The following is a 288358-nucleotide window of genomic DNA, read 5'->3' as shown; positions in this document are numbered from 1 at the left end:
AATCCCACGTCACAAGCCAGAGTGGAAGCGCAATCAGAGTTGAGCAGTATTCAAAGCTCTGAGGTGGACACAGATCTTGATGAAGGATCAAGTCGCCAATCAATACAAACTGCACCTTCCGTTATCGAAGAGTTCAGTTTTTTAGAGCAAGAAAGAAAATTCAATCTACGACCCAGACCCAATCTTCCACACGACAACAGACCAAGAGGAAGAGGCAGCAGAGGCGCAAAGCGGCCAAACAACGCCAATTTGCCCAAGAACAAAGGGAACAAGTAGTCAGCAGTACTACATCCATCAATAAAAGTACCATCATTAATTTAACAGATGTCAACTTAACACCTAAAGAAGAAGACATTCTGCGATTGGGACTGTCATACTGCCCTCCAGAAGATTTTAATTATGTGGCAACTAGGGTTGATACTTTCAAGTTTGTGAGATCTTTGAAATTAAAAAAATTCTTTGCACAGAGCCAAAACAAAAAACAGATGAGGATACAATCAAACCCGTCTGAACAATCGAGTAATCTCCTAGTAGCAGACATGGAACTCATGTATGAACTGGAAACTATGGATAATGAATCCGGGACAATTACAGCAACACCGGAGGATACAACAAATATGGACTTTGAGCATGTTGGTTCGCTATCAAACAGTCAAGCAATACAACTGGCAAAAGACCAAGATCTTAACATTGAGGGAACTGTATCCACTTGTTTTCGGCCAAATTCTAAATTTATCCCCACCTCTGCAAAAGATGCAATCGACGTATTTAACGAGTTAGTCATTAATGACTTAAAAAATCTTGAAAAATGTACTAGTGTGAAGTATAAAAAATTCACCCAGCATGAAAAAGAATACTCTGCATTAATTTCTAAGTTAAAACGTAAAGATAATTGCATTGTGAGAAATGCAGATAAAGGTGGGAATGTTGTCCTTTGGGACAAAACTAAATACATGAATGAAGCATATACTCAACTTAACAACTGCACTAATTATGTGAAAATAACTCAGGCAGAAATGCAAAGTAGTTTTGACATGTTTAATGTACAACTTGATGAATGGTACACCAAATGTCTAATCTCTAGAGAAGAGAAACAATTCTTGAAGGTTTCTAACCCAACTACACCGGTATTTTATCTGATACCAAAAGTCCACAAGAATGCAGAAAATCCGCCAGGGCGACCAATTATATCTGCAATTGGGGGAGCACTAGAGAACACCTCTAAATACGTAGATTCTTTTCTCTGTCCGTTAACAAAGTCCTTGCCTTCTTACATCCAAGATACAGGCGACTTCTTAAAAAGAATTTATGATATACCCTGGGAAGACGACATGTTATTGGTCACTATTGATGTGACCACTCTGTACACCAGCATCAGACATGAAGATGGACTGAGGGCCATCAAACATTTTTTAAGTGTGCGCCCAATAAATCTTTGGGCCCACACTCAAATGCTAATCAAAATGACTTGGTTCTGTTTGAAAAACAATTTTTTTCTTTTCAAGAATGATTTATATCACCAGATTTGCGGTACGGCGATGGACACCTGCTTCGCCCCCAGCTATGCGAATTTGCATATGGGCTGGTGGGAGGAGCAGGTGGTCAGAGTCAAGTTCAGTCAAGAATGGGAAAATAATATTCTACACTGGAGTCGATTCATCGACGATTTATTTATCATTTGGAAAGGGACGGAGAAATCTATAAAGAGTTTCATTGAAAAAATCCAGGACAACTCTTTAAACCTAAAATTCACTAGCAGTATTAGTAACAGTTCAGTCAATTTCCTCGACTTAACTGTCTATATACAAAACTCCAAAGTCCACACAAAATTGTACCGTAAGCCTACAGCGGGGAACACGCTGCTGCACGCAACGAGTTTTCACCCGCAGAATTTAATCAGAAGCATCCCCTATGGGGAATGCCTCAGAACCATCCGAAACTGTAGCGAACAGCAGGTTTTGGATTCTGAATTAGCACAAATGGAACAACGATTCAAATCCCGGGGCTATAAACAAGAACATATTCAGGCATCGATCAAACAAGCCAAAAAAAGAACACGAGAAGACATTTTATTTCTTGAAAGCAAGAGCAAAACTAAATGATTAAACACACAGAATAATCAAGTAAGGATGATTACATCCTTCAATCGGCAGCATGGTCAGGTGAGGAGTATTCTGAACAAGCACTGGCACCTTATCAAAAATGATGCAATCCTGGGCAAGCTAGTACAAAAAAGGCCTGCAATTACGTTCAGGAAAGCCAGATCATTTAAGCAGATGCTAGTCAGCAATATGATCCCAAACCAGCAAGCTATAAAATCATCCACATGGCTAAAAGGAAAAGAAGGGTTTTTAAAGTGCACTAAATGTAAAGCCTGCAATCATGGGAAAAATACTTCATCCTATAAATCAGGACTCTCTAAAAGAGAGAAAAAGATTAAAGGTTTTTTATCGTGCAAAACAGAATTTGCTGTCTACGTTTTGCAGTGCCCTTGTGGCCTGCGATACGTGGGCAGCACTATTCATCCAGTACATGTAAGAATCCTTCAACACCTGAGAGCCATAAAGAATGGGGACAAAGCGTACCCCGTTGCACGACACTTCGACACATATCACGATAAGAATGCGCAGGAACTAAGCTATTTCGTCATCGACTGCGTGCCTCCCAGCATTAGAGGCGGCAACCGAGAGAAAAAGCTTAGAAGACTAGAATCGCGCTACATTATCGAGTTAAATACTAAAACACCTATGGGTCTAAATATGGAAGAGGATCTGCTAACTCATTTGTAAAGTTAGGCATTAATCTGAGATGAAACCAAGGATGCAAGTTATGCCTGCTACACCTCTCTCAATTTCAAGTTTTAACCATTTTCTTTTGTTTCTTTTTTTATTTCTTTGTCTTTATCTTTAGTGAGTATTTTCTTAGCACATGAATAGCTATAGAGTGGTAGACAGTTTTGAAAGAGTCACACACCAGGTGTGCTTATGCAATTATGGAGTTTAAGGTGATTGTCTATCAAACGTAACAATTCTGTCACTTATATTAGGAACATTTTCCCAAGGATTGTCAGAAATGAGTGTTTGCCCACTTGGGCATAACCTAAGCTTAGCACTATACTTGACCTAATGAGGAACTTTTTACCCACTTGGGTTGCACTATAATCAAGCGCAATTCGCATATATATATATATGTAATTGTAAATATTAACGGGAACACATCCCGTAAGGCTAGAATTAGCTGTATAAAGTTAATTGTTAATAGACTTCATACACAAAAAAATATCTAACTCGTAAAGTCAAGTATTCCCGTGTCTGGGGTGAACTTACTTCAAGAATGCCCATTGTGACTTGGCGAGCAAGATGCCAAATAACATTTTGGATAAAGTTTTATTGAAAAGTTTTATTGAAAATGGATAATGAAATTGTATATTTGCTCAATGTTTAAATCAACTCATTTGAGAAATCAGCGTTATCTCAAAACGTATAATAGTGTGACAGATGCTTACGTGCCGACATATGAATTTAGCGGCAAGAATAGTAGTTGTTTATTTTTACGAACTACAAGTCTGTCTTCCAATACACTCAATTTGTAGTTTAATCATGTGACTAGTGACTCATGCACTGTGATTTAAATTGTCTGATTCCAAAATGGTTGAACTATTGGTGAACAAGCCTGCATGGCAGGCGAAACGCGTCCTCCTAAGCTGTTCAAATAAATTTTCGGTCAGAACACCGCGTCGTCAATCTTTGTCGGTTCGAGAAGGAAACAAGACAATATATATATATATATATATATATATATATATATATATATATATATATATATATATATATATATATATATATATATTACACACACATATATATCACAGGACCGGTAACTTCTTCAAAAGGAACCAAAAGGACACAGCGGGGATTAGGAGGAAGGCTGCTTTAATGGTAACAATTATGGCATGATGCATTTCGACATCATAGTCTTGTTCAGATGCCTTTGACGTCGGAGTTAGAATCCCACCCTTATTTGTACCTCCTAGGCTCCTCCCATTGATAGGAGTGCAGCTGGCCCTGAGTCTTTTTGTTGTAGTCCAATGTAAGAGCCTACAACTCCCAGAAGTCTATAGGTTGGTGAAATGAAATGACTTTAATGTAGCCCATGTAAACCCACATTGGTGCTGCTCGTTCCTTGTTAGAGGTGGGTGCTGTATAGCTAACTTGATCTGATGCGGTTGTACACCGGTCTTCCTCGGGTCCCCAACGCTTTGCCCCCGTTACCTCTGCCAGCCAGGTCACGGAACAGCAGTACAGTGTCTGCGTTCCCCCGTGAGATCCGGGTTGCTCCTGGCAAAAACCACTTGCTGGGCCGGTTCTTGAGGCGGTTCAAGGGAGACCAATACCTTGGATAACGAAACACTCTTGCCCAAAATCCCTAGGGCTCTTGTAAAGCGGATCCTTTTCGCACGCTAATGGCATGTGCGGCTTTGCGTGCAAACACATCACAGGATCGATAACTTCTTCAAAAGGAACCAAAAGGACACATCTGTGGTTTGGAGGAAGACCACTTTAATGGTAACAATTACGGCATGATGCATTTCGACATAATAGGCTTCTGCAGATGCCTTTGACGTCGGAGTTAGAATCCCACCCTTATTTGTACCTCCTTGGCTCCTCCCATTGATAGGAGTGCAGCTGGCCCTGATTAAAAATATGAGTCTTTTCGTTGTAGTCCGATGTAAGAGACTACAACTCCCAGAAGTCTATAGGTTGGTGAAATGAAATGACTTCAATGGAGCCCAAGTAAACCCACATTGGTGCTGCTCTTGCCTTGTTAAATGTGGGTGCTGGTAAGTATTATGTTGCTTTTAATCTCCTTGCTTAGCATTTGGGAATACTTGTATTGGCCACTTGTATTGAATATTATCAGTTATTAAAATTCATTTTTCCAAGGATTCGGTACATGCTTAAATGATAAACCCTACATATAGAGCAAGTTAATGATGGACCGGCAAGTTGAATAATTTTTAACTGACCTATACCGAGCCAAAGAAAAGGAATAGCACATGCCGATGATGGTAGTGGAGCAAGACGGAATTACAACCAATCTCAAGGTATGTTTGTTCCTAACAATGGGAAACCAGTGATTTTGACGATGAATATTGTTTAGTGGGGACACGTTATTTTGATGCTTTGTCCTGTTATTGTTCTCCTATTCCAATAGGAACTTGGGAAGAGAATATAGGTAATGTATGAAAATACATTAGAATCTATAACTTTAGGTTTCATTTTAAACAAAGAGTGGGCATTATGACCCACACATCTCCTAAACCCCCCTTACTGCCAATTACCTGTACCGACTCATATAAAGGCAACGCAAGCAGAGATTCCTTCTTCTAAGAATGTCATCACTCGGTGTCTGCTGGATAGATTACACACTATAATTAATTTCTTAAAGATACAGTGATTTCTGCATGTTTTTTTAATTACTAGTTATGAATCACAGAACTAAACATTGGCACTCTGATTGAATGTAGGACACATTTTTAATGCATGGGTTTCCACTACCTGGGCGCCAATATGGCTGTCAAACTAGAATGTTGATTAAAGAAAAGTGAATACAAATCAGATTGAAGGGCCTGGTGGGTATTCAAAACTGATGGACCTATTCACAAAGTTAACTTACACTGTTGAATAATTTAGTCATGTAATTTACTCTTTCATTTTTTCATAACTTTGCACTCAGATTTTGTGATGAGCCAGAAATGGTAAACTTCCTAAAAGGTGAGAGTATATATATATATATATATATATATATATATATATTATATTGTCCAAAGCACCCTCGAGTGAAAGCGCACTCAATACCAGCAAAATTTCGAGGCAAAACTGCATTTATTTATGTGCAAGGTAAGTGCGATAGCCTTACGCGTTTCGGGGCTCCAGTCCCCTTGGTCACAGGCAGGTGGACATGTAATGGGGCAGATTATTTAAGCAAGCATCTCCAGCACGTGACTTTTTAAAGTTCTTCAATTGGCCACATTAAATTACAACAAAATGCTGCATGCTGGTAACGGAGGTCCATGACGTTTAGTAACGTTTAAAATGTATTGCTCTCAGTAATACCTGTAGTAGGCTCGGTCCCATTGCATTATTTCGTCCATTTCACAACCCTCAGTGGGCCCTCGACAGAAATTGCAGTCTCTTTTCAGGCAGCTGGTATTCCATAGGCCGGAGACTTCGAACATTTCCTGTGTCTCCAGATGGCCCTCAGACATCAGAGGCGGTGCGCTTCCGCGGCTGGGATGCAGCCGCATAAATCATTTTATTGTCCAAAGCACCCTCGAGTGAAAGCGCACTCAATACCAGCAAAATTTCGAGGCAAAACTGCATTTATTTATGTGCAAGGTAAGTGCGATAGCCTTACGCGTTTCGGGGCTCCAGTCCCCTTGGTCACAGGCAGGTGGACATGTAATGGGGCAGATTATTTAAGCAAGCATCTCCAGCACGTGACTTTTTAAAGTTCTTCAATTGGCCACATTAAATTACAACAAAATGCTGCATGCTGGTAACGGAGGTCCATGACGTTTAGTAACGTTTAAAATGTATTGCTCTCAGTAATACCTGTAGTAGGCTCGGTCCCATTGCATTATTTCGTCCATTTCACAACCCTCAGTGGGCCCTCGACAGAAATTGCAGTCTCTTTTCAGGCAGCTGGTATTCCATAGGCCGGAGACTTCGAACATTTCCTGTGTCTCCAGATGGCCCTCAGACATCAGAGGCGGTGCGCTTCCGCGGCTGGGATGCAGCCGCATAAATCATTTTATTGTCCAAAGCACCCTCGAGTGAAAGCGCACTCAATACCAGCAAAATTTCGAGGCAAAACTGCATTTATTTATGTGCAAGGTAAGTGCGATAGCCTTACGCGTTTCGGGGCTCCAGTCCCCTTGGTCACAGGCAGGTGGACATGTAATGGGGCAGATTATTTAAGCAAGCATCTCCAGCACGTGACTTTTTAAAGTTCTTCAATTGGCCACATTAAATTACAACAAAATGCTGCATGCTGGTAACGGAGGTCCATGACGTTTAGTAACGTTTAAAATGTATTGCTCTCAGTAATACCTGTAGTAGGCTCGGTCCCATTGCATTATTTCGTCCATTTCACAACCCTCAGTGGGCCCTCGACAGAAATTGCAGTCTCTTTTCAGGCAGCTGGTATTCCATAGGCCGGAGACTTCGAACATTTCCTGTGTCTCCAGATGGCCCTCAGACATCAGAGGCGGTGCGCTTCCGCGGCTGGGATGCAGCCGCATAAATCATTTTATTGTCCAAAGCACCCTCGAGTGAAAGCGCACTCAATACCAGCAAAATTTCGAGGCAAAACTGCATTTATTTATGTGCAAGGTAAGTGCGATAGCCTTACGCGTTTCGGGGCTCCAGTCCCCTTGGTCACAGGCAGGTGGACATGTAATGGGGCAGATTATTTAAGCAAGCATCTCCAGCACGTGACTTTTTAAAGTTCTTCAATTGGCCACATTAAATTACAACAAAATGCTGCATGCTGGTAACGGAGGTCCATGACGTTTAGTAACGTTTAAAATGTATTGCTCTCAGTAATACCTGTAGTAGGCTCGGTCCCATTGCATTATTTCGTCCATTTCACAACCCTCAGTGGGCCCTCGACAGAAATTGCAGTCTCTTTTCAGGCAGCTGGTATTCCATAGGCCGGAGACTTCGAACATTTCCTGTGTCTCCAGATGGCCCTCAGACATCAGAGGCGGTGCGCTTCCGCGGCTGGGATGCAGCCGCATAAATCATTTTATTGTCCAAAGCACCCTCGAGTGAAAGCGCCTCTGATGGGCGCCTCTGATGTCAGTGGGCCCTCTGTCGAGGGCCCACTGAGGGTTGTAAAATGGACGAAATAATGCAATGGGACCGAGCCTACTACAGGTATTACTGAGAGCAAGACATTTTAAACGTTACTAAACGTCATGGACCTCCGTTACCAGCATGCAGCATTTTGTTGTAATTTAATGTGGCCAATTGAAGAACTTTAAAAAGTCACGTGCTGGAGATGCTTGCTTAAATAATCTGCCCCATTACATGTCCACCTGCCTGTGACCAAGGGGACTGGAGCCCCGAAACGCGTAAGGCTATCGCACTTACCTTGCACATAAATAAATGCAGTTTTGCCTCGAAATTTTGCTGGTATTGAGTGCGCTTTCACTCGAGGGTGCTTTGGACAATAAAATGATTTATGCGGCTGCATCCCAGCCGCGGAAGCGCACCGCCTCTGATGTCTGAGGGCCATCTGGAGACACAGGAAATGTTCGAAGTCTCCGGCCTATGGAATACCAGCTGCCTGAAAAGAGACTGCAATTTCTGTCGAGGGCCCACTGAGGGTTGTAAAATGGACGAAATAATGCAATGGGACCGAGCCTACTACAGGTATTACTGAGAGCAAGACATTTTAAACGTTACTAAACGTCATGGACCTCCGTTACCAGCATGCAGCATTTTGTTGTAATTTAATGTGGCCAATTGAAGAACTTTAAAAAGTCACGTGCTGGAGATGCTTGCTTAAATAATCTGCCCCATTACATGTCCACCTGCCTGTGACCAAGGGGACTGGAGCCCCGAAACGCGTAAGGCTATCGCACTTACCTTGCACATAAATAAATGCAGTTTTGCCTCGAAATTTTGCTGGTATTGAGTGCGCTTTCACTCGAGGGTGCTTTGGACAATAAAATATATATATATATATATATATATATATATATATATTATCTACTGGCGGTCGCCAGTAGATAGTTATAGTTAGGACCATAGGAAATCCGCAACATTCTATTTGGAATAACTTTGGCGCCGGTTGACGAATCCTCGCGAATTTTTCAAAATAGGTGGGGCACTCCGCTCCGCTCCTACCCTGAAAGTCTCGGGGGGATTCGTCAAGCAGGGGCTGAGAAAAAAGGGGGGTCCCAAAACACGTTTTCCCCATGCAATTTTACATAGGGACCTTTAGTCCAATGTACAGCCCGAACGGCTGAACAGAATTACTTGAAATTTGGCAGAGAGGTAGTCCTCAGCTCAGGGATGTGCATTTGGAATATATGGAGTCAATCTGTTCAGTAGTTCCTGAGAAAATCATAAGTAAAATCATATATATATGTGGGCGGAGCCTAACCACACATCTCATCGTGAGATCTGATTGGCTGTCAGCACTTCATCCAAGAAGTGTTGGCAGCCATCTTGGGACCAATATACATGATAGCACCTCATTAAAAAGCATTGCAGTTAATAGAAGGTTTTAAGACTTTAGTTACATTAGAAATCATTTGTTGATGGTACAATATTCATTTTAGGAATTGTGGTATGTTCTAAGGTGATTTCACCATGTGAAAAAGCCTTCTGCTGGGATATCATGATTGAGAGAAAAATATTTTCTCATGCTTTTCCCACAGAGGTTAGGAAGGTGATCTATAAGCTAAACTGAGAGCTTATTTTCTGTAAATTCACATTATCTTTCTCAGTCATGTGAGAATGAAGTCTGACATTCTCAGTAAAACATGTACATCCAACAAGGGCAGAGACTGTCAGTTGATTCCTTTGTGTTCTACTGCAGCTTCCCAGAGTGTTCCAAAGAACAACTAGAGCGCTAACAGTCCTACTTATGATAAACGTATGGCACACCTGAAGCCATCTTGCTTGGATTAAAGTGGTAACTCTTAAAACATTTAATTTAAAAAGGAACAAAATGAGGAGGTTCATTTTTCCATAAAAAGTATGATTAGTGCTGCAGAAAGAAAAATTAGGGCACATTTTGAGTGAGATCTCAAATCCTCTTCTATTTCATTAAAAAATTCTGACATGCAGACTGAAACATGCACTTTCAATACCAGCAGCAGTTTTCCCTGGTGAGCAGTAGCTTTACTACAGTGATCTAATGAGCAAAAAGAGTGCTAACATTCTGAATTTATGGCAAATGTGTGACACATCTGAATGCCTTCTTGATGGAATCAAAGTAAAATACTGAAAGTATTTCCTACTGAGGAGACTGCAGTAAATGAGGAAATTAGGAAACTTCATAACAAATAAGTCTCCCAAGATGGCCACCAGAGACAAAAGAGCCCAAATGTAGCACACATATCACCCAGATGTAGCCCAAGTATAGCCCAATGACAGAATGTCCCAGAGTGTTCTTAAAAACAACTAGAGCGCTTACTGTCTTCATTATGACAAAAGTATGGCACACCTGAAGCCATCATGATTGGAATAAACTGGTAACACTTAAAACATTTAATTTAAAAAGGAACACAATGAGGGGGTTCATTTTGCCATAGAAATTATGATTAATGCTGAAGAAAGAAAATGAGGGCACATTTTGAGTGACTTCTCAAATCCTCTTCTATTTCATAAAAAAATTCTGACATGCAGACTGAAACATGCACTTTTAATACCAGGAGCAGACTTCCATGGTGAACAGTGGTTTTACTACAGTGATCTAATGAGCAACTAGAGTGCTAACATTCAGAATTTATGGCAAATGTGTGACATATCTGAATACCTTCATGATGGAATCAAAGTAAAAAACTGAAAGCATTTCCTCCTGAGGAGACTGCAGTACATGAGGAAATTAGGAAACTTCATAATAAATAAATCTCCCAAGATGGCCACCGGAGACAAAAGAGCCCAAATGTAGCCCAAAATCACCCAGATGTAGCCCAAATATAGCCCAATGAAAGAAGTGTGCAAAACACTTATTATTTTGTGTTTTTGCAGTGTTATATAGTGCAGACTTGTCAGGTATTGGAGTGCTTTACATGAGCATTGGTTACATCACACAAGAACAAATTCATTTTGGTTGTAGACATGGGGAGACTAAGTGATTTGACCAGAATCACAGAATGTCGAGCTGAAGCAGAAACTCCAACCTGGTTCCCCAGTTGCAAAGTGTGCAGTTCTGGAAGTAACACCACATCCTCTCCCCTAAGTACAACATTTAATCAAGTGGTCAACTGGATAAAAAAACATAAAGATAACAAATAATTTAAAAGTGCTTTGTCGCTATTTGAAAACTCAGAAAATATGTCCTTATTTTAGTCTTTTAGAGCACTAACCATAATTTTGATGGCAATAAGACCCTCTCATATATGTAATTTCTAAAGGAAATGCTCTAGGTATTACAGTTTTGATTACATCAAGATGACGTCAGGCGTTCCACACTTTTGTAATAAATATAGAATGTTAGCAATCTAGTTGTTCATTAGGATACTGTTGAGAGGCAGAGGCCAGGGGCACGGGCTCTGAGAATTGAAGGCAGGTAGGAGGGTGCAAAGGCAACAATTTAACGACACTGAGCAGGCAGGAAGGGCCGTGGCAGCACAACAGCCTATGGAGGGCAGTGGAAAGGGGGCCAGGGGCAACACACCAACAATACAGGACTTGCAAGAGAGGCTTTGGCAATGTAATAGACCATTGTGGGCAGAAGGAAGAGGCAATGGTAGTACAACCATATATGCCAACAGACAGGAAACGTCCAATGTTTTTAAGCTCAAATGGGCTTTATTTGATCTGTCTCCTGTCTACAATCTCCTCTTTTTCAATGTAACTCAAAGGGGAAAATCAATACCCCAGTTTTTTTTCAAAATCTCCCTCTTACCAAGTTCAAAATGTTCGCAAGTATGGTACATTGGATCATGGAAGGAATGGGGTAGGGACATAGACTTGGATAACAGAGGACAGGAGGGACATGGAGAGGTGCACCAAACTGACCCTGCAGGGCAGGCATCAGGGTTTGCAGCAGCACAATACACCACACAGGGCATGCGGGACGGGAGTGCAGCACAACAATCCATAGAAAGCAAGAGGGAGGGGACAGGACCATGCACATGGACAACAGAGAACAGAGGGGCAAGAGGCAATGATAGCTAGCTGACCATAAAGGACAGACAGGAGAGAAAGCTGCAGCATAACAGACCATAAAGGGCAGGAGGGACGGATCAGGGGCATTACAATGGAACAGACAAGCCAGGAGGGAGGGAGTAGGGGTCTGCATATGTAAACAGAGGGCTGGGGGCAAGGGGGAAGGGCAGGAGCAGCAAGATAGCAATGGAGGTCAGGCAGGATGGGCACTAGAAGCAAGACACACCATGAAGAGCAACAGTGAGACTGTGATGGCATACACACAGACCATGGAGGGAAGGTGGGAGGGGGTCGGGGGCAGCTAACTGACCACACAGGGAAGGTGAGAGGGGCCATGGCAGCACAGAAGACCATGCATGGCAAGTGGGAGGGTTAGTGGCAGCACAATGGCTATGATGGGCAAGAAGGAGGGTGCAGGGGCATGCACAAAGGACGATGGAGGATAGAAGGGAGGGTCAGGACCTGTGCACAGACAAGAAAGTTCAGGGGAAGGGGCCTCACAAAAGACCGCACGGGGCAGGCAGGAGGAGCAGTTGCAGCACAACAGACCAGGGAGGGCAGAAGGGTGTGGCAGTACAATGAACCATGTAGGACAGGAGGAAGAGGATAGGGGCATGGCATGTGGACAGGCAGGGTGGAGGTGGCAGGGACAGGTTACAGTCATCTGACAATGCTAGGCAGGTGGGAGGGGAGTGGCAGCTCAACAGAACACTCAGAGTAGATAGGAGTGGCAGGTCCATGGAACATGGTGGGCAAAAAGGATGGAGCAGGTGCATGCACAAAGACATCGGAGGGCAGGGGGAAGGAGAATAGGGGCAGCAAGCTAAGCACAGAGTTTAAGCAGGAGGTCAATGATGGGGCATATAATTGGGCAATGGAGGGCAGGAGGAGTGGACTGGTACATCATACTAAATGGAGGGCAGTGGCAGCACATCAGACCATGCATGGCAGGAGGGAGGAGGCTAGTCCATGGATTCACACAACAGAGGATAGGGAGGAGGGGGATGGGGTAGCAAGCTAACTGTTCAGAGAAGGCGGGTATTAGGAACTTTATCGTTTTTAAAACGTGTGCCTGTGTGAACTACTTAAAATATGAACAAGTATGCAGCATAATCTCACTTTTATTCAGGAAGAAGAGGACGTTTGTGACTATGACTCCGGGCTCACTTGGCAGAATCACCCCCTGACCCTCCACCCCCTATCACAAAATGTAATGCCCGTGAAAAGGGTAGGTGAACACAGTGTTATATAGAACATAGTCCTGAGAGCACGATTGAAAATGAAAACTAGATATAGTGTATGGTATAAACTATGCACCAAAAAGTGTGATATAAGATGAACCGGGCGTGAAGTATAATATGCAATACATTGTGCGCAATGACAGATTCATTGGAGAGCGCGAGATAGCACAGGCACTAGCGCGTGCTATGCGATATGCGCCTTGGAGTGTAATATGCACAGGGCAGTGTTGTGTAACCTAACTAGTCTCTAAAGTTGTAATATAAAATATGTGCTGGGGAGTGTAACGTTGCATATGCACTGTGACAAAGATATGGATCCCAGATTGTAATATGTATGGCATAGCACTGTGCGTTATAACATAGGCATTGAGGAAGGCACGTTAGATGGGGCAATATAACCCGTGCGAAGACAAGTGTGGCATGACATATTCACGGGGTGGTGTTACAGTGCACATGGGCTAGAGAGTGTCATAGCATATGCACTAGCTAGTGGAATACAACACAGAGGTGTGTGGCACTCAGCAGGCAATGGTGGGTGTAACACAGCATTGGGCTCTGCCAGGAGCGCGCTGTGACTCTCAAGTGATGTTCGTCCCCTTTCCAGAGAGTAAAATAAAAAGTATTACACATCCGGCAGTGGATGTGTATTTTATTAACCGTGAGGGGGGTTTCTTGCATAGTTTTGGTCGAATTTTTGTCGAATCCCCTTTGAATGGCTTGGTGTGCATGTGTATTAAATGTGTCCGTCAATAGCTACCCATGTTTGTATAAATAAACGACAAAGGTGTCTACCGGGATTAGGCACGGTAGGGCATCAGACATGTCAGAGCTTCACTAGTGGTGTAAATACATTCCACGTGGATTCATTGTATGCATAGTCGCCTTTTAATGAATATCACGCAAATCGTCATGGTGATAGGTATGTACGGTTTGTCCAGCATGTCCTAGGTGTGTCTATAAATATATATTTTTTTAAAATAATAAAAAACAGTGGCCGGCCCTGGGGATTGGGGTCAAAAAAATATAATTAGGAGACAGGCCCTGGGGGATGGGGTCATCAGGGCCAATAAATTAGAATAAGAAGGGGAACTACACAGCCCCCCTTCTTAAAAAATTAAAATAAATAAAAGACTGGCATCGCGCCAGAGGCCACGCCCCCTCCTTGCAAACGCGCCCCCTGGCGAGTTGTAAGTTGGGGAATTAATTCCTCTTCAATACTGAGGGTCCCTGAGGGCCAACTAGCCCAACAGGCATCTCCAGTATGCGCCAGGGAGCTGCGCTGCAGACAGGTGTTCTGAGGCCAAGCCCCTTTTTACACCTCTCTGCAACGCAGCTCTGTGGCACTTACTGGAGGTACCTAGTGGTCTAGTTTGACCCTAGGGACCCTTAGGATTTAAGGGGACTTAATCTCTCAACTTAGAACAGCCACAGGGCGCGTTTACACAGTGGTGAAGGGAGGGGACGGGGCCTGAGGTGACGTGTGCAAACACACACTATGGCACGTTTTAAATTGGGGATATAATTTCCCTTCAATACTAAGGGCCCCTGGGGGCTAACTAGACCACCAAGTGCTTCCAGTAAGCGCCACTGAGCTGCATTGCAGAGAGGTGGTCCAGGCCGTGCCACTTTTTACACCTCTCTGCAACGCAGCTCTGTGGCACTTACTGGAGGTACCTAGTGGGCTAGTTTGACCCTAGGGACCCTCAGGATTCAAATGAACTTAATCTCCCAACTAAAAACAGACACAGGGCATGTTTACACAGTGGTGAAGGGAGGGGACGGGGCCTGAGTTAAGGTGTGCAAAAACGCCCTGAGGCCTGTTTTAAGAGGTAGTTTTAATCCCCCTGCCCTATTATATACTAGGGGCTTACAGAGGAGGTCATGCTAATCACAGGGGGACCCCAACGCATAATGTTCCCTAGTGTATGTAGGTGTTTTCACTGTATTCTAAGTGTCTTTTAGCATAGCACTGGCTCTAGGACTGGTTAGTCAGACTGTTACCACCAGTATCCGTCTGAAAAAGTTGAGGGTACAGGATGATTTTGCAACAAGGCTTCTTTCTGCTCTTCTTTTTGTTCTTTCTGCACGTTATCCTTCTTCCTGCACTTTTCTTCGTCTTTGAGGGCTTCTGTTGCTTCTTTCTGCACTTCTTTTTTTTCTTTCTGTGCTTTTTTTCTTCTTTCTTCACATGTCCTATCTCTGTAGGCATAGTTAGAAATTAGCATTTAAAAAACCTTTGAAATTCACAGAAAAAACCATAGGTTTCAGGCACGTTATAGTTAGGAATTAGCATTTAAAAAACCTCAGAAATTCACTGAAAAATCCATAGGTTTCAGGGGTGTTATAGTTAGCTGGACTTTTCACGTGTACAAAACCATTGAAATTCCCCCGTTATAGTTAGTTCAGCTAACTATAACTCGCGCGCCCGCAATGCACTGCTGATGACGTCACATATTACATCACTCATGACATGGTCAGTGACATCACTCATGACATCACTGATCACATCTCAAATGACATCACTGATGACATCACTGATGACATCATCATTGTGATAGAGTGGCAGTCCTCCTCTCACCCTAATATAACCTTTGATACACACATTCAAAAATAGAGACTAAAATTTTCAAAACAATGGACATACCAATACCAGTTACAACAACCTCTTAAGTAATTCTAAGATCCACATACACATCCACTCATTCACCAACAGTCCTATACAGTCACTCATACATGTACTCACTCATCATATGTACTCATACACCTATACATCCTGTTACACAATGCCACTCATCCATAGAGTTACTCACACAGATAGTCACTCATGCTAATAAAGAATCAAACATACATTTACTTGCATATACAGTTATACACACACCACCACACTTACTTCTACGGAAACTTACACATACTTAGTCTTTTAAACAATCCCTTATAGAAACGCATATTTATTCATACAGGAACTCTTTCAATCTCTCACTCTCACATATACTCACTTATATACACCAATAGTCACATATACTAGTTTAAAACATGTAGTTACTCATAAAGACACTATTGAGACAGTCATTCACTCACTAACACACCCTTACACACGCTCATCCACCCATACAGTCCTGCACACATGCTGTCTTCAACACATACAAACAATGAGTCACTCATTCATGCTCCTATGCACTACGTAATACCCCCCACCGAACCATGCAGACACTCAGACTGATACTCAAAAAACCAACTAATAACCTATATAGACACCCATGTAGCTACTCACCAACCCATGCAGCCACTTATACACAAAGTGAGAGACTGATACAGATATTTACATATTTAAACATTACTCACTAAGCCATGTATTCACTATGATACACTTAATCAGTCAGTTACACAATCAATTTTTCAAAAACAAATCATCCATTTAGACACCTATATACCCATTAATTCTTCCATCGACCTTGAGATATACATATATAAAACATATTTAATTTTCAGAAAAACACACATTCACTGGATGATGTCATCATTGATGTCATTTGAGATGTCATCAGTGATGTCATGAGTGATGTCACTGACCATGTCATGAGTGATGTAATATGTGACGTCATCAGCAGTGCATTGCGGGCGCGCGAGTTATAGTTAGCTGAACTAACTATAACGGGGGAATTTCAATGGTTTTGTACAAGTGAAAAGTCCAGCTAACTATAACACCCCTGAAACCTATGGTTTTTTCAGTGAATATATATATATATATATATATATATATATATATATATATATATATATATATACAACTCAAAAGTTATCTTTGTGAATAGCACCTGCAATTTGTGAATAGCCCTTAGGCCCTTCAATTGGATGGGGACATGTTACATATGACATAGATTTCCCTATTGGAGTATATTTGCATTAAGAAGTGTATGTGTATGTTGTTATCATGTCACAAGTCTCAACAATAACTATAAGACTGACAAACAAGCAAAAATAGAAATAATTTCATATCACATTAATAAATAAAAACATGTATCATAAACCACAAAAAAGAAATTTAAATATTTAGAAAACAGAAAGTACTTTCTAAGAAATGCAAACAATAAGCAGCATTCATTTTGAAAACACATTAAAATGAATACATTAACAATAGCAAATATTTCACATGCACAAACAAATTAACTTAGACAACTCACGGATTTCGAAGTTGATGTCCGTGATCTTCCTTCACAAAAATAACAATCCACAAAAGTTGAGAATTAAATTAAAATGTTGGCCCTTTTTAGGGCTTTTCAGCCAGGTATAGCGCGGTTCCAGAAAGTTGCCATTTTCCTGTACTTAGCCCTTTAGTGCCTGCAGCCTGCTTTGTGCCAAATGACTTTGTGAATTCCTCACAGACAGTCAGACAATAGAGGGATTCGTTGTGCCTGAATAGGCCATCTGCTGGCAGGATAGAGGGATCAGAGATGAGCAAAGCCACACTTGCAACTGAATAGCCTTTGGTCTGCCTTCACACAAAAGGCCTAATACCTACCTAGTGCCACTGCAGCCAAATAAGATCAGAATAAGGAAAAATTGGCTACCTGTACGAAAAATTTCACTTTAGCACATCAAACCTTTATTTGACGCCATTTTTAGGGGAAAAAACAAACACTTTTTTGAGCAGGACTTTTTCCTTTTAATCCCCAATAACCAATGTGGCCATATTTTGGCTATTTTCTCAATGTCCTGAAAAGGAATACACAAACCCTTGGTAACTGTGGAATCCCCAGGACGTTGAGAAACAAAGATGCAACGTTTGCATGGATACCTATGTGGAAGAAAAGTTATGGAGGCCTAAGTGCAAAGTACCCCAGATAGCCAAAAAAGGGCTTATCATTCTAAGGGGAAAAGGCTTAGCAACAGGGGTTAACATATCAACTAAAACACATTAAAATGTTTGTAACCACTAAATTATTCAAAATGATATAATAAAATTAATATTTAAAATGATATTACTTACCTCTAAAACGGTATTCTTGTCAACAATATTTGTGCATTACGATATTTATGTGTCACAATATTTAATTTCCGATATTCATTTGTCCCGATATTTTTAAGTCTATATTTTGTCTAAACAATGAATTTATTGATTGGCTACATGTAGGTTAGCTCATGTTTGCTTGTTTGCTTACTTGCCTTTGACAGGTCATTTAAAGTATATCAGTAGTAAGTCATTTGGCTAATCCAAAGACGGTCACTTTGACACCATTGCTTAATTTATGAGGACTTCCACACCCTGCTCTGTTTATGAAGGCTAACCACTGCTCTATAGCTTCTCCCCTTAATCAGGGGCCATACCATGAACAGTTATGCTGGTTTAGAGCTAAGCACCTGTTTATATGCATTTTCACTGTCTAAAGCACACACACATACATATAACTCTTAGGTAATGCACAAACTGTAGATATCACAGCTCGGAAGTAGAAGGAGGCATTCAAAATTCACTGTTTCTGTCTTGTGCTGTCTGCAGATTAGTCATTAACTTGAAGAAGTTCCCAGGTGTTCAACTTTTAACTGACCCAGTTTGACTGCTCATGACACGGCCCTAGTTGGTCCTCTGAGATGGTGCCACTTAAAGGTGGTTGCTGGCCCCATGTGGACCTTGTATTGAAAACAGCACAGATTGTCCCTTTGCCAGTATGCAAATGCATCAAGAAACGCCAGTATGTTGATCTTCTTCTGTACCTTTTACCCTGCCTCCATCTAGTCCATATTACACTTTCACGTTTGCCGAAAATATCCATTGTCTTGCCTCAGTCGCCAGCTCTTAGGCAGGTGTTTATTGATGGTAGTGCTGAATTCAGGCAGTAGCATGGCAGTAAGTAGGAAACTACCATGCATTTCCCACTAGTTTTCAGTGATGGTCCCTTGAGTCTATGTGATGTCTACTAGGCCTGGGCAAAATTTCCGTTCCGTTCGCGGAATTTGCGATAATTTGGCATTTCCGCATTCCGCAGCTTTGCGATAATTTGGTTCTTGCTCGCGCTGTAAAATAATACATTCTCGCGCGCGCGCGATCGCCTTACCTGAATCCCCGCGTTCGCCGACAAGTTTTTCCCGATCCGGTCGCGTTCTCCATGAGATGTTGTATTGTTTTAGCCATTTGCGCTGCCTCGCGACAGTTCGCGTCCGCAGTGACGTCATGCGTTGCGCGATCACGTCTTTTTTCTCGCGATCATGCACCGCGAAACAACTAAAAACAAGATGGCCGCGCCCGCAAGCAACCACATGGGTAAGTTGGCGACCCGCAACCATGCAGAAAATCTCGCGAACATGCCGGAAAAAAACTTCCGCATCTTCGCCATATTTCCGCTTGTTTGCGGAGATTTTTAACATTTTCGCGATAATTTGCGAAAGTCGCTTTCGCAAATTCCGCCCACCCCTAATGTCTACACATTCCTTCTTTTTAATTTGGATCATTGTTATTCGTACAGCAACCGATGAAAAAAGGGTAATGAGAAACTGGAAAACAGAGCTTCATGCAATTGAAGATTTCTATCGAGGCAGCCATTATCCAAGTATTCTTTCACGCCCCAACTTCATTTAAAATTAAAGGGATAGGGACAGGACATATTTGAAGCCGTTTCACTGGGATGCTAAACTGAATGAAAATTAATTATTGGCCTAAACGTTTAGGGGCAGATTTATGAGCCCCTTGCGCCACTTTTGCGTCACTTTTCCCATGTTAAAAGTGACGCAAAAGTGACGCAAGGGGCTCATAAATCTGCCCTTTAATATTTAAATAGAAATGATAAAACATATAATAATTATTAACATGAAACCATTTTTATTTATGCGTGTAAAGCCACTTTTGCAAAACCTCAAATTAGGGGGCAAAGGCAGAACAAGTGGCTACCCATGTAATCATTAGTCCAAGATCCGAGCCACTGAACGGGCTAGTGGAGTTTTGTGCAATGTGTGAGTCATAAAGCACAATTCTTTTGCTTTGTTTTCATAAAGTGTTGCTAATATTCTTTACTGGCAAATTTCACAATAAAGGAAAACAGCGCATAATAAAAGCCTCCGGCCCTACAATAAACGTGTCATATATCCCAGCATATTTTAGAATCAAAATCAGGTCACACTTCTGTGTGGAATACTAATCCTGTTCTAGGCTTCGAGCCTTCAAGGCAGCATGGTAACATTTTAAGCATAAAAATCACACAGTCGGAATGTGACAAATGCACAAACATTTAGAAAAGAGCCATCCTCCTATTATCTAAATATGGCAAAATAATTTAATTGCGGTTTTTAGACACTGCTGGTCTAATGTTTTTTACATCTAAGCCTCATCTACTTTTCACACAATGGAAAATATTATTTCATTTCTATTCAATAGTCTTGATTCACAAAGCAATTTACTGCTTTATTTTTTTTTTTTAAACTAGATAATAACAGAATGAATATTTGACATCTGCATAACATCACTCACCTTTAGTTGGGGTACATATATGTTTATGTACCTTACATTTACACTTCTAACACAAAAATACTTGCCACTGGGAATGAGGCATTTTAGTGAGGTATGGCGCAACTGGGGTTCCATCCAACATTCCACATTGGGGGAGATTAAACCAAGAAATACCACTTTTAAGAAAAAACAAATATAATAAAATACAAATAAATGTAAAAATATAGCAAACATATTAAAAGAAAGATAATTTTAAGGATGCACATCGAAAACTACATTCAAATAAAAAAATTTATATGAAAATTTAAACACTGTTATTTTACTTATAGGTTAGAAAGTAAAGTTAATCAGCAACCAACTATGGGCCTAATTACAATGTCAGGCAGACTTACATCCGCCCAGCACCGTAGCGATCTCATGGTGGTCAGATGCGGTCACATGGTGCGGTCGCATACTCCCATTTGTCTATGGGAGCTTGTGCTGCAGCTGTAAACCTGCTGCAACACAAGCTCTAGTAGACAAATAGAAGCATCTGTTCATCCCTTCACTGCATGGCAGGCATCTCAGGGTGCCTTCCACACAGTGCAGGAATCAACCACGGGCACACCATAGGTGCCTCCTTGGCCGCAGTGTGAAGAGGTCCCTTCTTGGGGCCTTAATCTTGCTTTCTAACAGGCTTTCTATGTCGGAAAGCCCACCATGGAAAGCCTGTTGGAAACCAGTATCGTAATCCCTACAGCAGAAACACCATCCATAGGGATTATGCGCCGGTCTCCGACTGGCCAACAGGCTCTTTGAGTCAGTCGGAATCCAGCCGGAATGACTAGCAGGTTTCACTTTCGACCGCCTGCATCGTAATGCAGCGGTCTAAACTGAAACCGCAATGAGGTTTGGAAATGTGGGCCCTAATGCCAACAGTGGATAGAGTACTCTTCCCAACATCAAATCCTAGTTAGGCAATAATAATTAAACAAATGTCAACGTAAACCAAATTTCACTACAATTACTAAAAATGCATGTTTATCAACAATACCTTTTTAACAAAAACCCATACAACTCTCTCTCTCGCTATTATGTCTATATTTATCAATCTAGATATCTATATATCAAATTCTATCTCTCTCCCTCTCTCTATTTATATACACATACACACACACACACACATCACACACATATAAATGTGTGTGTGTGTGTATATATATATGTATATTTAAATATATATATATATATATATATGCTACCTAGAAAAGCCTCCATCCCATTCAGTAGGGCACCCTCAATGAGAGATTCCCAAGTCCATAATGATGTAGGCAACCAACCAACAGGCACATGGTTATCCCAGAGAAAGGGTTTCCACAAATGCAGAACATGCAAAGCGTGCCAGTTCGGTACAAATAAAACTTCCTATAGAACACCATTTATTGAAGTGGAAAAACCCATCACCAAGTTATTGTCTTGTAAAAGTGAGTTTGTTGTCCATGTGCTGGAGTGCCCTTGTGGCCTACAATATGTAGGTAGCCCAATTCTACAGGGACACAAAAGGGTGCTCCAGCACATTAGAGGCATTAAGAGTCATGATCAAGCTTACCCGGTGGCAAGGCACTTTGAGGAAAAACACAACGGAGATCCAAAGGGACTCACATATTTCTTAATTGATGCCATCCCACCCAAAAAGAGAGGAGGTAACAGGGAAAAGGCCCTAAGATACCTAGAGACCCTACACAAGCTAAATCTTGATACAAAGACCCCAAGAGGCTTGAATGCCACTGAGGAGCTCTACACTTGTCTACAGCTGTTTAATATATTATGCTTCGTTGCCTGCCTGTAACATCAGCAAAAATATGATCAAATGAGATTATTAAATCTTAAATGTAAACCGCTGTCACCTTTAAAAATCCTACTTTTTAACACTGTATTCACGGTTTTTAGATAGGGTGTTTTTATGAGAAAAACATAATTTGCACATTGCACTTTCACAAATTTGACACTTTTAGTATTACCACTTTTATGTAATTGAGAGTTTTTAAGATGAAATAATGAATTATGACATATACCTGTACTGTAACAAAAACAACTACCTTTCACAATGTCAACTAAATGATAGAGTGATGATGACAATTCAGGTATTTAAACCTGAACGTCATAAATGCCAGAGTAGTGAAGGGTAACAGTCTCAATTTTACCCAAAAGAGGCACCAGGAACCACCCTTTTTTTAGTTATTGGCTTACACTAGTAATTACAATACTCAAGACATCGGAAAGTATTGTCATTGGATACTAATTTAGAAGACAAGTATTGACAAATCTAAGCTGTAACAACAGACCCACCACAAGACAGATGAAACAATATCCAAACTATCTTAGCGTATTTACCTTTGTCAGGACCAACAGTAATTCATCTCAGATTTAACTAATGACTGTCAGATTTAGGGTCCCACCGAAAGCGAAACCAAAAGGGCAATGATAAAACATTATCAAGTGGTCTCAAATTGCTTTTACACCTTGGTTTTAAAATAGAAGCTTTTAGACATTGACAATTGGTTTTAATTATGAAATGTTTAATTTGTTTTTATATAGATTAATATATTTAAATTTATTTAGTTATATACACTATGACAACATTTCCGATGTTGAACATTCAAAAGACAACTCTGTAAAATGCCAAGTCTTTTCATTATGTCAATTGTTAAAACACCCAATGCATTGTCACTTTAAGAGAAAACGAGAAAAAAATGTATTTAAACCTACCTGTAACCTGAGAGCGCGTCATGTGATCAAGGCCTCTAGGGGTCGAAACGCGTCATGATGGCTGGTGTTGGAGGAGCTGAAAAAACGTCAACTTTTTGCACTACAACATGGTCCGTGCTCCGTTACTTAAACTGGTGGCAACAGGGATGCAAGCGGAGTGCTCCTGATATATATATATATTCACTGAAAAAAACATAGGTTTCAGAGACGTTATAGTTAGAAATTAGCATTTAAAAAACCTTAGAAATTCACACAAAAAATCATAGGTTTCAGGGGTGTTATGGTTATCTGCCCATTTCACTCGTACAAAACAATAGAAATTCCTCCGTTATAGTTAGTTCTGCTAACTATAACTCACGCGCCCGCAATGCACTGCTGATGATGTCACATATTGCATCATTCATGACATGGTCAGTGACATCACTGATGACATCTCAAATGACTTCACTGATGACATCACTGATGACATCATCCACTGAATGCGGTTTAGTTTGAAATTTAAATATGTATTATATATATACCAATCTGTATTGAAGATTGAGTGGATATATAACTGTCTGGATGGAGGATTTAGTAGCTGTCTGACTGTCTTTTTAAGTGAGTAATTAAAAGTGTCTCACTTAATAAATGGATTAGTAACTAAACTATGAGAATGTGTGCAGCACTGTCTCTGTTGTATAACATGCTGCCTCAGTTGGTCACTAACTACATGAGTGTGTATATTAGTTATTGATTAGTTGGGTGAGTATTTGTATGGGACACTGAGTTTGTGTGTGGTTGGATGGGGTGTGTGTAACTCTAGGCATAGATGTGTGAATGGTTGATTGACTAGGTGTATGGGTTTAAGAGTGCATGTGGAAACAGTTGTTTGGGTGACTGAGTGTATTTATTTGTGTGTTGGTGAGCGAATATATGTTTTAGTTGTACATCTTCAACAAAGTAAAAAAATAAAAGGCATTGTATGTGAGAGTTGGTGTATATAAATAAGTTTGTGTAAGAGTCAGTGATTGTGAGAGTAAATATATGAATAAGTGTATAATTGGAATGGTGTTTTTTTTAACATATTAACGATGAGTTACTATGTGTTTGAATAAATGAGGTGTCGTTGGATAATTGTGTGAGTAAATTTAAGTGCGATACATTTTTTTCATGAGTGAGTAGGATGACTGCATAACCGACTAAGATGACTGCTGATATGTCAATGTCTATATCTGTGTATAAGTGCATTTGATAGTGTTCTATTAATTAATGACTGCATGTATAGATGATTCTGTTGTGGAATGGGTAGTTGTGTGTGTAGACTTAGGAATCAGTGAGTGGGTATGTAGTAACTGGTATTGGTGTGTCAATGGTTTCAAATATGGTACTCTGTATTTTACAGTGAGTGATGAAAGGTTATACTAGTGTATGTTGTGGTGTATCGGATTGTCAAGTGGATGATGTCATCAGTGATGTCATTTGAGATGTCATCAATGATGTCATCAGTGTTGTCACTGACCATGTCATGAATGATGCAATATGTGACATCATCAGCAGTGCATTGCGGGTGCGTGAGTTATAGTTAGCAGAACTAACTATAACGGAGGAATTTCTATGGTTTTGTACTAGTGAAATGGGCAGCTAACTATAACACCCCTGAAACCTATGTTTTTTTCAGTGAATTTCTAAGGTTTTTTAAATGCTAATTTCTAACTATAACGTCTCTGAAACCTATGTTTTTTTTCAGTGAATTTCAAAGGTTTTTTAAATGCTAACTTTTAAGTGTGATAGTAGTTATATCTATTTTTTTGTACTGATTATCTACAGTTTTTTAACTGTTTATTTATAAATATTTTATTCATTAAAGAACATATATTTTTCTGGAAATTGCAAAAAAACATTTTTTAATTAAAACTGAAATATTGATTAATTTTCTTGTTTTAATTTTTTATTTTAATATATTTATATCATTTTCTTAAAAAAAAAAATTACTATTTTTTTTGCAGTTGCGCACTCATAGTGTACACATCATAGTGGGTGCGTGCATTCTAGCCACCATTTTAGAAAAGTCATGAAGGATCCGCGTATGGTGTGCGACGGCTGCGTATTTTTCAGTTACATCATATACATTTAATATCACGTGATATGCGCGATTGGTATGCGACCAGTCTGCGACTCCTGCCACCCTGCATTCGCGACACATGCGCATTACGGTATGAGATGTTTGCGCGTTTGCGGGTACCGCGTGACATCATATACGTGCTGGGGCGCGCTGGATGCGCGACTCCCGCAAAAAAAAATGTATGTTCCAAAATGATATGTATGTGACTTTAATATACATATTAAGGCAAGGGATTATGTAAGATATTCATCAAAATAATATATTTTTACTTATAAGAAACTTATATTATTTTTAAATATATTTTCGCGAAGTCGGGTGCGTGCGTCCTGAGTGCAGAAAACCAGGTCAGCAGAGCTGCTGTAGAGCCAGAGCACCAGGTCAGCAGAGCTGTTCTAGAGCCTAAGAACTAGGTCAGCAGAGCTGCTCTAGAGTCAGAGAACCAGGTCAGCAGAGCTGCTGTAGAGCCAGAGAAACCAGGTCAGCAGAGCTGCTTTAGAGGGAGAGAACCAGGTCAGCAGAGCTGCTTTAGAGCCAGAGAACCAGGCCAGCAGAGCTGCTTTAGAGCCAGAGAACCAGGTCAGCAGAGCTACTCTAGAGCCAGAGAACCAAATCAGCAGAGCTGCTTTAGAGCCATAGAACCAGGTCAGCAGAGCTGCTTTAGAGCCAGAGAACCAGGTCAGTAGAGCTGCTCTAGAACCTAAGAACCAGGTCAACAGAGCTGCTCTAGAGCCAGAGAACCAGGTCAGCAGAGCTGCTGCAGAGCCAGAGAAACCAGGTCAGTAGAGCTGCTTTAGAGGGAGAGAACCAGGTCAGCAGAGCTTCTATAGAGCCAGAGAACCATGTCAGCAGAACTGCTTCAGAGCCATAGAACTGGGTCAACGGAGCTGCTTTAGAGCTAGAGAACCAGGTCTGCAGAGCTGTTGTAGAGCCAGAGAACTAGGTCAGCAGAGCTTCTCTAGAGCCAGAGAACCAGGTCAGTAGACCTGCTGTAGAGCCAGTGAAACCAGGTCAGCAGAGCTGCTTTAGAGAGAGAACCAGGTCAGCAGAGCTGCTTTAGAGCCAGAGAACCATTTCAGCAGAGCTGCTCTAGCTGACACTGACTGACTTGACACTGACTGACTGACACTGACTGACACTGATTGACACTGACCGACACTGATTGATTGACACTGACTGACTGACACTGTTTGACTGACACTGATTGACTGACACTGACAGACTGACTGACACTGACTGACTGACATTGACTGACACTGACTGACTGACTACTCTCTACTACTCTACTACTGACTCTCTACTACTCTCTACTACTCTCTCTCTACTACTCACTCTCTACTACTCTCTACTACTCACACTCTACTACTCTACTACTCTCTACTACTCACTCTCTACTACTCACTCTCAACTACTCACTCTCTACTACTCTACTACTCACTCTCTACTACTCACTCGCTACTACTCTCTACTACTCACTCTCTACTACTTGCTCTCTACTACTCTCTACTACTCACTCTCTACTACTCTCTACTATTCACTCTCTACTACTTACTCTCTACTACTCTCTACTACTCACTCGCTACTACTCTCTACAACTCACTCTCTACTATACTCTCTACTACTCTCTCTCTCTACTACTCTCTACTACTACTCTCTACTATTCACTCTCTACTACTCACTCTCTACTACTCTCTACTACTCACTCTACTACTCTCTGCTGCTCTCTAGCACTCACTCTCTACTACTCTACTACTCTCTCTCTACTACTCTCTCTCTACTACTCACTGTACTACTCTCTACTACTCACTCTCTACTAGTATCTCTCTACTACTCTCTCTCTACTACTCACTCTCTACTATTCACTCTCTACTACTCACTCTCTACTACTCGCTCTCTACTACTCACTCTCTAATACTCACTCTCCACTACTCACTCTCTACTTCTCTCTCTCTACTACTCTCTACTACTCACTCTCTACTACTCACTCTCTACTACTCACTCTCTACTACTCTCTCTGCTACTCACTCTCTACTACTCACTCTCTACTACTCTACTACTCTCTCTGCTACTCAATCTCTACTATTCTCTACTACTCACTCTACTACTCTCTCCTACTCTCTACCACTCACTCTCTACTACTCTACTACTCACTCTCTACTACTTTCTCTCTACTACTCACTCTCTACTACTCACTCTACTACTCTCTACTACTCACTCTGTACTACTCACTCTGTACTACTCACTCTCTACTACTCTCTACTGCTCACTCTCCACTACTGATTATCTACTACTCGCTCTCAACTACTCTCTACTACTCACTCTACTACTCACTCTCTACTACTCTACTACTCTCTACTTCTCACTCTCTACTACTCTCTCTGCAACTCACTCTCTACTACTCACTCTCTACTACACACTCTCTACTACTTGCTCTCTGCTACTCGCTCTCTACTACTCTCTAGTACTCACTCTCTATTACTCCACTACTCTCTACTACTCACTCTCTACTACTCTACTGCTCTCTACTACTCTCTCTCTACTACTCACTCTCTACTACTCACTCTCTACTACTCTCTACTACTCACTCTCTACTACTCTCTACTACTCACTCTCTACTACTCACTCTCTACTTCTCGCTCTCTACTCTCTCTGCTACTCACTCTCTACTACTCATTCTCTACTACTGATTGATTGACACTGACTGACTGACACTGATTGACTGACACTGTCTGACTGACACTGATTGACTGACACTGATTGACTGACACTGACAGACTGACTGACACTGACTGACTGACATTGACTGACACTGACTGACTGACTACTCTCTACTACTCTACTACTGACTCTCTACTACTCTCTACTACTCTCTCTCTACTACTCACTCTCTACTACTCTCTACTACTCACACTCTACTACTCTACTACTCTCTACTACTCACTCTCAACTACTCACTCTCTACTACTCTACTACTCACTCTCTACTACTCACTCGCTACTACTCTCTACTACTCACTCTCTACTACTTGCTCTCTACTACTCTCTACTACTCACTCTCTACTACTCTCTACTATTCACTCTCTACTACTTACTCTCTACTACTCACTCGCTACTACTCTCTAAAACTCACTCTCTACTATACTCTCTACTACTCTCTCTCTACTACTCTCTACTACTACTCTCTACTATTCACTCTCTACTACTCACTCTCTACTACTCTCTACTACTCACTCTACTACTCTCTGCTGCTCTCTAGCACTCACTCTCTACTACTCTACTACTCTCTCTCTACTACTCTCTCTCTACTACTCACTGTACTACTCTCTACTACTCACTCTCTACTAGTCTCTCTCTACTACTCTCTCTCTACTACTCACTCTCTACTATTCACTCTCTACTACTCACTCTCTACTACTCGCTCTCTACTACTCACTCTCTAATACTCACTCTCCACTACTCACTCTCTACTTCTCTCTCTCTACTACTCTCTACTACTCACTCTCTACTACTCACTCTCTACTACTCTCTACTACTCTCTCTGCTACTCACTCTCTACTACTCACTCTCTACTACTCTACTACTCTCTCTGCTACTCAATCTCTACTATTCTCTACTACTCACTCTACTACTCTCTCCTACTCTCTACCACTCACTCTCTACTACTCTACTACTCACTCTCTACTACTCTCTCTCTACTACTCACTCTCTACTACTCACTCTACTACTCTCTACTACTCACTCTGTACTACTCTCTACTACTCACTCTGTACTACTCACTCTGTACTACTCACTCTCTACTACTCTCTACTGCTCACTCTCCACTACTGATTCTCTACTACTCGCTCTCAACTACTCTCTACTACTCACTCTACTACTCACTCTCTACTACTCTACTACTCTCTCTACTTCTCACTCTCTACTACTCTCTCTGCAACTCACTCACTACTACTCACTCTCTACTACACACTCTCTACTACTTGCTCTCTGCTACTCGCTCTCTACTACTCTCTAGTACTCACTCTCTACTACTCCACTACTCTCTACTACTCACTCTCTACTACTCTACTGCTCTCTACTACTCTCTCTCTACTACTCACTCTCTACTACTCACTCTCTACTACTCTCTACTACTCACTCTCTACTACTCTCTACTACTCACTCTCTACTACTCACTCTCTACTTCTCGCTCTCTACTCTCTCTGCTACTCACTCTCTACTACTCACTCTCTACTACTCTACTACTCTCTACTACTCGCTCTGCTACTCACTCTCTACTATTCTCTACTACTCACTCTACTACTCTCTCCTACTCTCTACCACTCACTCTCTACTACTCTACTACTCACTCTCTACTACTCTCTCTCTATTACTCACTCTCTACTACTCACTCTACTACTCTCTACTACTCACTCTGTACTACTCTCTACTACTCACTCTGTACTACTCACTCTGTACTACTCACTCTCTACTACTCTCTACTGCTCACTCTCCACTACTGATTCTCTACTACTCGCGTGACATCATATCCGTGCCGGGGCGCGCTGGATGCGCGACTCCCGCAAAAAAAATGTATGTTCCAAAATGATATGTATGTGACTTTAATATACATATTAAGGCAAGAGATTAAGTAAGATATTCATCAAAATAATATATTTGTACTTATAAGAAACGTATATTATTTGTCAATATATTTTCGCGAAGTCGGGTGCGTGCATCGTGATTGCAGAAAACCAGGTCAGCAGAGCTGCTGTAGAGCCAGAGAACCAGGTCAGCAGAGCTGCTCTAGAGCCTAAGAACTAGGTCAGCAGAGCTGCTCTAGAGTCAGAGAACCAGGTCAGCAGAGCTGCTGTAGAGCCAGAGAAACCAGGTCAGCAGAGCTGCTTTAGAAGGAGAGAACCAGGTCAGCAGAGCTGCTTTAGAGCCAGAGAACCAGGCCAGCAGAGCTGCTTTAGAGCCAGAGAACCAGGTCAGCAGAGCTACTCTAGAGCCAGAGAACCAAATCAGCAGAGCTGCTTTAGAGCCATAGAACCAGGTCAGCAGAGCTGCTTTAGAGCCATAGAACCAGGTCAGTAGAGATGCTCTAGAGCCTAAGAACCAGGTCAACAGAGCTGCTGCAGAGCCAGAGAAACCAGGTCAGCAGAGCTGCTGCAGAGCCAGAGAAACCAGGTCAGTAGAGCTGCTTTAGAGGGAGAGAACCAGGTCAGCAGAGCTTCTATAGAGCCAGAGAACCATGTCAGCAGAACTGCTTCAGAGCCATAGAACTGGGTCAACGGAGCTGCTTTAGAGCTAGAGAACCAGGTCTGCAGAGCTGTTGTAGAGCTAGAGAACTAGGTCAGCAGAGCTTCTCTAGAGCCAGAGAACCAGGTCAGTAGACCTGCTGTAGAGCCAGTGAAACCAGGTCAGCAGAGCTGCTTTAGAGAGAGAACCAGGTCAGCAGAGCTGCTTTAGAGCCAGAGAACCATTTCAGCAGAGCTGCTCTAGCTGACACTGACTGACTTGACACTGACTGACTGACACTGACTGACACTGATTGACACTGACCGACACTGATTGATTGACACTGACTGACTGACACTGTTTGACTGACACTGATTGACTGACACTGACAGACTGACTGACACTGACTGACTGACATTGACTGACACTGACTGACTGACTACTCTCTACTACTCTACTACTGACTCTCTACTACTCTCTACTACTCTCTCTCTACTACTCACTCTCTACTACTCTCTACTACTCACACTCTACTACTCTACTACTCTCTACTACTCACTCTCTACTACTCACTCTCAACTACTCACTCTCTACTACTCTACTACTCACTCTCTACTACTCACTCGCTACTACTCTCTACTACTCACTCTCTACTACTTGCTCTCTACTACTCTCTACTACTCACTCTCTACTACTCTCTACTATTCACTCTCTACTACTTACTCTCTACTACTCTCTACTACTCACTCGCTACTACTCTCTACAACTCACTCTCTACTATACTCTCTACTACTCTCTCTCTCTACTACTCTCTACTACTACTCTCTACTATTCACTCTCTACTACTCACTCTCTACTACTCTCTACTACTCACTCTACTACTCTCTGCTGCTCTCTAGCACTCACTCTCTACTACTCTACTACTCTCTCTCTACTACTCTCTCTCTACTACTCACTGTACTACTCTCTACTACTCACTCTCTACTAGTATCTCTCTACTACTCTCTCTCTACTACTCACTCTCTACTATTCACTCTCTACTACTCACTCTCTACTACTCGCTCTCTACTACTCACTCTCTAATACTCACTCTCCACTACTCACTCTCTACTTCTCTCTCTCTACTACTCTCTACTACTCACTCTCTACTACTCACTCTCTACTACTCACTCTCTACTACTCTCTCTGCTACTCACTCTCTACTACTCACTCTCTACTACTCTACTACTCTCTCTGCTACTCAATCTCTACTATTCTCTACTACTCACTCTACTACTCTCTCCTACTCTCTACCACTCACTCTCTACTACTCTACTACTCACTCTCTACTACTTTCTCTTCACTACTCACTCTCTACTACTCACTCTACTACTCTCTACTACTCACTCTGTACTACTCACTCTGTACTACTCACTCTCTACTACTCTCTACTGCTCACTCTCCACTACTGATTATCTACTACTCGCTCTCAACTACTCTCTACTACTCACTCTACTACTCACTCTCTACTACTCTACTACTCTCTACTTCTCACTCTCTACTACTCTCTCTGCAACTCACTCTCTACTACTCACTCTCTACTACACACTCTCTACTACTTGCTCTCTGCTACTCGCTCTCTACTACTCTCTAGTACTCACTCTCTATTACTCCACTACTCTCTACTACTCACTCTCTACTACTCTACTGCTCTCTACTACTCTCTCTCTACTACTCACTCTCTACTACTCACTCTCTACTACTCTCTACTACTCACTCTCTACTACTCTCTACTACTCACTCTCTACTACTCACTCTCTACTTCTCGCTCTCTACTCTCTCTGCTACTCACTCTCTACTACTCATTCTCTACTACTGATTGATTGACACTGACTGACTGACACTGATTGACTGACACTGTCTGACTGACACTGATTGACTGACACTGATTGACTGACACTGACAGACTGACTGACACTGACTGACTGACATTGACTGACACTGACTGACTGACTACTCTCTACTACTCTACTACTGACTCTCTACTACTCTCTACTACTCTCTCTCTACTACTCACTCTCTACTACTCTCTACTACTCACACTCTACTACTCTACTACTCTCTACTACTCACTCTCAACTACTCACTCTCTACTACTCTACTACTCACTCTCTACTACTCACTCGCTACTACTCTCTACTACTCACTCTCTACTACTTGCTCTCTACTACTCTCTACTACTCACTCTCTACTACTCTCTACTATTCACTCTCTACTACTTACTCTCTACTACTCACTCGCTACTACTCTCTAAAACTCACTCTCTACTATACTCTCTACTACTCTCTCTCTACTACTCTCTACTACTACTCTCTACTATTCACTCTCTACTACTCACTCTCTACTACTCTCTACTACTCACTCTACTACTCTCTGCTGCTCTCTAGCACTCACTCTCTACTACTCTACTACTCTCTCTCTACTACTCTCTCTCTACTACTCACTGTACTACTCTCTACTACTCACTCTCTACTAGTCTCTCTCTACTACTCTCTCTCTACTACTCACTCTCTACTATTCACTCTCTACTACTCACTCTCTACTACTCGCTCTCTACTACTCACTCTCTAATACTCACTCTCCACTACTCACTCTCTACTTCTCTCTCTCTACTACTCTCTACTACTCACTCTCTACTACTCACTCTCTACTACTCTCTACTACTCTCTCTGCTACTCACTCTCTACTACTCACTCTCTACTACTCTACTACTCTCTCTGCTACTCAATCTCTACTATTCTCTACTACTCACTCTACTACTCTCTCCTACTCTCTACCACTCACTCTCTACTACTCTACTACTCACTCTCTACTACTCTCTCTCTACTACTCACTCTCTACTACTCACTCTACTACTCTCTACTACTCACTCTGTACTACTCTCTACTACTCACTCTGTACTACTCACTCTGTACTACTCACTCTCTACTACTCTCTACTGCTCACTCTCCACTACTGATTCTCTACTACTCGCTCTCAACTACTCTCTACTACTCACTCTACTACTCACTCTCTACTACTCTACTACTCTCTCTACTTCTCACTCTCTACTACTCTCTCTGCAACTCACTCACTACTACTCACTCTCTACTACACACTCTCTACTACTTGCTCTCTGCTACTCGCTCTCTACTACTCTCTAGTACTCACTCTCTACTACTCCACTACTCTCTACTACTCACTCTCTACTACTCTACTGCTCTCTACTACTCTCTCTCTACTACTCACTCTCTACTACTCACTCTCTACTACTCTCTACTACTCACTCTCTACTACTCTCTACTACTCACTCTCTACTACTCACTCTCTACTTCTCGCTCTCTACTCTCTCTGCTACTCACTCTCTACTACTCACTCTCTACTACTCTACTACTCTCTACTACTCGCTCTGCTACTCACTCTCTACTATTCTCTACTACTCACTCTACTACTCTCTCCTACTCTCTACCACTCACTCTCTACTACTCTACTACTCACTCTCTACTACTCTCTCTCTATTACTCACTCTCTACTACTCACTCTACTACTCTCTACTACTCACTCTGTACTACTCTCTACTACTCACTCTGTACTACTCACTCTGTACTACTCACTCTCTACTACTCTCTACTGCTCACTCTCCACTACTGATTCTCTACTACTCGCGTGACATCATATCCGTGCCGGGGCGCGCTGGATGCGCGACTCCCGCAAAAAAAATGTATGTTCCAAAATGATATGTATGTGACTTTAATATACATATTAAGGCAAGAGATTAAGTAAGATATTCATCAAAATAATATATTTGTACTTATAAGAAACGTATATTATTTGTCAATATATTTTCGCGAAGTCGGGTGCGTGCATCGTGATTGCAGAAAACCAGGTCAGCAGAGCTGCTGTAGAGCCAGAGAACCAGGTCAGCAGAGCTGCTCTAGAGCCTAAGAACTAGGTCAGCAGAGCTGCTCTAGAGTCAGAGAACCAGGTCAGCAGAGCTGCTGTAGAGCCAGAGAAACCAGGTCAGCAGAGCTGCTTTAGAAGGAGAGAACCAGGTCAGCAGAGCTGCTTTAGAGCCAGAGAACCAGGCCAGCAGAGCTGCTTTAGAGCCAGAGAACCAGGTCAGCAGAGCTACTCTAGAGCCAGAGAACCAAATCAGCAGAGCTGCTTTAGAGCCATAGAACCAGGTCAGCAGAGCTGCTTTAGAGCCATAGAACCAGGTCAGTAGAGATGCTCTAGAGCCTAAGAACCAGGTCAACAGAGCTGCTGCAGAGCCAGAGAAACCAGGTCAGCAGAGCTGCTGCAGAGCCAGAGAAACCAGGTCAGTAGAGCTGCTTTAGAGGGAGAGAACCAGGTCAGCAGAGCTTCTATAGAGCCAGAGAACCATGTCAGCAGAACTGCTTCAGAGCCATAGAACTGGGTCAACGGAGCTGCTTTAGAGCTAGAGAACCAGGTCTGCAGAGCTGTTGTAGAGCTAGAGAACTAGGTCAGCAGAGCTTCTCTAGAGCCAGAGAACCAGGTCAGTAGACCTGCTGTAGAGCCAGTGAAACCAGGTCAGCAGAGCTGCTTTAGAGAGAGAACCAGGTCAGCAGAGCTGCTTTAGAGCCAGAGAACCATTTCAGCAGAGCTGCTCTAGCTGACACTGACTGACTTGACACTGACTGACTGACACTGACTGACACTGATTGACACTGACCGACACTGATTGATTGACACTGACTGACTGACACTGTTTGACTGACACTGATTGACTGACACTGACAGACTGACTGACACTGACTGACTGACATTGACTGACACTGACTGACTGACTACTCTCTACTACTCTACTACTGACTCTCTACTACTCTCTACTACTCTCTCTCTACTACTCACTCTCTACTACTCTCTACTACTCACACTCTACTACTCTACTACTCTCTACTACTCACTCTCTACTACTCACTCTCAACTACTCACTCTCTACTACTCTACTACTCACTCTCTACTACTCACTCGCTACTACTCTCTACTACTCACTCTCTACTACTTGCTCTCTACTACTCTCTACTACTCACTCTCTACTACTCTCTACTATTCACTCTCTACTACTTACTCTCTACTACTCTCTACTACTCACTCGCTACTACTCTCTACAACTCACTCTCTACTATACTCTCTACTACTCTCTCTCTCTACTACTCTCTACTACTACTCTCTACTATTCACTCTCTACTACTCACTCTCTACTACTCTCTACTACTCACTCTACTACTCTCTGCTGCTCTCTAGCACTCACTCTCTACTACTCTACTACTCTCTCTCTACTACTCTCTCTCTACTACTCACTGTACTACTCTCTACTACTCACTCTCTACTAGTATCTCTCTACTACTCTCTCTCTACTACTCACTCTCTACTATTCACTCTCTACTACTCACTCTCTACTACTCGCTCTCTACTACTCACTCTCTAATACTCACTCTCCACTACTCACTCTCTACTTCTCTCTCTCTACTACTCTCTACTACTCACTCTCTACTACTCACTCTCTACTACTCACTCTCTACTACTCTCTCTGCTACTCACTCTCTACTACTCACTCTCTACTACTCTACTACTCTCTCTGCTACTCAATCTCTACTATTCTCTACTACTCACTCTACTACTCTCTCCTACTCTCTACCACTCACTCTCTACTACTCTACTACTCACTCTCTACTACTTTCTCTTCACTACTCACTCTCTACTACTCACTCTACTACTCTCTACTACTCACTCTGTACTACTCACTCTGTACTACTCACTCTCTACTACTCTCTACTGCTCACTCTCCACTACTGATTATCTACTACTCGCTCTCAACTACTCTCTACTACTCACTCTACTACTCACTCTCTACTACTCTACTACTCTCTACTTCTCACTCTCTACTACTCTCTCTGCAACTCACTCTCTACTACTCACTCTCTACTACACACTCTCTACTACTTGCTCTCTGCTACTCGCTCTCTACTACTCTCTAGTACTCACTCTCTATTACTCCACTACTCTCTACTACTCACTCTCTACTACTCTACTGCTCTCTACTACTCTCTCTCTACTACTCACTCTCTACTACTCACTCTCTACTACTCTCTACTACTCACTCTCTACTACTCTCTACTACTCACTCTCTACTACTCACTCTCTACTTCTCGCTCTCTACTCTCTCTGCTACTCACTCTCTACTACTCATTCTCTACTACTGATTGATTGACACTGACTGACTGACACTGATTGACTGACACTGTCTGACTGACACTGATTGACTGACACTGATTGACTGACACTGACAGACTGACTGACACTGACTGACTGACATTGACTGACACTGACTGACTGACTACTCTCTACTACTCTACTACTGACTCTCTACTACTCTCTCTCTACTACTCACTCTCTACTACTCTCTACTACTCACACTCTACTACTCTACTACTCTCTACTACTCACTCTCAACTACTCACTCTCTACTACTCTACTACTCACTCTCTACTACTCACTCGCTACTACTCTCTACTACTCACTCTCTACTACTTGCTCTCTACTACTCTCTACTACTCACTCTCTACTACTCTCTACTATTCACTCTCTACTACTTACTCTCTACTACTCACTCGCTACTACTCTCTAAAACTCACTCTCTACTATACTCTCTACTACTCTCTCTCTACTACTCTCTACTACTACTCTCTACTATTCACTCTCTACTACTCACTCTCTACTACTCTCTACTACTCACTCTACTACTCTCTGCTGCTCTCTAGCACTCACTCTCTACTACTCTACTACTCTCTCTCTACTACTCTCTCTCTACTACTCACTGTACTACTCTCTACTACTCACTCTCTACTAGTCTCTCTCTACTACTCTCTCTCTACTACTCACTCTCTACTATTCACTCTCTACTACTCACTCTCTACTACTCGCTCTCTACTACTCACTCTCTAATACTCACTCTCCACTACTCACTCTCTACTTCTCTCTCTCTACTACTCTCTACTACTCACTCTCTACTACTCACTCTCTACTACTCTCTACTACTCTCTCTGCTACTCACTCTCTACTACTCACTCTCTACTACTCTACTACTCTCTCTGCTACTCAATCTCTACTATTCTCTACTACTCACTCTACTACTCTCTCCTACTCTCTACCACTCACTCTCTACTACTCTACTACTCACTCTCTACTACTCTCTCTCTACTACTCACTCTCTACTACTCACTCTACTACTCTCTACTACTCACTCTGTACTACTCTCTACTACTCACTCTGTACTACTCACTCTGTACTACTCACTCTCTACTACTCTCTACTGCTCACTCTCCACTACTGATTCTCTACTACTCGCTCTCAACTACTCTCTACTACTCACTCTACTACTCACTCTCTACTACTCTACTACTCTCTCTACTTCTCACTCTCTACTACTCTCTCTGCAACTCACTCACTACTACTCACTCTCTACTACACACTCTCTACTACTTGCTCTCTGCTACTCGCTCTCTACTACTCTCTAGTACTCACTCTCTACTACTCCACTACTCTCTACTACTCACTCTCTACTACTCTACTGCTCTCTACTACTCTCTCTCTACTACTCACTCTCTACTACTCACTCTCTACTACTCTCTACTACTCACTCTCTACTACTCTCTACTACTCACTCTCTACTACTCACTCTCTACTTCTCGCTCTCTACTCTCTCTGCTACTCACTCTCTACTACTCACTCTCTACTACTCTACTACTCTCTACTACTCGCTCTGCTACTCACTCTCTACTATTCTCTACTACTCACTCTACTACTCTCTCCTACTCTCTACCACTCACTCTCTACTACTCTACTACTCACTCTCTACTATTCTCTCTCTATTACTCACTCTCTACTACTCACTCTACTACTCTCTACTACTCACTCTGTACTACTCTCTACTACTCACTCTGTACTACTCACTCTGTACTACTCACTCTCTACTACTCTCTACTGCTCACTCTCCACTACTGATTCTCTACTACTCGCGTGACATCATATCCGTGCCGGGGCGCGCTGGATGCGCCACTCCCGCAAAAAAAATGTATGTTCCAAAATGATATGTATGTGACTTTAATATACATATTAAGGCAAGAGATTAAGTAAGATATTCATCAAAATAATATATTTGTACTTATAAGAAACGTATATTATTTGTCAATATATTTTCGCGAAGTCGGGTGTGTGCATCGTGATTGCAGAAAACCAGGTCAGCAGAGCTGCTGTAGAGCCAGAGAACCAGGTCAGCAGAGCTGCTCTAGAGCCTAAGAACTAGGTCAGCAGAGCTGCTCTAGAGTCAGAGAACCAGGTCAGCAGAGCTGCTGTAGAGCCAGAGAAACCAGGTCAGCAGAGCTGCTTTAGAAGGAGAGAACCAGGTCAGCAGAGCTGCTTTAGAGCCAGAGAACCAGGCCAGCAGAGCTGCTTTAGAGCCAGAGAACCAGGTCAGCAGAGCTACTCTAGAGCCAGAGAACCAAATCAGCAGAGCTGCTTTAGAGCCATAGAACCAGGCCAGCAGAGCTGCTTTAGAGCCATAGAACCAGGTCAGTAGAGATGCTCTAGAGCCTAAGAACCAGGTCAACAGAGCTGCTGCAGAGCCAGAGAAACCAGGTCAGTAGAGCTGCTTTAGAGGGAGAGAACCAGGTCAGCAGAGCTTCTATAGAGCCAGAGAACCATGTCAGCAGAACTGCTTCTGAGCCATAGAACTGGGTCTACGGAGCTGCTTTAGAGCCAGAGAACCAGGTCTGCAGAGCAGTTGTAGAGCCAGAGAACTAGGTCAGCAGAGCTGCTCTAGAGCCAGAGAACCCGGTCAGCAGACCTGCTGTAGAACCAGAGAAACCAGGTCAGCAGAGCTGCTTTAGAGAGGGAGAACCAGGTCAGCAGAGCTGCTTTAGAGCCAGAGAACCAGGTCAGCAGAGCTGCTCTAGCTGACACTGACTGACTTGACACTGACTGACTGACACTGACTGACTGACACTGACTGAAACTGATTGACACTGACTGACACTGATTGACTGACACTGACTGACTGACACTGATTGACTGACACTGACTGACTGACACTGATTGACTGACACTGATGGACTGACACTGACAGACTGACTGACACTGACTGACTGACATTGACTGACACTGACTGACTGACTACTCTCTACTACTCTACTACTGACTCTCTACTACTCTCTACTACTCTCTCTCTACTACTCACTCTCTACTACTCACTCTCTACTACTCTCTACTACTCACTCTCTACTACTCACTCTCAACTACTCACTCTCTACTGCTCTACTACTCACTCTCTGCTACTCACTCGCTACTACTCTCTACTACTCACTCTCTACTACTCACTCTCTACTACTCTCTACTACTCACTCTATACTACTCTATACTATTCACTCTCTACTACTCACTCTCTACTACTCTCTACTGCTCACTCGCTACTACTCTCTACTACTCACTCTCTACTATACTCTCTACTACTCTCTCTCTACTACTCTCTACTACTACTTTCTACTATTCACTCTCTACTACTCACTCTCTACTACTCTCTACTACTCACTCTACTACTCTCTGCTGCTCTCTAGCACTCACTCTCTGCTACTCTACTACTCTCTCTCTACTACTCTCTCTCTACTACTCTCTACTACTCACTGTACTACTCTCTACTACCCACTCTCTACTACTCTCTCTCTACTACTCACTCTTTACTATTCACTCTCTACTACTCACTCTCTACTACTCGCTCTCTACTACTCACTCTCTAATACTCACTCTCTACTTCTCGCTCTCTACTACTCTCTACTACTCACTCTCTACTACTCACTCTCTACTACTCTCTACTACTCTCTCTGCTACTCACTCTCTACTACTCACTCTCTACTACTCTACTACTCTCTACTACTCGCTCTGCTACTCAATCTCTACTATTCTCTACTACTCACTCTACTACTCTCTCATACTCTCTACCACTCACTCTCTACTACTCTACTACTCACTCTCTACTACTCTCTCTCTACTACTCACTCTCTACTACTCACTCTACTATGCTCTACTACTCACTCTGTACTACTCTCTACTACTCACTCTGTACTACTCACTCTGTACTACTCACTCTCTACTACTCTCTACTGCTCACTCTCCACTACTGATTCTCTACTACTCGCTCTCAACTACTCTCTACTACTCACTCTACTACTCACTCTCTACTACTCTACTACTCTCTCCACTTCTCACTCTCTACTACTCTCTCTACAACTCACTCTCTATTACTCACTCTCTACTACACACTCTCTACTACTTGCTCTCTGCTACTCGCTCTCTACTACTCTCTAGTACTCACTCTCTACTACTCTCTACTACTCACTCTCTACTACTCCACTACTCTCTACTACTCACTCTCTACTACTCTACTACTCTCTACTACTCTCTCTCTCTACTATTCACTCTCTACTACTCACTCTCTACTACTCTCTACTACTCACTCTCTACTACTCTCTACTACTCACTCTCTACTACTCACTCTCTACTTCTCGCTCTCTACTCTCTCTGCTACTCACTCTCTACTACTCACTCTCTACTACTCTACTACTCTCTACTACTCGCTCTGCTACTCACTCTCTACTATTCTCTACTACTCACTCTACTACTCTCTCCTACTCTCTACCACTCACTCTCTACTACTCTACTACTCACTCTCTACTACTCTCTCTCTATTACTCACTCTCTACTACTCACTCTACTACTCTCTACTACTCACTCTGTACTACTCTCTACTACTCACTCTGTACTACTCACTCTGTGCTACTCACTCTCTACTACTCTCTACTGCTCACTCTTCACTACTGATTCTCTACTACTCGCGTGACATCATATACGTGCTGGGGCGCGCTGGATGCGCGACTCCCGCAAAAAAAATGTATGTTCCAAAATGATATGTATGTGACTTTAATATACATATTAAGGCAAGAGATTATGTAAGATATTCATCAAAATAATATATTTGTACTTATAAGAAACTTATATTATTTTTAAATATATTTTCGCGAAGTCGGGTGCGTGCATCGTGAGTGCAGAAAACCAGGTCAGCAGAGCTGCTGTAGAGCCAGAGAACCAGGTCAGCAGAGCTGCTCTAGAGCCTAAGAACTAGGTCAGCAGAGCTGCTCTAGAGTCAGAGAACCAGGTCAGCAGAGCTGCTGTAGAGCCAGAGAAACCAGGTCAGCAGAGCTGCTTTAGAGGGAGAGAACCAGGTCAGCAGAGCTGCTTTAGAGCCAGAGAACCAGGCCAGCAGAGCTGCTTTAGAGCCAGAGAACCAGGTCAGCAGAGCTACTCTAGAGCCAGAGAACCAAATCAGCAGAGCTGCTTTTGAGCCATAGAACCAGGTCAGCAGAGCTGCTTTAGAGCCAGAGAACCAGGTCAGCAGAGCTGCTGCAGAGCCAGAGAAACCAGGTCAGTAGAGCTGCTTTAGAGGGAGAGAACCAGGTCAGCAGAGCTTCTATAGAGCCAGAGAACCATGTCAGCAGAACTGCTTCAGAGCCATGGAACTGGGTCAACGGAGCTGCTTTAGAGCCAGAGAACCAGGTCTGCAGAGCTGTTGTAGAGCCAGAGAACTAGGTTAGCAGAGCTGCTCTAGAGCCAGAGAACCAGGTCAGCAGACCTGCTGTAGAGCCAAAGAAACCAGGTCAGCAGAGCCGCTTTAGAGAGAGAGAACCAGGTCAGAAGAGCTGCTTTAGAACCAGAGAACCAGGTCAGCAGAGCTGCTCTAGCTGACACTGACTGACTTGACACTGACTGACTGACACTGACTGACTGACGCTGACTGACACTGATTGACACTGACTGACACTGATTGACTGACACTGACTGACTGACACTGACTGACTGACACTGATTGACTGACACTGACTGACTGACACTGATTGACTGACACTGATTCACTGACACTGACAGACTGACTGACACTGACTGACTGACATTGACTGACACTGACTGACTGACTACTCTCTACTACTCTACTACTGACTCTCTACCACTCTCTACTACTCTCTCTCTACTACTCACTCTCTACTACTCACTCTCTACTACTCTCTACTACTCACTCTCTACTACTCTACTACTCTCTACTACTCACTCTCTACTACTCACTCTCAACTGCTCACTCTCTACTACTCTACTACTCACTCTCTACTACTCACTCGCTACTACTCTCTACTACTCACTCTCTACTACTCACTCTCTACTACTCTCTACTACTCACTCTCTACTATTCACTCGATACTACTCACTCTCTACTACTCTCTACTACTCACTCGCTACTACTCTCTACTACTCACTCTCTACTATACTCTCTACTACTCTCTCTCTACTACTCTATACTACTACTCTCTTCTATTCACTCTCTACTACTCACTCTCTACTACTCTCTACTACTCACTCTACCACTCTCTGCTGCTCTCTAGAACTCACTCTCTACTACTCTACTACTCTCTCTCTACTACTCTCTCTCTACTACTCTCTACTACTCACTGTACTACTCTCTACTACTCACTCTCTACTACTCTCTCTCTACTACTCACTCTCTACTATTCACTCTCTACTACTCACTCTCTACTACTCGCTCTCTACTACTCACTCTCTAATACTCACTCACCACTAATCACTCTCTACTTCTCACTCTCTACTACTCTCTACTACTAACTCTCTACTACTCACTCTCTACTACTCTCTACTACTCTCTACTACTCTCTCTGCTACTCACTCTCTACTACTCACTCTCTACTACTCTACTACTCTCTACTACTCGCTCTGCTACTCACTGTCTACTATTCTCTACTACTCACTCTACTACTCTCTCCTACTCTCTACCACTCACTCTCTACTAATCTACTACTCACTCTCTACTACTCTCTCTCTACTACTCACTCTCTACTACTCACTCTACTACTCTCTACTACTCACTCTGTACTACTCACTCTGTACCACTCACTCTCTACTACTCTCTACTGCTCACTCTCCACTACTGATTCTCTACTACTCGCTCTCAACTACTCTCTACTACTCACTCTACTACTCACTCTCTACTACTCTACTACTCTCTCTACTTCTCACTCTCTACTACTCTCTCTACAACTCACTCTCTACTACTCACTCTCTACTACACACGCTCTACTACTTGCTCTCTGCTACTCGCTCCCTACTAATCTCTAGTACTCACTCTAATACTCACTCTCTACTACTCTCTACTACTCACTCTCTACTACTCTACTACTCTCTACTACTCTCTCTCTACTACTCACTCTCTACTACTCACTCTCTACTACTCTCTACTACTCACTCTCTACTACTCTCTACTACTCACTCTCTACTAATCACTCTCTACTTCTCGCTCTCTACTCTCTCTGCTACTCACTCTCTACTACTCACTCTCTACTACTCTACTACTCTCTACTACTCGCTCTGCTACTCACTCTCTACTATTCTCTACTACTCACTCTACTACTCTCTCCTACTCTCTACCACTCACTCTCTACTACTCTACTACTCACTCTCTACTACTCTCTCTCTATTACTCACTCTCTACTACTCACTCTACTACTCTCTACTACTCACTTTGTACTACTCTCTACTACTCACTCTGTACTACTCGCTCTCTACTACTCTCTACTGCTCACTCTCCACTACTGATTCTCTACTACTCGCTCTCAACTACTCTTTACTACTCACTCTACTACTCTACTACTCTCTCTACTTCTCACTCTCTACTACTCTCTCTACTACTCACTCTCTACTACACACTCTCTACTACACACTCTCTACTACTTGCTCTCTGCTACTTGTTCTTTACTACTCTCTAGTACTCACTCTAATACTCATTTCTCTACTACTCTCTACTACTCACTCTCTACTACTCCACTACTCTCTACTACTCACTCTCTACTACTCTACTACTCTCTACTACTCTACTACTCTCTACTACTCTCTCTCTACTACTCAGTCTCTACTACTCACTCTCTACTACTCTCTACTACTCACTCTCTACTACTCTCTACTACTCACTCTCTACTACTCTCTCTACCACTCTCTACTTCTCACTCTCTACTACTCTCTACTACTCACTCTCTACTAATCTCTCTCTGCTACTCTCTACTACTCATTCTGCTACTCACTCTCTATTACTCTCTACTACTCACTCTCTACTACTCACTCTCTACTACTCTCTACTACTCACTCTCTACTACTCTCTACTACTTTCTACTACTCACTCTACTACTCACTCTCTACTACTCTCTACTACTCACTCTCTAATACTCACTCTCTACTACTCACTCTCTACTACTCAGTCTCTACTACTCTCTACTACTCACTCTGATACTTTCTCTACTACTCTCTACTACTCTCTACTACTCACTCACTACTCTCTATTAATCACTCTCTACTCTCTACCTCTCTACCTCTCTCTCTACTACTCTCTACCTCTCTACCTCTACCTCTCTACCTTTACACCTCTACCTATACACCTCTACCTCTCTACCTCTCTGTACATGCACACATATGCACATATATATATGCATATATATGCATATGCATTTATATATATGTATGTGTATATATATATATATATATACATATATAAACATATAAATATAATCTGCATATCTATATAAATATAAATTCATGCAAACATATACATATACATATATGCATACATATGCATGGTATGTACATGAAAGTTTGAAAAACTCTAATACAAGCAAAGATAAAAAGCCACCTAATTACAAACAGAATTGCTTTAACTTAAACGAGGGCGAGACCTATTGCATTTTCAATGCTTGTTTACTTTGATTCCATCAAGAAGGCATTCAGATGTGTCACACATTTTCCATAAATTCTGAATGATAGCACTCCAGTTTCTCATTACATCACTGTAGTAAAGCTACTGCTCACCAGGGAAGTCTGCTGCTGGTATTGAAAGTGCATGTTTCAGTCTGCATGTCAGAATTATTTAATGAAATAGAAGAGGATTTGAGAAGTCACTCAAAATGTGCCCTAATTTTTCTTTTTTCCTCACTAATCATAATTTCTATGGCAAAATGAACCTCCTCATTTTATTCCTTTTAAACTAAACTACTCACTGTCTACTACTCACTCGCTACTACTTTCTACTACTCACTCTCTACTACTCACTTTCTACTACTCTCTACTACTCTACTACTCTCTACTACTACTCTCTACTACTCACTCTCTACTACTCACGCTCTGCTACTCTCTACTACTCACTCTACTACTCTACTACTCACTCTCTACTACTCTCTACTACTCTCTCCACTACTCTCTCTCTACTACTCCCTCTCTACTACTCACTCTACTACTCTCTACTACTCACTCTCTACTACTCACTCTCTACTACTCTCTACTACTCACTCTCTACTACTCACTCTCAACTACTCACTCTACTACTCTCTCTACTACTCACTATCTACTACTCTCTACTACTCACTCTACTACTCTCTACCACTCACTCCCTACTACTCTCTCTCTCTACTACTCACTCTCTACTACTCACTCTACTACTCTCTCTGCTACTCACTCTCTACTACTCTCTACTCCTCACTCTCTACTACTCACTCTCTACTACTCTACTACTCTCTACTATTCTCTCTACTACTCTCTCTCTACTACACACTCTCTACTACTTGCTCTCTACTACTCACTCTCTACTCACTCTACTACTCACTCTCTACTACTCCCTACTACTCACTCTACTACTCACTCTCTACTAATCGCTCTCTACTACTCCACTACTCTCTACTAATCACTCTCTACTACTCACTCTGTACTACTCTCTACTACTCATTCTCCACTACTCACTCTCTACTACTCTCTCTCTGCTACTCACTCTCTACTACTCACTCTCTACTACTCACTCTCTACAACTCTCTACTACTCTATACTACTCACTCTCTACTACTCTCTACTACTCACTCTCTACTACTCTCTCTACTACTCTCTACTACTCACTCTACTACTCATTCTCTACTACTCATTCTCTACTACTCTCTCTCTGCTACTCAGTCTCCACTACTCACTCTCCAATACTCTCTACTACTCATTCTCTACTACTCTCTACTACTCACTCTCTACTACTCTCTACTACTCCCTCTAATACTCACTCTCTACTACTCTCTACTTCTCACTCTCTACTACTCACTCTCTACTACTCTCTCCTACTCACTCTCTGCTACTCTCTCTACTACTCTCTACTACTCTCTCTCTACTCTCTACTCTCTATTACTCATCCTCTACTCTCTACCTCTCTACCTTTCTCTACCTCTCTCTCTACTGCTCTCTACCTCTCTACCTCTACCTCTCTACCTCTACCTCTCTACTTCTACGTCTCTACCGCTACACCTCTACCTCTCTCTACACGCACACATATGCACATATATGCATATGCATTTATATATATGTATGTGTATATATATATATATATACATACATATATAAACATATATATAATCTGCATATCTATATAAATACAAATATAAATGCATGCATACATATACACATGTGCATGTTATGTACATGAAATTTTGAAAAACACTAATAAAAGCAAAGCTAAAAAGCCACCAAATTACAAACAGAATTGCTTTAACTTAAACGAGGGCGAGACCTATTGCATTTTCAATGCTTGTTTACTTTGGTTCCATCAAGAAGGCATTCAGATGTGACGCATTTGCCAGAAATTCTGAATGGTAGCACTCTAGTTCCTCATTAGATCACTGTAGTAAAGCTACTGCTCACCAGGGAAGTCTGCTGCTGGTATTCAAAGTGCATGTTTCAGTCTGCATATCAGAACTTTTTTATGAAATAGAAGAGGATTTGAGAAGTCACTGAAAATGTGCCCTAATTTTTCTTTCTGCAGCACTAATCATACATTATATGGCAAAATGAACCCTCTCATGTTGTTCCTTTCTTAAATTAAATGTTTTAAGAGTTACCACTTTATTCCAATTAAGATGGCTTCAGGTGTGCCATACGTTTATCATAAGTAGGAGTGGTAGCGCTCTAGTTGTTCTTTGGAACACTCTGGGAAGCTGCAGTAGAACACAAAGGAATCAACTGACAGTCTCTGTCCTTGTTGGATGTACATGTTTTACTGAGAATGTCAGACTTCATTCTCACATGACTGAGAAAGATAATGAGAATTTACAGAAAGTATGCTCTCAGTTTAGCTTATAGATCACTTTCCGAACCTCTGTGGGAAAAGCATGTGAAAATAGTTTTCTCTCAAACATGATTCATGATATCCCAGCAGAAGGCTTTTTCACATGGTAAAATCACCTTAGAACATACCACAATTCCTAAAATGAGTATGGTACCATCAACAAATGATTTATAATGTAACTAAAATCTTAAAACCTTCTATTACCTGCAATGCTTTTTAATGAGGTGCTATCATGCATATTGGTCCCAAGATGGCTGCCAACACTTCTTGGATGAAGTGCTGACAGCCAATCAGATCTCACAATGATATATATGTGATTTTACTTTTGATTTTCTCAGGAACTACTGAACGGATTTACACCATATATGCAAAAGGCACATGCCTGACCTGAGGACTACCTCTTTGCCAAATTTCAAGTAATTCGACTAAAGGTCCTATGGGAAAATGCATGGGGAAAACGTGTTTTGGGACCCCCTTTTTTCTCAGCCCCCGCTTGACGAATCACCCCGAGACTTTCAGGGTAGGAGCTGAGCGGAGCGCCCCATTAGTTTTGAAAATGTCACAAAGATAATTAAACCGGCGCCAAAGTTATTCAAAATAGAATTTTCAGATTTCCTATGTGGGAACTCGGTCCTAACTATAACTATCTACTGGCGACCGCCAGTAGATAATAAAACACAACTGTGGTTCCGTTGCGACCACAAACAGATAAGGAGCACACCAGGAAACAAATAAAGAGAAGTTCTTTTGTATTCATCATTGAAATCAACAAAGGAGTAAAAATTATCATGTTTTACATAGCGGCCATATTGTAACAGTTATTCTCCATCAGACAAAAAAGAATCTTTCTATTTCATTAAGCATATTTTAATTTTATAAATCCATTGTTGAATGTATAGCGGTTTTCAATAATATTAACTCCAATATTATCATGAAAAAAACAGTGAGCAGGTTTCGGGGCAGACAACACATTTCATACACATATACATTTAAATGTCTTGTATTTCTCGAGGGGCCATTTTGAAATGTCCATAAAATAAAGAGGACAATTCATTCCTCAGAGACAAACTAAAATAATGTATGCACAATTTTCAATACCACACATAATCTTTTTCAGCAGTTGATCGCTGTGATAGAATATTTTATATATACTATGCCTCTCACACATATGAAGGTATTCAGCCCTGGTCATAATTACATGGACGATCCTCAACACAACCAAGATTTTATTAATCAATGAATCCCTATAATAACAGAATTCATGCATATGTTAAGCCTCTCATTTATTTAATCATCAAGCCCTGATTGGGCAGACAGCCCCTTGCATCCAGTCTTCACATGGAAATATATTCGCTATGTTCAAAGTTTCTCGAAAATCACACAAAGCTCTTACTGCTAAAGTTGGAGAGGCGTTCTACTAATAGATACCCATATATCAGAGTCCTGCTCTCTAGATGTCTAACTTCTTAATACTCATTTGATCTCAATCTATGTGTATCCATAACCCCTCTGCATTATTTAGGCCTTCCCTGCTTTTGGTTTAGAGCTCCATTGTGTATCTTGATACCAATACTCTCAGTTTTTTCATCTTGTTCCCTCCTCGCTCTATAAATATACCCTTCCTTCTCATGGATTATGAATTTCTTTTCAATTATCTTTTGTACATTAAACACGTTTCTACTATTACTAATATATACATAAAGAGAGGGAGAGAGAGAGAGAGGGAATATGTCACTACTCATGTGTCAGAGACACTAAAGACTTTCTCCTTATCACCCTTGACGTCAACTTTTTGTATACCATAATTGAACACGATCAAGAGATTAAGGCCTGCTCTCATTTCCTGAAAAACAAACATATTAGCTATCTAGAGCACATCAACATGCTATTGGACATGATGAATCTATGCCTTCATAACAACATCTTCATGTTTGACTTTGATCAGTACGGGCAGATACTGGGAACAGCCATGGGCACATGTTTTGCGCCCAGCTTTGCCAACCTGTTTCTTCGGGGCCAGCTACCCCTCTTGTTACCTCCAGTAAGTCCCACACAGTGGGATTGCTAAGATGTCTTCAGAGGCCACACCCCCTTTCTCCACCACTCTGCAAACACACCTCCTGGCAGACTACGGGATAGGGGATGAAGTCCACTTTACTCCTGAGGGACTTTGGGGGCTAATAAGGCCTCTTGGTAAGTCCTATGCAGCAGAATTCCTAAGCGGTTGTCAGAGGCCCAGCACCCTTTCTCTACCACTCTACAAATGCAACTAGTAGTTAAAGAAATATGTGCAATGTAATAGGTTTCACATTTGCGATAGTTAGAGCTATTGGCGTAGTAAATGTAAAAGTATTTTACTAATGTTTTTTGGTGTAGAGTGGATGTATATTGTGTGTAATGGAATTATGTGGTATGTTGTGCAGTGAAATTATGTGAATAGAAAGTATATGGTATTTAGTGTATAGGAATTAGGTGGAGTGGGATTATATGTTTTGGAGAGTAATTATGAGGTATTGTAGTCTGTGTTGTGGAGTGGTAACCTTAGGTTTAGTCATCCTCATTTCCATGGAAGCTAAACTATACATTTAATGAGACTCAAAAAAAGAAGGAACCACTGAGGAGCACTTCTGGACCTAGTCGGAGGTATGAGCAGGGCCACTGGAATTATGTGACTGTTCGGCTGCACCAATTTTCACATAATTAAACATTTTCTGCATTTGCCAAAAATTCCATCATCTTCTGCTTAATCTGCAGATTTGAACAAAAAAAGCCTTGTTTCTAGCTCAAATGGCTCAAATGTTCCCAAAAAAGCAGCGTCACCTGTTACAGCGTTGTGGAAGGCCCTTTGCAAAGCTGGAATGGTCATGTGTTACTTATTGCATAATGTGGGTATTAAACTGGTACTAATGGTACACAAACCTCTCTTATTTCTGTGCCTCTCTTGCCTCTTTCTCCATTTCTCTTTCTTCTTTCTGCACCTTTCTTCCTCTTTCTGCACCTCACTGTCTTCTTTCTGCATTTCACTTGCCTCTTTCTGTACCTCACTTGCCTCCTTCAGCACCTCTGTTGCTTTGTTCTGCACCTCTCTTGCCTTTTTCTGTATTTCACTTGCCTCTTTCTAAACTTCACTTGCCTCTTTCTGCACTTCTCTTGCTTCTTTCTGTACTAGTCTTGCCTATTTCTGCTCTTTAGCCTCTTTGTGCATTTCTCTTGCCTGTTTCTGCAGTTCCCTTGCCTGTTTCTGCAGTTCCCTTGCCTCTTTCTGCACCTCTCTTGCCTCTTTCTGCACCTCACTCAATTCCTTCTGTACCTCTCTTGCCTCTTTCTGTACTCCTCTTGCCATTCTGCACTTCTCGAGCCTCTTTCTGTACCTCTTTTGCCTCTTTCTGCACCTCAAGCGACTCTTTCTGTACTTCTCTTGCCTCTTTCTACACTTATCTTGCCTTTTCCAATACCTCTCTTGCCTCTTTCTGCACCTCACTTGCCACTTTCTGCTCTTCTCTTGCCTCTTTCTGAACCTCACTCTCTTCTTTCTGCACCTCTCTTGCCTCTTTCTGCACCTCACTTGCTTCTTTCTGCATCTCTCTTGCCTCTTTCTGCACCTCTTTTACTTATTTCTGCATTTCTGATCCCTCTTTCTTCACCCTATTGCCACTTTCTGCTCTTCTCTTGCCTGTTTGTGAACCTCACTCTCTTCTTTCTGCATCCTTCTTGTCTCTTTCAGCACCTGTTTTACTTTCTGCATTTCTGTTCCCTCTTTCTTCACCCCTATTGCCTCTTTCTGTACCCCTCTTGCCTCTTTCTGCACCTCTGTTGGTTCTGTCTGCCCTGCTCTTGCTTCTTTCTGCTCCTCTTTTGCAAATTTCTGCATCCCTCTTGCCTCTTTCTGTACCCCTTTTGTCTGTTTCTGCAACCCTTTTGCCTCTTTCTGCAGATCTCTTGCCTCCTTCTGCACCTCACTTGCCTCTTTCTGCATTTCTATTACCTCTTTCTGCACCTCCTTAGCTTCTTTCTACACCCCTGTTGTCTCTTTCTGCACCCCTGTTGTCTCTTTCAGCACTTGTCTTCCCTCTTTCTGCAACTCTCTTGCTTCTTTCTGCACTTATCTTGCGTCTTTTCGCACCTCTGTTGCCTCTTTCTGCAGCTCATTTGCTTCTTTCTGCACCCCTCTTGCCACTTTTTATATCCCTGCCCTCTTTCTGCACCTCTCTTGCCTCTTTTTGTACCCTTGTTCCCTTTCTACACCTCTCCTACCTGTTTCTGCACCTCTCTTGCCTCTTTCTGTACCTTTGTTGCTTCTTTCTGTACTTCTCGTCTCCTGCTGCACCCTCATCGCCTCTTTCAGCACCTCTGTTTCTTCTTTATGCACTGCTCTTGCTTCTTTATGCACCTCTTTTGCAAATTTCTGCATCCCTTTTGCCACTTTCTGTACCCTTCTTCCCTCTTTCTGTACCTCTCTTGCTTCTGTCTGCATACCTGTTCCCTCTTTCTGCATTCCTTTTGCTTGTTTCTTCAACTTTCTTGCCTCTTTCTGCAGTTCTCTTGCCTCCTTCTGCACCTCACTTCCCTCTTTATGCACTTCTATTGCCTATTTCTACATCTCTCTTGCTTCTTTTTGCACCTCTGTTGTCTCTTTCTGCACCCCTGTTGTCTCTTTCTGCACTAATCTTCCCTCTTTCTGCACCTCTCTTGCTTCTTTCTGTACTTCTCTTGCTTCTTTCTGCACCTCTCATGCTTCTTTCTGTACCTGTCTTTCCCTTTCTGCATCACTCTTGCCTCTTTCTGCTGTTTTCTTGCCATTTTCTGCACCTATCTTGCCTCTTCCTGCACCTCACTTGCCTCTTTCTGCACTTCTCTGGCTTGTTTCCACACCTCTGTTGCTTCTTTCAGCAATTCTCTTGCCTCTTTCTGCACTTCTCTGGCTTGTTTCTGCACCTCTCTTGCATCTTTCTGCACCTCTGTTGCCTTTCGGCACCTCACTTGCTTCTTTCTGCATCCCTGTTCCCTCTTTCTGCACCTTTCCTGTCTGTTTCTGCACCTTTCTTGCCTCTTTCTGTACCTCTCTTGCTTCTTTATGCACTTCTCTGGCTCTTTATGAACCCTTCTTGCCTCTTTCAGCACCTCTGTTGCCAATTTATGTATTTCGCGTACCTCTTTCTGCCCCCTCTTACCCCTTTGTGCCCCTCTGTTAGTTCTTTCTGCACTCGTCTTGCTTCTTTCTGTACCTTTTTTGCACATTTCTACAACCATCATGCCTCTTTCTATACCCTCGTCCCTATTTCTCTACCTCTCTTGCTTCTTTCTGCACTTCTGCTTCTTTCTGCACTGCTCTTGCTTCTTTCTGCACCTCTCTTGTAAATTTCTGTATCCCTCTTACCTCTTTCTGTAGCCCTGTTCCCTCTTTCTGTACCTTGCTTGCCTGTTTCTGCACCTCTCTTGCCTCTTTTGGCACCTCTGCTGCTTCTTTCTGCACTTCTCTTGCCTCTTTCTGCATCCCTCTTGTCTCTTTAAGCACCTCTGTTGCTTCTTTCTACACTTTTCTTTCTTCTTTCTGCACTCTTGCTTCTTTCTGCACCCCTCTTGCCTCTTTCTGTACCTCGTTTGCCTCTTTCTGTACCTCGTTTGCCTCTTTCTGTACCTCTCCTGCCTCTTCCTGCAACTCTCTTGCCTTTTTCTGCAGTTCTCTTGCCTCTTTCTGCACCTCTTTTGCTTCTTTCTTTGCTTTTCTTGCCTATTTCTGTACCCCTCTTGCCTCTTTCTCCACCTCTGTTGGTTCTTTCTGCACTGCTCTTGCTTCTTTCTGCACCTCAGACTTAGAGGTAATTTTAATCCCACTGCACTAATATGTACTAGGGCCTTACAGGGGAGGTCATGCCAATTACAGTGGTACCCCAACTTACAGTGTACCCTAGTGTATGATTATGTTTTCACTGTATTCTAAGTGTCTTTTAGCATAGCACTGGCTCTGGGCCTAATTAGTCAGAGTCAGTTACCACCAGTACCAGTGAGCAAAAAGTTAGGGGCACAGGATGAGTTTGCAACAAGGCCTCTTTGTGCACCTCTGTTGGTTCTTTCTGCATATCTCTTACTTCTTTCTGCACCTTTTTTCGTCTTTCTGGATTTCTGTTGCCTCTGTCTGCATTCCTCTTACTTCTTTCTGTGCCTTTCTTAATCTTTCTGCATATGTCTTACCTATGTAGGCATAGTTAGAAATTTGCATTTAAAAACCTTAGAAATTCACTGGAAAAAAACATTGGCTTCAGGGACATTATAGTAATTAATTATCATTTTAAAAAATGTAGAAATTCACTGAAAAAAACATAGGTTTCAGGGACGTTATTGTTAGAATTTGGCATTTCAGAAAACTTTTGAAATTCACAAAAAAGCATAGGTTTTAGGGACATTATAGCTAGAAATTAGCACTTAAAAAACCTTTGGAATTCACTGAAAAAAATATAGGTTTAAGGGACGTTATAGTTAGAAATTAGCATTTAAAAAACCTTAGTAATTCACTGAAAAAAACACAAGTTTAACAGAGGTTATAGTTAGTTGGACATTTCAGTCATACAAAACCAGAGAAATTCAGCCGTTATAGTTATTTGAGGTAACTATAACTCACACCCCCACAATGCACTGCTGAGGATGTCACATATTACGTCACTCATGACATGGTCAGTGACAACACTGATGACATCTCAAATGACATATTTGATGACATCACTGATGACATCATCCAGAGAGTCGATGTTTCTAAAAAGTTTAAATATGTTTTATATATATATATGCCAAGGTGGATTGAAGAATGAGTGGGTGTATGAGTGTCTCTATGGGCTGCCGCACTTTTGTGGATGGGACCACAGGTCTTGCCTGCGGCCCCGGAAACCACCACCTCCCTGGGGCTAATTCCAATATTATGGTGGCCTCACAGACCTCCCATTGCCCGAGGGACCACCACCTCTCATTGGCTTTTTTATTTTTCATTTGTGGGGCCTCATGGACTCCCCCTGGGATCTCCACATCCCCGGGCCTAAGTGTTTTGTAAAGAAGAGGGAGGGGCACCGAGTGGCCCCCACTCCCGGCCAGTTCTCATCCCCAGGGACTGCTATAGAGCAAATATCTTGATGTAGAAAACACAAGCCATTCTGTGGTATCGGATTTTAGCACTTCCATAACTTCTACAGGTCGTGTGATAGACAGCAGCCGACATTCTAGGACTATGCACCTTTTTCTGGTCTTTATGTATGCGGATCAGAAAAACATAAAATTATCTATAGATTCAGGACAGAGGCTACACACAGGGCAAGATAAAGTTACAATGGACTGTTTCCATTTGCTTTTACTAAGGTTCACATGCAGAGTCCTATACCTAAAATGTAAATAAAGTGCACGTGCAAATGGTGGTTCTATCTGATCCATAAATGACTCCATCAAAAATGAACATTTAATATTCAAGAACCTTTCACTTAAAGGGCCAAGTGCCAAGAGTTAAGACAAGAATCCTTGATGTATTATCAGAACCTTGCTTTTAAAAGGGGTATCACATCTTTGGTCATGGATTACGGATCCTTCCATAGGTAGTCCAACCCTAATCAATAGAGCCATTGTTTGACCTCTTTGAACTACTTGATTCACCCAACCTGCTTTATTTAATATTTGTAACTGGGCTACAGATTCTTTAACAGAAACTTGGATTTTTCTAGATCAAAGCCTTACCCAGAACACTAAAGCCTTCAATACAGCAATGTGGGTTATACTCTTTAGCCCGAGATCAAGGCGTACCGTCACCAATTGCGTATTTACTAGGAGGATTAATAAAGATAATATGAATTCACTCTCAACCAGCTCCAAACTCTTCTACAGTTCTAAGCCCCACAATTTGGCCCCATAGAGAACAGCACCCAACTCTCTAGTTTGATAGATTTCAAGTGCAGGAGTAATAGGTTGAAAAACAGATTGATTTAATTTTTTGACAATTGCTGTCTCTAGGTGCTGTAATGAAAAACAACTCTTTTGGATCTGAGCAGACCATGACAGATTGCTGGACGGTTTAACTCCTAAATAATTGAAAACCTTGACCTGCTCAAGGATATTAGATCCCAGTCTCAGCTTTCCTTTAAATGATCGAGGTGGATGAAAAGTCATACATTTGGTCTTCAGCAATTGAGATCTCAAGGCCAAAGTTATCACAAACATTAGCAAACCTGTTTTCAATACTTTCTGCATACCCATTGATGTTTCCAAAATCTACAACATATTGTCAGCAAAAAGGAGTGATGGAATTATTCTACCCTCTAATTTACGGGGGTCTCCTCCGCAGTCAGAAAGTGTGGTAATTAACCCATTCATATATAAAGTAAATAATGTGTGGGCAAAAACACAACCCTGGCGTACTTCTTTTTTCGAGACATTAATGTTCCCAGTGAGATCGCCACCCTTGCTCCACCTAACTTGTGCAAAATGATCTTGGTGAAGAGGCATTATAGGTTGTAGCAAGCCATTGGGCATCCCTATATTCCTCAGAGCAACCCACAATTTGTCTTAAGGGATAGAATCAAAGGCAGATTTGAGATCCACAAACACAACATGAAGGTGCCCCTTCCCAATAATGACAATCTTCCAAATAATCAATAAGATGATGAACACCTGATCTAGATGTTCATGCCCTGAAACCAGTATCTATCAGGCTGATTGGTCTGTAATTTGAGAGGTCCCCTTTATGCTTTTTTAAATCTTGTTTGCACGGTGGACCAACCCATCCCACTCTTCTAACAGACAAAATGTACTGGAACCTAAAATTCATAATTTGGTATTACGTGATAGCCAGTGACACACCTTATTCTTCAGCTGTCCCATTGGCTCAACTCTATTATCAGGCAATGGGGGAACATTAGATAACATTGCCACATAGGGGCAACAATTGGAAGGAGGTTCAGGCATCACCCACTTAAGATGAGCTTGTGATTGTTTAGCCACTTTGGTGAATTCTCCTAATTCAGATCTTGGACCCCTCTCACTACCTCTCAATTGGTGCCAATCTTCCATACCCCTGTTTCGCTTTTTGTTATTTTCACCTGGTATATTAGTACTGCCTTTCGGTACACCCTCATCCCAGGTCTCTCCTATTCAAGTAGCTTGACCCCTTTTATTAGTAAAGGAAGAAGAGGAAGAGGAGGTGAAAGGAGTTACATTGGAGGACTGGGTATGTGGGCGGCCTGCCCCAGGGTCTCCTTCATTGGTATTAATGCTCCTTACCAGGACCCGCTCTACACCTCCTTGCACTTTCAAGCTCTCCAATATAGTCTGAAACATTTAAACAGAATCCTCCAATTTACTAAGTCTAGCCAATGAAGGGGAATAACTTGCTGTCAATACAGACTCAAATTTACTAATTATGCAATCCAAGTCAGATTTCAATCAAGAGCCAAGGGTAGGGGCTGGAGTCTTATCAGTGTTACGGAACAACAATAGTATGATCATATTCACCCTAGTACATTGTACATTTGAGGCCTCATTTGATCTTGGTGCTTGATTTGAGTCCATATGTTTAGTTTTCTTTTTCCTCTGCATTGGTGGCCCACCCGTGTTAGATGTAAATGAGTGAGGCAAAAATTGAGCGTCTTGAAAATTCCTAGAAGTAGACTAAACCTCACCCCTTTGGCTAGTATCACTGTGCAGGATCTCAAGGTTACTAAAAGGATTTGTTTCTGTGGGGAATATAACAGAGTCATCCAATTCCAATGCTAGACGGCAATCTGCCAACATAATTACATTAACAAGGACCCTTGCGGCACGCACCAGAAAATAATCTATAGTAGTACCTTGCAGCCTCTTGGGGGAAACTGCTTTGTCTCCCATATTGTTCAGTTTCACCATTTTCAATGTATCTATGTAGTTTAAAACCTATATAGTAAGAACTCATCGGACACTTCTGCCAGACACCGAAACCATGGGGGGTGGCTTGACTCAACCATGACCGGCCGCAGATAGGGTCTGCTTTTAACCCGGTTTTCAACTGGACCATGCCCAGGTGTGGACTGTGCTGTAGGACTCCTCAGCCTTATTTATGGCAGTCTGAGGGTTGGGGGCTCGTGCAACTGCAGCAAAGGAGGCTGGGGAATGTGGTGTCCTTCCCACTAGAAAAGTCCAAACAGTTTCCGGAAGATCTGCAACAGTGTAAGAGGCACCCACGCGGTGGGATACCTTTGCCTTTTTTATGGTGCTCTAGTACCTGAGGGCTGATGCAACTGCAGTACTGATTACCTAAGCTAACTAACTATAAACTAAGAAGATGACACAGGTAAGCAGGTGTGTGAGTAGCTGTATGGGTGAATGAGTGACTGTGTGAGTGGGGGGATGGGTGGGTGAGTGGCTGTGTCAGTGGCTATATGGGTAGATGAGTGGGTGTGAGTGGCTGTATGGGTAACCGAGTGGATGTGTGAGTGGCTCTATGGGTGAGTGCCTGGGTATGTAAGTGGTATATCAGTGAATAAGTGGCTCTTTGAGTGGGTGAATGGGTAAGTGAGTGGGTGTGTAAGTGGCTGTATTGTATAGTCAGTGTCTGTTTGAGTGCCTGTATAGGTGAGTGGCCTTAACCCGCGATTTTAATTGTAGTTTTATTTTTATATAGCGCTTACTACCCCAGATAAGACCTGGAAGCTCTGTATGGCAAGTAGCACATTACTCCAAACCCAATGTAAATGGTTAATGAACTTTTACAGGGATTGAGCCAATTTGAGAATTACAGTGATAAGGATTAAGGCAGGCATGAAACTAAGAGGAGACAATACCCGGAAATAGAAGGCATGCAGAGGATGGAAGGTAAAAAGAGGGGCAATGAGAAAGAAAAGAGAGGAATCAAGCTGAAGTACATCAAGGTACATTTTCCATGCAGGGCTTAGGAGTATTGTGGGGGGAGAAGTTTTACTGTGATAACAAGCAATCAAATGTTGGAAGCTGTAGAAGGCTTCATAAAAAAAAATCAACATGTATTTGTGTCTTTTTTAACATTAGTCAGGCAACCCTAGAACCCACCACATCGAGTCCCTGCAGACCTGTTGGGAAAAATACAGAACCAGCTCAAAAAACAAATATGGATTATAAGACCCAGGTGACTTACTGTGCTTTTTAATGTCATGGGGAACTGCAGCACTTCTTGCATCATACCACAACATGAAAAAAATTGTAGTTGGTGCCCCTGCCCCTTCTAGGGGCACCACCAGGACCCCGTGTTTTTCTGTTTATTGGCATCAGAGATCCACTAATAAAAATATTTTACTTTCTGGCCCGGGGGGAGTCCTCCACTCCTGGAGGGCACATGGTATCCCGACCCTTTCCGCTAAATGTATTTTTTAATACTTTGCCTAGGACTGAGGACTACTTCTCCAAGCCCTAAAATGCCTACAACCACATCTTTGCTGATATAGTGGTAGCCAATTAGATCTTCTCTTTAAAGTAGGTGCCTAGGCCCAGCCCCATACTTACCTGGACCAATCCTCTGACCAGCCAAGGTCCCTCTGGTCCCAACTACATCACCTCGAGGCTCCAGCCTCACTCCTTCAACTATCTCTGTTCCTTTGGTCTCTCTTTTCCCCCCTGTTTAATCTCTCTTCTTCTGGTCTCCAGTTTCACCCAGTGACCAGTCAATAGCCCATTTTTCCAATTTCTTTGTGCTTTCAACCTCCTTCCAGTTAGTTGTAGAAATAGGTTTAAAATCCATGGTGGGTCCTGGAAAGCTATTAATTCAGCAGGGGGTCATTTGTGTAGATCCTTCAAGGTTTTCCAATAACGAGTAAATGTTTAAATGAAAAAATATCAGAATTCAGTTGAAAAAAACAGCCATCTATGTCTACATTTTTATCTGTAACTTCTTTTTACAATGGCAGATTTTCGGAAGCAATATACTGTTATGTCTGCTGGACCATTCTGGTTGCGGGGATATATAGGGCTAGTAGGTTCTCCATAGAACCCAAGGTACGCAGAGCTAACATTCGAGCTGTACCTTACATTGGTTTTCCATTGTGTACCGACTTGCAGCTTTTAAGATGGCAAATTATAAAGAATGGAAAAAGGGTCTGAGGGAAAACAATATTTCTGAAATGTACACCAGATACTGAGTTTAGGAGCAGTGGTTGTTTGTACATCTCTGAATTTATGGGTACCTTTTTATAGGCATGTGTTTCAGATAGCATTTTGTAATACATTTCTGCCTTTCAAATACAAGCGAGTTATGTATCAATGGGGTAACCCGGTAGACCACTGGACTCGGGTATAGATAGGTACACAAAAAATTGTCACAGTGGAAACAAATTTAAAGGAGTAAAAGAACATACATTTGTTAATGATTCGAACAAATTTAACGACACCACCTATTTCCTGCATGTATGACCATCATTTAATTGATTATCCAAGTTTTCAGTCAAAAGGAAGATCAGCAATTTAAATCAAGGCCAAAAACATCACAATGTCAACATTTTTAAATATATATAGGTGTAAGGTACGTGATAAGTGCAAGATTTTGGGATTAGTGCAGGGCGTTGTGAGGGAGGGAGGTTGCGAAAATTTAGGAACATCCACAATTTGTTGAAGAGCCTAACCTGCCAATTCAATGGCCACAAAACTTAAATCAGACAACACAAAATAAGACAGCAGTTGTACATTCACTGACAATCTCCTGTGTTGATTGAAGACAGAAGTAAGTCGACGTTTCGACCCCTGTTAGAACCAGCAAATTGGTTTGTTTGGAGTTGGGGTCTTCATCAGGACCAAGGGAAAGGGCTTACACCTAGGGGCAAGGGTCAAAGATGTAAAAACGTGAGGTGTGTCTATCATAAACCATTATAATTAAGAGAGAAACAATGATAAAAATTACCAGCATCAGCAGCATGCATCAAGCTGGAAAATTGGGGAGGGGCCAATCAGTGCTCCTGGAAAAAGGAAAAGAGACGAGGAATACCACCGAAACCATACTTTAAAATCACAATGAGTGTCCGTAAAACCTGAGTGGCGAAAGATACTCACCCAAGGTGTAGTATTCCAACTCTCGATAAGTGAGTCAAGGAAATGCTGAATAAATCAGCACAAACAAGGATCCATTAGTGTCCAAAGCTGGAAAAAAGGGGGGGTGAGGAAAGGAGAATTATTCTCCCACACTCGGGTCATGTCCGAGAACGCAGCGCATATAGGATTAATTGAACCATTAATTATATTACGCGGGAAAAGGTGAGTACACGAATCAGAATTAAATCGCAGCGCATGTCTAGCTCGTCATTGGCCATTAACAGATCATACGGGAGTTTTTAAACGAAATCTGGGAAGACAAACTCCACACAAGGTGTAGCAATCCTCACTAATGCGATAACAGAACGGAGGGAGCCACTGAGTCAGCAGACTGCAACATACCTCAAGGGCCGCGCCGAGTGTACTGACAGCTAACCCTGGGCTTGGTCACATGACTATTAAATTACGGACTAGACGCGCGCACAACCGGAACAGTTGCGCCATGATTGGTGGAGACTCAGGGGTGTGTGTGGCCACGTGTTCGGATGTGATTACACATCCAAACAGAGCCGGGAGTTCTTTCAGCCGCATTAATGCGTAACCGGGAGAGAGAGGGAAGCGAAAACACAGAGGCTGCAGGCAGCAACATACCTCAAAGGCCGCGTAAGTCAGTCTGACAGCTAACCCTGAGCTGGGTCACATGACCATTTAAATACCCAACAGACGCGCGCACACCCGGAGGGATTGCGCCCTGATTGGTGGGAATTCAGGGGTGTGTACTGCTACCTGTTCTGATGTCAGCTCATGTAAAGCAGGGACCATTTGCTGGTTCTAGGTTCATAACCACAGTACAAAAGGTAATATGATAATATGGTTACTACAGTGAGTGATACGAAAGCAACCATATCATTGAGCATAATTGATACATTCCTTGTTGGCGCTCAAAAACATTTTTGCCGATTACCCAACATACAGAATATCATAAGACAAATGACACCACTGAAAGACACAGCAATTATAGTGCACAATGGGTTTAACTGTAATTTGAAATGGACACATCGCATCACCTAAAACCACAGCAAATACTTTATGTAGTGGGGTTGACCATGAATTAGACTAGACAGTTTAAAATGTATAGCCTTCAGTATCGTGATGCTTAACCATTATTTAATAAAGATAGTTGGGTGTAGGTTGCATCAAGTTCATTAAGGCCACAAAGGACAGAGTCAAAGCGGTCCATCCACTTACATTCCCTGATATTGAGAATTGAGCCGAGGTCACCACCCCTAACGCCCAGTGTTATGGCTTCAATTACCAGCCATTTTATCGATTCAGGGGAATGGTTGCATGTTTTAAAGTGGTCGACCATGGGTGCTCCAGGAGTGTTACATCTTATCCTGCTGCAGTGTTGTAGTATCCTACATTTCACTTTCTGGGTAGTCTGGCCTATGTAAATCTTATTGCAGGGGCAGACTATCGCATAGATGACGTTCTTAGTATTGCAATTGGTGAGCGTCTTTAAATCCACTGTACAGTTGTTATGTTGGAACGTCTTTGTTTCAATGGTCAGATTGCAGGCTTTACACTGTCCACATTTGACATGGCCCGTAGGAATTTGGGTAATACCACCATCTTGACTAACGATATCCGGTCCGCAATTGACAGAGGCATGGCTATCTATCGAGTGATCGTGTCAGAGAGCGAGTCCATGGCACGCCCATAGTTGGCACGAAGCACTTCCTCTCGGTCCAGGGCAACGTTCACCCCAAGGTATCAGACAGTGTCAGTGCACCACTCCAGCGGAAAGTCCAGCTCAAAGGGGACCACCGCCGGAGTGAGCGGGAGTATTTGAGACTTCGCCCAGTTGATCCGTACGCCAGACAGCCCACCAAAGCGGACGAACTCCCGCAACAGCGGGTTCAGATGATGTTTCGGGTCTTTGACATAGAGGGTGACATCATCGGCGTAAAGCGAGATTAAGATGGGGCGCAGCAGGCACCGCAGCGCCTTTTCCTGATGGTATTGGCGCACCTTCGCAGCTAGCGGCTCCATCGCCAGAGCGAACAGCAGCGGCGATAGCGGGCAGCCCTATCTAGTGCCACGTGACAGCAGGAAGGGTCTAGAGACAAGAGCGTTGATTTGCACCCTAGCCGCCGGAGCAGCGTAGAGAAGTTGTATCCAAGCCGAGAAGCCCACCGGGAATCCCATGTTGCGCAGGACGGCGTGCAAATATGCCCATTCTATAGAGTCAAACGCCTTGGTGGCGTACAGAAACAGAGCCGCCAGGGGCAGCTGCGGGTCCACCTGCTGTATGATCGAGAAGAGGGTACGCAGGCTGTGGGACGTAGACCTCCCAGGAATAAATCCCGTTTGGTCTGGCAGGATCAGCCCATCCATCAGGAGGTTCAACCGATTGGCTAGCAGCTTGGTAAGTATTTTGCTGTCCACGTTAATAAGGGACAGGGGCCGATACGAGTCACATCTGTCGGGCAGCTTGCCCGGTTTCAGGATTGATATAATTAGGGCGTCTCTCATTGTGGGCGGTAGCTCCTGCGTCTCCAGAGCCTCCGCATAAACCGCCTGCAGGATGGGGCCAAGCAAATCAAAATACTGCTTATAAAAGTCGCTCGGGAGGCCATCGGGCCCGGGCGCCGTCCCTGATCTCAACTGGAAAACAGCTTCACTCAGTTCGTCATTGGTGAATGGCGCACAAAGGAATTCCCTCTGGTGATCAGCGAGATACCCTAGAGTAATGTCACTAAAAAAAGGGGGGAGGTCCGCTTCATTGACGCCTTTGGAGCAATATAGGTCAGCATAGAAATCAGTGAAGGTCTGTAGAATCAAGTCCCCATCTTTATGGGTGTTGCCCTCCCCATCCCCCACCTCCAGGACGTGGTTGGCATGTCTCGGCAGTCGGATGTCCTGTGCCAAGGCCCTGCCAGGCTTGCCGCCCTCCCCGTATCACCTCGCCTGAGCATACTTCCCCCTGAACCTAATCTCCCTGTCAGCTTCAGCAGTGTATTCCGTCATCAGATCCCTCAGTTTGGCTCCCCCCTCCCCGCCATCCTGCCGCCAGATGTCTGCTTCCAACCTCTTAAGGTCATCCTCCAGTCGACGGAGCCGGCGACGGATATCCCTCAGCACCCCAAAGCTCTTGGCTATGCAGACACCCCGTATGGTGACCTTGAATGCTTCCCAAAGCGTACCTACTTGCTGCACTGTCCCCTTGTTCCTGTCAAAGAAGTCGGTTATGGCTTCTCCCAGTTCTGTCTTGAAGAGCTCGTCTAGGAGTGCTTCCGGCGCTAGTCGCCAACTTCTGGAGCCCGCCAAGGAGCCCAGGATAGTCAGGGTGAGGCAGACCGGAGAGTGGTCAGATAGTGTGCGGGCCAGGTGATCGATCGCCCGCACCCAGGTGCAGATCCCCCTAGACCCCAGCCAGTAATCCAGCCTGGACCATGAGGCATGTATAGTTGAGTGGAAGGTCCCCTCCCTTGTCGCTGCATGCCTGTGTCTCCACAGATCCACCAGTCCCTCGCCTTCAAGTAGACCTTGCAGCGCCCCTGGCTACACGTATAATGGTGAGGCAAGTGTATTTGCAGGATCACTGACCGTGTTGAAATCCCCCGCCCAAAGCACATGAGTGGCGCCCACCTCCAAGATCTTCCCCCACACAGCGTTCAGGACGTCAGGGCTGTCCGTGTTGGGGCCGTAATAGCTAACAATGATCACAGAGTGCGATCCCAGAGTGCCCCACATCATGCAGTATCTGCCTGCACCATCGCTCCTCATCCTTCCACATCTGAAGGGCGTCCCTCGCTTGACCAGCATGGCCGTACCTCTTGCGTATGTGGAATATGCCGAAAACACCCGGTGGGCAGCCCACTTGTTACCAAAGGCCGGGGGGCAGCGGGGATCAGTGTGCGTTTCCTGGAGGGCAGCAATACTAATATCATGTCTATCAAGGTAAGAAAGGATCTGTCTTTTATTCCTGGGATCGCGCAGCCCCCGTACATTCCATGACAGGAGCTTTATCACAGCTCTATGAGACTCTCCCATAAGGTATGAGGCACTTCAGAGATTAATGTCGTCCCAGGCCGCGACAGAACAACCACCCGGGCCCAGTAGTGAAAGACGGGCGTAATGTCAGCAGAGTAGCGTAGCATATACCCCCATACATGTCAGGGCACTGTGCACAACAGACAACTCTCAATTCCCCGTGAGGTCTACCCAGAGGTAACCCCTCCACCCACCCCTCCCACAACAGCGCCCCAATCGCGCCGGAATCCCAGAACCCTCCCTCCTCCCTGATAATCTGAAACATATGCGACCTTTAAACAGGTCAAATACCGAACTCTTGTAACCTTATAATACGTGGGAACAGGGGATCGCCCTTAGGGGGGCGCTGGCGTGCCTCTCAAACCCTCGCGTCCCGCCGAACCGCGGAACTTCCTAGGCCTCTCCTGTGGATCGAAAGTGGAGGAGACCCAGGGTGGAGGGTGCCCAACCTAAAGAGGAAATACCCCTGCAAGCTCGCTCCAAGGGTGCCCGTAGGTCTGGGCAGCAAAACCATGAACAGTTAAAGGCTGCACACTAGCGCAGCAGCAACCAGACCCACACAAATCACACAGTTCGACACCAGGCATAGTCACTTATCTGACAGTGGCCGCACAGGGACAGGATCGTCTCCCCTCCGCTGCAGGCGCTACGTGCAGCAGGAGCAGCGCCCTCTTCGGACACGAGCAGGCCATCAAAGCATGTCCAAGGGGCCATCCATCCCAGCAGTGCAACAGCGTGCCAACAGCTCTCCTCAAGACGGTTCGCCGCCACCCGCAGCAGCGAGCCGCATTGGTCAATCGTCCCCCGGGGGAGACCGTGGGCCGGCACGGGATCCCTTGTTGGCATGATCGGGGGAGGTGCGGCGGAGAGAACCCAGGAACTCCTCCGCCTGCTGTGGGTTAGTGCAGAGTATCGTGCGGTCGTGGTGTTTGATCCGTAGCTTAGCTGGGTGGAGCAGGGCGTATTCAATGTTTTCTTTGCGCAACTTTTGCTTCACCTGAATGTATTTCCGCCTTGCTTCTTGCACCGCCATGGTGAAGTCGGGATAGATGGAGAATGAGTTGCCCTCGTATTGCAAATCCGGGATGTCTCGGGCCCTCCGCAAGCCCGCGTCGCGGTCACAATAATTCAGCAGTCTGGCCACGATGGGTCGAGGCGGAGCACCCACTGGTGGTCGAGGACCCAGCGATCTGTGCGCGCGTTCCACTTTTAGGTGCGCCGAGAAGGAGGATGCCCCTAGAGTGGAGGTCAGCAGCCGCTCAACGTAGTCCTCCATGCGCCCCGTGGCCTCCGGGATACCAATCAGGCGAATGTTATTCCTGCGGCTGTGCACTTCTAAGTCTTCGTTTTTGGCGGCAATCACTTTTAGCAGCTTGTCCATTTGTGACATCTGAGTGGCCATCACGGCAGGGGTGTCCTCAGTGGCCGAAATCCGTTTCTCCGCCTCCTTGAGCTGCTCCTCGAGTTTGTCCACCTTCAGCACCAAGAAGTCGAGCCGGGAGTTCATAGTGTCCATTTTCCCGGAGAGGGCATAAAGGCTCTGTTGCATCGCCATGAGCATAGTTTTTAGTTTGTCGCTGGGGTTGGGCTCAGTCGGGGTCCTCTGCGACGGACCAGGCTCGCCCGCCTCGTCTGTGGAGGAGCGAGTGGCCGCCTTCTTTTGCTCGAAGAGCAGTTTAGACTGCCGCGTGTCCGTCTTCCCCATAGCGCCACTCAGCCGTGGATCCACAAAGCACTGGTACCTCACAGTCGCCGTCCAGCAGCCAGCCGCCACCAAAGCACCAGCAGACCGCCAGCAGCAACACTCGTGTACTCCAGGGGCGTCAGCGTCCGCCATGTCACACGACAATGGCAGACCCACAGGCAATGGGGCCGGCGGTCCGGCGCGGCGAAGCAGCCACCGGGGCCGGACCAGACAGTCAGTGCGTTCTATGAAAGTGCTGCAGACAGGCCTCTGGACGCACCTCCCAGCCTGCCCGCTGCGCGCACAGGGGAACCGAATGGCAGTCCGGCCTCAACCGGTGCGCGACCCCACAGCCGCGGTCAAGCGCTCACCGCACCACCAGGTCGCCACGTCGTTCTCCGCCTCACAGTGCTTCTGAGCCACATCCATTGGCCGGCACACCGGGACCCTCCATCCAACATCGTAGCCGCGGGCTCTCGCTCTGCGGGTGCAGCAGCGCCGATCCAGGAAAGGCACCCCAGGAACCTCCCTGGAGGGAGACGGGAATCACCAGGCTCGCGGGCAGACGTGTGCAAGGCTCCGCACCCGACAGGCGTCCAGGAGCGCCAACCAGCTCTCTCCGCTCCCGCTCCAGCGAGAGCAGTCCGTCGCGCGCCCAGCAGGATCTCGGGCCCAGTACCTCCTGGACGACACCGGGGCTCGCGTAGTCACCGCAACCATCACGGGCTTCCAGCATGAAGGGCCGCTCCACCCCCCGGTCACCGCCAACGCTATATCTTCAGAGGGGGTGTAGCAATCGGCGCGAAACTCGCATCGAGTGTTCAGCCTGGCATCCGCAAGGCATACATGGGCTCACAAGCAGAGAGCGAGGGGTCCGTAGGCAAATAATTACTGTATAAGCAGGTCGGGCAGCCGGAGCCTCACAGCAGCGCGGCCATCTTGGTCCGGCGCCACCTAGCGCCCCCCGATCATTTAAATGTCTCCACAATATGTTTTGGGCCATTCCCTGTCAAGGGTACTTGGCCCACCCACAAAAGGGAGATAATATTTTTATTGGGAGACCTGGGGCAATACTAGGTGTTAGGAAATTTGTGGTTTCTAATTCTGGAAGAATATGGCACAGAAATGCAAGGAAAAGGTGTGATTTTAGTCTCATTTTGAGGTTTGCAGGGTATTGTGAGGAAGAAAACTTGACTGGATCCATGAGAGCCATACCACCCTCTCGTCCCCTGGATGTATAGTTTCTGAAAATATCTAGAGTTGGTAGTTTCCTCTACTGAAAATATACACCTTTGCAAAGAAAGACAGAAAAAACAAATATTACTGCACTACCATCTGTTCCTCAAGTACACACACATACTGGTTGGATATGGCATGATGGTGGGTGAAAGGTTCAAAATGTATATTTTATTACCAAGAGATTTCACACAAAAATGAAATACATTGTTAATAATTGAAAGTTACAAAAACTGACCCAATGACTCACAGCTTGTGGGCTGTGAAGCTGTGACAAGGCCCCAACCACTTCACAGACCATTCACACACCTTTCATGCATGACATACGCAAAACCATTCACACTGTCAGTAACTGGCCCAGTACACTACAACACTTACATCAACAGATAACGCCATTCAAGGACTCATCACTTTCGTATGCCCACTTGACTGACACTGTAATCACACCGGCTGGAGGCTGAGGGGGTGTGTGGACTGGTGTTTGGCTGTCAATGTGTGTGCAGTGACCACTAGCAAGTTAATGCCCACACACCACCAGCCAAATGTCAGCTCACACACATCAGCGCCAGCCAAGCACTAGTTTATACACTATGCGAGCAAAGCACCAGTCCACACACACTGCCAGCCAAGGGCCAGTCCACCCACATGGCAAGCCAGCTACCAGTCCAAACACTTCATGAACACATTTTTTTTAACAAAAAAACACAAACCAATTTGCTGAAGTTAAAAAAACATCTTCGACTTGCAAACTAAACAGGTCTTACTAAATACATCAAACCACTTCCAAGCATGAAATTGAACAAACAATAATAAACGATACAGGCAAGTCAGTTTACTTTATGCACACACTTGCTCCCAATAATTCAGTTGCATGTGGTACAATTTAAAAAAATGAAGGCACACATAGCCCAGTCTTAGAAGGACACTCGGGGCAGTACATAAGACTCTCATTCTGCATGCCTCTTTAGACAAAGGGTCTACATCTCCTACAGGGAAAGATTTTTTGGGGCATGGGGGAATGTAATCAGGAAAGTGTTGATCTTTCAATCTAGCCACATGCTCCACCACTCCAACTCCAGGAACACATGCCACCCTCCTCTACAACACAGCTGCCTATCACAGCCTGCTGAAACAAAAAAAAAAAGAAATCTTTGAATCTGGAGAACACTCTTTCAATACAACAAAAGCATTGAAGGTTGTAAAAAAAAACAGATGGACAGACAACTTCTTATACCAAATGTATGGCTCCCGAACAGCACTGTAAAGCTCCAACCTCTGAACTACTCTATCTACCCCACGCATGTGGTTATTGTAATCTAAAATGCACATAGGTTTTCACTCTTCAGCAACCTGATACCAAACAGTAGCAGGTGAGGACGTTTCATTATGAATGGTAGTCAGCATGTAGACATCTCTTCTGTCTGACAATTTCACAGCAAGAAATTAGAAGTTCATGACTATGCAAGGCACAGAACTGTCCCCTCTCAAGTTTTTATCTCAAATCAGCCCTTTAGGGTAAACTTTACGGTTAGAGCAGATTGTGCCACATGCAACAGTGTCCACTTAAAATAATTCCTTGAACAACTGCAACTCAGTGTAGAAGCTGTGTATGAATGGTGCCCTTTGTTTAAAGTCCTCTACCAAGTTCCCACACATTTTTCTCACTGAATTCAAAAGTGGACCGACAGCCAGGGTGGTCAATAGTGAAATACCTGCCAGAGTTCCCACTGAAATTTTAGACATGTCAAGTACTACTCTCAGATAGCATATACATCTTCATTCCATGTGCCCTCTTGCTGGAAATGTACTGCCGAAAAAAAAACAGCCCTTGGACAGGACCAAAGACTCATCCACTGCTATTTCTTTCCCTGAAACATAAATCTCTGAAAATCAATCTACAAAATAATCAAGGAAAGTCCAAATCTTGAAAAGATGGTCCCAATCACATTGATCACATGGCAATGATGAGGCATTATCAACAAAATGCAGCATCCGAAGTAGAAGCAAATATCGATCATGACTCATGGTTGCAGAAAATATAGTGGTCTAGTAGACCAAAATTATTCAAGCAACAGCTTTCTTATCAATCCCATCAAAAAGCTAAACTCCAGAAGTTCTTCAGCTCAACCAGAGTTGTGGGAGTCCATCGGTTAGCTCTAGAGTGGACCCTAAGTATGATACTATTGTCCCTCAAATACTGTTCAGCATACAAATTAGTATGTTCAACAATCGCATCTGAAAATACATAGTCCATAAACATCTGAAGGAAATTTATTGGCAAAACGTTTTTGGTATTGTCTCTATACCCAGCGACAACACTAAAGGCAGGAAACAACGGCAGCACCATGTTAGGGGCAACTCAGAGCTCAGCACTTCCGTTGTCAAGCCTTTCAGCTTCGGGCTGCAATCCAAATGCCTCTTGTTGCACTCTCGGCATATCACTGTCCTCCTAAAATGAGGCATTTCCTCTGCACTGAGAGTGGCTTCATCAACAGATGATTCCTCTCAGACAGAAAATACACTGCCAGAAACTTGGTCATCCTCCTCGGCCTCTGATGCAGAGTCAGTCTCAGATCCATGGTCAGAGAAAGATTCAAAAAGAAAGCTAACAGCCTGGTGAGCGGTAATCCTGTGGCTAGCCATAATCTTTACTAATAAAATTATCATCACAAATAAGTCGGTAATAACCAACACTGTGTAAAATATGTAAAATACAAACTGTGACTTCATCAAACAAAAAGTAAAGCTACTGGCATACACCAATCTGGAAGATGAAAGCCAATCAATACAAAGCACACAAAGACCTATATACACAAAAAACTACTCCATTCAATTGACAGAGACAGCTAGATGGAGGATCATCTGCCCCTACTCCACACAGACACAGCAAGCACCAATGATATCCCACTTAAAAGGAAAAACAAAAGAGAATCACACACAAGACAACACAATATACATCTTGCACAAATACAAGGACCACTTACATGAAATAAAACAGAAGGTAAGTATGCCCCAGATAGTAGAACGGCTTAAAAACCGACAATCAGCCCTTTAGGGGAAGGTTGAATTCTCCAAAAATACTCCCCCAAGGAAAAGGACCCTTGTCCAAGGGGTTGCTCCACCAAATATATTGCCAAACTTATATCCCCGGCTTATGGTGGGTTTTGACTCCCTTGGGGGACTAAAGGGCCAAAAAACAGCTAATCTAGCCCCCGGGGGTGGCAAAACATAGATCAATATGGCCCCAACAGTGGAGCACCCATTCCTTAAAGGGCCGCTCCCCATCAAATAAATATCCCTAGTGGTCTAGGGTTCTGAATTCCTGCTCCATGATCATGGCCCTACCCAAAAACTCTTTCTTTTCCCCCTGCATCTGTAAGCTTAGACATAAAACCTTCAAGGAGGATTTATCTTCTCTGCAGACACGTTAGAAGCAAATGGCTTCCAGCGCATAGCCAGCACCTTTTGATTATGTCGGAGCACCGTGCGTGTGCCAACGTCATCATATTGCTGCTGGGGGAGTTAGGGGTGGTAGTGTAAGCGTTACCACTGCCATCCCTAGTGGGGGACTTTAGAGGGGTATCCTATGGGAGTATCGCCAGCACTTTCCCGTGGGTGGGTGTGAGGATGACATGGAGCTGTTCTCAGCACACGCCCACTGTGTGCCAGGACAGCTTCAAGTCATCCTCGGCACACCAGCGGTTAAAACTCCTCAGGCATGCATACAAAGCACTGTACAAAATTGGACCAGCATACTAGCACAAAAGCATTCTTTTTCACCAGCCGACTAGACACCTTTGCTCTGCTACACTCTCACTTACACACACTCTCTGCATCCACAAAAGTAAGACTGGAGGATGCTAATTTTCCTATATTGCAACTAAAATCTAGAAGGACTTTCCATAACACATCAGTGAATCCTCCTTGATTATTGATTTCTGCATGAAGCAGAAGACCTGACTCTTCGACTAATGCTGAAGGGCCTAGTGGCTACACATGCTAAATGCTCTCTAGATACTCTCATGGGTGATTAGCATGCTGCACAAACCACATAACAACAGATCTGTCTGCCCGGCGGATCCTCCGCATGTGATATACACATATTTTTTTAACCTTACTTGCTCAAAAAACTTCTGAATGACTTACACAAAATCAAAAAAAAGAACACTTTCTGACCAGAATCTAAATCCTTTGGGGGACTGTTGAAGGTTTTCTAGATGTATGACATTCTGCAAACATGAGTAAACTAGATTTATGTTTTCTAAAAATGTAATGTTTGCCTAGTATATGTGTTTGTACTCAGGTTTTGCTTAATTCCTATTTCTGTGGCATTTGTAAATCAACACAGCATAGGCCAAGAAATCAGCCCTCATGCCTTAAGCAGAGTTACACCTCAAATGCAAACAAAAACATACTAGAAATCACGTTACCATCAAAGGTTGTAGTGTATATGTCTTGTCAGCTCGTGCACTTAATTCACAAGGGGTGAAGTTATATAATCCTACATTGACATGAATTTTTAGGCTTTTTCTTTGTTGAGTGGAGTCGACGTGCCCAAGTCCTAATGCTCTTCATTCCTAAACAGTAGCAGAGAAATATTAGCTTTTCAACCTGCCATACTGCATTTAAACCTGACATTCTTAAAGACACACAGATGAGTTTCCTTTCAATTACCACTGCCTACGCATACGCAGAGACAGTATGCTTTATCAATATGGATTGATTTTCACTTTGAATCATATTTATTGTTGGATGAATTTAAGTGACCCTGACAGGTGACATTTCACAAAAGGGCAGCTCACCTGCATGATCCAATGACTAGCTTTCAGTCTATTTTCCATGAGAAATATTTCCTTCCATTTGACCTATTAGGATCAATATTCAAACTTCCTTGCATTGCTCCTTTTCAGAGCAAAACAATATTGTACTGTAGTCTGGAAACCGAATTTGATATACTTCCGACACTGGTCAACGTGGACACAGTTATTTTTGTGTTCATGCTTATTTACTGCATTTTAGGATTTTAAAATCATAGTTTAAATCAGTATAATATCCTAAAAAGTTAAAAGAGGCTAAGGTGTTCAAGAGACCTCTTCTTACATCACACCTCATGCATGTTTGACATGAACATATATATGTGTAGTATGTGAAATGAGTCAAATGAATGATCATTTATAAATGTATATGCTTTTTTGGACTTGGAACAATTTACATATGAATCATATACCTGCTAGGGAAACCGGCTGCACTACCCACAGTATCACAGCTTGTCAGTGAATAATAACACAAGATTTATGAAGAAAATGTGTGGTAAATGTGGGGCATATTCACAAAGACTTATCTCTAATTTATCTCCACCGTAACGCATCAAAAGTGGAGATAGACCTAACACTGCATTCAGAAGTTGGTGCAAACTGGAGACATCGCCAGTATTCCCGCGATAACTGCCCCAAAATGCAAAAACACACGAAAAAACCACAACACCACTTTCATGAACTGCCAGATCTGCAAAGAGAACCAAAAACAGGCGATAAGCCACGGTAGCTGCAGGTATTTAACACCTGCCTCAAGCAGGTGTAAAGACGAACAACTACCTGCAGTAGGCAACGGAGCCCCACACACAGCCACACCCAAAGAACAAACGACGCCATGGAGCTGCTCATCATGCAGCTCGGAGCCCCAACAGGGCCCCATCACCCACTGCCACCACCCCCAGGACTGCCACCACCCCCAGGACCCGGACCCGCCACCCCCAGACAACCACAGAGGCAGTGCAGAGTAAGACAGCGGACCTACTGAAAACACACCCCTCTCACAGACCTAACATCCAAGGAAGTCATTGCCCACTACAGGCTCAAAAGGGCAACCATCCTCTGCATCATGACCCACATCGCCCACAGGCTGACGGTCCCAATACCTCGGAGAACCAACATCCCTCTGCAGACAAAGCTGCTGGCTGTGCTGCACCTGTTGGGCTCTGGTGCCTTCCAACCAACAACTGCCAGAGTTGGAGGGGCCTCACAGCCAGCCCTATCAAAGTTCATCACACCTGTCCTGGATGCTATCCTCAGCTTCATACCCCAGTACCTTCACTTCCCCAACACTACGCCGGAACAGCTGGAGACAAAGCAAGGCTTCTACGCCATAGCCAGATTTCCGACTGTGTTGGGGCCAATCAACTGCACACATGTCCCACTTGTGCCTCCTGCGGATACTGCAGTCCACTACCACAACAGAAAGCATCAGCATTCCATCAATGTGCAGGCAATAGTGGACCACCGGGGACTCTACACCAATGTTGTGGCCAACTACCCAGGCAGTGTGCATGATTCCTTCATCTTCTGACAGTCCATCATCAACTATCGCTTCCAGGATGGCACATATGGAATGGGACTTTTTGTTGGTAAGTGCAAAATCAACACATCACACACCCCAAACCCACCAACACACAACTGTGGGAATGCGCACATGACCAAACCACATACAACATGTCAAACTACATGACCACCTACCAGACATGACAACACCACTCCATGGTCATCCCTGCACCCAATACAGACATTTCATGGCACCCGAGCCAAACAACAGCTGAACGTGTGGAGATGCGGAATGCAGCCATGTCCGAGGATGCAAGTGACCCATCAATGGGAATGTATACAACGAGAAGTGAGGCGTGGATGTGCAGGACAGACATGGCTATGCAAACCACAGACATGTCCATGCAGACCACAACTGCTGGTGACTGGAGAGTAGTGAGCAGTGGATGCAACCATGTCACCCCAGGCTGTGGGTCAGATAGCAGAAGTGTCACACGCTGCGTCACCCCCTGTGTGTGTGAGCATATTGGGTTGGCCCTGAGTATGCCAGGGCTGCGCAGGGGTGTGGTAAAACAAACCATTGCGCAGAGTGTGGTACACTCCCAGGAAGGCCAACATCACTGACAGTGCAGCGCCGCAATGCCTGCCATGAAGCTGACACCATGAGCAGCGGGGCCTGCGACCCTGTGCACCTGCTGTACCTGCTGCACCCCAGGACACTGATGCACAGACCAGGGCTGCGTGCCCCAGCGCACCAGTGCCGCACTGCTCACCTGCCGACACCGTTGTGTGTCAAAGAGGGCCCAACACGTGCCGGTGCAAGCTCCAAGCCCCAGTCCTGTGACCTCTGCAGCCTCCGCAGACCATCGCTGGCCCCCCCCGACGCAGGTCCACATCACTCCTTACTTATTATCATTCTCCACCAGTGTCCTCTTTGGTCCAGTACATTCAACATGTGGAACAGTGTCCTGAGTCCTGAATGGCATTGACCCCAAGTGAGTGGCAGCGGCCACAGCACCAGACTCCCTTCGAACAGTAAGACATAATTCCATATCGCAGGCCTGCGACACATGGTGCCTCTAACCCTGAGCACCATGAGTGACCATCATCCTCCGGTAGAACATCGTTGGTGTCTGAGCCTGTGACCGGGGGGTTGTCATCAGCAACGGGCAGGTACAGACTTGGTGTCTGGTATGGGTCTGTGGCATTCATATCCGCCATGTTGCTGGACACAGCTGGCATGTGCCCTCTGCATCATGACCTGGGGGTTGGCCTCCCATTCTCCCCGTGACACTCCCCAGAAGGCACCTATGACACATGCGAGGCCCTGCTCTGCCCTCATGACCCTACCCCAGTGTCCCGCAGTTCAAGGTCCCTTGGCAGTGGGCCCATGTCGGCCGCTGTGCATCTGGGGCCACTAGCCCTGTGCAACTCGAGACATTCCCCCTTGTTGTACTGACATTGCATAACTGAGTGCCTGATGACTGTTGGATGTGTTGCCAGCACTAGCTACTTCCTGAGGGCTGGCTTACATTCACCCCACACACAGCCAGCACAGGCATCACTGGATTAGTGGGCCTGTCATCACATCGTTCCGAACCAAGTATTGACTCTTTTCTCCCTGCACTGTCACAGGTGATCAAGGATATGCACTCTGCCCTTGGATGATCCACCCCTCTGACACCCGGACACACCTGCCCAGAGACAGTACAATGCGGCCTACATATGCACCAGGGGCACATACGCACAGTTGGTGTGTTGAAGTCACGTTTCAGGTCTCTGGACGGCACAGGTGGAAATCTCCTGTACAGCCTGGACATCGTGTGCAAGAGGATCGTTGCATGTTGTGTGTTGCACCGGACGATGATGGTGACGATGGGGAAGGTGGCCCACATCCCACTGCAGCTGCGGCAGGAATAGCCAGTAGGACCTCCATCATTGACACTTACTTCTCATGAGCACGTCACATTGTGGCCATCCATGGCAATCATGGGACAATCGAAGATGTCCAATTGCACTGCATGTGTGATTAAAACATATTTGCAGGTTACAGGTTGTACATGTACATTGTCATGTTACATTTTCCAGCGGTTTCAGATGTGATTTGCCATGTTGTGCACATTTGCGGAACCAGATGTGTCCTGTGTTCTGTTGTGGAGGGATGCTGTCAATGTCGAGATGCACTTATACTTATGAGCGTATCCTGCAGGGTGGGCGAGTCGCTCCAGCGACTCTGATTTGTCTGCCACTGGTCTCTTTCATGTGGTGTGCCTCTCGGTTCTGTTCTTCCACGGTCCTTGGATGTTGTGGTGTATATGTTGTCCTCTGCAGTCGGTCAGGGTGCATCCGTGGTACTCCGCTGTTGATGTATTTTTTCTGCGGCATTTTCCGTATGCTGTTCTTGTGCATTTTCCCGCATTACGCATGAGTATTGCTGCCCTCAGGCTGGTTGTCACTGTTTTCTTATAGCACTTTGGCCCATCGCAGGTTTTTTTTTGTGTTGTGGTTTGTGTTTTTATCTCCATCGAGGTGGTTGTATCGCGGACATTGATCGCTGTTTCGGCAGACTATCGCATGATACCGCCTTGTTGTGAATTCCACGTTGACGCAGGGTTATTTTCCGGCGATAGGCTGCGATGTGTAAAGCTGCTTTAACATTTTTTGGTGATGTTTAGCACATGTTCTTGTGAATATACCTCTTAGTGAATGCTGTGCCTTATACCGATTTATGGCCCTTTACATAGTAACAATACTGTCATTTGAGATGTCATGAGTGATGTCATCAGTTATGTCACTGAGCATGTCATGAGTGATGTAATATGTGACGTCATCAGCGGTGCATTGCAGGGGCGCAAGTTATACTTAGGTCTACTAACTATAACGGCCGAATATCTATGGTTTTGTACGAGTAAAATCTCCAACTAACTATAACGACCCTGAAACCTATGTTTTTTTCAGTGAATTTCTAAGGTTTTTTAAATGCTGATTCCTAACTAGAACGTCCCTGAAACCTATGTTTTTTTCAGTGAATACATATATTATATATATATATATATATATATATATATATATATATATATATATACATACACATATATGGGTTTTGTTTCCTCTGTGTAGGATATATGGACAATCTATAAACCAGAGGCGATTGCTTTACTCGGTTGGTCAATGTAACATGATTGTCATATGTTAAATATGTGTCAAAACACTAATATATTACTATCTTTTTTATCGTTGTCTCTGCAGCTTGGGGACTCATGGATAGACAAGTTCACTTCGAATAATCACGGATATGACGTACTGATAAGGTTCCTGATATGCGCACATCTATCACTGGATTGATATACACTTTGCTAGTATGAGGGTACTATACCCTTATGATGCACGTTTATATTTAATTTTAATCTTATATTTATTTTTATTCTTTATAGATAGACACATAGCGCTAATCTTAAAACAAATTCTTATGGTACTATACCTGAATTTAATTTGCTAAATACTGAAATGGTTTAGCAACTTTTTTGATTTAGTGGAACGTCAAAAAATTACGTCAGAACTTTCCCCAAATGCGAAACATACTCTGATTGTTGTGCACTGACCATCACTGTTTGAATACCTCATGGACACTAATTCATTTTGCTTTATATTTATGCAATGCAGTAAGCTCTGAGTTAAGCGTTCACTTTTTTTATATGTTTGTTGTATTATTGTCCCCACAATTAATTTGCAATTAATGATATCATGGGTCGATAATACAATTGTACAATAATAATTTGTGTCCACGAACCACTGTAATTGTGAAACTCCTACAACACTGCACAATTGTTGTCATTCTCCCAGGTTCGACGAGGTCTGTTTTCACTTTCATTCATTGCACGCTGTGACGTGCTGAAATCACCAATGTGTTATATACTTCCAGGGTCATTCGAAAGGTCATGTGACCAAGGCTGCGTGTCAGCCGAAACGCGTCTTCTGCCCCTTGTGTAAAATAAACTTACACTTTCCTAGCAAGACTGGTGTGGCTCGTCTTCTTTTCTGTGGACGTATGGAGAGGAACTTCTGTGCAAGATATAACGGCGGCGCCCGTTGACGAGCCCCGACCCGACTGGCTGGGCTTTCACTTCTAGCACCAAAAGCTTCGTTTGGATTTCTCCGTAAGTGACGCCCACCGATGCTGATCCGCAAATCTTGGAATCTTTTCCGAAACGACGACGAGGAGAACGTTTACTCTGATTAACATCAGGGAAACGTGGATATCCCATAGGTTACGAGCGGATCTTTGCCGTAAGGAACATCGTGCAAAAAACAGCATCAGGGTACGTTAACGCTACGTTCATAGCGGGACGCGTCTTGCAGGAGTGAGCTTGCTCCCTGGAACAGGCTCCTGAAAAAACTACACAAGGATGGCATCTGAATACTTAAAGGGCCGGGAAGCCTCGGCAAACAGCATCTTTAAAAAGATTTCTAATCACGATTCTGGCCCAGTAACCGAGGGAACCGGACGTCCTACTACAACAAGATCAAGCATCAGACAAAAAGGTATCATGCTAGAGAGACTGAGGAAACGTGAAATTAGCAGATGGTGGGAGGCGACCTCCCTACAAAATTATGTAGAGGTGAACAGGATTCCCAGAGGACTGCGCATATTTACAGTGCCTACTCTAAACAGCCCAAAACCACAACTGCTGAAGGATTGGATGGCAAACTCGCATGAGTGTTCCAAAAAATATGCTGTGTTTGCTTATCAAGAATGCATGGGAAGACCATGAAGAACTAATGACTCAAATACAGACTGTACTTGATGATCTGAACAAAGAAAATGACCAGGAAGAAGTCAATAAAACTCTGGCGGCCATAGAGGAGAAGATAAAGAAATTTGAGTCTGACATTATAAAACGTAAACAGAATAAATTTGAACGTGATGAACACGACTACGCGATGGGAAGAATCCTTACCTTTGCGAGGAAATTTGATAAAGCAAGATCTGAATTGTCCAGGGAAAAAACCATGGGGAGAGCAGAAAAAAGCACGTATGCCTCAACCACAGACCTAAGCTCGGATCTGGTATCTGTGGACAGTAACGCGTCAAATGTGCAGGAGGTGACGTCTTTTTCCGAAGAAATGCGCCTCATACAAATAAATATGGAACATTCCGACAGTGGGCGACCCAGAGGAAGAGGTCGAGGAGGCGCAACCAAAGCACAAAAAGGAGACAACGCAGAAGTAAAGAACAAACTGGCCAGTATGGGAACACGCGGACAACTGGCGAAGAAGCAAATATGAACAATACAGCATCACTAACGGTAATGAACCTTTCTAAAAGGGTTTTAACTGAAATTGATGAGAATGTACTTAGTCTAGGTTTATCCTTCTGCCCAGACTGTTCCCTTGATTATGCTCAGGTACGCATTGACCTGTATAAATTTGTCAGAAAGCTCAAATTGTGTAAGATTCACACCACACGCAGGAAAACTCAGCAACCGACTCCTATCCCTATGACATTAGACACAGACATTAGTGAACAAACGTCTCTTGACACCAATGACCTGGAAATTTTGAATATCATGCATGATCTAGCGCATGAAGATAGCAGCACATCACATTCTACAATTTCCACCAGTAGTCTGCCTATCTCAATCAACACAGGGACCGGTAAGCAGTCAGACTTAGATCTAACGCATGATTCCGACCACTCCACTAAAACAAGTTATAGACTCAGTTCCAAATACATCCCACAATTACCGAGGGACAATATTGATGTCTTTCAGGATGCAGTAATTTGTGATCTGAACAAAATCACATACACGCACACACACAGGAGGAACATCACGAAAGAACAATGGGACGCTGTAATCTCTTTACAAAAAGATGAAAACATTGTGATTAAGCCATCAGACAAAGGGGGAAATGTGATCATTATGGACAGAGAATTTTATGTCAAAGAAGCAAACAGACAACTCTCAAATAGTACCTGTTATGAGAGGATAGACAAGAGTTACCTTGACAAACTACAGAATAGATATTATGGTATGATTGATAAATGGGCTCAGGAAGAACTCATTAGTTGGGATGAGAAAAAGTTCCTCACGAACACTACACCTACTACACCCACTTTCTATCTCTTGCCCAAGGTACACAAGGACCCCATAAATCCTCCAGGGCATCCCATTGTCTCCTCCAAGAATAGTCTATTTGAGAATACTCCTATCTACATTGATCATTTCCTTTTTCCTTTTGTCAAAGACCTTAGCTCCTACGTCAAGGACACCAAGGACTTCCTTCAAAAAATTGAGAACTTACACTGGGGTCCTAATTGTTGGATGGTGTGCCTTGACGTAGAAAGTCTGTACACCAGTATTCGTCATCCTGACGGCATAAGAGCTTGTCAGGATTTCCTCAAAACCAGGAGTGTACACCTGCTCAGTCACACACAGATGATCCTCCAGATGATCGAGATGTGCCTAACTGAGAACGTGTTTATGTTCAATGGTAGCTGGTACAAACAAATGCAAGGTACTTCAATGGGCACTTGCTTCGCTCTCAGCTACGCGAATCTCACTGTGGGCTGGTGGGAGAAGCAAGTGCTCTGGAGCGAGGACCTGGACAAATGGACTAAAAACGTTAATCTCTGGCTTAGGTACATAGATGATATTTTCTTCATCTGGGAAGGGACTGAAAGCGATCTCTGCTTGTTTTACAATGCTCTGAATGAGAATTGCATGAATCTGAGATTCACCATGGTACATAGCCAACAGACTGTCAATTTTCTTGACATCAAATTGAATATTACTAACAACACCCTAACCACAACCCTGTTCAGGAAAGAAACTTCTGGGAATAGCATCTTACATGCCACCAGCTGCCACATGCCCAGTTTTAGGTGGAGCCTCCCTTACGGAGAACTACTTAGAGCTAAACGCAATTGCAGCACAGAGGAGGCATATCAGAGTATCAAAAAAGATATGCTGATTAGATTTAAAGAGAGGGGATACACTAACAAGATGCTTGAGAAGGGGGTACGCAAAGTAGATAACATCAATAGAACTGAGGCCCTCTTCAAGACAACTAGAGCACAGAAAACTACCCCTACCGATCTAACACCACTCAGATTTATAACCACCTTTTCCACTCAGGCAAATCAATTGAGAAACATCTTGAAGAGAAGGTGGGATATCCTTACACAGGATAACATTCTGTCAACCAGGATTGGACCTAACCCATCCTTCTCATATAGGAAAAATCCATCCCTTAAAGATCTACTGGTGAATAGCCATTTCAAACCTAAGAGGGGGACCTGGTTAGAACAAGGTAAGGGTTTCAAACGTTGCAAGAAATGCAAAGCATGTAGTCACTCAGAGGATGTCAGAGAGGTCATCCTACAGAAGACAGGAAAATTGTGGAGGATCCCAAAACTGATCCACTGCAATACCGACTATGTTGTATATGTCATCACTTGTCCCTGCCCTAAGTGGTATGTAGGATCAACCACGTTTCCTGTTAAGAAACGTATCTTGGAACATTGGCGAGCAATCACCAACCAAGATCTCAGTTACAGTACTGGCAGACACTTCAGGGAACATCATTCCAGTGACTGGACAAAAGCAAAGTTCTTTGCGCTTGACAGTGTGCCGAAGCATCCTAGGGGTGGCAACAGAATGCAGTCCCTTAGGAGACTAGAATCTCGCTTCATATTGCAGACGGGCAGCCTTTTTCCAATTCTCAATAATGATGAAGAAATGTATTCACATCTGTAAGAAATCTTTGTATGTTTTTTAGCCAGGACTGCCCCCCCCCCCTTTTTTGTGAAACCTGTTAAACACATGTATATTTTATGTATCCAAGTTCAAATTTTACTGATATACCCCCTGTGATTTGGTCCTCCTGGGTTTTGTTTCCTCTGTGTAGGATATATGGACAATCTATAAACCAGAGGCGATTGCTTTACTCGGTTGGTCAATGTAACATGATTGTCATATGTCAAAACACTAATATATTACTATCTTTTTTATCGTTGTCTCTGCAGCTTGGGGGCTCACGGATAGACAAGTTCACTACAAATAATCACGGATATGACCTACTGATAAGGTTCCTGATATGCGCACATCTATCACTGGATTGATATACACTTTGCTAGTATGAGGGTGCTATACCCTTATGATGCACGTTTATATTTAATTTTAATCTTATATTTATTTTTATTCTTTATAGATAGACACGTAGCGCTAAAACTAATTTAGTGGAACGTCAAAAAATTACGTCAGAACTTTCCCCAAATGCGAAACATACTCTGATTGTTGTGCACTGACCATCACTGTTTGAATACCTCATGGACACTAATTCATTTTGCTTTATATTTATGCAATGCAGTAAGCTCTGAGTTAAGCGTTCACTTTTTTGATATGTTTGTTGTATTATTGTCCACACAATTAATTTGCAATGAATGATATCATGGGTCGATAATACAATTGTACAATAATAATTTGTGTCCACGAACCACTGTAATTGGGAAACTCCTACCACACTGCACAATTGTTGTCATTCTCCCAGGTTCGACCAAGTCTGTTTTCACTTTCATTCATTGCACGCTGTGACGTGCTGAAATCACCAATGTGTTATATACTTCCTGGTTCATTCGAAAGGTCATGTGACCAAGGCTGCGTATCAGCCGAAACGCGTCTTCTGCCCCTTGTGTAAAATAAACTTACACTTTCCTAGCAAGACTGGTGTGGCTCGTCTTCTTTTCCGTGGACGTATGGAGAGGAACGTCTGTGCAACATATATATATATATATAAACCAATCCCACTCAACAGGAACGGGTCTGACACATGCTCGGTGGCCAAAGGTAACTTTATTGCAATGGGGGCTCCCATAATGCTGGAATAGCGAAATGCATGGGCAGACGCATTTCAGCCTTGCGGCTTTCTTCAGTGCCCACTTCACTTTACTGATGTTACACTTGGAGGTTCTTTAAATGCAGTCTTAATAGCTCCGCACTGATTGGAGCATCGCAGTGATCGGCGTCTTCAAACACTCAGTGGTGTTCCAAACCATTGTTTGGCTGTGGAAAGCACTTTTGCTCCGGCGGTCCGTTCAGGAGGCAAAGATGTCAATTTAAACTCTGGGCACTTCCAAGCAGCAGACCACTACTGTCAGCTGCCTGCTCTCTCCCCCAATAGTCACAAGCTCAGGTGAGTCCATCAAACCATCAGGGGGGGTGTGACGCGCTGTCTTCCAAATACCACGCCACACTTCGCAAACCTTGCGCGTCACTCCAAACTGAAAGGCGTGTCAGAAATACGGCGTTTGCATACCGTCAAACATTGAAACCAATATCACTCCACAGGAACGGGTCCGACACATGCTCGGTGGCCAAAGGTAACTTTATTGCAATGGGGGCTCCCATAATGCTGGATTAGCGAAACGCATGGGCAGACATGTTTCAGACTTGCAGCTTTCTTCAGTGCCCGCTTCACTTTGCTGATGTTACACCTGGAGGTTCTTTAAATGCGTTCTTAATAGCTCCTCACTGATTGGAGTATCGCACTGGCCCAACCTCCTCGGTCGAGCATGTCATAAGTGATGTAATATGTGATGTCATCAGCAGTGCATTGCGGGGGCAAGAGTTATAGTGAGGTCTACTAACTATAACGGCCGAATTTCTATGGTTTTGTACGAGTGAAATCTCCAACTAACTATTACGTCCCTGAAACCTATGTTTTTTTCAGTGAACTTCTAATTTTTTTAAAAGCTGATTTCTAACTAGAACGTCCCTGAAACCTATGTTTTTTTGAGTGAATATATATATATATATATAGAGAGAGAGATCTATCTATCTATCTATCTATCTATCTATCTATCTATCTATCTATCTATCTATCTATCTATCTATCTATCTATCTATCTATCTATCTATCTATCTATCTATCTATCTATCTATCTATCTATCTATCTATCTATCTATCTATCTATCTATCTATCTATCTATCTATCTATCTATCTATCTATCTATCTATCTATCTATCTATCTACATATGTATTATATATATATATATATATATTACCTACTGGCGGTCGCCAGTAGGTAGTTATAGTTAGGACCCTGTTTCCATAGGAAAACCGCAACATTCTATTTTGAATAACTTTGGCGCCGGTCGACGAAAAAAAATTATCCACACTCTCCCCACCCCGTGTGCAAATGGTGCCCGAAGGGCACCATTTGTGCATTGCATATTATATATAATTTAAACTGAATATAAATGTTTATCTTTCACAACGAAGCGCATAATATGTCCACCACGTGCGCACGGTGCGCGAAGCGCATCGAGCGTACATGGCCCATCCACGGCACTAACTGCGTAAAGTGGGCGCGCGGTGCGCGAAGCGCACCGCGTGCTCATTGTGCACGCACGGTGCGCGAAGCGCACCGTGCGCGCACGGAACGAACTGCGTTAAGTGGGCGCGCACGCCACGAATGGCGTAAAGTAACTTAGCATTTAAAAAACCGTACAAATTCACTGAAAAAACCATAGGTTTCACACACGTTATAGTTAGGAATTAGCATTTAAAAAACCTTGCAAATTCACTGAAAAAACCATAGGTTTCACACATGTTATAGTTAGCTGGACATTTTACTGATAAAAAACCAATGAAATTCCCGCGTTATAGTTAGTGCAGGCAACTATAACTCACGCGACCGCAATCCTCTGCTGATGACATATGTGTCTTTATGAAAAAAAAATATTTGTAATATATGTATAGCTAAAATTTAATGGAAGAAGACATAGGCAAATAAGTGTCTAAATACAGTATTAGCATCAGCAGAGGATTGCGGTCGCGTGAGTTATAGTTGCCTGCACTAACTATAACGCGGGAATTTCATTGGTTTTTTATCAGTAAAATGTCCAGCTAACTATAACATGTGTGAAACCTATGGTTTTTTCAGTGAATATATATATATATATATATATTCACTTAAAAAACCATAGGTTTCCCACATGTTATAGTTAGGTGGATATTTCACTCGTAAAAAACCAATGAAATTGCCCCGTTATAGTTAGTTGAGATAACTATAACTCGCGTGCCCGCAATCCTGCTCATGACGTCACATATTACATCACTCATGACATGGTCAGTGGCATCACTCATGACATCACTGATGACATCATCCTTGTGATAGAGTGGCGGTCGCGCGAGTTATAGTTATCTGAACTAACTATAACGGGGGAATTTCATTGGTTTTTTACAAGTGAAATATCCATTTATTTATTGTAAAATAAATATATAAAAAATATAATAATACATACATAAATTAGCATTTAAAAATCCTTACAAATTCACAAAAAAAAGCATAGGTTTCAAACACGTTATAGTTAGAAATTAGCATTTAAAAAACCTTGCAAATTCACTTAAAAAACCATAGGTTTCACACCCGTTATAGTTAGGAATTAGCATTTAAAAAACCTTGCAAATTCACTGAAAAAAACATAGGTTTCACACATCTTACAGTTAGCTGGACATTTCACTCGTAAAAAAACATTGAAATTCACCCGTTATAGTTAGTTCAGCTAAATATAACTCACGCGACCTCAATCCACTGCTGATGACGTCACATATTACATCACTGTATTCACTAAGATACTGTTAATAAGTCAGTTATACAATTCATTTTACAAAAAAAACATCCATTTAGACACTTATTTACCCATTTATTCTTCTATTAACCTTTAGATATACATATATAAAAAATATTTATTTTTCAGAAAGACACATATTCACTGTATGATGTCATCAGTGATGTCATCAGTGATGTCATTTGAGATGTCATCAGTGATGTCATGAGTGATGTCACTGACCATGTCATGAGTGATGTCATATGTGACGTTATCAGCAGTGGATTGCGGTCGAGTTATATTTAGCTGAACTAACTATAACGGGGGAATTTCAATGGTTTTTTACGAGTTAAATGTCCAGCTAACTATAACATGTGTGAAACCTATGGTTTTTTCAGTGAATATAAATATATATATATATATATATATATATATTGCACTAATGGTGTACTAAAATAAACACTTCTTTGAGTTAAACTACCAGTGGACTCTTTCCCCCATGGTGCCGTGGAACTCTCGACGTGCAGAGGTGTGGAGCTGTGTTCGGGAATATATATATATATATATATTCACTGAAAAAACCATAGGTTTCAGGCACGTTATAGTTAGGAATTAGCATTTAAAAAACCTTAGAAATTTACTGAAAAAACCATAGGTTTGCAAGGCACCTACGTCTACAGGCAACAGGTCTGAGGATTTGGAGATGGGAGGAGCGCATTTACAGACAGCGCATCACACTCTTTCAACAGACTGAGGCTGAGATACATGAAAGGTACAGGCTACACCCCCAAACCATCATGGACCTGATAAGGGACTTGCACCCACTCCTGGATCATCCAACAACAAGGGCGCATGCCATACCTCCACATGTGCAGGTGCTCTGTAGCCTACATCTACTGGCATCTGGCAGTTACCAGGGGGTGATAGTTGCGGTAGGCGGGGTATCCCAGAGTTGCCTGTCCCGTTTCTTCAGGAAGTTCCTGGATGCCATGATGCAGAGAATGCAACATTACATTAGCTTCCCAAACACACAGGCTGAACTGCTGAAAACAAAGACCGACTTTTACCAGATGGCACAGTTTCCGCATGTCATAGGCTGTATTGATGGCACACACATTCCAATCTGCCCACCAGCAGCCACTGAGCATATCTACAGGAACAGAAAGTCCACCCACTCAATAAATGTGCAGGTAATCTGCGATGCTGGCAACATAATCACTGACATCGTAGCAAAGTTTCCTGGGAGCACCCACGACTCCTACATCTTCCAGAACAGTGGGATCTACACACGCCTGGTTGCCGGAGAATTTGGAGAAGGATACCTGCTAGGTAAATCACTGTGACACTCCCTAATACTTATCGCATATGAATGTGTATTGGTGTATGTGACTAATGGCATTCTCTTACTCACCTAGGCGATAGTGCATATGCCGTGCGGTCATTCATCCTCACTGCCTACCTACACCCATCAACCCTGAGTGAGAGACGACATAATGGAGCACACAAATCAACACACAACGTGGTGGAGCGCACGTTTGGACTATTGAAAAGCAGGTTCCGCTGCCTCCTTAAAAGCGGAGGCGCACGCCAGTACACACCCATCATGTGCTGCAAGATCATTGCCACTTGTTCAATGCTGCACAACCTTGCCACAAAGACTGGTACAGAGGTGGAAATAACAGATTTTGAGGACAATGATGATGATCTTGCACAGCCGGAGCCCAACACAGCAGGAGTGCCAGCAGCAACAGATGGGAGAGAGACGGGCAGAGATCACATGCAACTATTTCTAAGTAAGTAAGGGGACACAGCCAGTAGTTGGATGCAATGACGTAGTTTTAATTTGCGGTCACTATGCCACAACACAACAGAAAAAATGGCCTATCAAATTGGTGACATCCATAGTTGGAAGTCATGGGTTACTTCACCCACCTGTGTCCTGTAAGTGTGTGCTGCATCAGTGTCTGCGCCCACGCACTACAGTGCGGGATTCCAGTGATTGACTGTCCTCACTGGCTGTGGGACCAGTGGCAGCCCCATGCCGTCTGCTGCTCCTCCGTGTGTCTGTGACAGGGGGGTAATGCTGCTCCTACTGGTCGTGTCCTCACTGTCCACGACATCCACAGCACCAGTATTGGCAGACTGGCTCATCAGCAGCACCTCAATAGCACTGGTCACCTTAACCAGCCCCCTAGAGACATCAGTGCTGCAGTGCGCAAGTCCCTCCTGCATGGCCACCGAGCGCCTGCAGAGCAGAGAAGTGGCAGTAGCTAGTCGGTTCACTGCCCTGGTATGGTGCGCAATGTTCTGCCTCTCCCTTCGACGTGTTGTTCTGTCCTCCTCCATTTTACTGCACAGCAGCATCACAGACTGCGACATGTCCCGCATGCCCGCAGCCATCTCCCTCATGCCCTCAGCCATTGATGAAATGCTCCTGTCCATATTACCCATTTTGTCATTTAGGCACTTCATTTGTCGTTTTACCGACTGTATTGCTTTGCCTTGTAGGCGCTGCACCTTCACCATGGTTGCCTCCAGCCCTCCAAAGACACCATGGCTCTCACCCAGAGGAGGTGGACTGCTGCACGAGACCTGCGGCGGCGTCTGGCACCTGTGTTCGCTCCCTCAACGGTGGACAGCACACCAGCATTTATATCATCCACTGGCACATTGGTTGTTTCCTCCCCCCTCGAGTCTTCTGAGGAGGACTCGGACACATGCAGTCTGCCAAAAGCACGCCTCCTAGGTCTCACCACTGCTGGTGGTGTGGATGCTGGTGAGGCTAGCAGTAGCGGCGATGCTGGGTGTGGTTGCGTAGTCGGCTGTGTTGGCGAGACTGGCTGTGGTGGTGAGTCTGGCTGTGGTGGTGAGGCTGGCTGTGGTGGTGAGGCTGGCTGTGGTGGTGTTGTGTGCCCTGCACTCGTGGTGGCCTTCTCGTGGATGTGCTTCCTGGGTGCCCTCTCTCCCTTCTCCTGAGCAGTCCTGCGCGATGTCTCGCCTGTGGACAGAAACGTGACATTAGCTCAGTGTATCTGCAGGCCTACATTGCTCACATCATAATACATTTGTGCAACACTATCTCTTTCTCCTCTGCCTCATTCTTGCTGATGTGTGTCACATGCCCTGTTGTTCCATGCGAATCCTGTCATGATAGGGGTTTCACTGACTACATCACCCATAATGCATTGCTGGTCTGACCTAACACCTGTACTGGAGTGGGACTCACAAAGCACAATTGGGGATTTGGGATAGGGGAAGGGGGGGCACTATGCTGCACATGCTTCTTACCTTTTTTGGTAGCAGCTCTGGCAGAGCTGTCTGCATCCCCAATCCCAACAACACTTTCAGGCTCGATGGTGGACTCCACGAGCTGCTCCAGGTCAGTCAGGTCAGGTGCCCTGTTCCTTCCTCCTCCGGTCTGGCTGGCCTGTTTTTTCAGCTCAGCCATCTTCCTCTTGGTGATGATCCGGATGTCGTACCACCGCTTCTTTAGCACATCAATGTCCCGGGGGTGACTCCAATTGCATTTACCTGCAACTGTATTCCTTGCCAGATCCTTCTTTTTTCAGACTCTGCAACTTACAGGGACTGCTTTCCAAAAAGCTTGTTGTGGTGCTTCACCACCTCCTCCACAAGTACCTGCAGTTCCTTTGCACTGAATTTCATTTCCCTCTTCCTTTCACCTCCATCTGTGTCCTGGCTGGCCATTGTGCAGGATCAGTTGCAAATGTTCAGGCACTGGCTCTGTAGCACTCCTCAGCACTCACAGCCTCTTCAGAGGGTTCTGATTGTGTGCACCTGCCTGGGTGTGGCCACTTCCTGGTTGGGAGGAGTGGTGGTTGCACATGATTGGCTGATTTCTCAATGGCTGTGGTTTATATATACTGAATCGGTAATTACCGAATCGGTAAATGCAGATTCGGTAAATACCGATTCTGGAATACCGGTCGGTATTGTGGAATTGGTATACTTTTTCCGAATGTTACCGATTCGGTAAAATTTACCGAACAATTACCTACATACGAAATACCGATTTCTGAATACCGAATCGGTAAAATTCGGTATTTAGGAATCGGTATTTTTCACTTACCTACATATGGCCCTTTGTCTTTTAAACAATTACTTATAGAAACACATACTTATTCATACAGGAACTCTTTCAATCTCTCACTCTCATGTATACTCACTTATATACACCAATAGTCACATATACTAGTTTAAAACATATGTAGTTACTCATAAAGACACTATTGAGACAGCCATTCACTCACTAACACACCCATGCACACACTCATCCAACCATACAGTCCTGCACACATGCTGTCTTCAACACATACAAACAGTGAGTCACTCATTCATGCACCTATGCACTATGTAATACCCCCCACCGAACCACACAGACACTCAGACACTCCTACTGATACTCAAAAAACCAACTAATAACCTATATAGACACTTATGTAGCTACTCACCAACCCATGCAGCCACTTATACACAAAGCGAGAGACTGATACAGATGTTTACATATTTAAACATTACTCACTAAGCCATGTATTCACTAAGATACACTTAATCAGTCAGTTATACAATCAATTTTTCAAAAGCAAATCATCCATTTAGACATTTATATACCCATTTATTCTTCCATCGACCTTGAGATATACATATATAAAACATATGTATTTTCAGAAAAACACACATTCACTGGATGATGTCATCAGTGATGTTATCAGTGATGTCATTTGAGATGTCATCAGTGATGTCATGAGTTATGTCACTGACCATGTCATGAGTGATGTAATATGTGACGTCATCAGCAGTGCATTGCGGGCGCACGAGTTATAGTTAGCTGAACTAACTATAACGGGGGAATTTCAATGGTTTTGTACGAGTGAAAAGTCCAGCTAACTATAACGCCCCTGAAACCTATGGTTTTTTCAGTAAATTTCTAAGGTTTTTTAAATGCTAATTCCTAACTATAACGTGCCTGAAACCTATGGTTTTTTCAGTGAATATATATATATATATATATATATATATATATTTCAAAAACAAGAAGTCACCGTCACCGCTCTACGTGTCCCGGGTGCTAGACTCCAGTGGTGGTGAGCCGCTATACACAGATCCACAACGGCAGCACAATCCAAGTCAGCCATAAACAAGAGCATTCACAAAAATTGTAAGCAAAGTGCATTTAATGTGCAAGCCTCCTGCAATGACAGACGCGTTTCGGCACAATGCCTTTATCAATGTCAGTTTTAATTTCCTCATGGAGCAATTTTAATGAAAAAACAGTGTATTACGTGTAAATCATAGAAAGAAAAGATGGTACGCAAATCACCATTAGTTACCAAATTCGTGGCAGCCATCTTATAAAGTGTTTTAGACATGAGCATGTAATAATAAGATTACAAACAAAGTATAGGTGAAGTGAATAAAATCTGATATTTTCGAGACAATTAATCAGATTTGATTCCACATAGGGGTAACATGAGTCAATTATGAAAATTCATGGTAAATAACAATCGGTTTTCCCTACAAAATACAGCAATGTCAAATTAGATAATAATTCAAAAAAGAGTCTCTCATGTCCTTTACATAATTGTGCCCTGAATGGGCAATCATAGGTCATTCATAAAGTGTGTGAGTGATAGCATGGATGTCTAGGCTTTCATACTGAGCCAGGTCAATGATTACTTAAAAGAGCTACACCGTTGCAACATTGTCTCAGCTTTACACAGAATATAACTGTAATCCAAATAAAGGACTTGAGAATTTAACCTATAATCATTGTAGTGGTGTACAACAGTCAATAGCAACCCAGAGCCCTGGGTATGTCACCATTTTGAGCGACTGATCGTCACTTACTATTCTAAGTGTACCCACAGTTCTTAGTCATCATTAAGACTTAAGGGAACTTTATCTTGAAGGTCTATAATATACCTCAACTCAAGTATATGCACTTTCCTGACTCTTTCTCCCCCTCTTTTGGCCTTTGGGACCTGATCTATGCAAAAGAATCTGAGGAGATCTCGATTGCTTTGATGTGGGGTTTCAAAGTGGCGGGCCACCGGCTAGTTAGCATCCTTCTTAGTGATAGCTTGCATGTGTTGCAAAATGCGTTTTTAGGTGGGGTGGATTGTGCTTCCTATATTCTAGGCAATAAATAGTAAATTTGGAGTTACATTTAGTAGTAAATTAATACTCAGAGTTGTTCTTGGGTCCTGCTCTATGAAATTGTAGTTGGTGAATTTGCGGCTATATTCACAGGTGTTGCACTTCATGCATGGATAAAAACCTGTAACACTGTACGTTTTCAGTGTGTATATATATATTACCTACTGGCGGTCGCCAGTAGGTAGTTATAGTTAGGACCCTGTTTCCATAGGAAATCCGCAACATTCTATTTTGAATAACTTTGGCGCCGGTCGACGAATCCTCGCGAATTTCTCAAAATAGGTGAGGCGCTACGCTCCGCTCCTACCCTGAAAGTCTCGGGGGGATTCGTCAAGCGGGGGCTGAGATAAAAGGGGGTCCCAAAACGCATTTTTCCCATGCATTTTTCCATAGGACCTTTAGACAGGGCTACAGCCCGAACGGCTGAACAGAATTACTAGAAATTTGGCAGAGAGGTAGTCCTCAGGTCAAGGAAGTGCCTTTTGTAGGTTTGGTGTAAATCTGTTCAGTAGATTCTGAGAAAATAGCCTTTAAATCAATATATATATCTGAGCCAGCTTACGGTACGCTTACCGTAAGCTTACCGTACGCGTACGGTGGCGTGCGCGAGCGCGATTCTGATTGGCTGTTAGATCTTAGTAAACATTCGAATCGGCCGAAACCAGGAAGCGGCGGCCGCCATTTTCTCTCTCGCACTCTGAGGGGGGGGCTGTAAACAAAGGCAAAAAACATATAAAGGGGCTGTTTAGACAGCGCCCATGCACATAGCCATGTTAGTTGAGTCCTCAAAGATCCCCCAAGGCCAAAAACGGTAAATTTTTATTTTTTGAAAATTTCGCCGATTACGCTTACCGTACGCGTACGTTGCGCTTACGCTAAAAATTTTAATAAAAAAAAAAAACACTCTCTGTGCATGGCATATTATTGTCATCACTTACAAATTAAATTTAACAGATTACCTATCACAAGGAAGCGCATAATATGTCCTCCATGTGCGCACGGTGCGTAACGTGGGCACGCGGTGCGCGTAGCGCACTGCGTGCCCACCTTGCGTGTACGGCACTAACTGCGGAAAGTGGGCGCGCGGTGCGCGAAGCGCACCGCGTGCTCACTGTGCGCGCACGGTGCACGAAGCGCACCGCGCGCGCACGGAACGAACTGCGTTAAGTGGGCGTGCATGCCACGAATGGCGTAAAGTAACTTAGCATTTAAAAAACCGTACAAATTCACTGAAAAAACCATAGGTTTCCCACACGTTATAGTTAGGAATTAGCATTTAAAAAACCTTGCTAATTCAATGAAAAAACCATAGGTTTCACACATGTTATAGTTAGCTGGAAATTTTACTGATAAAAAACCAATGAAATTCCCCCGTTATAGTTACTGTAGTCAACTATAACTCATGCGACCGTAATCCTCTGGTGATGACATATGTGTCTTTATGAAAAAAAAAAATTTGTAAAATATGTATAGCTAAAATTTAATGGAAGAAGACATGGGCAAATAAGTGTCTAAATACAGTATTAGCATCAGCAGAGGATTACGGTCGCGTGAGTTATAGTTGCCTACAGTAAATATAACGGGGGAATTTCATTGGTTTTTTATCAGTAAAATTTCCAGCTAACTATAACATGTGTGAAACCTATGGTTTTTTCATTGAATATATATATATATATCTATATATCTATATATCTATATATATATATATATATATATTCACTTAAAAAACCATAGGTTTCACACATGTTATAGTTAGCTGGACATTCGTAAAAAAACAATTAAATTCCCCCGTTATAGTTACTGCAGGCAACTATAACTCACGCGACCGCAATCCTCTGCTGATGACGTCAGATATTACATCACTGTATTTAGACACTTATTTACCCATGTCTTCTTCCATTAATCTTTAGCTATACATATATTACAAATATTTATTTTTCAGAAAGACACATATGTCATCAGTGATGTAATATCTGACGTTATCAGCAGAGGATTGCGGTCGCGTGAGTTATAGTTGCCTGCAGTAACTATAACGGGGAAATTTCATTGGATTTTTACGAGTGAAATGTCCAGCTAACTATAACATGTGTGAAACCTATGGTTTTTTAAGTGAATTTGCAAGGTCTTTTAAATGCTAATTCGTAACTATAACGTGTGTGAAACCTATGGTTTTTTCAGTGAATTTGTACGGTTTTTTAAATGCTAAGTTATGTTTTTATTTAAATTTTTTTTTTCAGGTTTTACACCGTGCGTGCTCTGTGGGCACTCGGTGCACCGCGCGATTTAAAAAAAAAAATGTTTTTGTTTTTTTTCCCTTGGGGGTCCTTCTGTGACCCCCTGACCAAGGCTAGGGGGTCAGGAACTGTCCACTCTGCCCCCTTTTCACGTTCTCCACCTTTGTTTTTCACCCCCTCAAACTGCGAGAGACATAATGGCAGCCGACACTTCCTGGTTTCGACCGATTCGAATGTTTACCGACATCTAACAACCAATCAGAATTGCGCTCGCGCATGGCAGGGTGCGCACACGGTGCGCGCTTATAGGTATTGATATGCTTTTAAATGCTATTTTCTCAGGAAATACTGAACAGATTTACACCAGACCTGCAAAAGGCACTTCCTTGACCTTATGGCTACCTCTCTGCCAAATTCCACGTAATTCTGTTCAGCCGTTCGGGCTGTAGCTCCGTCTAAAGGTCCTATGGAAAAATGCATGGGGAAAACGCGTTTTGGGACCCTCCCTTTTTCTCGGTGCCCGCTTGACGAATCACCCTGAGACTTTCAGGGTAAGAGCTGAACGGAGCGCCCCATTAGTTTTGAGAATTTCGTGAGGATTCGTCAACCGGCGCTAAAGTTATTCAAAATAGAATTTTGAGATTTCCTATGGAAACTAGGTTGTAACTATAACTATCTACTGGCGACCGCCAGTAGGTAATATATATATATATGTGAACAAGGCTCCACGGAGCCGAAACGTTATGGCCGTCGCTCTGGGCATTAAATGAAAATTTGCACTATTCTTAGGCTCGTGTACTTACTTCTTTGGCAGTTGAAGGACCTTCAAGGCTGGTGGGAGTAGTCTTTGGATATATATATATATATATATATATATATATATATATATATATATATATATATATTACCTACTGGCGGAGGCCAGTAGGTAGTTATAGTTAGGACCCTGTTTTCATAGGAAATCAGCAACATTCTATTTGGAATAACTTTGGCGCCGGTCGAAGAATCCTCGCGAAATTTTCAAAATAGGTGGGGCGCTACGCTCCGCTCCTACCCTGAAAGTCTCGGGGGATTCGTCAAGCGGGGGCTGAGATAAAAGGGGGGTCCCAAAACGCGTTTTTCAAATGCATTTTTCCATAGGACCTTTAGACACAGCTACAGCCCGAACGGCTGAACAGAATTACTTGAAATTTGGCAGAGAGGTAGTCCTCAGGTCAAGGAAGTGCCTTTTGTAGGTTTGGTGTAAATCTGTTCAGTAGATTCTGAGAAAATAGCCTTTAAATCAATATATATATCTGAGCCAGCTTACGGTGCGCTTACGGTGCGCTTACGGTACGCGTACGGTGACGTGCGCGAGCGCGATTCTGATTGGCTCTTAGATCTTAGTAAACATTCGAATCGGTCGAAACCAGGAAGCGGCGGCCGCCATTTTGTGTATTTCACTCAGAAAAAAAAGGGTGATAACTTGAAAAGGGGGCAAGGAAGAGAGTTACAGACCCCCTAACATTTGAAAGGGGGTCAAAGAAGGACAGAAAAGTACAAAAAAAACATTTATTAATTTTAAAAAAAAATTGCGGGGTACGCGTACGGTAAGCTTACGGTGAGCTTACCGTATGCGTACGGTAAAAAAAAAAAAAAGAGAAATAAAATTCAGATTTAAGTGTTTAGATATTAGGGGGCTCTAAAAAGAGCCGTTGTGTTTATGAAGTGATTTGATTTTTTAGTGGTACCTACAAGTAAGTACCGATGCAGAGTCTAAGGTTCAAGAGGAAGACTCTGTTCCCTTCATCAGTGAAGTGTACACCATCTCCTCTATAAATGTCTTGCATGTCGTAACGCAAGTTGTTGTGGTAAATGGAACCCATACCATAGTCACGGAGGAAAGCAGAAACAGATTTGTTGACGTGCTTTCTTGCTTTGTCAATCTGTGGACAAAAATGATTGGACCAGTTCCATTTTTGCCTTTGGCATATGTTAAAAAACACAAAGGCAGTTTTAGGGAAAAGTGAAAAGAGTTGTGCAAAGGTCTCCTTCATAAGCATTTCCAGACCTACCCCAGTCAAAGTGCCTAGGTCATTGCCACCACAGTGCACTATTATGAGGTCAGGGTGTTGGATTTGCATGAAGGATTTCACCAATGGCATCAATTGGTGCCGCTTTAACCCTCTCTGACCAATCCATTTAATGTCTACATTTGGCAAAGCAAGGTCTCTCACCATATCTGTTTTCTCTGCATACTTTTCACTCCAGAAGACATAGCTGTGCCCTACAATCCACACTGTGAACATCTACACAGGAGAACTGGATGCACTCAGGAGGTGTAATTCAGTAGAATGGTAAAACGAAATGAAAGACAGTTTGGAAATGGAGGCATACATATTTTTTTTATAAAAAAAAGAACTGATTGGCTGTTTCATACCATTCTAGAATAAAAACTAGGCTGTATGTGTAAATTTATAGAAGCATGTTTTGTATTGGTACAGAAAAATGTGTTACCAAAGAACAGTACTATGGATTTGCTGTTAGGTTTGAAAAGTCAAGCACTCCTGCTCTTTGGAAATGAAACATTGTTTGGTGAACTTCTGACCTAACTCTGCACAGCAGTGTTTCAAGAGCTGTTGCTATGGTAGCAGGCAGAAGTCAAGTTGGGGGAAGGGTACTAGGCAGAAGTCAAGTTGGGGGAAGGGTACTTTTGGAAAAGGGTTGGTTTTCAACCAATAGAAATGTGTGATTACATTTGAAAAAAAGGGGGAAGCACTGAGATTTGAAATTAACATGTATATGTGTGGAAAAAGAGAGGGAAAGTTTGCCATTATCTGGTTCTGCTGAGAGGAGAGAGGTGAACAGAACAGAGATCCTGGCTCTGATAATCTGCTGTTTGAGTGCCACATTTCTTTTACAATTAACTAATTTTAAAGGTGAGTTTAGAGTTTGAGAGGGGATGTATATGGTAAATTAAGAAATGAATAATAGAATTGGAATTTCTTTTGTTGAAGTTGTGTTTATTGTTTTCTGTTTTGGGAGAAATGTAAATGTGAGGAACATGTAAAATAATATGGACTATGTTTTCACGAAAATTTAAGGTGTACTGGTAAAAATAAGGAATACTTTAAGGGTTTGAGGTTGCACTCAGTAATGCAAATACATTCAGCATCAGTGAGGCTGGTTGCCCTTGCTGGAGTGTAGTGAGTCACCCAGGTTACACATGTTGCTGGTCTCAGAAAGCTGTTTGGTATTGCTCTGGTGATTTTACATTTGCATTAGATGGAAAGGGGGAGGTTTTTTTTATGCAGAAGCAGACTCTTAGTACACAGGCAGCTGGTTATCCTGTGGAATCATGGATAGTATTCACAACCGAGTGGGGTTTGAGGTTTCAGTTAGTAATGCAAATACATTCAGCATCACTAAGGCTGGTTGCCCTTGCTGGAGTGTAGTCAGTCACCCAGGTTACACATGGTGCTGGTTTCAAAAAGCAATTTGGACATGTGCTGTTTTCAGAATCTGAAAAGTGGATTCAAAATGTGTCAGTCTGTAAAAGTCTTTATCACTTGCCAAAAAAAAGAGTAGTAAGTGTGCTTTCAAATTGGCAAAGAAATTTCGTTTTGTGACTAATGTGAAAACATGACTCTGTGTGCAAATAGGAATTACAGGCAGAGATTTATTGCGTATTGTTCTGGTGATTTTACATTTGCATTAGATGGAAAGGGGGAGCCATTTTTTTGTGCAGAAGCAGACTCTTAGCACACACCCAGCTGCTTATCCTGTGGAATCATGCACAGTATTCACAACCGAGTGGGGTTTGAGGTTTCAGTCAGTAATGCAAATACATTCAGCATCACTAAGGCTGGTTGCCCTTGCTGGAGTGTAGTCAGTCACCCAGGTTACACATGGTGCTGGTCTGAAAAAGCAGTTTGGACAAGTGCTTTTTTAAGAATCTGAAAAGTGGATTCAAAATATGTCAGTCTGTAAAAGTGTTTATCACTTGCCAAAAAAAAGAGTAGTAAGTGTGCTTTCAAATTGGCAAAGAAATTTCGTTTTGTGACTAATATGAAAACATGACTCTGTGTGCAAATAGGAATTACAGGCAGAGATTTATTGCGTATTGCTCTGGTGATTTTACATTTGCATTAGATGTAAAGGGGGAGCCATTTTTTTGTATGCAGAAGCAGACTCTTAGCACACACCCAGCTGCTTATCCTGTGGAATCATGCACAGGTTTCACAACCGAGTGGGGTTTGAGGTTTCAGTCAGTAATGCAAATACATTCAGCATCACTAAGGCTGGTTGCCCTTGCTGGAGTGTAGTCAGTCACCCAGGTTACACATGGTGCTGGTCTGAAAAAGCAGTTTGGACATGTGCTTTTATCAGAATCTGAAAAGTGGATTCATAATGTGTCAGTCTGTAAAAGCACTTATCACTTGCCAAAAAAAAGAGTAGTAAGTGTGCTTTCAAATTGGCAAAGAAATTTCTTTTTGTGACTATTGTGAAAACATGACTCTGTGTGCAAATAGGAATTACAGGCAGAGATTTATTGCGTATTGCTCTGGTGATTTTACATTTGTATTAGATGGAAAGGGGGAGGTATTTTTTTGTGCAGAAGCAGACTCTTAGTACACAGGCAGCTGCTTATCCTGTGGAATCATGCATAGTATTTACAACCGAGTGGGGTTTGAGGTTTCAGTCAGTAATGCAAATACATTCAGCATCACTAAGGCTGGTTGCCCTTGCTGGAGTGTAGTCAGTCACCCAGGTTACACATGGTGCTGGTCTGAAAAAGCAGTTTGGACATGTGCTTTTATCAGAATCTGAAAAGTGGATTCATAATGTGTCAGTCTGTAAAAGTGTTTATCACTTGCCAAAAAAAAGAGTAGTAAGTGTGCTTTCAAATTGGCAAAGAAATTTCGTTTTGTGACTAATGTGAAAACATGACTCTGTGTGTAAATAGGAATTACAGGCAGAGATTTATTGCGTATTGCTTTGGTGATTTTACATTTGTATTAGATGGAAAGGGGGAGCCATTTTTTTGTGCAGAAGCAGACTCTTAGCACACAGCCAGCTGGTTATCCTGTGGAATCATGGATAGTATTCACAACCGAGTGGGGTTTGAGGTTTCAGTCAGTAATGCAAATACATTCAGCATCACTAAGGCTGGTTGCCCTTGCTGGAGTGTAGTCAATCACCCAGGTTACACATGGTGCTGGTCTTAAAAAGCAGTTTGGACATGTGCTTTTATCAGAATCTGAAAAGTGGATTCATAATGTGTCAGTCTGTAAAATTGTTTATCACTTGCCAAAAAAAAGAGTAGTAAGTGTGCTTTCAAATTGGCAAAGAAATTTCGTTTTGTGACTAATGTGAAAACATGACTCTGTGTGTAAATAGGAATTACAGGCAGAGATTTATTGCGTATTGCTCTGGTGATTTTACATTTGCATTAGATGGAAAGGGGGAGCCATTTTTTTGTGCAGAAGCAGACTCTTAGCACACACCCAGCTGCTTATCCTGTGGAATCATGCACAGTATTCACAACCGAGTGGGGTTTGAGGTTTCAGTCAGTAATGCAAATACATTCAGCATCACTAAGGCTGGTTGCCCTGGCTGGAGTGTAGTCAGTCACCCAGGTTACACATGGTGCTGGTCTGTAAAAGCAGTTTGGACATGTGCTTTTATCAGAATCTGAAAAGTGGATTCATAATGTTTCAGTCTGTAAAAGTGTTTATCACTTGCCAAAAAAAAGAGTAGTAAGTGTACTTTCAAATTGGCAAAGAAATTTCGTTTTGTGACTAATGTGAAAACATGACTCTGTGTGCAAATAGGAATTACAGGCAGAGATTTATTGCGTATTGCTCTGGTGATTTTACATTTGCATTAGATGGAAAGGGGGAGCCATTTTTTTGTGCAGAAGCAGACTCTTAGCACACACCCAGCTGCTTATCCTGTGGAATCATGCCCAGTATTCACAACCGAGTGGGGTTTGAGGTTTCAGTCAGTAATGCAAATACATTCAGCATCACTAAGGCTGGTTGCCCTTGCTGGAGTGTAGTCAGTCACCCAGGTTACACATGGTGCTGGTCTGAAAAAGCAGTTTGGACATGTGCTTTTTTAAGAATCTGAAAAGTGGATTCAAAATGTGTCAGTCTGTAAAAGTGTTTATCACTTGCCAAAAAAAAGAGTAGTAAGTGTGCTTTCAAATTGGCAAAGAAATTTTGTTTTGTGACTAATATGAAAACATGACTCTGTGTGCAAATAGGAATTACAGGCAGAGATGTATTGTGTATTGCTTTGGTGAATTTACATTTGCATTAGATGTAAAGGGGGAGCCATTTTTTTGTGCAGGAGCAGACTCTTAGCACACAGCCAGCTGCTTATCCTGTGGAATCATGCATAGTAATGACAACCAAGTGGGGTTTGAGGTTGCAGTCAGTAATGCAAATACATTCAGCAACACTAAGGCTGGTTGCCCTTGCTGGAGTGTAGTCAGTCACCCAGGTTACATATGTTGCTGGTCTCAGAAAGGTGTTTGGTATTGCTCTGGTGATTTTACATTTGCAATAGATGGAAAGGGGGAGCTATTTTTTTTATGCAGAAGCAGACTCTTTGCACACACCCAGCTGCTTATCCTGTGGAATCATGCACAGTATTCACATCCGAGTGGGGTTTGAGGTTGCACTTAGTAATGCAAATATATTCAGCATCACTAACGCTGGTTGCCCTTGCTGGAGTGTAGTCAGTCACCCAGGTTACACATGTTGCTGGTCAGAGAAAGCTGTTTGGTATTGCTCTGGTGATTTTACATTTGCATTAGATGGAAAGGGGGTGTTATTTTTTTATGCAGAAGCAGACTCTTAGCACACAACCAGCTGCTTATCCTGTGGAATCAAGCACAGTATTCACAACCGAGTGGGGTTTGAGGTTTTAATCAGTAATGCAAATACATTCAGCATCACTAAGGCTGGTTTCGCTTGCTGGAGTGTAGTCAGTCACCCAGGTTACACATGTTGCTGGTCTGAAAAAGCTGTTTGGACATGTGCTGTTTTCAGAATCTGAAAAGTGGATTCAAAATGTGTCAGATTGTAAAAGTACTTATCACTTGCCAAAAAAGTAGTAGAAAGTATGCTTTACAATTGGCAAAGAAATTTCGTTTTCTGCCTAATTTCAAACCATGACTCTGTGTGCACACAGGAATTGTTTTTAGATATTTAATTTGTGATGGTGTTATTGTGATTTTCACTTGTAGGAAAGGGGTACATAGTATTTTAAGATTTGAAAAGATCATAAAAAATGTAGTAATATATTTAAATAAAATAAAGGAATTTTTTTTTAGTTTTTTTCAGGTATTGCTGAAGAGCAGTGAACAAAATTTATGATGCCTACAAAATCCAGACTAAAGAAAGACCGCAAAAAAAACCTATATTTGAAGACAACTGGAGGACCTAAGTTAGTTGGAGATGCTCATGTTGGGAAAAAGAACAAATCTTCTGGTAAGCAGACACAAGATTTTTTAAAGAACATCTTCAAAAAAAGGAAAAATGTACAAAATGTCTGTACTGGAAAGAATGTTTTCAATAGAAAAAAACAGGAAAAAATTGAGAATTTAGTTAATGCAAATATACCTTCTGCAACAATAAAGATTAACTTAAACAGAAAAACAGTGTTTAAAGAGATACGTAGAAAAATGTTTCAGAGAAGAGTTATGTCCAATTTGATAAAGGATGTGAAGAAATATAAGCAAAAGGCAAAATATTACAAGAGAAAAAAAGAAATTGAAGCCATTGCAGCAAAGGCATTAGAATTAAAAAGGAAACTATTCATTTTAATTTTGAATAGGATGCGTACATTAGATAAAATGGTTAATGTACTGAAATCACAAAGCAAAAGGAAAAGAGTAGTGAACAGAACAAACTTTTGTAAAGTGTTTTTAGGAAAATGGATGCATAGTTCAAGTAGTGAACCTTTTTTTAATGAAGAGAGTTATTTTCAAAGTAATAGTTTGCTGCATGCAGTTGACACCAGAGGTCGTGCTTATGAAGTGAAAAATGGTTGCATAATGGAGAAGGAGATAATGGTTCCAAGAGATGAGGTACAAGTGATGGCGGATGAGGCTACGGGGAGACATCCTAAAGCCCCAGTGTACACTTGGAATTGTAGTAGTATTTGCACTGTGCTTCAGGAATCTATTGATAAATTTCGTGAGTTTCTAAGAGAATATAGTAAAAAAAGTGTAAAACAGAAGATTAAGGTGCTTCAAAGTCTAGATCCATGCAGATTGAGAGAGAATACTGGTTTGCAGGGTCATTCTCTGGCTTGTCTATCTAGAAAAGTGTGTAATAGTGTTTTCCATCATTTTAGGATGCTGGCTGTTCATCATACTGAAATGAGAAAGTTTGTGAGACGGTTGTATTTTGCAAAAAGTCCAGCAATAAAGTTAGATGAATTGAATAGGGCTCTGTTCCGTGGATCGGTATCAGATGTAGAGAAGGTTGTTGATGAAATTCAGTTTTGTTACTTTGGTCCTGAACAAAACAGTGCAGAAAAGGACACAGTAAATGAGGAAGAAGTGGAAGAGAATGTAGAACCCTCTGTAAGTAAGACATTTAATGATCACATAACAAAATTTGAAAAAATCTCTAATGAACGACCAACTATTACTTGTATTTGTTGCCGCAGAACTCATTATAGAAAACAAACCAGGAATGTTGATCTCTACAGAAAGAGTGAAAATGAAGATAATTATAAGTGGAAAGATTTTGCCACATATATATTTCTAGAAAATTGTTTTGAATTGGGTGAAGATCAGCGTATTTGTAAATACTGTTACAACAAGTTAGAGGAAAATAGAATGCCGACCAGAGCTGTACATAATAATTTAGAATTGGATGCTATTCCTGCTGAACTTTCTGAATTAAATACATATAAGTCTATACTTATTCAATGTGTTCATCCGTTCCAGACCATAGTACGTATGGAGCCCAAAACTGGTAAATTACCTCCTTCAGATTTACTGAGAGGTTTAAAAGGTAGAGTGGTGTATTTGCCCTTGGATTTGAAAAAAAATATGGAAACTATTGATGCGGATACTTTGGAAACTGAACAATTAGTTATTCTGGCTAATGGTGTACCTACAAAGAATAAGAAGATTTGGCAGGAGCTGGTAGATGTACGGAAAGTACAAAGAGCAAATTTGTATTTGAAAAGGAATAACAAATGGTATGAATCAATTTATATAGAAGAAGAAGAAGAAGATTTACAAGAAGACACAGAAACATCATCTGGACAAATTGAAAAAGTGGACAAGTCAAAGGAAGAAGAAATTTATGAACATTTTAGCATACATCCTCTTCATTCAAAAGAAGTTATGGGAGACAATATTGATCTGTTTCAGATGAAGAAAGCAAAAGGAACTCCCGTGAGTGAATGGGAGGAGAGCTTGGAAGCTCGATGTTTTCCCCAGCTGTTTCCTAAAGGAAAAGGAGGACGATACGATGAACGTCCAGAACAGATTCCAGCTTCTGAGTATCGGACTACAAGACTATATGCTGAAGATCCCAGATTTCGACAAAGTATTCCTTATTTGTTCCATCTTTTATTTGAAAGCGACTTGTCTGCACTATCTTATGCAGTAAATCACATTTTAAAAAGTGGAGTACATTTACAAAATGTGTCTGCTAAGGATTTTATGGAGAAAGTGCAGCACCGAGATGATCATTTGGATCATTACCCTAAGCTGTGCTGAGTACGCTTGGGATGATTTACTGGATTTTCTACGAGAGGCAAATTCAAACATTAAAAACATCGAATACAAGACAGCAGGAGAACTGTGCTCATTGGATCCGGTTAATGTTTGCAGATATTTCAATCATAGATTTGAGGCTATGATGTCCTTCATCTGCAATAAAAAAAATCCACCTCTAGGAGAAGTAGTGGATTTCTTTTGGGGAAAAGAGTACCAGGCAAGAGGTGCTCCTCATATTCATATGCTGTTGTGGATCAAGGATGCCCCAAAGTTTGGAACAGATACTGATGAAGCAGTGTTATCTTACATTGAAGAATATGCAACATGTGCTATACCAAAAAGCACAGAAGAGAAAAAGTTAAAGGAGCAAGTTTTACGTTTCCAAAGTCATCGGTGTGGAAAATACTGTCGACGGAAATACAACAGCAAAGAAAAATACTACACTAAATGTCGATTTGGATTTCCTAGACCTGTTCTTTCAAATGGAAGAGTAAACAGTTTTATGTCATCTGTGAGACATACTATCACAAGAAAATCACCTAAGAATACCTACAACCTAAAAAGAAAAGAAGAATCAAAAAATATAAATGACTACAACCCAGTCATTTTATCCATGTGGAACGCTAACATGGATATACAGTATGTAGCTGACAATTCCATTGCTGTTGCTCGATATGTAACGTCTTACATTACTAAATCTGAAAAAACTGAATTGAAAGAAATGTGGGAAGAGATTTCTCACGAGAAGACTGTCAGTAAGAAGCTGTACAGTTTCAGTTTAAAGATGTTATCGCATCGAGAAATTGGATCCTACGAATGTTCAGATAGGTTATCTTCTGCAAGTCTCTACTCGAAATCAAGAAAAATAATTTGGGCAAGTTTAGGCCTTGCAGCAATGAGAAATCGGGTACTGAAATCTGTTGGAGAAATTGAATATTTGTCCGAGAATGACCCAGAAAGTACAGATATTTTGAAATCAAACATGTTGGACACACATTATCCAAAAAGAAGTCATCATCTGGAGAACATGTGTCTCTATGAAGTGCTGCAGAACTACATTTATTCACGGAAAGCCGCAGAAGACATCAACAATGGAAAATATAAAGTCATTAGTGAGGAAGGATGTTTGGTGAAGCAAACAAAAGGAAGTTTGATAAATCACAGGAAGCTGAGTTGCGACACTACTGACAAAAAGGAATTTTACTACTTGGCTCTTTTACAGCTGTTTAAACCATGGCGTACAGAGGATGAACTACTGGGAGAATTTCAAAGCTATGAAGATTCTTTTAATGCTTGCAAAGACAGCATACAATGCAGTACATTTTCAACTTATCTGCAAATGTTAAATGAAGAAATTGAACAGGAAACTACAATTGCAGCTGAAGTAGCTAGAGACAGTTCTCAAGACAGCCAAAGTTCAGGAACACTCAGTCAAGATCCCCTAGGACAACCAATCGTTGAAAATGAAGCATCAATAGCCATGAATGAAGTGGAAACGGCTATGAATCAAGCTCAAGAAGAATTTATAGACTTACAAAATTTGAAAAGACAACTGAATGAAGAGCAGCAACAAATTTATGAAGAGATCAGAAGCAAAATTGATCACGGATTTCTACATGAAAAAAAAGAGTGCTCATGCACATCATTTCATCCAATCAGGAGGTATATAAGTGGACAAGCTGGAACTGGAAAAAGTTTCCTAATAAAATCATCAGAAGCTACCTACAGCAAAAAACGGATTCTACTTTGTCTTGTGTGGTTACTGCTCCAACTGGGTTAGCAGCCTATAACATAAAAGGAATCACCTTACATCGTTTGCTAATGTTACCAGTGGAGCATGAGAACAAAATACAATACAACAAGCTAACTGGAGAAGCATGCTTGGAAGTTTCAAGAGTATTGAAGAAGATGCAAGTTCTCATTATTGATGAGGTGAGCATGGTATCAAACTTAATGCTTGCCTTTGTGCATTTAAGAATGCAGCAAATTCTAAGGACAGACTATGACGTGTTATTTGGTGGAAAACATGTCATAGTTTTTGGGGATCTTCTACAACTTACTCCAGTTAAAGGACAACCAATGTTTAATACTGTGACACATGAAGACACAAAGAAGTCATTGGGAAGCATCGGTAATGCAAATATTTGGTCCTTCTTTGAGTACAAGGAACTTACTACTAATATGAGGCAAGCAAACGATGAAGAATATGGAAGTATTCTGAAAGATATCAGAATTGGACTACTCACAGAAGTTGGCAAAAAAGCATTACAGAGTCGGCTGCTACATAATTTATTTCCAAAGGAAGAAATAGTTGCAGAGAAGATATACAAGAACATTGCAGAAAAGAAAAGTGTCATCTGCTTAATGCCAACTCTACGTGAACGCTCAATATTCAATGAGGAGCTTTTACAATTGGAAAAGGAAGATATCAGGAAATTGGAAGCAGTGGACAAAATTGAGGATGGAAGAATTACTATCACATTAACAGGCACACTGAAAAATAAATTGGATTCACTAGAGAAGAACATTTCCAAAACAGCTGGATTAGAAAAAAATCTATATGTTTGCATGAACTGTAGAGTATTTATAAGGAGAAATTTGGATGTTGAAAAAGGTTTAGTTAATGGAGCTATGGGAAGAGTTGTGGGTTTTATTAAATATCAGAAAAAAGATGGAATTGAATGTTTAAAAATAAAATTTGATCAGATAGAAGAAGTTAAAGACATTTGTCGTTGTTCAGTTCGTTTCATGCTTGTGAAAGACTTATATGTACGTAGGAAGCAGTTTCCGTTTTCGCTAGCATATGCTGTAACTATTCACAAGTCTCAAGGATTGACTGTAGATTGTGCTTTTGTGAACATTGGTTCAACTGTGTTCAAAGAAGGTATGGCTTATGTAGCTTTGTCACGAGTGAAAACATTATCTGGTTTATTCATGATAGACTTTGATGACTCAAAAGTTAGTGCTGATACAAATTGTGTAAAGGAGTATAATAGATTAAGAAGAACCTATGCTCCTCATTTAGGTCAGTATCCTGTGTTGGAGAAACATGTAGTTTCTCGTAAAAGGAGAAATGAGAATATCTGTAATGAAGATGTAGAGAGGAGGAAAAAAAAGAGGAGTGATGTAATTGCAAGCAAAAAGAAAAAGGAAAATGAAGAAGAGGTTGTAGGATGTCATTTTGAAAATAGCTCTGGTGTCAACTGCTACGCTAATGTAGTGCTGAATGTTGCATTTTATCTGGAAAGTGTGCAAGAGCAGATAATAGTAAATCAGAGAAAAAGATTCTGTTATGACTTGAGTCTCCTTTTTCAAAAGCTGAGTAATGATAAAACTCAAATAGAAAGTGCTACTGAAATTAGAAAACTTTTAGATGTATGTTCTGGACGAACACAGTTTTCTCAAAATGTACAGCAAGACGCACAGGAATTCTTGATGTTTTTTCTTCAGGTACTGGAAGAAGAAGGGGTTCCCATTGAAAATTTGTTTGGTCTCTCTTATAAATGGGAACATAGTTGTGAAAACTGTTACAATACATGTGGCTCTAATGTTGATTCTGAAAGGTTTATTTATTTAACATTGCCAGAAAGTAAAACAGTCACTTTTGCTAAATTAGTTAAAGATGCTAATCATAACATGGAATGCAGTGAGTGTCAATCTGAAATGTTTTCAACATTAATTTTAAAGGAATATGGACAATATGTAATTTTAATGATGCAACGATGTAAAGCTGATGGTTCAAAATTGGATACTTTAATAAAGAAGTTTACAGGACAGCAATTATCAATTTCAGGAAAAACTTTTGTAACAGTTGCAATAATTTTCCATGAAGGACCTACTGTTACTTCTGGACATTACACAGTTTATCTTAAATGTGAAAAAGGCTGGACACTGTGTAATGATTCCCAATTGATTTTCAAGCAACGTCTGCCTTTTGATTTAGCAAATTCCTATCTAATCTTCCTGAAACCTAAATTTTAGAGAGACTTGGCAAGATGTGTACAAAACAATTTTACCATTTTATTGGATTACCATTGGAATTTTCTAAAAAAATGATTTTTCAAATTATCATTTGGCCTAATGGAAAGGTAACCAATTGTAATGTGGACTTTTTAAATTTTTAATGAAACTTAGGAAAACCAAAAATTTAGACAAAATCGGTAACATCTGCACAATTTAAATTTTGGAATGTTATTGGATTGCCATTGGAAATTTATTCAAAAAAGATTTTTAAAATTACTATTTGGCCATGAGTGAAGGTAAACAATTGTATTGTGGACTTATTTAATTATTAATTAATCTTTCGGAAACCAAAATGTTACAGAGAATCGGTGAGATCTGTACAATTTAAACTTTAGAATTTTATTGGATTACCATTGGAAATTTAATCAAAAAAGAATTTTAAAATTACTATTTGGCCTAAAGGAAATGGAACCAGATGCATTGTGGAGTTATTTGAGATATATTTTTGTGATTATACTTCTGAAACAAAAATGTCAGACGGTATTTTAAAGAAATAAGTATTGATATTAGTTGATATTTTTTTAGAATATTATGCATTTCTATAATGTTATGTTTAAGTTAAAAGAGATTCTGGGCTTTTTTTATACAATCTTTGAGATTGTTATTTTTTTTTTGCCCGCTGTTAAATGATGAATGCAATTGCTTTCACAATTTATAGTGAAATGCAATATATTCTGAAAACAGCAAAAAAAAGGCAAAATATTTTTTGGGAAAAATATGTAAATACGTGTACTGTGTAATATATTGATTTATTAAATATTAATACTTTTTTCTTTTTTTTCAGATTGTGAAAGAAAATTTTCAAAAAAAAACAACCATTTTTTCAAGTAATTTCAATTACATTTTAATTAAAAATTAAATTGTTGGGTGGGACAGTTAACTGAGAAATTAGAAGGTCTCTTTCTTCCACTTTATCTCAAAAAGATTTTTAGTATTTAGTTATTAATTCCTCAAGGATCTTGAGATGTGGTAATTGATTTTTAGTGTTTTTTTTTAAAAAAAATAAAAAAAACAAGTTTTAAAGAAAAAATAAAAAAAAGTTGAGAGGTAAGGTTGGCTCTTAAAAGAGCCGTTGTGTTCATGCAGGGACAGAGGAAAGGAAGTATGGGAACATTAGCTGGTTGGACATTTGTGCTGATCTATTTTGTTGTTAATGAGGGAAACACTGGTCTCCCTATGAACAATTAGATCATGGCAAAATGAAAACCGCATAGTAACCCTACCAAACCGAGGGTTCGTTTCCAGAGGTTCTGAAAAAGGTGATTGTGCCCCCACAGATGAAGGGCTCAGCTGAGCTTCCGAAGAAGGACTCGGCTGAGCTGCTGTGGATGTGCTTGCTCGACTTACTGAAGGGTTGCCCCTAGTATGTCGTGCATGTGTCCTAGGATGCACATCCTCAAGGTGTCTCAACATAGTGTGATTCCCAAAGGAATACTTCTTGTTGGGATTACCTCGCGAAAGTACACGCTGGCACAGCTTGCAAGTCACCAAGGCAGCATTGACTTTTTTCTCACCCTCTGGAAAACTGAAATACTCCCATAGGAAAGAGCTGTTCTGTTTCCTCTTTCTCTGCCTGATGGTGGTGCTGCTAGCCTCACTCTCAGCAGAAGAGTGCTGGTCTGCCATCGTATCACAAAGACAAGTCAGCTCCTTCTCCTAAGGGATCACAAGCAGAAATGAGGGGAATGGGTGTGGTGTAGGAGAGTTCTAGAACTGAAAGTAGTTTCAACCAATCAAAAGTTGTGCTTCATGATCACATGACCCACCGTGCGCGTACGTTACGCTTACGTTACGCTTACGGTGCGCTTACGGTGTGCTTACGGTAAAAGTGCGCATGCACGTAAAAAAGACACGCGCTCGCGCGCATGCGCAAAACAGTCACTCCACAACACTTCCGCGTAACGTGCGCATGTAGCATACACGCCTACGCGTCCCACGCACAGTACGCGCGGCTACGCAAATTGCGTAACTATACGCAAACAGAATAGATAAATTACGGACATTGCGTAATTGCGTAAACCGTACGCTTACCGTACGCTTACCGTACGCGCACTAAAAAAAAACAAAAAAAAAAATATTTTCTATGTTATACTAATATATCTTACCTGTTTGGTAAAAAAAAAAGAGAAAACTTGATATATTGCATATTTTTTTTTAAAAAAACAGTGTTTTAAGAGAATAAAAAGTTTAAAAAAAACTTGTTTTTTTAAAAAAAAAACACATTTAAGATAAGAATTTATAATAAAAAAATCATACAAAATCAATAAAAAAAAATATGGGAATCACATATGTTATAGGTAAGAATTAGCATTTAAAAAACCATACAAATTAACTGAAAAAACCATGGGTTTCACACACGTTATAGATAGAAATTAGCATTTAAAAAACCTTGCAAATTCACTGAAAAAACCATAGGTTTCACACATGTTATAGTTAGGGATTAGCATTTAAAAAACCTTGCAAATTCAGTGAAAAAACCATAGGTTTCACACATGTTATAGTTAGGAATTAGCATTTAAAAAACCTTGCAAATTCAGTGAAAAAACCATAGGTTTCACACACGTTATAGTTAGCTGGACATTTCACTCATAAAAAAACAATGAAATTTCCCCGTTATAGTTAGTTAAGCTAACTATAACTCGCGCGCCCGCAATGCACTGCTGATGACGTCACATATTACATCACTCATGACATGGTCAGTGACATCACTCATGACATCACTGATGACATCTCAAATGACATCACTGATGACATCTCTGATGACATCATCCATGTGATGGAGTGGCAGACCTCCTCTCACCCTAATATAACCTTTGATACACACATTCAAAAATAGAGACTGAAATTTTCAAAAAAATGGACATACCAATACCAATTACAACAACCTCTTCAATAATTCTAAGATCCACATAAACATCCACTCATTCACCAACAGTCCTGTACAGTCACTCATTCGTGTACTCACACATCATATGTACTCATACACCTATACATCCTGTAACACAATGCCTCTCATCCATAGAGTTACTCACACACATAGTTACTCATGCTAATAAAGAATCAAACATACATTTATTTGCATATACAGTTATACACACACCACCACACTTACTTCTATGGAAACTTACACATACTTAGTTATTAAACAATCACTTATAGAAACACATACTTATTCATACAGGAACTCTTTCAATCTCTCACTCTCACATACACTCACTTATATACACCAATAGTCACATATACTAGTTTAAAACATATGTAGTTACTCATAAAGACACTATTGAGACAGCCATTCACTCACTAACACACCCATACACACACTCTTCCACCCATACAGTCCTGCACATATGCTGTCTTCAACACATACAAACAGTGAGTCACTCATTCATGCACTTATGCACTACGTAATACCCCCCACTGAACCATACAGACACTCAGACACTCATACTGATACTCAAAAAAACAACTAATAACCTATATAGACACTCATGTAGCTGCTCACCAACCCATGCAGCCACTTATACACAAAGTGAGAGACTGATACAGGTATTTACACATATAAACATTACTCACTTAGCCATGTATTCAATAAGATACACTTAATCAGTCAGTAATACAATCAATTTTTCAAAAACAAATCATCCATTTAGACACTTATATACTCATTTATTCTTCCATCGACCTTGAGATATACATATATAAAACATATGTAATTTTCAGAAAAACACACATTCACTGGATGATGTCATCAGTGATGTCATCAGTGATGTCATTTGAGATGTCATCAGTGATGTCATGAGTGATGTCACTGACCATGTCATGAGTGATGTAATATGTGATGTCATCAGCAGTGCATTGCAGGCGCGCGAGTTATAGTTAGCTTAACTAACTATAACGGGGAAATTTCATTGGTTTTTTACGAGTGAAATGTCCAGCTAACTATAACGTGTGTGAAACCTATGGTTTTTTGACTGAATTTGCAAGGTTTTTTAAATGCTAATTCCTAACTATAACATGTGTGAAACCTATGGTTTTTTCAGTGATATATATATATATATTCCCCCGTTATAGTTAGTGCAGGCAACTATAACTCACGCGACCGCAATCCTCTGCTGATGCTAATACTGTATTTAGACACTCATTTGCCCATGTCTTCTTCCATACATTTTTAGCTATACATATATAACAAATATTTTTTTTTCATAAAGACACATATGTCATCAGCAGAAGATTGCGGTCGCGTGAGTTATAGTTGCCTGCACTAACTATAACGGGGGAATTTCATTGGTTTTTTATCAGTAAAATTTCCGCTAACTATAACATGTGTAAAACCTATGGTTTTTTCAGTGAATTTGCAAGGTTTTTTAAATGCTAATTCCTAACTATAACATGTGTGAAACCTATGGTTTTTTCAGTGAATTTGTACGTTTTTTTAAATGCTAAGTTACTTTACGCCATTCGTGGCGTGCGCGCCCACTTTACGCAGTTAGTGCCGTGCACGCACGGTGGGCACGCGGTGCGATGACAAAGCAAGAAAGCACGTCAACAAATCTGTTTCTGCTTTCCTCCGTGACTATGGTATGGGTGCCATTTACCACAACAACTTGCGTTATGACATGCAAGACATTTATAGAGGAGATGGTGTGCACTTCAATGATGAAGGGAACAGAGTCTTCCTCTTGAACCTTAGACTCTGCATCGGTACTTACTTGTAGGTACCACTAAAAAAAATGACTTCATAAACACAACGGCTCTTTTTAGAGCTCCCTAATATCTAAACTCTTAATTCTGCATTTCATTTATTTTTTTTAATTTTTTTTTTACCGTACGCTTACCGTAAGCTTACCGTACGCGTACCCCGTGATTTTTTTAAAAATCAATAAATGTTTTTTTTGTACTTTTCTGTCCTTCTTTTACCCCCTTACAAATGTTAGGGGGTCTGTAACTCTCCTCATTGCCCCCTTTTCTTGTTTTCACTCTTTTTTTTCAGAGTGAAATACACAAAATGGCGGCCGCCGCTTCCTGGTTTCGGCCGATTCGAATGTTTACTAAGATCTAAGAGCCAATCAGAATCGCGCTCGCGCACGCCACCGTACGCTTACGGTAAGCGTACGGTAAGCGTACCGTAAGCGGGCTCAGATATATATATTGATTTAAAGGCTATTTTCTCAGAATCTACTGAACAGATTTACACCAAACCTACAAAAGGCACTTCCTTGACCTAGGGACTACCTCTCTGCCAAATTTCAAGTAATTCTGTTCAGACGTTCGGGCTGTAGCTCGTTCTAAAGGTCCTATGGAAAAATGCATGGTAAAAACGCGTTTTGGGACCCCCCTTTTATCTCAGCCCCCGCTTGACGGATCCCCCCGAGACTTTCAGGGTAGGAGCGGAGCGTAGCGCCCCACCAATTTTGAGAAATTCGCGAGGATTCATCGACCGGCGCCAAAGTTATTCAAAATAGAATGTTGCGGATTTCCTATGGAAAAGGGGTCCTAACTATAACTACCTACTGGCGACCGCCAGTAGGTAATATATTATCTACTGGCGGTAGCCAGTAGGTAGTTATAGTTAGGACCTATTATCCATAGGAAATCCGCAACATTCTTTTTGGAATAACTTTGGCGCCGGTTGATGACTTTTTGCGAAATTCTCAAAACTGGTGGGCCGCTCCGGTCTGCTCCTATCCTGAAAGTCTTGGGGTGATTCGTCAATCGGGTGCCGAGAAAAAAGGGGGGAACCAAAACATCTTTTTCCCATTCAATTTTCCATAGGAACCGTTAATTGCAGCTGCAGCCCGAACTGCTGAACGGAATTACACGAAATTTAGCAAAGAGGTAGCCCTTGTTTCACACACGTACCTTTTAGTTAAATGGTGTAAATGCGTTCAGTAGTTGCTGAGAAAATTAAAAGTAAAATCATAGATATATCTGGGCGGAGCCTAACCACACTTCACATCGTGAGATCTGATTGGCTGTCAGCACTTCATCCAAGAAGTGTTGGCAGCCATATTGGGACCAATATACATGATAGCACTTCATTAAAAAGCATTGCAGTTAATAGAAGGTTTTAAGAATGTAGTTATATTATAAATCATATGTTTATGGTACCATACTCATTTTAGGAACTGTGGTGTGTTCTAAGGTGATTTTACCATGTGAAAAAGCCTTCTGTTCGGATATCATGTTTGAGAGAAAACTATTTTCTCATGCTTTTCCCACAGAGGTTTGGAAGGTGATCTATAAGCTAAACTGAGAGCATATTTTCTGTAAATTCACATTATCTTTCTCAGTCATGTGAGAATGAAGTCTGACATTCTCAGCAAAACAGGTACATCCAACAAGGGCAGAGACTGTCAGTTAATTCCTTCCTTCCCAGAGTGTTCTAAAGTACAACTAGAGCGCTAACAGTCCTACTTATGATAAACATATGGCACACCTGAAGCCATCTTGATTGGAATAAAGTGGTAACTCTTAAAACATTTAATTTAAAAAGGAACAAAATGAGGGGGTTGATTTTGCCATAGAAAGTATGAATAGTGCTGCAGAAAGAAAAATTAGGGCACATTTTGAGTGACTTCTCAAATCCTCTTCTATTTCATTAAAACATTCTGACATGCAGCCTGAAATATGCACTTTCAATACCAGCAGCAGACTTCCCTGGTGAGCAGTAGCTTTACTACAGTGATCTAATGAGCAACTAGAGTGCTAACATTCTGAATTTATAGCAAATGTGTGACACATCTGAATGCCTTCTTGATGGAATCAAAGTAAAAAACTTAAAGTATTTCCTACTGAGGAGACTGTAGTAAATGAGGAAATTAGGAAACTTCATATAACAAATAAGTCTCCCAAGATGGCCACCAGAGACAAAAGAGCCCAAATGTAGCACAAATATCACCCAGATGTAGCTCAAGCATAGTCCAATGACAGAATGCCCCAGAGTGTTTTAAAGAACAACTAGAGCGCAAACAGTCTTACTTATGACAAAAGTATGGCACACCTGAAGCCATCTTGATTGGAATAAAGTGGTAACACTTAAAACATTTAATTTGCAAAGGAACAAAATGAGGGCGTTCATTTTGCCATCGAAATTGTGATTAGTGCTGCAGAAAGACAAATTAGGGCACATGTTGACTTCTCAAATCCTCTTCTGTTTCATTAAAAAATTCTGACATGCAGACTGAAACATGCACTTTGAATAGCAGCAGCAGACTTCCCTGGTGAGCAGTAGCTTTACTACAGTGATTCAATGAGCAACTAGAGTGCTAACATTCAGACTTTATGACACATTTCAATGCCTTCTTGATATAAACAAGCAATGAAAATGCAATAGGTCTCGCCCTCGTTTAAGTTAAACCAATTCTGTTTGTAATTAGGTGGCTTTTTACCTTTGCTTTTATTAGTGTTTTTCAAACTTTCATGTACATAACATGCATATGTATGCATATATGTATATGTATGCATGCATTTATATTTATATTTATATAGATATGCAGATTAAATAGATGTTTATATATGTATGTATAGATATATATAGACATACATATATATGCATATATATGTGCATATGTGTGCATGCAGAGACAGGTACAGAGAGGTAGAGGTGTAGAGGTAGAGGTGTAGAGGTAGAGAGGTACAGGTTGAGAGCTTGAGGTATGGAGGTAGAGACTAGTAGAGAGAGAGGCAGAGAGAGGTAGAGAGGTAGAGAGTAGAGGATGAGTAATAAAGAGTAGAGAGTAGAAAGTGAGTAGTAGAGAGAGTAGCAGAGAGTGAGTAGTAGAGAGTAGTAGAGTGAGTAGTAGAGAATGAGTAGTAGAGAGTAGTAGAGAGTGAGTAGTAGAGAGTGGGTAGTAGAGAGTGAGTAGTAGAGAGTAGTAGAGAGTAGTAGAGATTGAGTAGTATAGTGAGTAGTACAGAGTGAGTAGTAGAGAGTAGTAGAGAGTGAGTAGTAGAGAGTGAGTAGTAGAGAGTGAGTAGAAGAGAGAGAGAAGAAGAGAGTAGTAGAGAGTGAGTAGTAGAGAGTGAGTAGCAGAGAGTAGTAGAGAGAGAGTAGTAGAGAGTGAGTAGTAGAGAGTAGTAGAGAGTAGTAGAGTGATTAGTAGAGAGTAGTAGAGAGACAGTAGTAGAGAGTGAGTAGTAGAGAGTAGTAGAGAGTGAGTAGTACACAGCAGTAGAGAGTGAGTAGTAGAGAGTAGTAGAGAGTGAGTTGTAGAGAGTGAGTAGTAGAGAGAGTAGTAAGGAGTAGTAGAGTAGTAGAGAGTGAGTAGTAGAGAGTAGTGGAGTAGTAGAGAGTGAGTAGTAGAGAGTAGTAGAGAGTGAGTAGTAGAGTGAGTAGTAGGGAGTAGTAGAGAGTGAGTAGTAGAGAGTAATAGCGAGTGAGTAGTAGAGTGCACGTAGTAGAGAGTGAGTAGTAGAGAGAGTTGTAGAGAGTGAGTAGTAGAGAGAGTAGTAGAGTATAGTAGAGTAGTAGAGAGTGAGTAGTAGAGTGAGTAGTAGAGAGTAGTAGAGAGGGAGTAGTAGAGTGAGTAGTGGAGATTGCGTAGTAGAGAGTAGTAGAGAGCAAGAAGTAGAGAATGAGTAGTAGAGAGTGAGTAGTAGAGAGTGAGAAGTAGAGAGTGAGAAGTAGAGAGTAGTAGAGTGAGTAGTAGAGGGAGAGTAGTAGAATGAGTAGTAACGAGTAGTAGAGAGTGAGTAGTAGATAGAGTAGTAGAGAGTAGTAGAGTAATAGAGAGTGAGTAGTAGAGAGTGAGTAGTAGAGAGTGAGTAGTAGAGAGAGTAGTAGAGAGTAGTAGAGAGTGAGTAGTAGAGAGCGAGTAGTAGAGAGTGAGTAGTGGAGAGTGAGTAGTAGAGAGCAGTAGAGAGTGAGTAAGAGAGAGTGAGTAGTAAAGTAAATAGTAGAGAGTGAGTAGTAGAGAGTAGTGGAGTGAGTAGTAGAACGGGAGTAGTAGAGAGAGAGTAGTAGAAAGAGAGTAGGAGAGAGTGAGTAGTAGAGTAGTAGAAAGTGAGTGGTTGAGCGTTGTAGAGTGAGTAGTAGAGAGTAGTAGAGAGTGAGTAGTAGAGAGTGAGTAGTAGAGAGTAGTAGAGAGTAAGTAGTTGAGAGTAGTAGCGAGTGAGTAGTAGAGAGTGAGTAGTTTAATTTAAAAGGAACACAATGAGGGGGTTCATTTTGCTATATAAATTTTGATTAGTGCTGAAAAAAGAAATATTTGGGCACATTTTGTGTGACTTCTCAAATCCTCTTCTATTTCAATTAAACATTCTGACATGCAGACTGAAACATGCACTTTCAATATCAGCAGCAGTCTTCCCTGGTGAGCAGTAGCTTTACTACAGTGATCTAATAAGCAACTAGAGTGCTAACATTCTGAATTCATGGCAAATGTGTGACATATCTGAATGCCTTCTTGATGGAATCAAAGTAAAAAATTGATAGTTTTTCCTACTTAGGATACTGTAGTAAATGAGGAAATTAGGAAGCTTCATAACAAATAAGTCTCCCAAGATGGCCACCAGAGAAAAAAGAGCCCAAATGTAGCACACATATCACTCAGATGTAGCCCAAGTATAACCCAATGACAGAATGTCCCAGAGTGTTCTTAAGAACAACTTGAGTGCTAACAGTCTTACTGATGACAAAAGTATGGCACACCTGAAGCCATCTTGATTGGAATAAAGTGGTAACACTTAAAACTTTTAATTTGCAAAGGAACAAAATGAGGGGGTTCATTTTGCCATAGAAATTATGATTATTGCTGCAGAAAGAAAAATTAGGGCACATTTTGACTTCTCAAATCCTCTTCTATTTCATTAAAAAATTCTGACATGCAGACTGAAACATGCACTTTGAATACCAGCAGTAGACTTCCCTGGTGAGCAGTAGTTTTACTGCAGTGATCTAATGAGCAACTAGAGTGCTAACATTCAGAGTTTATGGCATATGTGTGACAAATCTGAATGTTTTCTTGATGGAACCAAAGTAAACAAGCATTGAAAATGCAATAGGTCTCGCCCTCGTTTAAGTTAAAGCAATTCTGTTTGTAATTATGTGGCTTTTTAGATTTGCTTTTATTAGTGTTGTTCAAACTTTCATGTACATAACATGCATATGTATGCATATATGTATATGTATATGTATGCATGCATTTATATTTCTATGTATATAGATATGCAGATTATATATATTTATATATGTATGTATAGATATATATAGACATACATATTTATAAATGTGTATGCATATATATGCATATATATGTGCATATGGGTGCGTGTAGAGAGAGGTAGAGAGAGGTAGAGGTGTAGAGGTGTAGAGGTAGAGGTGTAGAAGTAGAGAGGTAGAGGTAGAGGTAGAGAGGTAGAGAGGTAGAGACTAGTAGAGACAGAGGTAGAGAGAGGTAGACAGGTAGAGAGTAGAGGATGAGTAATGGAGAGTAGAGAGTGGGTAGTAGAGAGTAGTAGAGAGTGGGTAGTAGAGAGTGAGTAGTAGAGAGTAGTAGAGAGTAGTAGAGAGTGAGTAGTGTAGTGAGTAGCAGAGAGTAGTAGAGAGAGAGTAGTAGAGAGTGAGTAGTAGAGAGTAGTAGAGAGTGAGTAGTAGAGAGTAGTAGAGTGATTAGTAGAGAGTAGTAGAGAGACAGTAGTAGAGAGTGAGTAGTAGAGAGTAGTAGAGAGTGAGTAGTAAACAGCAGTAGAGAGTGAGTAGTAGAGAGTAGTAGAGAGTGAGTTGTCGAGAGTGAGTAGTAGAGAGAGTAGTAAGGAGTAGTAGAGTAGTAGAGAGTGAGTAGTAGAGAGTAGTGGAGTAGTAGAGAGTGAGTAGTAGAGAGTAGTAGAGAGTGAGTAGTAGAGTGAGTAGTAGGGAGTAGTAGAGAGTGAGTAGTAGAGAGTAATAGCGAGTGAGTAGTAGAGTGCAAGTAGTAGAGAGTGAGTAGTAGAGAGAGTTGTAGAGAGTGAGTAGTAGAGAGAGTAGTAGAGTATAGTAGAGTAGTAGAGAGTGAGTAGTAGAGTGAGTAGTAGAGAGTAGTAGAGAGGGAGTAGTAGAGTGAGTAGTGGAGATTGCGTAGTAGAGAGTAGTAGAGAGCAAGAAGTAGAGAATGAGTAGTAGAGAGTGAGTAGTAGAGAGTGAGAAGTAGAGAGTGAGAAGTAGAGAGTAGTAGAGTGAGTAGTAGAGGGAGAGTAGTAGAATGAGTAGTAACGAGTAGTAGAGAGTGAGTAGTAGATAGAGTAGTAGAGAGTAGTAGAGTAATAGAGAGTGAGTAGTAGAGAGTGAGTAGTAGAGAGTGAGTAGTAGAGAGAGTAGTAGAGAGTAGTAGAGAGTGAGTAGTAGAGAGCGAGTAGTAGGGAGTGAGTAGTGGAGAGTGAGTAGTAGAGAGCAGTAGAGAGTGAGTAAGAGAGAGTGAGTAGTAAAGTAAATAGTAGAGAGTGAATAGTAGAGAGTAGTGGAGTGAGTAGTAGAATGGGAGTAGTAGAGAGAGAGTAGTAGAAAGAGAGTAGGAGAGAGTGAGTAGTAGAGTAGTAGAAAGTGAGTGGTTGAGCGTTGTAGAGTGAGTAGTAGAGTGTGGAAATATGGATTTTTCTGATCAGTTATATCCCCTATCTTGGACCCCAACGGTTTCATGTATGAATCACAAGTACATGTATGTTCCCTCCAGTTCCAGTTATGAAGACGCAAACACATGTGCGTCCACCGTCAACATGTCCTCTGTCAGATCCGCCATGAATAGGTTGGATATTCCATTCCTAAGTATGAAAGGCCACCGGCTTCATATGGTTCACTTATGCCATTTTTACAGTTCAGGCAAGTAGGCCCTGATTCTGTCATCAAACTCTTCTTGCCTTCTGCCTCTGAAAAACTCCAGTCTGAGCCTGCATCTGTGACCATGAACTTTGTCTCATTCTCTGCGCGGCTCACGAAGCCTGACATCAGCCTATTCTCTGCCAAGAACTGTATTTCACCTTCGAGTTATCTGCTTCGCTCCCCAGCCGATGCATTCCTGTCTAGTAGTTCAAGTAAACATGCTTCCAGCTACCGAGCAAAGGGCCCGGCTTCTCTGTCTTTATGCAAGTAATTCATAGCCCTGTTACTATGGAAGATTCCTGCCCTCGCATCTAGTGTAGACACTTAGACGCTTGTACACACACTCACAGTCAGTATAGAATAGATTCTGTCCGAGAGTCCTTCTTTTTGGATAACATAGTTCTTTAAACATAGGATGTTAGATATGATTTGGGATTAGGTTGACTTGACCCTCCAGACTTCTTGTCTCCACATGTAGAGCTAAATGTCAAGTCCCCTTCACCCCCTAGTTGCACGTCAATCATACGTCATGCTGCTGCGCACGCATCTATGCCAAGTATAATCGTATAGATCCACCTATATATGACATCATAACCAATTATGTTCTTTTTTTTCTCCTCATTACGCCCATTTTCGGTTACGCATATGAATCGTCATTTTCCTTATCAATTGTTACGCCTACCACATTCGCTTCATTGTAATGTATGTTCTATAAAAGTCTTTCTTTGTCAATAAAGTATGTACTTCACTTCCTGAACCTTCGTGGTGACGGAACTTGGAGCAACCGATTATAATCGATCATTGGAATAAAGCCCTTTCCGAACCTCTAATACCACGGATTCTGCCTCTTATTTACTGAGCTATTTTATTATGTTTCTGTACCAAATTAAGTCCCGGTAATTAAATTATTTACCACATGAATGGCGCCCGAATAGGGACACTTTCTCATCTCACGCACCGGCGGTGAGTTGCAGGCCCGGTCTCCTGCCACAGCTGGACGGACAATAACGCGTACCAGCAGGATTTCCTGTATCTCCCTCCGGTCAAGCGGGGGCGACTGAGGCTGCGATCAACACCCAGACGAGGCGGTGAGAAGTGCGAAGTATCCCGACCAGAGCCTAGCTGAGAGAGCAAGATCCGAGGTATACAGAGGCTCACCAGTTCCCGAAGTCCCAAGTCGAGTCCAGTCTCCGCAGTGTTCGAGTCGAGTCCAGTCCGGTTCAAGTTCAGTTCAGTTTCCGAGGCCTTCCGTTTCCGAAGCTACCCGGTGAGTACCATTACCGGGGAGGCATTTCTGACGTGCACATAGGTTGTGCCGGTCAAGACGGGTTTGGGTACACAAATCCGGTCTGCACTGTTTCAGCAGTGTATCTGTACTGTTTAGCAGTATATCTAGTATATCAAGTATATAAATCAGTTAAAGTCGAGTATTATGTTTTTGTGTTTAAGTTTTCCTTAGACCGTCATCATTATTGATTGCTCAGGTAAATGTTAAATGTTAAATGTTTTAAGTACGTCCTGCATATTGTGGTGTGAATGACTGTTCATTATCGTGTTTACTGTATTAAGTTTGTTTTAAATCAAGTATCAGATCAGTTCTCAATATGCCGCTCTTTTCAAAATTAAGACAGATCACAACAAGAAAAGGGGTACTCGAAGAAGCCGTTCCTATTCCTCCTAGGGACACTCCAGGGTACTTCATGTATCATAAACATGGCTTAGACGCTATATTATTTCTTGATTTATGGGTAGACTACACCAAGGAATTACCAGAAAGTCAGAGGTGGCCCGCAGCGGGGACCTGGGATGCAGAGTGCATCATGAAAGTCGAGGAAGAGTTATGGAAAAGGAAAGTCAGACAGTCACAGAAAGATGCCGTTGAGTTATGGTGTAAAGAATCTCATAGACGTACAGAAAAAGCACTCTGACAGGAAGAGAAGAATAAAGAGAGTTCAAGTAAAGTTCGAGAAAATCTATTAATTGAGGAAGGTATCCGAGTGAAATCAGAACAAGTAGACAGACAAAGAAATGCCCTTATGAATGGTATGTATCCCCTTCTGGCCGAAGGATTACCTAAGGCTACTCCAGAAATACCGAAAGACTTGCCAACTCCATTATTTCCAATAAAGGTACATCCTAAGGGGCATCCTAGAACCGCAGAAGATGTTTTTCTTTCCTCATATTTAGATGACGCAGCTCCCGAATATGCTAATTCTGCCCCACATAGACCGCATACCAGGGATGTTCAACGCCAAGATCCAGTACCCGTATCCCTACAGCAACAGATCGTGTCACAAGTCCCGGCAAGCGCATCTGTTTCTGCATCTGTTCCTACAGCTACTTCTATAGCTGTGTCCACACCTATAGTTGCTGTATCGCGTTCAACGAATCCTTTCACACCCGACACCCCAGATGGGGCTACGGGAGGTGCTACCAATATTTTTTCTACGCCACCCAGAATAAATAAACTTATTTTTCAAGAGTCAGCACATTCACGTACACCCAAACTCATAAATGCCCGTACGCTTAAGGAACTTCTTGTAGATTGTAGATATGACCCTGTGCCCGGCAAAGAGGACGAAATGACCCTGGCATCATTGCGTATCAGACGAGCCGCAGTGTATTTAGGGAAGTTACCAGGAATGACTGCGCATCTAGATAAAATATATCATTTTGTCCAAACAGGGCAAGACTCTGAATGTATTAACAGAGCTATGGAATACCAGAAAGTGGAGATACAGGGGGAACTGTTACGTTTCCTCATAAATTGTGTGATCAGAAATCAAGACCGACCGGGGGTAGACCCGGAAGCAATGCAAATTCTTACCAGATGGAGCCAGAATATATCAGAAGGTAGACATGATAAGCAAAATTGTATAATAGCCATGTGCCGAAAGATCCGTAAAGAAATAGAACGCCTACACGAAGAAAGATTAGCGGTAGACCAGTTCGAACAAAGCGAGGACGAAGGGTCAGGACTGCCCGCAGGACAGTCAGACACCATAGCCTATGTAGGTAGAGGAAGATCTTGTAATAGTACTAGATGTCTTATTGACCCGATACGTCCGATATGTCCAGATAATAACAGGAATTTCCAAATACCTATAATTAATATAAGGTCTAACGAGCATTCGTTCCAAGCCGCCGACAAATTACTCCGAGAACGAAGGGGTTATCATTTTCTCGATTCTATGGATGAACAAGATTTAGCTAGGTCAGCTGTCCATTGGGTGGACAGTCCCGGAAAATATAGTGATGATACAGTAGCACGCACATTTTTGAATCTCACCCCAGAAGAACAGCGGTTAGCTGGGATTTATATGATTCAACAACTCCTCATACTATATCAGAGTCAGCATTCGGACCCTGGTCCCTTGCCTGATATATTGACTGAATTACTCATGAATAGATGGAGAGGTTCAGGTACTAAATTAATTAAAGAAATTCTAGAATCAAGAAAGCAGTATATTCTTTTTGTATGTTCAGAACGTGTCTCATTGCCCATCAAGGAAAGAACCACGTATTACATGGATAGACAGAATCCCTTACGAGAAGTGCACCCAATAAAAGGCGAGGACAATGAGTTTAAACGCGTATTTGTATATACGCCTATATCGAAAATAGAATTGTTAGAAATGAAGAAAGTGGTACCCAGTCATGACAAAGATCCAGCGGGTTTTCACCGAGAAATTAAAGACATGTTACTCATGGGAGAGTATACCTATCCCGACATTATGACAATATTAAAGGTATTGATGCCTGCTGGCATTTATGAAAAACTCAGGGAAAAAGAGTGGGAGGTAGGAGACCAAAAGATAGAATGGTCAGTATTAGAAGCGGAAGAAAAGGCCCGAACTGCAGGAGCAGGACTTGGGGATAAAACTAAAGCGCTACCAGGTTAATTAGTACAGGTACTGCCACGTTTATTTACTACGAAAAAGGAAGATTGGGGTACAATTTCAGCCTGTAAGCAGAAGCAAGATGAAGACACTAGTGATTACTATGCCCGATTTGAAAAATGTTTTGGTATAAATAGTGGCATAAAAGCAAGTAGCGAATCATACCCGCATCTGTTTGTAACAAAATTAGTAGAAAATGCCCTGCCCCAAGTAAAGAATAGAGTATTAAAATCCGAGAGTACCTGGCAAGGTAACACTCCATCACAAATGTTACAAATGTTACAGTACCATCACAATAGAATTAGAGAGGAACAAGAACATGAACACAGACGCATGAAAGACACGAAAATGAAAATGCTAGTTTCTCAGACAGTTCCAGCTGAAGGACATAAAAAGGGTATGACACATTCCGGTGATTCAGCAGGACCTGTAAAAGGGACATGCAATTATTGTAAAAAGCCAGGTCATTACGTACACGATTGTCCAGTTTTGAAACATAATATCGCCATAGGTAATACAAAAGAAAGACCACGGCCACCTAGACAGGATCAGAATGAACAAGGAGCCCCGCAGCATGCACAGTCCATGCCAGCTCCACCACAGTCTATACAGTTTGTGCCAGCTGCACCAGCGCTGCCTGTCGCTGCCACACAAACCACGACACGACAGCTGTACCAGACCGCACAGTACGACTATCCTGAGTACCAACGATACGCATGAACCAGCCTAGAGAGGGAAGTTGACTTACCCCTTATCGAGATCCCTGTAGATCAAGAAGGACCTTATGTACATAGTGAATTATTAGGCCAAAATAGAAAATTTTTACTCGATACAGGGGCAAGTCGAACAACAATAAAACGTAGTGAAGTTCCAGGGGCACCCCTCTCAGGCTCTCAGAATATTTCCCTTGGTTTTTCAGGAAAACCTATTGTTAATGAAGTGTCACAACCTCTTCCACTTACGATAGGACCTTTGACCCGAACGACCGATTTATTGCTTACTAAATCATGTCCAGAAAATCTGTTAGGAATAAAAACACTGAAAGCTCTAGGAGCTATAATATGTTGTTCTCCGGAAGGAGTAAGATTGTTTTTACGTGATTTTAAAGGTCACTATGTATCTAGGGACATGGATCCCCGACTGCAGACTTTACCTACACATCTATGGGCACAAGGCCCTACTGATGTTGGTTGCATGAATATTACACCATATCGAGTCACATTAAAGGCAGGAGTGGTACTACCCCGAATGCGACAATACAAGTTACCATCAGATGCTGTAGTGGCTTTGCTGCAAATCATTGACGAGCTTATTGCCCAAGGAGTAGTTGTGGAAACAGACTCCAATGTATGTAATTCACCAATAATTCCGATTCTTAAACGAACAGATCCAAAGGCCCCGCCAGTATATCGATTGGTTATTGATCTGCGCGAATTAAACAAGTGTATTGTGCCACAATTCCCTGTGGTCCCTGATATCTCGTCATTATTGACAGCCATTGATTCCGAAGCAACATTCTTTACTGTAATTGATCTCAAGAATGCCTTTTTCAGCGTCCCAATAGATCCGGAAAGTCAATATTTGTTCGGATTTAGTTTAAATGGACGTAGCTTTAAATTCTCACGCGCACCTCAAGGATTTACAGAAAGCCCCAGCATCTATAGCCAAGCACTGAAACGAGAACTTGACAGTATCCACATGCCAGTTAACACTGCTCTGCTTCAATATGTCGATGATCTGCTGATCACCGCGAGAAGCGAACCGGAATGTGAAAAAGCATCACTGACAGTTTTACAATTTCTAGCTGAAAAGGGTCACAAGGTGTCCCCTTCTAAGCTGCAATTCTGTGTCCAGCGAGTTGTTTATCTTGGACACTCGCTGTCCAAGGAGGGAAGGCAGCTTACACCAGACCGCATTCAGTTAATTGCTAACATGCCAATACCCAAGACACAAAAGGAAGTACGAGCTTTCATAGGCCTCACTTCATATTGCAGGCAGTGGATCCCTCAGTATGCATTTCTAGCAAAACCACTCATTCAGTTGACAACACAGGAGGCAGCCACAACGACTGTTCTCCCTTGGACTCAGGAACATACGCAAGCTTTTGAAAGCCTAAAGAAAGCCTTATGCCAAGCACCTGTTTTAGCAACGCCATGTTACAGAAAACAGTTTACACTCTTTGTTACAGAACGCGAAGGTACTGCCTTGTCAGTACTCACACAGGAACAAGCAGGAGCACACAAACCATGTGCTTATTTTTCTAGTACATTAGATCCCGTGGCTCAGGCTTTGCCTGCGTGCCTGAAATCAGTGGCAGCGACAGCTTTAGCAATCAGACAAAGCGATGCCACAGTGTTAGGACATCCATTGACAGTTCAAGTACCACATGCAGTAGAGGTTCTTGTAAATAGAACGCAAACACAACACTTGACTATAGCGCGACTTACAGGGTACGAACTTACATTGTTTCAGCCACATATAGAAATCAGACGCTGTAACACATTGAATCCTGCCACACTTTTGCCAGTAACCGGAACAGACCCACTATCCCATGACTGTATTGAAGTTATTACTATAACGACGAAACCCAGACAAGACTTAACCGATGTCCCATTGTCAGATCCAGACCTGACATTGTACGTAGATGGTTCATGTATGAGAACAAATACAGGGGAGTTAGTGGCTGCTTACGCAGTCACAACAGATACTGAAGTCATTGAAACAAATCGTATAAATACTTTGTCAGCTCAAGCCGCAGAGCTCATCGCTCTGACACAAGCCTGTATTCAAGCCACGAATAAAAAAGTCAACATATACACTGATTCACGTTATGCATTCGGAGTTGTACATGACTTCGGCGTGCTGTGGCGAGAGAGAGGTTATTTAACTTCCCACGGTGCCCACATTCAGCACGGACCCCTCATTCATGCCTTATTAGATGCAATACATCTACCCACTGCAATATCAATTATGAAATGTAAGGCTCATACGAAGATTACTGATATCATTTCTCAAGGCAATGATCTAGCCGACAGAACAGCTAAACAGACTGCTCAAACTCAAACCTCCGACATGACAAAGATAATAGTTCCGACGCTGACACATTGTATGACAGTTAAAGATCCTACTTTTGACGTAATTGACATCCAGACACACGCTACACCAGATGAAATAAAGAAATGGACCGAATTAGGAGGGATCCAAACGGACCAAGGATGGATGATGAAGGAAAAGTCTGTGTGGTTCCTTCCTGATTCAATGGTCCAAGTTATAATTAACACTATACATAGTCCAGCACATCTAGGAGAAAAAGCTATGCTAGATAGCATTCAACACATTTGGTTCAATAAACATTTACGAGCAGCAGCCAAACAAAAAGTTCGTACCTGTATGATCTGTTGCCAGTTCAACCCAGGAAAAAGCGTTCCCGTAGAACAGGGTGGATTTCATCCTCCTGATCACCCTTTTGAAGTCCTCCAGATGGATTATATCCAGATGGAACGATGTCGAGGATTCAAATACGTTCTCGTAGTTGTTTGTGCTCTTTCCCGTTGGACGGAGGCATACCCGGTTTCAGATTACACTGCCCCGACTACTGCCAAACAGTTGGTTCGAGAATTCTTCCCACGATACGGTTTACCACGTGTTGTTCACTCAGATAACGGCCAGCCGTTCTCATCCGAACTAATGAAACATGTTTCACTTTTGTTAGGATATCAGTGGAAATTCCACTGTGTCCGACACCCTGAGGCAGCAGGTCTCGTAGAAAGACATAATCAGACCCTGAAAATTAGATTGTCCAAAATATGCAGGGAGAAAGGTGTCGACTGGGTAGTAGCACTACCAGTTGCACTCTTTTACACAAGAATGGTAGCACACTCTCGAACAGGGCTATCCCCGTATGAAGTGATCTTCGGCAGACCACCAAATATGTGGGGGACGCCTATGCCACGAAAAATAACTGATATTGACTGTAATATGCTGACAGATTACTTGGCTTCCTTTATGTCTGCACTACAATCTTGTCGTTCACAGGTAGCTGCAGCCTTTCCCGACAACACTGAGGTGAAACCCCTTGACGTAGTTCCGGGGGACCTCGTTCTTGTGAGGAATTTCGACCGAAAGACTCAGCTGGAGCCCAGGTGGAAGTCACCCAAGTTGGTCCTGCTGACCACAAGAACAGCCGTGAAGATTGAAGGCAGAAAAGGATGGATTCATTCAAGTCATATCAAGAAATTTCATGGACTTCCTTCGGATGTGAATAGCCCACCTCGTGTGCCTTCACCCATTGACTCCAAACTACCTTTGGCTGAGGCTAACAGTCAGGAACTTTATAAAATAAAACTCAGGCCCAGACCGTCGGACGATTTGATTGTTTAAGTCCTCTCCAAGGTGAAGCGGTTGAATCTGTCTCCGACATGTATCCCTTAGACCTGAATCATGAAAAATTGCGAAAAATGTTGAAACAACAGGCGTACTGTAAATCACTGCGTAGCCATTGCATAATGACGTTATTAATTTTGTTTTTCTTAAGTTTTTTAATAATTATTGCAAGTATATTGTTGCACATATATTATCCTATTTCTAGACATATTTACAATGTTACTGCTGAACATTCTTTTAGTGACCTACCCCCGCATGAATTGTCCTATAGACTTGCGCTGCGCAATAACACTTTCATTAGTATGTTACATCATTCCCATCAGACTAGTAATGCTACTAATTGTTGGGTGTGTGGCCGGCTCCCTCCCTATCAGAATTATGAAGGAGTCCTGCCTTTCTTTCCACATCCGTTTACACATAATGGCTCCTGTGGAGCATGGTTCAGCTTAATCAATTCCATAGACTCAGACACAGCAGTTTATCAAGACCATTGGGTATGGGGAAATCTGAACCTAGTTTTGTTCAAAGTCTGTTACCCTGACAAGGAGGGTCGCCCCAAAGGAACAGGAACTGATCTAGAAAATGAAGTATATGGATTAGGTAATTTTACACCTAATCTCATGATTTTAAATGTCGAATCCGAAGTTGAACTAGTTTTACCCACCATGTCAGTATTCCCAGCAAAGGGTGAATTGTGTGTAAGAAAAGTTGGTTCCATACATATGGGCCATAGTAAATGCACTACTATAGTAGAATTCAGTGATCAAGGCAAATCCTCATTTAGAGCTTATCGCCACTCCTACTTTATATGTGGTCAGACTGCATATATGCGTCTACCCCTAGATTGGGATGGTACCTGCTACATTGCATTTCTTTTGCCACCTGTTTTCCTAGCTCCTCCTGATTATTATAGAAATATTCATTTAGTACACAACAGAAAGCGGAGAGATCTCCCAATTGTCGATTATACTGAGACGGCATGGGACAAGTATGTAGATTTTAATAAAGGCATCTTTCCCTATATAGGTACTGTTACTAATAGTAAGCTGATACGTAGACTAACTAGAACCCTTGAAGCAGTAGTGAATGAAACTATTTCCGCTTTAGGCAATTTAACAGAAGAACAGTCTGCTATGCGGATTGTTGTGCTTCAAAATCGTCTTGTCCTTGACGTCATCCTGGCTGATAGGGGCGGAGCTTGTAGGGTCATCGGATCAAGCTGCTGCGTATTAATACCAGAAAATTCGCCATCTGTATATAAAGCCATAACTCGCCTTCATAAGATTGTAAGCCAGATACACCAGAACCCAGGCACCTGGACTTGGTCCGGTTGGTTTTGGAGTGTATTATCTACCTTTGGATGGAAGGTCCTATCTTTCCTAGGTATTGGCCTTCTCATACTATTCAGTTGCTGTCTATGTCTACAATGTGGACCAGCGATCTGTGGTCTGTGTGCCACATCGTGTATTCCACCACCAAGATTTCATTCATCACGGAAGAAGAAAGAAGAACAAATGATGTTATATGAACAGATCAATGGATTGATGAAGATTGATATCTCTTAACGGGCAAGTAGGGGACAAGGAGGGAATGTGGAAATATGGATTTTTCTGATCAGTTATGTCCCCTATCTTGGACCCCAACGGTTTCATGTATGAATCACAAGTACATGTATGTTCCCTCCAGTTCCAGTTATGAAGACGCAAACACATGTGCGTCCACCGTCAACATGTCCTCTGTCAGATCCGCCATGAATAGGTCGGATATTCCATTCCTAAGTATGAAAGGCCACCGGCTTCATATGGTTCACTTATGCCATTTTTACAGTTCAGGCAAGTAGGCCCTGATTCTGTCATCAAACTCTTCTTGCCTTCTGCCTCTGAAAAACTCCAGTCTGAGCCTGCATCTGTGACCATGAACTTTGTCTCATTCTCTGCGCGGCTCACGAAGCCTGACATCAGCCTATTCTCTGCCAAGAACTGTATTTCACCTTCGAGTTATCTGCTTCGCTCCCCAGCCGATGCATTCCTGTCTAGTAGTTCAAGTAAACATGCTTCCAGCTACCGAGCAAAGGGCCCGGCTTCTCTGTCTTTATGCAAGTAATTCATAGCCCTGTTACTATGGAAGATTCCTGCCCTCGCATCTAGTGTAGACACTTAGACGCTTGTACACACACTCACAGTCAGTATAGAATAGATTCTGTCCGAGAGTCCTTCTTTTTGGATAACATAGTTCTTTAAACATAGGATGTTAGATATGATTTGGGATTAGGTTGACTTGACCCTCCAGACTTCTTGTCTCCACATGTAGAGCTAAATGTCAAGTCCCCTTCACCCCCTAGTTGCACGTCAATCATACGTCATGCTGCTGCGCACGCATCTATGCCAAGTATAATCGTATAGATCCACCTATATATGACATCATAACCAATTATGTTCTTTTTTTTCTCCTCATTACGCCCATTTTCGGTTACGCATATGAATCGTCATTTTCCTTATCAATTGTTACGCCTACCACATTCGCTTCATTGTAATGTATGTTCTATAAAAGTCTTTCTTTGTCAATAAAGTATGTACTTCACTTCCTGAACCTTCGTGGTGACGGAACTTGGAGCAACCGATTATAATCGATCATTGGAATAAAGCCCATTCCGAACCTCTAATACCACGGATTCTGCCTCTTATTTACTGAGCTATTTTATTATGTTTCTGTACCAAATTAAGTCCCGGTAATTAAATTATTTACCACAAGAGAGTGAGTAGTAGAGAGTGAGTAGTAGAGAGTAGTAGAGAGTAAGTAGTTGAGAGTAGTAGCGAGTGAGTAGTAGAGAGTGAGTAGTTTAATTTAAAAGGAACACAATGAGGGGGTTCATTTTGCTATATAAATTTTGATTAGTGCTGAAAAAAGAAATATTTGGGCACATTTTGTGTGACTTCTCAAATCCTCTTCTATTTCAATTAAACATTCTGACATGCAGACTGAAACATGCACTTTCAATATCAGCAGCAGTCTTCCCTGGTGAGCAGTAGCTTTACTACAGTGATCTAATAAGCAACTAGAGTGCTAACATTCTGAATTCATGGCAAATGTGTGACATATCTGAATGCCTTCTTGATGGAATCAAAGTAAAAAATTGATAGTTTTTCCTACTTAGGATACTGTAGTAAATGAGGAAATTAGGAAGCTTCATAACAAATAAGTCTCCCAAGATGGCCACCAGAGAAAAAAGAGCCCAAATGTAGCACACATATCACTCAGATGTAGCCCAAGTATAACCCAATGACAAAATGTCCCAGAGTGTTCTTAAGAACAACTTGAGTGCTAACAGTCTTACTGATGACAAAAGTATGGCACACCTGAAGCCATCTTGATTGGAATAAAGTGGTACCACTTAAAACTTTTAATTTGCAAAGGAACAAAATGAGGGGGTTCATTTTGCCATAGAAATTATGATTATTGCTGCAGAAAGAAAAATTAGGGCACATTTTGACTTCTCAAATCCTCTTCTATTTCATTAAAAAATTCTGACATGCAGACTGAAACATGCTCTTTGAATACCAGCAGTAGACTTCCCTGGTGAGCAGTAGTTTTACTGCAGTGATCTAATGAGCAACTAGAGTGCTAACATTCAGAGTTTATGGCATATGTGTGACAAATCTGAATGTTTTCTTGATGGAACCAAAGTAGGGGTGGGCGGAATTTGCGGAATTAACCTTCGCAAATTATCGCGAGAATGTTTAAAATTATCGCAAACAAGCAGAAATATCGCGAAGATGCGGAAGTTTTTTTCCGGCATGTTCGCGAGATTTTCTGCATGGTTGCGGGTCGCCAACTTACCCATGTGGTTGCTTGCGGGCGCGGCCATCTTGTTTTGAGTTGTTCTCGCGGTGCATGATCGCAAGAAGAAAGACGTGATCGCGCGACGCATGACGTCACTGCGGGCGCGAACTGTCGCGAGACAGCGCAAATGGCTAAAAACAATACAACATCTCATGGAGAACGCGACCGGATCAAGAAAACTTGTCGGCGAACGCAGGGATTCAGGTAAGGCGATCGCGCGCGCGCGAGAATGTATCATTTTACAGCGCGAGCAAGAAACAAATTATCGCCAAGCTGCGGAAACCGGAATTTTTGACATTTTCGCGCTCTCCGCGGAACGCAAAAATGTCAAATTATCGCAATTTCCGCGAACGGAACGAAATTTTTGCCCAGGCCTAAACCTAAGTAAACAAGCATTGAAAATGCAATAGGTCTCGCCCTCGTTTAAGTTAAAGCAATTCTGTTTGTAATTAGGTGGCTTTTTAGATTTGCTTTTATTAGTGTTGTTCAAACTTTCATGTACATAACATGCATATGTATGCATATATGTATATGTATATGTATGCATGCATTTATATTTCTATGTATATAGATATGCAGATTATATATATTTATATATGTATGTATAGATATATATAGACATACATATATATAAATGTGTATGCATATATATGCATATATATGTGCATATGGGTGCGTGTAGAGAGAGGTAGAGAGAGGTAGAGGTGTAGAGGTATAGAGATAGAGGTGTAGAAGTAGAGAGGTAGAGGTAGAGGTAGAGAGGTAGAGAGGTAGAGACTAGTAGAGACAGAGGTAGAGAGAGGTAGACAGGTAGAGAGTGGAGGATGAGTAATGGAGAGTAGAGAGTAGAGAGTGGGTAGTAGAGAGTAGTAGAGAGTGGGTAGTAGAGAGTGAGTAGTAGAGAGTAGTAGAGAGTACTAGAGAGTGAGTAGTAGAGAGTGAGTAGCAGAGAGAGAGTAGTAGAGAGTAGTAGACAGTGAGTAGTAGAATGAGTAGTAGAGAGTGAGTAGTAGAGAGTGAGTAGCAGAGAGTGAGTAGCAGAGTGAGTAGTAGAGTGAGTAGTAGAGAGTAGTAGAGAGAGAGTAGTAGAGAGTGAGTAGTAGAGATTGAGTAGTAGAGAGCAGTAGAGAGTGAGTAGTAGAGAGTGAGTAGAGAGAGAGTTGTAGAGAGTGAGTAGTAGAGAGAGTAGTAGAGTATAGTAGAGTAGTAGAGAGTGAGTAGTAGAGTGAGTAGTAGAGAGTAGTAGAGAAGGAGTAGTAGAGTGAGTAGTGGAGATTGCGTAGTAGAGAGTAGTAGAGAGCAAGAAGTAGAGAGTGAGTAGTAGAGAGTGAGTAGTAGAGAGTGAGAAGTAGAGAGTGAGAAGTAGAGAGTAGTAGAGTGAGTAGTAGAGGGAGAGTAGTAGAATGAGTAGTAATGAGTAGTAGAGAGTGAGTAGTAGATAGAGTAGTAGAGAGTAGTAGAGTAGTAGAGAGTGAGTAGTAGAGAGTGAGTAGTAGAGAGTGAGTAGCAGAGAGTGAGTAGCAGAGTGAGTAGTAGAGTGAGTAGTAGAGAGTAGTAGAGAGAGAGTAGTAGAGAGTGAGTAGTAGAGATTGAGTAATAGAGAGCAGTAGAGAGTGAGTAGTAGAGAGTGAGTAGAGAGAGAGTTGTAGAGAGTGAGTAGTAGAGAGAATAGTAGAGTATAGTAGAGTAGTAGAGAGTGAGTAGTAGAGTGAGTAGTAGAGAGTAGAAGAGAGGGAGTAGTAGAATGAGTAGTGGAGATTGCGTAGCAGAGATTAGTAGAGAGCAAGAAGTAGAGAGTGAGTAGTAGAGAGTGAGTAGTAGAGAGTGAGAAGTAGAGATTGAGAAGTAGAGAGTAGTAGAGTGAGTAGTAGATGGAGAGTAGTAGAATGAGTAGTAACGAGTAGTAGAGAGTGAGTAGTAGATAGAGTAGTAGAGAGTAGTAGAGTAATAGAGAATGAGTAGTAGAGAGTGAGTAGTAGAGAGTGAGTAGTAGAGAGAGTAGTAGAGAGTAATAGAGTGTGAGTAGTAGAGAGCGAGTAGTAGAGAGTGAGTAGTGGAGAGTGAGTAGTAGAGAGCAGTAGAGAGTGAGTAAGAGAGAGTGAGTAGTAGAGTAAATAGTAGAGAATGAGTAGTAGAGAGTAGTAGAGTGAGTAGTAGAAAGGGAGTAGTAGAGAGAGAGTAGTAGAGAGAGAGTAGGAGAGAGTGAGTAGTAGAGTAGTAGAAAGTGAGTGGTTGAGAGTAGTAGAGAGTTGTAGAGTGAGTAGTAGAGAGTGAGTAGTAGAGAGTAGTAGAGCGTAGTAGAGAGTAAGTAGTTGAGAGTAGTAGCGAGTGAGTAGTAGAGAGTGAGTACTTTAATTTAAAAGGAACACAATGAGGGGGTTCATTTTGCTATATAAATTTTGATTAGTGCTGAAAAAAGAAATATTTGGGCACATTTTGTGTGACTTCTCAAATCCTCTTCTATTTCAATTAAACATTCTGACATGCAGACTGAAACATGCACTTTCAATATCAGCAGCAGTCTTCCCTGGTGAGCAGTATCTTTACTACAGTGATCTAATAAGCAACTAGAGTGCTAACATTCTAAATTCATGGCAAATGTGTGACATATCTGAATGCCTTCTTGATGGAATCAAAGTAAAAAATTGACAGTTTTTCCTACTTAGGATACTGTAGTAAATGAGGAAATTAGGAAGCTTCATAACAAATAAGTCTCCCAAGATGGCCACCAGACACAAAAGAGCCCAAATGTAGCACACATATCACCCAGATGTAGCCCAAGTATAGCCCAATGACAGAATGTCCCAGAGTGTTCTTAAGAACAACTAGAGTGCTAACAGTCTTACTTATGACAAAAGTATGACTCACCTGAAGCCATCTTGATTGGAATAAAGTGGTAACACTTAAAACTTTTAATTTGCAAAGGAACAAAATGAGGGGGTTCATTTTGCCATAGAAATTATGATTATTGCTGCAGAAAGAAAAATGAGGGCACATTTTGACTTCTCAAATCCTCTTCTATTTCATTAAAAAATTCTGACATGCAGACTGAAACATGCACTTTAAATACCAGCAGCAGACTTCCCTGGTGAGCAGTAGTTTTACTACAGTGATCTAATGAGCAACTAGAGTGCTAGCATTCAGAATTTATGGCAAATGTGTGACACATCTGAATGCCTTCTTGATGGAACCAAAGTAAACAAGCATTGAAAATGCAATAGGTCTTGCCCTCGTTTAAGTTAATGAAATTCTGTTGGTAATTAGGTGGCTTTTTAGTTGTGCTTGTATTAGTGTTTTTAAAACTTTCATGTACATAACATGCATATGTATGCATATATGTATATGTATATGTATATGTATATGTATGCATGATTTCATATTTGTATTTATATAGCTATGCAGATTATATGTATGTTTATATCTATATATATGCACATACATATATATATTCACTGAAAAAACCATAGGTTTCACACATGTTATAGTTAGCTGGACATTTCACTCGTACAAAACCATTGAAATTCCCCCGTTATAGTTAGTTCAGCTAACTATAACTCGCGTGCCCGCAATCCACTGCTGATGACGTCACATATTACATCACTCATGACATGGTCAGTGACATCACTGATGACATCACTGATGACATCTCGAATGACATCACTGATGACATCACTGATGACATCACTGATGACATCATCCATTGAGTATGTGTTTCTGAACAATTTTAATATGTTTAGTATATATAGGGAAAGGCCTGTTAAAGAATAAGTGGGTGTACAAGTGTGTAAATGGATGATTTTCTGTGGTGTGTAACTGATTCTATAAGTGAGTCATTAAATGTATCTTACTGCAGACTAGTGACTAAACTGTGTAAATGTCTGTATGTGTCTGTATGTTGGTGTATAAGTGGCTGCATGGTTTTGTGAATAGCTATATGAGTGTCTATATGAGTTATTGATTGCTTGTCTCAGTATCTGTATGGGTTCCTGAGTGTTTGTGTGGGTAGGGTGTGTGTGACTCTATGCATAGATGTGTGAGTGGGTGATTCTATGGGTGCATGGTTTTAAAAGTGCATCTGTGATGGACTGTATGGTTGAGTGAGTGTATGTATGGGTATGTTAGGGATTGAATGTATATCTCAGTGGTAAATTTGTGACTAACTACATATGTGAAAGGCAGTATATATGCGTGTAAGAGTATATAAGTGGGTAGATGTGAGAGTGTGTGATTGTGAGAGTGACTGTATGGATGAGTGTGTGCTTGTATCAATGATTCTATAAGAGAGTAAGAATGTGGTACTATTTTTATGAGTAAGTGAACTTGAGTGTGTATAACCGCATAGGTGAGTAAATGGGAGTGTGATTATTTGCATGACTGACTAGGTGTGGGAGTATCTCTATGGATGATTGGTAGTGTGTGAGTGTCTATATAGGTGTATAAATGCATATGATAGTCTTGTATGGAGTGACTGTAAGTATGAGTGACTGTACAGGTGAATGAGTGGAGGTGTATGTAGACCTAAGAGTTAATAAGTGGGTATGTAGATATTGGTATTTGAGTATGTATGGTTTTGAGAATGGAACTCTGAAATTTTGAGTCGGTGTTTCAAAGGTTATATTTGGGTGTGAGAAGATGTGGTAATTTATCACATGGATGACGTCATCAGTGATGTCATCAGTGATGTCATTTGAGATGTCATCAGTGATGTCATGAGTGATGTCACTGACCATGTCATGAGTGATGTAATATGTGACGTCATCAGCAGTGGATTGCGGGCGCGCGAGTTATAGTTAACCAAACTAACTATAACGGGGGAATTTCAATGGTTTTGTATGAGTGAAATGTCCAGCTAACTATAACATGTGTGAAACCTATGTTTTTTTCAGTGAATTTGCAAGGTTTTTTAAATGCTAATTCCTAACTATAACGTGTGTGAAACCTATGGTTTTTTCAGTGAATTTGCAAGGTTTTTTAAATGCTAATTCCTAACGATAACGTGTGTGAAACCTATGGTTTTTTCATTGAATTTGCAAGGTTTTTTAAATGCTAATTTAAGAATGTATTATTATAGTTTTTTAAATATTTATTTTACAATAAGCTACCTATGTATATAGTTATAGATTGACTTTATCCTGTAATATGGAATGGCTCAGCTCTTTTTTTTAAAAATTTGGATAAAGCTGAACAGCATAGTTAATATCTTCTATAAACTTATAAACACTTACAAATATATATATTTTTTTAAGGGTTTTTGACTGTACGCGCACGGTACACGCACGGTGCGCGCACGGTGCACGCATGCATACGTGCTCCGTGTGAGCATGCGTACGTCGTGCGTGCACCGTACCCGCATCCACGCATGCTCCGTACGCGTGTGCTCCGTACGCGCATGCGCGCGTGCTCCATGCGCGCACGGTGCTGTCACGGTGAGTGCACGGTGCGCGCACGGTGCGTGCACGGTGCACGCACGGCGAGTCATGTGATTTAGAAACAACACTTTTCATTGGTTTATAGTAGTTTCAGGTCATGTGATTAAGAAACAACACTTTTCATTGGTTTATAGTAGTTTCAGTTCCAGAAACTTCCAACACCACACCCACTCCCCTCATTATTTCTTCTGATTCCCTGGGAGAAGGAGCTGAGCAGCTTTTCCAGTACTCCAGTACTTGAGAATGGCAGAGCAGCAGTCATCTTCTGGGAGTGAGCAGGAGACCCTTGTGAGACAGAGGAAACAGAAAGACTCTTTTATATGGCAATTTTTTTACATTTCCAGAGGGGCTGAAGAAGGTGAATGCTCCAAAAGTCACCTGCACTATTTATGGTGTTGTCTTATCAAGAGGAGATCCTAAAAAGAAATACTCTTTTAGTATTTTCACTATGATCAGGCACATTAAAGGAGTACATCCTGTGGCTTTTGCTCGAGCTGCTAGAGACAAACCTCCAGCAGCTCAGCCGAGCACATCCGCAGCAGCTCAGCCGAGCACATCATCGGCAGCTCAGCCGAGCACTTCATCTGCGGCGGCAGCTTCACCTGCGTCTGTTCCTCTGGATATACACCCTCTGTTCAAGAGGGTGCATATACGGTGCAACGTGTGCAATGCTCTTCTCTCTTATGGTGACACCAGCATTCCCCTAATAGAGAGCAAGATACAGCAGCACACATGCGGCACCCCATAATTTTTTTCATTTTTTTGTTCCTCTGTTCCTCAATTAACACAACGGCTCTTTTTAGAGCAACCTAACATCTAAACACTTAAATTTGATTTTTAATTCTATTTTTTTAATGATTTTTTTCCACCGTGCGCGCACCGTCGCGAGGCGCGCGCACGGTACGCGCACCTTGCGATTTTTTGAAAACAAATAAAATGTTTTTTTCACCCTTCGGGGTCCTTCAGGGACCCCCTGACAAAAGCTAGGGGGTCAGGAACTCTCTACCCTGCCCCCTTTTCACGTTCTCCACCTTTCTTTTTCACTGTCACACACAAAATGGCGGGCAACACTTCCTGATTTCAACCGATTTGAATGTTGACTGACATGTAACCACCAATCACAATTACGCTTGCGCACGTTAAGGTGCGCGCACGGTGCGCGCATATACATATTTATGTACTTTTAACTGCAATTTTCTCAGGAACTACTGAACAGATTGACACCATATATGCAAAAGGCACATCCCTGACCTGAGGACTACCTCTTTGCCAAATTTCAAGTAATTCTGTTCAGCCGTTCGGGCTGTACCTTCGACTAAAGGTCCTATGGGAAAATGCATGGGGAAAACGCATTTTGGGACCCCCCTTTTTTCTGAGCCCCCGCTTGACGAATCACCCCGAGACTTCCAGGGTAGGAGCTCCATTAGTTTTGAAAATTTGGCGAGGATCTGTCAACCGGCGCCAAAGTTATTCAAAATAGAATTTTCTGATTTCCTATGGAAACACGGTCCTAACTATAACTGTCTACTGGCGACCGCCAGTGGATAATAAATGCATATGCATATATATATGTTCATATGTGTGCGTGTAGAGAGAGGTAGAGAGAGGTAGAGAGGTAGAGGTGTAGAGATAGAGGTGTAGAGGTAGAGAGGTAGAGGTAGAGAGGTAAAGGTAGAGAGGTAGAGGTGTAGAGAGGTAAATAGTAGTAGAGAGAGAGGTAGAGAGAGGTGGAGAGCAGAGAGTGAGTAGTAGAGAGTAGTAGAGAGTAGTAGAGAGAGTAGCAGAGAGTGAGTAGTAGAGTGAATAGTAGAGAGTGAGTGGTAGAGCGTGAGTAGTAGAGAGTAGTAGAGAGTGAGTGGTAAAGATTGAGTAGTAGAGAGTGAGTAGTAGAGAGTAGTAGAGAGAAGTAGAGAGTGGGTGTACAAGTGTGTAAATGGATGATTTTCTGTGGTTCATAACATGATTCTATAAGTGAGTCATTAAATGTATCTTACTGCAGACTAGTGACTAAACTGTGTAAATGTGTGTATGTGTCTGTATGTTGGTGTATAAGTGGCTGCATGGTTTTGAGAACAGCTATATGAGTGTCTATATAGGTAATTGATTGGTTTGTGTGGGTAAGGTGTGTGTCACTCTATGCATAGATGTGTGAGTGGGTGATTCTATAGGTGCATGGTTTTAAGAGTGCATCTGTGATGGACTGTATGGTTGAGTGAGTGTATGTATGGGTGTGTTAGGGATTGAATGTATATCTCAGTAGTACATTTGCGACTAACTACATATGTGCAAGGCAGTATATGTGCGTGTAAGAGTATATAAGTGAGTAGATATGAGAGTGTGTGATTGTGAAAGTGACTGTATGGATGAGTGTGTGCTTGTATCAATGATTCTATAAGAGTGTAAGAATGTGATACTATTTATGAGTAAGTGAACTTGAGTGTGTTTTACTGCATAGGTGAGAAAATGGGAGTGTGATTATTTGCATGACTGAGTAGGTGTAAGAGTAGCTCTATGGATACTTGTTAGTGTGTGAGTGTCTATATAAGTGTTTAAATGTATATGATAGTTTTGTACGGAGCGACTGTAAGTATGAGTGACTGTACAGGTGAGCGAGTGGAGGTATATGAAGACCTAAGAGTTAATAAGTGGGTATGTAATGATTGGTATTGCAGTATATATGGTTTTGAGAATGGAACTCTTAAATTTTTAGTTGGTGTATCAAAGGTTATATTAGGGTGTGAGAAGATGTGGTAATTTTTTACATGGATGATGTCATCAGTGATGTCATTTGAGATGTCATCAGGGATGTCATGAGTGATGTCACTGACCATGTCATGAGTGATGTAATATGTGACGTCATCAGCAGTGTATTGCGGGCGCGTGAGTTATAGTTAGCTGAACTAACTATAACGGGGAATTTCATTGGTTTTTTACGAGTAAAATGACCAGCTAACTATAACATGTGTGAAACCTATGGGTTTTTCAGTGAATTTGTAAGATTTTTTAAATGCTATTTCCTAACTATAATGTGTGTGAAACCTATGGTTTTTTCAGTGAATTTGCAAGGTTTTTTAAATGCTAATTCCTAACTATAACGTGTGTGAAACCTATGGTTTTTTCAGTGAATTTCAAAGGTTTTTTAAATGCTAATTTTAGAATTATTTAACATATTTTTGTGGTACTTTAAAACATGGAACCACATTGGAGGCAGGCCCCTACCCTGCCGACTTTGGTATTTAACAAACCGCAAATGACAAATGCGGTATGTACAAGTGTTTTTGTCATGTTAACCAAAGAATTCACCGTATATATATATATATAATACTACATATTGAACCCTCGGGTTCCATGTTAGAACAGTAGCCATTTTTGTGATTGCCCTCACATAGGCCATGCTTAGGCCTAAAGGACATGTACACCTTCTGTGACTTCTCTGTGACCTGGGCAGCTTGGCTCCTCCACCCCAGGTCAAACTGGTCTCACGAGTTCCCCGTCCTCTGGCCACCTGTGATTAGCATCAGGGCTTGACACACCATAAAGTCTTTTCATCCTACACAAGCCTCCGGCTAATCTCTTTCACACCTGACTGTTCCTGCTTTATGGCTTGTTTCCCAAAACAGGAGATGCTCATGTTTATTGGGGCCTATCGATATCTGATGTGGGATCTGAGCCTTGCTGGGTAAATAATTACGGGCTGGCTTAACTGGAATGTGGGATGGTCATCATGACTCTGCCTTTTCGTTTGCAATGTATACATGTGAATGACCAACTGCAAGAGAAGGGCGGTGTTGCCCAGAGCGTAACATTCTCCATAAAAGAGGAGACTGGTTTCTGTTCTGGGGACTGCCTCATTCAGTTGCTAAGGCTTCTGTGCGACGTAGTCTCACTCATTTAATGTTTAATAAAGATGTCTTTTTCATATTTCAGCTTCTTCTGCCAGTTTCTTTGTTACATTACCATGAGAGCGTCTTTTATAATACTACAGCAACAGGATAACCCGAGGGTGCTATCCCTGGCACCGCTGGGGTCCTAAAATCCCCGGTACTTCAGTTGGCGCCCAACAGCATGGCATCAATACAAGTGACTATCTGGAGGAGCGATCTTGTCAGAGGACAGAAATCTACTGGGGAGAACAGGACAGAAATCCACTAAGCAGGTACCGAGGTTCTGGGGGATTCTTTGTCTCTGCAGCCCAGTATATCTCTGATCTTTCTGACTTTGACTCTCCAAAAGATGTCACTCCCGATTAGAACCCTTTTTGGCGTGAGTATTATAAAAGACGTTTTGTTATGAAGAACTTGACAGTTAGAATTTGGATAACCTTTTGATTAATAAAAGTAAGAGTTAAGTATAAATGGGTCGCTCCCACTCCTTTGGTTCTTTGGGTCTTTGATTTGGTTATCGCAATTACCAAAGCCGAGGGGTTGGTTTCTTGGTTTTTAATTTGGTCATTGCAATTACCATAGCCAAGGGTCTCGTATATTTGCGAGTGTATTGATAGAGATAACCCCTTGAAGTTTGAAGTTAGATTAGTGAGCTATAAGATGCCTGATCTTAGCAAGTTTGAAATGTAGAAATTTGTGTTGGCTAGCTTTTGGTTTGTATAGGTTTGGATATGCGAATTGCAATTTGCGTAGGCAGGTAATGAGGAGATATTTCTCCATTTGGTTTTGATTATAATACTTGCGTTTTCCGCAGTATTTTTGGCATGCCTGTTTGTAAGCTCACATGGAAAAATGTGTTGCTTTTTGTTTTGAAAGGTACCATAGTGTAGGAAATATCTAAATAGGTTAAATTTAAAAACATATTTCTTCCTTGGTGATTTTGTATCCCCAGGGAATTAAAATATGACATAATACAAAACAAGGATCCTTCGTTCTGCGCAGTTTCATGAATGAAGATATGCAGAACGATTTTGTGTGGTGTTCTGCTAGGCAAAGCTAGTGAATTGAGCGCACTCACTACTTCTTGGACATACATCTGTCTGTTGGGCTGTTTATGCAGCCTTTTGAACACTATTGAGAAGCGTTTCTTGTAAATATGACTTACAACTAGTATTTGCAAATGGTTTGGTTCAAGTATAGTCTGTGAGTTGTTCTTTCTTTCTGTCATCCGTATTGATTTGTAAGTCAACTGTGTGTTTAAATGTCTATGTGGTTTTCTCATTAGTTCAACTTACGTAAGTAATTTGCGACGGCGCTATTTATGAAAATGGCTAAAGCGCGCTGTATTGTATGTTTGACCCCCTTTCCGTTTATGTCTGAAATGAGCTCAATGTGTGTTTGTGGGTCTTCTGATGTTTTCAGTCTGTTAAGTAAATTGCTGGTTAGTTAATATCAAGTAGAAACTTAGAAAAAAATCCAGAAATGAACAATGTGATGTGCTAAAATAGCTATGTGTTGCTATTTAATTTATAGAATGAGCAGTTGTGCACATATACAAAACTGCCGTTAAATGCTTCAAGGATAAAATTAGAACCACATTCAATAGATATATTTAAGGCCCCAAAAACGAAATTATCTATTTTTGCAAAAGTAAATAAATGTACAGCATTTTCCTTAGATGCATTGTATTAGATGTTCACAGGCAAACTTTTCAGCTGCAGTATATTTGATAGGAATGTTCATTCAGCCAGCACTTTCCCAGTAAAACACGGGTGGAATTTTGCATAACCGTCCTTTTAAATGAAAGTGGCGCAAAAATGTGACGCGTTTCAAATTGGGCTTATGCGCTTAGGCTTGTGAGTTAAATGTGTCCAAAATGATAGGCAAGGGATGCAGCTTGTTTTTTATACATGGAATTATCACAAAAACGAATAATTGGGATTTTCTTTAAAGAAAATTATTAATCATGGGAAAAATTATTTTAAAAAAAATAAGTGCTTTTCAAAATCGTTTTTTGATATTTATAAAGCTTAATACTCATACTATGACCTCCTAGCATTAAAATTTGATTTAAGTTGTGTTGCATCACTAAAAGGACAAGCATTCGCATGTACAATTTTCCCTTGGCGCAGGCGCAAACAAGCTCATTTCTATAAAGTATAAGTTATTATTTCCAATGCCTGACTCATGGGTTATGTAATAAACATTCTGGTAATGCATATTATGCAAGAAAATTGTTGGATACTCATTTTTTAATGCCTAAAGTATCAAAGTCGAATTTGGGTAAAAACTGTATTTTCTTTCATACAGAGTACTTTTTAAAGTGTCTCAGGCTTCAGTAAATACATACAATTAGGTTTGATATATATTTACAGGTTGTACCTTCTTATGATTCAATGAGTTAATATGCCAGTACAACGGCTTGTTTACCGACTGAGAAGTTCATTAATTTAAAGTTGATGAAATGTGTACCATTGCATAGGATTGCAACAAGCATTTATTCTAAAAACTGGTATGTGTGTTATTAAGTTGTGTGAATTATTCACAGTACATGTAGTTTAACAATCTGGGAATAGGGATAATTTTTTAGCGCCTAAAAAGGAGAAATTATTTTTCAAAATAGAGTGAATTATTGCAAGTTAGGAGGAATTAGGAAGGCCTTCTGGCTTTGACGAATTCAGAGTGTCAGAAGCTGGGGGTTGGGAGAGCTGCAGAGGCTGGCTCGGTCACGCTGCTGAGATGCTATCTTTCCCGTAAACAATGGAGTTGACATTTATGACCTTTTAAATTAGGGCCTTGCCTCTGTGGAATGCAGAATGCCCTTGCTACACGGGCCTCTAAAGGTGGGGTTTCTGGTTTCTCCAGAGCATCACTAAAACTAAAGAACTCAATTCCAAAGGGAAAATATAGCAAAGGGGTTTTCTTTGAAAGTCCAAACATCATGTTAAATGCTTTGCAGATACATTGGTGCTCTAAAAAAAAAATAGAATGATGCCTGACAGTTAATAATGGCAATTTATTTTTGTGTATTTGGTTCTCTCATGAATTGTTCTTGCTGGTCCTGTATGTTAGAAGAGAAACAGTAAAGTTATGTTTGACAGCAGATTTCCATTGCCTGGTGATCTACTGTCAAAAAGGAGGGTAAGTATTTTAAACCTGACAAATTAAACAGGCCCAAATATTGGGTTTTGGGCTGCAGTTTTACAGTGCATAAAGTACATGACATGGTGTTTGTGTGTCACCGCTTATTACATATGCTATTGTTTTGTCTATGCTTTTTGTGCTTGATATACAGCAAGTATATCTGATGGCTTGACGTTTTGTGCGTTTTTATTATTTTTTGCATGTTTTCGTTTTTTTTGTTGCTGCTTTTTGATACTATTACAAGTTTACCTGTGTTGTGAGGGGATGGTCATGACAATGCCCATCGCTACGCAACAGTTGGTTGAACTTGTTCTGGTTACTAAATTCCACAGCTAATGATATTTCATGCAGTGAGCATGAGAGACAACACTTCACCAGTGCATGTCTAAATTGGCTATAATGGTGTTACAGAAAGCTAAAAGAGATCTACAGGATCGAAGTGTGTCACCTGTAGTTAGTCACGTTACTGCCCTTCCCTTAAAGGAACAGGCAGCCCTACATTTATGTATCCTTGATTGGACCTAAGGATGAAATTATAGATCTGTGACTCAAGGTGGCCTAATCTCTATATTACATTAGTTAATGATGTTTTGCTTCCTAAGTAGCCTATGGCTTTTGTTCCTTAAAAGAAAACTAGGTTTTCATTTTTCCCTGAAGAAGGAACTGGAACATTACCTAAGATTACCGTATATGGTGTAGTCGCCAGCGGTAGAGTTAAAACGTATGTGACTTTGGCTTTTTGTGTATCACCCGTACTCTTGGTGTTGTCACATGCCTGACTACCACCCAAGTAAATTCTTGTCCTTCCTATAGATTTTTATTTTTTATTGCTTTTGTTTCTTCCCTGCCCAATGTCGCATTATGCTTAGTGATTGGGGATTTTAGTTGTGTCCTAGTTCCAATTCCCTTTTCCGTATTCCTTTCACCAGTCAGCCCATTTATTATTGTAGGTGTATTGTTCAGGTACACATTTCCAGACTGCAGTGATGCACCAGGAACCCCCATATTATGTACAATTCCCTTTTGCATGACCAGACTGGTTTCCAAGAATTTTCCTTAGGCCTGCTTCAATGTTTTCCAGCCTGACTGTCAGGATAGCGATAGACTGGCTAACTGACTCAATATTATAGTAAGACAAGTTTTCCATCTCAAAAGGAGATATCTTACGTTTAATTTTTGAACATGACAAATTTTCAATGTCTATTTTTAATGTGGTTTTTACCCTTTTTGTTCCTGCTGCTTTAATTTCCGGTGGGATCAGAAGTTTCTAATCATGCAAATATCAGGACCCTCTAGTTCTTGTCTTTTGTTTTCATATCTGACTATTAGCCTGTGTATTGCCTAGTGCACCTGATGTGAAAGGTTTCTACATGCCTATGATAATCTGTACCATGTGATTTCTCTATTGAGATGTCCTAGATAAGGAATTTAGAAACACTTATATGTAATCATTGAAAAAAAAAAAAATGTGTTTGCCCTATTAGACAATGCCATTAGAAATGTGAAGACATCTATTTAGATAGAATTCTCGTGTAGTTATCTACCCTTAGATGATGGAGGCTCTCACACGGAAACCCAATTGAAAAGCTTAGAGGCACTGTTTTGCCTACTGCCTTTTTATTTGTATTGCTTCCTGAGAAAGACAGTGTATTCTAGACGAAAATTGTCCCATGGCGTCTGGGCACTCTTTTGAAAATCACAGGCCACCTGTTTACAGTCCCCTTGTTATACAACGAACTGTTTAAAGCATCACACTTGCTTCATCAGAAGGCGTTCAATATCAGAAAAGAAGGAGGAGCTGGTTTTGCCACAGAACCAGAATTCCAGTGCAAAAGAGCGCCTGCCATGTGCTGGTAACCTCTGACAGTGTGCAGTCCCTTGAGCCCCTTGGCCTGAGTTTTTGGCCACACACCCACCCTCTTTTCCTTTGCTTCAATGGAAGTGCAGTGCACCGGCGGATCCAAGATTGACAGAAGGCACTACATTCCAGTGCCCATAGAAGAGCAGTCTGAGCGTCCTCTGACACTGAATGACGAGTGTTGGAGTATGAGAATGGTCTCGAATCTGCACAAGATCACCTGTGCCCTTGATCAATGGAGAGCACACTACCTGTAGTGCCCGCCGCAAAGGAAAAATACTGGCGCACTGCCTTGAGACATTGAGACTTTTTTTTTCGAGTGAGCTGTGGGTGTTTGCCAGGAGGGCACTCCAACTAAGCAGTACTTTTCTCATGAAGGGCTTGAATGAAGGGGCCCAGGCAAAAGAAAACAACAGAAGAAGATTTGATGGACAATAGAAGCCTGCCAGAGAGGCTTTTTGAATGGACTCTGGGCATAGGTGGTTTCACAAGAGGTTTCCGTGTGATTGTGTAGAGTAGGTGTTAAGGAGACAGATTGTTTTGCTGGCATTGTTTTAAAGTACTATTCTGTTTAGTAAAAGCAGAATAGAGTCAATTGTCTGTGGAAAGAGTATTTTCACCTCAGAGCATTGATGAGGGTCACCACTGTTTCACCTGAACATAAAAATTATTATTTCATTTGTAATAGTGGTCACTACTTTCTCCCGTTGTCTATATGTTTTTAATAACGAGTCTTCTAGTGTCTTTTTAAACATGACGTTGTCATTTATGGGTGGGATCGTTTTTCTCTACTCAATTGACTTCTGCACCCACTTCCCAACTTATGTCCTTTCCTACTACTGTTTCTTTGCACTCTTTTCACCCTTTTCCTGAACATGAGCAGGTTAGAAGATCAGAATTCGTAAGCAATTCTTTTGTACAGCTTCTGCATCAACACTAGTTAGTAATGACCATCACTAATTATTGGGTGTGTGATCTTATGCCGCCTACTACAGATAGAGGTATTCCTTATTTTGTCCTGCCATATGTGGCCTTTGTGCTACTACATGTGTAAGGAGACGTGTCCCGTGAGAGTCGCTAAGTAATAGGGTGATGCTACAGCAACATCTCCATGACTTCATGTCTGTAGACCTGGATTCGGATTGATGAGAGAATAGTTATTGCCTATGTAAGGGCAAAAGGAGGGTCTGTGGTACTTTAAAACATGGAACCACATTGGAGGCAGGCCCCTACCCTGCCGACTTTGGTGTTTAACAAACCGCAAATGACAAATGCGGTATGTATAAGTGTTTTTGTCATGTTTAACCAAAGAATTCACCGTATATATATATATAATACTACATATTGAACCCTCGGGTTCCATGTTAGAACAGTAGCCATTTTTGTGATTGCCCTCACATAGGCCATGCTTAGGCCTAAAGGACACATACACCTTCTGTGACTTCTCTGTGACCTGGGCAGCTTGGCTCCGCCACACCAGGTCAAACTGGTCTCACGAGTTCCCCGTCCTCTGGCCACCTGTAATTAGCATCAGGGCTTGACACACCATAAAGTCTTTTCATCCTACACAAGCCTCCGGCTAATCTCTTTCACACCTGACTGTTCCTGCTTTATGGCTTGTTTCCCAAAACAGGAGATGCTCATGTTTATTGGGGCCTATCGATATCTGATGTGGGATCTGAGCCTTGCTGGGTAAATAATTACGGGCTGGCTTAACTGGAATGTGGGATGGTCATCATGACTCTGCCTTTTCGTTTGCAATGTATACATGTGAATGACCAACTGCAAGAGAAGGGCGGTGTTGCCCAGAGCGTAACATTCTCCATAAAAGAGGAGACTGGTTTCTGTTCTGGGGACTGCCTCATTCAGTTGCTAAGGCTTCTGTGCGACGTAGTCTCACTCATTTAATGTTTAATAAAGATGTCTTTTTCATATTTCAGCTTCTTCTGCCAGTTTCTTTGTTACATTACCATGAGAGCGTCTTTTATAATACTACAGCAACAGGATAACCCGAAGTCATAGGGTGCTATCCCTGGCACCGCTGGGGTCCTAAAATCCCCGGTACTTCATTTTTTATATATTTCTTTTACAAAAATTTCCCTATGTATACATTTATAAATTATCTGTATCCTTTAATTTGGTGTGGCTCATTTTTTTTTTTACTTTGAATTTGGATAAAGTTGAACAGCATAGTTAATATCTTCTATTAACTTATGTCCACTTTATTTTTTTTATTTTTTTTAAATACATTTTTAGGGTGCGCACACAGAGCGCGCACCTAGTACGTTTGCGTATGTTTTTCATGTACGCATGCGTACGTTATCTACGTACGCATACATACGTTTTAGTGCGCGCTCGCAGCGCGCACCTAGTACGCATGCGTACGTTTTTTGTGCACACATGCGTACGTTATATACGTACGCATACGTACGTTTGAGTACGCGCTCGCAGCGCGCACCCAATACGCATGCGTACATACGTTTGCATTCGTCGTACGTGCTCCGTGCACTACACTCGCGCATACGCGCAGAGTAAGCGTGCTGACGTTCGCGCATGCGCGCGTGCTGCGTATGCGCGTTACGTACGTGCATAATACTTATGCGCATGCGCGCGTACGCGTTTGCGCATGCGTAATTGCACCGTGCGCGCTCTGAGCTTGCTCCGTGCGCGCACCTCGGGTTATGTGTGTAATTGGTTTTCATTACTTTCAGTTTCAGATTGTTTCAACACCACACCCAATCCCCTCATGGCAAGTCATGTGATCAAGAAACATCACTTTTCATTGGTTCAAATGTACTTTCAGTTCCAGATTCTTCCAAAACTACACCCACTCCCCTCATTATTAGTTCTGATTCCCTTGGAGAAGGAGCTACTCTGTTTTTGTGAGACAATGGCAGAGCACCAGCCACCTTCTGAGAGTGAGCAGGACACTCTTGAGAGACAGAGGCAGAGGAAGCAGAAAACTCCTTTATATGGCAGTTTTTCACTTTTCCTGAGGGACAAAAGAACGTGAATGCACCAAAGGTCACCTGCATAATTTGTCACCGCATCTTGTCACGTGGGAATGCTAATAAGAAGTACTCTTTTAGTATTCACACAATGATGAGGCACGTTGAGAAAATGCATCCTGTGACTTTTCGTCAAGCTTCTGGAGCAAACCCTCCACCTGCTCAGCCGACGACATCTGCAGTAGCTCAGCCAAGCACATCTTTGGCAGCTCAGCCGAGCACTTCTTCTGCGAGGGTGCCTTCACCTTCTTACACACCTCTGGATATTCGTCCTTGTTTTGGGAGGATGAGTACACGTTGCATGGATTGTGCTACTCTTATTACTATGGGTGAGAGCAGTGTTGATCTCATTCAGAGAAAATTTGAGGAGCACCCTTGCACTAGGCCATAGTGTTGTTATTTTTTTGTTTTCGTTTTTCTCTTCCTCTGTCCCTACATTAACTCAAGGGCTCTTTTTAGAGCCACCTAAAATATAAACACAAAAACTTGTTTTATGAATCTATTTGTCAATTTTTTTGGGGGGGTGCGCGCACCCTGCGCGCACCCAATGACGTTTTTTTTAAAAAAAAAATCATTTTTTTCTAATTTAGTAAACCTTGAGGGACTCCCTGACAAAGAGAGGGGAGTGGCAAAGTAATTAAAAAAGAGATGGTGTACATTTCACAGATGAAGGGAAGAGAGTCTTCCTATTAAACTTTAAACTCTGCATCAGTACTTACGTATAGGTACCCTAAACCTATCAAAAAAGATAATAGCTCATTTTAGTGCTGCGTTTGAATTGGCTGTATTTACAAGGAGAGGAAAAGACACACAGAGTGGCTTATCCTCTCCTTGTAAATATGGAGGAGCACCCTGCGCCACTAGTACGTCAAGAAAAGTGACGTAGTGGTGGCGCAGGTGGCTTGTAAATCTGCCCCAGAGATGTTAAGGAAGTTAAGGGTAAAACAGACAAACAGAGAGTGACAGATACAGAGACAGAAGGCAAACAACTGAGAAGGAGTAAGGCAGTTAAAAACACTAAGGCATATGGATACAGAGAAAGAAACATGGATGAAAAATTAGTGATGGAGGTAGTAAAGGTAGGGGAGTAGTAGAGAAGGAGTGAGGGAGTTACAAAAGAGTAGTAAAGCAGGAAGAGAGAGTGAGAAGAGAAATGAGAAGAGAAATGAGAAAAGCAGAGTAAGGAGAGGTGAAGAAACGAAAGCAGTGACACATACAGATATGTTAAACTTACCTGACCATCAAAGTAACTTATTTAGTAATAAATGTGTTTTTTTATTTGCAAGGAAACTGAATTACATTTTCTAAATTTTCTTTCTAGTTCTGAAAAAAAGAAAAAAATTATTAATATTCAACAATACATTTTATTAAACAGTACATGTTTTTTCATATTTAGCAAAGCAATTTTTTGCCCTTTTTTGCTGTTTTCAGAATGTTTTGATTTTCACTGAAAATAGTGAAATCAATTGTATTCATCATTTAACAGCGGGCAAAAAAAAAAAAAACAATCTGAAAGATTGTTTAAAAAAGCCCCAAATGTATCCTCACTAAAACATACCTTAATAGAAATGTCAAAAATACCTTTTAAGTACATTAACAATTTTCAAGAAATAACATCTGTAAACCTTGTTGCAAAAAAACATTTTCCAAAATAATATCTGTCAAAGAAGTCCACAATTGTTTGTTTTACCTTTCCTTGAGGCCAAATGGTAAGTTTAAAATCCTTTTTGAGTGAAATATCCAATTTTAATCCTTTAAAATTTCAATAATGCTTTCTTCCGATGCTGATTTTAGTATTTAAGATTTGGGTTTCAGAAAAATTAAGTAACAATTGGGTAAATCATAAGGCAAACGTTGCTTGAAAATCAATTGAGAATCATTAAACAGTGTCCATCCTTTTTCACATTTAAGATAAACTGTGTAATGACCAGAAGTTATAGAAGGACCGTCATGAAAAATTATTGCAACTGCTACAAAAGTTTTACCAGATATAGATAATTGATTACCAACAAACTTCTTTAGTTAAGTTTCCAATTTTGTTCCATCAGCTCTACAACGTTGTACCATTAAAATTACATACTGTCCATATTTCCTTAAAAATAACGTTGATAACATTTCAGATTTACATTCAGAACATTCCATGTTGTGATTAGCATCTTTAACTAATTTACTAAAAGTCACTCTTTTACTCTCTGGTAATGGTAAATATATGAACCTTTCAGAATCAACATTAGTACTGCTTGTGTTCATACAGTTATCACAACAATGTTCCCATTTATAAGAGACACCAAATACATTTTCTACTTCTACCCCTTCATCTTCCAGTACCATCAGGATATACATCAAGAATAGGGCTCCCGGTTTTATGGTATTTATTTTTTTCACATTTCCGTCTGTATTTATCCATATTTATTTTTGGTCAACTTTATCTGTATTTATCCATATTTATTAATGGGTTTGAAAAAAATAAAGCTGAAACTGGTATATTTCCGCATTTATTTAACCAATAAATATGCAATCACGCTTGCATGCCTGACAGGTTTCAGGGATATGAATACCTACAGAGATAAATTAATGCACTTATATGAAGATATGAACATTTCAGTATCAGCCTAGTGCATATCTACTGCTGTTTAAGCCTCTTTACTAAAATTCCTTTTATTTTTAACCCCCTTACCTATCATTCCACACAGTTATTGGCCTGGCAGTCATGCCAAAGTGTATTTAGAATCACTCAAAAAGCACCCAATTTCCGTTTTTATCCACATTTAAAAATAAATACAGACAAGAAATTAAATGGTTTTCTGTCTGTATTTATCTGTAAAAATCAGTAAAAACGGAAAACTGGGAGCCCTAATCAAGAATTCCTGTGCATCTTGCTGGACATTTTGTGTAAACTGTGTACATCCAGAACATACATCTAAAAGATTTCTAACATCAGAAGCACTTTCTATTTTAGTTTTATCATTACTCAGCTTCTCATAAAGGAGACTCAGCAAAGAACAGAATCTTTTTTCATGATTTAGTATTATCTGCTCATTCAAACTTTCAAGATAAAATACAAAATTCAGCACTACATTTGCGTAGCAGTTGACACCAGAGCTATTTTCAAAATGACAACCAACAACCTCTTCCACACTGTCCTTTTTCTTTTTGCTTGCAGTCACATCACTGTCTTTTGGTTTTCTCTTCTGTACATCCTCATTACAGATATTCTCAAATCTCCTTTTCCGACAAACAACACGTTTTTCAAACACAGGATACTGACCTAAATGAGGAGCATAGCTTCTTCTTAATCTATTATACTCCTTTACACAGTTTGCATCAGCACTTACTTTTGAGTCATCAAAGTCTATCATGAATAAACCAGATAATTTTTTCACGCGTGACAAAGCAACATATGCCATACCTTCTTTAAACACAGTAGATCCAATGTTTACAAAAGCACTATCAACAGTTATTCCTTGAGACTTGTGAATAGTTACAGCATATGCTAGAGAAATCGGAAACTGCATCCTACGTACATATAAGTCTTTCACTAGCAAAAAACGAACTGAACAACGACTAATTACTTTAACCTCTTCAATCTGATCAAATTTTATTTTTAAGAATTCAATTCCATCTTTTTTCTGGTACTTTACAAAACCCACAACTTTACCCATAGCTCCATTCACTAAACCTTTTTCTAGATCCAAATTACGTCTTAAAATTACTCTACAGTTCATACACACATAAAGATTCTTTTCCAAACCAGCTGTTTTTGAAATGTTTTTCTCCACAAAATCCAATTTAGTAGCCAATTTGCCTGTCAATATAATAGTTATTCGTTCATGTTGAATTTTATCCACAGCTTCCAGTTTTATGATCTCTTCATTTTCCAATTTCAAAAGTTCTTGATTAAATACAGAGCATTCATGTAGTGTTGGCATTAAGCAGATTACAGTATTTTTTTCAGCAATTTTCTTGTATATTTTCTCTGGAACTATTTCTTCTGTTGTAAACAAATTACTCAGCAATCAACTCTGTAATACTTTTCTGCCATGTTCTGTGAGTAGTCCAATTCTTATATCTTTCAGAATACTTGCATAGTCCTCATCATTGGCTTGCCTCATATTGGTAATGAGTTCCTTATACTCAAAATATGTCCAAATATTTACATTGCCTATACTTCCTAACGACTTTTTCGTGTCTTCATGTGTAAGTGTATGGAATACCGGTTGTCCTTTAACTGGAGTAAGTTGCAAAAGATCCCCAAAAACTATGACGTGTTTTCCTCCAAATAACACGTCATAGTCTGTATTTAGTATTTGCTGCATTCTTAAATGCACAAAGGCAAGCATTAAGTTTGATACCATGCTTACCTCATCAATAATGAGTACTTTCAATTTCTTCAATACTCTTGAAACTTCCAAGCATGCTTCTCCTGCTAGTATGTGGTATTGTATTTTGTTCTCATGCTCTACTGGTAACATCAGCAAACGATGTAAGGTAACTCCTTTTATGTTATACGCTGCTAACCCAGTTGGAGCAGTAACAACACAAGACAAAATGGAATCCATTTTCTTCTGTAGGTAGCTTCTAATTATATTAATTAAGAAACTTTTTCCAGTTCCTGCTTGTCCACTTACATACATTCTCATTGGTTCAAAAGATGTGCATGAGCACTCTTTATTTTCATGTAGTAATCCGTGATAATTTTTTTTCCTGACTTCTTCATAAATTTGTTTTTGTTCTTCATTCAGTTGCTGTTCCAAATTTGGTAAGTCTACTAAATCTTCCTGTGCTTGATTCATAGCTGTTTCCACTTAATTCATGGCTATTGCTGCTTCATTTTCTACGATTGGTTGTCCTAGATGATCTTGACTGTATGTCCCAGAACTTTGACTGTCTTGAGAACTGTCTCTAGCTACTTCAGATGCAATTGTTGCTTTTTGTTCAATTTCTTCATTTAACATTTGAACATAAGTTGTGAAAGTACTGCATTCTATGCTGTCTTTGCTAGCATTGAAGGAATCTTCATAACTCTGGAATTCTCCGAGTAATTCGTCCTCTGAACGCCATGGTTTAAACAGCTGCAAAAGTGCCAAGTAGTAAAATTCCTTTTTGTCAGGAGTGTCGCAACTCAGCTTCCGGTGATTTATCAAACTTCCTTTTGTTTGCTTCACCAAACATCCTTCCTCACCACTGACTTTATATTTTCCATTGTTGATATCTTCTGTGGCATTCCATTTAAAAATGAAGTTCTGCAGCACTTCATAGAGACACATGTTCTCAAGGTGATGACTTCTTTGTGGGTAATATGTATCCAACATGTTTGTTCTTAAAATGTCTGTACTTTCTGGTTCGAACTCTGCTAAATATTCAATTTCTCGAATAGATTTCAGTACCCGATTTCGCATTCCTGCAAGGCCTAAACTTACCCAAATTATTCTTCTGGATTTCGAGTACAGACTTGCAGATGATAACCTATCTGAGCATTCGTAGGATCCAATTTCTCGATGCGATAACATCTTTAAACTGAAACTGTATAGCTTCTTACTGACAGTCTTCTCGTGAGAAATCTCTTCCCACATTTCCTTCAATTCCGTTTTCTCAGATTTAGTGATGTAAGATGTGACATACCGAGCAACAGCAATAGAATTGTCAGCCACATACTGTATATCCATGTTAGCATTCCACATGGATAAAATGACTGGATTGTAGTCATTTATATATTTTGACTCTTCTTTTCTTCTTAGGTTGTAGGTATTCTTAGGCAATTTTCTTGTAATAGTATGTCGCACAGCTGACATAAAACTGTATACTCTTCCTTTTGAAAGAACAGGTCGTGGAAATCCAAATCGACATTTTGTGTAGAATTTACCTTTACTCTTGTACTTTCGTCGACAGTATTTTCCACATCGATGACTTTGGAAACGTAAAACTTTCTCTTTTAAGTTTTTCTCTTCTGTGCTTTTAGGTATAGCACATGTTGCATATCCTTCAATGAAAGATAAAACTGCTTCATCAGCATCTGTTCCAAATTTTGGGGCATCCTTGATCCACAACAGCATATGAATGTGAGGAGCACCTCTTGCTTGGTACTCTTTTCTCCAAAAGAAATCCACAACTTCTCCAAGAGGTGGATTTTTTTTATTGCAGATAAAGGACATCATAGCCTCAAATCTATGATTAAAATATCTGCAAACAAATACTTTGACGAAATCTGGGATCTTCTGCATATAATCTTGTAGTCCGATACTCCGAAGCAGGAATCTGTACTGGACGTTCATCATATCGTCCACCTTCTCCTGTAGGAAACAGTTGGGGAAAACAACGAGCTTCCAAGCTCTCCTCCCATACACTCACAGGAGTTCCTTTTGCTTTCTTCATCTGAAACAGATCAATAGCGTTTCCCATAACTTCTTTAGAATGAAGAGGATGTATGCTGAAATGTTCATAAATTTCTTCTTCTTTTGACTTATCCCCTTTTTCAATTTGCCCAGTTGGTATTCCTGTGTCTTCTAGTATTTCTTCTTCATCTTCATCCATATAAATGGCTTCAAACCATTTTTTTTTTTCCAAATACAAATTTGCTCTTTGTACTTTTCGTACATCTACCAGCTCCTGCCAAATTTTCTTATTCTTTGTAGGTACACCATTAACCAGAATACCTAATGGTTCAGTTTCCAAAGTATCTGCATCAATTGTTTCCATATTTTTTTTCAAATCCAATGGCAAATAGACAACTCTTCCTTTTAAACCTCTTTGTAAATCCGAAGGAGGTAATTTACCTGTTTTTGGCTCCATACGCACTATGGTCTGAAACGGATGGACACATTGAATGAGTATAGACTCATACGTATTTAAATCAGAAAGTTCTGGAGGAATATCAACCAATTCTAATTTATTATGTACAGCTCTTGCTGGCATTCTATTTTCTTCTAACTTGTTATAACAGTATTTACAAATACGCTGATCTTCACCCAATTCAAAACAATTTTCCAGAAATATATATGTTGCAAAATCTTTCCACTTATAATTATCTTCATTTTCACTTTTTTTATACAGATCAACATTCCTTGTTTGAATTTTATAATGGCTTCTCCGGCAGCAAATACAAGTAATATTTGGTCTTTCATTAGAGATGATAGTAAATGTTGTCATTTCATCTTCAAAATTTTTACTAACAGTAAGTTCTACATTCTCTTCCACATTTTCATCAATAACTGTGTCATTTTCTGCACTTTCTTGTTCTGGACCAAAGTAACAAAACTGAATCTCATCAGTAACCTTCACTACATCTGATACAGATCCACGGAACAGAGCATTATTCAACTCATTTAACTTTAGTGCTGGACTTTTAGCAAAATACAATGTTCTCACAAACTTTCTCATTTCAGTATGATGAACAGCCAGCATCCTAAAATGGTGAAAAACACTTTGACACACTTTCCTAGATAGACAAGCCAGAGAATGTCCTTGCAAACCAGTATTCTCTCTCACTATGCATGGATCTAGTCTTTGAAGCACCTTAATTTTCTGTTTAACACTCTTTTTACTATATTCTCTTAGAAAGTCACGTAATTTATCAATAGATTCCTGACGCACAGTACAAATACTACTACAATTCCAAGTGTACACTGGGGCTTTAGGACGTCTCCCCATAACCTCATCAGCCATCACTTCTTCCTCATTTCTTGGAACCATTTTCTCCTTTTCCATTACACAACCATCCTTAACTTCATATGCTCTACCATTGGTGTCAACTGCATGCAACAAACTATTACTTTGAAGATAACTCTCTTCATTAAAAAATGGTTCAGTACTTGAACTCTGCTTCCATTCTCCTAAGAAAACTTTGCAAAAGTTATTTTTTTTACTTCTCTTTTCCTTTTGCTTTGTGACTTCATTGCATTGACTAATTTATCTAATCTACGCATCCTGTTCAAAATTAAAATAAATAGTTTTTTTTTTATTTCTAATGCCTTGGTAACAATACTTTCAATACATTTCTTTTTCTTATAAAATTTGGTTTTCTTCTTATATTTTTTCACATCCTTTAGCAAATTTAACATCACTCTTCTCTGAAACATTTTTCGACGAATGTTTTTAAAATCTATTTTTCGTGTTAAGTCACTCTTTCTTACTTCTGAGTCTACATTAGCATTTTGTTTTTGCTGTCGACTCTGTTGTAGTTTTGTACTTGAAACACTGTTTGAATTTATCTTTCGATCATTTTTTTTTTTTCGAAGATATTTTTTAAAAATTCTTTAGTCTGCTTACCAGAAGACTTTTTCTGTTTTCTAACACGAGCTTCTCCTCCTATTTTTTTTTTTACCAGTTGTCTTCAAATATAGTTGTTGTTGCTTTTCTTTTCTCTTTCTTGACTTTATAGGCATCTTTAAATTTGTTCACTGTTGCTCAGCAATACCTGCAAAAAACTAAAAAAAATACCTTTATGTAATTTTAATTCATTACAATTTTTTTTGAGCTTTTCAAATCCTATCACTTGAGCTGATCCTTTCCTACAAGTCCAAGTCTTACAAAACAAGAGAAACATGAATTAAATCTCTGACAAAAATTCCTGTGTGCACACAGACTCATGGTGTGATTCTAGGCAGAAAACGATATTTGATTTGCAATTTGAAAGCACACTTACTACTGTGGTAGAGCAAGTGATAATTACTGTAACAGCCTGACACATTTTCCTTACAGTTTAGAGAGGCAGAAAAGAGCACATGTCCTAACAGCTACTTGAGACCATGAGCATGTGGAACCTGGGTGAGTGATTAGACTGGAGCAAAGGAAATGAGCCTTGGTGACATTGAATCTGTTTGCGTTACACACTGCTATCTGAAACACCACATACAGCTGAGTAGTACGCACGGGAGTGTACGAGAAGCTGCTGCGTGTGTGCAAAAAGTGTGTTTCTGGAGACTGTGTATTGTCAGTTGCAAGAGAGATCTGCATGGAAACTTGCACAACTGCATGTGTTACAGGGTGAGTGATTAGAGTAGAGCAAAGGAAATGAGCCTTGGTGACATTGAATGTGTTTGCATTATACACTGCTAACTGAAACACAACACAGAGCTGAGTATTATGCATGGGAGTGTAGGAGAAGCAGCTGCATGTGTGCAAAGAGTGTGTTTCTGGAGACTGTGTATTGTCAGTTGCAAGAGAGATCTGCATGGAGACTTTTACAACTGCATGAAGACTGCAGATATGTGTGTAAGAGTACATGTTTGGTAAAGGTTAATTGGAGTTTTGTACATGTAGGAACTACCTCACCCATTACAAGATTGGAAGGAAAATCTACCCTGTTGATTTGAAATGTGTTACCATTTGCCTCTCATTTTTTTTATAGTGATTTCTGCTGAGTGCTAACCAAAACATTTGAAGAAAACAAGCTGGCCCTTTCCTGAAAGTGCAAGTTTTACAGAACAACAGCAACACAAATTAAATCTTTGAAAACAATTCCTGTGTGCACACAGACTCATGGTGTGATTCTAGGCAGAAAACGATATTTCCTTTGGCAATTTGAAAGCACATTTAGTACTGTGGATGGAGCAAGTGATAATTACTGTGACAGCCTGACACATTTCCCTCATATTTTAGACAAGCAGAAAAGAGCACATGTCCTAACAGCTCCTTGAGACCATGACCATGTGTTACAGGGTGACTGATTAGACTACAGCAAAGGAAATGTGCCTTGATGACATTGAATGTGTTTGCATTACACACTGCTATCTGAAACACAAAACAGAGCTGAGTATTATGCATGGGAGTGTACGAGAAGCTGCTGTGTGTGTGCAAAAAGTGTGTTTCTGGAGACTGTGTATTGTCAGTTGCAAGAGAGATCTGCATGGAAACTTGCACAACTGCATGAAGAGTGCAGACATGTGTATAAGAGTAGATATGTGGTAAGGGTTAATTTGAATTTTGAACATGTAGGAACTACCTCAGCCATTGCAAGATTTGATGGAAAATCTACCTTGTTGATTTGAAATGTGTTACCATTTGCCTCTCATTTTTTTGATAGTGATTTCTGCTGAGTGCTAACCAACACATGTGAGGAAAACAAGCTGGCCCTTTCCTGAAAGTGCAAGTTTTACAGAACAACAGCAACACAAATTACATCTCTGACAACAATTCCTGTGTGCACACAGACTCATGGTGTGATTCTAGGCAGAAAACGATATTTCCTTTGGCAATTTGAAAGCACATTTAGTACTGTGGATGGAGCAAGTGATAATTACTGTGACATGCTCACACATTACCCTTATATTTTAGAGAGGCAAAAAAGAGCACATGTCCTAACAGTTACTGGAGACCATCAGCATGTGTTACAGGGTGAGTGATTAGAGTAGAGCAAAGGAAATGAGCCTTGGTGACGTTGAATGTGTTTGCATTATACACTGCTAACTGAAACACAACACAGAGCTGAGTATTATGCATGGGAGTGTAGGAGAAGCAGCTGCATGTGTGCAAAGAGTGTGTTTCTGGAGACTGTGTATTGGCAGTTGCAAGAGAGATCTGCATGGAGACTTTTACAACTGCATGAAGACTGCAGATATGTGTGTAAGAGTACATGTTTGGTAAAGGTTAATTGGAGTTTTGTACATGTAGGAACTACCTCACCCATTACAAGATTGGAAGGAAAATCTACCCTGTTGATTTGAAATGTGTTACCATTTGCCTCTCATTTTTTTTATAGTGATTTCTGCTGAGTGCTAACCAAAACATTTGAAGAAAACAAGCTGGCCCTTTCCTGAAAGTGCAAGTTTTACAGAACAACAGCAACACAAATTAAATCTCTAACAACAATTCCTGTGTGCACACAGACTCATGGTGTGATTCTAGGCAGAAAACGATATTTCCTTTGGCAATTTGAAAGCACGTTTAGTACTGTGGATGGAGCAAGTGATAATTACTGTGACAGTCTGACACATTTCCCTTATATTTTAGACAAGCAGAAAAGAGCACATGTCCTAACAGCTCCTTGAGACCATGGCCATGTGTTACAGGGTGACTGATTAGACTACAGCAAAGGAAATGTGCCTTGATGACATTGAATGTGTTTGCATTACACACTGCTATCTGAAACACAAAACAGAGCTGAGTATTATGCATGGGAGTGTACGAGAAGCTGCTGCGTGTGTGCAAAAAGTGTGTTTCTGGAGACTGTGTATTGTCAGTTGCAAGAGAGATCTGCATGGAAACTTGCACAACTGCATGAAGAGTGCAGACATGTGTATAAGAGTAGATATGTGGTAAGGGTTAATTTGAATTTTGAACATGTAGGAACTACCTCAGCCATTGCAAGATTTGATGGAAAATCTACCTTGTTGATTTGAAATGTGTTACCATTTGCCTCTCATTTTTTTATAGTGATTTCTGCTGAGTGCTAACCAACACATTTGAAGAAAACAAGCTGGCCCTTTCCTGAAAGTGCAAGTTTTACAGAACAACAGCAACACAAATTAAATCTCTGACAACAATTCCTGTGTGCACACAGACTCATGGTGTGATTCTAGGCAGGAAACGATATTTCCTTTGGCAATTTGAAAGCACATTTAGTACTGTGGATGGAGCAAGTGATAATTACTGTGACAGCCTCACACATTACCCTTATATTTTAGAGAGGCAAAAAAGAGCACATGTCCTAACAGTTACTCGAGACCATCAGCATGTGTTACAGGGTGAGTGATTAGAGTAGAGCAAAGGAAATTAGCCTTGGTGACGTTGAATGTGTTTGCATTATACACTGCTATCTGAAACACAACACAGAGCTGAGTAGTATGCATGGGAGTGTAGGAGAAGCTGCTGCATGTGTGCAAAGAGTGGGTTTCTGGAGACTGTGTATTGTCAGTTGCAAGAGAGATCTGCATGGAGACTTTTACAACTGCATGAAGACTGCAGATATGTGTGTAGGAGTACATGTTTGGTAAAGGTTAATTGGAGTTTTGTGCATGTAGGAACTACCTCACCCATTACAAGATTGGAAGGAAAATCTACCCTGTTGATTTGAAATGTGTTACCATTTGCCTCTCATTTTTTTTATAGTGATTTCTGCTGAGTGCTAACCAACACATTTGAAGAAAACAAGCTGGCCCTTTCCTGAAAGTGCAAGTTTTACAGAACAACAGCAACACAAATTAAATCTCTGACAACAATTCTTGTGTGCACACAGACTCATGGTGTGACTCCAGGCAGAAAACGATATTTCCTTTGGCAATTTGAAAGCACATTTAGTACTGTGGATGGAGCAAGTGATAATTACTGTGACAGCCTGACACATTTCCCTTATATTTTAGACAAGCAGAAAAGAGCACATGTCCTAACAGCTTCTTGAGACCATGACCATGTGTTACAGGGTGACTGATTAGACTACAGCAAAGGAAATGTGCCTTGATGACGTTGAATGTGTTTGCATTACACACTGCTATCTGAAACACAAAACAGAGCTGAGTATTATGCATGAGAGTGTACGAGAAGCTGCTGTGTGTGTGCAAAAAGTGTGTTTCTGGAGACTGTGTATTGTCAGTTGCAAGAGAGATCTGCATGGAAACTTGCACAACTGCAAGATGAGTGCAGACATGTGTATAAGAGTAGATATGCGGTAAGGGTTAATTTGAATTTTGAACATGTAGGAACTACCTCAGCCATTGCAAGGTTTGATGGAAAATCTACCATGTTGATTTGAAATGTGTTACCATTTGCCTCTCATTTTTTTGATAGTGATTTCTGCTGAGTGCTAACCAACACATTTGAGGAAAACAAGCTGGCCCTTTCCTGAAAGTGCACGTTTTACAGAACAACAGCAACACAAATTAAATCTCTGACAACAATTCCTGTGTGCACACAGACTCATGGTGTGATTCTAGGCAGAAAACGATATTTCCTTTGGCAATTTGAAAGCACATTTAGTACTGTGGATGGAGCAAGTGATAATTACTGTGACATGCTCACACATTACCCTTATATTTTAGAGAGGCAAAAAAGAGCACATGTCCTAACAGTTACTTGAGACCATCAGCATGTGTTACAGGGTGAGTGATTAGAGTAGAGCAAAGGAAATGAGCCTTGGTGACGTTGAATGTGTTTGCATTATACACTGCTATCTGAAACACAACACAGAGCTGAGTATTATGCATGGGAGTGTAGGAGAAGCTGCTGCATGTGTGCAAAGAGTGTGTTTCTGGAGACTGTGTATTGTCAGTTGCAAGAGAGATCTGCATGGAGACTTTTACAACTGCATGAAGACTGCAGATATGTGTTTAAGAGTACATGTTTGGTAAAGGTTAATTGGAATTTTGCACATGTAGGAACTACCTCACCCATTACAAGATTGGAAGGAATATCTACCCTGTTGATTTGAAATTTGTTACCATTTGCCTCTCATTTTTTTATAGTGATTTTTGCTGAGTGCTAACCAACACATTTGAAGAAAACAAGCTGGCCCTTTCCTGAAAGTGCAAGTTTTACAGAACAACAGCAACACAAATTAAACCTCTGACAACAATTCCTGTGTGCACACAGACTCATGGTGTGATTCTAGGCAGAAAATGATATTTCCTTTGGCAATTTGAAAGCACATTTAGTACTGTGGATGGAGCAAGTGATAATTACTGTGACAGCCTGACACATTTCCCTTATATTTTAGACAAGCAGAAAAGAGCACATGTCCTAACAGCTTCTTGAGACCATGACCATGTGTTACAGGGTGACTGATTAGACTACAGCAAAGGAAATGTGCCTTGATGACGTTGAATGTGATTGAATTACACACTGCTATCTGAAACACAACACAGAGCTGAGTATTATGCATGGGAGTGTACGAGAAGCTGCTGCGTGTGTGCAAAAAGTGTGTTTCTGGAGACTGTGTAATATCAGTTACAAGAGAGATCTGCATGGAAACTTGCACAACTGCATGAAGAGTGCAGACATGTGTATAAGAGTAGATATGTGGTAAGGGTTAATTTGAGTTTTGAACATGTAGGAACCACCTCAGCCATTGCAAGATTTGATGGAAAATCTACCCTGTTGATTTGAAATTTGTTAACATTTGCCTCTCATTTGTGAGATAGTGATTTCTGCTGAGTGCTAACCAACACATTTGAAGAAAACAAGCTGGCCCTTTCCTGAAAGTGCAAGTTTTACAGAACAACAGCAACACAAATTAAATCTCTGACAACAATTCCTGTGTGCACACAGACTCATGGTGTGATTCTAGGCAGAAAACTATATTTCCTTTTGCAATTTGAAAGCACATTTAGTACTGTGGATGGAGAAAGTGATAATTACTGTGACAGCCTGACACATTTCCCTTATATTTTAGACAAGCAGAAAAGAGCATATGTCCTAACAGCTTCTTGAGACCATGACCATGTGTTACAGGGTGACTGATTAGACTACAGCAAAGGAAATGTGCCTTGATGACGTTGAATGTGTTTGCATTACACACTGCTATATGAAACACAACACAGAGCTGAGTATTATGCATGGGAGTGTACGAGAAGCTGCTGCGTGTGTGCAAAAAGTGTGTTTCTGGAGACTGTGTATTGTCAGTTGCAAGAGAGATCTGCATGGAAACTTGCACAACTGCATGAAGAGTGCAGACATGTGTATAAGAGTAGATGTGTGGTAAGGGTTAATTTGAATTTTGAACATGTAGGAACTACCTCAGCCATTGCAAGATTTGATGGAAAATCTACCTTGTTGATTTGAAATGTGTTACCATTTGCCTCTCATTTTTTTTATAGTGATTTCTGCTGAGTGCTAACCAACACATTTGAAGAAAACAAGCTGGCTCTTTCCTGAAAGTGCAAGTTTTACAGAACAACAGCAACACAAATTAAATCTCTGACAACAATTCCTGTGTGCACACAGACTCATGGTGTGATTCTAGGCAGAAAACTATATTTCCTTTGGCAATTTGAAAGCACATTTAGTACTGTGGATGGAGAAAGTGATAATTACTGTGACAGCCTGACACATTTCCCTTATATTTTAGACAAGCAGAAAAGAGCACATGTCCTAACAGCTTCTTGAGACCATGACCATGTGTTACAGGGTGACTGATTAGACTACAGCAAAGGAAATGTGCCTTGATGACGTTGAATGTGTTTGCATTATACACTGCTATCTGAAACACAACACAGAGCTGAGTAGTATGCATGGGAGTGGAGGAGAAGCTGCTGCATGTGTGCAAAGAGTGTGTTTCTGGAGACTGTGTATTGTCAGTTGCAAGAGAGATCTGCATGGAGACTTTTACAACTGCATGAAGACTGCAGATATGTGTGTAAGAGTACATGTTTGGTAAAGGTTAATTGGAGTTTTGTACATGTAGGAACTACCTCACCCATTACAAGATTGGAAGGAAAATCTACCCTGTTGATTTGAAATGTGTTACCATTTGCCTCTCATTTTTTTTATAGTGATTTCTGCTGAGTGCTAACCAACACATTTGAAGAAAACAAGCTGGCCCTTTCCTGAAAGTGCAAGTTTTACAGAACAACAGCAACACAAATTAAATCTCTGACAACAATTCCTGTGTGCACACAGACTCATGGTGTGATTCCAGGCAGAAAACGATATTTCCTTTGGCAATTTGAAAGCACATTTAGTACTGTGGATGGAGCAAGTGATAATTACTGTGACAGCCTGACACATTTCCCTTATATTTTAGACAAGCAGAAAAGAGCAGATGTCCTAACAGCTTCTTGAGACCATGACCATGTGTTACAGGGTGACTGATTAGACTACAGCAAAGGAAATGTGCCTTGATGACGTTGAATGTGTTTGCATTACACACTGCTATCTGAAACACAAAACAGAGCTGAGTATTATGCATGAGAGTGTACGAGAAGCTGCTGTGTGTGTGCAAAAAGTGTGTTTCTGGAGACTGTGTATTGTCAGTTGCAAGAGAGATCTGCATGGAAACTTGCACAACTGCATGAAGAGTGCAGACATGTGTATAAGACTAGATATGCGGTAAGGGTTAATTTGAATTTTGAACATGTAGGAACTACGTCAGCCATTGCAAGATTTGATGGAAAATCTACCTTGTTGATTTGAAATGTGTTACCATTTGCCTCTCATTTTTTTGATAGTGATTTCTGCTGAGTGCTAACCAACACATTTGAGGAAAACAAGCTGGCGCTTTCCTGAAAGTGCAAGTTTTACAGAACAACAGCAACACAAATTAAATCTCTGACAACAATTCCTGTGTGCACACAGACTCATGGTGTGATTCTAGGCAGAAAACGATATTTCCTTTGGCAATTTGAAAGCACATTTAGTACTGTGGATGGAGCAAGTGATAATTACTGTGACAGGCTCACACATTACCCTTATATTTTAGAGAGGCAAAAAAGAGCAAATGTCCTAACAGTTACTTGAGACTATCAGCATGTGTTACAGGGTGAGTGATTAGAGTAGAGCAAAGGAAATGAGCCTTGGTGACGTTGAATGTGTTTGCATTATACACTGCTATCTGAAACACAACACAGAGCTGAGTATTATGCATGGGAGTGTAGGAGAAGCTGCTGCATGTGTGCAAAGAGTGTGTTTCTGGATACTGTGTATTGTCAGTTGCAAGAGAGATCTGCATGGAGACTTTTACAACTGCATGAAGACTGCAGATATGTGTTTAAGAGTACATGTTTGGTAAAGGTTAATTGGAGTTTTGTACATGTAGGAACTACCTCACCCATTACAAGATTGGAAGGAATATCTACCCTGTTGATTTGAAATTTGTTACCATTTGCCTCTCATTTTTAGGTCTCGCCTAGCAGTGCAGCGCTTGCGCTGCTCGCTTTGCGAGGCATGCAGTATACACTATAGGTGAGGGAAGCCCTGCCCCCTCTCCCGCCCACTTTTTCATTGGCTTGTGGCTTTGGCCTTTCTAAATGCTGCCTTCTGATTGGTTTGTAGGCTGCTAGTCCCTCCTTAAGACAGCCATGTCTCCTTCCATGGCTATTGGCCCCTTTACTGCATATTTCCTGCACTACTTTGTGTCCGTACCACCCCTCCCGCTGTCTGTGCCTTCTCTCCCGCCCATCCCACTCCTGTTGTTCGTGCCTTCTCTCCCGCCCCTCCCACTCCCGTTGTTCGTGCCTTAATCACGCCTACACTCCCGCACGCATTTCCACATCTGGCAAGCTGCCTTCATCTGATGCTGTTATTTATTTACTAATATTTAGTCATAATTAAAGGATGCAGCCCAGATACTTAAATGATGCAGCCCGAGGCTCGAACCCTGTTCTCCGGCTCCAGAGTCAGCAGCGTTACGTGTTGAGCTAACTCCTCGCACCGTTGATTTGCTAAATTTCAGATTATACATTTGCCCATCTCAACCGTGTTTTTCAAATTGTATCTGTTTGCCACTCCACGTGTATTTTTTAAAATTTGTCTCTCCCCACCCCCCCGCCGAGATCGCTGTTTATTGTTTTATAATTAAATTATGCTGCCCATGCCGAGGCGCGAACCCTGTTCTCTACCTCCAAAGTCGGCAGCTTTTAAAGTAGCAGCCTCGCGAGAGCACAATCCACTTCGTTATGTTAAAGAGGGGAAAGAGTTAGGCTGTTTTTACAGGCAGGTCGCCATGCCATTGGGCATCATTGTTATCCTGTGTCACCATGCCGTGTTTTCAGGTCGGGGAGTTGCTGCAAAGCAAGCGAGAGGCCTCATGGCGGTATGCGGGGTCAGATCTATGGGGGGCGGGGGGGTGTTGATGAAGTCACAGCACATGAATTTATACTAGATGCCATCGAATAGTGGACAAGAGAAGCCAGCGCCTGCACCATGCCCACGCCCCTCCTCCCTTCATCCCCCGTCAGTGTTCCAAAAGCTGCTTTGCTTAATCAAGCCCTGTAATTAGAAGTGAGGTGGGATTAAGAAGTGAAGTTGAAAATGTAACAGTTTTCCCAGTCAGGCATTAATATTTTCCACAGGGAATGGCATACCAAGAAAAAGAATGTTTTGCCTGTTCCAAGGTAGAGCAAGATTAAAGCTGAAATTCACACACAACTACCTAGAACCCAGGATAGATTGGTATCAACACTGAATAGCAAAAAACGGTAAAAGATCAATTAATTCAAATAATGTGGGTCAAATTGCATCGGTTACCAAAACAATCTACAAATAAAAAGACCCCTTGAAGAATATGCTGACACCCTTTTTTTAACACGTCCTTCATGAAATTCAGCTCGTAACTGGATTTGATATTTTTTTATATTCTGCTCCCTTATTTGGATTTAACACATGTTGTTGTTATTATCAGTTTAAGTAATATTTGTTTTGTAACATGAACATTTTGCTATTGATACAATAATGTTGTGATGTACAGAACCGTGTTCTCTTGGCATAGGCTGTACTAAGCCTCTACTCCACTTTGGATTTTAAGGCAACCATGTTTTCACTTCTCATTGGCACCCACAGGCAGTAAAATGTGCATGGATGCTTTGCATTGACGTGCTGTTCTTAGGGAGCCTCAGAGGAAGGTCTTTAGTTAAGGTGTTGCTCTCCAGGTTTCTTCCTGCTCACTCACTATAGTTCCATTCATTCATACGGCTGCTATTGTTTATGTAACTAAATTTGTGATAGCACATTTGATGACATTAGGTCAGTGGAGCTTATTATTATTCATTTAAGGGGATAGTGATGGCATGGTGATATTGCATGATGGTCTTGTAATGCCATATTATGATTTGTTGGTGAGTGATACATTTGCTCACCCTATGCTGACTGTATGATTTCCATTGCTTTCTAAGTTGAATTTCACTCTAAAAAGACATGTTTCGGGGGTGAGCCGGAATATCTGCCTCACTGAGCCTCTAGGGATGCTAGCCAATTTTCTGTTGATTTGCTGCATATTCTGGAGACTCATTTTGCTCGCCCTTCAAATGTCCTGTGACTGATTAATTATGCATTTTAAACCACCCATATTCTTGCCTTCTGAATTGCACTTTAACATTTGAATAAACCTTCAAGGTTTCTAAGTTATTGATCTCGAGACTGTATCAAGGCCAATTCTTATTGATTGCTATTGAAATTCTGTTTTGAATCGTAGCTTTAGGGACAACTTTCCTTATCTATTCTTGCTTTGTTCAAATGACAAAAATCCTGTAGGGAAAAGGGCATGAAAATATTTCAAAATAAACAGAAAAACTTTTTTTATTTTTCAGTGGGGACTGGAATATGTTTAGAAGGATTTTCTGAATAAGGTGCATTCATTTCCTCTTTGAATTCCAGGTGGGCTTGTAACTTAAGTGAGAGAACCCCTAGAGTTGTGTCACTCAGGTTGGCATGCTTCTCCCCTTTATCTTTGCAGATTGAAGTTTGAGGGGAGACATGCTCTTGGAGATATCTAGGCAGGGCTCAGCAATGCAGGGGAATTCCCAGTAGACGTATTGAGTGAACCTGATCATTATAGTGGCTACTATTGGTTTTATCAGAAGCAAACAAAGAGCATTTCACACTGCTTGGCATGGTGAACGTAAAAGTGTTTTGTCAGAAATTACGTCTTTCTATTATTTACCCATGTATCATTGGGTGCTAGTCAAGTCAAAGTTGAACTGTCTGTAGGTCCAGATCAAAATAGGGGCTTCCACTTTTAAGACTAGTTTTACCTTAAAACACTTAAAGTTTAGATAAATAGATGTATAGGTGGAAAAATAAGATGGTGGTCTTGTGCATGTTGTGTGAATGTGTTCGGGTGTGCGTGCACTCCTTTGTGCATGTGTATAGTAGCTAGTGCACTAAAAGTGCCATACAACATAAATGGAAACAAATAGAAAGCATGTGGAAAATATTGAAAGTGATATGTGGAAAAGAGACACACCCGGTGACATATTACAACCCTCATAATTTTGGAGAATTGTGTGTTACTATAAAGGTATGCAAAAATTGGAATTTTACTTTTCAGGATTGTACACTTTTAGCTCCAATTATAAGTGCAAAATCCATAGAAGAATTAATTATTCTAAATACAGTTGCACAGATCACAATAAACCTTTGTCATGCTTAATCTTCCTTTTTAGGTCTCGCCTAGCAGTGCAGCGCTTGCGCTGAACGCTTTGCGAGGCATGCAGTATACACTATAGGTGAAGGAAGCCCTGCCCCCTCTCCCGCCCACTTTTTCATTGGCTTGTGGCTTTGGCCTTTCTAAATGCTGCCTTCTGATTGGTTTGTAGGCTGCTAGTCCCTCCTTAAGACAGCCATGTCTCCTTCCATGGCTATTGGCCCCTTTACTGCATATTTCCTGCACTACTTTGTGTCCGTACCACCCCTCCCGCTGTCCGTGCCTTCTCTCCCGCCCATCCCACTCCTGTTGTTCGTGCCTTCTCTCCCGCCCCTCCCACTCCCGTTGTTCGTGCCTTAATCACGCCTACACTCCCGCACTCATTTCCACATCTGGCAAGCTGCCTTCATCTGATGCTGTTATTTATTTACTAATATTTAGTCATAATTAAAGGATGCAGCCCAGATACTCAAATGATGCAGCCCGAGGCTCGAACCCTGTTCTCCGGCTCCAGAGTCAGCAGCGTTACATGTTGAGCTAACTCCTCGCACCGTTGATTTGCTAAATTTCAGATTATACATTTGCCCATCTCAACCGTGTTTTTCAAATTGTATCTGTTTGCCACTCCACGTGTATTTTTTAAAATTTGTCTCTCCCCACCCCCCCGCCGAGATCGCTGTTTATTGTTTTATAATTAAATTATGCTGCCCATGCCGAGGCGCGAACCCTGTTCTCTACCTCCAAAGTCGGCAGCTTTTAAAGTAGCAGCCTCGCGAGAGCACCATCCACTTCGTTATGTTAAAGAGGGGAAAGAGTTAGGCTGTTTTTACAGGCAGGTCGCCATGCCATTGGGCATCATTGTTATCCTGTGTCACCATGCCGTGTTTTCAGGTCGGGGAGTTGCTGCAAAGCAAGCGAGGGGCCTCATGGCGGTATGCGGGGTCAGATCTATGGGGGGGGTGTTGCTCTTTTAAATTAATGTCTTCCCCACATTTGCATTTTGTACACTCAGTACCATTAACATGTAGGTTTTGGGTAACTGCAGGGAGTGGTTGTTACGTTTGATTTTTTTCCATGGATCTAGGTGGCTACAGAGCCTTCCAGGCATTTGAAGGTGAGGTAAAATGTTTTCCAGGTCGTCTTGTGAGTTCGGTAGTATTCTGGGACGTGGAGAGGCGGATTAGCATTTTATGGTGCAGATTGGTGGGCCAATCGCACTCTTTGTGTCGCCGCCCCACGGATGGTTCGGACCAGCACATGACGCCTCTTCCCCCGGCCGCCGCGATCCCAGACCGAGGTAAGGCTTTTGGGGAGAGGATGTGGTCCATTGGCTGCGCTGCCAACTTTGGTGCAGGAAACCAGGGTTCGAGCCTCGGGGTAGTGTCCATGTCCTGTGATTCTGGGCAAATCACTTCATCTCCCCGTGCCTGAATGTGTAATGTAAATAAGTTGCTATGTAAAGCGCTCCAATACCTTCCGGTCGAGTTCGCGCTATATAAATATGAAGAAAAAAAAACTGGTGTCTATTTCGCACCACTGACTGGGCTGTTCCTGTAAATCGGGCTTTCATAGATGTGCAGGAGGAAAGGTGTCGTGGGCAGTTTAGGACACACCGGGCTCTGTTATGTGAGCGCGGGTTCGACATATTAGTAAGTGGTGCCTTGCATCCTGTTTTCTCGGACCTATTTGAGCCCCTTCCCCATTTGGCTTTGCCCTCGGGGAGCCAGCCAGAGGCTGTTTTCCTTGTTCTTGCCTCCGCAGAAATTAAGGCAAAAGAGGAGGTGAAGGTAGCGGGCAGTGGGCACCGGTTGTGTCCCGAGGAAGCACTGCGCAAGAAAAGATGCCTGGTGAAGGCAAGTGTGAACGGAGACCATGTACCAGTGGTGACGCAGGCAAGTGCTAAGTACGGACCTAAGAAGCAGATTGTAGGCATCTTGGTGGTGAGGTGGAGCAGTCGCTCTTGGTCGCAGCGGCAGAAAACGGGGGAAGACGTCCGACAGTCGCGAGACACCTGTGATTTAGTCATGAGTGGTCAGAGAGGCAGGGGGCAAACGCGGTTTGACAATGCAGTCACTGGTGGTTAAGTGGCAGAGAACTGGTGCTAGGGAGCAAAGCAGAGAGTTCATAGTCAAAGGGGCAGGGGGGGGCAATGGTTCTTGGCAGTCAGTGGCGTGGAGGAGACAGCAGTGTTTGTTTACAATCGCGAAGCAGGGCCCACGTTAAGAGCCCTGTTTCCTGTGCCCCATTACCAGGCGCCTTGCTCAGGCTTACACAGGGAGTCTGTGGCAAAGCCGCGACAGTAGCTCAGTAATGTTCCTATGTTCTCTCTGTTGCACCGATCTTGTCTCTGCAAGGAGTTTGTTAACGCAGCTTTGTTCGGCATGTTTATTTTCAGGGGACTGTGTTTGTTTCCACTGGGTATCTCCCTTTTCAGATCCCTTTGTTGTGCCAGCAACATCTAATTGCAAACAAACATACTTACACGTGCGATCCCTAAAAAACACTTTACATATGGAAATTTAGATAAAAAATACATGGTGCCAGCAAAGAGTGTTTAAGTTATCAAAGCGACCAGCACCAAACTCCAGATGAACAGTGTGTGCTAAACATGAAAACAACAATGCAAACTTTATTTTAAAATAGCCGATAGGAAATGGGCCAGAGAGGCCATCCTGTGTTGGCTATTGTGGTGCACTTAGTGCACAAGCACTGGTGGGCACAGATGGCATTTAAGAGAGAAGCCGAAAACAACAAGTTTACTCAAACATCTATTTGGCGCTGAGCAAGACCAGTGATTTCCTTCCGCTTTCTAAGCATTTATCTATTCATCCATGTATTCACTCTTCCACCTAGCTATACTTTATCCCCTCCGTCTTTTCAAGCATCCACACATCCATCCTTCCATTCATCCATCTTTTCACCCAACCATCCATCCACCATTCATTCCTAATCTGTCTTCCAACAATTTCAAATCCAGAAGCGTAAATTACACCCCCGTTCTACTGAGGTCAGTATATTGGGTACGAGTAACAACCTATTATTTACAGTGGCTCAAGGAGCCAAAATTGTCATAAAGAGCGCTATATAATAACAAATTATTGTCTTTAAACCGTGGATTAGTGATTACATTTTGAATGTCTCAGCCCTTCTAGTGCATCTGGTCTGTAATTTATTTAATTTGGCAGTACCAGAACTTTTAAGCAGAGGTGGTGTACTTTTACTAGTGCAATACTGATAGCTGATTGAAGTATCAGCAAAGATGCTCATATTTGAATCGGCGTGGAATGTTTATTCCTTGTAAACTTCAGCACCTGTTGATCTGTGATGGTGCTGTGTTCACAAGAGAGCTGACTGCAAGCTTCTCTCATGACAGATCAGTTGCAGCTCAGGTTGCAGCCATGCAAGCTTCTCCGACATACACAAAGCTGCCTGAGCCCACTGTGTTGTAACGAAGCATGCTACTCAATGTATTGTACCTGCTTTGTGTATGTCGGAGAAGCTTGCACGGCTGCTAACTAACCTGCAACTCATCCCTCATGAGAGAAGCATGCTGTATACATGTTGAAGAACAGTATATGTTTCAGCACCCAGGCTAAGGTGCTGCATAGCTAAATACATATAAGGTCCCAAAGGCGAGACCGTTTGCATTGCAAATGCTTGTTTTGATAGTGATTTCTGCTGAGTGCTAACCAACACATTTGAAGAAAACAAGCTGGCCCTTTCCTGAAAGTGCAAGTTTTACAGAACAACAGCAACACAAATTAAATCTCTGACAACAATTCCTGTGTGCACACAGACTCATGGTGTGATTCTAGGCAGAAAACTATATTTCCTTTGGCAATTTGAAAGCACATTTAGTACTGTGGATGGAGAAAGTGATAATTACTGTGACAGCCTGACACATTTCCCTTATATTTTAGACAAGCAGAAAAGAGCACATGTCCTAACAGCTTCTTGAGACCATGACCATGTGTTACAGGGTGACTGATTAGACTACAGCAAAGGAAATGTGCCTTGATGACGTTGAATGTGTTTGCATTACACACTGCTATATGAAACACAACACAGAGCTGAGTATTATGCATGGGAGTGTACGAGAAGCTGTTGCGTGTGTGCAAAAAGTGTGTTTCTGGAGACTGTGTATTGTCAGTTGCAAGAGAGATCTGCATGGAAACTTGCACAACTGCATGAAGAGTGCAGACATGTGTTTAAGAGTAGATATGTGGTAAGGGTTAATTTGAGTTTTGAACATGTAGGAACTACCTCAGCCATTGCAAGATTTGATGGAAAATCGACCCTGTTGATTTGAAATGTGTTACCATTTGCCTCTCATTTGTGAGATAGTGATTTCTGCTGAGTGCTAACCAACACATTTGAAGAAAATAAGCTGGCTCTTTCCTGAAAGTGCAAGTTTTACAGAACAACAGCAACACAAATTAAATCTCTGACAACAATTCCTGTGTGCACACAGACTCATGGTGTGATTCTAGGCAGAAAACGATATTTCCTTTGGCAATTTGAAAGCACATTTAGTACTGTGGATGGAGCAAGTGATAATTACTGTGACAGCCTCACACATTTCCCTTATATTTTAGAGAGGCAAAAAAGAGCACATGTCCTAACAGCTACTTGAGACAAACAGCATGTGTTACAGGGTGAGTGATTAGAGTAGAGCAAAGGAAATGAGCCTTGGTGACATTGATTATGTTTGCATTATACACTGCTATCTGAAACACAACACAGAGCTGAGTATTATGCATGGGAGTGTAGGAGAAGCTGCTGCATGTGTGCAAAGAGTGGGTTGCTGGAGACTGTGTATTGTCAGTTGCAAGAGAGATCTGCATGGAGACTCTTACAACTGCATGAAGACTGCAGATATGTGTGTAAGAGTACATGTTTGGTAAAGGTTAATTGGAGTTTTGTACATGTAGGAACTACCTCACCCATTACAAGATTGGAAGGAAAATCTACCCTATTGATTTCAAACGTGTTAGCATTTGCCTCTCATTTTTGAGATCATGATTTCTGCTGAGTGCTAGCCATCACACTTTAAGAAAACAAGCTGCCCTTTTCCTGCGAGTGCAAGGTTTACAGAACAACAGCAACACAAATTAAATCTCTGACAACAATTCCTGTGTGCACACTGTATCATGGTGTGATTCTAGGCACAAAACAGTATTCCTGGGTGATACCAGGCCCTTTCCTGAAAGTGCACGTTTCACAGAACAACAGCAACACAAATTAAATCTCTGACAACAATTCCTGTGTGCACACTGTCTCATGGTGTGATTCTAGGCAGAAAACAGTATTCCTGGGTCATACCAGTACACCTTAACTTATGGTGAAGACATACTCCATAATATCTTTGAAGTTCAAGGCACTTAAATATCTTCCTTAACATAAAATGTAAAACACAACTTTTAAAGTGGTAGGAAAATGTACCATGCTATTTTCAAATGTGTTTGCATTTGCCTCTCATTTTTGAGATAGTGATTTCTGCTGAGTGCTAACCAACACAGTTGAAGAAAAGAAACTGCCCTTTCTTAAAAGTGCAAGTTTTACAAAACAACAGCAACACAAATTAAATCTCTGACAACAATTCCTGTGTGCACACTGTCTCATGGATGTGATTCTAGGCAGAAAACAGTATTCCTGGGTGATACCAGTACACCTTAACTTATAGTGAAGACATACTCCATAATATCTAACATGTTCAAGGCACTTAAATATCTTCCTTAACATAAAATGTAAAACACAACTTTTAAAGTGGTAGGAAAATGTACCATGCTATTTTCAAATGTGTTTGCATTTGCCTCTCATTTGTGAATAACTGATTTCTGCTGAATGCTAAACATCACACTTTAAGAAAACAAACTGCCCCTTTTCTGCAAGTGCAAAGCTAACAGAACAAGAGCAACACAAATTAAATCTCTGACAACAAATTCTGTGTGCAGACAGACTCATGATGTGATTCTAGGCACAAAACAGTATTCCTCAGTGATACCACTACACCTTAACTTACAGTGAAGACACACTCCATAATATCTTACAAGTTCAAGACAGTTAAATATCTACTAAAACACAAAATGTAAAACACAACTTTAAAAGAAGAATGACAATTCTAATATGTATATCAAAAATCACCACATATATCCCCTCTCAAACTCATAACTCACCTTTAAAATTAGTTAGTTGAGAAAGAAATGTGGCACTCAAACAGCAGATTATCAGAGCCAGAATCTCAGAGCTGTACACCTCTCTCCTCTCACCACAACCAGTAAATGTCAATTTTCCCTCTCTGTAAAATCACAGTCCTTCCCACATTTTTTCAAATGGAATCACACATTTCTATTGGTTACAACTTTCAACCCCTTTCCAAATCATCCCTTCCCCCAACATGACTTCTGCCTGCTACCATAGCAACAGGTCATGGAACACTGGTGTGAGCAGAGAGGTCAGAAGTTCAGCACACAATGTTTCTAATCCAAAGAGCAAGAGTACTTGACTTTTCAAACCTAACAGCAAATCCAAAGTAATGTTCAGCGGGAACACATTTTTCTGTACCAATCCAAAACATGCTTTTAAAAATGTAAACATACAGCCTAGTTTTAACTGTAAAATGGTTTGAATCAGCCAATGAGTTCTTTTTATTAAAAAAAAGTATGTATGCCTCCATTTTTCAACTGTCTTTCTTTTCATATTGCCATTCTACTGAAAGACACCTCCTGAGTGCATCCTGTTCTCCTTGGAAGATATTCACACTGTGGATTGTAGGTCATAGCTATGTCTTCTGGAGTGAAAAATTTGCAGAAAAAAGAGGTATTGTAAAAGACCTTGCTTTGCCAAATGTAGACATTAAATGGATTGGTCAGAGAGGATTAAAGGATTAATGCCTTGGTGAAAACCTTTCTACATCTCCCACAGCCTAACCTTATTATTGTGCACTGTGGTAGAAATGACCTAGGCACTTTAACTGGGGTAGGTCTGGAAATGCTTATTAAGGACACCTTTCTGCAATTGATGTCACTTTTTCCACAAACTGCCTTTGTATATTCTAATATATGCCAAAGGCAAAAGTGGAACTGGTCCAACCAATTTTGTTCGCAGATTGACAAAGCAAGAAAGCACGTCAATAAGTCTGTTTCTGCTTTCCTCAGAGACTATGGTATGGGTTCTATATACCACAACAACTTGCGTTACAACATGCAAGACAATTATAGAGGAGACGGTGTACATTTCAATGATGAAGGGAACAGAGTCTTCCTCTTGAACTTTAGACTCTGCATCGGTACTTACTTGTAGGTACCGAAAAACACTCAATAAACACAAGGGCTCTATTTAGAGCCACCTAATATCTAAACACTTAAACTTGATTTTTATTTCTATTTTTTTTAATGTTTTTTTCGGGTGCGCGCAGAGTGCGCACACCTCGCGATGTTTTAAAAAAAAATCATTTTTTTTGCCCTTCGTGGTCCTACTGTGACCCCCAGACAATGGCTAGGGGGTCAAGAACTCCCTACCCTGCCCCCTATTCACGTTCTCCACCTTTCCTTTTCAGTGCAACAGACAAAATGGCGGCCGACACTTCCTGATTTCGACCGATTCGAATGTTTACTGACATCTAACAACCAATCAGAATTACGCTCGCGCACGGCATGGTGCGCGCACAGGGCTTGCACAGTGCGCGCACCCTGCACGCGTATAGATATTGATATGCTTTTAAATGCTATTTTCTCAGGAAATACTGAACAGATTTACACCAGACCTGCGAAAGGCACTTCCTTGACCTTATGGCTACCTCTCTGCCAAATTTCAAGTAATTCTGTTCAGCATTCGGGCTGTAGCTGCGACTAAAGGTCCTATGGAAAAATGCATGGGGAAAACACGTTTTGGGACCCCCCCTCCTTCTCGGCCCCTTCTTGACAAATCACCCCGAGACTTTCAGGGTAGGAGCTGAGCGGAGCGCCTCATTAGTTTTGAAAATTTTGCGAGGATTCGTCAACCGGTGCCAAAGTTATTCAAAATAGAATAGAAACACGGTCCTAACTATAACTATCTACTGGCGACCGCCAGTAGATAATATATATATATATATATATAAGCTTCCAAAAACACAGACCACTCACAAGGTACGTTTAGCAGTTTTATTCCAAGTAAACACTTTTCAGCATTATGCCTTTTTCAAAACTTGATTAAAGATCACACTGTTATAAACTTGATCTCATTGGTTAGATGATATTTATTAGAGTGAGAGAGCTATTACCATTCTAATGTCGATCAGCGGTTTCGGGTAGCCACACTGATGTAATTACCTTGAGCAGTTTAATACGAATCGACATCCCTGTTTCATCTGCTTTCAAAAATGTAAGTATTTTGGTGATAAACATCACAATTTCTTTAAAGTCAAGATGAACCGGGGTGCCAAGCATAATGTTGCCTTGTACAGACACACACACACATGTTTTGTTGTTCCTCCATCTCTTCTCGCAGGTGCGTCTGGACTCGTGGAGGGCGGGAGTGAACCAGCCGGCTTGCTAGGAGTGTTGCTTGCCTGGTGTCTTTTTGAGCGGTGCCAGAGTGTCGGCGCAGTTCGAGATCCATCGGTGAAGGTCGGGAGCTGTGGTGTTGGCGTCCGTTGGTGCTGGCGGGGTAATCGTGCCGAAGAGGATGACAAGACATTCTTCGATAGCCTTGTTGCAGCTGTGATGGGGGAGCGACGAGGGCTGTGCTGTATGTGAGCTGAAGGCAAGAAGTATGCAGGGCTGATCAGTCCAGAAGAGCTCAGTGGAGTGGCTGTAGGTGATGTTCCTGCTGGTGGAGAAAAAGGGGTTGAGCATGTGTCCGGCTGCGTAGGTCGGCTCAGCCACTAGATGTCTGAGTCCGATGTTGGCAAGGTTCTCCAGTAGGGAGGTGGTGTTCTGCTCACTGGGGTTGTTTAGGTGGAAGTTGAGATCCCCTTGAAGGATGTACTTGGTGGATGCAAGAACCTGGGGTGTGATGAGGTCTGCAATGAAGTTGGTGAGCAGCAGGTGTGGGCCGGGGGGCCTGTAGACAAGGGTGCTGCGGAGGGAGTTCTTGGGGATGGTCTGGATCTGGAAGTGGAGATTTTCCATAGTTGTTGGGTCGTTTGAGTGCGTGGTTAGTCAGATGCCTCCTCCTGGTTGGTTGGTGCGGTCCTTGCGGGTAAATTTGTAGCCATCGGGGATGGCGATTGTGATGTGCAGTCCAGAACTGGGGTTGTTCCAGGTTTCCGTGAAGAAGGCGATGTCGGGAGAGGCCACGTTGAGCAGGTCCCAGATTTCTGTGGTATGTTTGTGGAGGGATTGCATGTTGAGGAGGATGCAGTTGAGCTGGTCGGGTGCTCTGTTGGTCAGCTGGGAGGCGAGAGGAGCTTGCTTGTTGGCTTGGATGAAGGAGTGGTTGCAGTTCCGGCAGGTGAAGGGTGCATGGGTCTAGTTCAGTGAAGCTAGATGGCAGGTGGCGTGGCATACGGAGTTAAGGGTGAGAAGGTGCTAGCATTGTAGTGGTGGAAGGTCTGAGAACCAGGGCCCCTGGTGCTGGGTGCGGTCCAGGCATGGAGGGTGCACACTGGCTTACCTTTATCACACCTTTGGCATGTCAGTAGCACGTCCAAGCAGTAGAGCAGTGACACTCTACTGCTGGACCACCAGTAATGAGGTACAGGCAGGAGCCTTCGGGTGGAGGATGGCCTCGAACTCCAGACCTCAATGTCAGCAGCAGCAACGGGGACAGCAGCAACTACCAGATGGAGCTGCGCTGTGAAAGGAGCAAGTCCCTCAAAAGGTTAGTGGACTGCTGTTGCATCCATGATTTATTTTCAGATTTGTTTATTTAATGCCCTGTTAGCTCCTGTATGCTAAACCCATCCTTGAAAGTGGCCTGCAAACAGCCACCCATGGCATCATTGAGCCCTTTATGATAGCACAGAGCCATGTTAGAGGTGGTTACTTGGAACATTTTTGAATTTCCAAAACCTCAATTTATTCCTGGTGCAAAAGGTGTCGATTACAATGCACCTTCCTCAGTGACAGCTTCAAGCTTGTTCCGCTGGAGGATTTTGAGCTCCACAAAAATGACATGAGGTAAAATCTATGACTGTAAAAATGTACTTGTTGTATCTGACCCATACTCCACCACGATTGTCCTAAAATCACACCTATGTCCCGGTCTAATGTGAATGATTGACTACCACTGGAGCTATGTGTTTTTGGGTGCAATTTCCACATAAATGTTTTCAAATTCATATATTTAGTCTCTCCTATTGTATTTTTGTCATTTACTTTGTATTTTGTTTATTCAATTTTACTCTATTATTCTCAGTTAGAGTGGAGTTTTTAATGTGTTATCTTTTTAACTTTTGAATATTATAACACTTCTATATGCTTTATACATTTTCTCCTGGTTATGCCTGTCTGCTCATAGCCACATCTATTAGGGGCTGAGCTCAGGTTTAGATCACATTACATTACTGAAACATTTGACTGGACCTAGCTAAATGCTGTCTTTATTACATGAGTTGGGCACCAATTCACCCCAACTAATAAACCACTTTCTCACAGCACTCATGATAGGGGCATTACCAGTGATCAAACATATACTAGTAAAATGCTAATTTCAGCTTGAAAAATATTGCATAGTGAATTTGTATCCAATGTCAGGAAAGATCTAAACAAACAGTTTTAGGGACAGTTGTACGAAGCATTTTACTGGTTTCAAATGGCCCAATGGGCCGTTTGCCATTGGTAAAATGGTTTGATCCAGCCCACATCTTCGTGACAACCCGAGCCGACCCGCGAGCACCGCTGACTGTGTGCGCGAGGAGGACGCGGAGTCCGGCGCTTCCTGTTGCCCGCGCTGTCACGCAGGATTCCAACAGACGCTCCCTGCCTCTCTTCTGTGGCAAGTGGCAGAGAGGCTACCCGGGAGCTGCCCAGGTTACAGCGGTGGCAGCAGGAAGCTGCAGGCAGCCATGGGAGCAGCCCGGCAGCTGCATGAGCCATGCGGACCCCTGCAGATTCCATCTACGAAAGGCCTCTCTGCAAACGGCAGGAGCCGCTACTTCCACTCTTCAGCGGTGAGAGGGGCAGTAGTGGCAAGGGTCTTTTTCATTCTCCGCAGCAGCTGTGAGCCTCAGTGTGGGGGGTGACAAAGACTCTGTAAGGCTGTGAGAGGCTTTCTGAGGGACTCTGTGTAGCAGCTAGTAAGGTTTATTCAACAGAAGTTAAAACAGCTACTCCAGTAGCAGCCAGAGCTGCGGGAGCAGCCCAATTCCGGCAGGAGCCGCGATTTCAAGCCCCTTGAAAAAGTGACACTGACAGTAATTACTCCTGCCAGCCCTTAGACCTAGACCAGCACGTCAGGTCTGTTTGGGGGTCCCGGGGCGTATTCAAATCTAGAAACGCAGGAGCTGCTCCATTGAGCGTGAATAAACACCTCTGTTTCATCGCGATCACTGCAACCATTCGCAACCCTCTCCAACAGGGGGGAGCACAGGAGGACTGGTGAACCTCATAAAGGCAGACGGCAAATGGCATTTCGCAAGCAGCAAAAGTAGCGACTGTTGTAAAAGTGTCTTTGCTTATGCTGAGTGCCCTGTGAGCTACGCCCGCCTTTTTCTACTTGCTCCCCATTCTTCATGTTACTTGGCCGGAACCAACCCTGATATAACACTCCTTGAGAGCCCTGTGAACCTCCCTTCGTCCATATACAAAGGTGAGCGCGGCTGCCATTAGAGGCTGCTGCTTAGTGCGTGCCCAGTGAGCCCGTGGAAGCGGCCCAACTAGGTTGGGTGCGGCCAACAGGTCACCAGTGTGCCCTGCTCACAGCCTACACAAGTCTGTCTATGCTTATCTAGCATTTATTTGAACTTTCCAGTTTACCATCCTATTTTGCTCCAGGACTAACTAATACATCACGCTGCACATTTATTTTGTCCTAAGATGTCAAAAAGGATTCCAGTTACCAGGTCAATGTCAGCAGTTGACGCCAATGGAGGCGCAGCCCTAGCAGGGCCACTGACTAACGATTCTAGCACAATATGCATAAACGCACAGAACCCAGGGGCCCCTAAGATACAGAGTAGCCAAAAAAATACCAACACTGGTTTGATAACTAAATATTTGCTTCCAAAGCCCTCAAATGGAGTTTCATCTAACAACAGGACAGACCATCTAAGAAACAACTCAAGTGTCAAGGAAGATCTCCTTCATTCCGCAACAAACTCCCAGGGCCCCTGCCCTATGAAAACAAAACGCCGCTCTCTTTCCTGCTCAAATATGGATACTGTCAATAGTCTCACTCAATTGTCCTTGGGGCCAGACTCCGCCCCCAATGCTAGCATAAGCTCTGCTTCAATGGATCTTCACTCATTGTCTCCCATTGGCAGTTCTAAATCAGCCTCACGCACGACAAGAAGACCCATAACAACAAATACACCAATCTCACTCACCCATTAGGCAAGATCTCCCTTTGATCACTGCCTTAGGCTCACCTGTTGTCTCAAAAAAACAAGACTTAGGAGAACTTTCAGCATTATTTTTACAGCAACTTGAAACCAAAATCGAGCAAACCCTGGAGTCTACTCCACAATTGCACAGACCATCTAGTGGATCAAATCATCCCCACTGTACTTCTCAAAACATAGAAAACCCAAGTTTCATGGTTGCTTCTGAATCGCCAAGACTTACTAATCCACAATACATAACAGCCAAAGCCCTACTTTGGCAATCTTACAAGATAGATTTGCAAATGGATCTCTTGCAGACAATCGCTACATGTCTGGCAGACTTGAAAGGAAAAATCGATCAAATTACAAACTTGATATCCACCTCACAAACAACCTGGTGACATGGAATGTGTTTGCATTATACACTGCTATCTGAAACACAACACAGAGCTGAGTATTATGCATGGGAGTGTAGGAGAAGCTGCTGCATGTGTGCAAAGAGTGTGTTTCTGGAGACTGTGTATTGTCAGTTGCAAGAGAGATCTGCATGGAGACTCTTACAACTGCATGAAGACTGCAGATATGTGTGTAAGAGTACATGTTTGGTAAAGGTTAATTGGAGTTTTGTACATGTAGGAACTACCTCACCCATTACAAGATTGGAAGGAAAATCTACCCTGTTGATTTCAAATGTGTTAGCAGTTGCCTCTCATTTGTGAGATCATGATTTCTGCTGAGTGCTAGCCATCACACTTTAAGAAAACAAGCTGCCCTTTTCCTGCGAGTGCAAGGTTTACAGAACAACAGCAACACAAATTAAATCTCTGACAACAATTCCTGTGTGCACACTGTCTCATGGTGTGATTCTAGGCACAAAACAGTATTCCTGGGTGATACCAGGCCCTTTCCTGAAAGTGCAAGTTTTACAGAACAACAGCAACACAAATTAAATCTCTGACAACAATTCCTGTGTGCACACTGTCTCATGGTGTGATTCTAGGCAGAAAACAGTATTCCTGGGTCATACCAGTACACCTTATCTTATGGTGAAGACATACTCCATAATATCTTTCAAGTTCAAGGCACTTAAATATATTCCTTAACATAAAATGTAAAACACAACTTTTAAAGTGGTAGGAAAATGTACCATGCTATTTTCAAATGTGTTTGCATTTGCCTCTCATTTTTGAGATAGTGATTTCTGCTGAGTGCTAACCAACACAGTTGAAGAAAAGAAATTGCCCTTTCTTAAAAGTGCAATATTTACAAAACAACAGCAACACAAATTAAATCTCTGACAACAATTCCTGTGTGCACACTGTCTCATGGATGTGATTCTAGGCAGAAAACAGTATTCCTGGGTGATACCAGTACACCTTAACTTATAGTGAAGACATACTCCATAATATCTAACATGTTCAAGGCACTTAAATATCTTCCTTAACATAAAATGTAAAACACAACTTTTAAAGTGGTAGGAAAATGTACCATGCTATTTTCAAATGTGTTTGCATTTGCCTCTCATTTGTGAATAACTGATTTCTGCTGAATGCTAACCATCACACTTTAAGAAAACAAACTGCCCCTTTTCTGCAAGTGCAAAGCTAACAGAACAAGAGCAACACAAATGAAATCTCTGACAACAAATCCTGTGTGCAGACAGACTCATGATGTGATTCTAGGCACAAAACAGTATTCCTCAGTGATACCACTACACCTTAACTTACAGTGAAGACACACTCCATAATATCTTACAAGTTCAAGACAGTTAAATATCTCCTAAAACACAAAATGTAAAACATAACTTTAAAAGAAGAATGACAATTCTAATATTTATATCAAAAATCACCACATACATCCCCTCTCAAACTCATAGCTCACCTTTAAAATTAGTTAGTTGAGAAAGGAATTGGCACTCAAACAGCAGATTATCAGAGCCAGAATCTCAGAGCTGTACACCTCTCTCCTCTCACCACAACCAGTAAATGGCAATTTTTCCCTCTCTTGTTTCACACATATACATGTTAATGTAAAATCACAGTCCTTCCCACATTTTTTCAAATGGAATCACACATTTCTATTGGTTGCAACTTTCATCCCCTTTCCAAATTTTCCCTTCCCCCAACATGACTTCTGCCTGCTACCATAGCAACAGGTCATGGAACACTGGTGTGAGCAGAGAGGTCAGAAGTTCAGCACACAATGTTTCTAATCCAAAGAGCAAGAGTGCTTGACTTTTCAAACCTAACAGCAAATCCAAAGTAATGTTCAGTGGGAACACATTTTTCTGTACCAATCCAAAACATGCTTTTAAAAATGTAAACATACAGCCTAGTTTTAACTGTAAATGGTTTGAATCAGCCAATGAGTTATTTTTATTAAAAAAAAGTATGTATGCCTCCATTTTTCAACTGTCTTTCTTTTCATATTGCCATTCTACTGAAAGACACCTCCTGAGTGCATCCTGTTCTCCTTGGAAGATATTCACAGTGTGGATTGTAGGTCATAGCTATGTCTTCTGGAGTGAAAAATTTGCAGAAAAAAGAGGTATTGTAAAAGGCCTTGCTTTGCCAAATGTAGACATTAAATGGATTGGTCAGAGAGGATTAAAGTGGCACCAATTAATGCCTTTGGTGAAAACCTTTCTACATCTCCCACAGCCTAACCTTATTATTGTGCACTGTGGTGGAAATGACCTAGGCACTTTAACTGGGGTAGGTCTGGAAATGCTTATTAAGGACACCTTTCTGCAATTGATGTCACTTTTTCCACAAACTGCCTTTGTATATTCTAATATATGCCAAAGGCAAAAGTGGAACTGGTCCAACCAATTTTGTCCGCAGATTGACAAAGCAAGAAAGCACGTCAATAAGTCTGTTTCTGCTTTCCTCAGAGACTATGGTATGGGTTCTATATACCACAACAACTTGCGTTACAACATGCAAGACATTTATAGAGGAGACGGTGTACATTTCAATGATGAAGGGAACAGAGTCTTCCTCTTGAACTTTAGACTCTGCATCGGTACTTACTTGTAGGTACCGAAAAACACTCAATAAACACAAGGGCCCTTTTTAGAGCCACCTAATATCTAAACACTTAAACTAGATTTTTATTTCTATTTTTTTTAATGTTTTTTTTCGGGTGCACGCAGAGTGCGCACACCTCGCGATGTTTTAAAAAAAAATCTTTTTTTTTGCCCTTCGTGGTCCTACTGTGACCCCCTGACAATGGCTAGGGGGTCAAGAACTCCCTACCCTGCCCCTATTCACGCTCTCCACCTTTCCGTTTCAGTGCGACAGACAAAATGGCGGCCGACACTTCCTGATTTCGACCGATTCGAATGTTTACTGACATCTAACAACCAATCAGAATTACGCTCGCGCACGGCAGGGTACGCGCACAGGGCTTGCACAGTGCGCGCACCCTGCGCGCTTATAGATATTGATATGCTTTTAAATGCTATTTTCTCAGGAAATACTGAACAGATTTACACCAGACCTGCGAAAGGCACTTCCTTGACCTTATGGCTACCTCTCTGCCAAATTTCAAGTAATTCTGTTCAGCGTTCGGGCTGTAGCTGCGACTAAAGGTCCTATGGAAAAATGCATGGGGAATACGCGTTTTGGGACCCCCCCTCCTTCTCGGCCCCTTCTCGACAAATCACCCCGAGACTTTCAGGGTAGGAGCTGAGCGGAGCGCCCATTAGTTTTGAAAATTTCGCGAGGATTCGTCAACCTGTGCCAAAGTTATTCAAAATAGAATAGAAACACGGTCCTAACTATAACTATCTACTGGCGACCGCCAGTAGATAATATATATATATATGTATATATATATATATATATATATATATAAGCTTCCATAAACACAGACCACTCACAAGGTACGTTTAGCAGTTTTATTCCAAGTAAACACTTTTCAGCATTAAGCCTTTTTCAAAACTTGAATAAAGATCACACTGTTATAAACTTGATCTCATTGGTTAGATGATATTTTTTAGAGAGAGAGAGCTATTACCATTCTAATGTCGATCAGCGGTTTCGGGTAGCCACACTGATGTAATTACCTTGAGCAGTTTAATACGAATCAACATCCCTGTTTCATCTGCTTTCAAAAATGTAAGTATTTTGGTGATAAACATCACAATTTCTTTAAAGTCAAGATAAACCGGGGTGCACGCATAATGTTGCCTTGTACAGACACACACACACATGTTTTGTTGTTCCTCCATCTCTTCTCGCAGGTGCGTCTGGACTCGTGGAGGGCGGGAGTGAACCAGCCGGCTTTCTAGGAGTGTTGCTTGCCTGGTGTCTTTTTGAGCGGTGCCAGAGTGTCGGCGCAGTTCGAGATCCATCGGTGAAGGTCGAGAGCTGTGGTGTTGGCGTCCGTTGGTGCTGGCGGGGTAATCGTGCCGAAGAGTATGACAAGACATTCTTCGATAGCCTTGTTGCAGCTGTGATGGGGGAGCAATAGGGGCTGTGCTGTATGTGAGCTGAAGGCAAGAAGTATGCAGGGCTGATCAGTCCAGAAGAGCTCAGTGGAGTGGCTGTAGGTGATGTTCCTGCTGGTGGAGAAAAAGGGGTTGAGCATGTGTCCGGCTGCGTAGGTCGGCTCAGCCACTAGATTTCTGAGTCCGATGTTGGCAAGGTTCTCCAGTAGGGAGGTGGTGTTCTGCTCACTGGGGTTGTTTAGGTGGAAGTTGAGATCCCCTTGAAGGATGTACTTGGTGGATGCAAGAACCTGGGGTGTGATGAGGTCTGCAATGAAGTTGGTGAGCAGCAGGTGGGGGCCGGGGGGCCTGTAGACAAGGGTGCTGCGGAGGGAGTTCTTGGGGATGGTCTGGATCTGGAAGTGGAGATTTTCCATAGTTGTTGGGTCATTTGAGTGCGTGGTTAGTCAGATGCCTCCTCCTGGTTGGTTGGTGCGGTCCTTGCGGGTAAATTTGTAGCCATCGGGGATGGCGATTGTGATGTGCAGTCCAGAACTGGGGTTGTTCCAGGTTTCCGTGAAGAAGGCGATGTCGGGAGAGGCCACGTTGAGCAGGTCCCAGATTTCTGTGGTATGTTTGTGGAGGGATTGCATGTTGAGGAGGATGCAGTTGAGCTGGTCGGGTGCTCTGTTGGTCAGCTGGGAGGCGAGAGGAGCTTGCTTGTTGGCTTGGATGAAGGAGTGGTTGCAGTTCCGGCAGATGAAGGGTGCATGGGTCTAGTTAAGTGAAGCTAGATGGCAGGTGGCGTGGCATACGGAGTTAAGGGTGAGAAGGTGCTAGCATTGTAGTGGTGGAAGGTCTGAGAACCAGGGCCCCTGGTGCTGGGTGCGGTCCAGGCATGGAGGGTGCACACTGGCTTACCTTTATCACACCTTTGGCATGTCAGTAGCACGTCCAAGCAGTAGAGCAGTGACACTCTACTGCTGGACCACCAGTGATGAGGCACAGGCAGGAGCCTTCGGGTGGAGGATGGCCTCGAACTCCAGACCTCAATGTCAGCAGCAGCAACGGGGACAGCAACAACTACCAGATGGAGCTGCGCTGTGAAAGGAGCAAGTCCATCAAAAGGTTAGTGGACTGCTGTTGCATCCATGATTTATTTTCAGATTTGTTTATTTAATGCCCTGTTAGCTCCTGTATTCTAAACCCATCCTTGAAAGTGGCCTGCAAACAGCCACCCATGGCATCATTGAGCCCTTTATGATAGCACAGAGCCATGTTAGAGGTGGTTACTTGGAACATTTTTGAATTTCCAAAACCTCAATTTATTCCTGGTGCAAAAGGTGTCGATTACAATGCACCTTCCTCAGTGACAGCTTCAAGCTTGTTCCGCTGGAGGATTTTGAGCTCCACAAAAATGACATGAGGTAAAATCTATGACTGTAAAAATGTACTTGTTGTATCTGACCCATACTCCACCACGATTGTCCTAAAATCACACCTATGTCCCGGTCTAATGTGAATGATTGACTACCACTGGAGCTATGTGTTTTTGGGTGCAATTTCCACATAAATGTTTTCAAATTCATATATTTAGTCTCTCCTATTGTATTTTTGTCATTTACTTTGTATTTTGTTTATTCAATTTTACTCTATTATTCTCAGTTAGAGTAGAGTTTTTAATGTGTTATCTTTTTAACTTTTGAATATTATAAAACTTCTATATGCTTTATACATTTTCTCCTGGTTATGCCTCTCTGCTCATGGCCACATCTATTAGGGGCTGAGCTCAGGTTTACATCACATTACATTACTGAAACATTTGACTGGACCTAGCTAAATGCTGTCTTTATTACATGAGTTGGGCACCAATTCACCCCAACTAATAAACCACTTTCTCACAGCACTCATGATAGGGGCATTACCAGTGATCAAACATATACTAGTAAAATGCTAATTTCAGCTTGAAAAATATTGCATAGTGAATTTGTATCCAATGTCAGGAAAGATCTAAACAAACAGTTTTAGGGACAGTTGTACGAAGCATTTTACTGGTTTCAAATGGCCCAATGTCCGTTTGCCATTGGTAAAATGGTTTGATCCAGCCCTCATCTTCGTGACAACCTGAGCCGACCGCGAGCAGTGCTGACTGTGTGCGCGAGGAGGATGTGGAGTCCGGCGCTTCCTGTTGCCCGCGCTGTCGCGCAGGATTCCAACAGACGCTCCCTGCCTCTCTTCTGTGGCAAGTGGCAGAGAGGCTACCCAGGAGCTGCCCAGGTCACAGCGGTGGCAGCAGGAAGCTGCAGGCAGCCACGGGAGCAGCCCGGCAGCTGCATGAGCCATGACGGACCCCTGCAGATTCCATCTACGAAAGGCCTCTCCGCAAACGGCAGGAGCCGCTACTTCCACTCTTCAGCGGTGAGAGGGGCAGTAGTGGCAAGGGTCTTTTTCATTCTCCGCAGCAGCTGTGAGCCTCAGTGTGGGGGGTGACAAAGACTCTGTAAGGCTGTGAAGGGCTTTCTGAGGGACTCTGTGTAGCAGCTAGTAAGGTTTACTCAACAGAAGTTAAAACAGCTACTCCAGTAGCAGCCAGAGCTGCGGGAGCAGCCCAATTCCGGCAGGAGCCGCGATTTCAAGCCCCTTGAAAAAGTGACACTGACAGTAATTACTCCTGCCATCCCTTAGACCTAGACGAGCACGTCAGGTCTGTTTGGGGGTCCCGGGGCGTATTCAAATCTAGAAACGCAGGAGCTCCATTGAGCGTGAATAAACACCTCTGTTTCATCGCGTTCACTGCAACCATTCGCAACCCTCTCCAACAGGGGGGAGCACAGGAGGACTGGTGAACCTCATAAAGGCAGACGGCAAATGGCATTTCGCAAGCAGCAAAAGTAGCGACTGTTGTAAAAGTGTCTTTGCTTATGCTGAGTGCCCTGTGAGCTCCGCCCGCCTTTTTCTACTTGCTCCCCATTCTTCATGTTACTTGGCCGGAACCAACCCTGGTATAACACTCCTTGAGAGCCCTGTGAACCTCCCTTCGTCCATAAACAAAGGTGAGCGCGGCTGCCATTAGAGGCTGCTGCTTAGTGCGTGCCCAGTGAGCCCGTGGAAGCGGCCCAACTAGGTTGGGTGCGGCCAACAGGTCACCAGTGTGCCCTGCTCACAGCCTACACACGTCTGTCTATGCTTATCTAGCAATTATTTGAACTTTCCAGTTTACCATCCTATTTTGCTCCAGGACTAACTAATACATCACGCTGCACATTTATTTTGTCCTAAGATGTCAAAAAGGATTCCAGTTACCAGGTCAATGTCAGCAGTTGACGCCAATGGAGGCGCAGCCCTAGCAGGGCCACTGACAAACGATTCTAGCACAATATGCATAAACGCACAGAACCCAGGGGCCCTTAAGATACAGAGTAGCCAAAAAATTACCAACACTGGTTTGATAACTAAATATTTGCTTCCAAAGCCCTCAAATGGAGTTTCATGTAACAACAGGACAGACCATCTAAGAAACAACTCAAGTGTCAAGGAAGATCTCCTTCATTCCGCAACAAACTCCCAGGGCCCCTGCCCTATGAAAACAAAACGCCGCTCTCTTTCCTGCTCAAATATGGATACTGTCAATAGTCTCACTCAATTGTCCTTGGGGCCAGACTCCGCCCCCAATGCTAACATAAGCTCTGCTTCAATGGATCTTCACTCATTGTCTCCCATTGGCAGTTCTAGATCAGCCTCACGCACGACAAGAAGACCCATAACAACAAATACACCAATCTCACTCACCCATTAGGCAAGATCTCCCTTTGATCACTGCCTCAGGCTCACCTGTTGTCTCAAAAAAACAAGACTTAGGAGAACTTTCAGCATTATTTTTACAGCAACTTGAAACCAAAATCGAGCAAACCCTGGAGGCTACTCCACAATTGCACCGACCATCTAGTCGATCAAATCATCCCCACTGTACTTCTCAAAACATAGAAAACCCAAGTTTCATGGTTGCTTCCAAATCGCCAAGACTTACTAATCCACAATACATAACAGCCAAAGCCCTACTTTGGCAATCTTACAAGATAGATTTGCAAATGGATCTCTTGCAGACAATAGCTACATGTCTGGCAGACTTGAAAAGAAAAATCGATCAAATTACAAACTTGATATCCACCTCACAAACAACCTGTTCATGTTCATGTGCGGCCATTGTGGACCAGTGGGCAAATCTTCCTGCACTTTTGACCACCTTAGCAGACTCAGTTCGGGTCTCAAGAGCCCCTCTTGGTTCATCTTTACAACTGACTTCAACTAAATCAACACAGAAACTTTCAAGAACCCAACCAACTTACTTAAAGACCTGCCTGCAGGTTCAATTGAAACATCACACTTGCCTTCAGCCACTGCTTTAAGTTTATCTCCCTCAACGAGGCCTATAACCGTCACACCCTGCCTTTCAACCAGCTACCAAACAATTGAAGAACTAGATGGCGCCCCAGAAATCAAACAGAAGGAAGGCTTGCTTTCTAGAAAAGCAAAGAAAAAACTGAGGAAAGCTCAAAGAAGGGAAAAAACTAAAAATCGAGCAGCGACCCTTCTTACACGTACAAACACAATCAAGCCAAATATTGCCCCTGTTACGCTCTATCCAATTTTTTCAGTAAAGCTATCAGGAAAGAAAGACAGAGAAGCGCTTCCGCTCGAGGGACAATTAATTCCAACGCCCCCTCCACTTCTTTTCCTGATAACATGAAAGGGCAGGCTCATATAACATCAACTCAGCCTAAGTCCACGGAAGGCCCAGATGCGAGGATTAGCCTCGCTCCTGGACCGACACTTCCATCTATAACTTCAGGGCCACAGGTGGAGGCTTGCACGCAACCACTGTTCAGTGCCGTACACAGCACTCACATGCTGCATCAACAGGCGATAAAATCTTCTCCAGCACCAATGGTATACAGCACCCCTCTAATACATCAACTAATACCTGCATCTGACAATCAAGTTATTCCGGAAACCTCAACGAGTAGCAGTCATTTAAAACCAGGAGTGGTGGAGGTCGCACTTACACCAAGATACCATGACAAAGGCAACTACGATGTTTTGAACAGAGGCAACATCCTGTGCTTATTTACTCATATATCATCACTGGAGCACATAGGCTCAGTAGATGCTGCCTGGGTTAAATTTCAAAGCCTGCCAGGCGACTCCCACGATGAATCCACAGTGATTGGGCTATACCAACCGTCACATCTAACGGCAAAGCTGTGTGAAGCCAACCAATTGGCTGACTGGGGTATTGAGATTAGGCATTTACCTCACAACAGATACCCTCACGTTTTAGCCAATAAATCTCTAAATACCTATTCTATCCTAAAATGTGCTGTCGATATCCGTCACGGTCATAATCCTACCAGTATCTTCTCCCAACATGAACCACTGAGGATCACTTGCTCCACTAATCAGAGAAGAGTTTTTACTAGTAAACAGGACACAAACAACCAATTCGGATATCGCGTCGAATGTGGTCCTCATTCGACCCGACAGCACCTTTAAGTCCTATAAAGGCAAAACAGCTAATATACCGAAAGAGCAAATTAACCACTTAACAATCATTTCTTGGAATGTGGCTGGTCTTCAGAAATTGTTAAAAAATGATTCCGTCCTAGACTACCTTCAAAGCAGTGATATAATTTGTCTCCAGGAGACATGGGCAACATCCACTACAGCTCTCTCCGGGTATTTTGAAAATCATGTCCCGGCTTTAAGACGCAATATTTTTGGGCAGCCAATGGGCGGTCTCTCTGTTTACATCAAGCACTCTCGAAGGCTGGATGTAAATTCACTTGCACCTCCCGAACTTGGAATTCAAGTATTACTCATCAATGGAGTAAAAAATCATTATGATCCACTCAGACTGCTATTATTTAACTGTTATGTTAATCCAGCCTTGCATCAGAGAAACCAAACACTTGATGACCAGGCAGCCATTATTGGAGACTTTTTCATCAAATATCCTCATCATAATCCACTTATAGTCGGGGACTTCAACAACAGATCTCTTGACAAAACAGGAAATGGAAACAAACATCCAATAGAGGTTGCAGCACTTCAAGCCTTATTTGATGCCTGTTCTATATCATCCGCTTACAGTCTCAAGAAAGCAAAGGATCAAACATGGGCCCCGCTTCCAACATACAGGAATATTTCTACAATTGATTACCTATTCATTGGTAGCACATTAGCTTCGCACCTGAATGATTTTGACATTGACAACCGAGCAGAGAGTGACCATAGGCCCCTTAGAGCATCTTTTTGCCTTTCCACTGCTGTATCTTTCAAATTTACGTTTGTAGGTGTATCTACGGGCAAGGAACGAGATAAAATCCCACGTAGGATAAAGTGGAACACCAATCTCGGTACAAAACTGTCTGCATGGATTACTAAGAATGAACAATTAAATACTGCTCTCGGCTCGCAAGCCCTCTTAGATTACTGGCCTATTCTCCTGATAGACCTGCATCGGGCACTGGGGGGAACATTGGATACTCAAAAAAAACAGGCGCCAAACGATCTAAACCAGCTCCTAAAAAAAGAAATGTTGGAAAGCAAATGGAAGCGTCAAAATCCCCAAATGCAGGACAAAAAGGGGAAAAAGCACTGCGATGCGCCATAAATGGATCACTTTGAGCTGCCCAAAAGAAACGCACATGGGAGCAACGCACTAAATGAATAGAGGAAGCCTGGCTCAAAATCTTCTCTCTTCTTAATGAAAACAATCCAGCCCCATTTTGGAGATACATCAACCAAGTCAGTAACAGTGGCCAGTGTAAGGATAATGGAGTACCTGAGAATGTCTGTGTGAACCATATCATTCAGCTCTACGGCAGTGGGACAGGGGAGTCGTCAGTTCTCTCCCCTCCTCAAGGACCAAATAATGAAAACACCCAGGGCTTAGGCATCTCGGCAGCCGAAGTAACAAAGATCATTAGTCGTATGAGGAATGATGGTGCGCCAGGGCCAAATGGAATACCCGCCACAGTTTTTAAATCAAATCGTTCATTCTGGGCAGACATCCTTACACCTCTTTTTAAACAAGCTTTTCTCACAGCTACAATTCCATCCACATGGCAGGGCTCAATATTACATCCACTTCATAAAAAGGATATCCGCTCAAATCCGGCAAACTATAGGCTAATAGCTCTATTGGATATCGAAGCTAAGGCCTATGCTCGGGTCCTGCTGGTAGAACTTGAGAACTGGGTCACAGAAAATAGCATTCTTCCTCATACTCAGTCCGGCTTCAGATCAGGCTGCTCCACGACTGACAATATAATAGTGCTGTCCTATCTTTCGTGGAGAGCCACTCTGGCCAATCATCTACCATTATTTTGCTGCTTTGTGGACTTCAGTGCAGCTTTCGACAGAGTCAACCGAGGGACTCTATGGAACAAATTAAATTCCTGCGGGATACCATCTGCACTTAAAACAAGGTGAGGATTAAAACAAGCGCCACAACAGTATCCGCAAAAATCGCAACTAAAAATGGTTTAAAGCAAGGCTGCGTATTAGCCCCACTACTATTCAATCTTTACACTGCTGATCTGCCAAAAGAACTGGCAAGCGCAACCTTGGTCACCCCAAAAATTGTGTGGCACACGACTACAGATTATGCAATACGCTGATGACATTATTATCATGGACCATACAAAAACGGGTCTACAAAGAGCGCTCACTGCCCTTAACATATATAACATAAAAAACAATCTTCTGATGAACGAATCAAACACCAAAGTCATGATCTTTGGGAAATACAAAAAAAAGAAAAATCTGGCTTGGCGAGCAGGCGTCTACATATATCAACCTGTACCAGTTACAACTACCTAGGAGTCTGGTTCAATGAAAAGGCTAATCAAGTATCCCATCTTAAACATCTTCGGCCCAAGGGAGCAGGCGTTATATACAGTCTGAGGCGCTTGAATCGGCACTTGCACAGCCCTACAGCCGAGTCAATTTTAAGGGTTCTACGCGCTAAACTGCTCCCGGCAGTGTCCTATGGCCACCCGGCTTTCACTGGCAAAATGGATATATTTCTAGCTAAGTATCAAATAAAGGCTTACAAGAAAATATTTTCGGTTCCCCAGCATGCTAGGAGGACGAGACTGAGACTCGAGCTGGGCCTGGAAAGCGCAGATCTTCACTGCCTGGGAGATTTAAATAAATTCTACATCCACACTCTACGTGCACCTGCTCAATCCATGAAAGAACAATTGCAATCAGTATTCACGGACAAACTTTCTCCTTGGTACAGACAGCTGCACGTGGCCATCTCCGCATTAAAGATTGAAATCACCAACTTTACTAATCCAATCATTTCCCTGTCAGTGTGGAAAAAAACGATAAAAAACCAAGTCACTTTAGTGTCATTTGAGAGAGATGTTGCTCGGCTTCCAAAACAATCGCTCCTTGCAGCTTTGAATGACTCGTATATCAAGGGGAAACCTCAACCATATTTTAGCTGCTCTCTTCAATCACTGATTCGTAATAAAATTATTTATATGAGGCTGCTAGCACTCCCAATTCATGACTTCAACTTGCTGTGGGCTCGGAAGAATGGCCAGCTAACATGTAGGCTCTGCAACTATCCACATGAGTCCTGGTTTCATCTGTTATGTTGTTGCCCTCACCTTGCAAATGACCGCCGATGCCTACTGGTCCCAGTTTACCGGGAAAAGTTACTGAGACATTGCAGGGAAGCATCGGATTTATGCTTCAGTAATAACTCAGCCCAAGTCTTAGCAAGAGCTGGGAAGTATGTTAATAATATCCTAATTGCATTGCATAATGCTCAGCATTAAAAAACTGACAAACTCTATCCTTACCTGCACATATAAACGTCGATAGAAGTTGAACCCTTTATGATAAGCACTGTGACACTTATTTTTCATACAGCTGATTTCTAAATGTATATATAATTTTTCTTTTTCTTCTGCTTTTATTAACCCTTATATTTTAATCCTTGAATTTTATTAATACGTCTGTATGTTATGGTTTCAATTAACTGTAATAATAATAAAGTAAAGTCATTGGTAAAATGCACTTTGCCATGAACACAAGGTAAGATGTTACCGAACCCCATTTTACTTTTGCAATTCGGTATTAGAAAGGGGTGTGTTTAGGGCATCCCTTCCTAATACTGAATAACACTGGTATGTATGAATGATTTGCAACCAGGAATGCGGTAGCAAAGCATTTGCAGTTACCACCAACTTCAAGCTAGTAGTAACCCGCAGTGGATGCACTTTCGCTAAGGTGAAGGAGCATTGCCCGACTGCTGCTGTGCAGCAGTAAAAGAAAGGAAAAAAATGATAATAACATAATATTATTATCATTTTATTCTTCTCTGCTGTGGCAGCAAGAGAGCAGGCTGTTTTGCTGACAGAGCAGGGGAGGAGTTGTGGGCACACTAAAGTGTGCATGATGCTTTGACTGTTACTTTGGGCTGGCCAAATGGTCATGGGCACTTTAGCATGTCCTCCATGCAGGCTGCATTACAGACTGCATGGGGAACATACCCAGGCCCCCAGTCCCCGTTTGATTGTGGAACCCCAATGCTCAGACCAATAACATAGCTGCATTGCAGCGTTGTGATTGGTTTAAGGGAGCCAATCACAATGCTGCATTGTAGCACTGTGATTGCCGCAAGGGAGCCTAGCTGCTTCCTGTTCAGCAGAGGAGACACAACGTGGGACAGAGCGCTAAGGTGATAAGTTATTTTTTTTTCAAATAATACCTCCTTATACCCTCGCCCCCCACCCCAGATCTGTGCGCCTGGTCACAAACCCTTTCCCTTTGTGAATGTGGACGCCAACATAGGAGAAGGCTTTAGCCTCATAGACCACTTCCTACTCTTAAAAAATCAAAAGAATGTTGCTTTAATCACAGACATGGTGGTCTGCTAACCTCAGCAGGCCACCATCACTGTGATTGTAGCCCTTCCCAATGGGTCGCAAATTCCGACCAGCCTCATGAATATTGATTGGGCAGGTCCATTTAAGACCCAAAGCAAATTGCTAACCGTGTCAAACACACTGAAGTACATTGTAGTTTGCAATTTCCTAATAGCGAATCGCAAAAAAATCGCTATTAGGAAATTAAACCTAGTACATTTTGCTATCTGAGCAAAACACTTACTTAAACGGCTAAAGCTCTGGTAGCGTTTACAAGGTCCAGAGTTTAGTTCTCTGAGTAATGATATATGTGCATGTGTTAGCATTTAACATAAGTGTGGCTTTTAAAAAGAAGAACGTGAGGAAGGGCAGAATGAAATGTATACATTTCTTTGTAGAATGTAACTTTTCTCAGAAATGTATAACTAAGAGAACGTGTTTACGCAATAGTAATGGGCATAGGTGGTAGATGTCAGCTAATCACACTTTCGATCATTATAATATGTGACAAATGGAATTAGTCTACTTAAAAATTAGAGTCAGATTTCTGCTGTTCGCTGCATGACTCGGTGATAATTCACCAATTTAAATACATAATTTCGCTAATAGCAGGGGTTGCAGCATATTTTTCTGAAGTTAGCATATGCTATTTTTCATTTTCTGTGCTTCTGTTGCTGCAGTTACGTTAGAATACCAACTTTATTAAATAGCATTAAATGATAGATTGTATACATTTTCATCAATTACTAAAACTATAATTAAGCTAGTCAGTATTTAAACAAATATCATGTGTCACGATTATTAATTAGCCTTTAATCCAAAAACAACATGACTTTATTCCTAACTTATACAGTCTGACGCTGAAGATGTAGACAACATCAGTACCGGGTCCATGATGTAAAAGTAGCTAAAGCCTAGATGTATCAAAGGATTGTGTTGTGCTTGCATCTCACAAGGTGAAGCAAGTGCAACTCTATCCTTAACTGTGATTTACAGAGCCACGCAAAGCCACTTTCCGTGGCCCTGCCCTGCTTGGTAAATCTGGAGTAACGCAAGGCAGGGCAAGACACTGGCTTGTGTTACTTGCGACAGGGAAGGTGTTGCAGGTGTGGTGAGTAGGTGTTCCTATGCATCCACCTATGTATTTTGTCACATTCCCATATTTATCAACACAAGTAAATCTAGAAATATATGTACAAATTGTACACCTTCCCAATAGAGGCGTAACAAGAAGAAATATCTTTATTTCTCCTCTTTTTTCCTTTTTCTATCTGTGCTGAATTCTGCAACACACTTAGAAAGAGAAAACCCCTCTAAGCATTGTTTTTGTGGAGGAAGGTGTCCGTTCCTGCTGAAAATGAATCCTGTCAGGGACATAGGCACCCTTGCACCAAGGCACAAGGGTGCCTGTGTTGGCGCTAGGCAGCACACAGTGCTCTAGTGCGGATATAGACATGAATGCGACATTTCTTGGTTAATACATGGTGTATTCCTGCCGTCTTCATTTGATAAAGTGCAGCAACTTGTTTTGATGTGTTGTGATGCTTCAAATAATGATAAATCTGCTTCTAAGCATCAAGGTATTATAATGCAAGGCACATAGGAAAGAAATTAAGTGAAAAGCATCAATATATTTCTTACAACAATTCTAGAAGTAACAAACCTTTCTGTATACAGTTGAACAACTAAATTGGCAAATGTGTCATTCTTTTATCAAGAGAGAGCAATATGTATAAATGAATAAAAAACACACAAAAAATGTAATTGTGGTGCAAACACATTACTTTTCTGCAAGAACAATATGTATTTATAGGAAAAATTTAAATATTGATTGAGATTAATTTCTTGAAATATCTTGTGCATAAACGTGGTGATCAACTTTATATATGCTGCAGCGTACAAATATCAACACACTGACACAAACAATTGCAGTCTCATTTAGAGATAAGTGTACAACTAAAACATGCCAAATAATTGTTTTACACATTGCTAGCATGTAGCCAAAAATAAAGGGTGCAAATTGAACTTCCTATTCCAAATTGAAGAATTGAGCTCAAATTGTGCATGCTTTCATCCAATTGGAGTGCACCAATCAGCATTTCAGAGAAATCCTGTGAAGAAAATGATATTAGCTGTCTATTTACACTCAGGGGTATATTTATGAGAGGGTTGCATCACGTTTGCACAATGCAACAAGGTACATGAGTGATGCAAACCTCTAAGTCAGATTTTTTAAGCCCCGCAAAGCTACTTTGCGTTGCTTTGAGTGACTCCAAAAATCTGGAGTAACACAATGCAGTGCAAAACGCTCAGTTTTGTTACCTTACCCTGGAAAGGCAATCCATCAGTTTTGCTTGCGTGTTCCAACGCAACTCCCATGGCTTTTGAAGCATTACGAGATTTAAAAGACCTTGTACACCTCCCCGGGTGAGGTGTAATGATGAGAAATACCTTTATTTCTCCTCATTGATTCCTCTTTTTGCATTCTGCATCACACACAGAAAGAGGATAATGACACTCAGGATTTATTTTGTGCAGGAAGGTGCCCCTGCCTGCACAAAAATAATCCTGCATGCAATGCTGGCGCTTTTGAACCACGGTGCAAGGGTGCCTGCGTGAGTGCTAGGCAATCCATTGTGCACCAGCGCAGGGAGAAAATCTAGGAATGTGCCATATACCTTAAATACGGTGCATCCCTGCTCTTTCCCAATGACAGAGTGCAGCACAACAAGGTGATGTGCTGCGCTGTGCCACTTTTTCATAAATTAGCCCCTCAGTGCCTCGGACTTCAGTGCAAAAAGAGATTGCTAACATTCTATGATCAAAATTCCCACCAAGTGACAGCTTTAACTAGTGGTAACAGCCACATAAAGCTTAGTATATGCAATAGTAACACATGAACAATAATGCTATACATGTTATGATTCCTATCTCCCATTGTTGTACCATTCTCTCAATCAGACAAACAAAACCCTAGCAGATATTGTGTGCAACTGTGATATACTCCTAGCTATTTTTACACCTGACTATAAATGAGGGTGGATATAACGGCGATGCAACTGAAGTGCGGAATGTGAAAGATTACTAGGACTTCCAAACTTTTACATTGCACACTGCATTAATTTTTTACGTCTGGATTGACAACTGGTTGAGGTCAGTACCATATTGGAATATATAATGTACTATTTATTATTGCTGGTGGGTTTGGGTATTTTACATTGTTCACATTTTTAGCAACCTATGGTTTTGCATGATCCGGCAAGCTCTACAGCACAATAATCAAATATCATTAACAAAGTCTACAGAAGTATTCATTAACAAATCTACCTAAAATGTTGGATGAGAAGTTTCAAGTGATATAAAAGTCCAAGACACAGGAACCCCTTTTTAGCCTGGGGTCCATAAGTGTCAGGAATTCCCGCCACACAAATTATTGTTTATCCTGCGTTATTTGCAAACACCCATATGGTGGAAAACTTAATCATATTGCAATACTCCAACAAAAATTGCCTTAATTGAAACCTGTGTCTTTTGTTATGTTTTAGTTTTCTATTTGTTTTGGCCAATGCTTATTGTCTATAGGAATCCTTTGCCAATGTTTGTTGAAGTGTATGTATCAATGCTTGTTGTGTTTATTAAGCAGTGACACCTGTATTAAAATGAGGGCTGCTCTTGGCAGTTGAGAACATGAGCACACACCCGGCGACGCCCAAGATCCTGACTATAAATAGCCCAGGGATTCTGTCACTCATTGCTTGGCTTTCTGTTTTCCCATCAAAGAAGGATTCCTCTCTGCGCGTCATCAAAGAGAGCATCATCAAGGATTAGAGCCTCGCCGTGTCACCATCACGTGACCACGTCTTCAGGAAGAGCCCTCCGTCTTCGAGCCGGCTCAGACGGAGTGTAGGACCTTTCAGAAAACCAGATCACGTGTGCAGGGCAAATCGGACATCGTGTGAAAGAGCTAAGTGATCTTGTCACGCAAATTCATTTGGTTTATTTGTCATGTCTGAAAGAACAAGCTTATGTGTTTTAACTCATAGATCTTTGGGTAATTTGTCACTAGTTGATTTGTTTGTTCCAGATAGCAAAAATTATGATGATGCTGATGTTTTTAGCAGGTACTTGTTGTTCGCGCTTTGAGCAGTTATAAAGTAATCAGTATTCCTGGAACTTTTAAAACACCAACAAGTTGTGTGCACGAGTATTTGGCAGCGTGTGGCCCACGCGATCTTGTGTAATGAGAATTGTTTTATATTTTGAGGCATATCATGTTGGGTGCTATTGGGACCTATTGAGAGCTTTTAAAAGCACATCAGACTTTATTTGAATTTTGATTTTTCCTGAGTTTCGGGACCTTAACCCCTTGTGTGCCACGCCCTTTCCCCGCCCTGTGCCAGGCGTTGCATTAGCGGGCGGGGTTCATGACGAGCTGGACTCGTCATGGGCACAGCGCAACCGCGGCCCATGACGAGTCCAGCTCGTCATGGGCACACAAGGGGTTAAGCACAGTTGAGCAAGGTGTTATGTGGTTGTTTTTGAAGAGACATTGTAACGCACAATAGGGTGAGATAATAATGTTTTGAGATAACAAATATTCTAAGTGAATTTGCGTAAAACAGAATACAAGGTGTAATACAATCCTTGTTTATGTTTATAGAGAAACTAAAGTTCCATGCCTTTAATGTTTATGAGAGACAACTTATGCAAAGTAACCTAACACCAAGAAAAGGCAATTTGAATGTAAAAATATTATGATGGAGTATTGCTTTTAACTCTGGGTAGTGAGGGTTTTCTATGCTTATGTATATATATTCTTTGTATGTTTTAGGATACACATAGGTGGTTTGCTGTGTCAACTTTACAGAACCTGGCTGGTCCAGACGGTACACCCACTTCTTGGTGAAGCGTAAAACGTAGCAGTCTCTTTTCTTCTTTGTCTCTCTTCCTAAACCCCCTTCCCTCTTTGGGCACATGCCAGGGCTTCTGTTTTGGTCAGCAGCACTGAGAGGTGTTCAGGGAGGGTTGTGGAACAGGCATCGTTCCTGCCGACGGACCTGGCTTTCAGGTGAGTGGCTGGACTCACATTTAACATAAAGCCAAGCAAAAAAAAATATTGTCTGCCTGAACGATGGATACCCCCACAGAAAGCACAATGAACATGCAAGAGTTAACTAGGTTAGTGTTGGGATTGCAACAGGAAGTCACCACACTAAAAATAGAAAATCACACTCTATATTGCAAGTTACAGCGCTATAAACCCAGAGAAAACCCTTGGGATGCCACCCCAGTTAAAACGAAACCAGTGGTCCAACCACAGCGCTTTTTTTTCAACCCATCAGCTACAGAGGGAGCAGGTGCAACTCAACCTGTAAATGTCAGTGTTACAACTACTACTCCAGTTCCTTTGGCTCCCCCAGAACGGATCTTTGGCGACCAGACAAAGTTCAGCATTTTTATGAATCAGTGTCAGTTACACATCCTCTGTAAGCGTGCAGCTTTTCCAGATGATGCGTCTAAGGTGGCTTTCGTTTTATCTTACCGAGGTGGTACGGCTGCCACGTGTTCTATACCCTTCGTAGAAAGAGATGACCTGATCTTGCATAACTTTTGCCGTTTTAAGGAGACAATGCAGAAGCTTTTTGCGAGACATCAATTTATACAAGCCAGTGACAATGAGCTTCTGAACCTACGGCAGGGCAATAAGGATTTACTGTCCTACATCACATCCTTTAATAGGTTGATTGCGGAGACACAATGGCCAGAGGAAAAAAGAACATCACTTTTTTATCGTGGCCTACGGGACGACTTGAAGGATGTACTGGCACAAATCATTGATTTGCCGTCTGATTGTGTAGAATTTATTGATTTAGTGGTTCAGTTGGATCATCGTCTGGGTGAAAGAAAGAGTGAGAGGACTCATGGTGATATTCCCAGAGTTGTTGTAGTTAAACATGAGAAAAAAGAGGCACATAATTCTAATGTTTCTGCCGATCATTCGGAATCCATGCAGATTGGGGGTATTAGGGGACCTTTGTCCAAGCAGGAGAAGGATAGGAGACACCGCCTAAACCTTTGTTTGTATTGTGGGATGTCTGGGCATTTTGACCGGGATTGTTTGACCAAAAATGCTCCCAAAAAGGTGGTCGCTGTACTTGACACCCCTCTTCCCTCTACTGCATTTAAACAGTCGGAAAACTCCCATGCCTGATAAGGAGTGGGGCCCCCTTATCGAGCATAGACAACAGTTTGGCCTCTTACCATAATTTAGGAAACGCTATAACAACAGAGCCCCGTCATTTAACTTTGATTCTCACCTTGCTTTTTTCTACCCAGACTAGAAAGGTGATTCCCATCTTATTGGATTCGGGAGCCACCGGAAATTTTAAGGACATAGGCTTAGCTAAAACTTTGAATGTTCCAACCATTGAGAAAGAGGTCCCTGAACCTGTGCGTGCTGTAGATGGCTCGGAGCTATCTTCAGGGTTAATACACTCCCAGACCTCTCCTGTAACCATGATTTGTGCTGATGGACACAAAGAACAGATTCACTTTGATCTTATTGACACCCCGGTGTTTGGGGCCATTTTGGGCATACCATGGCTCCAATTACACAATCCTAAAATAGACTGGTGCAAACGCACTGTAACGTTGGATTCTGCGCATTGTTGGCAGAAATGCTATTCAAACAATCAACATCCTGTAACGCCTTTGCACTGCGCTTCTGTGCTTGAGAAATCAGCATTGGTACACGGAGAAGAATCCGCCACCATTCTGCCGAAACAATACACTCACTTTCATGATGTGTTCTCCGAGCAACAAGCAACCCAGTTACCACCCCACCGGTCGTATGACTGCCGTATTGACTTGTTCCCTGGATCCACTCCCCCGTGTAGTCGTGTGTACGCCTTGTCTGAACCTGAGACTCAGTATTTGCGCGAATACTTGGATGACCTATTGTTGAAAGGCTTTATTAAACATTCTACATCCCCTGTTAGTTCGCCACTCTTTTTCGTTCCGAAAAAGAATAAAGAACTTCATTCCTGCATAGACTACCGTGCCTTAAATAAGGTGACAGTAAAGAACCGCTATCCACTCCCATTGATACCGGTATTATTAGATCAGGTACGACACTCCACCATCTTTACCAAATTAGACCTGAGAGGTGCTTACCACATGATTAGAGTAAAAGATGGGGACGAGTGGAAGACCGCATTTAGGCCAAAATTCGGTCTGTTTGAATATACAGTGATGCCCTTCGGTTTGTGTAATGCTCCTGCAGCATTTCAATATTTCATCAATGATGTGCTGCAGGAGTTCCTGGATGTCTTTGTAATAGTCTATATAGACGATATGCTGATTTTTTCTTCCACAACTGAAGAGCATATAGGGCATGTTCGCGCTGTTTTACAACGGCTTAGAGAGCATCAGCTTTTTGTTAATTTGGAGAAATGCGTTTTTCATGCTACCCGCATTGAGTTTTTGGGTTACGTAATTTCTCCTTACGGAATAGCTATGGATGTTTCCAAGGTTCAGGCTATCTTGAAATGGGAAACGCCAGGATCCGTAAAAGATATTCAGAGGTTTCTGGGTTTCGCCAATTTTTGTCGCCGATTTATTCCTCAGTTCTCTTCTGTTGTAGCACCCATTACTCAGCTTTTCAAAAAGGGAGTTACATTTCATTGGACCTCAGCAGCAGAAGAAGCTTTCCAGAAACTCAAGCGAGCCTTTACCGAAGCCCCACTATTACACCACCCAGATTCTTCACAAGCCTTTTTACGTAGAAGCCGATGCTTCTCAGGTTGCTGTGGGTGGTATTTAGTCCCAGAGAGATCTTACATCTGGGCAGTTACATCCAGCAGCTTATTTTTCAAAGAAGCTTCTACCTGCCGAGCAAAATTATACTGTGGCCGAGCGAGAACTCCTAGCCATCAAACTCGCCTTTCAGGAGTGGCGACACCATTTGTTAGGAGCCCGTCACACAATTACCATTTACTCTGACCACCGTAATTTGCAATTTTACCAGAATGTCAAGGCACTAACCCCACGAAAACTGCATTGGCTTTTGTTTTTTAATGAATTCGATTTCGTAATCACATACAGACCTGGGAAAGTACAGCAGAAAGCTGACACACTGTCTCGGTTAAATTTCCCAGCACCAGACAAGGGCAGTGACACACCTACTTCTATTATCCCAGAACATAAAATTGTCGCCTTATGTGCTCCCAAAGATTTCTTAGAAAAGGTCCTTGTAGCACAGAGAAAAGAGTCCATACCCCCCAATGCAGTAAAAGAAGGCGAATTTTGGTATCATGATAATCGGTTATATGTTCCCACACAAGAGTTGTGTGATACTGTTTTGCATTGGTATCATGACACCACACTGGCTGGTCATCCAGGAGTTAAGAAAACAGTGGAATTGTGTCAAAGAGATTTCTGGTGGCCCACATTGTCATCTGATGTGGAAAATTACGTCAAAACCTGTCCAACCTGTCTACAATCCAAATCCCTTCATGTTGCTTCTGCTGGGCTATTACAACCTATGCCCGAACCCACCTGCACCCTGGCATACGATAAGTACGGATTTCGTTACCGGTTTGCCTACATCCAATGGTTTCTCCATCATATGGGTGATAATAGATTATTTAACCAAAATGGAACACTTTGTTCCCTTAACACACATGCCGTCAGCAAAGGAGTTAACAGACCTTTTTATACAACATGTGGTAAAATTACATGGTTTACCAACGGCCATTGTGTCCGATAGAAATCCACAGTCTGTGTCTAGGTTTTGGCGAAATTTTTGCTCCTCAATGAAAATTGAAGTTTGTCTATCCTCTGCCTATCATCCTCAGACAGATGGTCACACTGAACGCCTTAATCAGACCCTTGAACAAACATTGCGATGTTTTCTTGCTACCATGACCACTGAATTGGATAAGGCTCTACCCTTGGTGGAATTTGTATACAATAATTCAGCCCATTCTGCCACCGTGGTTTCGCCCTTTTACTGTGTTTTTGGTTACCATCCTAGAATGCTCCCCACTTTGCAGTCATCTAGCGCTGCTCAAGTCCTGGCAGTACATGAACATCATCGTCGCTTAGCGTAAATCCAAACTCAGGTTAAGAAACACTTAGAGTCATACCAAAAACAAGTTAAAACACAAGCAGATAAACATAGACTACCATCTCCGCAATACGCAGTTGGGGATCAAGTATGGTTGTCAACCAAAAATGCAACGCCGAAGAAGCGTGTTGCCATCGCAGCCATCGTAGCTGACGCATTGCACCGCATCAAGAGAAGAGTCTCATATCGAGGAAGAAGCGTGTCGCCATCGCAGCCGTCGTAGTTGGCGCATTGCACCGCATCAAGAAAAGCGCCTCGCATCCACGGAGCAGCGTGCCACCGTCGGAGCTGTTGTCGTCGTCGCATCGCGTAAAGGGGTGTCCCCGCTGCAGCATCACATCGAGCGGAAGCGCCTCGCAACGTCGGAGAAGAGTGCCGCTGCCAAGGCCGCTGCTGTCGCATCGCGTAAAGTGTGTCGCCGCTGCAGCTGAAGCATCGAATCGAGTCTTCTCGCAGCATTGGAGAAGCGTACTGCATCTGGAAGATCTTCACGTCTTTATTTCTTTGCACCAAAATCTTCAATGCATCAACATCGTTGCAACACTTTCGTTGCCCTGCGTATCGCATCTGAAAGGTACATTGACTTAAAGTGTTGCATTTAAGAACCAAAGAGAACTAAGCAAAATTCTACCATCTAAAGTAACAGTATTGTGTATTCTTGTTGTTTAATGGTCTTGTGGTAAATCTATATAAAGAATACTTATTTTTTTATATAAAACCTGTGTGGTGTCCATCTGTAGTGTTGTCACTCGATTACTGTATGTTTTCACAAATGCTTTACACACTACCTCTGAGATAAGCCTGTCTGCTCGTGCCAAGCTACCAAGGGGGGGAGCAGGGGTTATTTTAGGAGTGTACCCCCTTACACTGACTAGAGGCGAGGGTCCCTATTTGTCACAAGTGCATACCTGTGCCAACTAGAGACCCCCAAGTCTAACAGTGCGTAAATTGTTTAGAGTTTTTTCAAGGGTCTTTTGCAGTCCGGAGTCTACTGAAGTGCAAGGTAAAGTATGCACTTCTCCTTCCTTTGGACAATCTGACTGTGGTCAGATATATTAACAAGCTGGAGGTAACAACGTCAAAACCACTCGCAGAGTTTGCCAGAGCACCCTGGGAGCTTTGGGGCAGATTTATGTTCCCTGGCGCATCCCTGCAAATCAGCATGGATGCGCCAGGGAAGATGCGTCACGCAAGTTTGCCCTTGCGCCACCGCAGATGCGCCGCATTTACAATGCGGTGCATCGCGGCGCAAGGACAAGCAGATACGTGACGCATCTGCCGGCGTAAGGTTGGCGCAGTGCTGAAGTTGCGTCGCAAGCGCGACGCAACTGCAGCACTGTTCCAACCTACCCTATCCCTAACATGGTGCATCAAGCCTTTCGCCTGCTTCAAGCAGGCGCAGGGTTTTGACGCCTCAGCATTGGCAAAGTGACTTTTCAGGGGCATTCCTGCGACAGAACGCCCCCCCTGTGTCGAAACGCCCATGTGAAACCTGACGCAGGTTTCACGTGGTGCAGGGCTTTACACCGTGACGCATCTCCATAGATGCGTCACGATGTAAATGGGGCGCAACGTGGCACAGGGTTTACACCGCCGCTGCGTCACAAAAGTGACGCAACAGCTGCGTAAAAGGGGCGCAAGTCCCACATAAATCTGCCCCTTTGTCTTTAGCAGGGTATTTCAGGAATCTCCTTCACCAACTGGTTAGGATAATCTGCAATTTTTAAGTGGGAAAGGTGCAATTGGCTGACCTCAAACAGACCTAAGACAAAGGTCTTCTTCTGTTACCCCTGTTAATGTTAAGGTAGTGAAAGACAAACTGAAGTTTCATCTCTAATACAGATGCAGGTATCAACAAACAAAATATATGTGCCCTAGATAATGTATTATTTGAGTGTTGCTATTCTTTATTTGGCTTCCATATCAAGATGTTGAAGTGTGTTAAACTAGTGTGTTATCTATTGAGCGGAACAGTTCTTATCAGAACAATATAATTGTTTGTTATTTACTAGGAAAATATCTAAAATAGCAAGATCAAAGTGATTTTTGGCTGTAAACGTTTATTTGTAGATGAACATTGCTCCATTCATACCGGCCAAGCATGCATGTGTTGGAGTACTTTTATGAGTGCAGATTCACAATTCCTTGTGTGAATCAGGCACATTATATTTTAATTAGAAATCAGTTTTCTGTGGGTTTTTTTTCCTGTATGAACTGTCGGCAGTGTTTTAATATTGCTGTATTGCATTTCACAACTTGATTTAAGTATCACGAACGAACAACAGACACACTTAGATTTTGTGTTTCTGATTTACTTATTATTTTTTTATCCCTTGAGTTGCTTCTGAAACGTTAGACGTTTTAATATGTTGAAAAGTTTTTTCAGGTCAGAGGCATTCCTCCTTTGCTTATGAAAAACATAATTAACTAGTATAGTGCCATTGAATCGATTCTCCCATATTGTCTGGAAAGCATCCGCAATCCTCAAAATTGGAGTGGTGCAAACAGAATTGACAAAATTAATATTGTACAAGCTCTCTAACATATCTTGTAAACTTAATTTCCTTTATTGGACTGATGTTAAAGACCCACTTTTTGATCTAAAGCTTCCCATTCCTGGTTGAATCCGTAAGCGTGCCTAAGTATTGTCAGAGATATCAATTGTTCCAATGTATGATGCTGCCATGCTGTTTACAAGGCTATTATTTAGGGATGTGCGAAATTCATGCAATTTGCGTTTGTGTAATTATACAATGTTTCGAGAAAATTACACAAAATGCGAATCTGTTATTGTGAGCCATATCCAAGCACAAAATGCGTCCTAACCAGTTCTTGCACGAGGACGAATTTCATGGTGAATAATAAATATTGTGAAAAACACAAGTGCTGCGAGCATTCTGGCCATTTGCGTCATTCCCACACACTGGCAGTAAAATGGTGTTGCTAGCCATGCATAGTTACATAAAGTAGCATAATGGTGTGATTTCGTGAATTTACATACCAAGAGGACTCGAATTTCGTGAAAATATGAAAATTACACCAGAACTCAAATTTTGCCTGGGCCTAGTGTTATTGCAAGTTGAGCTTTCATATTGTATTAGGAGAATTGATGTAAAAAATACATTTACGCTCTGTTAGACCAGCAAGGTTCATAGCTTGCTGTTTCACATACTGAATTCTGTTCATAAAATGGTAATTATACTCGGTTTTTGAGACTGGAAATATTGTCAAAATATGGTTGAGGTGAAAGCGGCGCAGCCATATGTTTTCATAATATTCTAATTGTTGTAATTACATGTGAGAAATGTGACTATGAGAAAGATACTATTATCCTTGTTTTCCAGAGTTCTGAGGATCCTAGATCTTATCTTTAATGTTAAATGTATTTATGGAGTTTTTTTGTTGGTATTTTAAAATAACCATTTCTCATGCAAAAGGCGTTTTTCTCTAAACACACCAATCGCATTCAAGGATGAGCTGCCTTTTAGTAACAAGGGACTGTGTGATCCACATTGGATGCATATCTCATTAAAGTGGTGCAAGCATGACACAAGTCCAAAATAAGATTAATGAAGCCACGGAAGGCCACTCTGCATAGCCCTCTGTGACTTGATAAATCTGGAGTAACGCAATGCAGCACAAATCACTGAGTTGAGTTAGTCTGCCCTGGGAGTGCATTCCACGGGTGTCCGTGAGTGTTCCAGTGCAACTCCCATGGTTTGTGACGCATTTCCAAGTTTATCCGAACTGGTAATCCTGATGATGCGCCAACACGATACAACATCCAAATGGAGGCGTAACAAGGAGAAAGATCTTTATTTTTCCTTGTTAAATCCTCTTTCTATGTGTTCTTCATTCCTCAGGGGATTGTTTGTGTACAGGAAGCTTCCCCTTCCTGCACAAAAACAATACTGCATGCAGCACGGGCACCCTTGCTGGTGCCTGTGATGCAGCGCGGAAAACTGGGTAACGGGAATCAAGACAAAACTCCATACCTATTATATCCTCCCTTCGTCACAGACTAAATATCACATTAACATATCCACTCGTACAATCATTGGTGGGGCCCATAACACCAACATTCACACTACGCTTCTCACTGGCCTGCACTTACGGGAGGAATAACTGTTTCCAAGCGCTGACATGAAAGGAATACCTAGTAACCTAGAGAGAAAAATTATTTACATTTCTATACATTAATCCCCTTATCACTGTACATCATAAACCTAAACCTTAAGATACTCCTTCCACGTGATCGACGGATCAATAGTTGTTTGGTATTGATGATTTAGTCCAGCTAAAGCATACTTAAAAATCCTGATCTACTCCCTTTCAATAACGACCAAACACATTTTCTTGTTAATCAATATTTTTGTTTATCTAAATAACACAAGAATTTTAATTCCATCTAGTAAATGTATTAATCATTACGCAAATCACAGAACACCATATTTACCTATTCTGGCTATCGGTCATCCTCTAAGTCATCAAATTTAGTCGTCAGCACGCTACAGTCCCAAAGATCAGGTCAAGGACCAGAGACGTGCAAATATCGATCAGTGCCGATAGATTTTCAGAAGTCCGTAGTTCATCAAGAAATTGGGCAGCAATTCAGTCTGTCAAAGATTCAGTAAACACAGCCGTCACGTAGCGTCACCATCGTCTCCGCCAGCAAAGGAAGTACGAGAAAAAGTAGAACTGTCCTTTCTATTCTAACATCATTGGAAATAAGTTTTAAAAGATACAAATTAGAGAATTTGGGCTTATCCCATTGGTTGGTTGGGGTCGTCCGGTGAAGTTTTCACACAGTTCATGATGTCATATCATCAGGCATGATCCCTCCAGTTCCTTACATAAGTCCTTTGTTTGAACATTTGGCAAGCATCCCATCGTGACCTTGCTTGGGTACACCAAGTCTGGGGTCATGACGAGGCCACTGGTATATGAGGTCGGCGCAGGCGCACTTCACCCGAAACCTCGTGGAAAGGTGGCCGTCGCGTCGAGCATGTCAGGCGGCCATCTTGATTTTAGGCCCAAAGGATAACTTAAGTGAAACAAACACAAAAAGCAATTAAAATATAGAAATTACGAATAAAATGTTAAACCCTCACTAATTCCCCTATGTGCTTGTAATTATCTAGCATATGGCGACATTTAAAGTGTTCATATTCACCCAGTGATGTCATCTGGTGCAACATACGATAATGTCACAAAAGCAACATGTATCATGAAATATTCTATTTTTCTATTATTAGTATGCATACATATGTTAATTACAAATTATTTTAGCCATGCAAAATGCAAATCCCATGAATGTTTCATACATTACTAATGTTGATTAAATTTCACACAAACATAGTAATAGTATTATAATTAACAGAATATTTTAATTAGTATAAACTTGCAGAATGGGGGGTATACAAAATGTTGTACTACCCGCTCCATCAATCCCCCCTTTGGTGATTATATCACCACACCATCAACATTTTGTATCATTTTTATGGAGTCGAAGTGTGTTCTTGCTTTTATTCATAACTCAGTTTCCCCAGTCTCTTCTCTTTTTGCTGTCTTATATATATTATCCTTAACTTCTTCTAATTCTATTTCTTCAAACTCCTTTTCTTGTTTCTTATCTTTTCTCCTTAAATTTTCTCTTTTTAACTTTTTCAGAATTTTCTTCTTTTTATGGCAAAGACACCCTAATCTTAATATTAATACTAGGAAAATCACACATGTTAATGGAAATAAGATTCTACCTAAAAAGGTACTACCTAGGTTTACTAAGAAATTCTTAATAGCAGCTATTTTCTTTCCAATCTTTTCCCAAACACCTTCAACCTCCAGTGGTGCAATTTCGTCATGCAGTTCAGTTATATTTTTAATATAGATTTTCAAATCTTTACTTTCGTCTGGAATGTAAGTCCAACAATGTTGAACTTTCAGCATTCCACAGACTCCACCCTCTTTTGCCAATAATATATCAAGGGCAAGTCGATTTTGCATTACCATGGCACGCATGGCATCCATTTCAGTGTTCACCAATAAAAATCCTCCAGGTGTGCTTGTTGACAAGCGATCCACTACTGTTGAAAGTCTTCTAATTTTGTTTGCATTCAGAGATATTCCCACTGCTGGTATCAATGCTCCAAAGATATCACCCACAATTTCTGATCATGATTCTCTCTTCCTACATGCTAAATAACTACCTAAATTATGTATACCATCTTCTCCTCTTTCCATATGAAAATTCTTCGGGAAAACCAGGCCTACATAACATGTGCCATACCAATGGTCTGGCAATCGATAATATGCCTTGTTCCCGCAAATAAAGTATAACGCAGGAAAAACTAGATCATTTCCACCTTTAAATCCCCATCCACCTATGATTCGGTATGTATCATGGCATTCACTATTACCTACAAAGTAATTATCATATGCAGTTTGATTCCTTCTAATACACAATTTCCCTTTCTGAGGCCAATCTAAAGCCATAGTTGGACTAGCTTCTCCTTTCAAGTGTTTTTCCGTTTCTACATCCCAGAATGTCTTCTCCACTTTTCCTTCAGATACCTTCCTTTGCATTTTCAATCTCCTTTCTTCAACTATATCTAAAAATGTCTTTTCTTCTTTCTTTAAACTGCAAGTCAAATTGTTTTAAAATATATATTTTAATGTTAGTTCTTTAGTCTCTAAGAAAAATTCATCTAATACTTTTGCAGGTTTTACTTTGTTTAGCTTGTTAATTTATGGTACTTGTGAAAATAGGTTATCTACATCTGAAAAATAATATTCTAATATCCCTGTTTGATAAAATAAACTAGCTATTACACTACAAGTTATTCCATAGGTTACTGGAAGGTGGTGATAAGTCACTCCCTCCGAAACAGATGCAGGTAACTGCATACAAACGTAGCAGTCCCTTACGTCCATTGTCTTTACATATTCGTACAACAATTTTGAAAATACATTATTAGAAAAATCAGTTATAGACCTGTATTTATGCAAATAGTTTCTATCTATTCTAGTTGGAACTACCTTTTGAATCTTTTCTATATTAGTTTTGTTTTCACTATGTCCTTCTATTGTATCTATTGTAACTTTAAATGAGATCGTCAGAGCTAATATACTCCACAGAAGCATTAGTAATCCTGTACAACAACAACACATTTTATACCATCTTTTCCAAAATATACATCTATCTTTTCTACTATCTGTGTTTGCCATTTTTGTTAAAATGGACAGTGTCTTTTGACTTAGCCTCTTCTACTTCACAACTAGTTTGTCTAACCCCAGGCTCTAAGCACCTACTTGGTCCTACCAGTTTTTGTCTTATTCCCGTATTTTATTGTCTTTCCATTAGCAGCTTCCTTGTCTCATTCAGTTTGGCATCTCATCATCTTTCACTTTTCCTTTGTGATCTGAATACAGAATGTCCTGAGCATCTGCTTCTTCTCCAATATTAGACAAGATAACTCTCAGGATTTCCGATTCTTCATCCTCCTCAACCACTTTCGGTACAATCACCTCTGGATTTCCTTCGCTATCCGCCTCTTCTTTTACTTCAGGCAGGGCCACATACGTCCATTCTGGCGATTTATACTTCTGGTTAGATTTCCTCGTTCTTTTGCTTTCTTTAATTATAATTATTTCTTCGTCTTTTGGTTTCTCTTGACTCGTTACTTCATTCACTTGTTAAGCGCTTGGTGAATTTATTCGTGTCAGTCGATATCTTAGTCTGTTTATTTTATTTGGCCAAACGTTGTCTTTTGCTGCTCTTTTCAGTTTACTTCCTTTATCATTCTTTTCAGTTCTCCAAGCTCTCTTTCTTAGAACTCGACCTTCAGGTACTTCGTCTTCGCTTTCCTCAGACTCTGTTTCAACTTGCGTTTTACTTTCAACAGTTTTTTCCACCACTTCTTCCTTTTTCCCTACTTCTGTCCCTCCTCGAATCTCCGGCACGCAATCTTCCTGCTGACAACTTGTCCCTACTTCTAACTGGATGTTGGAATTCCCTACACCTCCTCGGGGGTCTTCCGCAGAAATCTTTCCCTCTCTCTCTGTATCTGGCACCTGTCCATCTAAATTTGTTATTTCAGGTGGAATTTATTTCAATCTTTCATCTGGAACTTCTCTCTCAGTAATTTCTTTATTTGCCTTTTCACTGTCTTTTTCTTTTCTAGAACATTGAGTTCCTTGTTCAGTCTCTGAGTCTGAGCTGGTATCAGAAATCTGCAGCCTTATTCTCAAGGAAATACTTCTGGGGACAAAAGTTAGATTTGACTCTGATTCCCCCCTTTCAGGGTTTTCTTTTGTTTTTGTCTCTTCGTCATCTGATTCAGTACTAGATTCTGATTCGTCAAAATATTCCTTTTCTGTGCTATCCACTGGATTTGGAATTCTCAATGTGTTACTTGCATGAATCCAGTTCTTCAGTCCAGCACACTTCACAGCTGTTGTAGCGGTCAAAATAACCTGTTGTAGTTTTCCCCACCTTGGAACCAAACAGTTTCTTCTTCTGTGTACTTTAATTCTTACCCAGTCCCCTGGGCTCAGATCATGGGCTTGCTTCTTTTCAAGGGTGGTGGCATCCGCTCCAACCTGATGAAACACAGAATGAACTGTGTCAGCCAGGCTTTTACAGTAATCCAACACCATGTCATCAGTTATAGGCAACAGCTGGTTGACTGGTATGAACGCATGCCGCATCGCTCTACCCATGATGACTTCATGGGGGCTCAACCCTGTGGTTCTGTCTGGAATTGATCTAATAGTCATGAGCACTAGAGGCAAGACATCAGGCCATTTCATACCTGTGGCTAAACACATTTTCCCTATCCTGTTTTTAATAGTACCATTCATCTGTTCCACCACACCAGAAGCCTCTGGGCGAAAGGCACAATGTAGTTTTTGTTGTACATTCAATGCTTCACAAATCAATGTTATGATCTCATTATGGAAATGTCTTCCTTGGTCTGATTCAATTGTTACTGGGAACCCGAATCTAGGGATAAATTCCCTCAAAAGTAATTTTGCCACTGTTATTCCATCATTTCTCCTTGTTGGGAATGCTTCCACCCATCTAGAAAACAGACAGACCATAACTAGAACATACCACAACCGGTTACAGGGAGGCATCTCAATAAAATCCACTTGCATTCTGGTAAAAGGCCCTCCTTCTCGACCTATTGTTCCTAGGCTCACCACTGTCTTTCTTCCAGGGGTGTATTGCTGACATATTAGGCATCTCTGGCAAAGACTCTCTGCTACAAGTCTAAATTGCATTGTACCAGGTCTGCTTAAATGACCTGATCATGGCATCTCTCCCTATGTATCCCTGACCATGATACATCCGTGCAATGGCAGACATCATGCTATCAGGCATAACTGGTCTTCCATCCAGATAGACCCATACATGATCCTTTTCCCTTGGTGCACATCCTGCTTTTACCCACTGCTTCATTTCCTCATCTCCTGCTTCTTCCTGCAATTGTCTAACTTCCTCCCAGGTACCTACGGTGTTAGTAAACATCAAGGTGCAAGAAAACACTCCCTTCTCCTTCGCCCTGTTTATCGAATTCTGATTTCGTGCACAGTATTGAGCCATATCATTGGTGTACTTATTACCAATGGCGATGTAATCACCAGTCTGACTGTGGGCAGCACACTTCACAACAGCCAATTGCCTAGGCAGCTGTATCGCCTCAAGCAATTTTCCAACCACCTCAGCATTCTTAATGGGAGTTCCACTTGATGTCAAAAATCCTCTCTGTAGCCATATTTGGCCAAAGTCATGCACCACACCAAAGCCATACTGACTATCAGCTGTCACAGTCACTCTCACACTCTTCCCAATCTTGCATGCTCTAGTCAAAGCAACAAGTTCAGCTACTTGGGCCGATTTTACTCTTTTCAGGTAGGATGCTTCCATTACTGCTGCAACTGTGCATACTGCATATGTTATGTTATGTTATGTTAGGTAAATTTCTAAAGCACACGACTCACCCTGGGGCATCTTGGCGCTGTACCTAGTTGAAAACTAAGGAGGATAAGAAAACACATAACAGAAGAGTGAATTCCCAGTGATTTCAGTTGTTTCCTGAAAATACTGAGGGAAGTACATCCACGAAAGGAAATAGGCAGCATATTCCAATAGCGAGGGGCAAGATATGAGAAAGCCTTTCCCCCGGAGCGGGAGAGACGAATTCGGGGAATCTTCAGGAACCCAAGAGAGTTTGATCTAAGGTTGCGGGTCGAAGTCTGTTTAGCGAGCCTTCTTAACAGGTATTTGGGGCCTTTGCCGTTTAGGGCCTTGTATGTAAGACAGCAGTTCTTAAAGTATGATTGTTTCCCAACCGGAAGCCAATGGAGGTCTCACAGCAGAGGGGCTGAAGGTGAAATCGCAGGACGGTTTAGAATCATTTGTGCGGCGGTGTTTTGGATGACCTGCAGTTTTTTTAGCAGCGTCGGGCCTAATTCAGCCTGCAAGGCATTTCCGTAGTCGAGGCGGCTAATCACCATGGCCTGGACTAGGGTTCTGCGATGCTTGGTGGGAAGGTAGGGCAGAATCCTCCGTAAGAGCCGAAGGCTGAAATAGCAGGAACTGGAGACTGCTGCTATATGTTCTTTCATGGATAAAGCCCGGTCAAGTATAAACCCCAAATTTTTCACTACTTGTTTATCGGGAGGGGCGACACCCAGCTCTTGAGGCCACCAGTCATGGGCCCAGAAAAGAGGGGCTTTCCCAATTAGCATGATTTTGGTCTTCCTTGGATTCAATTGGAGATAGTTTCCAGTCATCCAATTAGAAATGGCAAGCATACCAGCTGCGAAGCGTAGATGTTCTGATTCTGCTTCGGGGTTAATTTTGAAGATAAGCTGGGTGTCGTCCGCGTATGAGACTATCTCAAATCCACATGACTCTGCTATTTTAGCCAATGGAGACATGTACACATTAAACAGTGTGGGACTGAGACAGGAACCCTGAGGTACACCTTTATCCAGACAGAACTTATCTGAACGGTAAGGCCCTAGCATGATTGTTTGATTTCTGTCAGAAAGAAAATTCTGCAGCCATTGTAGGGCTTGATCTTGGATGCCGCAGGAAAGCAGTCTCTCCGTCAGCTTGGAGTGTGCGATGGTGTCAAAAGCTGTGGAGAGATCCAGGAGGACCAGAATAGCTGATCCTCCGGAATCCATTTCTTGCCTCAGTGAGTCGGTCACCGCTAGGATTGCGGTTTCGGTGCTGAATCCCGGACGGAAACCTGATTGTGAAGGATCCAAAAGATTGTTGGATTCCAGATAGAGACTCAGCTGTCTATTTATGGCCGATTCAAGTAGTTTGCCCAACAAGGGTAGCAGAGATATGGGGTGGTAGTTACTATGTACCTGGGGGTCCGCAGATGGTTTTTTCAGGATAGGTCGAACGTAAGCTTCCTTCCAAATGGAGGGAATTTTGCCTGAAATGATGGAACAATTGAAAATTCCTTGGATTTCCGGGGCGCAATATAAAGCTAAGAGGGCCATAATTCTGGGGGGGCAAAGGTCACTAGGTGAACCAGATTTAGCCGAGGATAACAGATTTGTGACTTCAATTATAGAAATAGGTTCAAATTGTTTAAGAGTGCAGATCGTCGGGTAGTTGGTTTCTAAGGAACTTATGCGAGAGGCTGAGATTTGGGCTAAGGGGGAGGGGAAGGTGGCATAAATCAGAGCAAGAGAGCTACAAAGTTCCTGTGACTCCATTTGAGGCAGTCTGCAGGCTTGGGGTGAGACAAAGTCTTTGACTATGTTAAATAATGTTTTAGATGAATTGGTGGCCTGGTCAATTTGTTTTAAGATAAAAGTTTTTCTTGCTGTTTTTATGTTTTGATGACATTTTGATAGGGATAGTTTATAGGTCTGTCTGTCCAACAGGGTTTTACTGGTTCTCCAACTTCTCTCCCGGGCTTTACACCTTGATTTCTCAGCGCGAAAAACCGCAGTGAACCAGAGAGCAGATAATCGCTGTTTGGAGGGACAGAATTTTTTTCGGGGATTAAGGAATCAAAAGCCGCCATTAATCTAGTGTTAAAGTTCTTCAGCAGCACCGAGACATTAAGGTCGACTGATATATCTGCCGGAGGGTGTTCGTGATAAACTGCCTCAAATGCCTCCAGAGATAGGTTATTCCAAGGTCTGCGAAGTTGTTTCGTATGTGCTACGGGTCCAGGTTGCACGTTAATATACTGCCGTCGAGTGGAGAATGGGACCATAAAGTGGTCAGACCATGTTAAGGGAAGGGGAGGAAGACAGTTTAAATGATCGATGTTGACAAAAATTAAGTCTAGGGCGTGGCCTGCCCTATGCGTGGGAGCAGTTACAAGTTGGGAGAGCCCGATTTGGTTTAAACTATTTAAGAGATTGTTCACATCGGGGTTCAATAGATCTTCGCCGTGAAAATTAAAATCTCCAAGCAACATAAAATTTCTGGATGCTAGGACTTGCATAGCGATCAGCTCAACTAATTCATTAGAGAAGTGGGTCCTAGGTCCAGGGGGCCGGTAAATCAGGGCACCAGTCCAGCTGTCAGACGGCGATCTAGTTAGTTTGAAAAAGCCCAGTTCCAAACTGTCAGTACTATGCGTGGCAGTCCATTCCCCTGTTTTCCCTGTCTATCAAGATGAATGAATTTGTAGCCTTCAGGGATTGCTAGATTGATCTGAGGATGGTTTGTGGGATTTAGCCAGGTTTCTGTAAAAAAGCATAGTTCCGGGGAGTGGGTACTGATCATGTCCCATATTTCAATGGGATGTTTGGCTAGGGATCTGACGTTACAAAGGATGAATTTAGGGCTAAGATAGCCTAGGTCAGACGGGTCTGCCCAGGAAGGCGGGTCAGAGGTGTTTAGCTTGCTGTGAAAGAGACAGGTCTTGCATGCTACTGGCCCTTTAGATTTAGAGGAAAAACGTTGAGGCAGCAAATCGTAGAGGCGAGATGGGCAACTTCCCTAGTTCTGATATCCAACAGGGCTTTAGTTGAGTAAGTTACCCGGGTCAGGTGGGGGCGATAACCCTAATGTGGGCAGCGGTTCCTGGCTCTGGGCTTGTAAGGGCACGGACGGACGCAGACGGGCTTGCCTTAGGCGCGACCGCGGCATGTCCGCTTCACGTGCGCTTCAGATCTGGCATTTATAGTAGTAGGAGCTTAACCACTAGCCTGCTACATGCTTGTAGCCTCCAAGATGGCCACCATCCCAAGCAGGAAGTCGGGTTGCTGCCCCCGATCCCCAAGAGTGTGGGTCCCCGGGATAGCGAACCAGCAGCGTAATGTTAAAAAGTAAGTGCAAAAATGGCAATTTGACAATTAGCAGCGATAAAAAACAATTAGCAGCAAATACGAACTGTGGAGCACGTTTTCCCGGCTTCCGCCTCAGGAAACAACTAGGTGCTGCGCGTCCGCTTAAGATCTGCTGCACTCAACATTCCATCATCTGTTCTCAAGCAAGACCCATCTACAAACATCACAAATTCACTTTCTGGTAATTACACATCTTTTATGTCAGGACGTGGTTTGGTACAGAAATCGAGTACATCCAGGCAATCATGATCTGCTTCATCTCTGACTTCCTTCACCCTGTTCCAAACTCCGACAGGTAGCAGCCACTGCTTTCAAGCACCCAGGTAAAGCTATAGCAACTGGGTCTAGCATTGATGAGAAGTATGCAATTGCTCTCCTCAGTTTTCCATGCTTCTGTATTAGAACAGAGAGTGCACATCCATTTCTCTCACTACAATACAACTCAAATTCCTTTTCATAATCAGATATACCTAATGCAGGTGCTTCACACAACCCATCGCTCAACCGCTTAAAAGCTGCCAGTTCTTCTTTGTTCAAATCAATGGGATCTCTCACATCACTTCTTGTTAAACGTACCAAAGGCTTCGCAATCAAAGAAAAATTACTAATCCACTGGCGACAGTATCCAACCATTCCAAGAAACATTCTCACCTCTCTTTGAGTCATCGGAGCTCTCATTCCTTGTATGATCCTGATTCTGTCTATTGTTATCTTTCTCAGTCCTTTTTCAATATTATGGCCCAAATATTGTACTTCCTTCTTGCAAAATTGTTATTTTGATGGTGACACTTTAAGTCCTCCATCAGCCAGATGATTCAGCAAGGCTATAGTGTCTATTTCACAAGCTTCACGGGTTTTCGACGCCACAAGAAGGTCGTCGATGTATTGGACTAACACTGAATTTTCGGGCATTTCTAGACTCTCTAATGATTTCTTCAATATCTGATTAAATATTGAGGGGCTTTCTGTATACCCCTGTGGAATTCGGCATCAAGCCAAAATACGTTTGCCGAAACGAAATGCAAAAATCTGCTGACTGTCATGGTGCAATGGAATGGAAAAGAAAGCATGACATAAATCAATCACTGTATACCATTCTGCATCATTGGGAATCTGATACAAAATCACAGATGGATTTGGTACAATGGGACAACAAGATATAACAAGTTTGTTTATCTTTCTCAAATCTTGCACTATCCTGAAATTTCCATTAGGCTTTTTCAGTCCCATAATCTGGGAATTACATGGACTACTCATTATTTCTCTCAGAATGCCTTGTTTTATCATCTTTTCAATCACAGGAGTAACTCCTTCAATTATTTCAGGTGTCAATTTATATTGAGGGACATTTGGACAGCTTACTCCTTCCTTTACTGTTATTTTTGCTGGATCTACATTTCTCATTAGTCCCACATCTTCTCCTGTGAAATCCCAAACTTCTGCTTTTACGGACTGTTTCAATTCTTTAGGTAATTCATCAGGGTTAAATACAGCGTAAGCCTCATTAACCTCATTCTCTCTGTTTGCCATAGTCATTTTATACAACACATCTTCATCAGGGGTCTCAAATGCTATCCCATCAGGGGTACAGAATATAGTGCAATTCATTTTACAAAGCAAATCCCTACCTAACAAATTCACAGAAATTGTATCGCACACGACAAAGCGGTGCATTTCTGAGAATTTCCCATGCTAACTTTCACTGGTTCTGTAAGATAAGTTTTAATCTGTTTGTTGGATACACCAACTACTTGGATCGTTTCATCCGAGAGAGGAAGATTCTTAACATCAGCTGACCTAACAGTTGATCGAGTAGCACCAGTATCGTCTAGGAAAGTAATATTTTCAATATTTATCCCATCTCCAAATGGGCCTGTCTGGTCTACTTCTAGAGTTGCGCCAAGTACGCACTCTTCTTTCTCCCTTCGGCACCGTCAATAGCCCTCTTCTGAATCGCTCTCATCGCGTTGTAGCCAATACTGCGAAACAGCGCTAGCGCACGGCAGCTTAGTTACCTGTTCTTCGTTGTAGAATCCTGTCTCATTTCTGTATTTGTGTGAGTTTTTGCTTTGTGGAAAAGGCGGTTTTGGCACCTGATTCTGTTGGGTAACAACCTGCTGCTGCCGCTGCGGTTGACCACTCACCTCATTCTGCACCTGTGGATTCAATGATGCATTTTCATTGTCAGAACTTGGGGCAAATTTATACTCGGATTTCCAATGCCCTACTCTACCGCAATTATGACATGGGAATTTCTTTTTAGCTTCTTCTATATTAAAATTTCCCTTACCTTTCCCAGGAATTAATTTGTGTCTGGTGCCTGTATTATTCGCTTATTCTGCTAACTGAGCTTCCTGTCTCTCTGCCACTTTTACTTGTGCCCACATTGGTTTCTCTTTTAATTTACGCTGTTTTGCTTCAATCTCATCACTGAAATATTTTGCATGTCTCAAAACTTCATCTATTTTCTTATTTTGCCAATCTACAGTATGTTGTTTGATCATCTCACTAATTTCTGGACGTACACCATATACAAATCTGTATACAAAATGACCTAAATCCTTTTCACTCAAATTTTCATCACCACTGAACTGTTTAAAGGCCAAAATCAGCCTTTCGTAATAGGCATGTACCGACTCCTTGCTTTCCTGATGAGTTCTGTCAATTTTCACCCAATCTGTTTCTTTAGGAGGTACTTTATTTTTCAGAATGGCAATAACCTGTTCATATTTCTTCATAACCTCTGGATCAGGAGCCCTGTTTTTGGATCCCTAGGGTATTCCTGTGTTGGCCAATTTATCATCAATTTACACTTTGCCCATAAATCTGCTGGCACTATTATGTCAAATAGGCTATTCAGATCAATCCATAATACTTTAGATAACTTCAGAAATCTGTCCACTTGCCTATACCACTCGACAGGCTTTTCGCATAGTCGCGGGAAATCATTGGTAAATGACAAAACATCTTGTCTAGTCCATGGAACATGTACATATCCTCCTCCTGGAATTTCTCTCTTGGGACATTCTGTTACTACCTTGTCCTTTTCTCTCACCGGGAATGCTGCAAATGTTTTATCTGAGGCATCATCTTGTTTTCGGTACCACCTGCTTCTCCATTTATCTACATCTCCCCATTTTCTCAACAAAATAATTATTTCCTTAATCTGACTTATCCGTCCTGTGGTGTTCAAATTTTCAATATCTTTTTCAGTAAAATCTATTCGATATGGTTTTTGTAAAGCCTTTACCTTTTCAATTTCTATACCCATTTCATTTGCTACTTCTTCTAGTCTTTCATGCAGATTTTTCACTCTCCATGTTACACTTTTGCACAAAAATAATAACTCCTCTACCTGATAAGTTTTTTATTTTTCTGTGGGGATAGTTCCTACTATTAACTCTTCCAGTACCATTCGTAGTTTGGCCACATCTATTGATTGGGATTCTTTGTCTTTTCTCTGCAAGCTCCTCAACCATTCACTCAATTCTTCTGAAGATGGATGTACTGGTTTCTCTACATTACTTCGTTCTGAGTCCCTTTGTGTCTCTAATAATGATTCCAAGGTTATTGTATGACTTTCTGCTACATTTGGACCTATCAATGCGTTAATCGAAACATTTGGTTCGATCATACTCATTGTCTGTCTCCATGGATTTTCATTTAGGCTCTGTTTTGGCTTCTCAGTCTGTTTATTTCTGTTATAAGGAACTGTTAAACAATGTTCACCATCTTTCTGTTTATCAAAAATAGGCATCACAGGGCCTATAGTCACTGGAACATTTACGGCTTCTAGATTCTTAGTCAATTCTCTTATCTTTTCAGTTAATTCTAAAGTTGTCTTTGCCAATTCTGCCGAATGCTCACCATTTACCTTATTAACCGATCTTTTCTCTACCTCTCTAATCGAATTGTTCTTCTCTAATTCTTGGGACACTGGTTCTGACTTAATGATTCATTATGTTTCTCTCATTGGGGCACTTGGTGTCAACATTTCTGATGCTGGTTGATACGCAGGTGGATTTTTATAAAACATGTCATCAAGAACATCATCCTCTGATTCATGCACTCCATACCCTCTTGATTCTACATTATGTCTCTTTTCTGTACATTTTCTACCTCCAACTTCTTCAGCAGTTCTTACAGGAAACAGAACTTCAGTCATACTTGCATTCCGCCACCTTCTCATTCTCTCATCATGTGTGTCATGCCCGTATCTACCAAACATGTACTTATACCTTCCGCCACTCCTCTGTCTCTCTCTATCATGCATTTCATCTTCCCATTCAGTCAATGCTTCAAACTGTGTCGGTCTAGGTCTCGGTTCTAGATTCATCATTCTTTCTCTCAAATTTCTCAAAACTGCTAAATTAAACTAACCATGCTCTGGAAATGCCAAGACTCCGTCGTCTCTAGTGTATTTTACCCAATTGCCCAACCAAATACAAGTATGATATCCGTATTTCGCAACCATAAAGGATGCAGGGGTTTTCGGTGGAGGAAGTAACTGTCCTTCCCTAGTCACAATCGGTTTGTCCTTTTTAAACCACTTCTTAATTTTCCCAAACGAGGACTTTTTCTCCTTTTCTGGTGGATCGTAATACATCTTTTCTGTCTCCCGTGTATCGCTAGTCTCCTTACGACTGTACTGTTGTTCTTGACCAATCCTAGCGCAACTCACACTAACGCACCAATCCGGAGCGTATACGTCACCCTGTAATTCTCCACTCCTAGCGCGGCGTACACTAACGCACCAACCAGGAGTGTCTTCGTCTCTAACTGACTAGCCAATCCCAGCACGGTCTTTCTGACGTCAGCAGCCGCAGCTCCTGCTCCTGTTGACCTCTCCTTTACAAAATTCTGTCTGTAAGCCTTTTTGCTTTTTTCCAATTCACAAATCTGTTAGTGACAACATAAAAACGCCACCATTGTCCGCTTCGCTAACCAAAGAACAGTCAATGACCTTTCTCACAAGAATTCCGTCTTTCCCGAGAGCAGCGCTTACCTCTGCCCTACTACGGAATCGTTACTTCCGTTGATAAAGTAGCACATCCCTCTACCTTACCCTTCTAACAAGCATCTGCTAACCGTTTCTCCAGAATTAAGACACTGTGGTGCCGATTCCGATCCTGGAAAAACCAGGTACGAACCGTCGGTCGGAGCGTTTTCTCCGTCCGACTCGTACCCGGGAAAAAAACCCTACAAACTTGCAAGTACGATTCGTACGGAAACACCATTTCCGAACGAGTCGGAAAAAACACCGACCGACTGAAAAATACATACGAATGAGATCCGGACGTGATGTCCAGACGGAGGTTGGCTTGTTTTTACGTACCAGCAAGTACGATTCGTACCCACAGCAGTCCGGACGGCAATATTTTTACGCCGCGATGCCAGCGGAATTGGGGGCCCGGTACGCGCCGTACCCCCCCAGCCCCCGTATGTACGCGCTGTACCCCCCCGCCCCCGTATGTACGCCCCGAACACCCCCCCTGCCCCTGTATGTACGCGCCGAACACCCCCCCAGCCCCCGTATGTACGCGCCGAACACCCCCCCGCCCCCGTATGTACGCGCCGAACCCCCAGCCCCCCCGCGGAAGTACGCGCTGAACCCCCACCCGTGTATGTACGGATCGTACCCTTCCGTGTAAGTACGGACCGTACCCCCCGTGTATGTGCAGACCGTACCCCCAGCCTCCCCGTGTAAGTACGGACCATACCCCCAGCCCCCGTGCATGTACAGACCATACCCCCAGCCCCCCGTGTAAGTACGGACCGTACCCCCAGCCCCCCTGTGTATGTACGGACCGTACCCCCACCCGTGTATGTACGGTCCGTACATACATGGGGGGCTGGGGGTACGGTCCGTACATACATGGGGGCTGGGGGTACGGTCCGTACATACACGGGGGGTACGGTCGGTACTTACACGGGGGGCTGGGGGTACGGTCCGTACATACACGGGGGGTACGGTCCGTACATACATGGGGGGTACGGTCCGTACTTACACGGGGGGGCTGGGGGTACGGTCCGTACATACACGGGGGGCTGGGGGTACGGTCCGTACATACACGGGGGGGTACGGTCCGTACTTACACGAGGGGTACGGTCCGTACTTACACGGGGGGGCTGGGGGTACGGTCCGTACATACACGGGGGGCTGGGGGTACGGTCCGTACATACACGGGGGGGTACGGTCCGTACTTACACGAGGGCTGGGGTGTTCGGCGCGTACATACGGGGGCTGGGGGGGGTTCGGCGCGTATGCGGGCACATGTCTCCATAGTTGCTATGGGAGTTCGGTCCGAACGGTGTTTTTTCCATGCAGTTGTAACATCGGACGCCCGGTATGGATCGTACTTGCGCGCTCGGACTTGAGTTTTCACATTTGTACGTAAAATCATCCGGGGACGTGTCGGAAACGTTTTCCGACCTGAGGATGTGTAGGGGAGTTTTCCCAATACGATTCGTATGGACTTTTTCCCATACGAATCGTACTTGCCAGTTTGTACGGTACTTGAACGATTCGTACGGAAAAAAATACGGATACGAATCGTACGGGGACATTTTTTCCAGGATCGGAATCGGCCCCCTAGTTGGAGACCCAATGCTCCTGAGAAATAAAACCAGAGTTTCACAATTAACCCGAATGCTATTTCATTCACGCACTTTCATATGGAAAATGTAGTACATTCACACAGAATTCTGTCTTTCACGAGAACAGCGAACAGTCTGTCCTACAGAATTATGACATTCGTTAACAAAGTAGCACTTCCCTCTACTTTATCCTTCTAGCAAACTAAGGAAAACACCTATTACCTTTCCAGTGAGAAGCGTTATCAGAGTACCTTCTGGACTCCTGGTACCTAAGACCAAAATTTCACAGGTGACCTTTGCTATCATACACTTCTTTCATATAAGAGATATTTCTAATGGCAACACACGACGATGTTACCGAATCAAACCCAGACAATGCGTCGTGCAACTTCACTCGTTACACGTTTCCTCTGTGTACCTACAGGGCAACAACAATTCCGTCTTTCCCGAGAGCAGCGCTTACCTCTGCTCTACTACGGAACCGTTACAAACTTCCGACTTCCTACCTCCCAGAAGCCGTGCAAACAACATAGAACTCAACGCGACTCAACATAGAGTGTTAATTCATAAACCAATACTTTTCAATAATCAATAAGCAATTTACAAGCAATAATCACCAAACCAATCAATAAAACCATCATCTTGCTACCAGAAAAACTGATGTAGCGCGGAAAATTGATAACGAGAATCAAGACAAAGCTCCGTACCTATTATATCCTCCCTTCGTCACAGACCAAATATCACATTAACACATCCACTCGTACAATCATTGGTGGGGCCCATAACACCAACATTCACACTACGCTTCTCACTGGCCTGCACTTACGGGAGGAATAACTGTTTCCAAGCGCTGACATGAAAGGAATACCTAGTAACCTAGAGAGAAAAATTATTTACATTTCTATAAATTAATACCCTTATCACTGTATATCATAAACCTAAACCTTAAGATACTCCTTCCACGTGATCGACGGATCAATTCGTTGTTTGGTATTGATGATTTAGTCCAGCTAAAGCACACTTAAAAATCCTGATCTACTCCCTTTCAATAATGACCAAACACATTTTCTTGTTAATCAATATTTTTGTTTATCTAAATAATGCAAGAATTTTAATTCCATCTAGTAAATTTATTAATCATTACGCAAATCACAGAACACCATATTTTCCTATTCTCGCTATCGGTCGTCCTCTAAGCCATCAAATTTAGTCGTCAGCATACTACTGTGTTAAAGATCAGGTCAAGGACCAGAGACGTGCAAATATCAATCAGTGCCCATAGATTTTCAGAAGTCCGTAGTTCATCAAGAAATTGGGCAGCAATTCAGTCTGTCAAAGATTCAGGAAACACCGCCGTCACGTAGTGTCACCGTCGTCTCCGTCAGCAAAGGAAGTACGAGAAAAAGTCTATTCTAACATCATTTATATAATGGAAATAAGGTTTAAAAGATACAAATTAGAGAATTTGGGCTAATCCCATTGGTTGGTTGGGGTCGTCCGGTGAAGTTTTCACACAGTTCATGATGTCATATCATCAGGCATGATCCATCCGGTTCCTTGCATAAGTCCTTTGTTTGAACATTTGGCAAGCATGCCATCGTGGCCTTGCTTGGGTACACCGAGTCTGGGGTCATGACGAGGCCACTGGTACATGAGGTCAGCGCAGGCGCACTTCACCCGAAACCTCGTGGAATGGTGGCCGTTGCGTCGAGCATGTCAGGTGGCCATCTTGATTTTAGGCCCAAAGGATAACTTAAGCGAAACAAACACAAAAAGCAATTAAAATATAGAAATTACGAATAACATGTTAAACCCTCACTAATTCCCCTATGTGCTTGTAATTATCTAGCATATGGCGACATTTAAAGCGTTCATATTCACCCAGTGATGTCATCTGGTGCAACATACGATAACGTCACAAAAGCAACATGTATCATGCAATATTTTATTTTTCTATTATTAGTATGCATACATATGTTAATTACAAATTAGTTTAGCCATGCAAACTGCAAATCCCACGTATGTTTCATACATTAGTAATGTTGATTAAATTTCACACAAACACATTAATAGTATTATAATTAACAGATTATTTTAATTAGTATAAACATGCAGAATGGGGGGTATACAAAATTTTGTACTACCCGCTCCTTCACCTGCATTAGGGCTAAGTAGCCAAAATTGCGCCAGTACAGGAGTACATCTAATTATTTTTAAAACAACACATTCCGGCCCTTTCCTTGTTATGCAGTGCAGCAAGTTCACTTGCCCTGTGTGACTTTCATGAAAATATGCCCCATGTGCTTAACACTCCACGCATGAACTCGCTAGAATGTTGTGTGCTGAACTGGATATATTTAATGGAATCAAAAGTGATAGGTCTAATGGCTAAATCAATATCAGTCACTGGTTGCTACTTGAGGCCGCAATCTGGTACATCATTTAGTTTTTGATCTCTCTGCCTCCCTGAACAGAACCCACCACATGCAAATCAGTTTTTGTGCTGCTGTAATAGGAACAGCCCTCCCCAAACTGCCAGGCCGCCTAGACTGGTTTCAGTCTTTTTTGGCCTCATCAATGCAAGTGCAGCTTGGGACCATTGTCCACAAAACATATATCCAGGCAAATACCGCACACTCATTGCTTCTCTAAAAAAGCATTCCCAAAGCCAAAAGGTCTGGCAATATTTTTAGGTGAAGTTCTTGCCGATTATTGGGTACTTTGCATTTGTTACCTCCTGCTGTCCTAGAAAGAAAACTGTACAATAAAGTAACATTTTGGGTCACAACATTATGGCAGCAGAGAGTAAGCTATCTTTGTTAAATGGAATGCATTATCAAATTTAGGGATATATTTAGAGTTTGGCATATGAGGGACATCTGTCTAAAACTGCTGGATGTCCCATAAGCCCTATTTCGAGTCTACACTCTAAATAAGCCAGATTGGACATCCACAGCTATTGAACATATTTTATATCAACCAAACTCTTAGTGTGTGTGTCCTTTAGGAAGAGCCGTATGAGAGAGAGTGAGATTACCTCTTGACCTTATGTGGTGAGCCTAAAGGACATACACATCATAGATACTTTTGACAATGGCCAGTATTTTTGTTATATCTTTAACCCCTTCGATGCTCATGACGGAACGGTTTCGTCATGAGCATCGGTTGGGCTGTGCTCATGACGGAACCGCTCCGTCATGAGCACAGCCCCCGGGGGAAGCGCTGGCGCTCCCCCCCTGGGGCATTGATCGTGCCCCCACAGAGGGGGATGGCAGCGGAAGAGCTTCCGCTGCCACCCCCGAGCCCCCCCACGCTTCCCCATGACGTCAGCGCACACAGCGACGTCGTCAGGAAGCGTTGGACGCGCTGAAATCCATTTCTTCCAGCGCGTCCAAGGGAGTACAGGTACGTTTCTTTGTCCGGTGGGGGCTGCGGGGGTGATTTCTTTAGTATTGAGGCATCGGGGGAGAGGAAAGAGTATTTCCTCTCCCCTGATGTCTCAAAACAGGGCATTCCTGCTCCACGATCGCGCACAGCGTCGCTATCGTGGAGCAGGGATGCCCCACTAGACACCAGGGATGTGTGTTTTGGAATTTGGGAAGCGACCCCTTGGGCAAGGGTCGCTTCCTAGGGGTGCAACATTTTTCGAAGTCTTTTCTGCCCCCCCTGGGGGCAGATCGGTCGTCTTTCTGCCCGTTTCTGCCCCAGGGGGGGCAGAAAAGGCCACTAGACACCAGGGATGTCTTTTATGTTATGTAGGAAGCGACCCTTTGGGCAAGGGTTGCTTCCTTGGGGGGCAAAATAATTCGAAGACTTTTCTGCCCCCCCCTGGGGGCAGATCGGTCTTCTTTCTGCCCGTTTCTGCCCCCAGGGGGGGCAGAAAAGCCCACTAGACACCAGGGATGTCTTTTTCGTTATGTAGGAAGCGACCCCTTGGGCAAGGGTCGCTTCCTAGGGGTGCAAAATTATTCGAAGACTTTTCTGCCCTCCCTGGGGGCAGATCGGTCATCTTTCTGCCCGTTTCTGCCCCCAGGGGGGGCAGAAAAGCCCACTAGACACCAGGGATGTCTTTTATGTTATGTAGGAAGCGACCCCTTGGGCAAGGGTCGCTTCCTAGGGTGGCAAAATAATTTAAAGACTTTTCTGCACCCCCTGGGGGCAGATCGGTCGTCTTTCTGCCCGTTTCTGCCCCCAGGAGCGGCAGAAAAGCCCACTAGACACCAGGGATGTCTTTTTCTTTATGTAGGAAGTGACCCCTTGGGCAAGGGTCGCTTCCTAGGGAGGCAAAATAATTCGAAGACTTTTCTGCCCCCCCTGGGGGCAGATCGGTCGTCTTTCTGGCCGTGTCTGCCCCCAGGGGGGGCAAAAAAGCCCACTAGACACCAGGGATGTCTTTTTCTTTATGTAGGAAGCGACCCCTTGGGCAAGAGTCGCTTCCTAGGCGGGCAAAATAATTTGAAGACTTTTCTGCCCCCCCTGGGGGCAGATCGGTCGTCTTTCTGCCCGTTTCTGCTGCCAGGGGGAGCAGAAAAGCCCACTAGACACCAGGGATGTCTTTTTCTTTATGTAGGAAGAGACCCCTTGGGCAAGGGTCGCTTCCTTTGCGGCCTAATTATTTAGAAGACTTTTCTGCCCCCCCCGGGGGCAGATCGGTCGTCTTTCTGTCCGTTTCTGCTCCCAAGGGGGGCAGAGAAGCCCACTAGACACCAGGGATGTATTTTTCTGCTTGAGGAAGCGACCCCTTGGCAAAAACTGTTTGCATTTGTGCTCGATGTGTATTTTGTTGTCTTGTGAGTAATTTTTTTTTTTTCTTCTTTCTAGTTGGATATCGTTGGTTTTTGCTGTGTCACTGCAAAGTAGGTTCTGGTGAGTGTAGCTGTCTCTTGTAATTGAATTCTATAGTTTTTGAGTACCTTGATCATTGTGATAAAGGTACACATTTCTTTACTTACTTGGTTTGCACATTGTTGGTTGTTGTTGACTTGTTTGTGCAGTCTTCAATCTTAGTAAGTATAATGGCTAGCCGCAGGATTACTGCTCAGCAGGTTGTTGGTTTGCTGTTTGAGTCTTCCTCTGATATTGGTTCAGAGACTGACTCTGCATCTGAGGGAGAGGAGGCAGGGGACGATTCTGGCAGTGAGTTTTCTCTCCGTATGGAGTCATCTGATGATGAAGATACTCTTAGTGCGGATGAAGTGCCTGTGTTAGAAGAGGAGACTGATGTGCCGATAGTGCGGCAAGAGGCATCTGGGCTGCAGCCTGGGGCTGCAAGGCTTCCCGTTGGTGTAGTGCGGCAAGACGCTTCTGGGCTGCAGCCTGCGGCTGCAAGGCTTCCCGTTGGTGTAGTGCGGCAAGAGGCATCTGGGCAGCAGGCTGGGGCTGCAAGGCTTCCCTTTGAAAGTGATGACCTCTGGGTTGCCACTGGCATGGTGCAGCCGGCATTGCCAGAGTTTACTGGTGTTCCAGGGACTAGAGTGAATACTGAAAACTTTTTGCCGGTAAATTGTTTTCAGTTGTTTATGGACGATGTGTTTTTGGCAGAGATTCTTGAGCAGACTAATTTGTATGCCGAACAGTTTTTGAGGGACAACAGTGCCAGACTTAGGCCCTACTCTAGAGCTACCCGGTGGACTCCCACAAATGTTGAAGAGATGAAGAAGTTCTTGGGTTTAACTTTTTTGATGGGTTTGCTAAGGAAGCCATCAATGTCTTCATATTGGTCTAGCAGTCCCTTGATGGCAACGTCTATTTTTCCGGCAGTCATGAGTCGTGACAGGTATTTGCTTCTGCTTCGGATGATGCATTTTGTTGATAATGGTTTAGCGTTGTCACGAGATCACCCTGATTGTGACCGTCTTTTTAAGATTAGGCCTGTCCTTGATCACTTTGTTGATCGATTTTCTGAGATTTATGCCCCTGGGAAAGAAATTGCAGTGGATGTGTCTTTGGTGTTGTTCAAGGGCCGCTTGGTTTTTAGGCAATACATTCCTAGTAAGAGGGCACACTATGGAATAAAGCTGTATATGCTGTGTGACAGTAGGACTGGATATGTGTCTAATTTCAGGGTGTACACCGGTAAGGAATCTAGGATTAACCTCCCTGGTTGTCCGTCCACTTTTGGAGTGACTGAGAAACTTGTTTGGGAACTTGGTAGAGGATTTTTCAACAAAGGCCACCATTTATATGTAGATAACTTCTACACTGGTGTGCGGTTGTTCAGGGAATTGGCCAAAGTGGACACTGTTGCTTGTGGTACAATCCGCTCTAACCGTAAAGGTTTCCCGAAAGAACTTGTTTGTCAAAAGCTTGTGCGGGGACAGTGCAGTGCGTTGCGTTGCGAGGAGCTTCTTGCTGTGAAGTTTTCAGACAGGAGATATGTCTACATGCTGACTACCATCCATGATGAAAGCACTGCACCTGTGACTGTTTGGGGTCAGGTCGCTGAAGCGCGCAAACCTGTGTGCATTTTAGACTATAATAGGCACATGGGTGGTGTTGACAGAGTAGATCAGAGGTTGGAACCTTACACTGCTCTTCGTAAGGCTTACATTTGGTACAAGAAGTTGGCTATCCATCTTTTCCACTTGGCAATGTTTAATGCTTTTGTTGTGTTCCAGGATTCTTGCCCTGAGTCAAAGATGACTTTTGCTAAGTTTCAGGAGTCTGTAATAGGCAGCCTTGTTGTAGTGGAAAAGGCAAGTGTTCCTAGAGTTGGAGTGGTGGAGGATGTTGCTAGATTGAAAGATCGCCACTTTCCAGATCACATTCCTCCCACACCCTCAAAAGATTTTCCCAGTAGGAGATGTAGAGTCTGTTGGCGAAGAGGTACGCGGAAGGAGAGTCGTATGTACTGCCCCGACTGTCCTTCTCATCCTGCACTGTGTCTTCCTGCTTGTTTTAGAGCGTACCACACGCGAAAGAATTATTGGGAGCATTCATGAGTGGTAAAGTGAACTGCCTGGTCTGTATTTTTTGGATAATTTGATTCAGTTTCAAGGATGGTGTTAGTGCAATGTATTTAGTTGCTGATCTTCTGTTAGAAGATTTGTATCTATTTGCGATTTGTTTGTGTTTTTATTTTTTTCTAAAAAAATCCTAAATGTGATGGTGGTGTGTGTAGGCTTGCACTTGGCTGTTGTTGTGTGTGGACTGGCACTTGGTTGGTGGTGTGCGTGGAATGGTGCTTGGCTGGCGGTGAGCGTGGACTGGCGGTGTGCATGGACTGGTGGTGTGCGTGGACTGGTGCGTGGCTGGTGGTGTGCGTGGACTGGAGATTGGCTGGCAGTGTGCGTGGAATGGTGCTTGGCTGGCGGTGTGCTTGGACTGGTACTTGGCTGGTGGTGTGCGTGGACTGGTGGTGTGTGCGGACTGATGCTTTGCTGGTGGTGTCCGTGGACTGGAGCTTGGCTGGTGGTGTGCGTGGACTGGAGCTTGGCTGGTGGTGTGCGTGGAATGATGCTTGGCTGGCGGTGTGCATGGACTGGTACTTGGCTGGCGGTGTGCGTGGACTGGTGGTGTGTGCGGACTGGTGCTTGGCTGGAGGTGTCCGTGGACTGGAGCTTGGCTGGTGGTGTGCATGGACTGGAGCTTGGCAGGCGGTGTGCGTGGAATGGTGCTTGGCTGGCGGTGTGTGTGGACTGGTACTTGGCTGGCAGTGTGCGTGGACTGGTGGTGTGTGCGGACTGGTGCTTGGCTGGAGGTGTCAGTGGACTGGAGCTTGGCTGGCGGTGTGCGTGGATTGGCGATTGGCTGCCGGTGTGCCTGGACTGGCGATTGGCTGCCGGTGTGCCTGGACTGGCGCTTTGCTGGCGGTGTGCCTGGACTGGCGCTTGGCTAGCGGTGTGCGTGGACTGGCGCTCTGCTAGCGGAGTGTGTGGACTGGCGCTCTGCTAGCGGTGTGTGTGGACTGGAGCTCGGCTGGCTGTGTGTGAGTAGTGACTTTCTGCTGGTCACTACACACACTGCTAGCTGAGTGCCACTCCACGCAATCCATCAGCATGTGTAGTTGCTGTGTCTGGATTGTGGGCGTGTGAAAGTGATGGGCCCTTGAATGGCGCTGTGTGCTGGTGTGAGTTTTGTTATGTGATGGGCCCGCGACTGGCGGTGTGGATGGTTTTGTATGTCTCACACATGTGAAAGGTGTATGAATGTCCTGTAAAGAGGTTGGTGCCTTGTCGTGGCTTTACAGCTCACGAGCTGTGAGTCAATGGGTTAGTTTCTCACCCTTTCAATTATTACCAGTGCATTTCATGTTTTGTGAAATCACTTGCTAATACAATTGTATCTACTGAACCATCACTCACCCTCGTGCCAAATCCAACCAGTATGTGTGTGTGCTTGAGGATTAGATGGCTGTGCAGTAATATTTGTTTTTCTGAAACAGGGTGTACCTTGTCCCTTTTTGGTGAATTTTGTACTGTGTTGCTGTGTTGCTTTTGTACCTGTTGATGTGAATGGTCTTGTTTGTATCACGTATGAAAGGTGTGTGAATGGCCTGTAAAGTGGTTGGTGCCTTGACGTGGCTTTACAGCTCACGAGCTGCGAGTCATTGGTTTGGTTTTTTGTGAATTTAAATATTGACAGTGCATTTCATTTTTGTGAAATCTCTAGTTAATAAAATTTAATAAACTGAACCATGACTCGCCCTCGTGCCAAATCCAACCAGTATGTGTGTGTGTTTGAGGAATAGATGGTTGTGCAGCAATGTTTGTCTTTAGTTTCTCTGCCAAGGTACACTTTCCATGTAAGAATAACCCACCAACTGTAGATATGGGAGTTAATGGTGATGTCTCTCTTGTGAATTCAAAACATTTTTTTTATCCCCAATGTCCTGCAAACCTCAAAATGTCTGCCACATTTTCTTTGCAATTTTACTCCAAAATTCTCACGCTGTAGGAACAATAGTTAATCTGGTTTTGCAAGGGGGGTTACTTTGGTTTTTGATCCGGTGCTCGGCGGCCATCTAGGGAAACCTACCAAGCCCACACATTTCTGAAAACTAGACACCCGACGGCTTTCAGGGAGGTATGGCTTGCGTGGATCCCCCAACGTTTCCTTACCCAGAATCCCCTGCAAACCTCAATTTTAGCTGAAAAAAACACTTTTTTCACACATTTTGGGGTGGGAAAGTTGTGGCATCAACGGGCTCAAACAAATTTACCACCACCCAGCGTTCCCCCAGGTCTCCCGGTAAAAATGGTGCCTCACTTGTGTGGGAGGCCCAAGTACCCGCGGCAGGCAAGGGCCCAAAACATAGTGAGGTGACATCAAAATGGCCTATTGCAAAACCACCTGGTTTTGCAAGGGGGTCACTTTGGTTTTTGGCCCGGTGCTTGGCGGCCATCTAGGGAAACCTACCGAACCCACGCATTTCTGAAAACTAGACACCCGCCGGCTTCCAGGGAGGTATGGCTTGCGTGGATTCCCCAACGTTTCCTTACCCAGACTCCCCTGCAAACCTCAATTTTAGCTGAAAAAATCACTTTTTTCACACATTTTGGGGTGGGAAAGTTGTGGCATCACCGGGCTCACACAAATTTACCACCACCCAGCGTTCCCCCATTTCTCCCGGTAAAAATGGTGCCTCACTTGTGTGAGAGGCCCAAGTACCCGCGGCAGGCAAGGGCCCAAAACGTAGTGAGGTGTCATCAAAATGGCCTATTGCAAAACCACCTGGTTTTGCAAGGGGGGTCACTTTGGTTTTTGGCCCGGTGCTCGGCAGCCATCTAGGGAAACCTACCAAACCCACGCATTTCTGAAAACTAGACACCTGGTGGCTTCCAGGGAGGTATGGCTTGCGTGGATCCCCCAACGTTTCCTTACCCAGAATCCCCTGCAAACCTCAATTTTAGCTGAAAAAATCACTTTTTTCACACATTTTGGGGTGGGAAAGTTGTGGCATCCCCGCCCTTGCCTGCCGCGGGTACTTGGGCCTCCCACACAAGTGAGGCACCATTTTTACCGGGAGACCTGGGGGAACGCTGGGTGGTGGTAAATTTGTGTGAGCCCGGTGATGCCACAACTTTCCCACCCCAAAATGTGTGAAAAAAGTGATTTTTTCAGCTAAAATTGAGGTTTGCAGGGGATTCTGGGTAAGGAAATGTTGGGGGATCCACGCAAGCCATACCTCCCTGGAAGCCGCCGGGTGTCTAGTTTTTAGAAATGTGTGGGTTTGGTAGGTTTCCCTAGATGGCCACCGAGCACCGGGTCAAAAACCAAAGTGACCCCCCTTGCAAAACCAGGTGGTTTTGCGATAGGCCATTTTGATTAGGCCTGGGCAAAATTTCCGTTCCGTTCGCGGAATTTGCGATAATTTGGCATTTCCGCGTTCCGCGGAGAGCGTGGAAATGTCAAAATTTCCGCATTCCGCAGCTTTGCGATAATTTGGTTCTTGCTCGCGCTGTAGAATAATACATTCTCGCGCGCGCGCGATCGCCTTACCTGAATCCCCGCGTTCGCCGACAAGCTTTCCCGATCCGGTCGCGTTCTCCATGAGATGTTGTATTGTTTTAGCCGTTTGCGCTGTCTCGCGACAGTTCACGTCCGCAGTGATGTCATGCGTCGCGCGAACACGTCTTTTTTCTCGCGATCATGCACCGCGAGACAACTGAAAACAAGATGGCCGCGCCCGCGAGCAACCGCAGGGGTAAGTTAGCGACCCGCAACCATGCAAAAAATATCGCGAACGGGCGGCAAAAATACCTCCGCATCTTCGCGATATTTCCGCTTGTTTGCGGAGATTTTTAACATTTTCGCGATAATTTGCGAAAGTCGCTTTCGCAAATTCCGCCCACCCCTAATTTTGATGTCACCTCACTACGTTTTGGGCCCTTGCCTGCCGCGGATACTTGGGCCTCTCACACAAGTGAGGCACCATTTTTACCGGGAGACCTGGGGGAACGCTGGGTGGTGGTAAATTTGTGTGAGCCCGGTGATGCCACAACTTTCCCACCCCAAAATGTGTGAAAAAAGTGATTTTTTCAGCTAAAATTGAGGTTTGCAGGGGATTCTGGGTAAGGAAACATTGGGAGATCCATGCAAGCCATACCTCCCTGGAAGCCGCCAGGTGTCTATTTTTCAGAAATGCGTGGGTTTGGTAGGTTTCCCTAGATGGCCGCCGAGCTCCGGGCCAAAAACCAAAGTGACCCCCCTTGCAAAACCAGGTGGTTTTGCAATAGGCCATTTTGATGTCACCTCACTACGTTTTGGGCCCTTGCCTGCCGCGGGTACTTGGGCCTCCCACACAAGTGAGGCACCATTTCTACCGGGAGACCTGGGGGAACGCTGGGTGGTAGTAAATTTGTGTGAGCCCGGTGATGCCACAACTTTCCCACCTCAAAATGTGTGAAAAAAAGTGATTTTTTCAACTAAAATTGAGGTTTGCAGGGGATTCTGGGTAAGGAAACGTTGGGGGATCCACGCAAACCATACCTCCCTGAAAGCCGCCGGCTGTCTAGTTTTCAGAAATGTGTGGGTTTGGTAGGTTTCCCTAGATGGCCGCCGAGCACCGGGTCAAAAACCAAAGTGACCCCCCTTGCAAAACCAGGTGGTTTTGCGATAGGCCATTTTGATGTCACCTCATTACGTTTTGGGCCCTTGCCTGCCACGGGTTCTTGGGCCTCCCACACAAGTGAGGCACCATTTTTACCGGGAGACCTGGGGGAACGCTGGGTGGTAGTAAATTTGTGTGAGTCCGGTGATGCCACAACTTTCCCACCGCAGTATGTGTGAAAAAAGTGATTTTTTCAGCTAAAATTGAGATTTGCATGGGTTTCTGGGTAAGGAAACGTTAGGGGATCCACGCAAGCCATACCTCCCTGGAAGCTGCCGGGTGTCTAGTTTTCAGAAATGCATGGGTTTGGTAGGTTTCCCTAGATGGCCGCCGAGCACCGGGTCAAAAACCAAAGTGACCCCCGTGCAAAACCAGGTGGTTTTGCGATAGGCCATTTTGATGTCACCTCACTACGTTTTGGGCCCTTGCCTGCCGCGGGTACTTGGACCTCCCACACAAGTGAGGCACCATTTTTACCGGGAGACATGGGGGAACGCTGGGTGGTGGTAAATTTGTGTGAGCCCAGGGATGCCACAACTTTCCCACCCCAAAATGTGTGAAAAAAGTGATTTTTTCAGCTAAAATTGAGGTTTGCAGGGGATTCTGGGTAAGGAAACGTTGGGGGATCCATGCAAGCCATACCTCCCTGGAAGCCGCCGTCTGTCTAGTTTTCAGAAATGCGTGGGTTTGGTTGGTATCCCTAGATGGCCGCCGAGCACCGGGTCAAAAACCAAAGTGACCCCCCTTGCAAAACCAGGTGGTTTTGCGATAGGCCATTTTGATGTCACCTCACTACGTTTTGGGCCCATGCCTGCCGCGGGTTCTTGGGCCTCCCACACAAGTGAGGCACCATTTTTACCGGGAGACCTGGGGGAACGCTGGGTGGTGGTAAATTTGTGTGAGCCCGGTGATGCCACAACTTTCCCACCCCACAATGTGTGAAAAAAGTGATTTTTTCAGCTACAATTGAGGTTTGCAGGGGATTCTGGGTAAGGAAACTTTGGGGGATCCACGCAAGCCATACCTCCCTGGAAGCCGCCGGGTGTCTAGTTTTCAGAAATGCATGGGTTTGGTAGGTTTCCCTAGATGGCTGCCGAGCACCGGGTCAAAAACCAGAGTGACCCCCTTGCAAAACCAGGTGGTTTTGCGATAGGCCATTTTGATGTCACCTCACTATGTTTTGGGCCCTTGCCTGCCGCGGGTACTTGGGCCTCCCACACAAGTGAGGCCCCATTTTTACCGGGAGACCTGGGGGAATGCTGGGTGGTGGTAAATTTGTGTGAGCCCGGTGATGCCACAACTTTCCCACCCCAAAATGTGTGAAAAAAGTGATTTTTTCAGCTAAAATTGAGGTTTGCAGGGGATTCTGGGTAAGGAAATTTTGGGGGATCCACACAAGCCATACCTCCGTGGAAGCCGCCGGGTGTCTAGTTTTCAGAAATGTGTGGGTTTGGTAGGTTTCCCTAGATGGCCGCCGAGCACCGGGTCAAAAACCAAAGTGACCCCCCTTGCAAAACCAGGTGGTTTTGCGATAGGCCATTTTGATGTCACCTCATTACGTTTTGGGCCCTTGCCTGCCGCGGGTTCTTGGGCCTCCCACACAAGTGAGGCACCATTTTTACCGGGAGACCTGGGGGAACGCTGGGTGGTAGTAAATTTGTGTGAGTCCGGTGATGCCACAACTTTCCCACCGCAGTATGTGTGAAAAAAGTGATTTTTTCAGCTAAAATTGAGGTTTGCATGGGTTTCTGGGTAAGGAAACGTTAGGGGATCCACGCAAGCCATACCTCCCTGGAAGCTGCCGGGTGTCTAGTTTTCAGAAATGCATGGGTTTGGTAGGTTTCCCTAGATGGCCGCCGAGCACCGGGTCAAAAACCAAAGTGACCCCCGTGCAAAACCAGGTGGTTTTGCGATAGGCCATTTTGATGTCACCTCTCTACGTTTTGGGCCCTTGCCTGCCGCGGGTACTTGGACCTTCCACACAAGTGAGGCACCATTTTTACCGGGAGACATGGGGGAACGCTGGGTGGTGGTAAATTTGTGTGAGCCCAGGGATGCCACAACTTTCCCACCCCAAAATGTGTGAAAAAAGTGATTTTTTCAGCTAAAATTGAGGTTTGCAGGGGATTCTGGGTAAGGAAACGTTGGGGGATCCATGCAAGCCATACCTCCCTGGAAGCCGCCGTCTGTCTAGTTTTCAGAAATGCGTGGGTTTGGTTGGTATCCCTAGATGGCCGCCGAGCACCGGGTCAAAAACCAAAGTGACCCCCCTTGCAAAACCAGGTGGTTTTGAGATAGGCCATTTTGATGTCACCTCACTACGTTTTGGGCCCATGCCTGCCGCGGGTTCTTGGGCCTCCCACACAAGTGAGGCACCATTTTTACCGGGAGACCTGGGGGAACGCTGGGTGGTGGTAAATTTGTGTGAGCCCGGTGATGCCACAACTTTCCCACCCCACAATGTGTGAAAAAAGTGATTTTTTCAGCTACAATTGAGGTTTGCAGGGGATTCTGGGTAAGGAAACTTTGGGGGATCCACGCAAGCCATACCTCCCTGGAAGCCGCTGGGTGTCTAGTTTTCAGAAATGCATGGGTTTGGTAGGTTTCCCTAGATGGCTGCCGAGCACCGGGTCAAAAACCAAAGTGACCCCCCTTGCAAAACCAGGTGGTTTTGCGATAGGCCATTTTGATGTCACCTCACTATGTTTTGGGCCCTTGCCTGCCGCGGGTACTTGGGCCTCCCACACAAGTGAGGCCCCATTTTTACCGGGAGACCTGGGGGAATGCTGGGTGGTGGTAAATTTGTGTGAGCCCGGTGATGCCACAACTTTCCCACCCCAAAATGTGTGAAAAAAGTGATTTTTTCAGCTAAAATTGAGGTTTGCAGGGGATTCTGGGTAAGGAAATGTTGGGGGATCCACACAAGCCATACCTCCGTGGAAGCCGCCGGGTGTCTAGTTTTCAGAAATGTGTGGGTTTGGTAGGTTTCCCTAGATGGCCGCCGAGCACCGGGTCAAAAACCAAAGTGACCCCCCTTGCAAAACCAGGTGGTTTTGCGATAGGTCATTTTGATGTCACCTCACTACGTTTTGGGCCCTTGCCTGCCGCGGGTACTTGGGCCTCCCACACAAGTGAGGCACAATTTTTACCGGGAGACCTGGGGGAATGCTGGGTGGTGGTAAATTTGTGTGAGCCCGGTGATGCCACAACTTTCCCACCCCAAAATGTGTGAAAAAAGTGATTTTTTCAGCTAAAATTGAGGTTTGCAGGGGATTCTGGGTAAGGAAACGTTGGGGGATCCACGCAAGCCATACCTCCCTGGAAGCCGCCGGGTGTCTAGTTTTCAGAAATGCATGGGTTTGGTAAGTTTCCCTACGTGCTGGCAGAGCTAGGGTTCAAAACCTACAACTAGTTACTTTGCCAAAAAAGGGTCAAATTTGTGGATCCCCGCAGATTCCAGAACTTTCCATCACAGAAATATGGGGAAAATGTGTTTTTTTTGTCAATTTTTTACGTTTGCAAGGGATTCTGGGTAACAGACCATGGTGGGAGGCAGTCAAGTCACCCCATCCTGTATTCCCCGGGGTGTCTAGTTTTCAAAAATGTATAGGTTTGCTAGGTTTCCCTAGGTGCCGGCAGGGCTAGGGTTAAAAAACTACAGCTAGTCACTTTGCCAAAAAAGGGTCATTTTTCACTGCAAAATTGAGGTGTGACCACATTGCGTTTTGCGCCGTTTCCTGTCGCGGGCACTATGCCGACCCGCACAAGTGAGGTACCATTTTTCTCGTAGGACTTTGGGGGACGCGGGGTGGGTGGAAATTTGTGGATCCCCGCAGATTCCAGAACTTTCCATCACAGAAATATGGGAAAATGTGTTTTTTTGTCAATTTTTTACGTTTGCAAGGGATTCTGGGTAACAGACCATGGTGGGAGGCAGTCAAGTCACCCCATCCTGTATTCCCCTGGGTGTCTAGTTTTCAAAAATGTATAGGTTTGCTAGGTTTCCCTAGGTGCCGGCAGGGCTAGGGTTCAAAAACTACAGCTAGTCACTTTGCCAAAAAAGGGTCATTTTTCACTGCAAAATTGAGGTGTGACCACGTTGCGTTTTGCGCCGTTTCCTGTGGCGGGCACTATGCCGACCCGCACAAGTGAGATACCATTTTTCTCGTAGGACTTTGGGGAACGCGGGGTGTGTGGAAATTTGTGGATCCCCGCAGATTCCAGAACTTTCCATCACAGAAATATGGGGAAAATGTGTTTTTTTTGTCAATTTTTTATGTTTGCAAGGGATTCTGGGTAACAGACCATGGTGGGAGGCAGTCAAGTCACCCCATCCTGTATTCCCCTGGGTGTCTAGATTTCAAAAATGTATAGGTTTGCTAGGTTTCCCTAGGTGCCGGCAGGGCTAGGATTCAAAAACTACAGCTAGTCACTTTGCCAAAAAAGGGTCATTTTTCACTGCAAAATTGAGGTGTGACCACGTTGCGTTTTGCGCCGTTTCCTGTGGCGGGCACTATGCCGACCCGCACAAGTGAGATACCATTTTTCTCGTAGGACTTTGGGGAACGCGGGGTGGGTGGAAATTTGTGGATTCCCGCAGATTCCAGAACTTTCCATCACAGAAATATGGGGAAAATGTGTTTTTGTTGTCACTTTTTTACATTTGCAAGGGATTCTGGGTAACAGACCATGGTGGGAGGCAGTCAAGTCACCCCATCCTGTATTCCCCTTTGTGTCTAGTTTTCAAAAATGTATAGGTTTGCTAGGTTTCCCTAGGTGCCGGCAGGGCTAGGGTTAAAAAACTACAGCTAGTCACTTTGCCAAAAAAGGGTCATTTTTCACTGCAAAATTGAGGTGTGACCACGTTGCGTTTTGCGCCGTTTCCTGTGGCGGGCACTATGCCGACCCGCACAAGTGAGATACCATTTTTCTCGTAGGACTTTGGGTAATGCGGGGTGGGTGGAAATTTGTGGATCCCCGCAGATTCCAGAACTTTCCATCACAGAAATATGGGGAAAATGTGTTTTTTTTGTCAATTTTTTATGTTTGCAAGGGATTCTGGGTAACAGACCATGGTGGGAGGCAGTCAAGTCACCCCATCCTGTATTCCCCTGGGTGTCTAGTTTTCAAAAATGTATAGGTTTGCTAGGTTTCCCTAGGTGCCGGCAGGGCTAGGGTTAAAAAACTACAGCTAGTCACTTTGCCAAAAAAGGGTCATTTTTCACTGCAAAATTGAGGTGTGACCACGTTGCGTTTTGCGCCGTTTCCTGTCGCGGGCACTATGCCGACCCGCACAAGTGAGATACCATTTTTCTCGTAGGACTTTGGGGAACGCGGGGGGGTGGAAATTTGTGGATCCCCGCAGATTCCAGAACTTTCCATCACAGAAATATGGGGAAAATGTGTTTTTTTTGTCACTTTTTTACATTTGCAAGGGATTCTGGGTAACAGACCATGGTGGGAGGCAGTCAAGTCACCCCATCCTGTATTCCCCTGGGTGTCTAGTTTTCAAAAATGTATAGGTTTGCTAGGTTTCCCTAGGTGCCGGCAGGGCTAGGGTTAAAAAACTACAGCTAGTCACTTTGCCCAAAAGGAGTCATTTTTCACTGCAAACTTGAGGTGTGACCACGTTGTGTTTTGCGCCGTTTCCTGTCGCGGGCACTATGCCGACCCGCACAAGTGAGGTACCATTTTTCTCGTAGGACTTTGGGGAACGCCGGGTGGGTTGAAATTTGTGGATCCACGCAGATTCCAGAACTTCCCATCACAGAAATGTGGGGAAATTGTGTTTGTTTTGTCAATTTTTTACGTTTGCAAGGGATTCTGGGTAACAGACCATGGTGGGAGGCAGTCAAGTCACCCCATCCTGGATTCCCCTGGGTGTCTAGTTTTCAAAAATGTATAGGTTTGCTAGGTTTCCCTAGGTGCCGGCAGGGCTAGGGTTCAAAAACTACAGCTAGACTCTTCGCAAAAAAAGAGTACATTTTCAGTGTGAAAATGGGGTGTGTTCACCTTAGGTTTTGAGCCACTTTCTGTCGTGGGCACTATGCCTACCCACACAAGGGAGGTACCATTTTTATCGGGAGACTTAGGGTAGTTCAGATTTGTAAAGCAACTGTTATTACCTATTGATTTTTGATGCATTTCTCTCTTCCAAATGAAAGACATTGTGTAAAAAAAAGTCATTTTGAAAAATGACCAATAATTGTCATGCAAGTATGAGTATTCCCAATTTCGAAAATGTCCAAATATGCACTGTTTCTAAACTCTGTAATTTGTTCCCATTTCAGAAATACATAGGTGCCTTTCATACCGATTTTTCCATGTATACATTTTCCCACAATAATTGCTATATACCCGGAACAAAAAAAAAAACATTACAAAATGCTGCTCAGTTTTTTACTCTGGGTTCATTGGGCTCTTGGTGAACCTACAAGTCCTATATATCCCCACAACCACGAAGGTCCACCGGATGTAACGGTATATTGCTTTCAAAGAGATGTCATAATTCGAAGAAGTTACAGGTGAAAAGGTTGACTCAAAAGGCTGCTTTTTTCAACGAATTTTTAATTTTTCCTATATTTACCTGTTAGTTTCTATAAAGAAACCTTGATGGATCTACACAAATGACCCCTTGCTGAATTCAGAATTTTGTCTACTTTTCAAAAATGTATAGCTTTCCAGGATCCATTATTGCTTTTCTACCCATTTTTACCATTATCTGGAAGGAGGTTGAAAGCACAAAAAATAGCAAAAATAGGGTATGTCCCAGAAAAATGTCAAAACTGTGTAAAAAATGTTGGATTTCTGCCAAAAATCTGTCATTCCCAAAAAGCTGGAGAAAGTGTGATTTCTGCCCCACAAACCCTTTTTTGATATCATTTGCAGAGAAAAACCCAGATGCTTTCATTTGCAGCCACTTTTCCCCATTTTTCACAAAAAAACCAAAATTTTGCTGTATTTTGACTAATTTCTGGGAACCCTCTAAGAGAATCCACAAACCCTGGGTACCTTTAGAATCCCCATGATGTTGGAAGAAAAGGACGCAAATTTGGCCTGGATACCTAATGTGGTCAAAAAGTTACAGGGGCCTAAGCGCGCACTACCCCAAATAGCCCAAAAAAGGCTTAGCACAGGAGGGGAAAAGGCCTAGCAGCGAAGGGGTTAAGAAAGCCTATACCAGAATGCATGTTTACTTTGTGAAAAATAATGCAGTGAGTTTAGCATTCTTTCATGACAGCAAAGTGAAACACAGAAATAACCACAGACACATAGTGAATGACACTGTGCGTTAATTAGAGGGTAAGACTACCAAACAATAGCACTGCCTAAACAAAGAAGCCAGAAACATGCAATGAAAATGTTGCTATATCAGCAAAGTAAACACATCAGAGAACACACATTGTGTCTCAAGCTATGTGTTGGATTTGTAGTACAGCAACAGGACTACTTAATGTCCCATCATTTGCACCTAGAGCAGAGGTCTTCAAACCTTTTAATGCCAAGAACCCCTGTCAAAATGTTTCAGGTGTAAGGACCCCCTCCTGACAAACATTTCTAGAACTTGGTCCTCCTCATCATTGAAAACTAGAGGCAACCATAAATGCCCCCAATTCCCACAGCAAATAATTTTTACATTGGGGAAATTAATTAAACATTGTTTAGCAAACCAAAGGTCAGTGAGCATGGGGGCATGGTCAAAGGTGTGGCTAAAAACAACGTGCTTCATTCATGAGGCATTCATGTAGGGCAGTGCTGCAAGTCTTCTTGCTGTGCTGCCCTATGCCAATCTGAAAGGGCAAAAATGCACCGTATTTATGAAATATGGTGCATTCCTGACGTTTCCCTCTGCATTGGCACAACGATTGCTGCTTTTTGCCAACATAGGTATGATTGTTTTTGTGCAGGAATGGGCATCTTCCTGCACAAAAACAATCCTGAGAGGGGGTTTCCTTTTTCTATGTGTGCTGCAGAATGCAGCACACATGGAAAGAGGAAAAAGCGAGGAGAAATAAAATATTTCTCCTCGTTATGCCTGCTGTAGGGAGGAATAAGGTTTTGGCGCTGTGTACATGACTTTCAATTCTGGGGCAGCGTCAAATCCCATAGGTGTTGCGTGGGAACACCCACCACAATGCCTATGGAACGGCAACGGCAACTTGACATAGAGTAAGGCAACACAGCGACTTGCACTGCTTTGTCTTACTCCATATCTATGAGGCCATGCAGAGCCACGCAGGGTGATTTTGCCTCACCTCATAGATATGACTGAGACGTTTATGCTGTCGAAGCTTCAAAAAATATGATGCTCCGGTGGCGCAAGCCTCCCATAAATCAGCCCCAAAATATTTTGTTAGTTTTTTAGTTCTTTCACAATTAGGTAGCTACATATCAAATAATGGGAAGCTTAAAGGAAGAATACATTTAAAAAGTTGTTACTCAGTGGGAAATGCACTATATTATGAAACCTCTTTTATTTAATGCACTGCAGAGGTCTGTGTGTAACCAGAGAGCCACAGAATTAAATTTGGTTGGTGCAGCAGAGAACAGTGACGTTTATTTTTAGTGGTATAATGTCACAGACTGTGACAGAAAGCACTGTGAATGTGTAAGTTATTATTTTATACTTTCTTTAAACACATTATAAGATAGACTGCTACAAACTGTGCAAATAGTTTGAGGATAAAATGGAGCTTCCAAAATGTAGATTCGAGTAACATCAGACCATAAACTCTGGAACTCCCTACCGCTGAGCATCAGAAGCATCCAAAACCATGCGACATTTCGTAAGGCTATAAAAACGTATCTATTTCCTCAATAATCTACTTCCCCGCCTGCTTCTGCTCTGCCCCTCTGTCTGACTGAGATCAGCGCTGGGACGCCCCTTTGCTGGGGCAGCCATGCGCTATACAAAAATTATAACATAACAATTATAACATGAGTAATGCAGTTTTTTACATAACTGTCCCTTAACTCCTCCTCAGGGGTACTAAGCACTGTGTAAATACAGTTATGATTAAAAGCACACACTTCACATCCCAGTTTTTAACCACCATGCAAAAAAAAAGAATTCGAGCAATTAAATCCAGAATCCCTCCCAAGCATCCGTTACATTTGCAGATTGACCCCTAGCACACATTTGCATTTCTTTCAGGCAAGCAGGCACACTGGCATGAAGGCTGGTTTGAAGAATTGTTTTACCTGTCTGCTGGGCCGCTTCCTTTTACAGCACATGAGACTCAATTTACTTCAGCTGAAGCATTTTAACGATCGCGGTTGTGTTTGTCCAAGATAAAGAGCAATTTTTTTGTATTCCAAACAGAAGTTAGGCCTGGAAATGTGCGACCCCCTTTCCCAGGACTCTATGGCCCCCCTGGGGGTTGCGCCCCGCAGATTGAAGACCTCTGCCTTAGAGGAACACAAATGGAACAATGTGCAATGTACAATGTAACCATCGCTGAAATGACATGTACTTGATCAATCAATGACAAATCATGAAAAATACATGAAAGTCAGTTACAGAAACGCGATGACCCAACACCCACTCACTGCATATTTCTTTTTGTACCTTCTTGAAGATATCATAACAGGAGGTACCAAAAGCTAATAAAGCTGTCTGTAGCCAGACCTAAAAGTGAATTTTGGATGTGTGATATACGTTTGCATTACATTTTCATATGAGGTACTGCAAAGTGAATTTCATTACATTTTCCATAATTTAAAATATTTTAATACCTACATTATTTTATTTTCACAATATATTTTTAGAAATTTTGAATTTTTGAATTCCCTACTTGTTAGGCCACAAACAGTTTAACATCAGCTAGAAACATCGTGAACTAAGTGCCAGATGTACAACTATCTGATCTTAAATTACCTGTATTTTCGCAATTAGTAAAGATTTTTAAGAACCGATTTTCTACTAATAAGTCGATTCTTAAAAATCTCACCTACTTCATTAATAATAATGAGGTACATCTGAAAATGTTAACTCACTAAGATTGCACGCCATCACAGGGATTTCCACATGTGCAGGGTGCCATGGATTGCACACATGTGCAATAGGTTCCCGGTGCAGCAACATCACATCTGTACCGGAATCAAAAGCACAATACTCTATCAACGTCCAGGCTATTGTGGACCATCGGGGGATGTTTACAAATGTGCTGGCAATATATTCATGGAGTGCTCATGATGCACTCCATCATCAATGACCGCTTCAGAATGCCCACTATGGGACTTGACTACTTGTTTGTCAGCAAAACTGAAGCGCATAACAGACCTACTAACAGTTACAAATGTAGGACATAATAGCCATCTTTGCGTCTGTTGAAGAAGATAGGGCCATATGTCTAAGGGATATGCCTCATACATGCACCAAACATCATGGTAGACATATAATGTGAGCACAGATAACCTGCCTGTGGGGATATTTTTCTTGCCGTTTCCTTCTACCTCGCCTTGCCGGTAACTGCCCTGGTTCCCTCACACCGCTGCAGCCCACAACAACATAGCGCGGCCAGCGTGGGGGTAGAGGACCACAAGACCCAGGATCCTTAGCGGCGGAAGCCACCCCCCCATCTCACCGCGCCCGGAGGCGCATAAATCAGAGCGGAGCCCGGTGGAGCGGGAGCACAGAAAACCTGCCTGTGGGGATATTTTTCTTGCCGTTTCCTTTTACCTCGCCTTGCCGGTAACTGCCCTGGTTCCCTCGCGCCGCCGCAGCCCACAACAACACAGCGCGGCCAGCGTGTGGTAGAGGACCACAAGACCCAGGATCCTTAATGGCGGAAGCCGCCCCCGCCCTCACCGCGCCCGGAGGCGCATAAATCAGAGCAGAGCCCCGGTGGAGCGGGAGCACAGAAAACCTGCCTGTGGGGATATTTTTCTTGCCGTTTCCTTTTCCTCGCCTTGCCGGTAACTGCCCTGGTTCCCACACGCCGCTGCAGCCCACAACAACACAGCGTGGCCAGCGTGGGGTAGAGGACCACAAGATCCAGGATCCTTAGCGGTGGAAGCCGCCCCCGCCCTCACCGCGCCCGGAGGCGCATAAATCAGAGCGGAGCCCCGGTGGAGCGGGAGCACAGAAAACCTGCCTATGGGGATATTTTTCTTGCCGTTTCCTTTTACCTCGCTTTGCAGGTAACTGCCCTGGTTCCCTCACGCCGCCACAGCCCACAACAACACAGCGCGGCCAGCGTGGGGTAGAGGACCACAAGACCCAGGATCCTTAGCGGCGGAAGCCGCCCCCGCCCTCACCGCGCCCAGAGGCGCATAAATCAGAGCGGAGCCCCCGCATCGCGGGACGCACGCGGGTGGTGCAGTGAGAAGCCCGGGACAAGGGCGGGACTGTTTGTGACCGTTGGTGGCCGGCAGAGGCTGGGCTGGGCCACCCCCCTTGGTTTCACAAAAACTGATATTCCCTCCTGTGTTCTGCAGTGCCTACTGCCCAAACTGCGTTGAAATCGGCAAATTATGGGGAAGAATAATCCTCTGTTATCTATACCAGCCCCAAAACATAAGCCACCCCCAAATCCTCCACTACCCACCTTGACAGCAATAGATTGAATGCTGCAGAAAACAATAGGGGTGGTGGCAAATGCTATAGAGCACACTGAACGATGCCTCTCGCTTCCAGCTGGTTCTCTTCCCCTTTTGCCCTCCACCAATATATCAATGTTTACTATAAACTCCCAAGATTCAATAATGACACCTTCTTTTGTTGCACTTCCCGGGGTATACAGTCTCCCAACAACTCAAGATATTCCCTCTAGAATGAGCAATGTACCTGATGGGTCATTGTCTCTATCAACTAGGCTCTCTATCTCCCCCAATTCTTTCCTTAACGAGCCCATCCCTGACCCCCAAGCCAGAGGACTCAATAACAAGCTGGATACATGAAGCACCACCAAGCCCAATCCTGATCTCTCCTACTTCCCACAGTGCTAACAATGTTGGCCCGCGAGTAACTACTAGAGGGCAGAATGCTAGGAATAAGACGAAACACTTTAATACCCATGGTCCAGAGGTTAAAAAATCTAGGGGGCCTTCAGGGGGTTCCAGAAAAAAGAAGACTGTTGCGAAAGTCATTGCACCGAAAGGGAAAAATCTCAATAACAGCGTGCCCATAACATTGGCTACAGTAACCAATGACGTTGGGTCTCACGCTGTAAACAACGAAAAGTCTACCAGCTTTCCACTACTTTCATCTACTCCCCCTGTCTAATGAGGGACTTCTTGATAAAATAGAAACCCTCATGAAATCTTTAATAGCTCTCCTCGTGGAAAGGGTAAAGCGTCTAGGGGAAAAATTAGACAATTTGGAGCAATTATTGAAGAACAGCTCGACCACAAAGTCTGCTGGTCAGTAACTCCCCGATATATCACAACAAATGGGCCCTAGTACTACTACTCAGCCACCATTCAATCTTAGGTCTCAAGATTCTCAAACATCGAAGTTCAAAGAAACCAGGGGTAGCCCTGCGCAGAGGGCCGCGAGGAATCCAGAAGAAGTTAGTAAGATCACCAGAGGGGGGGGGATTTTAGGAATGGCTGTAGAACATGCTGAATACACGGGTCAGGTGAATAATAACTCTTGTGCAGCTAAGGCTTTTTTCCCGCCATCTAGATCAAAGAGGCAGTACACACACATTGATCTACCTCCACAATCTTTGCCTTATACAGTAGTCCTAGTTGGCGTTCCGGAACTGCCCCAAGGAAAAGTAGAGTCCTTTCTTGCATTAAGAAATAAAGTTGTTTATTGGTTGAATAACAACAGACCACTTCCGCCAGATTTATCCGGACAAATATTATTTGCCAGAAGGATAAACTGGCTGGGGCATAGGAGGGGGACTGTATCGTCGTCAACTTCGGGGACAGGCGGGTAGTCCATCACATATGTAATCGGCCCTTTATCTTTGGCGAGAGTAAAATTCTTACCAAGGATCTGAGCTTTTTCTATCCTCAATATTTCTCTTGCCAATCTTTTATGAGTCAAAGGGATCCCGTATACTTGGATCCGAAAGAGAGAAGGGGTATCAGATACAATATTCCAATATCTAATTACTTCGACGTACTCTCCAATTTGGAAAGGGTGGACTGACTTCAGTATGGGGATTCTTGTACAAGTAGTACCACTAACTTACTAATCTCCCCAAGGAAAAAATTTAACATGCCATATGATGACGCAATCAACAAAGAGTTCCCTGCAAATATTGGGAAAGTGAGGCTGCAGGAGGAAACCACGGGATCGCCTGTCGATCCCGTGTTAACTAAGGACGACCCACTATTGAAGATTTTATTCTGGAACGTGGCAGGGCTTCGTGCAAAGGTTGTAAACGGTGCATGGTTAGACTTTGTCCATGACTTTGGCACTTTATGCCTACAAGAAACTTGGGCGCTATTAGAACTACATATCGAGGGTTATAAAACATTCTTCTCCCCAGCTTTATCATCCTCCTCTGGTAGAGCTATGGGTGGATTAATTATTTTTGTATCAAACATCCTCCAATTTACAAGTATAGTTCCTATAACGTTGGATGTCAATTTCCAAATCCTCGTTCTACATCAGAGTAATACCAATGTTATGTTATGTTATGTTAAAACAATTTATTATGCGCACAGCGACTCCAGCGAAGGAGCATCCCGGCGCAGAGACATGGAGCAGTTATAACACAACATGGAGATGATGCGACAGAAAGGTACTAAAACTAAGAAACTAGAATAAAAAGGTTTTTATGGCTCTGCGAAACGGCAGCAAGTCCTCTATCAGCCGGATTTCAACAGGAAGGGTATTCCAGATTGACGCGGCTCTCACCCTAAAGGACCGGCCCCCCATCCTGCTGAGCCTAAATCTGGGGACAACAGCAAGAGCCTGACCCTGAGATCGAAGATTACGGGTGGGAACATAAAAAGAAATGGTATTGGCCAAGATCTCAGGACCGATGCCTCTGAGGATTTTAAAGGTCAGACACAAGACCTTGAAGATAATACGCTTCCTCACCGGAAGCCAGTGCAAGGAGCGGATGACATGAGACACCGGGCAGAACTTAGGAAGTCCAACAATGGCTCTTGCCGCGGCGTTCTGCACCCGCTGCAGCCGGGTTAGCTCAGCCTGGTTAGCCCCCACCAGCAAAGAGCTAGCGTAGTCCAGCCGAGAGATGATAGTTGCCTGGACCACAAGCTGTCTGGTAGGGGCATCAAAGAACTTAAGCACCGGCCGTAAGCCTCTTAGTAGACCGAAGCAACAGGCTGCGATTTTTTTGGTATGCCCTATAAATGTAAGACCAGCGTCTAAGCAGACCCCAAGGTTCTTCACCTCCGACACTAAGGTCGGAGTGGGGCCCAGTTCCAGAGGCCACCACTGGTCGCCCCAGAGCTCCACTCCTTTCCCGACAACCAAAACCTCCGTTTTTGTGGCATTGAGCTGGAGACAGTTACCTGTCAACCAGCTGGCCACCGCCTTCAGTCCGGACTGAAACCTGGGGGCATCCTCAGCCGCATCCCCGCTGAGAGTAACCGCCAGCTGTGTGTCGTCGGCATATGAGACCATGGTTAGGCCCCACTGCCTTGCGACATCGGCCAGCGGTCTCACGTAGAGATTGAACAACGTGGGACTCAGCGAGGATCCCTGCGGAACCCCCATGGCCAGAGGCAGAAACCTGGACTTGAAGGGTGGGATGGAAACACAAAAGGAGCGGTTGTCTAGGAAGGAGCGGAACCACTGCAGTGCCAGGCCGCCAATACCAGACTCCTCGAGCCGCCCAAGGAGGATGCTGTGGGATACAGTGTCAAATGCGGCGCTGAGATCTAACAAAATCAGCGCCGCCGTCTGACCAGCATCCAACCTTGCACGGAGATGCTCCACCATCACCAGAAGGGCAGTCTCCGTGCTGTGGCCAGCACGGAAGCCATTCTGTGTGGGGTCGAGGGCATTGGACCGGGCCAAGTGTGCAGACAGGGCCAGATTGACATGAGCCTCTGTTAACTTGGCAGGCCAAGGCAACAGCGAGATGGGACGATAGCTTTCCGGCTTAGACGGGTCAAGAGATGGTTTTTTAATAATCGGCGACACCACCGCCCGCTTCCAACTGGTGGGAACAACCCCAGTCTCTAAGGAGAGATTGACCAGAGAGCGTATTGCCACACGCCCCACAAAGGTCTGGTCACGGAAGAGGACAGGCCTCACTGGATCAGATGGAGACCCAGATTTAACTTGCTTAGCAAGTTTGTCAAACCCTTCCAAGGTGAGGGGGGGAAGTGAAAGCAGGGCGGGCAGGTGAGGTGACTCCTTAGGGCTACCCAACGCTATACAAGTACTCGGGAAGGACCGATATATAGACTGGACCTTTCCCAAGAAGTAGGAAGCGAGAGATTCACAGTGTGCGACAGAGCTCTCAGCCATAGAGATAGCCCGCTTAGACATAAGGTCTTTCACCGCCTTGAAGATGGCCTTCGACGGGTTAGGGCTATTCCGAAATTCCTCGGCATAGAATGCCGCTCGGGCACGGCAAATGGCCCGGTGGTAGAGCTTGACGGACGCGACATATGTGGATTTTAACTCAGCCCCATATGTCTTCCGCCAAGCCCTCTCCGCCCGTCTACAGGCTCCCTTCAGAGCGCGCAGAGCATCATCATACCAGGGGCTTGACACTCGAGGGTTGATCTTCGTTGTTGCAACAGGTATCAGAGCATCCAGAGCCCTAGTGAGCCAAGCGGAGAAGAGATCTACCCCTCCTCTACGTTGTTAGGTAGGGCCAGAGGTTCCACTGACAAAAGATGGTAAAAGTCATCCAGCCTGAGTTTACTCCAGGGCCTCCTGGATACCCGCTTGGCTGAAGAGGTGGAAATGTTGGTAGTCATAGGGCAATAGATGGATACCAAAGAATGGTCAGACCACTCTACAGGAGCCACCGACGTGACTTTAGCCTCGATCAAGTTGGTAAAAAAAGGGTCGAGGATATGTCCCCCGGAGTGAGTAGGCTGGGAGACCAGCTGAAAAAGTTGAAAGGCCTCTAAGTCCCTAAGAATACTACGTGCTGTCAGACAGGATGGAGCATCAAAATGCAAGTTTAAGTCGCCCAAGATGGAAAAATTGGCACAGTCAGTGACCAAGGTGGCGACTTCTATAATAACCTGCCTATGGATGAGCTGATAAAAACTATAAAATTAATACACTCCTCCCTTGAAGAATTAATAGTCAAGGTACGGAAGGATTTGACCATAATTTGGGGCGGGGATTTTAATCAGACCCTTTGCAAGCATAGTACTAACATAGTTTGTGGCATTGTGGATGAAAATGGTGACCCCATAACCCATTTTTCCCACACTCCATTCAGGCACTGTTTGAACGAAACCTTATGTGGCCTAGAACTTGCCCTTGTTAACGATCTGGCGAACCCTCCCATTCCGGTCAAACCTACCTTTAATGGTAGAGGGAAGTCAAACGCAATTGATTTCATCTTCATTTCAGTAACAGCTGGGAAGGATGTACTAAACTGTAAAACCCATGACATTATCATCAGTGATCACCACCCAATTAGCGTTACTTTAACACTTACAAAGGGCCGAGAGAGTCGTACAATCACGACGAATCTATTCCAAAATACCCCTCATATTAGATAGACTTAATGGTTATTCGTTAAGGTGGGAAAAGGTGGATCCCCAGGCCATCACTACTAGACTGCTTACGAACTTAAGACCAGCTCTTGATAAGTGTCTTGACTTAGACGCTACTAGCAAGGAAATTATGGCCAATTTTCTGTTATTGAATACATCAATTAGCGAAATCCTCTTTGTCCACACAAAAACAGGTAATTCTAGAAGGAAGGGATGGTTCGATAGTGCTTGTACGAAAGCCTATCAGAACTTAAAAGTAGCACTAAATAAAAAGGATAGAACTCCCACGGAATTTGCTGCTCTTAGGAAGAAGTACAAACAGGTACAAAAAACTAGGAAAAAAACGTTGAAAAAAGATCTCTGGACTCAATTACATACTTAATGTTCTATGGGGGATAGTGCTGTTTTCTGGAGGGTTGTGAAAACACCCTTTCTAGCAGATTCTACTGTGAATCCTAGCCTTGATGTTGCGATTGCCGAACAGGTGTGGGTTGACTATTTTGAGCGGATATTCAGCCTCCCTCCATCCGCAACTCAATCGCCTTTATCTGAGCCAAACCTAACTCCCTTTCCCTTGCCTATCTACATAACACACAAGGAAGTGGAACTGGCTTTGAAGGCCAGTAAAACTGGTAAGGCCCCAGGCCCTGACGGGATTCCAATTGACTTCTTTAAATCTAATATGGAACTCTGGTCCCCAATTGTAACTAGGGTCCTTCAGGCATCATGTGATGTGGGTCTTATCGACTCATGGTCCCAATCTATTCTTGTTCCTATATTTAAAAAAGGGGACCGTGAGTCACCATCCTTGCTGGACTCGTTGGGGAAAGTGGCCGGTCGCGTTATCTTAGATCGACTTCAGCAGTGGACATCAGACAATAAAGTTCTGTCTGGCCTACAGGGTGGGTTTCGCGAGGGTTTGGGCACTACAGAGCAAGCGCTTAATCTATCGCTACTAATTGGTAAATATGTAAACGCAAAGGGGGGGGGCACTCTATATGGCATACGTTGACCTCTCAGCGGCATTTGATTGCGTTAATCACACTAACTTGTGGGCCATTTTAGAAGACATGGGTATCGAGAGCTCTCTTTTAACATTTATGCGTGAATTATACTCAGATGCCACAGCTAGAGTCAGATTTGGTGTGGGGGGTGAGTTAACAAAGTCGTTTAGAGTGGAACGTGGGGTAAGGCAGGGTTGTGTCCTGGCACCTTTTTTATTTAACCTGTATACCAATGGCCTGAAAAAAGCCATGGTTTCGGGGTCCCAGGACCTCCCCACTATAAATAAGCGCCCAATACCGATTCTACTCTACGTGGACGACGCTGTAATTCTAGCTCATACCCCCATGGAGTTGCAGCGCGCCCTAGCAAAGTACCACACTTTTATGGCCAATCTTTGCCTAAAGATAAACATCAAAAAGACGTTTGCCATGTCTGCAGGGCTAAGGGCGAAGAATATGAAGCCCATGTATATTGAAACCCAGAAATTAGAGCACACTACCACCTATCCCTACTTGGGCGTAGTTTTTTACCACAAATCTTCTTGGAAGCCTGCTATTGAATCTAGGCAACTTACCTTCAAGAGGACAACAGCTGCTGTGGTTAACTTCGCAAACAAGTTAGGTAGCCGTCCCATTGTTGAACTCCTTGAGATATATAGAGCAAAATGTGTCTCTGGTGCAATATACGGGGCTGGGGTATGGGGTTTTACCAAGGTTGAGGAACTGCAAAGGGTGGAGAACAGTTTTTAAAGATTTCTTCTCACAGTCCCGCATGGGACTTCGACCTACGCATGCCACCTGGAAACGGGTTTGACATACATAACAGATTTGATAAAGATTCAACCCCTTCTCTTGTGGCATCGCATATGGTCGACCAATGAAACAACACTTTGCCGGGAATTTATTGAGGATTGTATATCTCTTGATAAAGCCCGAAAGATCAGCTGGAAAGCGTATGTAAGCAAATTCTTTAGTGACCTTGTCATGCCACAGTACTATTCTTTCCCTCCCTCAATTGCAACAATACCGAGGAAGCGTTTTAAAAAGGCATGCCTGGCCCATCTAGAATCTTTACGACTGTCTAGCGAGGTCTCTAAACCTACAGCTCAACACTCACTACAAATTCAAACATCGGTGATGGTCCAGCCCTATTTAACTTTTAATCTTTCGGGCTATGAAAGATTTTTGCTAACTAGGCTTAGATTAAATATCTTTCACCATCTGGTCACTTTCCCCAAGATGAATACTTGGGAAAAATGTCCTCAACCTTGTTCATGTGATGATAGCTCCCCCCAAACAACGATTCATACAATCTTGTTTTGCAAATTTTACCAAGACTTGTGGAAACAGTGGCTTGTTCCAATCTTGAAAGCCATGGGCCTACGCAGGTGCCGACCAGCATTTCTCGCCCTTCTGTGTTTAGATGCGGAAACTTTTGCTAAATCCATAGCAATTTTCTTGAAATTGGTTGTTAAGCATAGGCAGGACTTAGAGTAAGAATTGGGACCCATCTCTCTCGACATGAACGATGGCCTTTCTATTGCTGATGTCTTAGAATCTGATGCCCCCGTAAAGGTTTTTCTGAAATGTTTTTACATAACATACTATACTCCTATTGTCGTAGCCTGCAAATTTGGAGTTTAGACTGTTACCCTACTGGAGGTACGGTTTATTGAGAACATTTTAATCGGCTGTCTATTTCTCATTTTTTTTTTTAATTTTTTTTTTTAATCTAGATGTAAATATATTGTGCTTTTATGGATGTTTTCTCAGCAACCGAAAAAAGTTTGATTTGATTTGATTTGACATATAATGCAAGCCCCCAAGTCACACATGTGAAGAAACACAAATCCACTTTCTGTGACTTTGAATGGCATAAAGATATAGAGCAACGCAATGCTGGTCAAAATGCAGTTTAGCAGCACTGTGTGCAAGGGAAGGGGTCTATGGGCATTGTGGATGTGTTTCCATGCAACTCCCATGGTTCACGAGGCATGTCATATATCCCACACCAGGTAACCTTTGGAGTGCGACAAATCAATTGGTTTCCTCAGGTTATGTGTAACAAGGAAACTGAACTGAAGTCAGCCAAGTCACTCCCATTTCGTGTGTGTTTTGCAGTCTTTGATAAACATGCATAGACAATCATGGCTTCAAGGTTACTTCATGTCAGGAATGTCCCTCCTCCTGCACAAAGACAGTCCTGGATGCAACGTAGGTACAGGAGAACCATGGTGTAAGTGTATTTGTGTTTGTGCTTAGCAACACATTGTGTGTCAGTATAGGTGGAAAGCGCAGGAATATACTGTATTGCCTGAATACTGGGCACTACTGCCCTTTCTTTGAAACACAGTGCAATGCAGTAAGGTGATTTGCAGCAGTGCACAGTGCTACTTTCCTGAAAAACAACAAGGCCCTTGTGTCATCTGAACATAGTGGCAACAATGCACTGCAATGTGTGACAATGATGTGCCAAATTGACATGCACTTTCTAATTTGTCAATGGCAGTAGCAACAGAACGTCTGTGAGTATCAATGTGTCATTTCACTCTGTGTGGATTGTTGGAACCACATCAAATGCTCCATGTAGGAAAGTAGGATCTGTTTCTTATGGTTACCCCCACTTTTTGCTTGATGTGATACTGTTTTTGACTAGTCTTACTGGGATTCTGCTAATCAGGACCCCAGTCTATCTGCTTTCTCCTAAAACTGTTGTGTATGTACTTAGGTACACCCCAGATTGAATACTGTGGTACCCGTATCAGTCCCTAGTATATGGTACCCATGTACCCAGGGCATAGGTACCACATGGGCTGCAGCATGTGTTATGCCACCCATGAGAGACCATTAAAAATGGAACTACATGCCTGTCACTGCATCCTGTGTATGTTGGTGCATGCACCACTTACGAAAGATATAGGTTTACTATATCTAAGGCTCACTGCACTTAAAAACTATAAGTCACCCCAATAGCAGGCCTTTACACTACTGAGGGCAGGGTTCTTGGTTCTAAGTGAGAGGGTGCCCCTGCATGAGCAGGACACCTCTGCATCCTACAGAGTCCATTCTCCTGGGTTGCCAGTGAAGCAGCCATATACTAATTTAGAGGGGCATTTTGTGACTGCGCGATGACCATTTCGAAAACGGCTGCAACAAACCATATCGTGTTTGGTGTCAAACCTGTTGGAATCATACCCCAACACCATTACCGGTGTGGGAGGTAAGATTCCACCCACTGGGAGAGCCCTCCGTTAGGCTCTCAGTGTTCCCGGTACCAGCCTTCTAGTCCCAGACAGCATGAAATGGTTTCTGCTGACCAGAGACACATTTCTGCCCTCCTGCTGCTGAGCCAAGCTTGACCAGGGGAAGGCAGAACAATAGGTATCCTGTCACAGGGAGGTGTGACCACCTCCCAGCAAGGATTTAGTATATTAGGGCTGGGTGGGTGCACTTGCCAGCGCCTGAAAGTCTGCATGAGGGGCACATGTGGTGTCCCTGTGCATAGTCAGGTTTAAACCAGTCCTGTGAGCTGTTTGTTCCTGCTCTGGTGCGAAACTGAACAAAAGACATGGGAATAACCTCCCCCCGTCCAGACCCTCCCCTGGGAGGGTCCCCTGAATCTTCCCAAGTCTCTTGTTAGGGTACTTAAGGGCTTACCTGGGTGTAGGTCCCTAGATTCGTCATGGACAAGATTCAGAACTGAAACCACTGCACTTCTACCCTCTAGGCACTCTGGACTTCACTGGACTTGGTTTGGGCCTGACTTCATCTCCCTTTCAGTCTGCTGCCTTTTCTGTGCCTGTGCACCATGCAGGTTCCATGCAGGACCGGTTGAGCATCCAAGACACTTGAAGATAATCTCCCTTGGAGTGAAGGAGTCACTCTCCTGCATTCGCAGGCACCGCAACACTGCTGATTGGTCTGCTGATCCCAAGATCCTACGGACTCCGAAGGGTTCAACAACACAGGAGGTGGGTTTCTATGTCCAAGAAGGACAGAGCTACCCTCTCACCCAGTTTGAGGCCAGAAACCCTTGTGGGGGCTGCAATATCCTAAGCCCTGTGCTTAGCATACTTTTGCGAGTGCAAATACTTGTTGGCAATTCCGTAGCAAATGGATTGGGCTCCATGTAGCCCCAACCTCTGGCAACTTCACCTGCAAAGATCTACAACCACATCGCACTGTGTGCTCCGTGGCCTGTTGTTTTATAAAGCTGCATGAGATCCTCCTGGGACTACAGTGTCTTTGCCCTGTGGGTTCTGCAAAGGGTCAGCTACATCTTCTTTGGGCTCCCCTGATTGCTCTAGGCTTTCCCTGACTTGTTTGCTTGTGGTCAGTCTCCTGGACCTAGCTGGTCCTCTTCCTGCAACTTCTTGACTTCCTGCATGTGTTGCTTTTGCCAAGGCTTGTTGGTGCTCCCGCTGGACACCGACCCCTCAGCACTTGACATCCTTTGTGTGACAGCTTGTATCCAGCTCCTGGTCATCCTCAGCATCGCCTGGTCCCCACAGCTGCATAGTCATTGTCATCGTCATCTGTCCTGAAGCACCCGACATCGGTGGGCATTCGTCTACCGAGCCCCTGTTCACTCTCAAGTGACCCAGATTCTGTCCCCTCTGCTTTCAGGTACTCTTCATCAAGAATACACATTTGGATTCCCACGGACACTTTCTTCTCTCCCATAAGTTGCACTTTCCTTAAGTCCTCTATTGAGTTTGATGTTGGTTTCAGACGCCACTTCACACCTATGCACCCAGCTCCCCTGGGATAGGTAACTTGGGTACCATGGTATCCAGGGCTGAGCTGGCTCTCCAAACTTCTGTCTTCCATGGGGTTTCCAAAGGTCCACTGGGAAGGGTCCCTAATCTTTAAAAATCCAACTTCGACTTACACGTAGAGTTTCACGGAGCACGTGGTCGTGATCTCACACTGCACGCGCCCTCCATGGGGTCCCTGTCTACTTACCTTGGGTGGTTCCTTGGGTCCCCAGTGATTCTACAACATCTCAACTTTTTCCTGCCTCAACTCGTGGTTCTTATACCACTTTCTTAGTATATGGTTTGGTCCCCCCCAGGACCCACTGTGTATTTACTGTGTTTTCTTTGCTATAGTATTGTGTGCTTTGTGTATATCTCCATGTGGGAGATACTGGCCCGTACTAGAGAGTATTATATAATAAATACCTATTTTTATAAATATCTTGTGTGGTTCTTTTTCATTTAATCAATACTATAAGATTAAATTCTGGTAAAACAAGCTGCTTTACACTCCTTCAAGACTAAGCCTGAAGGCTGCTCTCCACAGCTACCACTTAGAGAGCTTTCTGTGGTTATCTAAGACCTCTTAAATCACCATACGTGTTGTCTGGATTGGTGCAAGGTGACCACTCACATTAGTGGACATCATATACCAGGCCAGCTTCTCACATTCAGCGTAAAGCATTCTTAATGAAATCATATGGCATGACTGATAAGGCACTTATGAGTAGGGAACACAAGATACAAATCTGAGGGGAATGTTTCCTCAATGGCGTACAAACATCTGCTATCAGTTCAACAAGGTCAGTGTTGTGACTGTGAGCACAGGTACTGTGGAATGAAAACGTGTGCCACACTTGGCTGTAAACTTGTATGTTGCCCAAAGTGTCAATAGCAACACAGGAAGAAGTATGTGGAAAGGCAATGTGTTGCATGCATGTCAGCGTAGGCCCCAGAGATGTGTAAATATCAATACTGGATAACATTGTTACAGCAACAGTACAAAACACACATATGTCTCAGCAATACTGACAGTCTCTGTACAACATACATGTAGGTTGATAGCCCCATTGACTGTTGCAACCAATGTGATGGCTCACATGTTCTGTGAAGTAAGTAGGTCAAATGTAAGGACATATATTGAGCAATGTGAAATTCACCACGTCAAACACAGTGCTGCCAAACAGGTCATACGCCAGTCACCACCTTAGATTAAGTTATAACCTGGTTAAGGCACTGCAGTGTACTCAGGATACCAATCTCAATAAACATTTGCCTCAGCAATGAGGAAAAATCAGGGCATTGAACTCTGCAGTCCCCTACAAGTCAGAGTCATAATGATACATGTGAAAACCCAATCTAATGTGTCTAAAAGTGGAGAATACAGTTCCTTGTGGCAACATCAGTGTGTCCCACATAAAGGTGGCCCACATTGCAATACCTATGTGAGTATCAAAGTGCACAGTGATCACTTCTCTGGTAAATGTTGAAGGCTTACAATAAATAGAATAACAATGCATGTGACATATTTGAACTGCACCTAATTGATGCACCAAAATCACATGGCAACGTTTGTGAAATGTGAAACAGCTGTGCCAATGTCAAGTAGGCCACCAACTGTAAGTCACTTATGCTGCTTACAGAAGCATGAAACAAGGGTCACCACAGTGAGTGGAGGAGTTTGTGAGGAGCAAGCCGGAGATGGTCCTGTCACCGGCCCGTTGTCCCTGATTTTATTTAGTTTTTCCTTCCACCCGTCCCCCTGCTCCTCTGCCCCTCTATGCTTCTACCTCGAGATCCTTTTATCCTCCTCCGACGGACTACCACACTACCTGCAGCTTCCATCTGTTAGTGCGGAGTGTGCAGACAAGTGCACCCGCCGATAGTTGGCGGCCGCTAAGTGTGTGACGCTGATGGTCCACGGAGGCAGCCCGACTAGCTTTGGGTGCGGCCTGAAGTCTCACTGCAGTCCTCACTCGTTCTCCCAGTTTGAAGTAGCTGGTGAGATGATGGTGAGCAGATGGAATGTTGTTAAGGGAAAAGGATAAAAGAAAAGAGCAAAAAAAACTAAATCAAAGGGATCCGATGCAGAATTAAACAGAGAATTTGTGGAAATTAATGGAAAATAATTAGAGGGAAAGAAAACTAAGGAACCAAGGGATTGAGGTAAATCAAATCAAGCGCAGCTGGTGGCTCAATGTAAGTTAAACCATCACTAGAGCCTCCTTTTTCTAGAGAACAGCTGTGCTCCTAAACATTCACTCTGTTTTCTGCAATTAAGACTTTCTAGGCTTTTTAAGCACCAGGATTAAATAGCATATCTAAGGAATCATGGGCAGTGGGGCCTTTGAGATTATCCAGCTTCTTTTTTGTTTCTGTGCCTCTTAGTGCCTTACTCACCATCCTTCACTCCCCCGTCTCTACGACTTTTGGCTTCTCTGCTCCACTGTTTGACTGTCTTACTGTTTTCTAGTGGAGCGGTTGTCATTGTCGAGAGGGCTAGGAAGAACATTGCATTGAGGGATGTTTTGTGGTGGCATGGTGAATTATTCACAAAGTTAACACAGAGGTGAGGCCAGGCCTGTGGTTCTCTTCCTTGTGTATTAGGCTGCTGTGTGCCTGTACCAGTAAGGAGATCGCCTCGGCTTAATCTATGTACTTAATGTGATTCCTGTTTGCTTTCACTTTTAACCCCCTTCAACTCCCTCCAGTTTTCCTCTAGTTTTCTCTCTCAGTTAGCCTTTTACCTCAGTAAACCTTTTCTTTACTGTTAACCAAGGCCATTAGTTCTTCCATTGGCTTTAGACCATCATCATGAAGTCCGGCAGAACAAGAGGAGTCCCCCCATTTACTGCAACACGAAAAAAAGAGCTAATGTTAATTAAATGGTGTTCCACTTTTATTAAAATAAGACAACAAAACTCACATAGTGATGTCCTCTGTACTTTCAAAAACTAATCCGCTGGTGTCTTCACATACAGGTCAAATGTGCAGTGCTTTTGATTTATGGCCCAAGCTCCAGAAAAACAAGATGTCAAAGCTCACTTACATGAAGCATGAAGTGCCATTCTTTATCAGTCAGCAAGAGAGATTGGAGAAGTGTTGCCTACCCTTTAGCTGGACGTGCCGGAAAATCCTCTAAATCAAGCACTAGATACAACATTACAGCTAATACTGCACAAACAGCTAGGAAATACATCAATATTAAATGGGACAGAACTACATTCTTATCGTCACTGTGAAAATGTGATTCCAAGATCAATAAAGTGGCATTGGCCTAATTATTCTTCAACTGTTCAAACATCGGCACAAGTTACCCATCAACTTTCTCAAATAGATCAATCTCTCTCAAAATTAACTTGCAATTCAATGTTTCTCAGGACTCTCAGTATTACAATGGCTCAAGAAAATTGTAATAACTTGGAAATACCAGATTTTACTCCATCAATTGACTCTCCCCGTTTGGCCAAAAGATCTTGTTTTAAACAAAGCCCAGATCAGATAGTAAATCAAACACCACAAGGCACTGAGCAACCCCATTTCTGGCTCCCAAACCTCTCTTTCTCATGAACTAGAATTCATTAGTGGTTTTCAAGTGGAATCACTCAAATAGACAGTCCGATTCCACCTCTCAACTTAAGAAAAAGCAGCAACTGATATGTACTTTAGAATCTACAGTGAGAGCACTAGAATTCCAATCAAACTAATTTGATATTCAAATTTCTCTGCTAGAAGCCTTAGCTCAGTATACCTCATCCATTGACTTGCGTTTACGAGCAACTGAACGCCACAGTCAGCAGCTTGATAATAAATTCTCAAAACCCAGATAATTCTGGCAGTCATACAACATCTTAAGCTGATAAACAAAGTTCTTATGACTGTGTATGTGCGATCGTGTTAGATAAACTATTTACTCTAGCAGCGATAGTAAATGACTTACTACAAGAAGTCAAACTGATCGACAAGCATAAGTCCACCTGTCTGAGTCCCAAACCATTTATGACACCGAAACCAACTTAGTCTCAGAAACACCAAGTCAAAAGCCACTTTCTACACAGTATCTTCAACAAATGGGACCTTCAAAGATCACACTAGAACTTAAAGTGGAAGTCCAGCAGGCACCTTTGTGCTCTGACTCTCCACCTAACATTCAAGTATTGGAACACCATACCATCACCGTCGAAAATCAACAAGCTACCACAGCATCTAACTCATTGTCCACGCTGAAAAAGCAACTAGCAGTACCTTCAGTTCTCCAGTTGATAAATTAACTAAGCGAAAGAGAAAACGCCCCCCAAAAAACCTAAAAAACATGTTAAAATACTGAAGGTAGTAGCGTATGCGGCTAAGATAAAGAGCTTTTTTCCTCCATTATATTACACACTTGACTAATTGCTTACGTCAAGAACCAGCAAAGGAGCATCCATCGGACTCTTCAGAGCCCATAGAGATTATAGCGCAAACTTCCATCTCCGATAGATCCTTTGGCCCAAGAATTCATGTTTACTAACGACCAAACACCAAAAAAGTATGCCACCCTTACTCAAAGAAATTAGCATCAAGCAGAATCAGACCCCCAGAGAATGAATTGAGAATCAGTCAACCATCTGAAGGTATACATCAACTTTACAAACAGCTACAAAATATTGAGATAATAAGTACAAAGCAGGCAATTTTAGACAAACCAACCCCTAAGGTAACCATGGCTCCTACTCAAAATAACCCACTATCACCAACCATTTCTCAAATTACAATCGTACATCCAGGTATATGTCTCAAGGTCCAAATGTTATTTTGAATTGGAGTAATATCGTTAAACTTCTAGCTTCTCACTTGAAATTTCAACATCTAAATTGTGCCGATATTGAGAGCATTCAATTCATCCCCTCAACATTATTCCCTCACAAAGATGCAACAGCCATAACTTAGACCACCTCATTAGCAGGTAATACTATCTTAAAAAACCATTCCCTTTTAGAAGAATGGGGGATTTTTGTCACATTGCCTTTAAAGATCCGCTATCCTCGCGCTCTCTCCCAGCAAGAACCATAACAGGTTTCGTCTAATTCAGCGAATGATATAAATCACCATATGTGTCAACAAATGTTACATCCTACGACACTTCTCAGAAATGCAATTGGTTCCATTCACCTAACAGCGTCCACTATCAAACAAGGTTTGACTATTTCTACTACAATCCAAGAAGGAAGAGTCTGTAAACTCACTGTGCCAACACTGGAATACCAGCAAGAGGACTAGGGCTAGTTGGAAGCTACCCTGGCAGGTACACTGTCAAAATGACCTATCTATAAAAAGCATGAACCATCAACAAAAAAATAAATAACGAGCCCAAACTATACAGTCTGCTATCATTGGAGTGTTGCAGTGCTGGAAAACATCATCTCAGATCCAGATGCAAATTCCTTTCTATTATTACATGATATTTTATGTATGCAGGACTCATGGTGCGTAGAAGAAACTCCTCTCGAAGGCTATCTAGAATTTTTTGATCAGCTACTTGACAATCTACTAAAGGCCATGCGATGGGCGGTATATACATCTACGTATCATGACGCTGGTGTTTAGAATCATCTATTTTTCCAACCAATCATCAAAAAAGGTTATAATAAAAAATTTGAGTCAAAATTCATCTTCAACTATTTTAATACTATTAAATGTGTATATTCATCCAGCAGGTTGGATAACAAATCAAAATATTAAAGCTTTGGAGCTTTTAATAACGGATATTAGGCTAAGATATCCAAAAGATCACTTGCTGTTAACAGGTGAATTTTTTAATTTGATGGAAAGTCCCTCCCGAAGTCCTTACTCGGCTTTTGTAGACTGGTGGTGGCTAATACCTTCACAGATCATTGCACCTCAAAGAACTCAGCCTATTGATCAAGCTCTACTAGCGCTTTTAAGGGTTTGTATATCGGCACCCTAAATGGGTGCTATTCTGATGATCAGCCAGCCCACTATACACATGTTACATGCCACAGTCAAACCGTTTTAGACTACAAATTTTGTTCAATTGCAATGCTAACGTGTGTAAAATCTTTCTCTATTCAAGTTTGCTGCAAAAGTAACCAGATGCCTCAGCAGTTGCTACTAGAACATCAAGCCAAGCCTTTCATGACATTAGGGGAGTTTGGCTCACAAAGTTAACAAAAAAATTGGAAGCCAATTAAATGGTCGATGTATACTGCCTCAAATTATTCTATTTGGAAAAGAACAATTGAGAACCAGGTTCTGACACAATGTCATACACCAGAGGTCTGGGAACCGTTTATGCACCAACCTATTCTAGTTCTCACTTAGTCTTCTGTTCGTGACTCATGTCAAGTAAGATCTATTCAAACACGACCATGGTTCTCAAAGGAACTTAAAAATGTAAAAGAGCCTGAAACAAGAAGGTCAGATTGTTAAAAATCAGATCCAAACTTGTTTCCCTGGCAGAAATCAAAAATCTTTGAGGGATATGGAAATGGCAGTTGGAGCTATTTTTGGCTTGTCAAACGAGAAACTTCAAAGCCTTTTGGTTTATGATAAACCAGCTAAACAATGAAAGCACCATTCTTCGACACAAAGAAAATAACCTAACTGTGAAACACTGGGCGCACTATATCAGCACTCTGTACCAAACTAACACAAGCCTGTCCACAATTCAAACCACATATTTCCAGTTTGATCAATTTCTGAAAATCTCAAAAGGTGTTAAAGAGCAAACTTATGTAGTAGCTCAAACAATTACTGCCAAAAGGATAGCCATCTTAATAAAAAAAAAGCAGAGCTGATGATGCTCCGGGACAAAAGGGAATCCCTGCATCAATGTATTTATTGTATATCGTCTTTTAGTCACAAGTGCTAGAGCGATTAAAGACACTGTTCCTGCCTTGTGGCAAGATCCTGCACTCAATTTAAAAAAAAGGTCCAGTGGCCAATCTGAGAAATACTGTTTTATTGCTCTACAAGATGTGGAAGCTAAATATTTTGCTTTTTTATTATTGGAAGATCTAGAGACATGGGCTAGCTCAAAAACTCTGATTTCATTTAATCAAACTGGTTTTAGACCGATGTTGGGAACTACAGATAATCTTGTAGCAGTTAGAATGTTAATATCAAATCAGATACAGGAAAAACAACTCCTTTATGGCTGTTTTATTGGCTACAGCAAGGCCTTTGACCATGTCCTCGGGATATTCTCTGGACAAAACTCAGAAACTGGGACATTCCGGATCCATTGCTTCAAGGCATTCAACTACTCCATTGTGAAACCTTGGCCAGAGTCAAACTCAATAATAAAATAATGGTCTCCGATAAGATTAGAATAGAGCAAGGAGTGAAACAAGGGTGCATCCTATCTCCAACTCTTTATAATTTACTGATGAGCGACTTGGTTCCCGCTTTGGATTCTGTTATTAGTGACGCACCTAAATTGGGACAAACTCATATTTTATCCTTTCTTTATGCTGACCACATAGTTCTTTTGAGTCAAACAGCCTGGGCTCTGCAAAGACTGCTCAATGTTTCATTTACACATAGTAAAGTAAACATTATGACAGTAAATTTTGTGAAGACCAATGTTGTAATTTTCGGATGGAAAAAGAAGAAATTTTGTCCATGGCACTTCAACAATCACCGTCTGTCTACTGCTACAAGATATACGTACCTTGGCTGTTGGTTAGATGACAAGGGCGGGCATTTAACTCATGAGAACTCCCTCAAACCAAAACGTGCACCATTACTATTTGCATTTCAATCTATTTTCAAACATACCAAACAACCTTCTTTAAAACCCCTGTTGAAAATAGTGAAAGCCAAGTTTATTCCTACATTAGCTTACGGTTCGGAAGACTTTCCTGAGAAAATCTGCTCCTTTCTGAATAATTCTCAGAGTCAAGTTTTTAGATCCTATTTAAACTCCCAAATCATTCTGCAGCTGCTCAAATTAGATTAGAATTCATATTGTGCAATCACGTTTTAGCTCAAAAGGCCTGCATTCTTAAATATCTAAGTTCTACACACGCTGCAAAAGCAGGCCCTCTAAAAAACTTAATCTGGAAGGAAGTATCATCAACAAACCACACAGTTGCTCAAAACCCTTGGTCTATTTCCTTTCATGAAGCATTGAAATTTAAAACAGTTGCAATTTTATGGAACCAAAATCTCCCACACAAGAATTTAAAAAAGTATTACATCGATTAATTCAAAAAGCATAATTTGCACAAGATCGACAGACCCTCACGGCTCGAAAGCATGCTTACCTCATTCAAAGAAGTTACAAGAAAAAAATGATTCAAACATATCAAACTGATACTTTTGCTGTGCACTATAAAATCAAGTACTATCTTATTAGGATCAGAAGTGTTACATCATTCGACCTTTTACCTCAATGGTCGACAGGCCCAGCATTAACCAAGTGTCGGCTATGTGGTCAATCTCAGGAGAACCTATCACATCTTCTCTGTACTTGTTCAGCCCTAATCAACGGCAGCAAGAAATTTCTTCACCAATTATGGATCTCACTAGGCTCTCGTACATTTCAAGCAGCAGTAGATTTCCTGCTCAATGATGGTCACCCAAATGCTATTTGCAGATTGATTAAATTCCTACACAAAACAAACAAATTGGTAAGAGCTGCTACCTTGCTAGACACTTGTGGAATATAATTTGTTTCCCCTATCCTTTTCTCTATATATGTTTTGACACGTAAAGTTTAATAGTAGTCACTCTATTACTTACTATTTATACTTTTATTCTTCTGTAAATGCATGAATTATTGACTTCTGAGTAATTAAACAAGCAGATTTACCCAACGACTTATCAATTATCAAACAGTCTTTTTATGCAGAATATTTCTCATTGAATATGTATTATACTAAATCACTTACAAGATACTGATAGTTCTGCAATGGTTTTTATAATTTATTTTGTGTCATTCTCCCATTTTACTATGCAAAAATGCTATTATATATGTGTCCTGAATATACAGCAATAGTTTTAAAATTGCTTCAAATAATGTTTTTATGATATCTTCTGCATTTGCACCTAATTGTTTGTATTGTTTTATCGGGTTTAATTAATTTTGTAATGGCTTTATTTAGCTGATCAAAAACAAATAAACTTGTAACTTGAAATATAGGTCACCAACAAAATCTGTGGTTTAACATGGATATATGCATGTGTGAGGGTCAAACATGTTGGCAATGTCACAAACTACCTAGGGAGGAACAACAAGCCAAATTTCTGATCAATAATTTGTCACTTCTCACATGCAGTGAGTGCACATAACATATAATGATTAAGACCATTTTGAAATGGACATCACAGGAAGCTACTGTATACACATGAAATTCAGGATGTAGAATTGTACAATTTATCAGGCTATGCTCATCATTTGCTATTACACAGAGAAATGGAACGGACATGTGTAAACCCAAAAGCAACTGTAAAAGTAATGAATATTCTGAAATGCCATAAAAAAGGTGTATGAGTCATTCAGTACACATGGCACACATTGACAGGAATGTAGCTGTAACAAAGAGCAAAAGCATTGATTCTTGTAATTTCTGTTTAACTCTCAGCTGACCAAGGATATGGTCTACAACACATGGGTCATGATGGCAAGAGTGCATCCCCACACCGACCTTGAAAGACAGTACAACCAGGCACTGGTCAAGACCTGCAACATCATGGAGAGATCCTTCGGTGTGCTGGTATCGATTGAGATGTCTGGACATGTCAGGGGATTGCTATATTTTCTTTCACGTTCACATGTGCTACAAAGCACATGTGAACTCTTTCCTGGCTGCAATGTCTCATATACCTCATAATGGTACAGTAGATAAAAAAACTCATTTGCTATGCATTGTCAGCAATGCAATGAGGGCCAAAGGGCTGTAAAAATACAACATGATCAGATGACATTGTACATTGCGTAAAGGGACAGAGCACTATGAAATTGGATAGCTTGTATGCAAATATCTGAACCCCTGAAGGATACTGAGATGTCAAGAGTATGCTTTCAATAGGATCAAAAGTCAGATAAAAATGCATGTGCATACACACAACTCATTGCATATGTTCAGATAGAGTTGTTTAGATATGAACTTACCTTAGCATGGCAAGAGTTGCGTAACTCTGACTTGAGTGTACAAGTGCATAGTTGAGCAGATCAGAAATATACTGCCCACCCAAAGGTTACATTTAAGTTGAGTGTGTGCCATTACATATGCCTCTGTCAGGGAATGCAGTATTCTTGGATCAGGAGGCACACACAATGGCTTGCACTCAGAGTCTATGCAGTGGTACTAACGTTGACAGGCGTAAGATATAGACAATGTGTGAATGGCAGCATCTTGTTAATTGACTATCCCAAGTACATTGGACTATGTAACCATGTTTCACTGCAGTGGTGACTGATGGCTCACCCACCTTTTCAAAAGGTTTGTTGCTGTGTGACACGTACCCAAGATCTACATCATATTTTCTGGTATATTTGTGCATGATAACTCCATGTACGGAACACGTGTGCCTGTGCACGGCATACACAACAGAAAGTCTGCAATGTTTAAATGAGATTGTGTGTGCTGCTACAGTGTATTCAGCTACAGACCCTCTGCCACAGTTCAAAGTGGTGAGTTTACTACCAGACAGTGTGCAATGACTGAGTGTGTGTCGTGCACTTTTTGATGCTTGTTGCCCGCATGCATATGTCGATCACAGTATAGTTCAAATGAAGTCCTTTGAGTGTAAACAAAGGGGCATATTCTGGGCATAGCCACAGAGTGCAGCACAGATAGTCTCCCCATGCCACAGCAATATTTGCAAGCACATTGCAAGATTAGTTTGTATCTAACATAACAGTAAGGAATTTTGATTCTTGACCTGTGCCGGTGATGAATTGGCAACCTAGGCCCAATGCAGGCACACTTGCCCACATGCAGGATTGGATGTGACCATGATGGTGCATCTTACTGTTAACCAAAAAATGCTGTGAGCCCTAGTGCTGCATTTATATGTGCTATTGTACACAGGATACAAAGAAAATCAAAGTAAAGATAACATGTCAAGGTCTAACTGCATTCAATATAAGTCCTGAGAAGGTAGTTCTCACTGATGCCTGTCAGGTTTGTGCGATGTCAGTAAATGCACATATCAGCATCTGGTGTGAATGGCTACCCACATGCAAAGCACGAGGTACCTCTCTCTAGTGAAGAGTAATGTGAAGAAGTGAGCTGCGATACATAGTGATAATTGGGATTCATGCCACTTGTCTGGTCTACTGAAGCTAAACTCGTAATGCTCAAACTACTGGCAAACAGATTTTTCCAACAGTTTTACCAAGGTCCATTGTGCACATGCCACATAAAGTGGGTGAACAATATCCCCTGCAGACCCCACAGTGCAGGGAAGGACCACGACTTGAGTGGGGGCCCTCTAGCACTATGCAGTGAGAGTGGGCAACTGGCCTGATTGCTCATGACTGGGTCCAGAGCATGGGGGCCACCCTCCATGTGCGTTGCTGGGGACCTCTCACTTTTTGTCAAGCCACTGGCTAGACAAGGTTTTGGGGTCACACAAAATCATTTCACATGCATGTATTTGTATACTTGACCTCAAGTCACATACAAATCTGTAAAGAGGATGAATGTTTAATGTTGAAATACCCTGCACAGGTGACATGTAAAAAGCAAAGTTACTAAAAATCACCCATCATGTTGACCTTCTGATGTGTGCTGCAATGTTCAGCACACATGTAGGGTTGCTCACACTCCTGCAAATTATATCACTTCCAGATGGTGGCCCTTCCAAACTTGGATTTCATAGAGCCATAAAAGACAATTTAGCAAGGTAGGATATTTTGTGCCTACTCTGCACTCTACACACCAATGAGATGATTAGTCAGATAGTGTCATTAAATACTTCCATATGGCTTATATCTGTCACTTATTAATCCATATCAACTTTGCCACATGCTACATGTCGAATGTGCTGAATATACCAGATATTTGTGATATCATAGTACCCTCCATCACATGTACACAGTGTATATTTTCAATATTTACAAAGCAATGTGCCATGTTTTTGTCTTGTAGGTGGCACCATACATACACCCGTGGTGAGGTGGAGTCCTTCAGGGATCCCAATGCTACCAGTGGGTGCCAGTAGAATGAGTTTGTAGCTCAGTAAGGATTGTGTGTGATCTATGATATTCATACTATTGTGATGTGTATGGGGTATCATCTTTCATCTGTAACAAATTTACAGTACATGTTAATTCAGAAATGAAGAAGCACACAGTAGAATGCAATGGACAAGGATGAATGTCATTGTGCATGTAAGGGCTATGTATGCAGACCCACATGATTGATGGCTCTTTACCTGCTGTGGTGATGCTTGGCCAGGTACGGTTTGGATGCTTATTGCACATGTACCTTTACCAGCCACGTATCTACAGATGGCCAGAAGTTCAATTGTCTTACACCCATACCATGGCACAAACGTAAAAAACTATTGTTCCAAAAAATTTCCAGCAAAGTGCCATCATATAAGGTGAGCTTGTCTGGACACAGTATGCCTGCCCGTGTCCATATTTGAGCATGGGAACAGTGGGGGTGCTGTGTAACTCATAATCCAGACAGCATTAACTCATATACCAGTCAACATTACAGTGTCATGGACTACTATATACAGTGAACATCTTTTGCAAACTACTACTTCTACTATTGTTGCTTAGCATCAAAATTAGGGTTGGGCGCAGTTCGTGGAGTGTGTCTGCTCGCTCCAAAATCACACATGAATGGCAGTACGCGGTTCTCAAGTGTGTTCTCGGTTCTAAATCGCACACTAGCAGCACCACGCGGTCCGCATGGGCGCGGCCATCTTGTTTATCTGCTCTCTGTTATGGTGCTGGGCCTAAATTTTAATCTGTCCTTAATCTTTGTAATCCTCCTCTTTTATTACTCTTCTACCCCTATTTTTTATTTTTATAATAGTGTGTTTCTTTGTGTTTGTGTAATTTTACATTTTTGTGTAATTTGTTTCTTGTTTTTGTGACTTTTTGACTTTATTTCCCCTTCTTTCCTTCTTTCTTTCATATTTACTTTCTCTTCCTTTTCCTTCTTATTATTTCCCTACCCAGCACTATGGCAGAGGGGCAACTTCCATGCGAGTGGTGCTGCCATGCAGATCTGCAGCCAAGGCGATCTTTGGAGAGGAGGAGGTGGCAGCACTAGTTATTTTTGTGCAGCACCACCTCCCTCGATGCTGGCAGCCGGTGGCAGGTCTGGTAGCAGCTACCCCCTGCAGGAGCGTCAGTTATGCTGGGTATAATTACAGTATAACAGCAGTTTTCCATGCCAGTGCAGCAAGGATGGAAAAAAGTATGAGGTCCCACTCCCATTGCATTTGCCAACCAACATCATATGTCTTTCATTAACCATTATTCCACACCTGGCTTGTCTATATTTGTGAACCAACCTATCAAATGCCCAGAATCATATTTGGAAAATACGGATGTGCTAACTGAGCTAAAGTACTGCACTGCAGTTAAATTAGGGGTTGCGTATCTGGGATCTAAATTATGTGTAATGTTTTATTCTAGCCACACAGAACATCAGTGATGCCGGTTCCAGTGCCGCTGCAGGAGTAGACAGGTTAGTTGGATGGGAAAGGCGAAAGCAGGGATGGGCACTGGTAAGTCACATAATTTCTTGCTCTCACTAGCTATTGCCATGGCGTCGCTCGCTGTCATAAAAAATGACAGTAAAGTAAACCCCCCCACCATTGCCTGCCACAGCAGTTGTTGTGTTATTATTTAGGCCTCTTCTATCTGAAATGCGGCAAAATCTCACATAATGAGTTTTGATGGGTTGAGAGAGACATGAAATAATGAAAGGTAAATTAAAAGAAAGGAAATTATATATGAGTTAAAGGATGGGCGGGTGAAGGGGTGTGCGGTGGATGGGTGAAAGGATGGCTTGAAGAAAGGTTTTCTATTGAATGGGTGGATACTGTATTGGAAATTTTGGTGAAAGACTGAATGGTAGAAAGTAAAGCAATAATCATGGTGGCTATGGGTGAATTAGAATGAAGGATGAATGAATATTTGGATTGTTTGGACGGATAAGCAAGTTGGCTTTTTTTCTCATCGGGAGTATGCTGCTGCTCACCTACTCTGCTTACTTGGTTTATGTAGGGTTATCACTGTCATTCAAAGCTATGATTATAAATGAGGGTTATTTGTTTTCTTTGTTCTACTCCATTGAACGGCTGTATTTGTTAAGTGAGCCAGATCTATCATACCTATCATCAATCATCCCCCCCACTGTATTTCTATCAACTATGACTGAAGTGCAGTATGAGTCAATCAATTTGTGACTGCAGTGTTGGCTGTATAATTTGCGTCTGCTTCAGTTAATGCATCATTTACTATGATTTCAATGTATTGCAAACCGAACACACAATGTGTGTTGTCCCTTCGCCCACTCAGTCACCTCTAAGTACTTCACTCCTTTATTTGTTCCTAAGTTCTTCTGTCCCAGCCTTCCAAATTGGAAAATCCATTCTTTACATGTGCCCCATTTAATGTGATACCCATGTGAAGTGATTCCAGAATATATTTCATAGTTTCCCATAACAGATTTAATTTACACTTGTTCAGATTTTTCCCTTTCGAATTGTACCATGACCGAATAAGCCAAAGATGATGAATTGATGATTAGTGTAGTGGCCCCTCTATTGAATATAAAAAAAAAGCTCTACCCTACCTGTCTAATCACTCTACCCTACCCCCTGCAGCAGAGAAAACCAGGTTTTCTTCCCTTGGTTACTGCCCAGCAAATTAATTTGTGGGAAATACGTGGTGGCGGGCGAGGCCACAGAGTACAGTAGCAGTAAGTGCATGATTTGATGTCAAGTTTGGCATATGGAATACACAGTGACAATGTGCCAAATAAAATCTATATAGTCCGTTCTTTTGCCTGTATTGCAGTACATTAGATTCATTTTCATCAACATCTACTTATGCCTCTTTGGAGTCAGGGTAGGAAGAGAAAGGCATTTGGCAAAGGGCAGGGCTATTGGAATTAAAAAGATAATTGTCAGCTACAACTGCAGCGAGTAGCAAGCTAGCAGAGACTCTGGCCAGCAATGAGCATGGCTTCAATATTTTAGCACAACACACAACTTGTACTCCATATGGTGCATAATGCCATTCTCATCACTGAGAAATCCTTTATTTTTCAACTCAAAATGTCTGACTTGTTTATAGTTATTTGAAAAGCCTTTAGAAGAAACAAAGTAATCAAATCAAAGTTTTATTAATCCTGTCATGGTATGCTCTGCCCGTTAATGCTTTTCTGCACCACAGTCAGTGCTTTTTTATGTTTGGCAACATGTGTGGGAAAATCATAAAGTTAGCTGTGTGACTCTCCTAATCATAATCACATCAAATAAATGCCAATGGCCCTAGGTGATCAGCAATGTACTGCTACTGTGCCACCCAGTAATTTAAAACAATTGTTTGCACAGTGCATTATTTACAATTTGTTTTTCTCAATATAGCTGCTCCTGCTGGTCCAGCCGGACCACCCAACAGGCAGGAGAGACCAGCCCCTTTGTGGCGGCAGAGACTGGAGCATATCCAGCCGGTTAACCTGTGGATGGTGGTCCTGGAAGAGGAGGAGGAGGAAATTAGTGCACAACAGATGGGTCTTAGTGCAGCCGGCCCCCCTCAGCTGGTGCTGCTGCCCCATTGCCATCCTATCGCCACCGCCAGCCAACTGCTGCCACCCCCACCACTATGGCAACAGGGGAAGCAGAGCCGGGATTAACTCCAGACCGACATACATAATGCCCTCGTCTAGCCCTTTTTTAAATGTTTTATTTTGGTGGGAAGGATTTGTTTGTTTATTTGTTGGGGCTGGGTGGAGAGGGTGGGAAGGGAGTTGGCACTGGAAATACTTTTTCTTGAACATTTTGAGTTTTGAGGCTTGGGTCAGTTTTGCTTGGGACAGGGTTGGACATGTTGTTTGGGTGGAGAGGGTGAGTTTCTTTGTAAATATAAAGGGGAAAACTATTTTTTTTAAATCTAAATTAATGCCTGAAGTAGTTTTTTTTACTTTGACTTTGCACTGCTTCCTTCAAGTAGTTTTACACAGCCTCTTTATGTGTGGTGTGTATAACTAAAGAGAGAGTGTAGCACGGAGTATAGAGTCTAGGCTTATACTTATCTAACTATCGTTACCATTATGGGGAATGTTGCCATGACAACTTATTTTGGGAAGTACTATCAAGATAAAAGACAGTAGCAGTCAATGTATTGCTTTGTAAGTTAAATTACATTCATACTAGTTGTCTTACCTGAATCTACATGTATCAATAACAGGGCAAGCGTCACAACTTCACAGATGAGGTCCCACTATCAGTTTCACCCAGGTGAGCTCCAACTGTAGTAGGATTCATCTGAATGATTGATTGTTTATACAAAACAAGAGCAACATTCACCTGGGGAAAAAGCAGAGGCACAACATTCACCATCAATCAGTTGTTAGAAGGAAACAAAAGAATGAATATGACAGAATACTAATACCTGCATTGCAACACACACACACACACAAACACAGAGCAGCATTTCACCTCTCTCTATTCCACAAAGCTGAGTACTAGTACTCAGACTCTTGGTTTACCTTTGAGCTGAAGTTGATACTCATTAACTTCTTTCAGAGGCTGCAGGAAGATTACACTTATTACATGATTTTCCGGGTTGAAATTTAGATAGCCCTTGAGGGGATAGGAAAGCTCGATGGAGGGTAAACAGGTGGTTCCGCCTCAACCAAGCCGGCTTAACCAGTTTATACAGGAGAGTGAAAGATCTTATCCATATATCCTCACACTGCATCCCCGTAAGCCCTCCCCACTGTACATCGGGTAGAGTGAAGTCCCCATCCACCTCCTCCAGAATGGCCCAGTACCAAAAGGCTACCTCTTTCCCCCCCACTTGTATCTCCACCAACTGTTCCTCCAGGAGGCAACTCCTCCCCAAGTGTATCTTTTTCCTGATCAATTCCCGGGACCAGCTGGCTAGCTGGATGTATTTATATCTGGATGGTGTTGGGCCGACCTTCTCATATAACTCCTCCCAACCCACCAATGCCCCCTCCACTAGCAGCTGACCCCAACTTACTATCCCTGCCTCTCTGATAGGTGTTGCAAGACTATCCCTCAAACACGGAGGAAGCCCCGGCGAGTCCCAGATTGGGGCAAACCTAGAATAATAGGGCAACCCCACCCTTTCTCTAATCGATTTCCACCCATTGGCCAAAGATAGTAAGATCTTTAACCTCACCATTTATCAGCACCTTTTGGGAGGAAGTAAAGATCACTTTGGACTCTATCCTTAAGAAGCCTATACCTATTACTCTGCCGTTAATTATATTTGGGGTGGACGATAATATCATAGGCCAGGCAAAGAACTTTTTGTTCTATGCAATTCTGCTGGCTAAACGGCAGATTTGTAAATTCTGGGTAGACCAGAAGGCACCATCACACGCAGGCTGGCTAGAGTCTTTATATGATACATCAAAGGTGGATATGGCCAGAACATGTCATCAACGTAACCTCTCTTTTTGGAACTTGTTGGTCCAGTGGAAATAACTGGTTCTGTTGAGCCTCCGAGGTTTTTTTTTTTTTTCCCAGGTCCGATGATTATGCCATCATACTTCAGGTGCCTTGGTGGTCCCTTCCGAAAGGCTTATCAAGTTTAGATGGAGTAATGAGGGGTTGTGAGCCCTCGCAGATATTTCCCTTCCCTCCCACAATCCCATAACATCATCCTGGAGAACGTCTCTCGCCGGTTTACACTCGCTTGATGTCTGGGTTTGGGATGGAATAACATCTAGTTCCAGACGACATCTAAGGGGAGTGGCGTTTCTCATAGAGACTGTGGGGCAGGCAAATGAGGACAAAAAAAATAAATAACTTCTTTCTTCTAGCTGTTGATGAGGTTGTCCTGCAGCTCCTGCCCTGCGATCTACCATGATACTCCTCTAGTCCTGACTCTGAGTAACGCCGTCCCAGACCAGTCATCATCATCATTAATCACGATGAACTGAGCAAGATAAACATGGAAGGAACTGTCATTGAAGAAAAAGAAGAGAAACAGAATTGCTGTATTTTGCATAGGTTATAGTTTGTTAACTAAAGTGACAGTTCTGGTCTCTTAAGAACCAGACAAAAGGAGAACACCCTGCAAATAAATCTAAAGTGACAAAGGGTGATCACCTACATAAAAAAATGACCGCCCATCACACAAGCCCCAAACAATGAAAATCAATATTCATCTCAAGAAATTTCCCATATTAAAACTCAACACACACCCTCCCTCAGTGCCATCGCATGAATCATCAATCCACTTAAATCATCACTCATGCAATCAGTCATGCACCGTTGCAATAGTTTAAATTACCTATTTGAATCCAAGCACTGGTAGTTCAGGTAGGTATTCAATCATCTTTGATACAGGCAACACATTAGAATTTGGTATTGTCAGGCAGTCTTTTAGGTAATGAATAATTTTACTGGACAGTCCTTCAAGTTCTAAGTGAAGCAAACTAGTCCACCTGCAATCCGGAAAAATATATGTGACTAATAAAAAAGGTGAGGCAGCATAAATCTGACACAAAAAAAATAATGTTCCTCCAGCTATTTTTTGATGTTGTTTTTTGCACAGAAAGAAATAAGTTCAACGAATGTAAAGGTTTTATGGGGGCACTGGCATACTTAGTCTGGGAAGGAGAGTTCTTCCTCAATCTCAGGTAGTTCACCAAGACGTTGGTCAGCTAACATATTTGATTTGATTTCAGACCAATCACCCTCTGCCTCCTCCTGTGTTGTTGTTTCAGGAACGGTGTAATTGTGTGATATAAAATGTTGGTTCATTTTGAACCCAGTTAATCCCTCCACATTTTGACGTGAGAGACTGGTCCTTCTCACTGTGATGACCGCACCAGCTGCATTGAACACACGTTCAGCAGACACACTGGTGACAAGACAAGCCAGATAATTTTTGCCAACCTGTTAAGCTCTAGCTATTGGCACATTTTCCCATCCCAATACATCAATGGATTTTGATCCACAACTACCTCTTTTGAATCATGCAGATACTCCTGGAACATCCTGTGGATGGTCATTGGTGCTGCAAGTTGCTTAACCTATTTTACCATCGCCTCTGCACTGGACTTGAGCCCTGCCAATTGAGACCTATACAATACAGAGTTTGGGTCTGGTCCTTCTGTTGCTGTCGTTGCAGATGTTCTGGTTGATGTTGTTGTTGGCTGATGTGAGATGAGACTGCCCTCTCTGGAAGTTGAAGGCAGCACCCCAGAACTGAGAGGGGTGGACTCGAAGCTCCAGCCATTTATCTTCCAAGTCTCCAGCTTGCTCTACAATCCACCGCTTGTATTTTAAAACATCCCTTAAGAAAGAGGAATGAAAGTGATCAGAATTGTTTTGTACCATCGATCAAGTAATGTGGCAAATATGTACTCTTTGTACTCAATGATGTCATGTTGCAGCCTTATATTAGAAGCCAAGTGAAGGACTAAGATCTCAACCAAGAGATGCGCGTATGTGTTTTCCTTCACACCTGCAGGGGCAAACCTTTCAGACACCTTCTTTACCTGGTCTTGTAGGAGATGCTTGGCCCATCATACTGTCTTCCTTGCTAACTTCCTGTGTAAAAACCTCAAAAGTCTTTGATCTGTTTATACTACTCAAACAGATGTAGCAGCACGTAAAACCTGCATCAGGGCATTAACTGGTGCATTATTATTACACTGAGTAATTCGCAGTTGCTTACGGTCTTTAAAAGAATGGCGGAAATTAGTGCATATTCATCTAACGGTGGTCAGTTTTTGCAGATTGGTTTGTTTTAGGAAGTCTTGCACCACCAGGTTGATACAATGGGCCAAACATAGGACAATAGCCTCCCTCTGACATGGCCTTGACTATGATACTGTCATTGTCCGTGGCAACAACTCCAATTCTAAGATCGCTGGGTCGCAGCCATTCATACACCTTGCTGTTAAATTCCTCCAAGATGTTTATAGCTGTATGTGATTTCTCCATTGCAAACATGGCCACTGTTGCATGCCACTGAATGCATTTAAAACTTTTTTCAGGGTCAAGACCTGAAGATATCTTTTGCTATATCTTTTGTTTGATTAATTGATCGGTGCTGCCTAAGTGTCTGAATTGCACTGTGTCTATCCTTTATCTTCTTGAGTGTAAATGAGTGTGATTGTACACCAGTTTGAGGACATAACATCAGCACTTCATACTTAAGTGAGTAGAGCTCAATTCTGTGGCAAAAATTAAGAGTCACTCTAGTGATACCTATATTCCTCACCTGCACTTTATTGAGCTTCCATCTCCTTACAGAGATAATGCTTCCTCATTATTCTATGTGTGTGCCGTTTTTATTTCTTGATTGTCATTGTCTCACTATGACTTTTTAAGTGTGAATTCCTATATTTCTTTAATTTTGCGACCTTTAGCAAATCACTAATTGTTAAAGGTAAGAAGTCAAGCGCAAATGGGCAAAAGTAAAAGGTAAAGGGGAAGGGGTAAAAGGTAAAGGGTAAAGGGTCATGGGTAATGGCTAATAGCTAATGAATATGTATACGAGGTGATAGCAGATAGAGTCATGGGTAGGGTATTGAGGGTAAAGGTTAAGGCATTAAGTGTAAGGGTTGAAGAGAAAAGGATAAGGTTGCAAAGGCAATGGGGTGGAGTAAGCGGGATAATCACCCTTACTCACTTCTCCTTGACCCCTTTATATGTTACACATATCCCTTTAACCACATACTCATAGTCCCTAGCTCCTCACCTTTTCCCCCTTCCCTTTAAATCCTTACCTCTATGATTTAGCCTTTGCTCGCTACCCATATTCCATTACCTTACCCTTAACCATAACTTAGACTTTTACACTAACCCCTGCCTTTACTCCTTAACTCCTTACCTTTAATCTTTACACATTACAATTAAAGTGTTACCACTTACAGTTACATAATAACTTTAACCCCCTAATACTTTTCTTTTATCACTTGTCATTCACTCCTTACCCTCACTCATAACTACTTACTCGTGAAACTAACCCTTAACCCTGCCCTTAACCCTTGCGCTCTTACCCATGTACCCTTAGCATTATCCTTAACCCCCAGAGTGCTAGTGTTTAGACCTACAAGTGCAGAACACAACCCATTGGGTGCTGTGGACATGGAGGCCACATACAAGCACCCAGCAGAGAGAAACTCTCTCTTACTTTTCAGGTCAGGCTGCTGGTTAGTCCTTTCGACTGGCTCATTTTTTTCCTATTACCGTCAGTGCTGACAGGTATAGCTCAACCACACAAAGCTAATATGCTCTTCTCATGGTCCCAGGTTTGATCCATTACTACTGCAGGACCAGCCACACAAATGGGATACTTTTTTTATCAGAGGAAGTGTGGGAACGCAGGGTAGTAGAAATATTGTGTATGACCACAGATTTCAGAATTTTTCATCAAAGAAATGTGAGGAAGTACATGTTTGAAGCCAAAGTTTAATATATGTAAACCATGCTGGATAAGAAATCTTAGAGCGATTCATCACAAATCACACCAGAATGGACTCCAGTGGGTGACTACTTTTCAGAAATGTCTAGCTTTAGCAGGTTTCCCTGGGTAGTGGTTAAGCCCAACCGCAAATAATGCTTCTACCTGCATCAACAAAATTGATTGATTTTGATGGCAAATATTTAATGTCTCCAAGCTGCATTTTGAGCACTAAGCCACATAAGGGGAGTATGTTTTTTATTGAGAGATGTGTGATAATATTCTACAGCTTAAGTTTAATTCAGGAACACAGAAACTTACAACATTTATTATTAGGGATTGAATTTCTCTCAATTTTTGGTTTCCAAATGTGAGCCAGATTGAAAAAAGGAACACATTTAGAAACAAATGACCTCAAACGAACTAAAATTCAGTGTTGTACAAATCACCACTATTTATAGACTCAGATTTAAAAATGCATAGGTTTTCTTCATTCCCATTTTTCACTCATTAGATTTTACCATATAAATTTAAGCATTTTTGATACAAGAGTAAAAATCATAAGCTCCAGTCCAGTTTACAGCTCTGCCTATCCCATGTTTATGGACAACCGAGAACCATTATTTGGTTCCCGCCAGAAGAGTCTGGCAGACAAAGCAGTTTTCAATCTAAAACCATATGAAAACATAATCAGTTATTTTTAGTTTTCCCTATTTTTGTACATCTTTTTGGATGTCAACGATTAAATTATTTGGGTAAACTATTATTGAGCTACTCAAATGACTCATTTCTGAATTTGAAATTTGTATCTACTTTTCAGAAATGTATAGCTTTCTGCTTGTTTCTGTATGCTGGGCACCTGATGATCCCAGCACAGTGAACCTTTAAATGATGCCATTGTCCGGAATAAACATACACTTTTTTGCACAGCACTTTTTCCCATTTTTCCTCTACGAAAACTCAAACTTTGCTATATTTGGCAATGTTTCAGAGGGAATTTACAATCCCTGTTTATCTAGAGTCCTCAATATTTGGAAAAATAGCTTATTATTTGGTCTGGATACCTTTTGGGAAAAAAGGTTCTGAAAGCTTGGGCGCAAGCCTCCACAAACATTAAAAAAGGGCTCATAATTAGTGCCACAGCACAGGGCTTCAAGTATATAGCAGCACCACCACTCCTCTGCACTGTGTTATGTAATGTTAAATTGATGTGTATAGTGCACTAATCACCCGAGAGGGTATCCAGGCAGGTGTGTAGCTGTATGGTCCCCAAGGTGCCTATTCAAAGAGTCAGGTTTTCAGCTTCTTGCAGAACTCAAGACGTGAGCAGGAGACTTTGATGTGTTGAGCCAGGAAGTTCCATGTCTTGCATGCAAAGTAGGAGAATAAGCAACCTCCACTTTTACTTTTGTGGATGTAGAGAGTATGTGCAAGTGAGAGTGATGCAGAGCGTAGGCCTCTGGTGGTTTGGTGAAAGTGTATGCGGCTGTTCAGGTAGTGTGGCCCTGTGTTGGGAACGGCTTTATATGTGTGCAGGCAAAGTTTGAATTGGCTGAGCTTGTGAATGGGGAGCCAGTGCAGCTTCCTGAGTTGACATGTTATGTGGGTTAGGCCCAGTGGATGTGTCAATTCTGCCAGGGAAATCAGACACATTTTGGTAATTCTACATTACTCTCATTTTGAAGATTACTGATTAATTAAAATGTCACCACTTAGCAATTGGAATTAAATCATACAGTGTTTTGTAAAGTTTAATAACCACTGCATACTGCTTGGTACCCTTACATACTCTGAAGTGATTTGAATGTCGTCATTGGCCACAACGAGAGCTCTTTTGATGAAGTGCTTCTTTCCGTATCCTGGTGAGTGTTGTCTAGAAGATGGTGAAGTTTGACGTGGGCTGTGGGTTGCTTGTTGATAGCCTTCTCAATCACTTTGGCTGGATAGGGGGCCAGAAAGTGGGTCATACGTTGCTCAGTTTATTTGTATCAGCTGTGGGCTTCTTGAGAAGGGTGTTAAATTCTGTTTGCATTTATCCAGGAAAGTGGCAGACATGATAGAGGTGATAATGATGTCGGTCATGCGTGTTCTAAATGGTGATGTTCCCTAATTACAGATGAGGCGGTAGCATGGGTCTGATGAGTCCACTGAGTAGATGGATGCATGATTACAGCTGTTTTTTTTCTGGTGAGAGTTACCCATTTGGTCAGTTGGCTGTCTTGGCTGGTGGTGGGTAGGTTAGCAATGAATTCTCTGGGGTTGGGTTGGTGTGTGAAGTTGCTGTAGATGATGTCGATCTTGCTGTGAAAGAAGTTGAATAGGTTGTTGCAGAGCTATTGACAGGCAGCAATGCTGGGAGAGTGGCTAAGGGCAAGATGAAATCCTTGATGAGCCAAAAGATCTTTTTGCGGCAGTTAGAGATTCCTTTGATGCGATCCATTAATACTTTTTTCTTGGTGTCTGTAATTTGCTGGTGATAGAGTCTGAATATAGGCGTGTAGGTAATTTTGTTGGTCATTTCTTTGCTGGGTCTCCATTGCCTTTCTAACTGTGTACAATGTTGTTTGGTGTCTCAAAAGATTTCCATGTACCAGCTGGCCTGCTTGTTTGATCTAAAATGCTTGTTGGGTTTGATGGGTAAAAGGGAGTCCACACAGTTCTTGATCTAGTTGTTGAAGTTCTTGATGTCCCTGTTGAGGTTGTTTGTTGTGCTAGGTTGACCTGTGCTGAGGGAACTGAGCCAGTCTGTGATTTTGTCCCAGCTATGGCTTGGAATGCTGAATCTGGTAGGGGTGTTGACTTGAAGTGTGTTGATTTGGAAGTGGACGATGTAGTGGCCGGTCCATGTGAGCGGTTTGGTGGAGTTGTATTTGATGCTGTTACTTGTGTTGGAGATTGAGTCCAGTATGTGTCCTGGGATGTGTGTTGGTTCTGATACTAAATGAAAGTTGAGGTCAGAGAGGAGATGGCAGGCTTCGGAGTTGACAGTGAGCAGAGCAATGAAGTCAGGGATGAGGTTGCTGATGCGGTGGCTTGTGGTCCAGAAGGTTGGCAGAAGAGGGTTCTGTCCAGGGTGAAGTTCTCAAAGATTTGCAGCTTGAAGTGCAAGTGTTATATGAATGGGGTGGAGTTCTCTGTGGATATTTTGGATTTGATGGATTCCATGTAGATGATAGTGAGTCCTCCTATTGACTTGTGAAGGCAGTCCAGCCAAGAGATTTGGTAGCCCGCTGGGATTGCCATTGCGATGTCAGGGGCCGATGAGGGGTTGAGCCAGGTATCTGTGATGAAGAGAATGCTGGGTGCATTGCTGCTCAGCAGGTCCAATATTTTGGTTGTGTGCTTGCTGAGTGATCGTATGTTGAAAAGCATGAATGCAGGAAGGACATGCAGGTTTACTGAGGTGTATGATACAGGGTGGGGGTGTAGGTGTTGTTGGTGCTTGTGTGGCATGTGTGTTGGGCGGGGTTTTTGAGGGCGTTATTAGTATTTGCATGGGGGTTGTTGATGGGTTCCTGCTGTTGAAGCGGCAGTGGGTGCAGTTCATAGGTCCTAACTTGGTGTGAGGTGCAGTGTTGCAGCAGTTGAGAGAATGGCATTTGGGGTCTAGTGACCTAAGGTGTGTAGCCAGGAAAAGTGATATGAGCTAGAAAGAAGGGTAAGTACAGCAATACCATAAGTTTCTGAGGATGTTACATTGCTTGCTTTCCTCTCTATGCTATACTACAATCTTGACTCCGATGATGAGGAATGCTGGTGCTTAACTAGATTCACTGACAGATACCCATTGGTTGTTGTTCCATTGAGGTGTTCATCTGAGATCTCTTGATTTTTTTCTTTTGCTATTGTTGTATTTGAATATACAGGGCCTTCTCCTGATTTATAATTATTCATACTGGTTGATTGGTTGATCAAGACTGTTGCGATGTGCTACTAGGATAAGACGTCCTGAGCCCACAAGACTTCCCAGAGACTCCTAGGGCTGTATTGCACAAAGTGCCTTGCGGAGCAACAGATATTTGTGCCCACTTTTTGCACCTTTAGGTAATTTTGCCATTACATAAGAGGCTACAGCGCACTACATGTGCACAAGCGCAATCTCAATAGATGATATGCATGATGATGTGCATGAGGACATCTCTTTGCCTCTGTGTTTGCGCCATGGTATGGACATGGGTAAAAAGGGAAACAAGCCATCAGGAGGCGCACTGACAGAGCTCCACAAAAAGGTGGCACACTATCAGTGTGCCCTTATTGAGAGGAAAAGGGATTCACATGGACCCTTAGACATCATCCTGCAGGTGAGTGCAGTCATTCACAACACCCAGCTGCAGTGGGATCTCTCACTAAAGTGCAGGTAGGTGTCGCCTGAACAGTGAAACATGGAGAGGCTAATTAAAGCAGCCACTCTCTATTTCATTGAATTTGCTGCACCAAGGTTAGCCCTGAGTACGCAGCAACATTGAGGGCTGAAAAAAATCCATTGTAATTGGGTGCACTGTTTATGTTTGCACCTGGCACACCTGTTGACGAAAACATGAACAGTGCGCCTGATCATAATACAGCCTCTGAATGTCGAAAATGGGTGGTGACTTACATTTGTATGTATTTAGCGGGTGTAAGCCGCATAGATATTACACATTCCTTTAACACCTTTTGCAGCAGAACAGTCACCGTAAATGCAGACTGACAAACTATGCATTAAAAGATGGTCCCTAATACTTCCTTTTTTTTTTTTTTTTTTTATTGAGAGGCAAGAGCATATCGCATTAATTACAATACCATGAAAAAAAACAGCTAACATAGGAAAATACAGACATAGATAAATACATGCAGGAGTACCGTTAGGGAATGAAAGCATCAAACATAATTAACTAATTTTTATACAGCTTCTTAGACCAGAAAAATAAGGAATAAAGTGGGAGATCAACCAAGAAGTGGAAACATTCGACATGATGTTATTTATCAGTGGTAGGACATCATTGCTTTGACCATTCCTCTAAAGGGAGCCAGATCTTACTAGCGACCTCCCACTTCCTTCTTCCCCTTAATAAGGACACTGCAGACTCCAAATTGAACAGAGCCAGAATCCTGGCTCTCCAATTGAAGAACGTGGGGGCTTCAGGGCTTAGCCATTGAGAGGTAATGCACAGCCAAATCATAGACATAGCTACAAACAAAAACGCAGAGACATAAATCGTTCTTCCAGATATCTCAATGTCTACACACCCCATTATAACCAACTCTGGAGAAATAATGACTGGGATATTGAGCACCGAGTTTAAAAAACACTCGACATCATGGAGAAATTCCCTCAAATTCGGGCAGGAATGGAACATATGCATAGCATCTGCAGCCTGAAGGCCACACCTAGAACAGGAGTCACCCTTCCGTGCCCCCCACTTTGCAATTTTTGCTGGTGTATAATATAGGTCAAAGATTGCCATAAAGCTTTGGGTCCGCAAGCTACCAGAAACTAAAACATAGCTTGCAATATCCAATGCTGACCTTTAGTCCACCCCGGTATTGCCCAGTTTAGTCTCCCACTTAGAATTTTGAAGATCAATGTCATCTGGTAAACCGGATAACATATGTTGATATATTATCCTGATTCTAACCCTTCTTTGAATTAACTCAAATATAATGACCTTTTCAAACACTGCAGGGGTTTTATGTAGGCGTTTATCAATAAACCTTCTAATCTGGAGTTATTTGAAAAAGTCATGAGTATTCAGATGAAACTTGTCCTTTAAGAAGGAGAAAGGGGCCATTTGCCCTCCAGAACTTAGATCACCTATACAGTTCATGCCTAGCAACTGCCATCTAAAGATAGCCTGGTCCTGAAAAATAGAGGGAAGAAGCCGGGCAGCTTTAAAAGGGGTATCAAAATTGATATTCAAAATTGACCATTTATGGCGAATTTTCTGCCAAACTGAAAACATGGTAACTATAACTTTAAACCTAGTTCTCTTAAAGTAACTTGGCTCCAAAATACAAGTCAGTATACCCTTAGCGGCCTCACCCAAAACCTATCTCATAGATTGTCGGTCTATTAGAGAGCGGAAACTCTGTCCTATCTCCCAGCAGCGGTAGACCTAGATGTTGGAGCATAGCAGACCAATAATATAATAAGAGATTAGTGACCGCCCAGCCTCCACGATCCCTAGGAAGACACATCCACTTGGCTGCCCTTCGTGAGCGACGATACCCCCAGAGAAACCTATTGCAGATCCTTTCGGCCTTAACGATACTCTTTTACGAGAGCTCTAGGGGGATAGTTCTAAAAAGATAGAGAAATTTTGGGAGGACCAGCATCTTAAGTACGTTACAGCGGCCGTATAAAGAAAGGTGCAGATGGTCTAACCTTTCGAGTTCAGTGTTGACCGACTCTATCACTGGAATATTCAGGTCGGGAATGTTATCTACAGAAGCAGTGATTTTAACCCCTTAATATATTGCTTCTGAAACCACAGTGACAGCAGAGGGACACATGGCGGTTGATTGGACTACCTGCGTTTTTAAAACGTTCAACTTTTAACCTGATAGATAGCCAAATTGTTCAGCAAGAGTTTTTAAAGCTGGAAAGGCCGAACTAACATCACTGGTTAAGACAACTATGTTGTCAGCATAGGCCAATGTCTTGTATTCAGTAGTCTCAATCCTAATCGGCCAAATATTTGGATCCATTTCGATTTTACTAAGAAAAGGGTCAATATACAAGGCAAAGAGCAGGGGTGAACAAGGACACCCCTGCCTTGTACCCCTACTAATATCAAAAGACCCTGATTGCTGACCAGAGATGCGAAGTATGGCAGCTGGAGAAATATACAATGACTTGACAGCCTGAATAAATTCGGTACTAAAACCTTTGCAGCGAAGCACTGCCCATAGGAACCCCCAGGAGACCCTGTCAAACGCCTTCTCGGAGTCCAACAAGATCAACCCATGGGGAGCACAGGTAGCCTTGGCCCAGTCCAATGGGGCAATGACTCGACGGACATGATCGACCATATCCCTGCACGGGATGAACCCATGCTGGCATATAGAGACTAGCGGGGTAATAACCGCCGCCAGTCTGAAAGATAACATTTTTGAATACATTTTGCTCTCAGTATTAATCAAAGAAATAGGTCGATAAGATGAAGGGTTTATTTGAGGCTTGTCTTTTTTCTGAAAAAGGACAATAGTAGTTTGGGACCAAGAATTTGGGATGGTCCCCAGAATGTCATTACAGCATGCAGCAGAAACATGGGCCGCCCCCCCTGACTGTGAGGCTGGATTACCCACCTCATCCACCGCGCCCGATAACTTCACCTTCCCTGCGCTCACCACACCAGCAGGTGTCTTTACTCTAGCCGACTGCAGTTTGAATAATGCCAGTAGAGTCTGTTTCAGTTTTTTATTGCCGGTGACAGCGAGCGCCGCCCGATTGCCATCAGCTTCTCCTGCCGCCATTGCATTGCAACAGGATGCCTGCAGCTCCTTGCCGAGGGTGGAAACCTTTACGAGACTGACAGACCGCGCTGCTGCTGATGCTCGCGTCTTGGCTGGGGGATTTTTCGCCGGTAACCTTGGAGCCATTGTTACAACTGAGTACCTCCGCGCGAAGGGAGGACAGGTAAGACGAAGAGAAAGTCCGGAGCAATGGGAAGAGGAACCACACCACAACCACAGCAACTT

This window comes from Triturus cristatus, chromosome 9 (genome assembly GCF_964204655.1).
Source record: "Triturus cristatus chromosome 9, aTriCri1.1, whole genome shotgun sequence".
Classification (NCBI taxonomy): domain Eukaryota; kingdom Metazoa; phylum Chordata; class Amphibia; order Caudata; family Salamandridae; genus Triturus; species Triturus cristatus.
The sequence above is the reverse complement of the archived record's forward strand: the minus strand, read 5'-3'. Positions refer to the sequence as shown.